Raw genomic sequence first — 286,716 nt, forward strand, 5'->3', positions numbered from 1 at the left:
GACCTTAAAAGGGCTCTGATGATCACAGTTTTGGCTAGTTTTGTCCTACCAAGATGGTGGCACCATGAACTTCTGTGACTGTAGGTTCACATCCCAGACCCATGAAGATCCAGCTTAGAAATGACATGTCATTGTATATCAATTGCGTAAATCGATGCTCAGGATATCAATCACTGGCTTGTTTGGTCAAGATTTGATTATTTACAGATTGCCTTCATATAGCTGGAATATTGCTGAGTGTGGCATTAAACTACAAACAAAGAAACAAGCATCTTGACTCCCAAATTTGACCTGAATCACGCTGGGCTTTAATGGGTCTTTAGCAACCAATGCTCGCCCTAAAAGGCGCCTATGCTTATCGTAAGAGGTGACTAACAGGATCCGGTGGTCAGGCTCGCTGACTTGATTGATGCATGTCACTGTATCCCAATTGCGTGAATCATTGCTCACGACATCAATCACTGGATTGTCTGGTCCAGGTTTGACTATTTCCAGACTGTTGTCTCCTAGCTGGAAAATCGCTGAGTGAGGCAACAATCAAACAGACAAAAACAAACTCTATAACATTAAGTTATGTTTGGAATGAACATACTTATAACGAACTGACGGATATAATGAACTGTTTTTTTGGTCCTGTCTGTTTGCTGTATATATGCTGTATATATGCTTCTAACAAACGTCTGTTGTAACAAACTAAAAATAGAGGTCCCTTTGTGTTCGTTATAAACAGAGTTTACTGTACTTAGCTGATCTATCAAGAAGGAAACTAGCAAACCTTGGGAAATAACCATTGGAATCAAAGTCAGTTTTTGAAGCATTATATTTATGCCCCATGTTTTTGCAGAGGCAGGAAGATGAACTCCCATCTGGAGGCGGCTATCCAGGAGGCTGTGAAGGACATAAAAGACATGCCAGTCGTGAACTCTGAAACAGCCGCAGTGAAACCTTCAGTGAAGGGGCGTGCCACAAAGAAAAGGAAGGCTTGATGCCTCATGGATTATTTCAGTGTACAGTCAAACACTGAAGAGAGCCTACATTCATCCACTGTTTTATGGTTGGACAGTGAATGTCCAGGGATATAGTAGGATAATGATGGAAGACATTGACGATATATGACATGCGATGGACAATGTTTATTTATGTCCAGTCATAAGGGAATTTACTTTCCTGGGAATTGAAGTTTGAGATTGATGTGATGTCTGTTCAGCTCAGCAAAACCATTTTTGAAGGATTTTGAAATTTTGAGAACCTGCATTTTGAAGGATGTCTGCTGGTTTGTAAACAATATGTACAGTTCATTATGGCAGTATGTTAATTAGGCTCTCCTCACAATAGTTTATGAGTACTACCTACAATATCAGCTTCATCTGATGAAGTCATGACATGGACAGCATACTAGAATTTGAAATTGAAGATGAAATATTTTGTGCCAGTGTTGAAAGTCTAAGGACACGGTGTGGAAATTGTGTTATTTTGTGACAGATGAATTACTACCAAGTCTGATGAAGGGGTTCTCTTTCAAGTCCAGGTGGGTGGTGGGTGGGATGTTACCTGCAAAAAGTTTGTCGTCTTCTTGGATGGGTTGTTATGATGTCTCTCACAAGTAACAGTTATTGTAGGTTTTGCCTCGATATCTTCTCTTGAAATCAAGGGTTGGGTGACTGCCAATTGATTAATCGATGAAGATTGACCAATGAGGAGTCACTTCACCCTTGACATCTAATAAGGCAGAGGGAAAGCATACGGTAATTATTTTCACCAATTGTCATCCACATTAGGTTGCAAGAATATGCAAAGTATCCATGAGGAAAGATCACAAAAGAAAAGGTGCAGTCAACAGTTGAAAATTCCATTATGATGGGAATGTGCCTGGCAATTGCAACAGACAATTAATTAGATTTTTGACTATTGGAACTGCAGTTCCTGCTACATGCTGCATGCACTGAAGCGATGTTGATTGACAATTGTTACGACTCTTTTGATGACAAATCTAGATGTGCAGTTGTCTAGTGCGAAAAAGGTGACCCTCTTAAATTCAAGAAATAAGTCAGCTGAGACTTTTGTGAGATAATTGTTTCGACCATGGACGTATTCACAGATATTGAAAGAATGAAACAAACTTTCCGTAATCTAACTAGAAAATAGTTAATTGCCCAACCCGTCCTGGGTTCATCAAGTACCTTGGAGTTTAGACAAGGAGTGTGTCAAGTTGAGGTCTTATTATCAAAGAACAGACCATAAAATAACATGGTTTCCAAGGTTTGACTGAACAGAGATAAACACTGGTGTGGCAGAGAGTGTCAACTTCATGCTATATTATCGATGAGTGGGCCATAAAGTGTCATTGTTCCCATCATGTTTTTGAGTAAAGGACCTCAGGTTAGCAAGGGTTAACTGTACAGAAACAGGTTGGTTTGGCAGAGTGGTAGCATGGTGGAGAGTGGTTTGGTTTTATTTTGTCTGTGTTCCCCAGTGTGGCTGTGGAACTGCCACAAGAGCCACAGACTCCTTACTTGTTCTCATTTGTGACAGTTTCTTTGCTGGAAGAGTTCCGCAGTGCGGCAGTAGAATTACCACAAGGCCTATGAACACCTTCCTTCACTTGTTCTCATTTGTGACAGTTTCTTTGCTGGAAGAGTTCCACAGTGCGGCAGTAGAATTACCACAAGGCCCATGAACACCTCCCTTCACTTGTGAACACTGTGGCACGACTGTTGGTGTTGGTGAAGGGTACTATCATGACAGGCTCTCATTGCTCTTTTCATAAACATTTTGAAGAATTTATTCAAATGTAGGTCATTCAAGGGTTGGTTTTCTGTTCTGTCTATGTCTACAATGGCCTGGTGTGTTCATGGAGCATGGCTATGTTAATCTGAGAAATTGTTCATTCTGTTTATTAGTTGTGATAGGTAGATCTGTTTCAAAGTTCTGCGATATGATGTTAGTCACTTGGGTATGGGATTTCCTTTAAAGATGAATGATAAAGTGCTGTGGTGTTCAGGCCGGAATTGTTTAATGCAGTGTTGGCAGAAACTGAAGAGAAACAGGCTAAAGGTTTCTGTCAGTCAAGACATTCTTGAATAGTTAATGGATGTTTCACTTCACAAGTTGGTGGGAAGGTCATTTATTGGATGGTGTAAATTTTAGTTTCGGAGGAAAATTTATTTTTCTAAGACGAAACATGAGTTGTTACCTTCTTAACCTCTCTGTATAGTACTGTCCCAGCGATACATGATCTGAAATATTTCAAATGCACATGACATGCAAATTCTATGTATGTTTGTCCGTGTTGTTGGGGGCATAATTGCATAATGTAAACACAGGCAATATTGACATTTGTTTTCTGAATTGATGGACAGTTTCATGTTGGTAATTTAATGTTTGGTAATGTTAAATAATTGGTCTTGTGTTCATTTGTCAAGCACAGCTGCTGTTGCTCAGGTAATGTTTCCTGTGTAAATGTGTCAGGGGTTTGATACAGCTCGAACCTTACTCAGAGCCAAAATGTGCGCTCCCACAAACAGGTTTAGATAGATTTTCAGGTAAACGGTTAACAGTAAAATACTAGGCGATTCTTATTATTAAATCAGGTTATTGGATCCTCTAAAATGAACTACCTATTTGAACAGGGACCCATTCCACATTGCGATTTTAGCTCTAAGATGATCGTAACTCCCATACTTTTGCATAGACCTACGACAATTGTAGGTCAAAGATGATCGTAACTCCCAAACTTAAGCACAGGCTTACAACAATCATAGCACTTAAATCGTTTTGTGGAATGGGGCCCTGAGCTAGCAGTATGCACATTTATATTTTGACCCTTAGAAAAGCATCCAAAATATTTTACTGCGAGACCAATTAAATTTTAGATCAAGGCCCCGTTGCACAAAGCAATCGTAGCGCTACGTCTGTCGTAGGCTATGTTAAAGAATATGACTAATGAGTCATGGCCTTACAATCGCTTTATGCAACAGGCCCTGAACACAATTTGAAATGATCTTTTTGCTTTCTTACTGCTGTTTTCCCCGCCTAGTGAAAAATATAGACATTAATAAATAATGACAGTTCCAACAGATTTTGCTCGAGGGAGATTCGGTAGTTGTTAAGTGTTCAGTTCTGTACCTACTGTGAGTGTAGGAGCTATATTTTATGAAGTAGTCAAAGATATAACTGTTGTTGGCATTTCCATGTGAGGTAGTGTATGTTTAGAAATGATCAGTGCTTTGTTTGAGGCCAGGGTCAGTGACTTATTGTCTGTTATTGTTATGTTTTGGGAGGGACAGTGGACAGTACACTGGCGGACATTCCTGTCCCCCATCTCCGACAACTCGGAGACAACTCGAAGATTTCAACATGTATGATGATGATTATTTCTTGAGCAATAGACGTACCTTCTCCATCAGTTGGTACTGCCGAAATCGGTGTCTGGGTATTTAATCAGACTTATATGATGCATTTTCAAATTTACTCTGTGCAAGAGAGATGATTTATTTTAACACTTTCATGCTTAATTTATTGTTACTGAATTTGTGACTGATATTGTCTTCATTAATAACTGGAAATTGATGGATGCAGATAGATCAAACCACATCCTTAATGTGTTCATGTAGAAATATTTAGTTCTGATATTTTCCTACCAAACCCACTGTGTATTGTTCAGCTTTGTGTGTGTGTTTTGAGTTAAAGCTTCATGGTTACTGTATGGCTCTGTGATATGTCCAATGTGTACAGGTGTTATTTATTTGTGATACTTCCTTTTGCATAATACCTTGCAGATTTACTTCACTCTGATGGCTTAATTATATAATAATTCTCTATAAGCTTAAAAGTTTATGCCTGTGAATTTATTGAATCAGAAACTCCGTCACAAACATATTCCTTGTACTTTGAAATATATATATTAATCAAGAATTTTTTGCATAAGGACATCCTTTGTCTCTTCCATTGCTAAGCATAGGGCAAGTCTATATATTGTATCTCTAGCAGTGTGTTAAGTGTAATATCCTATATCAGCTGTAACTACACAGGACTGGTCAAGTCCGAACGTGAGCACCCAATCAGAGACAGGGTATCACTTAAGCCTTACCTCATGGGGCTAAGCTCAGTTCAACACAAGCATGAACACTTACTATATTTTGTTTTGGTTTGGAGGAGTTACATAGACATTTTTACACCATAAGTCAAACAATTATTTTTTACAGTTGGGTTGAATACAAAATTGTATTTTTTGTTTGTTAACTTAGTTAACTTTTTTGCTCTGTATGAAGAATATGTTTGAAAATTTTGTTGTGGTTTGAAATGGTTTCATTTTCTTGACTCCAGGAAGGCAGGATTGTGGGAATTGACAAATGAAACAAGGGCTGAAACTCCTTGAAAACATGAGGTATTTTTTAAATGAAACACGAGCTGAAACTCCTTGAAAACATGAGGTATTTTTTAAATGAAACACGAGCTGAAACTCCTTGAAAACATGAGGTATTTTTTAAATGAAACCCGAGCTGAAACTCCTTGAAAACATGAGGTATTTTTTAAATGAAACCCGAGCTGAAACTCCTTGAAAACATGAGGTATTTTTTAAATGAAACCCGAGCTGAAACTCCTTGAAAACATGAGGTATTTTTTAAATGAAACAAGAGCTGAAACTCCTTGAAAACATGAGGTATTTTTTAAATGAAACCCGAGCTGAAACTCCTTGAAAACATGAGGTATTTTTTAAATGAAACAAGAGCTGAAACTCCTTGAAAACATGAGGTATTACTAAGCAATGTCAGAAACATAATACAGATAAGCAAATCTCTCCAATTTTGGAGGAGAGCTTGAGAAAGAATTAACTTATCTTTACAATCAAGTTGAACTTTCAGTATTTTTCAATTACATTCAATCTATGCTTCGATGCAATGACTGATACCATCCTTTCATTTGGCCTGGTTAATTTGTGGTTTAACAGCTGTATTTGTTAATGATTTGTTTAGGAGACATGGGGGCCAGTAAGGTGCCGCATGTTGCTGTGAACAGTTGATTTCTTCTTTAGGACAGGATCCTTTAATCATATGTTTGAATCCCAGGTTTGCCCTGGTCAATATTCTTGGTTTGTCAGCACCATATCCATGTTCATAGTCTTCACCAAATTGGTCCTCGTGAAAAAAAGATGGATCATTTGGGACTTTCTTGCCTCATTTGGCTTATTGACATGCTGTGATTTAGCTGAAATAGTGTTAAAATGGCATTAACCCAACTCACTCACTCAACCACCCACTCTGATTTGTTCAACCTTGATTCATACTGTTCTTCATTTATTCAGGTTTGGTGACTCCTACTATGATCTGAATTGTTTTTAAGATTGAATTAGAAATAGAGACCCGAAATTGCAGAATTTGGCATAATATTTGACAGTATAAACAGACCTGAAGTAAATGTTAATGTGAGTTTAACAGTTCAGTTATAAGATGTCAATAATTAGTTATAGATGAACAAATTATGTTGTTGCTGGCGTTAAGGAAAACATTGAAGCTTTTTGTTGAAAGTTTAATTTTGTTCATTAATGTTATATTTGTTTGCAATGTTGATGGCATTATATTTTTATCATTGAAAATAGACTGACTAAAAGTGTATGGCATTTTTGAAGATATTGCGTTTATGTTAATTTCTCTCCTACGTATTTGTTATGTGTGCAAGATCAAAGATAGTTTACTTTGTAGTTATACATTTATGATTAAATTGACTAAGGAAACGTTCCGAGGTTCTATGTGATGTCCACTTTTGACCATGAGAAGATGCTTCAGGCTGCTTGTGCTTATGTGGTTACTGTTAGTGCTTATGTGGTTACTGTTAGTGCTATAGTTATTACTGTGTGTTGTGCAGATTTAATTTAAGCTTGTTTGTTTAGAATCTCAGAATATTCTATGGTGTTCAATGTTGTGTGAAAAGTGCTTCAAAGGGAGACAACTGCCCATTTTACTGACCCATCGCTCACAATGCTTGCAAATGGCGAGATTGTGTTTATTGTGTCCGTGGTCAGATTCCGATGTATTTGTGTTTGAGCATAGAGATATACACATATTTTATTTGTTGTTTTGTTGGACAATCTTTTTTTTTAATTGTACATAAACATTTTATCCCTAATGCTACACCAGTAGTTATAACTGACCCAGTTTTAATGCTGATAAAAGTTGATTTCATTTGTATATATTGATAATTAATATGATGTTTTGTACATAGTCAACCATTTCGTGCCATGTATGGATACAGAAGTATACTTATCTTAATGTTAAAAGTCCTCATGTGCTCAAAGCACACAACCGATGTCGTGTACAGAAAATTTGTATAATGTGATATCATGTTATTCAGTGTTTATTTACAGTCTTAATCACAGCTTAGTGAGTCATGTGACCAGGGTCATGTGACAGGATCAGATACCGAGGGAATCATCGTCTTGCATATATTTCTGTGACTTGTTTATCAATAACCATTGAGACAGTATGCCACAGATGAACTGTGGGTCTACTGAAGCTACTTGCCTGTCCTTCACAGGCTGACAAGCAATGACGGATAGATGTATTCCCATGTTTATCATACTCCCAATGTTCTGTATTAAACTTCAGTTTATTGTTCACACTCGCATGTCCTGTCATCTTTGCCTCATTTGCAGGGACCCGTGAAATCCGGGGTAGAATAGATCTTCAGCAACCCATGTTTGCCGTAAGAGGCCACTAACTGGATCGGGTGGTCAGGTATACAAGTGTCCTGTTAAATGATATGAATAATTTCCGTATAGATCCGGGGTAGAATAGGTCATCAGCAACCCATGCTTGCTGTAAAAGGCGAATATGCTTGTCGTAAGAGGCGACTAATGGCATCGGGTGGTCAGGCTTGCTGACTTGGTTGATGCATGTCATCGTGTCCCAATTGCATGGATTGATGCTCATGATGTCAATCACTGGATTGTCTGGTCCAGACTTGATTATTTACAGACCGCCGTCATATAGCTGGAATAGTGGTTAGTGCAGCGTTAAACAAAAAATAAACAAACAAACATTATTTGCAAGGGTCAGGGTAGGCCCAGTTATCTAAAGCACCACAATTCGATAATTTGAGTTCCGGTTTGCCCTGATCATGTTTCCAGGTTTGTCAGCACCATACTTGAGCTTGTGGGTTTTACCAAAGACTGAGGCCTGCATCACTTCGGGCTTTCCTCTCACAGTAAGTTGACATGCTGTGATATAACTGGAATACTGTTAAAAGCAGAGTTAAACCTAACTCACTCACTCACTCACTCACTCACGTCAGGGACCTCTGTGGTCGAGTGGGTAGAGCGTCTGGTTGGAGAGTGAAAGATCTGTGGTTCAGTCCCTGACCGTGCCATACCAACAGACGTGAAAAGATGGGTTTTTTTGTTAACATGACTGGTGCTCTGCTTTATGGGGATTAGTTCGGACAAGTACAACTAGCCACACACACACACACACACACACACTCACACACACGTGCATCATGTCGCTGTATGAGTGCAACATAATGTCCAATTTCACATCACCTCATTTGCAGGCAGGCTTTCTTTCCTCCCACATCAAGCTTAAATGAGCGGTATAATGGCAGTACTGTCCAAAGTGACCATGATAACAGTCATCTGCAATCTGAAGACGCAGTTTTATTCCCCACATTGTAATTTACTGCATTGTGTAATGGCATTTCTCTCTCACTTTCATTTGCCTGTCACCCAGAAGACCCTAGATTTAACAAACACTTTATTTATTACATTCAAGTGTTAGTCATCTTTGATTTGCAGGATGGACCAGTCATGGATTTATCTAGACCTGCTCAGAGGCTGATATTTGGCAAATATCAGTAACAATTCTCAAATTTGCAGAAGTGACTTGCATTTCACTGATGACAGTACCAGTAAGGGGCACGGGTGGCCCTGTCATCTAAGGCGTTGCAATTCACTGTGCAGAGCTGCATCCCTTGGCCATGCCAGAAAGCTATGATTGTGGGTTCGAATTCTGGTTCACCCCAGCACCAGCACCATACCCGTGCTCGTGGGTTTTACCGAAGTGGTAAACGTCCTATACCTGCATCACTTCAGGCTTTCCTCCAACACTAAGCTGACACGCCGTGATATGACTGGAATCCTGTTCAAAGCGGCTCAACCTTCCCTCACTCACTCAGTACCACTAAACAAGAAGGAACTGTAATGTTCAGTTTTATGTTTTTGCATTGAATAAAATGTTAAATTACCCCTGAACATGTGTACATAACGACTTTTAAGAAAATGCCAAATTTAAAAAAACCCATCTTTTTCCACAGTTTGTCTGCCATGGGCACTTATGTGGAATCCTTCATAAACCCGTCCGAGTAGTTACAGTATTTACTTGTCACCCAGGAGATTCAGAGTTTGATGCCCACATTGTAGGATGACTGTTTGTGACACTCAAGTGTCCTCTGATGTTTGTCTGATTTGAAGGTGGACAAGGTTGTTGTCATCAAATCCTTCTCTCCACCCATCTCTCTGCTGTTCAGCTGAGGAATGGCTGATCCAGGGATTCTGGGTCAGAATGGGTACCCAGCCACCTTTAATCCTGGATGTAAGAGGCAGCTTCATGGATTGGATTGTCAGGCTCAGTGACTCGATTGATTGTCATTGTATGCCAAAGGCATAGATGGATGCTCAAATCAATCACTGGATTATCTGGTCCAGTCTTGATCATGTACAGGTTGACGTCATGTCGTTTTTACTAATCTGAACGGGCACTATGATCTGCATAACAACAACATATGGTGGTGGTGCCACCAGCCCGGACGGAGCTGTCGCTGCTCCATGAATTGAGCATCCAGTGGATGTCGGGAGATCGGAAAATATCAGCAGCTTCTGGTCAACACTCAAGACCAACTTCTTCATAAGAGCATATGGCTGAGCGCTCTAGAGGAGGGAGTATCTGGATAAGATGCGCTATATAAATCTATAATTTATAATGATTTATTATATAACTGGAACATTACTGAGAATGGTGTTAAACAACAACCAGTCCCCACAAAGCCTTAGTTTGACAGTGAAAACCATGTGTAGTTTGCATAAAGCCCTGGCAATTGCAGTAAATGCTTGTCACAAGCAAGAACCTTGGTGCGACGCCACTGTATGTTTACCATGGTTAATACTTGGTAACCTATATAAAACTCACCGGAACTTGCTGTTCAGTTTAGTGAGCATGACATGGCATATTGTCCATCATCCGTCATCCATCCATGGTTGGGGAAGGATTTCTAGTACATGTGCAAGTAGTACATTGTACAATACTTTCTAATACCACAACAAACTGGACAATAAAATAATATGGATTTTTAATCTAAACAAGGATACAGTATTTGTTGTGTTTAGCACCCAAATGCTTTAAAAATCAGAACAGTGTTTATTTACTTGCAAAATTTTCAGTTGAATGTCCAAGAAAAACAATGTCAGAATATGGACAATATGTCTGTGTAACAGAAAATTGTGTGATATAAGATTACAAGAGGATTTTCTAAAACTTGAACTGCATTCCCTGTTCTGGTAGGCTGTTCTAAATATAATCAATATCACAGTGGGTGTTTTCATGGTTAAGATAGCTATGCCATAAATCACACAGAATAATGAATGAGCCATGGTTTATTTCACGATAAAACATTTTTTTGATTACAAAAACCCTGAAACAGCAATTACCTTTAAAAATGAGTTTATACACAAGAAAATATGGGCTGTCATGTAAAATTTCAATATACATTCGCTACGCTTACAGTGCTTACTGGGGCCACAATCAGCCCACTCGTCTAAGGTGCTGCAGTTCGCTGTGCAGAGTTGTGTCCCCTGGGCACACCAGAAACCTATGATCATGTGTTAGAATCCCGATTTGTCCCGTTCATGTTTCTAGGATTGTCAGCATCATACCCATGCTCGTGGGTTTCACAAATGTGGTAAATACCTGAGACCTGCATTACTTTGGGCTTTTCTCCCACATTAAGCTGACATGCCGTGATATAACTGGAATACTGTTCAAACTGGCGTTAACTAACTAACTCACTCACTCACTCACTCACTCACTCACTCACTCACTCAATGCTTACTTGCACTTTGATCTTGAAGTTGGTAAGGGGTGTTTGATATGGCGAATAAGGTAACATGAGTATTATAATACAATCTGGCTGAGGCTTTTTATTGTAAATTTAACAATCAGCGAAACCTCATTAACTAGTCCTGAGTAGCATTGAAAATATATCAACTGATCCGAAGCTCAAATACCGACATGTAATAGTTAACCTACAATGCTGGTAATGAGCTGCCGGGACCTTCCATGAAGTTCTAGTTAAAGGGGTGTGTCACTGCATACAACAACAACAACAACAACAACAACAACAACGACAACAACAACAGTGGAATGATCCTTTGGCGACAAGTTTTTCTAAGTTTCAGGATTCAACCAACTCGAGTCAGAGAGCCAAAATCATAATATAAAACAGTTTCATTATATTTACTTTTGCACTACTGCACTACAAATATAAAATAACTAACTTTTTTAAAATGGTTCTTGATAAACCGCATTGTATGAAGTCGGTCATCTTCTTGAGGTAAGAGAGTTAACTGACTATAAAATTCCAGTTTCCACCCTTGCCGAACAAGGCTGGTATTAGGGAGTTACATTTTGGCTGGACTAACGAGTCTATGCATAGTCCAATCAAAATTGTGCAACAAAATCGAAATCCGGTTCGTAAACTGTCATGCAGATTTCGGTTGATTGCAGGATTTGCAAGGCATGTGCACCACCAACTCGTTATCAACAGATATTTTCCAAATCTTTTCATGTTTTTAATAAAGGTGCTCACGTGATTTGATGCATTTCACGATACAGACCTTGATTACTGATCAGATCATCCTGACTGGGTGTGGCCATTTTGTTTGAAGCAAATGCAACAGATACGAGAGGTGGAATCTGATTGGTCCATAGGAGAGGCTTAGAAGGGACAGAACTCGTAATAGCCACTGGTGGCGCTACGATCGAGCCCAGGAATTCCAGCGTAGTTCGGCAAAGGTGGAAACTGGACTTTTAAAGTCAGTTGACTCTCTTGCCTCGGGAAGATGGAAGTCAGTCCACTGCTAGATAACAAAGCTTTTTCAGAAATAAACATGTATGTTACTGTTAGAATACCAAGTATTTTGTACTTCATACAAAAATCTACAGTAGTAGCCTTCATTTTTCAATTTTCAATGGCCCAAACAAGGTCATGCCAAATTAAAAAAGAATATTGAGCTACACAAAATTACTTCTATTCTGACCTTCAGAACAAATTGGTTGGCAAAATATCTGTAAACCAAAAAATATAAAAGGTGTGGATTTATAACAGGGATGCATGTATTGCGTAAAGAATAAATATGTCTACACAATCATTAAATTACAATATCACAGCGTATATAATTTAAAAAAGAATATGAAAACAATGGTAAAGAAATATTTAAGGTTGTTGATCCAAGATGATTTCGAAACAATTGCCTTCATAAGTGAATAGAAATAGCCTTCTGTGCAATGGAATTGTCATACAAATGTAAAAAATTGTAAAGGCAAATTTATTAGGAATTGCATATGAGGCATCTTCATGAACTTATTAAAAATACAACACAAAACTTCCATAGACACTATCATACTGTGTCACCATGGCCTCATACACATCATGAAAATGCAGATCAATAGATTCTTTGCCAATGTTGATAGGTGTGTGAATATCACAAGAATCCATAACTATTGTATATTAAGGACTTTTGAACATTTTGGGCCCGTGAAGATCCGGTGTAGAATAGGTCTTTACCAACCCATGTTTTCAGTAAAAGGTGACTAGGCTTGTCGTAAGAGGCGACTAATGGGATCAGGTGGTCAGGCTCGCTGACTTGGTTGATGCATGTCATCAATCCCAATTTCGTGGATCGATGCTCATGTTTTTGTCAATCACTGGATTGTCTGATCCAGACTCGATTACTTACGGCTGGAATATGGCTGAGTGCGGCATTAAACAACAAACAAACAAATTCGAACATTTTGTCACAATGAAGACTACTATATCATTTAGTCTGACAACCCTTCTGTCTCCCATATATCTTCATCTGCTTCAGGGGGCATGGGTGGCCCAGTCGTCTAAGGCGCCATGATTCGCTGTGCAGAGTTGCGTCCCTTTTGCACGCCAGAAACCTATGATTGTGGGTTCGAATCCCGGTTCGCCCGATTATGTGTCTAGGTTTGTCAGCACCATACCCGTGCTCGTGGGTTTCACCGAAGTGGTAAACGTCTGAGACCTGCATCACTTCGGGCTTTCCTCCCACATTGAGCTGACATGCCGCGATATAACTGGAATACTGTTAAAAGCAGCGTTAAACCCAACTCACTCACTCACTCATCTGCTTCAAGCAGCTGCTCCTCATGTAGCCTTTGTGTGTAAGCCATGAAATAAGCCGCCTTGTGGTTGTCATCTCGCCTCACCTCTGCAGGCTTCTTGTTATCCAACATCACTTCTGTTACCTTGTTATTCCCATCTTGCCTCTCTTCAGCCACCTTGCCCTCTGTGAGTTTATCTCCTTCAGCTGTTTCTTCAGACTCGTGAGGTGGTATTGGAAGCACCATCTCAATAACAGACAGATCAACAAGTTCATCCTTGGAATGCCCTTTTGGTACTGGGAAATCAAATATGATCGGGTTCTGGATTGGACGATAACCCTTTGTACACATTGCTGCGTTGATGAACTCTGTTTGTCCATCTGTGTAGGCTCCATAGCCTGGAAAACAGAAGTGGTTCACAAGAGCATGACTTCAGGAAACAAATTTTTGTGAGTATTCATGAAAGACATTGTAATACATTGTCTCAGACTTGTGAAAGAAATAACTGCCATGAGATTGGAATCTGGCTGTAATGATTTTGTGTCAAGTCCCTGAAATAAGCATAGCACCAGATGAAATAAGCATAGAATCAGATGAAATAAGTATAGAACCAGATGAAATAAGCATAGTACCAGATGAAATAAGCATAGAATCAGATGAAATAAGTATAGAATCAGATGAAATAAGCTTAGAATCAGATGAAATATGCATAGTACCAGATGAAATAAGCATAGAATCAGATGAAATAAGCATAGAACCAGATGAAATAAGCATAGAACCAGATGAAATAAGCATAAAATCAGATGAAATAAGCATAGTACCAGATGAAATAAGCATAGAATCAGATGAAATAAGCATAGAACCAGATGAAATAAGCATAGAATCAGATGAAATAAGCATAGAGCCAGATGAAATAAGCATAGTACCAGATGAAATATGCATAGAACCAGATGAAATATGCATAGTACCAGATGAAATAAGCATAGAATCAGATGAAATAAGCATAGAATCAGATGAAATAAGCATAGAACCAGATGAAATATGCATAGAACCAGATGAAATAAGCATAGTACCAGATGAAATAAGCATAGAACCAGATGAAATAAGCATAGAATCAGATGAAATAAGCATAGAATCAGATGAAATAAGCATAGAACCAGATGAAATAAGCATAGAACCAGATGAAATAAGCATAGTACCAGATGAAATATGCATAGTACCAGATGAAATAAGCATAGTATCAGATGACATAAGCGTAGAATCAGATGAAATAAGCATAGAACCAGATGAAATAAGCATAGAACCAGATGAAATAAGCATAGAACCAGATGAAATAAGCATAGTACCAGATGAAATATGCATAGTACCAGATGAAATATGCATAGTACCAGATGAAATAAGCATAGTATCAGATGACATAAGCGTAGAATCAGATGAAATAAGCGTAGAACCAGATGAAATAAGCATAGAACCAGATGAAATAAGCATAGAACTAGATGACATAAGTATGGAACCAGATGAAATGTGCGTAGTTCCTGTACCCTCGGACCAGCATGAGCATAATGGATATGGCCATTAACCCCTGGGCCCTTGGTTACCAACCAGTTATCTGTCCTTAATCCCTCACTTTTCTTTCATTGCACAGGGATACATGCATACTTGCATTACAGGACACTATATCCTCTAACGTCAATCTTACGTTAGGTTTTATGTGAACAAAATTTCCCATATACTTTCCTTTATTACTTAAAGGGTTAGAAATAACCAAATTCATAAAAATTCTATGTGAACTATTGCAAATATCACTTCACACGCACCAGGATATTGTTGTCGTCATTCGAATCTTATTGTAGCATAAGGTCGGAATGACATCACACTAGAAAAGATGTCAGAGCTCAAGAATGTTGACGTCATTCAACAAATTGTGGTTTTCTAGGACAGCGGTGGTGATCAGTGCATTTTTCTAAAGGGGAGCTCAAAAGAATTAACAAATAATGGGTAATAAAGAAATTATTATACTCGCATCTGTGTCAAGTATTTCACCCCGAAACTTGTGTAAGAGTTCATACATTACCCTCGCTCTTGCTCAGGAATTCTGACACCCGTTTCATAAAATTTGTATGACAAACAAGGAAGTATAACAATCTCTATACATATGCCCAGTCATACTTTTACAGTGAGTGAATATGGTTTTACGCCGCTTTTAGCAATATTCCACCAGTATTACGGCGGGGGACACCACAAATGGGCTTCACACATTGTTCCCATGTCGGGAATCGAACACGAGTCTTTGGCTTGACGAGTGAACGCTTTAACCACCAGGCTACCACCAGGCTACCTGCCCCTCATTGTTTCACACATATGCCAGTCATACCTTCATGTATATGCCCAAACACGTGGTACTTGGGCCGCACTCGGTTCCATACAGTGTTGAGCAAATCAACGCATCCAGCTGGGCGGCCATTGTGTAGCGTGTCTCCATAGCCTGCAGGGAGAGTGTACGACAGTTGAGGGAGCGCAAGTTAAAAAAAAATACACTGACAATGCATTGATATTTGAACAGTGCAATATGGACCAACAAACTTGATACTTAAGTTAGTGAGCTGAGGATGCAGCTTAAAGTGAGTGAGTGAGTGAGTTGGGTTTAACGCCGCTTTTAACATTATTCCAGTTATATCATGGCGTGTCAGCTTAATGTGGGAGGAAAGCTCAAAGTGATGCAGGTTTCCGATGTTTACCACTTTGGTGAAACCCACGAGCACGGGTATGGTGCTGACAAACCTAGAAACATAACCAGGGCGAACCGTGATTCGCACCCAGAATCATAGGCTTCTGGCATGCCCAAGGGACGCAACTCTGCACAGGGAATCGCAGCGCCTTAGACGACTGGGCCACCCGTTCCCCCCAGCTTAAAATGAGGTGAATCATAATGATTACCTATTTGGGTGAAACACCAATCTCATTAAAATCAGATCTTAGTTCTTGCTACCGCTAATCAAAGATCTGAGGACATCCCATTGCGGGCCATGTCCGAACGACCTTTCATCTGACCAATCAGAGCATCGCTTATCAGATCATGAAAGTGACAGTTGGCATGTGATTTTTGATCGTGCAACCTCAAAAAAAACCCTACACAGGGTATTCTGAACGAGAGTTATGGGCTTTTTGTCTGTAATCTTATAACATAGACCATCTATTAGCCATTTCAGAATGTTCTTTTGTTCAGTTTTTAAGTTTTTAATTGAGTATATGTCAAAATACGTTTCAAAGCATAGTTGCCAGTTTGAAACTAGTGCCGTATAGCTCGATGAAGCAGCCGTCTGATTGGCTATTGCCAACTTCTTGCTAGTCATTCCATTGGTCTGTCAAAGTTTGTGAAAGTTCGGTCTGACGTCACCCGTACTAGGATGTCCTCAGATCTTTGTTTAGCGGAAGCGAGAACTAAGATGTGATTTTAATGAGATTGGTGAAATATACGAGCACAAGCACTTGTGGTCATTCCTAGAATCATGACTTGGGTTAATTCCAACCCATGACCTGCAGATCCTGGCATGGCTAAGGGGCTCAACTCTGTACAGCAAACTGCAGCACTGCGCTACCTGATCCACCACACTTGAATAAGCACACAAACTTCCAGGTATGGTAATATTTACAGGCGACTACTGACTTGGTTGATGCATGTCATCGTATCCCAATTGTGTGGTTCGATGCTCATGACGTCAAACACTGTATTATCCAGTCCACATTTGATTATTAACAGACCGCTGTCACATAGCTGGAATATTGCTGAATGCAGCGTTAAACAACAAACAAACAAAAAACTTCACCACTGCATGAAGAAATGAGACCTTTTCTACTAACAATGAGTGACTATGTTTATCGTAAGAGGGGACTAACGGGATCAGGTGGTCAGGCTCGCTGACTTGGTTGATCCATGTTATCGTATCCCAAATGTGTTGATCGATGATTATGATATCACTCTCTGGACTGTCTGTGCAAGTCGGCCCTGTATCTAATGCACATTCTTCACACCAAACTATTCTTGCTCTGTCAACTAACATATATATAGCGGATTGCTTTAATGATAGATGTATGTGTTACCCATATCCTCACTCACCCACTGGTGGACCATGTGTCATCAAAATATCGGTATCCTCTGGAATGAGGTTCCATCGTCGGAGTAACGGTATTCCACGGAAAAGAGTGAAGGCATTACTCTGACATAACCCATTTTTAGGGACCCTGCGATAAAAACAACAACAAAATTTTCAGTTGTCTTTTCATATTTATGTACTGCTTACAGGAGGACCATTTAACATTATAGGCTTGGGGGGAAAACCAGCTCACCAATACTTGTGTAATTACTTTTACACTCACTGAACCAGCAGAATAATATCTAAAAGTAACAAAATCAGTGATGCCAGAAATCTCTGCTAAAAGCAGAGTCCATTGTACTAGTCTGACTACATTAAAAAAGTGTGTTTATGAATCACTATCAAATAGTGATGACACCAGGGCCCACTTGCACAAAGCGATCTTAGCGCTAAGATGATTGTAACTCCCATATTTTAACATAGGCTTACATTAGCCTTAGCGCTAAGATTGCTTTGTGCAAGTGGGCCCAGCTATTTGCGAAAAAGTGAGCACAGCCTGCCCCAACGGTGCCACCCATCACAAACACAAAGTCAGAACAACCATTGGTTGATATAAAGTCAGTCCAACAATCAAGGTTGACAAAAGGGCTGGGAAAGGTAACTCGAGTCCTCGGGTCGGGTGGGTCCTGAGAAGGACGCGGGTACCAACAGCACTACGTGGACCTGTGGTTTGTCAGGTGATATATTGTTTAACGACAGCAAGGCTTAAAAACTTGAAAGAATTGGTTCTCAGATAATGACTTTTGAAAACATGGTGCGGGCAGACTGTGTTTTTTGTTTAGCTTGTTCAAACTAGTATGTAACCAAGTAAACAGTTGTGTACCATCAACCTTGCAAAGGACCTCCCTACATAAAAAGCATACAAAGTTCTATTGCCGCCATGACCACAACACGAGATGCAAAGTAAAGCAGTGCACTTGTAAAGGGAAGTAACTACGTGCTATATTGGATCGCATTGTGTTTAAGTATTAGGACTTTTTTATTTCTTTGAAAATGGAAATATAAACAGAAGTCCTGCAGACATGCTCTGTGGTGACACTACAAGTCACAAATCATAATGTTCGCATTTCTTTCTGACTATGCACTCATTTCATCTGACTTGTGTATGTTTGAGTAAAGCTTCAGTCAACTTCAGTGAATGCATATCATACCTGGATCAAAATTAATTTTGCAAATAATCCTAGCAAATTTGGATTTGTCCCAGCCCTTGTTGACATGTCTGCAGACAATCAAACTTGGTGTCATGTCAGTGGGACACCCTGACTAAACAGCTGCAACAAAATGACAAGGTGAGGATGTCCCAAGTAAGAACAACCGCCTCCCTGGTCTAGAGTATAGACCGGAGAGTGGTAGGTCGCGGTTCGATCTCCGGCCGCATCATACCAAAAGATGTTGAAAGATGGTCTTTGTTGTTACCCTGCCTGGCGCTCTGCATTAACAGGCTTAAACAAGGACTGGTCGGCTCGGAGTAAGTATTCTGTGTCTGAGTGGGGTATTCATGTTAAACTGTGGCATGGTATCTCATTGAGCTGTCACTATAAAATTGACATTAGTCCGGATAAGTACACGCAGACACACACACACATGCATGCACGTCGCTATATAAGTGCAATAATCATGGACACGATGTTAAATCACATTTCACCTCACCAAGTAGGAACACCATTCACTGTAAATCAATACAGAATTTCAAACAGATAAGTGCAAACACTGGAGTATTCTGATGTTATCCTACCACGGTGCGCCATATATCTTGATCCCATACACTTCCACCATGGCGTCCTGGAGGAAGGTGAAGTTGGTGAGCAGGTCGCGACTCTTCTGGACTGTTTCTGCAGAGCTACTGACCGGGTCAAGACAGCCATCATGGTTACCTGCGATCAGCAGTTTCACTTTGTGGGGAAGAGAACCTGGAACAAACAAGATGGCTACTGACGCCTCCAACTCATAATGTTCTGTCTATTAGGTGTAGGGGGAGATTCTGGAACAAATGAAGATGGCTACTGACACCTCCAACTCATAATGTTCTGTCTATTAGGTGTAGGGGGAGATTCTGGAACAAACTAGATGGCTACTGACACCTCATACTCATAATGCTGTCTATTAGGTGTAGGGGGAGATTCTGGAACAAACAAGATGGCTACTGACACCTCCAACTCATAATGTTCTGTCTATTAGGTGTAGGGGGAGATTCTGGAACAAACGAAGATGGCTACTGACACCTCCAACTCATAATGTTCTGTCTATTAGGTGTAGGGAGAGATTCTGGAACAAACAAGATGGCTACTGACACCTCATACTCATAATGTTCTGTCTATTAGGTGTAGTGGGAGATTCTGGAACAAACAAGATGGCTACTGACACCTCCAACTCATAATGTTCTCTCTATTAGGTGTAGGGGCATATTCTGGAACAAACAAGATGGCCACTGACACCTCCAACTCATAATGTTCTGTCTATTAGGTGTAGGGGCATATTCTGGAACAAACAAGATGGCTACTGACACCGCCAACTCATAATGTTCTGTCTATTAGGTGTAGGGGCATATTCTGGAACAAACAAGATGGCTACTGACACCTCCAACTCATAATGTTCTGTCTATTAGGTGTAGGGGCATATTCTGGAACAAACAAGACGGCTACTGACACCTCCAACTCATAATGTTCTGTCTATTAGGTGTAGGGGGAGAACCTGGAACAAACAAGATGGCTACTGACACCTCCAACTCATAATGTTCTGTCTATTAGGTGTAGGGGCATATTCTGGAACAAATAAGATGGCTACTGACACCTCCAACTCATAATGTTCTGTCTATTAGGTGTAGGGGCATATTCTGGAACAAAAAAGATGGCTACTGACACCTCCAACTCATAATGTTCTGTCTATTAGGTGTAAGGGGAGAACCTGGAACAAACAAGATGGCTACTGACACCTCCAACTCATAATGTTCTGTCTATTAGGTGTAGGGGCATATTCTGGAACAAACAAGATGGCTACTGACACCTCCAACTCATAATGTTCTGTCTATTAGGTGTAGTGGGAGATTGTGGAACAAACAAGATGTCTACTAACACCTCCAACTCATAATGTTCTGTCTCTTAGGTGTAGGGGGAGAACCTGGAACAAACAAGATGGCTACTGACACCTCCAACTCATAATGTTCTGTCTATTAGGTATAGGGGCAGAACCTGGAACAAACAAGATGGCTACTGACACCTCCAACTCATAATGTTCTGTCTATTAGGTGTAGGGGCAGAACCTGGAACAAACAAGATGGCTACTGACACCTCCAACAATATATTCGTCGATGAGTAAAATAGTGGAATATAGTATCTGACTACTGTTCGTCTTGGAATATTTAAGGATTTCTTCGTTTTTTAAGAAAAATGGAAATAAAAATGAAACATCAAACGAGCTTTATGATGATGTGGGCGGTGCCTGAGAACCAAGACTATTATGTTTTTTAGCTTAACATATGGTGTATAATCATTGATCTAAGATCACTTTGTAGATATACTAGCATGGCTAAGAATTTCAGAATAATATTGATTTTAAGAATTTTTCTTCTCCCTTGCTTCCATACAAGGTTACACACAGTACATTTTGCACTTAGACGATTATAACTCAGATACTTTAACAATTAGTGTATAATCATGGATTTAAGATCACTTTGTGGAATGACTACAAAGCCAGTACCACAAACCATCCTTACCATAATATTGGTTGAAAATTTCTACTTCTTCTGTGTTGCCATACATCGTGAAGTCGCCAACATGAAGGAGTACATCGCCTGGGGGGATCACAGCAGACAGGTCGCTGTGCCGCTCCTCATGTCTCACGTGGGTGTCGCCAATACAAACAAAGCGGATGCAGTCTTTTTGGATTGGAGGATATGGAAACAAGGGTTTCAGCTTTTCAACTCTCCTCTCAGTTTTCAGCTGTTTCCATGCCTTACTTGGTGAGAGTGTCAGTGGATGGACAGGGATTTTCATGGGTCTTGTCTGGTAACTAGACTCATCATCTCTGTCATGGTATTTCGCAAAAATGTTCTGCTTGATCCGTTTAATCATGCTGCTAGATCACTGAAAAGATTTGTATGTTAAAAATCTGATTGCTGAATAAGAACATCACCTGATTGCTTCCACTTTGGCCAATGTTAGGTCAGTGCAACACAAATATTGTTCATCACTGCTTTGTGTTGTAGAATAACTACATTTCAGCATGAAATATTAATTATTGCTGAATAAACATATTAATTCAAATTATATATCCATGAAATCATATAGATTTTTCAGTGTTTTGTTGATATGTAACATGTCCCAATGCTGAATAATTTGGCCTACAATAAAATGACACCCCTGTTACATGACATGAAGTGTCGTATAAACAAACACAGCGCTGGATGTTTCAAATGTTAAATCTTTACAAAAGCATTTGTTATTCAATCAATCTCATAAAAAACCAGATCTTAGCGGAAGCAACAACTAAAAGATCTTATTTTAATTAGAATGTTAATTAGGTCTCATGGCTCTTGCTGGGTATCTGATTAACCATAGGAATATATATCTACCTGCACGAAAAAACTCTAAACCCATTTACCCATCTCTCTCTCTCCCTCTCTCTCTCTCTCTCTCTCTGCGAGTATATATATATATATGTATCTCTCTCTCTCTCTCTCTCTCTCTCTCTCTCTCTCTCTATATATATATATATATATATATATATATATATATATATATATTCCAATGGATAAACAAACTTGTGTGACAGATTTCATTTCATATTTGGAAAATATTTTATGGGTGCTTCATACAACTTGTCCTATCAGGAAATATTATGTTTACCTTATAATATTACTGCCTACTTTTAAAGTAGACCATGCCGGTAAAATCGGGTGATAGGCAGTATAGTACTTTCTAATAAACATGTCGAGGTAAACGATTCAATAACTAACGATAAGTTTCGCTTACCTGTCTCAGTCAGTGTTCTGTTTTCCTTCCGAGTAATCACCTTATTTACTGCATGTCATTTATATAACTGGCCGACCATGAAACTACTTTGTGGGTTGTCGTCGCCTTCCTGGGTGAACCAAGACATGTTTCATAGCCCCGATTTCCCCCCATGTATGTACGCTGCAATTTTAACATTGTTGGTACGGTTGGAAGTGACAAGCCGGAAACTGAATGAGACGGCATAGATCTATTAATAGCAGCGACTCATACAAAGGGGCGCAACTCTGACAAACGCAGCCGTAATGATTGTTGAAGACATAGTATATTAATACGTTAATACGTTCTCGGTCAATATTGTTTTTCTCGGGTCTTTAAAAACAGGTATTGACCCCCTGAAAAGTGTTTAATTGTATATGTGATTGACCCTCTACTGACCGCGGATGTATTGAACATTAATATTAACACCTTCAACCCCTCCCACCCATCCACACCCCCTCTCCCCCCGCCAACACACACACGCACACGCACACGCACACGCACAGTGATGCTAAATGGTCCTGCGTGTAGGGGTTATAGCCGAGGGGGTGTTTTCACGCACATGTGTGGTGGCACGTGGTCCTGTGTAGTCCTGTGCGCAGCGCAGAAGTCACAAATTCAGGCAAAGCAGCGTTCTTCGCAGAGTGTCCCGGGATGGGTGACCGTCTTTGGCAGATTGGGTCCCGAGATCGATTTCTCGGGCTTTGGTCCTGCCCCACACCCAAGCACATGTAACACATTTAGTGTCTCCCTGGGCATATGTTCGAAATGGATCTCTGTGCACCCAGCAGGGTACCCGGTGGGATGAGATAGCCATGTTGCTGTTTGGGCGTCCTTACTCATTTTTATGTTTCTCATCTTCCAAGGTTTTCATAGAGGGGAAGAACGATTGGTGAAAAACTCAAAATGGTCCTTATTGCAGAATACCTATTCAACCCAAAATGTTCCATATTGCAGAATACCCATTCAATCCAAAATGTTCCTTATTGCAGAATACCTATTCAACCCAAAATGTTCCTTATTGCAGAATACCTATTCAACCCAAAATGTTCCATATTGCAGAATACCTATCCAACCCAAAATGTTCCTTATTGCAGAATACCCATTCAATCCAAAATGTTCCTTATTGCAGAATACCTATTCAATCCAAAATGTTCCTTATTGCAGAATACCTATTCAACCCAAAATTTTCCTAATTGCAGAATACCCATTTAACCCAAAATGTTCCTTATTGCAGAATACCTGTTCAACCCAAAATTTTCCTTATTGCAGAATACCCATTCAACCCAAAATGTTCCTTATTGCACCTATTCAAGGTGGTCAAATCTTACAATGTGCTACCACAGGGCTAACTGTGTACAGGCTCAAGGCTTTGAAGAACTACACCAGTTATTTGACAATATATGCACTTGTCTGGCTGACTACTGAGAGCAAGTTGAACCTTTGTGGAAAAGGATATTAGAGGTAAGCACATGAACTATCACCAACCAGTCATATTGTAATTAAAAAAACATTCTACCATAGACTTATGTCAAGTCACAAATGCTGCATAAAACATGTTCGAATCAGTTCTTAAATCACTTTTATTTTAAAACGAATACGGCAGCTTGGGTTGTATACTCCCCAGGACGCCGAGAATGAAATTCGTGTGAACACTGATCCATTGACCGGGGTAATAATGCGCTTTGAGCATGATATTCAGCATGGAAAAAGCACCATAATGGCCTTCTATTATTATATTTCTTTTCCACTGACATGATGACACTACCCTTGGCTGTTGTATATTCATGGATAGCGATACACACTTTTCACAGATGTATCAGCAGTTTAATGCTAAACATTCGTTTAAATATTATCAGCACATTTATGTTTGACGGTGAAATGAAAAAAAAAATGGAAACAAAGTATTGCGCATTCTGACAGTTAATCTCCCCATAAAAAACGTAAAAACACAACCGGGAATAAATGTTTAGCATCTTTTTGTCCTACGTCTTAATGGCACACAACCATATGCATATGCATAGGGGTGTGTATATGGGTCCATTATAACAAGACCCGTGAAGATCCAGGGTAGAATAGGCCCTCAGCAACGCATTCTTGCCGTAAAAGTCGACTATGTTAGTCGTTAGAGGCTACTAACGGGTTTGGGTGGTCAGGCTCGCTGACATGGGTGATGCATGTCATCGTATTCAAATTGCGTGGATCGATGCTCATGATGTCAATCACTGGATTGTCTGGTTCAGACTCGATTATGTACAGACCGCCGTCATATAGATGGAATACTGCTGAGTACGGCGTTAAACAACAAACAAACAAACAAACAAACAAATCATTGTAACAAACAATGTTATAATGTCTTATGCTTTCATTATGGTATTTTGATTTTCCTTTTAACAATGACCAAACGGCTTTGGTTAATTATTTAACGAATTTAAATGGACATATAGCTGGCTTTCAGACCCAAGCTTGGATCGCTCTCTCTAAATACATAAAGAATATGTTTACGTTTGTGATAATGTAAACAATGTCATATGAGAAGCGAGAATTGGTGTTACCTCCCCTGATATCTAAAATTAGTATACTGAACACAACACATCGAAATGCGTGGTACTCAGACTTAAATCATCATCACGTTCAGCATGTAGGACGACCTATTTCATAAAGAGAACAGAAATTTTTTTTAGAAAATACTTCAATATCTGCAGCCTTCCGAATGTCCAGTTAGGTCATTTGATTGGTTGCTATTTTTAGAAATAACTCAGCAAGGACATATCCGAATAATGGCCAGAGTGAGTACAGGTCATAAGGAGGAAAGAGTTCCTAACGGTTTATAACAGTAAAAGTAATGATCATGACACGTGCATGCCGTACCTCCAACATATATATTATTGATGTTATCCTTCAAAAAATGCTCGCATTATTCTGAAATGTACCCGCGGGACGTTCCAAGTGAGTGACTTTACATCGTGTGTATTTTCAGACGCCATGTTGGAGAGCGATTACATTTTATACCATGGACGTGTATGATTAAGTATGTTCACAAACTGTGTGCTGCATTTATGGAAGGTGTAAGCCAGTCACGCACCAAAGACGCGGTATTAGTTGATTCTTAGAAATGTCAGAAGACGTATCACCACGCTTACCCGTGTTTAACGGTTCACAGAGGGTGATCATTCCCGAACTGTGGATGAGAAAATTTGAAGACTTTTGCCATTTGATGCAGTGGACCGACAATGAAGCGGTTCGACAATTTCGACAACATCTATCAGGGAGCGCCGAATGTTGGTATCATTCTTTACAAGAGGAAGACACAGGAAGTTTTAACACTCTTAAAAGGCTATTCACAGAGAATTTTTATCGGATTAACATAGACCCAGTTGGCTTAAAAAGAGATTTGGAATCCAGAAAGCAGGCACCAGATGAAACCATAGAGGATTATCTTCACCAGAAGTTGATATATGTGCTTCAGTCTGACATGATCCAATCGCCAGAAGCAATAGATCTTGTTTATAACGGGTTTCTTCCTGCGATCAGGGATCTAATCAATATTCAACACATACGTTCCTTGGAGGCATTGCAACGATCAGCAAGGAAGCAGTACGTCCGGATATCAAGACGCACCGGTTCTTCACTGAGACGTCTGGAAAGGAACGCTCTTGAATTTGGTAAGTTTCAGTTGTCCAATGATGAGTGAGTGAGTGAGTAAGTTGGGTTTAACGCCGCTTTTAACAGTATTCCAGTCATATCACGTCGTGTCAGCTTAATGTGGGAGGAAAGCCCGAAATGATGCAGGTCTCAGACGTTTACCACTTCGATGAAACCCACGAGTACGGGTATGGTGCTGACAAACCTAGAAACATAATCGGGGCGAACCGTGATTCGAACCCACAACCATAGGTTTCTGGCGTACCTAAGGGACGCAACTCTGCACAGCGAATCGCGGCGCCTTAGACGACTGGGCCACCCGTGCCCAATGATGAGAACTGTTACACAAAGCGTGTTGAGGCTGCCTTTGCGTAACATACGAACCTGGTTTTATGGCAGAGCAGAAACCTAACTCCATATCATCCATATCTTTCAATCATAGACCAAAACAAGTCTCACAGTAATCATTTGAGGCCAAAGAACCCGACCAATTAGGGCAGACAGATAGAGTCATATAATTTTCAAATATTTTCACATGTTCGCTTTAACGATTATCAATGCTGAATGGTCAGTTGAATCAGTATCATATGACGTCACGTCTACCATATGGGTAGAACGATCTTGTGTATTAAGAATCCGAAATTTGGACATGTTCGTTTTAGTGAGTATGAAGGTTGATTGGTCAGCTAAATGGATATGACGCTACACTTCTTCATTGTTGAGATACATACGATATGAAGTCATCTATTGTACATGACGTAACGCATTTGACATTACGTCATATTAAGTCTGTAGCGTCGACACTTTATACTGTTTTCTTTATTTTCTTTTAAAATGACAATGAACAATATATTTACAAAAACCTACTCAAAATTAAGACACGGATTTTCTGTCTCTTGGGATGTTCAATAAAATACTATTTGACACCATACAGTGTTCATTACGACATAAGGATAACAGGATGACTTATGTTTCTTTGTAAATGTGCTGACGTCTTATGCTTGTTTCGTTTTGTTAAAATGGTATGCTGTTCCGGAATATCTGAACAATAAACAAATTTGTATATTGAATGCTTTATAAGGTAATCGTTTTTTTAGAATCTTGATGAATTGAGAAAAATTGTACAATTGATTATATTGCTCATGTTCCACCGTTGTTGGTTTATGAAGAAAAGCCGAAAAGCTCGGCGCGTCCACTCTCTCCTGGGATAGAACATGGGTTTTTCCCAACGAACGACTGTTCTTGTCTAAATGTGTGAACTGTTGCAACCGCTAGGCAGCATCATTGGCGTGGCAGATGGAACAGTCGGTACAGCGAACACAGCAGCGACTGTCAACGGAGGGATGGGCAACACCAACGTGCATCTCAATAGTATGTTATCACACACATTGGGTTTGTCATTTTATTTAAAAAGGTAAAGTCATCAGGTATTACCACCCTACAACACCCCCCCCCCCCCCCCCCCCCTCTCTCTCTCTCTCTCTCTCCTCTGTTTCTGATCATCATAAGGTATGGCCAAGTCCTTTCTTCCTCTGTTTCTTATCATCATATGGTATGACCAAGTCCTTGCTTCCTCTGTTTCTTATCATCATATGGTATGACAAGTCCTTTCTTCCTCTGTTTCTTATCACCATATGGTATGACCAAGTCCTTGCTTCCTCTGTTTCTTATCACCATATGGTATGACCAAGTCCTTGCTCCCCCTGTTTCTTATCACCATATGGTATGACCAAGTCCTTGCTGCCCCTGTTTCTTATCACCATATGGTATGACCAAGTCCTTGCTTCCTCTGTTTCTTATCATATGGTATGACCAAGTCCTTTCTTCCTCTGTTCCTTATCACCACATGCTATGACCAAGTCCTTGCTTCCTCTGTTTCTTATCATATGGTATGACCAAGTCCTTTCTTCCTCTGTTTCTTATCACCATATGGTATGACCAAGACCTTGCTTCCCCTGTTTCTTATCATAATGAGGTATGACCAAGATCTTGCTTTGTCTGTTTCTTATCATCATGAGGTATGACCAAGTCTTTGCTTCCTCTGTTTCTGATCATCATAAGGTACCACCAAGTCCTTGCTTTCTCTGTTTCCTATCATCATAATGTATGACCAAGTCATTTCTTCCTCTGTTTCTGATCATCATGTGATATGACCAAGACCCTTCTTCCTCTGTTTCATATGACCATATGGTATGACCACGTTTTTTCTTCCTCTGTTTCCTATCATCATGAGGTATGACCAAGATCTTGCTTTGTCTGTTTCCTATCATCATGAGGTATGACCAAGACCCTGTCTCCCCTGTTCCATATCACCATATGGTATGACCCAGTCCTTGCTTCCTCTGTTTCTGATCATCATATGGTATGACCAAGTCCTCGCTTCCTCTGTTTCTGATCATCATATGGTATGACCAAGTCCTCGCTTCCTCTGTTTCTGATCATCATATGGTATGACCAAGTCCTCGCTTCCTCTGTTTCTGATCATCATATGGTATGACCAAGCCCCTTGCTTCCTCTGTATCTTATTACCATATGGTATGACCAAGTACCTTCTTCCTCTGTTTCCTATCACCATGTGGTATGCCCAAGTCCTTGCTTCCCCTGTTTCTGATCATCATGTGGTATGCCCAAGTCCTTGCTTCCCCTGTTTCTAATCATCATATGGTATGACCAAGCCCCTTGCTTCCTCTGTATCTTATTACCATATGGTATGACCAAGTACCTTCTTCCTCTGTTTCCTATCACCATGTGGTATGCCCAAGTCCTTGCTTCCCCTGTTTCTAATCATCATATGGTATGACCAAGTCCTTGCTTCCTCTGTTTCGTATCACAGCATCGTATGACCAAGTCCTTGCTTCCTCTGTTTCTTAACTTAAGGGATAACTTTCTTGTTCCATGGGGCGTTTGTTACAAAACGTTGTTACCACTGATACAGTTTTATATCTATATTCAGAGGTTCAGGACCAAGTTCTTATGTCAATTGATCATCAGGTATTGGTAGTATGTATGGCACTGTGTTCGATGTGGTATGTAGATACGCCCTTAGCAAACATGGTAGTTGGGAATATATGACCACTAAGAAGAGTGGTGCTTAACAATGTTCTAGGTGTATATAAATGAGATAATCATCTGACATAACAACATCGCTTTTAAAAAATATAATATAGAATAAAACAATGGCTGCCCTACATATCATATATTCATCTGTTTAGGAAACAATATCGACTTTAAAACTGGTTGACGAAAGCCAGACGAGTCCAAAAGACCATTTCCTATGCATTTAAGTTTTTTACGAGGTCATTTCAATGTTCGAAAACATTCACCTTTGTCAAAATTGTAATGTGTTCAAATCAGTACAAGCTGTTCAGAAAAAAAAGATCAAAGCATGCTCACGGGTCCTGTTTGGGTGGTTCGTGTGACCTGCATTTTTATATACCGTGCTTACAGAATGGATGAATTCATTCAGCTGTTTGTGGGCGGAATTATCCACAAATCACCCCCAAGTAGCTCCAGCCTAGGTTTTGTATTTATGGGTCTATTGACATTATGGTAAGGCTCGATTAGTGTGCCAGCCTGTGGGAGGCATATTGAATTTCCTATAACAGAAGCAGTTAAAGTAGTGTTTGTGGTGGGGTGGTGTGTATGTGTGTGTGTGTGTGTGTGTGTGTGTGTGTGTGTGTTTGTGTGTGTGCGTGCGTGTGTGTGTGTGTGTGTGTGTGTGTGTGTGCGCGCGCGCAAGCAAGCATTTGTGTGTGTGTTTGTGTATGAATGTGTGTGTATATGTGTGTGTCACTTTCTGAGTATGTGTGTATGCGTTTGTGTGTGTGTGTATGATTGTATGTGTCTATTTCTGAGTGTGTGTGTATGCATTTAAGTGTGTGTATGAATGTGTTTGTCTATTTCTGAGTATGTGTGTAGGCATTTGTGTGTGTGTGTGTGTACATGTGCGTACGTATAGTGATTGTCATTCTGCTGCATTATAGATACATTTTTAATACCATTTGTTTATTTTTTACACTTCTGGTCAATTTGATTTTAACTTTCAGTGTACCAGGCGACAACGGAGGACAGGGGCGAGATTGTTATTTCCTGTCTGCGGGCTCTCAACCGTGGCGAAGGTACGCACAGTTCTCACGTTACAGGTATAGAGGCCGAGACACAGGTACTTCTAACAAACTGCCTCCAACAGCTCTGCGAGATGAAGCTACCTCGTCCAAAAACTATGCGAGTTGAAGCTTCTACCTCCAAAAATCTATGCGATGTGAAGCTACCTCTTCTAAAGACTGTGCGAGATGAAGCCACCGTCTCAAAAAGCTCTACGAGATGAAGCTAGCTCTTCCAAAAACTGTGCGAGTTGAAGCTTCTACCTCCAAAAATCTATGCGATGTGAAGCTACCTCTTCTAAAGACTTTGCGTGATGAAGCCACCGTCTCAAAAAGCTCTGCGAGATGAAGCTAATGCCTCGAAAAACTATGCGAGGCGAAGCTACTGCGTCTCACAAATAATGCGAAGCGAGCTACTGTCTTCACAACTATGCGAATTAAGGGTACTACCTCCAGGAAACAATGTGCAACAAGGCCTTTGCCTTCAAACATTGCGAGCCGAAGCTGTTTTCGGAGATAGTACCTCTGTGTCTCGCTAATGTCCTCTATCTTACTTAAATATCCCGTTTTGCATGGAATTCACATGCAGCACAAAGCCCGTTCAATGTATTGTCTGCGGAACAGTTTTCGAGGTATAAATGTATAGCAGTGATCAAATGGCGATCTCTCATTGGACGACTTCTCCAAACTGTTCATTCATTGATATTAGGAACCATCAGTTCTGTATGGATATCGTCATCACCCAGTCTTATCGTTTTAAGGTACTATCTGGAAACGTATTACATTAAATATTGTCGGAACATGTAAAAGTGTAAAAACTTTTCGAATTACTCCATTCCCGAAGCTGCATTCGTCATGACGCTTTGTGCCATTGGTAAATGTTAGTATGTAATCTGACATATCAGCACTGAGATTTCTTGCTTCTGTTACTGTGAATTATACATTTTGTTCAACAGATATAGCAAATTTAATGAATGAATTCGGGGAGGCCAGGAACACCAACAGCATGCGGCCGGAGCCTGCGAGGACTCCCCAAACCCACTGTACGTTAAGTGAGGCAATATTCAGTATAGTTATCGACCCACTGTACGTTAAGTGAGGCAGTATTCAGTATAGTTACCGACCCACTATACGTTAAGTGTGACATTATTCAGTATTCAGTATAATTCAGTATTCAGTATAGTTACCGACCCATTGTACGTTAAGTGTGACAGTATTCAGTATAGCTACCGACCCACTGTACGTTAAGTGCGACAGTATTTAGTATTCAGTATAGCTACCGACCCACTGTACGTTACGTGTGACAGTATACAGTATAGCTACCGACCCACTGTACGTTAAGTGCGACAGTATTTAGTATACAGTATAGCTACCGACCCACTGTACGTTAAGTTAATAAAAAGTTGAATCTGAGGACAGATATTATATACTTGATACTTACATAATATTTAATAATCAAGTAGCCAAACATTTGATGGTATTAAGCCTCATTGCTGTTACAACACTTCAGTACTATACACAAGTCACCACCCATCACTGGTCATAGAAGAGCCTGTCACGGATGAGAGCCACAACCTTTCCAGACACACGGATGACAGTTCGGGAACAGAGATGAGCATGGACCCTGCTCAATGTAAGTGCAGTAGAAGTTAATCAGTTATTGTAAGACACGTGTTTGCCAATGGATATATCAATCCACTTCATGAAGAAATAAGACTTAACGTAAATTGTAATGGGGGTCTTTTGAACCAAATATAATCGCGAGGAGTCACTGTTCTGATGTCTTTATTTCCCAGGTACCGTGAAGCACCGGATCAGTGACAACAGCTTCGTTGCTCACCCTGAAGACGATACAAGTGCTAGTCTCGGCGGATCTCACGAGATGTTGTCTCACAGTATAACAGACCTTGCTCCGTGTACGCTAAGTATAGCCTCACATATATATACTCGATCTTGTTTTTGTTGAAAAATCGAAAGGTTTCAGTCAAAAATATATTTGTTAACAGTCTGGATCTAAGTACCATGTTATTCTTCTTCAGATAAGGACACCACAGGTCGGAAAGTCAGCAAGTGTCACGTGACGCACCCTGTGGAGGATACGAATGCTGAGGTCAGCCTGGAAATATATTCAGAGAAGATGAAGGCGACCTCCATCCACAGTAAGTACAACTTAGTTTATGTAACCGCCTGAGCATCTTTCGACAGGGAGTAAGTCATCTACCGAGGCAAGGGAGCTAACTGACTACAAAAATTCAGTTTCTATCCTTGCTGAACTTCGGTAGAATTTTGTGTCGCGACAGTAGGGCAACCAGTGGCTATTACGAGTTACGCCTCTTCTATGTCGCTCCTACTGACCAATCAGATTCCACCTTTCAAATCACTTGACACTCGATCACAAGACAATGGTACGCTTTGTTAATCTCTAACTTTGTGAATCAAAGCAACATTGTTTACTGTTTGTTTGTTTGTTGTTAACGCCGCACTCAGCAATATTCCAGCGATATAACGGCGGTCTGTAAATAAGCGAGTCTGGACCAGACAATCCAGAGATTGATATCATGAGCATCGATCAACGCAATTGGGATACGATGACATGCATCAATCAAGTCAGTGAGCCTGACCACCCGATCCTTTTGGTCTCATCTAGAGGCAAGCATGGGCGGCTCAACCCGATGCAAGGGAGGTAACTGACTATAGAAACGGTGAATATTTTGGTCAGTTAACTCCCTTGTCCCGGAAGTTGGTCATGATCAAGAGTGAGTTTACCATATGAAAGTCTCTTGCCCAGCTGCGTTTCATGTGTTCTTACGTATGAACTAGCAACGTATTTTTGACTGGGAATGCTTACACATATTGTTCTTTTCAACAGGTGCGCGGTACACCAGGATCAGTGGCAACTGGCTTCGAACTCATCCAGTGGAAGATCAAGTCTCCCTCTATACCATTCCGCTGTCTCAGTCTGTGAAGGATGTCACAGACCTTTCCCAAAGTGGGTTTATTCTCAAGACTCTACACCATAATGTGAAAATATGTGGTTCAAATAGGATCGTTGTTCAACTTGAAATACATTTATTGGTAAATGTATGGTTCAATGAGGACCATTGTTCAACTTGAAATAGCTTTATGTGAAAAGGCATGGTTCAATTAGGACCGTTTTTCAACATGAAATACCTTTATTGGTCAATGTATGGTTCAATTGGGATCGTTGTTCAACTTGATATAGCTTTATTGGTAAATGTATGGTTCAAATAGGATCGTTGTTCAACTTGAAATACATTTATTGGTAAATGTATGGTTCAATTAGGACCATTGTTCAACTTGAAATAGCTTAATGTGAAAATGCATGGATCAATTAGGACCGTTTTTCAACTTGAAATACATTAATGTGTAAATGTATGTTTCAATTAGGACCGTTGTTCAACTTAAGATGCCTTAATGGACATAATAATCGCTACACCGGCTTGTTTCAATAGCAGTTATATCACTCATCATATTCCTTCTCCTCCAAAATGTTTGTTCAATACATCTTTCGGCTGTTGTGTTACAAAGGTACTGCCAAAATATTCCTTCTAGTTCATGAATTCCTGTACTCGTTAGACATTTCATCTTTCGGCTGTTGTGTTACAAAGGTACTGCCAAAATATTCCTTCTACCTCATGAATCTTTCATACCACGATAAACCTGTAGTTTTACAATGGACTGTGCTGTGAGCATAACATCCTATGATGATGGAAGGGGTCTTTTTCGCTTGTATTTACATGTAGGTACGACCAGCTGCGTTTATTGGATCAATTACGGTAAATTTAAACCGATATTAAACCCACACCGACATAAACAGTACATTAATTAGAAAAGTCTTTTACAACTGTCGTAATCATAAAAGAATACAACTCAACAGGTGTGGTGGACACGACTAGCATGGGTCACCACAGTCTCGCCGCCCATCCAGAGATAAACAACCAAATCCACAGCCTCATCAGAACCCCCTACGTCTGCACCGAGGACATGAGCGAATTACCTCCCCCATGTAAGTCAGTATACCAATATGTAGATCCAATAGTATTCTTACCTGTTTGTTTGTTGTTTAACGCCGCATTCAGCAATATACCAGCTATATGGCTTCGGTCTGTAGATATTCGTGTTTGAACTAGTCAATATAGTGATAGACATCATGAGCATCCATCTAAGCAATTGGGATATGATGTCATTCATCAAACACGTCAGCTTGCCTGACCACCCGATCCCGTTAGTCGTCTCTTGCGACAAGCATGGGTTGCTGAAGACGAATTCTAACCCGGATCTTCACGGGACATGAAGTATATGAGCAGTTTCATGTATGGGCTACATATGTTACAGTGGTTAAAGCGTTAACTCGTCACGCCGAAGACCGGGTTCGATTCCCGGCATGGGTACAATGTGTGAAGCCCATTTCTGGTGTCCCCCGCCGTAATATTGCTGGAATATTGCTAAAAGCGGCGTAAAACCATACTCACTCACTCACTCACATATATTGATACTATAATTCATCTTCCAACAGCTGTGACGTGCTATAGTATGAGGAACAAGTGTTTCGTCAGTCACTCCGAGGGGGAAACAGTCGCCAGTTTCGACAGGACAGAGGACATTCTACCTGAAGACACAACGTTTCGTAAGTTTGGAAGGAAAAGGGATATCACAGTTGTTAACAGTATCTAACTATGTTCAAATGGTTTGCATTGACAGCTTATATCTATGTAAATGTTTAAACTACCAATTAACATATCTGCCATTTGCCACCAACCGCTTGTTTCATTGGGACATTAATTTCCTCACCAGGTAAGACGGTAGATAGTAGTATCTGCAGCCAAGATGATGATCTTGATGATGATCACCATCGCGCTGGTCTGACGTACAGGAAAACCTTCGACACAGTCAATATGCAAGAGGAGGTCAACCGGCCAGGTACGTTAATCTACTACTCATATAATTTGAATGAAGACATCAGCGCAATTTGAACAAAACTAGGCCGAGGTGAACATATGACATCGAAAAAACAGATACATGGTTGGTCTCCGCCTTGGTTCTTGCAACTGTGCCTATGTATCCCGATATCCTCCTGTCATCGTTGGCACAACGAAGGATTAGAAATAGTTGTCAAACACATGTCAATAAAACATGATTGTCGTGTGTCACATTCCTCATCACAGTTGAAACAAAGCTGAGGTAACTGATAATAAAAATTATTGACGAAGGTATCATCGTACGTTGGTATGCAGGACGTTTTCATGTATTACAGACCCGTAAAGATCCGGGGTAGAATAGGTCTTCAGCAACCCATTCTTGCCGTAAAAGGCGACTATGCTTGTCGTAAGAGGCGACTAACGGGATCGGGTGGTCATGCTCGCTGACTTGGTTGATGCTCATGATGTCAATCACTGGATTCTCTGGTCCAGACTTGATTATTTACAGACAGCTGTCATATAGCTGGAAGCTTGCTGGGCGCGGTGATATACAAGAAACAAACAAACAAGGATATATTACAGATATACAGCGTAATATTCCTTTAGCTTACGTGTATTTTATTTACATGAACACATTTAACGTCTTAAGTCCTGTTATGTTCCACGTTCCGCTATAGATCCACTGTATGAGCCAGTCACGTTCATGGACACAGACTTCCACAGTATCAACGGTACAGATCCAGGGAGCGTCCTCGAGGATGCTTCATATTGTACGTAAATACCACAATTATTCAACCAACCAAAATACTGTCAAGAATTTTAGACATAATTACATCCCTCCTGATATTACTAATATCTAAATGGTGAACGATAAAGAAAAATATACATTTACATAAAAATATAAGACTTTCATAAACATATCACTTTTTTCACTTTTCAGGTTTTGTCGGTTTTCTAGACACACCAATGTCAGGACATATACGTCCCAAGGAAAAGAAAGATGGATTCTTTCTGTATGGTAAACATCACCGAATTAGTATCTAAATGACGAAGTGTATCTTTATTTTTATTAAAGGAGGTGTTTATTCACAAAGGACGAAAACATACTCTTCATGACACTTCATTTAAAAAGCATCTTCCGAATGACCTTTTAGCATGGCCTGGTTCTTATGGGTACTAATTTTATCTCCAGGTGTGGATGCGACCAGCGTTAATGGACCATTGTCCGGTACAGACCTCACCATGTGTCTGGACAGTGTGGAGGACCCAACGCCATGTACGTATTAGGACAGAAACGTTAATTTACTCCGCAGTCAATAGTATTGCAGCATTATCGAGACAACCCGTAGATGAAATCTGAACTAGACAAAGCAGGGGCTGATGGCACCGAACTACGTCATCGTTGTACGATAAAACTGGCACGATGTCGCTGGGGCCATACGCAATATGTCGAGGTGGTGACGCACATTTCGACGCCTTACACCCGTCTATCTGTCGAATGTAAGGATTTCGAGTCAACGAGGTTTCATTGTATGTTTATACATAGAAGAGGTGTGTGAGTGTGAGTTTATGCTTTACGTCACATCGGCAATATTTCAACCATATCGTGACGAACATAGAAGAGGTACATTTCAGGTATATATAAAATAATGACTGATTGATGGATGACAAGCAGCCGTATTCTGGTGGTAATCTTTTTTTTATCTAACATCTTGTGGAATGTACCATGTATCATTAATAGCATAATATTATCATTTATTAAATTAATATCGTCGATTTCTTCACAGGTGTGATAATTACGACGATGCAAGCACACGCCACACACTCCAACGAATATCGAGGATCAGAGCCCAATAGTCAAGACGGCATTTATCGACTAAAATTTGACATAAACCTCACGTATGGTACGTACTTAACGTAGATACAAAGTATCCTGGGTCCTGTTCTCTGCCATTAAACTTTGTGCAAACTTTACGGTGGCCAGTAATGATGTATCCTTGATCAAACAACTTTTGAGAAAAAGTCGTGTGACTGTGCCTAAAAGTTGTGCAATTTACACCCTAGACTAACATTTAGTCTCTCAAATATTATATTACACAATTTCCTTCTTGACTCTCAAAATAACAAAAAGATTCCCTATGCTGATTTCAGAATAGAGCTAGCTTGAGCTGGCTAGATTTGCTTTTGTATGCATTTCTATTTTTTTTTTTTCATAAAATAAATATATTCCACGGTCATGGTGCAGGACTATTTAGACCCCAGAGGCATGATCTACAGGAATATTGCTCGACATAAAAAGGGAAGTTGACTCCTCCCTCTTGTCATACAGTCGGGAGCGGGCGAATCGAATGAAAAAATAAATCGTTCTCCAAAATTCTTAGTAAAAATATGCTTCAGACTGTTGATAAAAAAGAAACTGCTTGCCATAGTTTTAAATTTCATTTAAATAAAAATTATATCTGGTTTTGTGGGTGTAGCTAAAAAAGATATCTAATCTCGATAAATAAAATCCCAGCAGGTAAGGCCGATACCGGAAGCTGCATCAAGCCAGCTGATCTCTCCAATACAGAGTCATGGGACCACGTGTTGCCAGAGGAGTCGGACTCGGGCGGCTTTCATTGTACGTATACTAAATTTAGGAGCAAAAGAAATTATACCTCTCACTTGAATTTATTGTATGTTGATGTTTGAAAGTCAGCCATATTATAGGAACTGCTTAGCAAGTGGTTGTAAGTGTTTAATTTGCTAAGCAGTTGCTAAAAAGCTGCTAAGCAGTTTCCAAGCAGTCGCTACATTTTGATTTACTGATACAAAAATGTGGTACCACATAATTTTTGTAAAGATTAGCGTCTTACCGCATCATGATATAATTTATGTGGATTGATCTCGTATCCCCAGTGCCTATACTACTGCTTCAACACGATTTTAAGTGGAGCGTAATCTAATGAGAATGTTAATACATGGTAGAATAACAACATACAATAGTGACATATTTCGATGAGGAGTTTCACTGTACATGCATTTGGTGATCCTTTACTTTAATTACATAGTTTACTATATACGTTATATGTATTTACGTTTTCAGGTATAGTGTCTGAAGTTTGGGAAGAGATATCTTGACATATGACAAGTATGGCCTTGTGAAATGTTAATGGCGCCGTCCATGGGCACTGTATAAAGGCCATGCGACAGAAAATGACGAACAGAAATTGGCAGGAAAGGATATATTTTCACAGCAATATATCTGTATGACAAGGCTTATATACAGTGGCATGGTAAAGAAAGAAGCAATTGCCTGGCGGGAACCTTACAATATAATACTACCTAACGTGGTCACTTTATGTTACAAATGGCGAAGATGTGTCATGTGGATGTTCAGATGATGAGCGCAACAAGCGGCGTTAACTACTTTGTCATATGTATGATGTCATGTGTGTATTGTGTACTGCACACAGGTCACATATCAGGAGAGTGAGTGAGTTGGGTTTAACGCCGCTTTTAACAGTATTCCAGTTATATCACGGCGTGTCAGCCTAATGTGGGAGGAAAGTCCGAAGTGATGCAGGACTCAGACGTTTACCATTTCGGTGAAACCCATGAGCACGGGTATGGTGCTGACAAACTTAGAAACATAATCGGGGCGAACTGGGATTCGAACCCACAATTATAGGTTTCTGGCGTGCCCAAGGGACACAACTCAGCACAGCGAATCGCGGCGCCTCAGACGACTGGGCTACCCGTGCCCCCCACATATCAGGAGAAAGCAATCAACGTTGGTGGCGGAGAGTGGGTGGATGGGTGATCCTGTTCGACAGCCTGACATCCTAAGAGTTTCTAGCTCTTCGTCCGTTCCCCACACTGAAACACGAGTCTTTGAGCGAAGTACGCCTCTGTTCACCCAGCAGTGAAAGAGTACCCGATAGGGTGAGGTGATTCAGCGCCCCATAAGGCAACTATGGTTGTATTTTCTCAAGCGAAATGAATGAAATGTGATCCACTGACCGGGTCGTAATGATGTAACCCCATGATAATTCACTTGGTGAAATAAATGGCGCTTTATAAATGTACTTATTATTATGGTATGCTTTACACAGTGACAGTATTACAAATGCTTAAGTGGAGAAGTAAGGAAATCATTTACCGAGGATGGTTTCGCAGCGAACAGCGCGTCATAGTCCATTCGGAACATTCAAAAGATGTGTGAGACAAGCGGTGCAAGCTATATTCAATTTGTTATAAAGCGACAAAACCCTTTCCATACCCAATGGGATTGACAAACCTTGAAACACAATCGAGGCGTGCCGGAATTCGAACCCACAATCATAGGTTTCTGGCGTGCAACTCTGCTCAGCGAAGTGCCGAACCTTAGACGAACGGGCCTCCCGGGTCACCCTAGGAAAGTGAGAGGCCACATGTCGCACGTTCCGCTGAGAGACAACAAAATACTCAGTATGTTTAATAATAACATAAAGAAATATCATCGTACTTCGTGTGTCCAGTTGTCATTATGTTTTAGTTCCACTCTAGTTTAGATAATGGGGGAGGGGGTATTTTCAATGCTTAAAATCACTCTCTAAGTTGATCTTAAATTGTTTAAAAGGGGTATTCCTGACATATGGGATTCCTTTTCATTTTTCATAGAATATGCACTTGACTGTATGTAATATGCTGAACGATGGTAGCATGAGTTTTGAAAGTATTAGAAGGCTGCATGCAAGGACTTAAATATATATGTCACCCAACAGAGGATTTCAGTTGTTGACAAATGTTATTTTTACCTTATTGGTGAGGTGAAATGGGGTTTAACGTCGCGTTCAAGGTTTTTGTACTTAAATAGGGACGTGCATGACGTGTGCGCGCGCGCGCGCGTGTGTGTGTTTGTTTGTGTGTGTGTGTGTGTGTGTGTCGCTTTACCTAGTCCGGAGATATACGGTATGTTGACTCTCTATCCACTAATCAACGGGAGAGGCCGTCGTTTATCTTGCTGGGTGGCCTGGTAAGAAGCAATAGTTCTCTTGGTGAAAATATCAATTCTAACCAAGATTCGCGATGAGCTGAACAGAGTACCAAAACACAGCAAAATGTTCTTAGTGCAGTAACATCTGTCCAATTCGGACTCGGTTGAGACTGGTAAAAAGTCCAGTTTAGGACGAGGTCCGGATCACAAAAAAGTTGGACTGAAGAAGACACGAAAAGCAACGACAATTCATCTTTATTGGCACACACATACATCGTACCTGACCATCTGCTTATAAACTTTTAGCGTTTCTCATTAATCGAAAAAGCACTAGGATTTGACCGAAAGTATTCATATACAAACAAGTCAATTGCTTATTATCAAGCGCCGAGAAATTGTGCCTTAAAATCACGATTTTTCTCGTGACAGTGTTCACTGGGCGATCCTGACCTTCACCAGTGACCTTCAACTTGTACCAGGACGAACAGAATGTCAGAGAGCCTTAGCTTTGACATGGAGATGACTGCCATACATTCTGTTGTCCTCGACATAAAATGTTGACTGTCTGATTTTACACAATTTTTCAAACAGCAACAGGTCAACACATTGATAATGTAGGTTCGTAATTGATAGCCGTTTACGATTGAGAAATGATTTTCCCCGTTTATAGTTATTTACATAGGCGAGGATGTTATTCTGTTGTAGAGTAGGTCTACTGGTGTATGAACAGTAAAGTCCAAATATTCACCGTTAATATCGATGCTGACAGTTGAGGTGAATATACCCTAGGTCCGTGACTTGAACACTCATGAAGTCACGATGCGACCCCTTAATTTAATGTATATCTCGTGAATAAATGATGATATTTCTTTTGTTTGGCTTGGTTGATACTGCGCCAAGTAAACAATTTTTTCTATGTTTTCCCTTGTGTCAATACACAAAAACGTATCCGGTATTCCAGATAGGTCAACAATGATTGTACAACAACAAATGCTGTCATCGATCTTTGTTGGTTGTGCTCGGTTCATAATCACTTCCCTAAAGACCAAATCATCCAAGAAGTGATACAGTTCATTCAATTGGTCAGGGCATAGTTCGGCTATGTGAACTGTTCTTAAAATATTGAATTTAGTCTTAACTTGAAGTTGTATCTGGATATCCTTCAAATCTACTTCTATCTTCAGGTTTGCATGTAGGAAGGACCTCTTCATGCTATCCTCGCGACCTCTCTTCGGGAACACCGACGCCTGTGCTACGACATTGCTTTCTGATTCCTGCGATATAGAATTGGAAGAAGGTACAAATTCATCTGCTGCTTCTTCCTCTAATGAAGTTTTATCCACTCTCTTCTCGGGTGTCGTTGTTACACTGCCTGACATGTCTATGGAGGGACTCCCTGAGGAACGTTTTGTATCCTTGCAAAGGATAGAACCACTTTGTGACAGGTTGGCTTGAATTGGAAAGTGTGATGTTAAACTCCGTTTTGCAAGTCCAAGGCAGATTTCCCCAAGTTCATCTGTATTTAATGTTCTCATTTGGTCACATATGTTTCTGTAGTTGTCGGAAATGTTCTCGGAACTCGCTTGTTCTTCTAGTGCTACGGCTTGTGTAGCCGGCGTCTTTGTCAGGTCTCTGTCACCGAATTCGTCATCCGATACCTTTTCATTTGCTTCAGGTGAACTGGATGTTTCATTCAACATCGCATTACCTTCTAAACTATCGTCTGCTAGCGACTGCTTGCACAATTCACAACCGTTAGCACCATCTCTCAATCCCGTACTCGGACAAGGAGTGGTTCCATCTGTAATATCTGAAAAAGAATATATACGAATGTTTTAACGTTTTTCATAGTTTTTGAAAAATACCGCATACTTGAACTCTCTTGAAGTCCTAGATCAACACTGAAACATGGTGGCGGTCACTCAAAGATTCAATAGAGATGGGGTTTTTTTTATTGTTAATGTATGATAAAATGAATGATGCATGTTTGCTTCAAATGACATCTTTCAAGGAGGAGACGCGGGTGTCTCAGTCGTTCAAGGCGTCGTAGTTGGCTGTGTAGAGTTGTCCGGTAAATGGTTTGAAACCCAGAATTGCCAGAAATCCGTGCTCGAGGGTTACACAAAAGTGGAAAACGTTTACGACCTGTGACGATTCGTTTTCCCCAAACATCACATTGTCACTTTGCGATATAACTGAAATACTCAAAAAGGTGACCTTTAACTCGGCCCACCCCCTCATCACCCTTTCACGGAGTGTTGTAACTTGTACATTGCTCTTTTATGATAATACTTATTTAACGTCACATACATATATTGTACTGACCTGGGATGCTCTCTGTCGGTTGTTGTGTCCTATGCCCAGTTGATGTTGTTGGTTGGACTTGTTTTCCAGCAAAACATCCAGTGTGCGGCAGACCTTGACCACAATTTTCATCCATTAATTGACGACACATCATACATGAACTAATAACTCATACTGTTTTCGAAGTTTAGATTCATGTGAATGTCGTAATATATCCTTCAGAAAAAAGAAACGCAAAACTGATATTTTAGGCCATAAAATCAAAATTAGCAGACCAAGAGGTGCAAAATAAAAGGGTTTAATGTGTTATAGTGTCAGTGACAAATTTCCCGGATCAAAATGAACACAACAAGGACTTTCAAACCATTAGTCGGGTAACACGTATGATTCGGAAAACAAAATGGCCATAGAGCTGCACGCACTATACGTGCAGCAGCACTCTGAACGGTATTATAGTGCAGGGTTTTTGATTGCCAGGCATCTGTGTTAATCGAACAGTGACAGTTCATCATCATGCCAAGATTAACAGAAGTGCAAAGAAACAACGTCAAAGGCCGCTTGCATGTAGGGGAATCACGATCAGCTGCAGCAATGTTTTTAATGTAGCGCCCAGCACCATCACACGGCTATAATTTTAACAGCACGGGACAACGCGTGATCGGCCAAGGTCGGTACGACCAAGAGTAACCATCCCCGCCCAAGATCGCTACATCCGACTGCGGCACCGACGTGAAAGGACGACCTAAGCCACCTCAACCCATCACAAATAACCGGACTGCACATGCAGAAACTCCGACAAGACCCTACGAGCAAGACGTCCTGTTCGACGCGTCATATTGAGTCGACAACATCGCCAACAACGACTGCATTGGTGTCATACACAGGGTATGGTATCAACTGCCCTGGAGGGATGTCTGGTTCAGCGACGAATCAAGATTTCTCCTCCGTCGAGGGGATGGAAGAGCACGGGTCTACAAATGTCGGGAGAACGTTACGCCGGAAACTGCGTACAGGAAGTGGGCAGGTTTAGGTTTAGGGGGTAGCGTTGTGTTGTTGGCGGATATCTCTCATCATGGCAGGACAGGTTTGATCCATATCCAGGGTGATCTTACGGCTCAACGATACATCAACGAAATTCTCCTACAACACGTTCTCCCAATTGTAGCCAACGGCAACGGTGTATTCCAGCAGGACAACGCTCAACGCATACATCACGGATCACAAGATCCTGTCTACACATAAACAACGTTGATGTTCTCCCCTGGCCCTCCAGATCCCAGGATTTGAACCCGATAGAGCACCTGTGGGGTGAATTGGATAGACGGCCACGCCGACGTCAACCACAACCCTAGACGTTGCACCAGTTGGCTTTTGCGTTGCAGGCCGAGTGGGGTACCATTCCCAGGATGGGCAGGAGATGTCAGGCTGCTATCGATTCCAACGGAGGACATACGTGTTATTGATGGTAGCCGACCTTCACCTTGAACTTTTCCTATGTCCCGATAACTGAGATGACTTCAATCACCAAGTGTTCTCTCCACAACATTGTGGCTCAATACCCTGTTCAGTTCCTCTTATAAATGTATTTTCCTACCACACACAAATCTGGCTTTGCGTTTCCTTTTTTTGAGGAGTATATTTTAGTAAAGGTGTTGCACCATAGAATGCCGTGCTATACACCAACATATTGACATGTAACAACATCCTTTTTCCCGTAAAGGAACAGCTATCCAGGGCCCATTGCTCGAACGATTTCCCGACAGTAACACAAGAGTGCTCTCATTGAATGTTGCATGTACTGTGTTACAGCTGCGATACGGAAATGTCACAGATACGTAACCTTGACTGAAGAATATCTTTTTTATTTGTTTGTTGTTTATCGCCGAAATATTCCAGCTATATGACGACGACCTGTAAATAATCGAGTTTGGACAAGACAATCCAGTGATTAATATCACGAGCGTCGATCCACGCAGTTCGGAAACGGTGCCATGCATCAACCACGTCAGCGAACCTGACCAACCGATCCCGTGAGTCGCCTTTTACGACAAGCATGGGTTGCTCAAGACTTATTCTGACATCGCCAGACACCATCGCCGCCATATAGTGCCTCCGTTTTCTATATTTCGGTCTAGCTTATTAACGTCGCACCCGATCCCATCAGGCCTTCAATGATCAACATGAACTGAATGTCTTAAATGTGTTATATATTTTAAAAGTTTAACCAAATAAGATATGAAGATAGATATACATACTAATAGGCTTTGTGCGTACATCATCGGAACAATTGCAATCTGAAACGAATACAAACGCTATTAAGTGTCAGGAGAATTAAATCGGCACATGTATTGACAACACTTTAACAGTCCACACCACAATTGATATGAACAGTGATTAATGAGTGTAGGTCTTGAAATTGTCGCATCCGTTTTGTTTCCTGTAGTAGAGTTTAACGCCGCTTTGAACAGTATTCCAGTTATATCACGGCGTGGCAGCTTATTAATGTGGAGGAAAGGCCGAAGTGATGCAAGTCTCAGACGTTTACCACTTCGGTGAAACCCACGAGCACGGGTATGGTGCTGACAAACACAGAAACATAATCGGGGCGAACCGTGATTCGAACCCACAAGCATAGGTTTCTGGCGTGCCCAAGGGACGCAACTTAGGCGACTGGGCCATCCGTGACCCCCTGTGGTAGAGATACCTATTAGGCATCAACATTTGTGTGATCGGACGTTTGATAATTGCCACCTCAATCAGTTCCATAACGAAAACGCAATGTTTATGCCATATGTGAATACGTATGCAGTAAAGGTTTATAGTAAACTCTAAGAATAATTTTTCATGATCTTTTGTTATGTCCGAGGGAATTCTTGATATAATATTTCATGACATCTTGTGTTATTTGGAAGATTGGTTAAACACAACAAGACCTCTTTTCAACGAAATATCTACAATTCAATGTCTGGCGGCCGTTATAAAAAGAATAAGTGGGTTAGTACTTAGTACTTAAGGCCGCATTAGCAATCTTGCAGCTATTCGCGGCTATAATTATGAAAATTATTCAGTCCAATGTCACAGTAAAAATAAAAACTATTTTTCAAAGCTAAAATCAAAACCTTCATTTGTTTCAAATATTGCTAATATCACGTGATTAGAAATAGTATCCAAAATATTAGACACAGTTTGAGAAGTGTAAACACGCCGACGAATCATCAAAAAAGCATCACACTCCAGCAAAATGTACTTAGTAGTGAGTGGACTCTTACAGGCAATACAGGCTATAAAAGATCGTTAGAGTGGAAGCTATTACAAGCCCATGTAGGTAAAACATAGATTAGGTTTTGATGAAGAAGTGGTATGCTTATCTCAAGTGATTTTGCACCACTTTTGCATACTGGTACACATAAACATTTTACTCACAACTAACAAAGTTGTACAATTGAATATAATATCCTTTCCTAAATTTAAAGTGCCATTTTGAGTCAGAAACTTACAATTATAAATGTTAGATACATTCAATGTTGTCGTTTGCATTTGTCCGTTGTTGACCCCTGTGCAGTTCGAACCTGTAGCGTGACCATCGGCAACCCCAGACTGTGAACCTGACTCGACTGGCGATGAACTTGTGTACTTTGATCTTACGTCTGAAACACGTGAAAATACATTGCCTCTATTCTCTTTGGGTGAATCTAACATTTCACCTGTGTGTCAACTGTTTCATAATGGACACAAAATACAGCAAACGGTTTTCAGATTATCAAACTTCGTGCTGTCTCGTTTCGTTGAAATCGCTATGGAGTAGAAGTTAATAGACCATAAGAGACAATCTACATATATGGTTGTAACACATAAATGCTTTTACCGTGTTTATTTATGTTTGTTCTTTCAACTGATACATCTGGGGGCCTTGTCTCTGCCAACTCAGATTCCGAGTGCCTCGTAATGGTATGTCCATCGCTGGAAAGTTCCATACTGGAACTCAAACGTCTCTTGTCGATGCGAGAGCTTGAAAGGCAACAAACTATTGTCAACTTAAGATTCACAGAGTACTTTCCTTCTTTCTTTTATCCTAAAGACGCAAGTGAGGTGGATATATGATAGAGGCTGTGTACCAGAAAGGGAGAAGGATGCGTAAGAAGAGATAGGGTAGCATCATCATCTGAGATTTACAGAGTTCAATGACAGATCCATTCGTCACCACTCGCCCCTTTCCGTCACCTGCAAGAAGAGTCTTGCTATTCGGCTTGTCCCGGAATAACACGAGTTGGTCACGAATGTGACATGTACAGATCAAGGTGCATATATCGAGTATGACGTAAGCAGTATCTGGAGTAGGTGGTTTTTCCTGGGGAAATATAACCTTGCGCCAGTATGTATAGCTTTATGCGGTCTTTAAGCTACTATTACACAATGCAGCATACAGCGACGCAGTCAAAACGATTAAAGCTGACGAAAGGGGCTTCCCCATTGCTATATCGCAACGCCTGAGTGCGTGGTAAAATAGTTCAGAGGCCAAGAAACTTTATTTCTTTTCTCTCAAGGCAATCAGAACTAAACTATGAGTCGTTGTTTTCCTTTGTCGGTCATTAGCCATTTACTTGACCAGGCAAATTGCTAAGAAGAATCAGGTCAAAATGTAGATTGTTATAATAACTATTTTACGGATCTATTCATGATGATTGAACGTCAGTAAAGCAAAGTTTGGAACCATACATATAGTTTAAAAAAGTGTCTTACATTGGAGTAGATACAGTAACTATTAATAATCAAATACGGATGACATGGTCATGATAGATACTATTGATGTAAAATACCTAAATGCCCTCACCGTGTGTCCTCGTTACTGTAACAGGGTGGACAAAACTGGTTATCTTGTCTCCTCTGATTCAGAATCCAGGCTGTTTCATAACGGTATATCCATCACTATAAGCTCCTTACTGTACCAAAAGATATTCACGTCAATGTGAGCACTGCAAATCAGAGATCTGCACTGCAAATGAGATGGGAGTCGAAGATAAATAAAGAATATGATTTATGTACTTCGGGGCTAAGCCACAAATCAACGGACGCCACGTATTACATGTGCATTCGCTGTGTCACCTTGCGTCAGTTATATAAATAGTACATTTCCTCATGAAACACTGTCACGGGCTTTCCACACAGGTCATCAGTTTAATCTGGAGCAGATAGTTTTTGTATAGCTTTACACTATCGTGCTCTACAGTCAGCGTATTTAATATATATTTATATATTATATCGCTTATTTTAGTAGACAATAACGCGTCTATATCAAAACGGACAATTACTTCCCAGCTTCAACATGCTGATATATATACTTGAATTACTCTCCAAACATTTGTGACTGATCAAATGAAAGCAAAGCCACACTTTTAAACTTACTAAAACTTTTAAATGAAATTCTTAATCCAGGTTCGGCACAGCCTCCAAATGAGAACATCACAGTAACTGAACCTAATACATACACCGCCGAATAAAGACACTTAAATCAATATGTTTATTGGTATTTACTCTGTTGTTATAATCTGTTGACTAGGTATAATGGGGTCAGTGTGGCGTACAATCATGCAGGTTCTCTTTACACATGAAACTTCCTGCGAGACCTGAACCTAAACCTCGAGTAAGAACCTGTATTAAAAAAGAATTGGTTGGTTGGTTGGATGTTTAACGCCGCACTCCGCAATATTCCAGCCATATGACGGCGGTCTGTAAATGATCGAGTCTTGACCAGACAATCCAGTGATTGATATCATGAGCATCGACCCACGCAATTGGGATCGATGACATGCATCAACCAAGTCAGCGAGCCTGACCACCCGATAGCGTTAGTCGCCGTTTACGACAAGCATAGCCGCCTTTTACGACAAGCATAGCCGCCTTTTACGACAAGCATAGTCGCCTTTTACGACAAGCATAGTCGCCTTTTACGACAAGCATAGTCGCCTTTTACGACAAGCATAGTCGCCTTTTACGGCAAACATAGTCGCCTTTTACGGCAAGCATAGTCGCCCATTATCAACTACAACTTATCAAAGCATGACTCATTGATGATCGATTGAATGTTTAAACTATACTCTGAAATATAAGATAGCTACGCGATGAATCGAAAAGAACAATGAAGAACGAAGCGTGGTTTATCTACGATAAAACACTGTTCCATCATGACGTCATTTCTGGAGATTAGACCATGCGCTCGCAACTTGATGACAATGGCCGAACGATCGAATTCAAAATGTGCAAAAGTTTGCAAGATATGGCAGTCTGTAATGGTATAAAAGATAAAGACAGTGGTCGTGAAAATTGAATTTTGGGAGTCTTTATTTAAATAGAGGTAATATTTCTAAAGCTTGTAAACTTTATTAACACCCTTAAAGAGCCTGTGAATAATGTTGATATCTCATAAAGAAATAAACTACCGAGATCGGTGTTTCTTATGCCTCAAAGTTTGATTGACCAATCAGAGAGCAGAACTGCTGACCCCGTAATACCGTCAGTAAAAATCCAAGATGGTTGTCACTGACCTAATATGAGACCGTATACCGTCAGCAACAGCCATCTTGGATTTTCCTACACCCACCTCACATATTTCACATGGAAATTCTGGTACCGAAATTCGTTATTTGACACTGTTTTGTGTTTTACTATCATTAATCGTGATTTGCAAGAACATTAATCTGTTTTTAGATAACATTCATGACTTTATTCATAAAGATTATAGTTAATATTCTCAACAAGGTTTGGCCTCTAAGGCTTAAGGAGTGGTCTCCCTTTGACATCAGCAAACGCTGTCAAACGCTTTGTTAGTAGCACCGATGAGGAAATCTCTGATAAAAGGCAAAATGTGCGATATGGACACCAGAAAGTGTAAACTTTTCGACGCAATAAATTCGTTATGGTGTCTTTAGTTGCCGTATACGGTGTCAAATTAGGTTATCAGAAACATACATAATTATTATTTTTCTGCTAATCTAATATGACACCGTATACGGCATCTAAAGACACCATAACTAATAATATCGTACAATAAAACACTGCAGTCCGCGCCCCTCATGGCTAGTTCTCCGTATTGCAAACACCTCGTCGTTTATTTCTTAAATACACGTCGCGAAAACGTAAAATTGTATTCCACCCGTTGACAGCACACTATATCTTTGATGAGCCGTATATTCACTTTGTTGTTAACTTTCATGCAACTTTGCATACATGATGCAACCATTAAGCAATAGATAGAAACATGTTTCCAAACAAATGTCTCACATAACAAGATAATTCCACGTGGGGTACACCCTAAATAGTTTGCATGTATTAAGTACAATCCTTTCCATGCTTACGGGTTCCATCTAAACAAGACGCACAACCAGGTGGCTTATTTCTGAAGGTAATAGTTATCCTAGGATGAACATGAAGAACACTGGCGACCGCGCTGCCATCAGGTATCTCCAACTGATGGGATTATCAACCATCCTTGTGGTCAAGGTGTCAACTTTGGGAATGATGTTCCTTCCTTTTCACTGTTAAGAGGTGGACAGCGGGGTTCAAGAGGAAGAGAGGCCATCGAAAATGACCCAAGATCAGGAAGACCTTTAACTACTCCCACAAAGGAAAATGATGAAATAGGGTATGATTAGGGCTGAACGACGACTCGCCACAAGCACATAGCCAAAACAGTTTACATGTCTCACGAGAATGAGTGAATGAGTAAGTTGGGTTTAACGCCGCTTTTAACAGTATTCCAGTTATATCGCGGCGTGACAGCTTAATGTGGGAGGAAAGCCCGAAGTGATGCAGGTCTCAGACGTTTACCACTTCGATGAAACCCACGAGCACGTGTATGGTGCTGACAAACATAGAAACATAATCGAGGCGAATCGGGATTCGAACCCACGAAAGCGTTGCGGACATTTCGAGGCACGAACTGGGCATGACACAGGTTTCGGCATCTGGAACCTTGTATGAGTCTTGGGTTCATCACAATCAGCCACGGTGAAAATAGTTGGAATACATAGTATCTCCTCCTCCGAATAAGGCAAAGCTTGCTTCGGTTTTTTTCTGTGATTCCTAAGTAATCCTACCGGTGGACTATTTCACGAAAGGTCAGTCTATCACTGCTTAGGCAACTGGGAATATCAAGTATAAATGTCGTGGGAAACTCACGCCAGGAATGTTGTTCAACCAGGAAAAGGGGTGGTCCGGTAGTCTACTGGTTAAAGCGTTTGCTCATAATGCTAAAGACCCGGGTTCGATTCCCGACATGGGTAAAATATGTGAAGTCCAGTTCTGGTGTTCTGGTGAGATATTGCTGGAATATTGCTAACTGCGGCCAGAAACCATACTCACCCACTAACTGTCAACCAGGACAAGGCACCTGTCTGTAAGTATGATGTCGCCAGGGCTACAATGCATGACCGTTGCTTTGCATCGATTGGATATCCTCCGTATACACAAGACTTAGCACGGTCAGATTTACCAAACTTGCAGAAAGAACTGTCTGGCAAGGATTATGCAAATAGTGATCACGCCATTCGTGACGCGGAGGAGATTTTATACTCCCAGGGGGCTCCAGACACTCGGGCATCTTGGCAGAAATGTGGGGACCTTGGAGGGGATTATGTTTAACAATATTTGGCAACCAGCTAGCGCCATCAACGCAGTCCATCATATTTCGGCTTAGACCTCACGCCTCACCCAAGACTGCCTGAAACAACACTGTCAATTTGGCCCCTTCATGTACAGTCGAACCTCGTTGTGTCGATCTTGGGTGTGTCGAAATCCAGGTTGTCTAAACTCAACTTCGGGTCCCTGCGAATTCCTTCTATATTTATCATAATTTATTCTCGTATCTGGCGAACAAACTGCACAATAAAATGAATAACATGAACATGTATACATGTATACTCGGACCCCATGGTACCGCGGCATTCATCGTATCGCGGCATTTGTGATTTACGGTAGTTCACGCGGGACACGCCTCTTAGCAGCTGTCTATTAATGCAAATCAGTAACAAGGAAGTTTTCACTTCGTAAACAATTTCAGTTTTCACGGAATGTCCCGTCTGATGTAATTAAGGAGTTATTAATGCGTTGATACATAATTCTGTCATTTTCTAAAATATTGCCTTACCCAATCTATCAATGGACAACGATATAACCCGCAGTTCGCCAAGTGAACTTTCTCTATCGACCTGAACTAGATCATCTGCATATTCATGGCGACTAATAAGGTAACGGAAGTTACGTAGTCCGCACATTTTTTCCCGCTCTGTACCAAGAATCTATTGGGCGATCAGAAGGGCCATAATGCCAAACTTAAAAATACGTTCTTCACTAGTAGCCAAAAGATAAATACATAGTTTGGGCATACTAGGAGTGTTTTTTATATATTCATTATTGACGTTAAAAAAATCCATTTTGTGACAAATTATTGTCATCCAGTTTGTTTATTAATTATCTTAGAATATCATTTCTGATATTTTGTTGATGACTTAGAAAAATATTTTTCTCTTACTTTTCGGTAAATATGCATTGAATAGAAAAGATACTACCTATTACTGATGACACATTTAGAATTTTACCTTTGCTGTTTTTGCACATGTCTGGACAAATCGCTGATGTCTGGCATGATCATACTAAGTGGTTGGTAGAAGTATGTCCTCTTTTTGTCAAATTCGGACCTCCATACACAACTTTTCTCTGTACCGCGATACGATGGAGTTCTCTCCCTTGTCAAACTGAGCGCGAGGCCCGGCTTTTACTCGGAGCTACTAATGTAAATAACGAACTTTTATCAGTAAAATACGAACTGTTAGATAAAATAAATGACATCTGATATGGGGAACACGAATAATCATAAAGGTTAGTGAGTGCATTTTGTTCCGTTCAGAGTACATGACAAGTACCGCGATACCCCGAGGTTGCAGGCTTCATATTGAATGTTACAAATGGATGAATAAAATATATAAAACAGTACATACTTGTATTTTGTTGTGTTACAATATGATTACCGATGTGGAAACGTAGTATGAAATCCAAGATGGCTATTCCATAGAATAATCTCTTTATGTAACATAAATTAAATGTTTGGTTCCGGAAATTCACGTTGTTGGTTGTCTCGAACTATCCACGACGTCGGCACAACGAGGTTCGACTGAAACTTTGAAACAGTAATATCAATGGAATAAGATTATCAGATAATACTAGGATGGCATTAAAATATATAGCATATACAAGCACAAACATAAACATTTACATTCGAACACTGACTATCACCCAAACACATTCTTGCGCTAGGGGCCAACCAATAATATCTGTCGAGTTTAACGATTTATTATTGAACATTTATTGAACTTTCGTTTGTTGTTTAACGCCAAACTCAGCAATATCCCAGCTACACGAGGGCTCTCTGTAAATAATCCAATCTGGACCAGACAATACAGTGAGTCATATCATGAGCATCTATCCACGCAATTGGGATACGATGACACGCATCAACCAAGTCAACGAGCCTGATCACCCGATCCCTTTTAGTCGCCTTCTACCCTAAGCATGGGTTGCTGAAGACCTATTCTAACCCGGATCTTCACGGGTCTAATGCTGGTATCATATCGTTAGCCCACTGAGATAAAATGGATGACCCACCCAGACACTGCCTCGCTATGCTTACTCTGAGAAACCCAGCCCTAGAATAAATTGGATAGCCCTCTCAGACTCAGATACCGCCTACGTGGTCTAGTGGATAGAGCGTACGCCCGGAGAGCGGAAGGTCGGCGTTCGATCTCCGGCCGCCTCATAAACATACGCTAAAGATGTATTACTCTGACTGGCGCTCGGCATTAAGGGTTCTAAAACTAGGACTGGTCGGCTCGGAGTCAGCATACTGTGTTTGAGTGGGGTATTCATGTTACACTGCGGCATGGTATCTTGGTGGGTATAGCACTATAAAATCAGCTTTAATCCGGACTAGTACGAACAACCACATACATATACACACACGTGCATACACGTGGCTATATAAGTGAAAAAATCTCCAACGACGTTAAACTCCATTTGACCTCACCTCACATCACCTCACCTCACCTCACCTCACCTCAGACAGTATACAGTATGCTATGTGGAAAAACGTGTTTGAATGCAGCATGGCTCTTCGTCTATCATTTACATCAAGTAATGAGATATCGTAAGTATTCTATCCACAAATTAAGCCAGGTGTGTGCTTGAATGCGTAAATAATTTGATCAATAAAGCGGGACATTCAGTCCTTGTAAATGTGAAAACTCCCAGCTATTTGTAGCAAATAATACAACGTGGATCAATAGTTGATAGGGCATAAAGCAAAAATAATAAAAAAAGACCCCAAAGTGTTATATTCAGATCTTATTCCGCATAAAATTAAGTTCAAGTTTTTAGATGTCGTTGTGGTGTCATACAACTGTTGATCTTTTATTATAGCTCTGGGTGTATGCAGGTCAAGGTCGCGATATCCCGCACCTGTCACGTATACAACAGACCGTTGGGGTCATCCAGGCGAATCTCAAGTGTGGATACACTAACAATACCCCATTTTATGAGAGCATGGACTTTCCAGTTACCTATATATAGATCATGACGCTGTTACGTGAGAAGTAGTTCGGGTTAGAAATGGTCCTACACGGGTAGCGGTCTCAGGCGTCCTTTCGTTCACAAACGAACAAAACAATTCAAACATAACACTCGCCGGTGTTGCCTAAATAGTATAAATCAACGTGCGTTTTGATGTCACACAAAATAATGTGACAATGAAGAAGCTAGAATGTAGAATATGAGAATAATGAGCATAAATCGGGCTTTTTCTGGTCATCAGCTGACAATTTATAGATATACGCGAATACTAATGTAAGATATTAAGCTACAAATAAATATGATGCCGTAGATATTAATTCATAAACAGACGAATAACTACCCTAAGGTTATTTCAATTTCATTTTCTCTCATGTTTAAACTTTGGGTATTCAAATCGTTATTTATGCGTGTAATTATTGTGATCTAATGAGTGAGTGAGTGAGTTGGGTTTAACGCCGCTTTTTACATTATTCCAGTTATATCACGGCGTGTCAGCTTAATGTGAGAGGAAAGCCCGAAGTGACGCAGGTCTCAGACGTTTACCACTTCGATGAAACCTACGAGCACGGGTATGGTGCTGAGAAACCTAGAAACATAATCGGGGCGAACTGTGAGTGAGTGAGTGAGTGAGTGAGTGAGTGAGTTGGGTTTAACGCCGCTTTTAACAGTATTCCAGTTATATCACGGCGTGTCAGCTTAATGTGGGAGGAAAGCCCGAAGTGATGCAGGTCTCAGACGGTTACCACTTCGGTGAAACCCACGAGCACGGGTATGGTGCTGACAAACCTAGAAACATAATTGGGGCGAACCGGGATTCGAACCCACAATCATAGGTTTCTGGCGTGCCCAAGGGATGCAACTCTGCACATCGAATCGCGGCGCCTTAGACGACTGGGCCACCCGTGCCCCCGGGCGAACTGTGATTCGAACCCACAATCATAGGTTTCTGGCGTGCCCAAGGGACATAACTCTGCACAGCGAATCGCGGCGCCTTAGACGACTGGGCCAACCGTGCCCCCTGATCTAATGATGTAAGAAAGTGTCTGAACAGAATATGACAGGTATATGTACATGTGAGTGCCTGCAATACATATTTTACTATAGTAATTAATAACGTTTTTAAGGGTAGCTAGGAGTGAGTGAATATGGATTTACGCCGCTTTTAGCAACATTCCAGGAATATGACGATGGCGGACATCAGAAATGGGCTTCACAAATTGTACTCAGTTAGGTTTGTTTGTTTGTTTGTTTGTTGTTTTACGTCACACTCGGCACACGGCGATGTGTACATAATGGACCAGACAATCCAGTGATTGCCATCATGAGCATCGATCCACGCAATTGGGATCGATGACATGCATCAACCAAGTCAGCGAGCCTGACCCACAGGAACTCGTTATTGGTCAGTAAATAAAAATATATACCCCCTATATGTTTTCTACTTACATATATGGGATATATATGTTCATTAACTGACCAATAACGAGTTCCTGTGGCCTGACCACCCGATCCCGTTAGTCGCCGTTTACGACAAGCATAGTCACCTTTTACGACAAGCATAGTCACCTTTTACGACAAGCATAGTCACTACTCAGTTAGGGGATCGGACCCCGGACTCTAACCAACAAGCTTACCTCATTCGTCATGTTGGCCGGCGCTTATGGTTAATGTCATTTAGTGTGTTGTCTGCAAATATGTACATGTATATACATACGTTTTTGGCCAAGGTGAGGCGGTCGGGTAGCCTAGTGGTTAAAGCGTTCGCTCTTCACGCCAAAGACCCGGGTTCGATTCCCGACATGGGTACAATGTATGAAGCCCATTGCTGGATTATTGCTAAAAGCGGCGTAAAACCATACTCACTCACTTTTGGCCAAGTAGAAGATTAACCCTACAACATCACCATGGGCATGGCTGATCCATCCAATTATCTTTGACACAATTGACAATTTCGTGTTAAACCCAACTCACTCACTCACTAACTCACTCACTCCGACTCACTCACAATTATTAAACCAACGGGAAACCTAACAACTGATTAAATTGTTCACACACTAATTCCAAAAAATTATCTGTCAAGGCATGAGTAGTATATCTGCATTGTAATGAAACGCTTTGTGTTTGTGAGATTCGTTATGAAAGAACATAGGGGTCAGACCTTTGTGACAAATCCTACAGACAGACCGGCAATTCCGGATGGGATGTTTAAACGAGAAAGACCGTTACCCCTTAAATGAAATAAAACTGAATAATAATAATCATAAAATTCACGATTAACCAGATTGGAAATAGGGAGTCATTAGCCTTATTAATAGGCGGTAAGTCCTGCCGGATTCTGTGTCACCACTATAAGGGGTGATCAGATGGTGACAAATGGTCCGGGCGGACTATTTCTCACCCCGACGATTTACACTTAACAACGCCATGAAAACACGCAAAGGTGTGTTTACATGAGGCATTGTGGTGTATTTGTACCCACGTGGAGGGAGTATGTCCCTTCTCTATCATTCGACAAGGATGATAACAGGTTTTTAACTTCCTTTCGTCCAATTTAACGAACAAATTTAATCGATTACGTGTTGACAGAAATCATGAACGAAGGAGACGATCCGGGGCTCCTGACTGTCTTTTATGGACGAGAAGGTCAACAAATCCCGGAGTTGTGGTTGGATAAATTCGAGACGTATGCCTGTCTAGAGAAGTGGCGCGATAGTGAGACAGTTTTGCAGTTTCGACAGCGTTTGTCGGGGAGAGCTGCTTTGTGGTATCGGTCTCTAGGCACTTCACACACTGAAACATTTGAAACATTAAAACACGCATTTCGATGCCACTTCTTCCGAGCTGAGATAGATCCGTATCGGTTACGGTTAGATCTTGAAGCGAGACAACAGGAACCGGATGAATCAGTTGAAAATTATGTTCATCACAAAATGGTATTTTTGTATCAGTCCAACAAGCTTGATCCGGAATCCTCGGAAGCTATAGATCTTATATTTAATGGATTTCACCCCGGGCTTCGGGAACGATTGTGTCGGGATAATATAAGCACGTTACAGGAGTTGCAACTCTGTGCAAGGAAGACATATGCTGAGCTTTTCAAACCTTGCGGCAAGGTTGTCACAAGGAGAAATCACAGGACAAATTCTTTTGAAGGAGGTAAGCATGCGTCGTTTCCATCTAGCATATAGGCACGAATTCACTTTACTATATCATCTAGCAAAGGAGTGCACCCATAGTAAAAAATGTCATCACGTATCATTGATCCATTTCATCAGATTGGAAACGAGTTTACAGAAATTCCAAGAATTGTGAGATCACTAACGGTAATCGTTCAGGTAAACGAGTGGCCACGTCGTCTTTGGCGCCGAGTTGCGTACTTTAGTCGAGCCAGGATGATGTGTTCTTGGGTTGAAATCTGGGATTTGTCCCGATATGGTCCATGTATTCCCACATGATGTTAGTGCACGTATTTTTCTGCGAGATGGTAAACGTCTACATGCGTCACTCTTCTCTTACAAGTTCGCAGGCCGTGAGATTCTGCAATACTGTTTAAACCGCACCAAACACCCCTTGTCCATGAGAGTGAGTTGGGTTTAACGCCTTTTTAACAGTATTCCAGTTATATCATGGCATGTCGGCTAAATTTTGGAAGAAAGCTCGAAGTGATGCAGGTCTCAGACGTTTACCATTTTGGTGATACCCACGATAGGGTATGGTCCTGATAGTACCTAGAAACGTTATCATGTCGAACCGGGATTCGAACCTATAATCATAGGCTTCTGACGTACCCAAGGGACGTAACTCTGCACTGGGCCACTCGTGCTCCCCCAGCCCCTCCATCTGACATAGTTAATGTAACGCTATATCGTACCATGTCACAACTCGCATTCACTGACTGTATCCTTATGAACCACGTATGTTTTACCCATTACCCTGAAAAGGACATAAAGTAACTTTCATATCCGTACCCCATTGTCTCTGGCTCGTTTGAAGCTATCAACATGCAGCGACACTTTATATCGGTCATTACAACCATTCTTATGTATACAGACATCACCGTGACTGGTGTGACGGGCGGCAACATGCACACCGCTAACACCGCCGGAAGTGTCCGGGGTGGGATGGGAAACATCAACGTCATCTATATGTACGGTACGTGCAAATCATTATTGGGTATCCGCAGACTGTTTCCCGAGCACAAAATGCTTGTAACACGAGCCAAATGAAGATTGGATGGACAGAATGTATGACTTATTCATTATACCCCTGATTGTAATTATCGTACCACGACTGCAGTTTGCCTGGTCCAGACTTGATCAATACCAGGCGTTGTTCTGAAGCTTAAACGTCGCTGCGGCGTAAAACAATATTTATTCCCTCACATAATATTTGGTCGTGTGAAGTCATAAATATGTGTTATCCAGTGGTTATTTCGATACTTCTTTCTTGTCACAGATTAACAAGAAAATTATACCCATTAATGAATACAGCGATCTTAATGTTTTATTTTCCCGTTTGCCGGATATAGTTGATATTTTGTTGAATTTCTTTAGTCTACCAAGTGATGTCTGAAGATTTGGCAAAACTACTCTGTTCTTGTGATGGAGGAGTAAGGGAAGATACCGGTAAGTGTAACAGGCAGCAGCATGCGTTTATTGTAGTCTGTAGAACATCTAGTCATAGACTCCTCATAGAAACTGGAAGGCTATCTTTCAAAACCAACAAGTGGTATACAATCAAAAAATGTATTTCAAAATTCACTAAGATTACAAATCGATACAATTTACTACACAGCAATTACAATGGCAGTAAACAATAGAGTGGCAGTACAATATTCAGTGGCAATATATAATATGATGGCAGTGGTATGTATCAAACACACAAATACAGTGGTGATAGCAAAAGTCAGTGATAATAACATATATATTCACCCTTCTGCGACAGTGGTTACGCTTCCGAGATGGGCAAGGCAGGGAATCAGGGATGATGAGCGATACTCACATGAAAGCGGGTCTTGACGTGATGAAAATGTGTGAGGGATGCAAGAGGCCTGCTCTTGTCCCCTAATATACAGTCTATCTAGCTTTCCAAACTTTCTAGAAAAACAATATGACAGTTACAATCATTGTTCAACAATGAAATACACTGCCAGGTTTTATCGGGTTACTCACTATTTGAGTAATAAATTTTTTAACTTATCCTGCATTACTCCGTACTCCGTATTGCATTTACTGCTGTCTTTGACAGAGTGACGAACTGTGTGAGATCCAGCTGCTGAAGAAAGTTGTCCCAACCAGCTCAGGAGGCAGCGCCCTCTCACAGTCGGCACGTGACCCGGAAGTCATGACGTCACACCAAAACACATAACTGCTTTGTCACCTCCACGGACGGACGTACTTTGTATCCCTTGTGGAAATTAAAGCTTATTATTTGTTTTTTATATTTTGCGTGTTTCTACATTCATTATATGCTGCTACATTGTTACCTGTTATGGGCCGTGACCTTAGGGTCTTCCCATTCGTAAATTGTAACGTTTATCGCTCGTCTGTGGCTCACGTCACAGTAATTTACGGGCGCAATGTTGTTCCCGCCATTTTGTTTTCTTTCCCGCCATTTTGGCCATTCACCACGTGGCCACGTAATTTCGTGTTCTGCGTTTTGAATTCTCTCTTTGGCTTGGGTAATACATTACATTTATGTATGTTGTTTTGGTGTGCTTAAAGCCTTGCCTTTTCGCTACCTCTCAGCGTAATTGTTTCTTCTCATAAACTTCAATATAATACGAAGTTTTTGAGTTACATTATGTCTCCCGTACTCTGTGGTTTTGCCACATGGTTACGTGTTTGCACATGGTTATGTGTTTGCTTAAAGCTATGCTTTTTCGCTACCTTTTAGCGTCATTGTTTGATCTCATAAACTTCATTGAAATACAAAGTTTCTGAATCACATTATGCTTCCCATACTTTGTGATTGGCCACATGGTTATGTGTTTGCTTAAAGCTATGCTTTTTCGCTACCTTTTAGCGTCATTGTTTGATCTCATAAACTTCATTGAAATACAAAGTTTCTGAATCACATTATGCTTCCCGCACTTTGTGGCTTTGCCACATAGTTATGTTTTGCTTAAATTCCAGATTTTCAGCCTCGCTGCACTTGTTGCCGCGGGAACAAATCTTGTCGGGGCCGCCCCTTTCTGCCGTGATTGTACGACGCCCTGTACTTTCACAAGGCAGTGCCGATGTTGCAGTCATTCGTCGCTGTGATCCTTCAGCTCATGCGAGTATCCAGGACACACCTCGCTCAACGTGCTCGTCGACCCCCACCTACGTTGACGGCAGCAGCGCTCAGCGGAGCTTCGCAGTGCTCCCAGCACCAACGGCGGCTCCCAACGTAGAGTCTGCCTCCCATGGCACGACATACGACCGTTCACGGTCTCCTACTCCATCGGCGGCTCCAGCGCTCCCAACGTAGAGTTTGCCTCCCCTGGCACGACATACGACCGTTCACGGTCTCCAACACCACCACATCAACGCTGATGTCTCCGGCGCCCCCGGCGCCTCCGATGTCTCGGCGCCTCTGATGTCCCTGCGCTCCCTGCGCTCCCGACGCCTCCGGCGCCTCCGATGTCCCGGCGCTCCCGGCGCCTCCGGCGCCTCCGATGTCCCGGCGCTCTGATGTCCCGGCAGTCCCGGCGCTCCCGGCGCCTCCGATGTCTCGGCGCCTCCGGCGCCTCTGATGTCCCGGCGCTCCCGGCGCCTCCGATGTCTCGGCGCCTCTGGCGCTCCCGGCGCTCCCGGCGCCTCCGATGTCCCGGCGCTCCCGGCGCCTCTGATGTCCCGGCGCTCCCGGCGCTCGCGGCGCCTCCGATGTCTCGGCGCCTCTGATGTCCCGGCAGTCCCGGCGCTCCCGGCGCCTCCGATGTCTCGGCGCCTCCGATGTCTCGGCGCTCCCGGCGCCTCCGATGTCTCGGCGCCTCCGTTGTCTCGGCGCCTCTGATGTCTCGGCGCCTCGTGCGCTCCCGGCGCCTCTGATGTCTCCGCGCTCCGGCGCCTCCGCATCCTCTGATGTCTTCGGCGCTCCCGGCGCCTCTGAGGTCTTTGATCTCATGATCTTCGACGCCTCTAATGTCTCTGGCGCCTCTGACTACTCCGGCGCCTCAAGAGTTACGGAAGAAGCGCCTATGATATATCCGGCGCCTAAGATGACCTCCGGCGCCCAGATCAACAAGCTTTATCAAGCTCAGATCAACGAGCCGACTATCCGATCTTCTACTGCGGCTTAAGGGGCACCATCGGCAATCGCCTCCCCGGCGCCACTGCCCTCTTCTCTTGCTGCCCTCTTCTCTTGCTACCGTCTCATAACTCGTCACACGGAGAAGCATGGTGAAACAACTGTCGCCGCTCCTGTCGCTACTCTCCCGTCGGTCTTCGGGATCGTGACTATCGTTCTACTTCCTGGGTGGAATCTTTCAACCAATAGACAGTTGGTCTGATTCAACTTGCCCACTGAGACGTTATCCATAATCCCGTCGTTTAAAGCGCTATGATTCCGGAGAGATGACCTGCGGGTTTCCATCGAAACAGAGCGTCATGTGAACAGCGTCTGTATCAGATTCGACGACGACATCCACTTACAAAGAGTTTACTTCGTCGACATCGCCGACACCAACGCTGTTCTACCCTACCCTAGCGCCAGCGTTCCTGAAAGAGACTCTTCCTCGGCGCTCACCGGGTTTTCCACGACGCCCATGGGGTTTCGTGTTTTATCGCAAAACTCGGGTACACCACTTGATCGTCTCTCACACAGTTCATTGAGGATTGTCTGTGTGTGGAGTTTGCACCTCAGTTCCGACTCCAAGGCGGTTTTCTCGGCTACTGCGCAGAGTGATTTACATGTCACGTGTCAAGTACTCGGACTGTCAACAACTCCGACCGGAATTAGGTCAACTTACCATGGCAAGGGGTGCCATGTATTTCTACAGATTGGTTTCCATGTCTACCTGTACGCTTGGTGCTACCACTCAACCAGGCGCCTGTCGCAGTCCATCCATGCACGGATGTTGGAAACAATAGACCTCCTCTACCAACACGGCTGTCACGAGGAACCTTGTTTCATCAACCCTTCGCTATAAGAACGATAGCGCCTATAGGCGTTCAAGGGATGGAAAAGATCGCCTTCCTGCGTCCGGTTTGATCTTTTCGACTACGACACCTTCCTATCTTCCGCCTTGACTACCGGACACAGTGTCGATTTGATACTTAAAGTCCCTCGGCCGTCCCACTGACCCCTGTTGCATACCTGCCTCGTATCGTGTTGTCGTCCTCCATCGTCACCTCGATATAAGAACAGGAGTACTTATACGCCGCTTCAGGGATGAAAACGATCTCATTACTTCGTGCAATGGCCATATTGCCTCGACTTCCTACTACCCGGTTACGTCGATGCCCCGGCGGTCGATTGTGCAGCTGGTTTACTTCGTCTACTTGAGGTTGGCTCGCAGGCGATCACACCTTTTTTCCGAATCGTACCGACGGTACGCAATCGCAGACCCCTGTTGCTGACTACCTCCCCTGCCACCTTGTCAGTGGCTAGTGGCCCACACCAGCCCACATTGTGACCACCTGTGATCCAGAGATCAACACCATTGGCACAGCAACAGCCTCGAGATAAAGGCTTATCCAGGACGTCGCTTGCTGACAGTGCTTTCTCGGTCACGCCCTGTTGATCGTGTCCACTGACGACGTCACCGTAGTGTGGTGTTTGCGGACCCAGAGTACTCGCCCCTCTCCCGGCGCTACAAACTCGACCGGCGCCCCCGCTAATCACCATCTTCGGCGTTCCAGGCGCCTCAAGCTCTCCGACGCCTCACGCTCTCCGGCGCCTCGGGCCAGAATATGTCAAACGGTCGACACCCCAACCCTAGATCTGTTTGCCTCATATCTGAATGTGGCCAGCTGTCGTCTTCCATTCCACCTGTGCCGGATACGACCGCTGTGGCAGTCGAAGCCTTCCATCGTTCATGAGAAGGATTACGCGTGTACGCTTTTCCGACTCCGGCTCTCCCTCCCATGGTTCTTCAGAGATCCAGGCCACTCGACCCCTGCCATTGACTTTGGTCTCGCCTTATTGGTCAGCCAGAAATTGGGTTATCGACCTCCGAAACATACCCAGAGACAACCCCTGGAACTTCCGGTGTGGTCCAACCTTCTGCTCCATCCACACGGTCTGTTGCCACACCCTCATACCCGCATGTTATCGTCTGCACGCCTGACACACCTGCAGAAAGCCAAGGGCTATTCGGCTAGAGCGACCAAGGCTATTGCTTCAGCCCACCGTCCATCTACAGGGGGACTGTATGCTGATAAATGATGCTTGTTCCAGGCATTTTGTTCTGACAAACACCAGGATCCGATGACAGCGTCACCGCAGATCCTGGATCAGTTCCTTCTGTACTTGCGTAGCACCCGTCGGTTGAAGGGCTTACCACCCCCACACACCTGGTCGCCATCTACTCCGTTCTGGCCATCCCGGACGATCGGAGAAAGACGAAAATTCCCGACCTACGGGCCTGGCTGCGCTCGTTCAGTCTTGAAGACCTGAAGGCCAAGTTCGGACCGCCTGCGTTGGATCTGAATGTGGTCTTCAACGCCCTTCGAACCACTCCCCTCGTCTTCCTTCTACGACCTTAAGTAGAAGACGGGTGTTTCTACTGGTTTTGACTACTGCCGCTCGAGTCCATGTACAGCACGCCCTCGACGTCTCCCGTGCCCGGTTCGAATGCGGTACCCAGGGCGCCGTTCATCATGGACCGTACTGGGACGTCAGCGTAAAGACTCAACTCCCAGGACAGCCTGATAGATCATTCCTTGTCCCCTCCCCCCTCGTCCAGTGTGGGTGCCGAGGATGAGGATGAGCGTCATTATGCCCAGTAAGGGCACTGAAGGTTATTCTACGATCTAAAGACTGCCGCAAGTCTAGGAAACACCTTTTTCTGCCGGTCTCCCCTTCGTCGCAGTCGTTGGTCAGCCGGAATACTTTTCCCTGTGGCTCCGGACGGTCATCCTTAAAGCTTATGAGCCGCCGGATTGGACCCTTCCCCCAAAGGCTATCACCTGAAATAAAATGAGATCAGGGCGATCGTATTTACACTGGTTCTTCACGGTATACTGTTCCATCCAGTCGTTCAGGGAAGCCTGTTCGTGGCGATCGGACACCGCCTTCGCCAACCACTACTTCCGTGATGTAGCCTTGAAAGTTGTCGCCGGCGTTCACAGTTTTGGTCCCTGGTTGTAGCCCAACAGGTCATCTATCTCCGACGCCACTGATTCTCCGATACCCTGAGCGGGGCCCGTCGACCTCTCTGGTGTTTATCACCCCAGACGAGACGGATCTCTTGCGTTCCGCATTCGCTCTTAGGTCAGTTTTAGTTTTGGGTTACCCGACTCATTCTATTGCTGTCACCTATCCGGGTTTTACTTTTTGCATCAACTCCCGTTTCCTGACGACAGGAATGGTAGTAGATGTGGACACCGGCGCCGACGCCAACGCCTCTGCTTCTCTGATACCTGAGCGGTGCCCGTCAACCTCACCGGTGTTCCTTGCCTCCAGCCTAGAGGGCTCTCCTGCGTTTCGCATTCGCTCTTGGGATTGGTCGTAGATTTTGCCGCCGACGCCGCTGATTCTTCGATTCCCCGAGCGGGGCCCGTCGAACTCTCTGGTGTTTATCGCCTCAGATTAGAGGGCTCTACTGCGTTTCGCTTTCGCTCTTCGGTAAGTTATATATTTTGGCTACACGCCTCATTGTATTTCGGTTACCTATTCGGGCGTTTCGTTTTTGCATCGACTCTTGTTTCCTGAAGACAGGAATGGTCGTAGATGTTCCGGTCATCACTTGTATGCGGTGCGGATTCATCGGACCTTGACGAGGGTTTAATATGGTTCACATCTGCAGGTATGCCCACCGGCCATGCCGTCTGATAAAGATGCAATACGGAGTAATGCAGGATAAGTTAAAAAATTTAGTAAAATCTAAATATTTTTTACATTTGTATACTTATCCTGCATTACGAAGTCTAAGTGCCCTCCCTTTCGCTACGCTACCTCCCCACGAAGTTTCAGATGTTATGTTTAAAGCAGTTATGTGTTTTTGTGTGACGTCATGACTTCCGGGTCACGTGCCGACTGTGAGAGGGCGCTGCCTCCTGAACTGGTTGGGACAACTTTCTTCAGCAGCTGGATCTCACACAGTTCGTCACTCTGTCAAAGACAGCAGTAAATGCAATACGGAGTAATGCAGGATAAGTATACAAATGTAAAAAATATTTAGATTTTACTAAACTTGAAACTATAGCAAATCAAATAGCAAACTACAACAAAAAACAACTTATGCGGCCACATCATACATATCTCCAACAATATCTGACATAATTGTTTTGACAAATTGTTCTGCGATAAAGCATCCCATCGACACATATTTGCTGTCTAACATAGTGTGGAAATTAGACGTTATGCCTGATATACATACCAACGTTTCTTGTAATTCATAACCAATCGACCCTAAAAATCGGTCCGATCCTAAAGTTATGTTTTTTTGGCGTATGTTCACTTCGGTTCTGGCTCCGAGTTATATAGAGTTATTTATGGGCTGACGGCGTGATATAACTGGAATACTGTTCAAACCCTACCCAATCATGTTGTATTTTAATGAAACGTGTGTACATTTGGGACGACCATCTAAGTTACACACCTTATGGCATTGAAATATGTTTTCATCACAATACTGTTGTATTAATAATAACACTGACACTACCCCTACTATATGTACTCTATCAACGTTTATTTCAGGAACGGATGAAGAAACTGATGAACCAGCAAGTAGAAAACCTACCTGCACCATTGACTCGGAGGGTGAATATAGATGAATTGCACATAATTTCATTTTTAGTTGTATGTCAAACATCCATATTGACGCAAGGAAATCCTGCATCAAGCGGTGTATACACTCACATGATACACGAAACATATGGCGAAGACAAGTCACTGGCGTTTAACTGAGAACTGATTTCAATAGTGTGTTGTTTTGTTACCTTTATACCTCCAATAATTTAGTAAGTCAACAATAATAACTTCACAGACTGCTTATCTAGTTACTAACGTAAAAAACTGTACTAGTCAACAGAACGAAATCAGCGACATTGATCAGCTCAACAATACAACACAAACCCCGCCTACCCTATTATCAGCCAATCAGGAAACAGTACATGTAGGTCGCTTATATCGTAAACGCAAAATGAATTGCCTTGTTAGCTAATTAAGCGTCATGGAATCACTTGAAAGTTTGAAACAACTTTAAAGATGTTTTTGGTTGATGATTCACAACTCTTAAACAACCAATTTAAGTCTTTTTTTCATATACAAATCTGGAGTCAAATTAACATAATTATAGCTGTAGCATGACCTGAGTCGGTCAGTATATTTAAGGATGAATAAACACACAAAAGTCCGGTATCTGAATAATTTTATGTAATGTATTAATGTATGTTACAGGAAAGGAGCGGCTTGTGGATGCTCTGATTGGTAAGTTAATGCAATACAAAGTAAAATTGGTTGGGTTTTTTTTAACGCCGCACCCAGCAATATTCTGTCTGTACATAATCAAACCTTGACCAGACAATCCAGTGATTGACACAATGAGTATCGAATATTGCTGAGTGTGGCGTTAAACAACAAACAAACATTCTTACAATGTAGATGTATATTTGCCCAACTTTAGGATAGTTTTTATTTATGGAGTTCGTTGCATGTCACATGCTCTGTTTATTGAAACTGGGTCACGGATGACCTCGCTAAACTTTCAGAGATGAGTGAGTGAGTATGGTTTTACGCCGCTTTTAGCGATATTCCAGCAATATCACGGCGGGGGACACCAGAAATGGGCTTCACACATTGTACAGGAATGTATAATGGGCTCCACATATTTCGGGAATCGAACCCGGGTCTTCGGCGTGACGAGCGAACGCTTTAACCACTAGGCTACCCAACCGCTCCTTCAGTGAGATGAACTAACACTGCGAAATAGTGTAGAATTAAAACCTCCACCAACTCCCGGTTAGAAGAAACGTCCCGGAAATATGTTACTTGTTATTCTACATCACATCTACTTGTAATCAACACTTCTGTGCATTGCCGATGCTTCAGAGTCTCTTAGTGACGGAACCGCCAACATCATGGTCCGCAAGGATGCTTCCAATGACCAAGGTGATCAACACCACGGCGCTGACTTAAAAGGTTCGTATGTGCGTCTGTCACTGTTGTTTTGTTGCGTAACTTACCTATACATGGCGACTTGGTCATCATTCAGTTCTGAGTTTTCACTGTAAGTGTTGCTATTTGCATATTGACCTAGGGTAAATATGAGAGGACTAAAGTTGGCAATATCTTACAGTTATAATCTGCTAATTTAATTCTGGTTAATCAAACACTTACCTGCTATGCCAAACTGCTTTTTGTATAAGTATGGCACTTAACGACTGCCACATTTTGGTAGAAAACAATGTCTCAGTTTCACGCAGATTACTAAATACAAATATCTCTACTTAGACTGAAAATGAAAAAGTCCCCAATAGAAATCACCCTGAATGTACACACACCATGTGAACTGTGTTGCCATGATGATGAACTTTCCATCTCATCACCAACAAATGAAGTATGTCCTTATTGTTATCCTTCGTAACATCTACCGTTGTGAGGAAACATCATGCACGGGAAGATTCCGGGGTAGAATAGGTCTTCAGCAACCCATGTTTGCCGTAAAAGGCGACTTTGCTTGTCGTAAGAGGCGACTAACGAGATCGGGTGGTCAAGCTCGCTGATTTGGTTGGTGCATGCCATCGTATCCCAATTGCGTGGATCGATGTTCATGATGTCCATCACTGGATTGTCTGGTCCAGACTCGATTATTTACAGACCGCCGTCATATAGCTGTAACATAGCTGAGTGCGGCGTTAAACAAAACAAAAAATAATACAAACAAAAGGAAACGTCTTTTCGTATATGCATTCAGCTACTTATGTGAACTGCCAACAATGACATATAGCTTAAGGTTCAATGTACACTTCACTGTGATGACAACTCTACAGCTGACATCTGAAATGAAACATTGCTCAACGTTTCAGACGGTTTCACAAATGAATCATTCAATACCATGGTTCGCTTTGCACTTGATACAAGTCATGTTGAGGATGACCAACACCACATCTATGATGACAAAGGTTCGTATGTCATTATTGTGAGGTCTTGCAAATGCAAATAGTGAGTGAGTGAGTTGGGTTTTACGCCGCTTTTAACAGTATTCCAGTTATATCGCGGCGTGTCAGCTTAATGTGGGAGGAAAGCCCGAAGTGATGTAGGTCTCAGACGTTTACCACTTCGGTGAAACCCACAAGCACAGGTATGGTGCTGACGAACCTAGAAACATAATTGGGGCGAACCGGGATTCGAACCCATAATCATAGGTTTCTGGCGTGCCCAAGGGACGCAACTCTGCACAGCGAATCGCGGCGCCTGAGACGACTGGGCCACCCGTGCCCTCCTTAATGCAATTAATGTATTTGTTTTCAACTTAACCGACACCGCCGCTGACTTCAAGAACAATTTTCAAAACGTAAGGCAAATGAAGTAAGGTAAATATGAAACATCAACGCCAGGGAATAATTATAAGTCTTGATGATAGTTACGAACATGTCCGGGAAGATACGTATGTAACACCCAAACCCTGATTGCATGTAGAATGTACGCTGCGTTAGGTTATACTGAGATGATCAGCGCGAGTGTGTATGTTGGGATTTCGTTCATCAGCCGTTCTTCAACGTCTTCGCCCAAATAATGTACCATATTTGCGTAACATAATAGAATACCAATAGAATAACCGGTCTCGATTATCCGCCGAAACAGATTGCATTAGGCGTAAAAGGTGAAAGTGTGATGTTAGTTGAATGAATGACTGAACATACTAGATGAATGGCGCCAGGTGTCCTGAAACATTAACAAGGAATGGTTTGGAAGAATACAAATATGATGATACAGTTTCTACCACGGAGTCGTCTTTTCTATAAGTGGATTAAGTTTTCTCCGGAGACACAAAGCTGTAGAGTGAGTGAGTTTGGTTTAACCCGCTTTGAAGACTGAGCGTGTCAGCTTAGTGGGAGGAAAGCTTGAGGTGACGCAGGTTTACCACTTTGGTGAAACCAACAAGCATGGGTATGGTGCTGACAAACCTACAAATATAATCGAGGCGAACCGGGATTCGAACCCATAGTCACACGATTCTGGTGTGTCCAAGGGATGGACACCGAACCGCGGCGCCAAAGACGACTTGGTCACCCGTACCCCGAAACCTTTATAGGTACCCCAATATCAAATATTATCCAAGATGTAGTCATTATATGTGTCTCTGTTATATATTCCGATGTCAGTAGACTTTGTTCCGGTTTGTGACTATTGTATTCACTGAAGGAAAGGGTCACTATTTTGCCTTTTACGCCCATGGAATTATATGAGACTGGCTTGACGTTTTTAACGTAACTTGAACGAAAACGCCCTTCTTACCACAATATCATACTCGCCGTGATCCTTGTGATATGATTGTCACATCTCAGCACCCTTTAAAATTTGTTTAACTGGTTTTATAGGCCCGTATATAGTAAATTTCAATATCAATATCAATATCAATATCAATATCATCAAATACGAGAAAGCATTGTGAGGTTGTTGATGTTTAATTGACAAAGGATAATCAATCCTAACGCTTATCAAATATCATTGATTATCACAGAACATCATGGACTATCTTCTTTATTGATTGAACTAACAGGTTCATCTGACAAGTTCAAGGCCGATGTGAACCGATGTTTTAAGGACATACATATGTCGAGCAGCAAGGAAGATGAAGAGAATAATGCCTCCAATGATACAGCATCTCATACAGATAGAAGTAGGTACAGCTGACTCACCATGACGTTAATGTTCCGCAATACCTTTCGTGGTGCAGTCCACCATGGGTGTGAAGCAAGGATCTCTTCTTTGCCTAGTCTGATGTACACATACTTCAGCTAAATGCAATGACATGGTCTACTAGTTATCGAGAAGGGAAATGTCCACATGACTCGAATTTCTGGACCCTTGTCACAAAATATGCACTCACATTTTTGGGAAATACAGTAAACTACGGTTATAACGAACTCAAAGGGACTACTAATTTTAGTTCGTTATAACCGTAATTCGTTATAAGCATATATACAGCATAACTACAGCAAATAGTCCGGACTAAAACGTTAGTTCGTTATATCCGTTAGTTCGTTATAAGCGTGTTCGTTATAACCGTAGTTCACTGTTTTCGATTTCTAGGATGGTCGTCCTCTTAGCATTAGGTCCATAATTAATGAACTGAGTTGTGTTTGAACAGTATTCCAGTAATATCACGGCGTGCCAGCTCAATGTGGGAGGAAAGCCCGAAGTGATGTAGGCCTTAGACGTTAACCACTTTGGTAAAACGTTCGAGTACAAGTATGGTGCTAGCAAACCAATGAACAGGGCGAATCTAGGATTCGAAATCCCGATCATAGGATACAGGCAAACCCAATCGACGCAGCTCGGCACGGCGAATTGCGAAGCCTTACATAATTGGAAACTACAAACACTTTATAAATAATAAAGGCTCGACAGCAGGTCAATTTTTGCCTGACGATTAAAAAAAATAAACATGCATCATCAGGAAGCGGACCGCCTCCGTGGTCTAGTGGTAGAGCGTCCGTTCATGTTAAACTGCGGCATGTATCTCAGTGTGCTAGCACTAAAACAATCAGCATCAGTCCGGACTAGTACAAGCAGCCACACACACACACATACACGTGCATGCACGTCGCTATATAATAATCATGGACGCGACGTTAAACCCCATTTCACCTCACCATCTCTGAATCCATGCTGTCTCATCTAAAACGAGAATACTCTCTCGGCCCTGTGAACTGTATATTGCATATTATAAAGGTTCCAGGAAATATGAATATCTTAACATTATATAACTGCCTTCTGTGAACAGAATCGGATGCAAGAAGCAGGACGGATCCACGATGGGTGCCCGACTCTCAGGCTCCTCTTTGCATGCTGTGCAAGGTCAAATTTACTTTGTTTAATAGAAAAGTAAGTACGCCTCTTCACACTTATATAAATTGGACAAGTATATTCTTTTCACCCTTCATCCAGGTTATTGTTGGCCTATACGCCTGACCTAATTTTGACACACTTGAGTGATTGTGTGTGCTGGTGGGTCAGTAGGTGAATGAATGAGTTTATTTTAACGCTGCTCTGGACAATATTCCTGTAAATTCACTGCACGTCAGTTTGACGTTGGAGGAACGCCAAAAGTGATCCATGAGTAGGTTGTTTCTCTTTGGTCTCTTCTTGAAAACATGTCCACTGACAGTTACTGCATGTTGTCTGCATTGAGAATGTAAATAAACACAGGTTCATCTAATCCGAAGGGGCACGGGTGGCCCAGCCGTGTAACTCGCCGCGATTCGATGTGCAGATTTGCGTCCCTTTGGCACGCCAGAAACCTATGATTGTGGGTTCGAATACCGGTTCGCCCCGATTATGTTTCTAGGTTTGTCAGCACCATACCCTTGCTCGTGGGTTTCGCCGAAGTGTTAAACATCTGAGACCTGCATCACTTTGGGCTTTCCTCCCACATTAAACTGACACGCCGTGATGTAACTGGAATACTGTTAAAAGTGGCGTTACACCCAACTCACCCACTCAACTAATCTGATCGTTGTATAATATGGGGTGTATTCACATTCAATAGCTTTCGCAAATATAATTAAAGCGCCCATTTGCCTGGAATAATTAGGTTCAACTGTTTGCAAAGTGCATCCATTCTTACACGTGTTCTTTTCCCTTCGTTACTTGGGAAGTGTGCTTCTGTGGTCAAATATAAGCATATACTGGCACACTATAAAAACACATACTGGAATTTAGAAAGTAAGCTTCATCGAAGTGACACATATCAGAAGAAATTGGTATGTGGTAGTGAGGCAACATTGCAATAATATTGTCTGAGTTTGAATCCTTATTCGCGTTGTCATACCTTGACAGAAGATTTAAGTCGCTTGTCATTTATCAAGAGTCTAAACTCACTATATGTTTTTCAGTACATATAATACACTCCATCGGCAATTATGTAATTGGTAACTGTATCAATGCTGGTGGGTTACACCAAATGCGTCCTGAAGGACTTCAGGGGCGGTCGGGTAGCCTAGTGGTTAAAGCGTTGGCTCGTCACGCTGAAGATCCGGGTTCGATTCCCGACATGGGTACAATGTGTGAAGCTCATTTCTGGTGTCCCCCGCCGTGATGCTGCTGGAATATTGCTAGAGCGGCGTAAATCCATACTCACTCATGAAGGACTTCAACATAAAGTTGATACATCTGCCATATTAAGTTCAAGATGGTATTAAACCCAAAACCATTTTCTTTGATTTTTATAGTTTCGTTAAAATAACAGTATATGTGTCTTTTATTTAACTATATATCTCTATGCAGTTACCTTGATTATAGAGATCGACAAAACAACAAATTGCAGTTTTAGAGTGAGTGAGTATTGTTGAACGCCGTTTTTAGCAATAATCCAGCAATATCACGGCGGGGAAAACCAGAATTTGGCTTCACATATTTTACCCTTCTGGGTTATAGAATCCAGGTCTTCCACCTGACGTTCGGACACCAGCTAATAGGTTACCCCACCGCCCCTTCTGTTTTAGAAAAGTCATGTATGTTTGTTTAATCATTATCCCCTCAAGGATGACTTTTGATATAAATAGCGGAAATAAAAATAAAAAGTTCATGTCATTGAATAACGTATTTTATTTTTATTTCCGCTATTTATATTTATGTAGCACCACTGTCGAAACACGTTGTGTGCAAGACGTGTTTCAAAATACGTTATGTGTAACATTTAATGACATGAAATTATTATCTTTATTTCCCATGTAGAACCACTGTCGAAAATGCGGTATTGTTGAGTGCAAGACGTGTTTCAAAATACGTTATGTGTAACATTTAATGACATGAAATTATTATCTTTATTTCCCATGTAGCACCACTGTCGAAAATGCGGTATCGTTGTGTGCAAGACGTGTTTCACCATAGAAGATTCGGAGAAGGTATGCAAGACTTGCTGCAAGAAACAGTCCTGTGACAACTGAAGACTATGGCAGACAGCTCTTGACTTAACTCTCACGGATGTCACCAGTAACATGACAAGACATTGTGCCGCGTGCCAACGTTCGTCATTACCAGGGTTTTCGACCCGTGTTGCCTGATGGCCATGACATTCAATGGCAGCCAATAGAAAATTGAAAAAATGTCCCCAGGGGAATGTAGGGAGTGTTCCAGAGATAATGTGTCGTTAACATATGCAGTAGACACTAAAGTGGAAACTGCTTGACAGAAATATTTTCATTATGATCAAGAACCCTGGTTTTGCTCAGCTGTTTTTAAACTCCTTTTTCAAATCACAACCAAACGGTTGATTGGTTTATTTTTTATTCATATTCATATTCATATTCATATTATTATTATTATTATTATATTCCGTTACAATTCAGAATTGTTTATGACTTAGGAAATGATTTATACGTACTGATATAAGCTATGTATAAAAAAAGGTAACATTGTCTCATATAATAAAAATATATTTTTCTGAAATTATATCATGCATCTTACAATACACATTTATGGAGGCATCTGCTCGACATTTTATGAGAGCATGATACTCACACGTTTTGTTCAATGTGAACAGCACACAATGATTGGTTAGCTATCAGGTGCTCATTAAAAAACTTTATTTGAACCGTAAATGACGCTTACGCAATGCCACGGTTTGTGGAAAATCAACGTCTCCGCGCCGTTGCTATGCTGCAAGACAGGAATGGTGACATGCTAATGTTTATTGATACACAACATCATCACTTTGGAGACGATGTCTACAGCAGGGCAAGACCCGTGACTTGCCACTGGCTGGTCGCCACGTGTGACCTCACGTCAAAACGAAAACCATATTCGGTTGGTGCATCTATGACATTGATACCAAACTGCACATTCAAAGTTCGGAATAAAAGCGACAAAACCCTTTACCATAGTCATAAAAAATCTCATCCAAAAGCAGAGTTGATAGTTCGATTCCGACTTTATTTTGAGCATGTGTTTATGAATTACTGTCGGTGGAAGTCACGTTGCAGGAGGATGATACCCGCCCACGTGTTTCACGTGTTGTAACAGATTGTTTTAGGCATCACAACGTTGTAGCTCTCCATGACCGGCTTTTTCTCCAGACCTCTTCCCACGGGAACTCGATGATAGCGTGTATAGCATTAATATATTCGTATAGACAAAAATTCACACCCCTCTATATATAGAGAGACTCACACCCCTCTATATATATAGAGTGGTGTGAATATATAAAGAGGTTATCACGCGAGTGTGTTTGGGGATGCTAAATATCCTGCATTAGGAATAAACATTGTATTTAGCGAGCCTTGGCGAGCAAAATACATAGTGTTTATTCCTAATACAGGATATTTACCATCCCCAAACACACAAGCGTGATAACCTCTTTATCATATAATGTCATTCTTTAATTCTGTGCTTTAAAATCGCTTTCCCTCTCTCACAAACGTTACCGAAATATTGCGAGTTTTCCTGGAATGGGCGCATTAATATTTATTACGTCAAAGGGTAAGTGATGTGTCAGTCGGACAGTGACAGTAGCCAATATAGTTCCAACTGAAATCTGTTTCTTATACAGTGGCGAAGCAACATATACGTAAAACAACAGTTGTTTTTAATTGCCTTTAGCGGCAATTCATCGGTCTGTCCGGTAGAGTAACTGCCCTTTGTCAAAGGGAAGCTACTCTAACCCTAGTCTATGAGACGTCACGGCCACGGTCAGACGTTGTTGACAGTCGGTCTGTCCTGTTATAACCTTAAGAATTGTAGTCAGATGTACACACAGCGACTAAACGAAACAAGGTAACAATTCAAACATATTTCGGCAATATCCAACTACTTTAATTTGTGGAGAAGGTTTTAAGCCGCAGAGGTCTACAAGCACAAATATGGCTACTCATCCCGCTTGGCTTGGCCTCGTGCCCTCGCAAAATTGTTTCGAAATTAATATCTCCAAAGTTGCCAAAACTTATAAAATGCCTTAGCTACATCACAGTTAGACACTGATTTTCAGTATATTGGACTTTTCTTTTCATAATGATAGCAATTATCCCTGTAGTTTATCTAGATTCCCGATGGTTAATTCTGACTCGATCGCCGAATGACGAGGGCGACACCATGTTTGTTTATAAACAGCGAAAGTAGTCCTACGTGACCTTTGATATTTGCATCTCTATCCGCATATGACCCCAACGGATATCGTTTTTATCGGTTGGCTTTATCCTGCCGAGAAACCTACCTATTATATGATAATATGCTATACACGCTATCATCGAGTTCCTTTGCCTCTTCCCTATAGACCGACATCTACGACTAGATGAGAACACACCGATAACGCTAGCTCACTCAGTTAGCCAATCTTTGGTTGACATTGGAACATCCCGCAGACTGTTTACAATCATCTTGTGTCTTTTCTGAGACACCGCTGCCTCGTCTGCATCAACGCCAATGGTGCGAACTCCCGATATTTACATTGCTAATTGAGTTGTTACACCCCACACTCCACATCCCCTTCTTTAAGGGCGTGTCACTCTGTCTCCTGTTACCAGGTATGGTTTTATCAGTGAATTTGATGGGACAAAACGTTGATCATGCGACCAAATATTATGTTGTTATTTTCAACACCATAACATTTACACTACTTTAAACGAAGTACATTTACTTTTCTTTCCGCTAGCATATATCAGGCATCAACTCCTAGTAAACAGCGCGTTTCAAAAATTGAACTCTCTTCAACTCGTCTCAAGCGTCAATTTTTGTCGTGCAGATTTGAGTCAGACTTATATGATCGTGGGTCCGAATTCTGATTCTCAACGATTATTCACTAGTGGTATCACAACGGACTTGTTTCTCACATTTATTATTCCTGACGTGATAAAACCGTAACACTATTAAAGGCAGAATTAAACTCATTCACTCACTGTATTGACCCAGCAGGACTGAACCAGTTGTGAAACAAGAAGCGCATGCATTTCCCGGATCCAGTTTACACTCAAAGGTACAAGTGACACTTGTTTCGGAACAATCATTTATTTGCTTTGAGTTTGCAACAAAGGTACATTCAAAACATCAGTCGTTACTCCAAATACAACTGAACGAAAACAAGATACAACATAACTCATAATCAACAATAAAACCTTGAACCAAATAAAAAGAGCATAAGGTAAGGATTTCTACGCTGATATGCTCATACAATCTTGGTAATGAACGAAGATGTTATCAGTAGTATGACCTGCATTCTTTCCCAGGGGATCTCAGTTCATATGCCCAATGTCGCTGCAGTCGAGGATTGACGCCAAAAATACGGAAATGATACGTTATAGAAGGGAAGGAAAGAGGATGTGGGTTTCTGTGCACCAACTTCAGTCCCTTTTTCTCAGATATTTTATTTCAGCATGAAGGCCTTAGGCCAAACATAAAGTCAATATCATAAGGAGCCACGTCCTGTACAAAACAGAGTGAACATAAACAATTAAAGTCAACACAGTTTTGAAATTATTTTATGAATACTTTTATTTTATTATATATTTTTTTATTGTTTATTATTATTTTTTATTATACTTGTCCACTAGTAACCACCTTTGACGGATTGTGTCAAAAAGCATAATTTCTTTGTACTGTAAGAATTGATGTGCTGATCAAGACGACGTACGTACTAAACAAATGTCAATGCAACAAGATAATATGTTTGGTTACGTAGATGTACAATACTGTGTTATGGAAATGTTCACTTGCAAAGTAAGTCTTAACCTATTTTCAGAGTCAAAAATGAATGTGTACGTTTATAACACTGCGATGTGAGAGAGGGAAAGAGGAACGCAACCAATACCAGGATGGTATCTCTGATCAGTCCCTGTAGCATTAACACGATTGGCTAGCATAAAACACCAGTGACAGAACCGTAGAAATTCATGCTGCTTGTAGTATACAAATTGAATGTATATTATGAGACTGACAGAACAAGCGCGGATGGATACACGAGATTGACGAGAAAAGCGTGAATTGATATACGCGATCGACAGAACAAGCGCGGATGGCAGAACAAAAGCGGATGGATACACGAGACTGGCAGAACAAATGCGGATGGATACACGAGACTGGCAGAAGAAAAGCGGATGGATACACAGGATTGGCAGAACAAACGCGGATGGATACACGGGAATGGCAGAACAAACGCGGATGGATACACGGAAATGGAAGAACAATCGCGGATGGATATACGGGATGGCAGAATAAACGCGGATGGATACACGGAAATGGAAGAACAATCGCGGATGGATATACGGGATGGCAGAATAAACGCGGATGGATACACGGGATTGGCAGAACAATCGCGGGTAGATACACGAGATTGACACAACGAGTGCGGATACATTTTTGGAAAGTAGTTTACGTTTTCAATTCCCAATTTAACACACAGGTGTTGAGCGATGATTGCAAACACATCGCGACAGAATCGCGGGAATTCAGTATCACAAGTGAATTATGAAATTGACTGAATGCTGGACTTGAGTATTTAAAGGGGAGATAATCGCCTCGGAACATGCAGCTTGGTCCCGCGACTTTCGTTTTGCTTTTATCTTCACCACTATGGCAAAAAAACACTGCACTGAAAGCACGATATCTCGCAGAAGTGTTGTAAACATAGTGGACGAAGGTAACCGTTGCCTATTTAAAAAGCAGTTTCGTCTGCACTTGATACAAGCAAAATATTTACAAACATAAAAGATTGCAAAGGTACTAAAGTGAAAAAGATTAGAAAATCGTTATTATTACGATCACAGATACTTGGAAATATGTACAATGTAAAATAATATATCGGCATAGAGAATATAACTTCATATCTTTAAATAATAATGTGTATGGATATGATTCATAAACACCAATAGCCAGCCGATGTTTACATGTACATTTATATTGAGATGGATTACATTTGAATTCAGCACCACTACACACATTTAGCTAACAATTATTGTTGATCTCCTGTCAAGCAACGTTTCGTAACATCAAGCGAAAGAATTTATCTAGTAATACTTGTTCAACTATTCCTTTATTAGTGTGATATTAATAATGTAAACTAATGACACATTCCATTCCTACTACTGTTTTCCAAGTTTTCCAAGTCGACATTCAGCCAGTCTAGTTGTTTTCATTTGTCAAACTAATTTTCCTGCATGCTCCACCAGACAGCCGACATTAGATAGTGCACGGGACCAGATAGTGATAGGAGTGGTCACGTGACGAATTCCGATCGCGGATCACTTTTCCGATTTCATCAAGCTCGGCTACGAATCTGTGAACAGACAAATATCATGATCATTTTTACAAGATGATTTGTTTTTCTTACGCACCTGTGGGTGAGAAACCCATTTGAGATTACTGGTATCAAGCATGTGAGAGATCGAATTTCAGGTCCGTGATTGGCTACTCCATGGTGATGACCTAAGGTCAGGCTATGACGGACTACTTTCCTGATCGTAAGTCATTGATAAGTTACTATGGTTCAATCTGTGGTGAACGGTTTTAGATTGTTATACATGTTTCTTTATCTTATTTAGTTTGCCTTATCGCTTTGATAATCCACACATATATCGGAATATTTTTGTGTAGGGTTACATTAGGTATCAGTAGTGAGCAGTACGTCGGATGATATCATTCATGATCGTTGTGTTATGTATTACTGCGATCATGAGAATAGACAAAATATGCATCGATTCAATGCTAAAATGGTAGGATATTAGGGTGTGTAATAAACAGATTACTGCACTCGCGCCAGTCATATACCAGTTATTGTATAGATCGGTGTTTATAATTGTATCTAACGAGCTTTAGCTCGTTATATACAGTTTCAAACAACTCATTGTAAGATAAATTCTATATGACAGACACTCGGGTATTTATCTCTATTTCAGATATAGAAAAGCACCAAATTCCCAGCTCTCTATTGCCCATACAACTGTAAAAACACTTTCTAAGTAGATTTTTATCGTGTTTTCGGCCAAATATATATTGTCACACGTACATACAGCAAATCTACTCTTTGTAACATATACTTGTACATATGATTATTTCAAAATGGCTACCGTCAATGACTTAGAAAAAAGTACTTTTCTATAAATATTACCTTCCGCGTTGATGCGGTAGTTATATAGGCTGTTCCAATCAGAGGTGGTAATTGTGATTTGATACCTCTGATTGATCAAAACCGAATACGTTCGAAATTCACGGCATAATTTATATTTTACAGTTGAACAGTCTGAGCATGTGTCCTACAAATGACCAGTCTCAGTGTGTGTCCTACAAACGACCAGCCTTAGCATGTGTCCTACAAATGACCAGTCTTAGTATGTGTCCTACAAATGACCAGTCGTAGCATGTGTCCTACAAATGACCAGTCTTAGTATGTGTCCTACAAATGGCCAGCCTTAGTATGTATCCTACAAATGACCAACCTTAGTATGTGTCCTACAAATGACCAGTCTTAGTATGTGTCCTACAAATGGCCAGCCTTAGTATGTGTCCTACAAATGACCAGTCTTAGCATGTGTCCTACAAATGACCAGCCTTAGTATGTGTCCTACAAATGACCAGTCTTAGTATGTATCCTACAAATGACCAGTCTTAGTATGTGTCCTACAAATGACCAGTCTTAGCATGTGTCCTACAAATGACCAGCCTTAGCATGTGTCCTACAAATGACCAGTCTTAGTATGTGTCCTACAAATGACCAGCCTTAGCATGTGTCCTACAAATGATCAGCCTTAGTATGTGTCCTACAAATGACCAGTCTTAGTATGTGTCCTACAAATGACCCATATTAGTATGTGTCCTACAAATGACCAGTCTTAGCATGTGTCCTACAAATGACCAGCCTTAGTATGTGTCCTACAAATGACCCATATTAGTATGTGTCCTACAAATGACCAGTCTTAGCATGTGTCCTACAAATGACCAGTCTTAGCATGTGTCCTACAAATGACCAGCCTTAGTATGTGTCCTACAAATGACCAGCCTTAGTATGTGTCCTACAAATGACCAGTCTTAGTATGTGTCCTACAAATGACCCATATTAGTATGTGTCCTACAAATGACCAGTCTTAGCATGTGTCCTACAAATGACCAGCCTTAGTATGTGTCCTACAAATGACCCATATTAGTATGTGTCCTACAAATGACCAGTCTTAGCATGTGTCCTACAAATGACCAGTCTTAGCATGTGTCCTACAAATGACCAGTCTTAGTATGTGTCCTACAAATGACCAGACTTAGCATGTGTCCTACAAATGACCAGTCTTAGCATGTGTCCCACGATTGACCAGTCTTAGCATTTGCCCTACAAATCACCAGTCTTAGCATGTGTCCTACAAATGACCAGTCTTAGCATGTGTCCTACAAATGACCAGACTTAGCATGTGTCCTACAAATGAACAATCTTAGCATGTGTCCTACAAATGAACAATCTTAGCATGTGCCCTACAAATGACCAGTCTTAGCATGTGTCCTACAAATGACCAGTCTTAGCATGTGTCCTACAAATGACCAGTCTTAGCATGTGTCCTACAAATGACCAGACTTAGCATGTGTTCTACAAATGACCAGTCTTAGCATGTGTCCCACGATTGACCAGTCTTAGCATTTGCCCTACAAATCACCAGTCTTAGCATGTGTCCTACAAATGACCCATATTAGTATGTGTCCTACAAATGACCACTCTCAGCATGAGTCCTACAAATGGCCAGTCTTAGCATGTGTCCTACAAATGACCAGTCTCAGCATTTATTACGTCTTCCCTACCTTGAGTGTATCTCAGCAGCCCGGGGGTCATACAGGTAGAATGAGTCCCCATCGCCCAGAATGCCCTTGTTGACTGTCTCCGACAGGACCTGTGCCAGTGCCACGCCCTCATCCCAGCTGGTGTCTGTCTGCAGGGCTGTCAAGACGTCCGACTCCTCCCGGGGCGTCTACCAAAAAGATCAGCGTTTGGAATACCGCCCTAAAATTATTTAGAGGGTGTAAAATACACAATAGTGTTGATATGAATGGATCCCTGAAAATCAGTGATGACACCACGTGTTCGCGAAGGGGGCACATGTTCTGCTCTACCGGTAGCACCCACCACTCACACAAGTTTTAATAAAAGAGTAAGTGCCGCTTAATGATAAGTTGTGGAAACTCCATATACATGTCATCGCATGGAATAGTATCGCGAATCATATTAACAAGAGACGTGTCATATTTAGTAAATTATTTAGTGAATGTCTTCCATAATGTTTCTGCAATGACGTTGTTTATGTATCGGTGGTGGCGAAACCTTGAACAGCTAAGACATCAGCAAACTGAGAACTTACATGCTCTAAATTGCATATAGTCTCACACCGCTTTTAGTAGTATGCATCGATAGGGAACCCACGAATCGGCTTCAGACATTATACACATATGAGGAATCGAAACCGGGTATTTGGCGTAACAAGCGAACAGTTTGACTGCTTGACTATACTGCAACACTGCTATGACAGTAGTTGATGGATATGTAATAGTAAGATCATAAGACATATGTTCACACGACAATATTATAAATGGAACATATTCATATAAATAAGGGTGACAAAACTCATTTCATAATCAAAAGAGTGAATGAGAGAGCTGTTCTACACGCCGGTTTGAACAGTATTCCAGTTATATGACAGCATGTGAGCTTGAGGGAAGCCCGGAGTGATGCAAGTCGTTTACCAACTTCGCGAAACCCACGAGCACGGGTATGGTGCTGACAAACCTAGAAACCTAATCGGAGCGAACTGTGATTCGAACCCACGATCATAAGTTTCTGGCCTGCCCAAGGGAAACTCTGCACTCTGCATCGCCTAAGACGACTGGGCCACCACAGCCTTAAGAAACAGAGTACAGTGTACATGTCGTACATACTGAGTGTTCGAACGTCCATAAAGAACACTTTAAGTCGTACTTAGTGAGTGAGTGAGTGAGTATGATTTTACGCCGCTTTAGCAATATTCCAGCAATATCACGGCGGGAAGTCGTACTTGGCTGACCGTGTCCTTTGCCCAACTCGAAAGGATAACAGATATCATAAAGACTATACGGGTGAACGGCGTTAGGTTGGACGTCTCTTATACTGAATATTACCACAACGAGCATAGTTTAATGTGCAAAGAGAGAGGTAGGAAGTGTGAGGGTGTTGGCAGGTCTGCGAATGCACGACGGATGCACAGAAGGATATAAATAAAAGCGGCAACACTCTTTTCATAATCGTAAATCAAAACGACAATATCCGTTCCCTATATTAGAAATATCTGCCAACCCGTTTCACGAATGTGATTTTCAAGAGTACCTTATCTGCTGGAGGTGCGCCGCTCAGCTTCAGTGGGTAGTTTGGCGGGAATCCGTACGTGTCATACATAGCCCCGCCCACCGCCGCCTGTTGCGCAGTGCACGTGAAGATGATTGACGTGACCAGATCTTGAAGCTGTTCCGGTTTACACACGCTTCCGTTCCCAGGCAGGCCCTGCAGCCAACAAAGGATACGGGATAAGAATAAGCTGTTCAATGTGAAACAAAGCATGAAAATACAAATAAAATGGTAGCAGGTATCATTACGGATTTATTAATCCTGACTGTTACTGTCATGGCTTGACGGTCGCCCGTGGTGACCTCTCACCTCTATTCCCATGCCGCCATCTTCCTTGCTTGTGGCCATCTCTTTCAGCCAGTTCTGTAGTTCTGTGTCGTTCTGGATGCTGTCAGAGTCAGCTGGAAACAATAAGATCAGTCTCTTCTTAAATATACAAGTATTGTTCCCTTAAACGTTTAATCTCATCGCGGGCACGGGTGGCCAAGTCGTCTAAGGCGCCGCGATTCGTTATGCAGAGTTGCGTCCCTTGGGCACGCCAGTAACCTATGATTGTGGGTTCGAATCCCGGTTCGCCCCAATTATGTTTCTAGGTTTGTCGGCACCATACCCGTGCTCGTGGGTTTCACCGAAGTGGTGAGACCTGCATCACCTTGGGCTTTCCTCCCACATTAAGCTGACACGCATTGATATAACTGGAATAATGTTAAAAGCGGCTTTAAACCCAACTCACTCCCTCACTTATTCTCATCGCAGGGACACTGGCCGCCAGTGGCTAGAGTAACACAATTTTCTATGCAGAGTTGCATCCCTTAGCCGTGCAAGTATCCGCTGGTCCTGGTTACCCACACGAACAACGGTTATGATCCATTAAACATCACGACTATGACACACTCAAACACTAACTCACTAATCACTAACATATTTCTTAAACGTTTTCTTTACGTATAACTAGCAGAATATCTGCACTTGTACACAACAAACGTAATTAAAAATTAACCTGCGGTGTTTAGTTTAAACAAAGTCAGTTATCGCGCTATCGTGTCACTGGATTTTCTGGGCCGTCGATCACTTGATTGTCAGGTTTGTTTCCAGGCCGCCGTCGCACGGCACGATAACTGCTGTTCAGCCAGGCAAAAAAAAACACCACTTTTTTATGCAAATTCTGTGAGTGGCTGGTTCTACCGGTAGAGCAGGACATGCTTATCCTTTTCGCGAACACGTGACTGGTCTTCGGTGATCCATTAATATGACAGTCACAGCTACTGTGCCTTTTACGCCCCAATGGAATCTTTTAGGCGGATAATCGAGATTGGTTATTCTCTGGCTTTGAAGTTTTATTTTTGTCGGAGATAAACTCACATGATGTACAATATATGTTTCACCCCTTAAAACCAAACTTTTTTTCTTGGTGTCCATGTACTGATGGGAAAGGTGAGAGGCTTATCATGACAATAGTCCCTAATTTCACCGCTCTATCAGCAAAGGTTGAACATGCATTGTGAGTTAAGCTTAACTAATAATAGTGTATCAGTGTTTGCAGAAATTCTTTGCAATTGTGGGAACGCTGTGAACAAAACGGTAGATGAGGAAATCTCTCCCTGTTTAAATTATGGGTAATCATCCGGACTCACAGGCAAGCTCGCAATCAGACCGAAGAAATCAATTTATTTTGTCCCCTTGGTCTCATTTCTAGGTCTAAATATTATAACTATTGCCTTGCGTAAGACTTCATTTCCGTCTGATGTGAGTCATAAAGGGGGTCATGGATACACGGAATACAATTAGTGTCAGCGGACATACACACAGGTTTTGAATAATTCGTAGCGTACTTGCTAGGACAGCTACCTGGCCCGTCTTGTTCACCATTAAGTTAATCTCCAGGATACAATCTAGAAACGCACTGCGATCGGTTATGTATTACTGGTGGTACATCTTTCCTAAACCATTATCTTAAGATGAGTTACAGCAATGCCAATTGAACCCGCCAGAGGTTAACCCTTGCACTGCTGAATTGTCATGTGTGTACGTTAAACAGTGACGAAGCGTGTATTGCTGCCGTTCGCCAAGGCCATCACTGAGTTTGACGAATAATAGTACTATGTAATAACCATAAACGTGTAGTAAACTCAATTTTGAATGTTTAGTATTTTTGTAGTTATTGTTTTTAGAATAATCATACCATAATTAACTTCAATTTCAGTTCTCAAATATTTGGTGAATTTTACGTTCTGTTGTTTCAGACGAACAGATTAATCGCGAAGTTTAGCGAGATTTCGTGGCCACAGCGAGATCTCACTCACATGTTGCATCTGACACGTCATACGGCAGTTGTTGTATTAGTTTCTTTTTCTAAATATAATATCCTGAAAATAGATTATCATCTTTATTATCATTCAAATGTTAATCCTAAAAGAAAATTTCTCTTATAGTTTTCTTTACATGTAGGTATGCCCATAAAAAAACCCACTTTCACAGGGGACAGAAATCATATGTCACTGTGGATAAAGGCTGCGCCCTCCCATGACGAAATCACCCTACGATGGTTATACCTTACAACGCACTCGTTCTTTAACTAGAAATATCAAATACCAGACAATCCAATCATCGATATGGTGAGCAACGATCCACGCCGTCGGGGTATGATGACACGCAATCAACCAAGTCACCAAGCCCAACCACCCAATCCATTTAGTCGCCTCTTACCACCAGCCTAGGTTGCTGGGGATCTATTCTAAGCCGGAATCCCCACAGGGAGAGGTTCACGTACCGTAGTATACCATGGTGTACTTGAGGACGTAGTTCTGTATGGCGTAGTAGAGAAGCATGCCGTCGTCACGGTAGTTGTAGTTGGGGAGGACGCGGATGTCGGAAACCTGTAGGTCATATATACAGTGTCAGATCAACAAACGTCTTCATCTTGGTTTTCAGCATGGCAGTAAGCTTAATTTTACGGGGCAGAGTGTGTGTGTGTGCTCGTATGTTATCGAAAAAAAGAATATGCGTGAGAAAATAATTATATTTTTGACTGTTAAAAAATTGAATATGTTGCGATTTAGACTCATAGTTTTTATTAAAAATATATCTGGTTTTGCAGCTGATGCTGTAAAATATATCCATCCTCCATATAAAATCCCCTACTAGGCTACTCCGGAAGTATTAGTTGAAGAAGCTTTCTTTGTATGTAACCTCATTAAACCTACACTCTTAAAAGAGGTGAGGTGAAATGGGGTTTAACCCCAATATTATTGCACTTATATAGCGACGTGCATGTATGTGTGTGTGTGTGTGTAGCTGGTTGTACTAGTCCGGACTGATGCTGATTTGTAGTGCTAGCTTACTGAGATACCATGCCGCAGTTTAACATGAATACCCCACTCAGACACAGTATACTGACTCCGAGCCGACCACTCCTTGTTTTAGCCCCTTAATGCCGAGCGCCAGACAGGGTAACAACAAGTACATCTTTTAACGTCTTATGGTATGACGCGGCCGGGGATCGAATCCCGGATCTTCCGCTCTCCGGGCGGACTCTCTACCATTAGACCACGGAGGCGGTCGCCACTCCTAAACGAATTAAATATTCAGAACTTTGTGTGCATTATTGATTCTATTTATCCTTTAATATCCAGAATCAGTCCACTCACCCACTCACTCAATAACTCACCCAAACACACCCCCTCCCCAAAAACACACTCACTCACTTACCAACCCACACACTCAGTAACGCCCAGTACTACACTTAGATTTACAACAAATGCGAGCTCTAAATACAGTCATATGATGCCATTGTCAACGTTTATAATAGAATAAACCTTAAATTCGTGCCGCATACTACCCTGGTCACGAACAACTTTACATAAGTTTTATGTCGCCATCCATATCGCCCGGTTTAAAAGCTTTATACTCGAACGACTTCTCAGGAATTCGAATCGATAAAGCATGGGCGTTTATCGAACACCATGACACTAAGTGAATCATATTAAATTTCATTTACAGATATTTCCATGTAACATACAAGTCATGTCACATATGTACTGCAATAGCTCGAAACAGTAAAACCTAGCTTACTCAATACGATCGAAGACGTACTCCTGATGCCTGGCGACAGAGCGAACCATAACTTGGGCAAGTGGACATATCACAGAACAAGTTATCGATTAGCCATCTCATGTACATCGATGTGGCTATTACACTAGCTCCTTACATAGTTAAGTGGTCGCCCTACCTACCCCTCTTTTCACGAGGTCTTCTGGTAGACAGCTGTTGACGTTAAAGCGCCATGACTCGAGTCTGGAACAGAAACGTAACCACGGTCTTACTGCTCTCCTTCACCTTGGATCTATATAACACAAATACCTCTTGTTTTCTCATACAACAGAAACAACAAATTACCTGAATAAAAAATTGTCTTGAAGACCAATATATAAATAAATATAGATCTGACATAGACTATGTTATACTTTTATAACATAGTCAAGGATACTGTTGAAAACTAATGTAATTTACAAAATCTGCCCCAAAAATGCATTCTTACTTTATACATTTCAGAGTATCAAACCACCGATTACCAGTTGAGCTTCTTCGGTGGAACCCTATACCTCTGATACAGAAAAAAGTGTGTTTTGTGCCAATCTACGGTATTGGAAACGAATATTACTACTGATTAGTTTGTGAAGCCTTTGAAGAAAGAAAATGCTACTTTACTGTCTAAAGATGCCTTCTATGTTCAATATGATAAATTTATTTTAAAGTGATAATACTATTATGTTAAAAAACTTTCTAGCGTTTGCTGTCAAATAATTAATAGGTTTTAGTAATATGTAATTTGGCAAAGTAGAGATAATTTATGGATAAGGAACTTCTTTATTTACTGTAAAGGCGACGTTGCTTGACAACGGTATAAAGATTTGTACGAAACGTCACCTTAACAGTAAATAAAGAAGTTGTTATCCATGAATTATCTCTACTTTGTCATCCGTTAACTTCTAAGTAATGCTTATCAAACAATACAATTTGCCGACAGACATATATATTTGCATATTGATCACTGACAACTACCTCATTATGATATGCTAATGTAGCTTTGAGTGAACACAGGCCTATTCTGTTCTGTAGTTTATCCTTCTCTCCACAATCAAATTACCCCATACGAAGCATCAACACGATACGTGAACACGACTCTCTACTTTATCTATTGTAACACGAAGTACCAATACATCCACGTATAAAGTAAAACAATTTTATGTCCATTACTATTATAAGGTGTATTTACTTGAATTTACAATGAGGTAAAGATGACCGTAGACATATATTTCCTGCTATGATGATTGTATATTGTATAGCAGTAAAATGTAAATGAAAATACAAACCTGATTTGACACATGCTTAAATTATCATTGCATGGTAAATAGTGATAATTAAATCATTGCATTCATTAAAGAGGCAAGGGATAGAACTCATTGACAGTCCTGCGTTTCCTGCACGGAGTTAGTCAAAATCTGGTTTGATTAATCTAATTAACGATTAACATCATGACACAGAGATAATTTCTCATTTTCTTAATAACACATACCCAAGTCCTAAACCAGAACACCCCATGACGACTCATGTGAACCCGTGTATGCTCTGGGTGACTCTATTTTCTGTTATTTATTAATTATAGATATTAAGTAATATTATTAATATTAACATCATTGGCGGTGGTGCTTGTGGTTCTTGTGAGTTAGCGTGTATATAGTGTCTCGGCGCTTTCAGCAATTGTCCAGCAATATCACGGTGGGGGACTCTGGGATTGGAGTTATATATGTACATTGTACCTTTACAGGGAATAGAACTCGGGCCTTCGACGTGACGAGCGAACGCTTTAGCACTAGGCTACTTACGGCCTGTATTCTCGTATTTCGTGGATGGGCGGTATGTTGAAGTCTAATGTTTTCAGGTGTGTACTGATTTGTTAATTCGGAAGAAAATTCCTTCACTGTATCCAAACAAAGGTGTATTTGAGACAAAGAAGTTGGTCACTTACCAAAAGCTCTGAGACGCTCTATTTAAGACATAAACGACTCGTGGTCGTTGTTTATCGTACAATAAAACACTGCAATGAGGGGTGCAGCCCCGGGTGATTTATTCTCCCTGCAGTGTTTAATTGTAGGATAAGTACGACCACGAGTCGTTTATTTCTTATAGTAGATATCAACATTAGGTGCAGCCTCTTTAAGGATGTTAGTTAACTCCCTGAATAGAATCCGACCAAGACAATGTCAGACAAATCCATTTTATGAACAGGGTTTGGTCTATTTCCACAATTTTCACGCCGATTATCTGTACCCTTTTAATCCCAATACCGATTTTCATATATCTCTCATTTTTGAAAGCTAATCATTGCGTTTATCTACGTTGCCCAGCTACATCTATGGGGAACAACCCACTCGAAACTTCCGTTTAAAAAATAACGTTGTCCAATTTACGACGTCATCAAGTTGCGAGCCGATGTTCGAATCTCCAGAAATGACGTCATGATAAAGCAATCTTTTATCGTGAAATAAACCACGCTTCGTTCTTCATTGTTCTTTGTGATTAATCGCGGAGCTATTTATTATAGTCAAATAAGCCCATTTCTTGACGGAGATGCGTTGGGATTTGTTAGAGCGTCATTAATATTTACACAAATGTTTGGTTAAGTACACCATATGTTAACCTTTAAGACCGTGTTGTAGATTGCGAAATTAAAAACAGTTCAACGATGCACATCATAAATTGCGAATTGATTTCCATGCATGACACATCTAAATCGATATGTGTTTAGGATGTTTCAATGAGTTGTATAATTCAACAACTGATGAGTAATATATCAGCGTGGAACAGCTGACTAAGACCGCTTGACTACACATAACAGTGCAGCTGTGAACCAAGCATTGAAACAGGAACAATTATTATTTTTATACATCTAGGAATTTTTTAGAAGATATAATTAAAATAAACATAGCAGAGCTATTCAGTATTTTGGTACACATCTATATATCCCTACTGTTATTCATTTTCACTAGAAAATTATTTTAATGTTACTCTATTCATAACTATAGACCTGGAAACAATGTTATTAACCATGCCTTTTTTTTATACATCCCGAACCTCCTTATATCTTTTGGAAATATCAGCATGTAACATGATCATATTTTGATTATTTTGATAGCTCTTGAGTCATATCATATGATGCAAAGAAGATGAAGAAGCAAAAAGGGGAAGAAGAAATTGAAAGGGTAGTTACATAACTATTGCAATGGACCTGGTACGAGTAATGTCATTAATAGTAGATAATCGATTTCGCTTTCTGTGGTAAATATGACCATGTCACTTTGAAAACAAAATTTATATATCTGTATTTAGTTAAAAAATAATACAAGATGCATCTTTAAATGACTATTGTAAATGGAATCATATTGTAAGCGGTGCATAAAGCAAAAATATGTTTTCCCTTACAAAATCTGTACATGATTTATTTTGGTTTAAAATGAATATTTTATAGGGAATCATATTGTAAGCGATGCATTGAACTAAAACAAATGTGCTCCGTCAGAAAATAATACTTGATACATATTTGTTAAAAACGAAAATTTCATGTTGAATTATATATAGTAAGCTGTGCAAAAAACAAAAGCATAATATTTTGTGTTTCGACAGAAAATAATACATGATACGTTTTTGTTGAAAATGACTATTTTAAATGGAATCATATAGAAAGGGGCGCATAAATTGTTGCCACGGTTTACCTGCAATGTACATATGTCTCTTTGAGTAATGGGGGCGGTCGGGTAGCCTAGTGGCTGAAGCGTTCGCTCGTCCCGACATGGGTACAATGTGTGAAGCCCATTTCCGGTGTCGCCCGCCGTGATATTGCTGGAATATTGCTAAAAGCGGCGTAAATCCAACTTACCCACTATTTCAGTATTGACAGATATGTGATGAGAAGATCATATGTGACTGTTTTAAGTTACACTAATTGTCTTTACAGGAGCATGTAATGAATGAAATTTACACGCATGTCCACTAAAGCTAACATGACATAAGACAGTTTGGCAATATTTTAATGTTTCTATCACAGGTTAATGCTTCACACTTCACCACCCTCTGAGAAAAACTTATTCTCTCAGCCGGTCACAGATGGCGCCGTATCAAAAGACAATGTGTAATTTAATGACGGTGAATTTGTTTAAAAAACAAAAGTTCATGAATAACTTTTCAGAACTTCGAATATGCGGAAACAGCTGTTGCTATAATTCAGTTAAATGCACAATTGAATTATCCATCCGAATTGGCAACACTTGAGTTGAGTTATAGATATTATGCTGTCGGTTTTGCGATTTCTTGTACATATTCAATACAAAATTGATTTATAAAACTGTTTCTTCCACCTGTACACGCATAGGAATTAAAGTATGTTTACATTACTATAAAATAAAGCATGTTATTTTACCTGGGTCGAGACTTCACAAGACATTCAGGTACTACCGACATGCACTGTCATACATTATTTGCGTGATCAAATTCAATCTCGCATCACGTGTAAACATTCACAGTTATGTCACAGCCTCACAAAATCTTCTCCTAAATGAGAGTGAGTGAGTATGGTTTTACGCCGCTTTTAGCAATATGCCAGCAATATGACGGCGGTGGACACCATTAATGAGCTTCACGCATTGTACCCATGTGGAGAATCGAATCCGCGTCTTCCACTGGGCTACCCCACCGCCCCCTAAAATGTGAACACTTCCGCCACCCCTGTAACGCACACAGAAACATTCGTCAAATCGCATATTTAACGAAAACATTCATACTTTATTTAATATCTCCACAGATTGTGTAATTTGAATTCTTGAATTATAGACAAATTTAGCAAACACGATCACAGATGCGTAACGTGTTGTGTGAGTAACATCATCCATGACACGGCAGTGTCAATGGCGGCGGACACAAGATAACGTTATGTATAAGAACACTTACGACTTCCCGATGAGCTTCTTGACCCCCCGGGCACCGATAGTTGTCACCCTGTCGACCACGCCCTCATCTGACAGGAGGTTCTGCATGATGTCACTGTGAATGATCAATGCAAATAATGGTACAGTAAACTACGTTTATAACGAACACGCTTATAACGAACTGACGGTTATAATGAACTGTTTTTGGTCCCGTCCGTTTGATGTGTATATGATGTATATATATGCTTGAACTACGGTTATAACGAACTAAATTAGTGGTCCCTCTGAGTTCGTTATAACCGTAGTTTACTGTAATTCATTGAGAGTGGTGGCAGTGCTCACTAGTTGATTGCCGAACTGAACCGACATGTATACTCATACAGTCACTAGTTAGTGAGTGAGTTGGGTTTAACGCCGCTTTGGACCTAGACTAACATATAGTCTCTGAAATGAACATATCGTACAGAAAAAACAGTTATTCAGTTATCTTAATAAAAATCTAATAAAAAGGGAGCCCAGTGATTCTCTTCATTTTCCTGATACTGCAGTAATCTAGACTTGCCAAACATTATAGACTTGCATGGGCTGTAGTTGATATAAATGTATCAGGGTCTGTAAGACAGACTACTTTGGACCTTATTCCAGTTATATCACGGCGTGTCAGCTTAATGTGGGAGGAATGCCCGAAGTGATGCAGGACTCAGACGTTTACCACTTCGGTGAAACCCACGAGCACGGGTATTGTGACATTATCGGCTCGAACCGGAATTCGAACCACGATCACAAGTTTTTGGCTGCCCAAAGGAATCAACTCTGCACAACGAATTGTGGTGCCGTAGACGACTGGGTCACCCGCGCCCTGCGAGTTAGTGAGAGATACATATAAATGCATAATATGGCATTCACATGATATTAACATTTAGATTGCTAAAAATGTACACCCATTTTGTCTTGTTGCAAAGGCGGACAACCTATCATATGACTTATATGAACGCCGCATGAGATTAGAAAATGTTTCACCAGGAATGGCAGCATTATACGAAGGCAGTGTCTGTTTAATTGTTGTTTAAAGAAACGATCAAAAGAAAAGAAGGCACATTTCGTCATTGAAATATTACATAGAGTGTTGTTCATATCGACTTGTGTGTCACTTCCATTCGCATCCCGTCATGATATTGTTGGACAATTGGTAACACATAGTTGTTGTCTTTAAATACTTATTCATTTTTCAAAACATCGCATTCTCATTGAAATAGAGGCCTGGACTAAGCCAAACAAAACAAATGTATGTGATCAGCAATTTACAAAATGTACCCAGATATAATTATAATGCTGATATTATGCAATAACTGCATGTTAGTCAGTGAGTGAGTTAGGTTTAACGCCGCTTTTAACAGTATTCCAGTTATATCACGCGTGTCAGTTTGATGTGGGAGGAAAGCCCGAAGTAATGCAGGTTTCAGACGTTTACCACTTCGGTGAAACCCATGAGCACGGGTAAGGTGCTGGCAAACCTAGAAACCCGTCACGATATGGCTGAAATACTGCCGACGTGACGTTAAATAATAACTCACTCACTCACCCAAAGCTAGAAAACTAGCCAGGGCGACCCCACGAGCATAGGTTTCTGGTTTGCCCAAGGAACGTAACTCTGCACAGCGAATTGCGGCGCCTTCGACAACTGGGCCACCCCAACGGCGTTTCAAAATAGACTTTGTTACATAACAAGTACCATAACGCGAAACGACGTATCAATTAAAACGTCTCAACCTTTCTCATTGAGCGTCAGTGTTGAACATTAGGAGACTGTATTCAAACTGCACATGCGACATAGCAGAACACGACACCTGGTACCCGTTTCACGACAACCCGGTACTATGTTACAAAGATACTTGTCCATAAACCAGCAAAGTTTTTTTTCACGAGACGGAGATATACGTACAAGTGTGCGTTTCCCGATTGTGTCACTCTTATTCACAATATCTTATTGAAGAATTCACACTACATTCTAGTACTCAGGTAAAGACATTCACACTAACATATTTGCAATATTAAGAAAGCCACAGCTTTAAAAAACTAGAAAATATAATTTTTCTATCAACGACAATAATAATACTAATAAAAATGGATAATTATAAATAATGATTATTTTTCTGGCAGACAATATCACACTTAATTATTCCACGGCAACAGGTGGTTCCAATCTGCCTTGAGTTTATTTGACAATTAAACCACAATCCAGGCCATTTCACCGTTCATTGATCTGTGGAGACTATGCTTGTCGTAACAGGCGACTAAACGGATAGGGTGGTCAGGCTCTCTGACCTGGTTTGATGCATGACATCGTATCCCAATTGCGAGGATCGATGGTCATGATGTCAAACACTGAAGACCGCCGTCATATAGGTGGAATATTGCTGAGTGCGAAGTTAAACTACAAAAACATTAATTTGTGTGCGTAAATGCTACGATTGAATTACGAATTCAATGGTTTTTAACATCACAATTGATTTATATGTTACATATACAAACCGCAAGACATGGTCGTACTCTTTGCTTACATCAGAAACAAAACTCACTCAACACATCGTTCCTGAACTCGTTTCAGGGAACACTCATTCAGTTGCGCTGAATGGAACTAAACACAATGTCATGTTACTTGAAACATGGACGACGCTAAACTGAATTTGAAAAAGAACGCGAACATTTAATAACATTATGTGACGACTTTGGTTGAAGAAGAAACACTTTCCAGTAGTGAGTGAGTATTGTCTTACACCGCTTTCAGCACTATTCCATGGCACTATTCCAGAAATGGGCTTCACACAGTGGGGAATCGAACCCGAGCCTTCGGCGGGACGAGGAAACGCATTAACCACCAGGCTACCTCACCGCCCCACAAACAAGGAATTGTAAGCTTTCGCAGTGGACCAGTTGTTTACAAGAGACATACTGGTGTGATGTGTAATGTCTGATTGACCAATCAGAGTTGAGCCTGACATTATTCCCATCTAAAAGGATTATAGCAGATCGGTCGCCCTTTGCATGACAGCACCCTAACTAACCACAACCCAAACCATTCTTGAAAGTCCAAATTAACGATGACATATCAATATATGTGTGTGTGAATTTTGCGAAATATCACCTGTTTGCTGCTATGATGTTGGTGAAGTAGGGAGCCAGCATCTTGTACAGTGGATGCGAGATGGACAGATGGCGGTGCATAGAGAGACCCACACTCTCAGTGAGGAGACACGCCGTGCCTTGGGAGAGAAAAAAACCACGAAGCATTCAATAATCTAATCTCATGTCATGTAATCTAATTTATTTATATAGCGCTAAAGTTTGCGTTTATCCGTTCACTGGCGCTTACCATACATCATATATACACAAGGTAAACGCTGACTGTCCATTTAGATGTGATTACTATTGATGTCATAAGCAATTTGGAACAGGTATTTATTTAACTCTCGTGGAATTGATGCTGGCGTGTGTGATGATGTGATGAGTCCTAGATGGGTGCCCCACAGCGTTGCTACTGTATGTCTGAAGCTACATCCTTTATCTTGTGAACTCAGCACTCCGATTGCACTCCGCTGTACTAGGGCGTGACGATATACAGGTGCAGAGTGTGTGTTGAGGCCAATACACCAATGATACATGATATGTTTGATTATTTCAAAGTTACCATTCGGGTCCCTCCCTATCCCCGACTACAAGTGACAAATGATATAGTGGCGAAAGGCGTTTCTAATTTTGTGGCGAGTTTGTTATTGATATATATTAATAGTTTGATAGTTTCGCCTAGGTACTTATAATATCAATTTCGTAAATTCTGTGCTATTATTCCTGATAAATCGAAATTGATAATGTTCGTAGTAATTTGTATGTGAGTCATTTCATATGAGTCTATTTCAGTTCAGAAATCTGTGACCCATATCGACGGGGTTAAATGGAGTGTGTGTATTCCATGGTATTAGCAATCATCACATTTGCATAATGAATCTTATAATTTCATTGTAAATGTGCATTTTTGGAAATAGTCTTAATATTTTAAACGTGTTGATTCCTTAAACGAACAAAGCGCAACGTAGTATTGCTGAATGTTGACAATGTTTGGTAAGTTTGTAATGATATTAAGTTTGTAATGCTTCGGATGTTTGTGGCGTTAGATATCGACAGGTGTTAACGATTGGTTTTGGCGTTGGTGATGGTGATTGTGATTGTGATGGTAATGATTATGATGATGATGATGGTGTTGGTGTTGATGATGGTGTTGGTGATAGTGATGCTGTTGGTGATGGTGATGGTACGGTGACGGTGTTGGTACTGGTGATGGTGATGGTGATTGTGATGATGATGATGATGATGTTGGTGGTGATACTGGTGATGGTGATGGTGTTGGTGATGGTGTTGGTGAAAGTGCTGGTGCTGGCTTTGGCTTTGGTTGGGGCGACCTGCTTATGCTGGTGCTTGGACTGGTGATGTTCAGATGGAGATGACGATAGGGGTGATGATTATCATGCTACACGTGCTGCTGCCGCCTACCTATGTACGTGACGGCAAGATGGTGGTTGGCCTCTGCGTTGTTGTACCACATCTTGGCTAGCAGCCAGGTATACTGGTCATCTGATGGCAGGAATACCTAGACAGAGAGGCGGGTCAACAACGTACGTCGCTCATAATGATATACTACTCAGTTACCTATCAGATAAACTTAAAATGTCAAGGGTTAATCAATGACACTGACAAGGTTTATCACGAATACCCCAAAAGCCCTCCTAACACAGAAGTGGCACTTGCGTTCTTCAAAGCAGGGAATAAACTTCTAATCAATGTGTATAGTTCGGCTACCATTGTCGCTGTAAGCAACAAAGTCAGTACCCGTGTCTACAACTTTGCATCTAAAGCTTGTATCTCCAAACAAACTGTGCCTAGAACTGTATCTACATGTGTGTCTTTACAACCGTATCCCACCTGTCTATCTACATCTGTGTCGCGACAACTATGCCCCTACAACTGTCTCTCCAGCCGTGTCACTGCACCTGTCTTACAACGGTGTTGCTACAATTGCAACGTTAAACGATATCAGATCATCAATTTACTCGACCCGTACGCTAAACCTCTTGGTTGAATTCCTGTGCTTTGATTTTGCCAACCCAAGCAGAAATTCCGATCGACATAGAAACAGATCAGCAAGGAGGGGATTACAAATGGTGACCATAGGGATGCCTACGTTTTGCCTTAATCCCCAAATTGCATATAAGTGTTATCTATAAGGAAGTCCAGTATTTCACATACTGTTTGCTCAGTAAGCTGCAGATGACATTTGCTTGTAATTTGATAAGTTGTCCTGAAGTGTTTAGAAACTGTTTACCGGGTTTTCTCCATTGGGTTGTTGGAACAACTGGATAGCAATAGGCACTAGAGTGTCCCTCTTGTCCAGATAGAACAGCGCTATGGGGGCACATATCTGAAACAGAAGACACTTACGTTAGTTCAAGGATGTTAGTTATTATTGAACTAATATTGAGTTATTATATAACTAATTGAACTTATTATTGAACTAGTTCAAGGATGTTAGTTATTACTGAACTAATATTGAGTTATTATATAACTAATTGAACTTATTATTGAACAAGTTCAATGATGTTAGTTATTATTGAACTAATATTGAGTTATATTGAAGTAATTGAACTTATTATTGAACAAGTTAAAGGATGTTAGTTATTATTGAACTAATATTGAGTTATTATTGAAGTAATTGAACTTATTATTGAACTAGTAAAGGGATGTTACTTATTATTGAACTAATGTTGAGTTATTATTGAAGTAATTGAACTTATTATTGAACTAGTAAAGGGATGTTACTTATTATTGAACTAATATTGAGTTATTATTGAAGTAATTGAACTTATTATTGATCTAGTTCAAGGATGTTAGTTATTATTGAACTAATATTGAGTTATTATTGCACTAATTGAACTTATTATTGAACTAGTGAAAGGATGTTAGTTATTATTGAACTAATATTGAGTTATTATTGAAGTAATTGAACTTATTATTGAACTAGTAAAGGGATGTTAGTTATTATTGAACTAATATTGAGTTATTATTGCACTAATTGAACTTATTATTGAACTAGTTCAAGGATGTTAGTTATTATTGAACTAATATTGAGTTATTATTGAACTAATTGAACTTATTATTGAACAAGTTAAAGGATGTTAGTTATTATTGAACTAATATTGAGTTATTATTGAAGTTATTGACTTTATTATTGAACTAGTTCAAGGATTTTAGTTATTATTGAACTAATATTGAGTTATTATTGCACTAATTGAACTTATTATTGAACTAGTTCAAGGATGTTAGTTATTATTGAACTAATATTGAGTTATTATTGCACTAATTGAACTTATTATTGAACTAGTTAAAGGATGTTAGTTATTATTGAACTAATATTGAGTTATTATTGAACTAATTGAACTTATCATTGAACTAGTTAAAGGATGTTAGTTATTACTGAACTAACATTGAGTTATTATTGAAGTAATTGACTTTATTATTGAACTAGTTCAAGGATGTTAGTTATTATTGAACTAATATTGCGTTATTATTGCCCTTATTGAACTTATCATTGAACTAGTTCAAGGATGTTAGTTATTATTGAACTAATATTGAGTTATTATTGAACTAATTGAACTTCTTATTGAACTAGTTAAAGGATGTTAGTTATTATTGAGCTAATATTGAGTTATTATATAACTAATTGAACTTATTATTGAACTAGTTCAAGGATGTTAGTTATTATTACTCGTCACGATATGGCTGAACTATTGCTGATGTGACGTAAAGCATAAACTCTCTCTCTCACTAGTGGGGCGGTCGGGTAGCCTAGTGGTTAAAGAGTTCGCTCGTCACGCCGAAGACCCGGGTTTGATTCCCGACATGGGTACAATGTGTGAAGCCCATTTCTGGTGTCCCCCGCCGTGATATTGCTGGAATATTGCTAAAAGCGGCGTAAAACCATACTCACTCACTCACTCACTCACTAGTTATTATTGTGTGTCAGGCAAGAAACATTTACTTGGCGGGTTCTACTGGTAGGGCAGGACATGCTTACCCTTTTCGCGAACATCTCGTGTCATCACATTTTCAGTGATCCATTCGTATAATTTTTACAGCTGTTTTGCCTTTCACACAAATAGAATCTAGTTCGGTGGATAATCGAGACTGGTAACTTTCTGACGTTTCATATTTACAAACATGTTGACAGAAAAAATATGTTTGTATAATGGTTGATTTTCAAAAGCGACAGAGTTTGACAACTTTCCAAGAACATCTCCTCTGAATATTTGGTCAGCCAGTACACACAGTGAAATAACCTGGACGTGACTGGTCTCGATGACACCGTAAGGGTTAACGATATTCCGGATTAAAGAAGCATATGCACAGAGTAACTAAAATGGTTTAAACTGTCCTTGCTTATAGCGATGTCCACTTTAACGAGGTTTCTATATATAGAAATATACATAGAGGTTTCATAGTGTTGCTAAAAGCGGCGTAAAACCATACTCATTCACTATAGAGGTAATAACTAATCCTCCATAACTCAACACAGATCAGAGCAAATGAATTTGATTCAGTGTTGTTTGCGCGCTTGATATATCATTTAATTACTTTATCTAAGCAATCCCTTTGATCTGACATATACGTATAAATACGTCGATAAAAGTGGAACATTTGACAACAATGGGAGACCGTTGCCAGTTGTGACCAAAACACAATACAAAATGAATAACAAAGCGAAGACCATCAACGATCAATAAAAGCACAAAGAAGGCTATAACATGCGATAATACGTGAAGTACGAGGACAGGAATTTTGAAACGAATGAATAGCTTAAGGTATATTGATAATATTTTGCATCCTTTGAAAGGATAACGTGAGTACGAGTTCAGTAGGTGAGTTCTGAATTGGACAAGCATACCCAGTACTATACACAATACGAACAATATGTACTGCCAATGTTATTATGGTGGCATTTTTTCAACCACCTTGTTATCACAGGTTTCAACCCAATGTTTCACCCCTTTCTCGGGACGGTACACTATAACTTTGCCACCCTTGTTTTTCTTTTCTGTTAATCTGGGGCGGTCGGGTAGCCTAGTGGTTAAAGCGTTCGCTCGTCACGCCGAAGACCCGGGTTCGATTCCCGACATGGGTACAATGTGTGAAGCCCATTTCTGGTGTCCCCCGCCGTGATATTGCTGGAATATTACTAAAAAGCGGCGTAAAACCATACTCATTCATTCATTCATTTTGTTAATCTCTATGTATGTGTAACCTTAACCTGCGAAACCATTCCCTATTCAGTTGTTGCTCACCTGTTTGTTAGAGGTACTAGCATCTGTGCTGAAGAATTCAGCAAATGACATCCAAAACTCTGTCTTCAATTAGTATTTCTAGTTGCGCTTGACAAAGGATATTCTCTTAAAGCCCTTTTTTGGTCGAATCCCCGTCAAATTGATATTTATAGAAAAAAACGATTAAAAATATTTTTTAGTTGATACACTGAGAAGTTCATCTCATTTTCTGTCGTTAAAACGTGTTACTAATCGTGTTACTAATTTGTTTTGTTTTGCTTGATTTCTTATTCCATTCTCATATGACCAGGTCTGTGTCTCGACGCAGCAGCAACGCCACGTGTGACACATTGGCATAAGTGTACATATAGTTATTGTTAAAAGCTAGAATCTTACACGTCGTAACATCTGGTTTTGCAGACAAAGTATTTGATCTTGAGTGAAACTTGCTCGGGGTGCCAATTCGCAAATGGCGTTCTTGCTGGGACGACATGATTCAACTTCGTCTGGGATGATATAAACGGACCCGTTTCTGGTTTAGTGAGTGCGTTGGGTTTATCGCTAATTGAAGACTATTTCAGTTATATCAGGGTGTATCAGCTTGATGTGAAGGGAAAGCCCGAAGTGATGCAGGTCTTCGAACTTTACTCCTTCGATCAAACTAAATATATTGACCACTTATATCGACCAGAGACCTTTCAAACAACCACACCTCATGATATTGATCATTATTAACAGCTTATACTGCTACTTTAATTGCCTACACTGTCATATATTTGGTGGGTGGGCGAGGTGACTACGTATCAATAATACTTCAATGTCAAAGCGACCCGGGTCGTATGTCAACGTTGCACTTTAACACATACCTTCAAAAGGTAACCGTTGACAATGATGGCGAATATCGTCATTGTTCCCAAAGAGAACCATACCCAACATTAATAGCGACTGGATAACCAGTTCAGTGTCAAAGCGGTAAAAGTAATAGCATTATACACGATTGATGAAATTGACATGGAATATGCAAATCTATTCACAAAAACAGTATTAATTACATTTTGTTATCTAACATAAATATGCATGTGAACGGATTGCTTAAAACATATTTAGTGATTGAGTTGAATGTTACATTATGCGGACTTGTCGCGATACATGTTACAGTGACATGTTGGTACAATGACATTCATATGTCATATTGAAACATAGAACCCAAAAACTGATGGAAAATGTGTAAATACAATGGATGAATGAAACGTTTTCAAACAAAAGCAATCGTTTAATGTAACGATATTTGAATCAATCAGTATACACAGTATAAGGATTATTAATATCCTCTTCATGAAGCAACCTTATCTCTCATTACATGATATATTAATACCCTATATGTGTACCAACCTGATCTCATTGCTTTTATATTATACTACCACAGGTAAGCCGAATTTTCAGGACCAGAAAATAGATTCTGTAGAAAGGGGTCGGCTTATCCAAGGGATACACTTTCATGGTATATTATTCTTGTATATGGACTGCTGGCCTCAAGTGCAGAAATAAAGAATTGAATTGAACTGAATTGAATTAAATTAAATAAAGCTACATAGCATAAAACTATATACAGATAGACACATCAAAGTGTGTAAGGCAGCCGTGAGAAGTCCGGGTTCTCTATGTTGATCTTTAGAGGTGATTTAATGGATCGGGTGCCCAGACTCGGGGACTTTGTTGATTGTATGAGGGCGTGGATTGTTGCTCATAGTATCTTTCACACAGCAAACTAAAAGAAGAACGTGTGGTCTTACTGTCATTTCTTCACTGGGAATAACGAGGTCTTTCAGCATCTCCAGGTCACAGATGAACAGTTTATTGTTCTTGAGGGCCGTCTTCACGGACTGTCCCTCCAGGAAGGGCTTAATCATACCGTCAGTTACCGCTAGTCTGGGGAATACAATGGTGATAGATGAAACATTAATAATTGATAGAAAAACAGAAACACCTAAACGTAGACAGTTACCTAGAGATACATGACACAAGTCCACAGAAACAATACAATCGCTTATTATTTATACAATCACAATAATAGTCACCAAAACGACATTAAAGCATAAATGTTTTTTTCTCCCATCCCTCGTATACGTAGTCCAAACAAATGCCATAATGCTCGTATAATATGTTAACACCGATAAGGACTCTGACGGGACTATAAGATTTTTCACCTGAACGATCAACTTCAGAGAGTCAGAAATTGAGTTTGGTGAGTTCAACCGCTTTGAACAGTATTTCAGTTATCACGGCTTGTCACCTTAATGTCAGCTTGTGAGAAAAGCCAGAAGTGCAGGCGTCAGACGTTTTCCACTTCGATGAAACCCAGTGCGGTTCTATGGTGCTGACAATCCTAGACACTGGGATGTGAACCCAATATCTTAGGTTTCTGGCACTTAATGGAGCCAACCCTTCACAGCGAATTGCGGTGCTCAGACGGTTATTTGAGTATGAGTATGAGTTTACGAGCTTGGGTTCTATCTAAACTCGCCATACACTACTCTTTTTCATAGTGTTGACATATATAGTGGCACAACACTGTCACGATTGCCCTGATAGAGAAAGGGATGAAAATTACTCAACACAGTGTTCTACAGACACTAGAACAGGACCTACTTTTTTGGAATGTCAGAGCAGAGTTTGATGAGCGTTGGGTTGACACCGTTAAGTCGTTGATAACCAAAGCACCAGTCTTCCTGCCAGAACAGTTGACACTGAAGACCATACAGAAAAGTGAGTGAGAGAGTTGATGAATGAATGAATGAATGAACGAATGAATGAATGAAATACCGCTTGGAACATCCATTTCACGAGGTGTCACCTTAATTTTGGCGGAAAGTCCGAAAGTCCGGAAAGAGTGATGCAAATCTGAAACGTTTAGCCTTTAGTAAACCCCACGGGAATAGGTATGAGAAACCAAGAATCCTGATCAGGGAGAATCTGGAATTCCTTACGACGATCGTAAGATTCTGACACATTACATGCAGATACAATAAACTGGGTCAAGTCAGCTGCGAACGAATTAAAAACTATTTATAATTGATACTATTGAGATCGATATGAGCGAATATGGTCTTTTTGTCCCATGTGTATTGCATTACAAGAAGAATGTTTAAGTCGTTCGTTTCATTATGAAATATGAACGTATTTGTTTTCAAATGCCGAAAGATGAAAGGAGAAGGCATCCGAAACTGAACTGTTCTAGCCCTGCAAAAATTAAGTCATGAGCTCAAGCCATAAATACTTCATTAAATGGCGGATTCTATTCACAATGACCTGCGGTGTAGCGTAGCAATATGCCCGAAGTGAAATTCTGACACATGCCCGACAACAGCAGGCGAGGTAATATGCAAGTCGGGATCAACATATACACATTGTCAACACGCATATGTGAACAAATACCCTCGATGTTCAACGAAGGACCTGTATCACAGTTTCCCCTTGTAATTAAACGCAAAATACCTGCAGCGTTACAACTGGTGTAGTCGCAATCTAAATTACGTACACACTATAGTAAAGTCATATTTAGCGACAGCGATGGAATTTAATTTGAACGCCTGACAACAATGGTTCGCAGCTATTTGTAAAAACCAATCTGAATATTGTATTTATATGGTGCTACTGGGTGTGCACGTGGTAATCTAGTGTGGCAGTTTCCCATTTCCATTATGTTTTATTGTAGCGCTGAGCAAACCATAAATTACTGTGGACGTCCCAAATGAAGACTGAATGAACTGAAAAAGGCTTATCTATTTCGGCTCTTCATACAAGAAACTATACCTTAGCTACTCCATGGCTAAAAGAAGTTGTTGCCTTGTTCATATACATACACGAAGCAATTAATACATCTCCTTTTATCTTGTTTAAGAACTCTTCCTGATTGACTCGTTGTCACAAGACCTAGGTTCACCTTGGGGATGTAGAATTCCTCACTGGCGTAAATCCCCACTACATCCTGCAGGCTGGCCCACTCGTCCTTCTTCAGCTGCTGGGCCCGGGTCTCTATCAACTCCACCACGCTACAACGCTGAATACGGTGAATGTCATGAATACGGAGAACGGGCAGGAATATAGTATTTGTAAGATTATACATTATACAGTACCAATTATACCATAGTAATACCGGTAGCCATACTATTAAACCGGTTAAAAAACGTAGCACTGACAAGCTGGTTTATGCCAAGATTGGAAACATGAAAAGTATTTTTTTCATAGATCCAACATATGTTTTGCAGACAAATGGAACAATTATTATTATTATGATTATTTTCATGACATGCCTTTCAGATTGAAAGACACATAGAACCTTACATCCTACTTACCCCTGCTAATGCAGCTAATACACGTTTTGACCTTTAGTGTATATGTAGTGTCAGTGGTACTGTTACATAATATAATATACACACCTTGTAATTCTCTGGGAAGGCTTCATCATCGGGAACTTGTGCAGCCTATAATGGACGTCATCATCATCATCATCATCATCATCATCATCATCATCATCATCATCATCATCCTCATGCATTCAGTCAGTTATAAATATTTTCAAAACAAATATCACTTCATAATAGATTATAAATTTGTCATTATGTCACCGTCGCATTCATAATATTTAGTTTTATTATAATGATGATGATGATCATCATCATCATCATCATCGTCGTCGTCGTCGTCGTCGTCGTTGTCGTTATCATCATTCCAACTATGATTTTTATCATTGTACTCTGGTATAAATATGTCCATGACAATTATCAAGTCTTCAAATCGCTTTTATATTTGTCATCTCACCTTCACATTCAGTATGATTAATTATAATGACTGATAGCAACATCATAATTATTATTATTATTATTACTACTATTGCCACTACATCAGAATTCGTCCCATAATCAACACCAAACCCAAAAGTAACCCTTCGCTTTAATGACTCTATACAAGGGCATGTTTACTTGATAGCTGTCAAAAGAAGCCCACAAAATCGGTCCATGGGATCCTGAATTACATTATTGTACATTTACCTGTATGGGGAGTGTTGTGTCGGCAGTGGACAGTTTGTAGGCTCTTCTTGTCTCCTCCAGTTCTACCTCCCGCTGTTCGCTGCTGACGTCATCTTGCGGAAGTGACGTATCATACTGATGTATGACGTATTTATAACTTGGGCGAATCCATCTGAACACCGGGAATGTGTATAGGACATCGTAATCCGGGTCCTCTAGAATGACCGACTCAAGAAACCAGGTACTGGTCAGGCCGGTGTAGTCTCGCCAAATCTCGATCCGGTCCACAGGAGAGGTCAAGGTCGCGAATTTACTCTTAGCAAGTTGGAATACATCCTTTTTTCCGCGATCAAAATTCGGTTCAAAGAACTGATTCAGCTTGATCTCATCCGAGGCATTTCCCTGTTCGTCCTTTGCAACAAACCACACATTGGCGTTGGTTCCTGAACCTTTCCTGTCCCCTGTCTTCACCGTGACGATGATGTCGCTACCTTGGCTGTTCCCCATTCTCCTTGTCGGTGCTTACACCAACGATCAACTCCAACTGGCAATGTCTCCCAGCGCTGCGTTGTGATGGAATGTGGTGTGGAACTAGTGCCATCTGTCGACCGACGGTGGTATTGTGCTCCTATCCACCTGCTGTCAGAAGCTAGCTAAGCGTGGTGAATTTATAGATTTTATTTCTTGAAATGTCACTCTGGGACACAGGCGACAATGACAATGTATTAAGAGGTAGGTATATTTCAAACGCATGGTATAATACGCTGTCTATAAACATAAAACGCGTGGGGGTTGACAGCATATTTGCATATCAGGCGATGTTATCTGCCAAATCGCCAACAGTCCTGTATGCAAACTGCTGATCAATAAAATATTTTGATGAATGTATCTACACATATATGTACGTGTTTCAAAAGTGATTTTATTGGGTTTCTGGGTTTTTACATAAACAAATTAAGCTCTTAAATTAGTGAATCTCTAAGTATCTACAGTATCCGTCGTCAGGCATGGGCGGTTATTCCCTCTTCTATGTGATGTGTTTCAGCTGGTGGACATCTTATCAGCCTGATGGAGGTCCCGACATGCTCTCTCTCTCTCTCTCTCTCTCTCTCTCTCTCTCTCTCTCTCTCTCTCTCTCTCTCTCTCTCTCTCTCTCTCTCTCTCTCTCTGTGGCGAACTGGATTATAAGAATGTCTGTGAAGGTAGAAGGTTCATCTACTGTTCGTCAGACATCGTGGGTCATATCATTTTAAGAACTCAAGTACGATGTCACGCCAAGATTTAGCCCTGGGTACTCGTAAAATTGTTTGTTTTGTATGTTTGCTTTTAAAGCCGCATTCAGCAATATTCCAGCTCTATGCTGGCACCTGTAAACAGCGGTTAAAATCTGTAAACGACACTAAACACCGTCACGATGTGATGACATGCTATCAACAAAGTCACCGAACCTGACCACCCGAGACATTTGGTCGCCTCTTTGTTCAGACGTCTTGCAGACTTGGCAAGTTCGCTTACTGCTAATTCTAGATCTAAATGTCCATCCAAACAAAATTAAAGATATTAATAGGCTCTTGAATAATCTACAGCCGTATTACAACATGTAATTTCAAACTTGGAGAGTTGGACGATAGATGGTCCGAAATGTATTTGTTTTGTCTGTCATTAATCTTATTGAACATTTTCTGCAGATCTTCTTCAGTCGGTGCAAGAATCATAATGTCATCAATAATACCGCAATTCAAGATTGCAAATAGTGTTGGAGGCACAAGACAACCCTGTTTTACACCCTTCGGCACCTTATAGTAAACCAAGGCTTTAACAAACCATTACTTCTGACTGCACATTTAACGACCTCTTTTATCTTGTACATCACACAGCTTTAGTTTTAACCACAGACATTCTCTGTTCATGTTATCAAAGCCTTTCTTCGTATCCAAGAAACATGTATAGGTGGACTGTCCTGAAATTCGCCTGTTGTTGACAATGCTATCAAATCTGTGTAAGTGGTCTAAACAGATCCTTAGTTTCCTGAACCCAATTCCACCGACAACCCTGCATTTTTAAAAAATGACGTCTATTTAGTATATCGCAGTAGATCCTGCAGGGCACCGACATTAGCGTGATCCCTCGGTATGTTAATGGCTTCCTTGGGTCTGTAGGACTGTTATGCATTGTTGCCTGAGTCAGGGACACATCCATTCTTGAAGCAATGATTGAACAACTTATACAGGATGTCGATACAGAGGTCAATCTTAAGAGCCTCCGCAGGAATACTGTCAATACCAACCGCTTCACGAAGCTTGGGTCTGACTACCGCTGCCCGAACTTCATCTCTTGTAATTCCACTCTGTTCATTCGGTCAAAAGTTTTTCTCTGGGAGTAAAATTGTTCCCGCATAATTCTCGTGCGACTTGTCCCGATTGCCCGTCGCCGATCCCGTTCAAGCCTGCGTACCTTATCCCATTGCCCCTGAAGTTCGGGTGACCAGTATGGCTTTGACAAGATTTACCTTTGGTATCATTAGAGTCTAATGATTAGACATTTGTAGATTGTGACACTGGAGACGCTTTATCCAGGCTTGTGGTTATAATGAGTGAGTGAGTTGGTTTTAACGCCGCTTTTAACATTATTCCAGTTATATCGCGGCGTGTCAGCTTAATGTGGGAGGAAAGCCCGAAGTGATGCAGGTCTCAGACGTTTACCGCTTCGGTGAAACCCACGAGCACGGGTATGGTGCTGACAAACCTAGAAGCATAATTGGGGCGAACCGGGATTCGAACCCACAATCATAGGTTTCTGGCGTGCCCAAGGGACGCAACTCTGCACAGCGAATCACGGGGCCTTAGACGACTGGGCCACCCCTTGTGGTTATAAGTGTTGTAAACTCATCATACGCATTGTCATCATTTCTGCTGTCAAGTGTATGTACTGTCTTTCCAATATGTTGTAAAATGATATCAGAGCAGTCAGCCTGAAGATCGTCATTTAAAATATCTCTGACCTTGTAATACGTGATACCTTCCTTCCTCTGAGCATCTTCTGTATCTCTCTTTCCTTTAGTATTGACCGTGCCACAAACACGCATCTTCACAGACCGCTCTAACAGTGAAGGATCCGGAACTCTCACTGGGACGCATAAATCACGATCGTTGATTAAATCAGTCAAATACCGCAATGAAACTTCAAAGGTCATCATATGAGGGTAGTTGGTCATGTGGCAAAAACACAATATCTGTAACAGATTTACCACTGGTTGAAACGTGTGTAAAATCATAACGTCCCACACGCCCGTTTAACATGCAAAGGTTGCAGTCAGTCAGCAAATTTATCATGTGTTGCCCATAACTATCATCGGGGAAATCCAATATACTGAGTGCTGGTATCTTATGTACTCCCTCGATGTAATCAGTGTCGGTTCTTCATGAGCTGAAATCACCAAATATGCAAATTGTTTCATAATTTTAATAGAGAAACAGAAATAGACTAAATTTATAGATTTTATTTTACCGACATGTTTTAAATTCAAAATTGATAGCAAGCAGCTGTTCCCTTGAGCTGAGGTTAACTTGTGCTGTCAAGTGACTTTAATTGATTCGGAAAAAGCGTTCGGCCTTTTGCTTCGAAGCGGGGTTTAAGGGATTTATTCTGCCTCTCAGGAATGGAAGTGCAGCCTAACTTGTTCGTTGCGGGGTGTAAGGGATTTATTCTCCCGCTGAAAAAAATAGTTCCCTCCTAGGTGGGATACACAGTATTTTATGAAGATCAGGTGGACCAATCAGATCTCATCATTCTGTAACGAGTTTTGTAAATGTGTTTGATGGGGCTGCATAAGGTGAAATGGGGCTTAACGTCGCGTCCAAGATTATTGCACGTATATAGCGACGTGCATGTACGTGTCTGTGTGGCTCCTAGTACTAGTCCGGACTAATGCCGGACATCATCATAAATACCCCACTCAGACGTAATATACAGACTTCGAGCCGACCTTGTTTAAGCCCCTTAAGTCCGAGCGTCAGACATGGTAACGATAACTGCCATCTTTTAACGTCTTTTGGTATGACGCGGCCGGGGATCGAACCCCGGACCTTCCGCTCTCCTGGCGGACGCCCTACCACTAGACCATGGAGGCAACTAAGGTTGTACAAGTAAAAGCTAAGAGGAGGTGAAACAAACAAACACATATACTATTTTACACTGTATGTCAGTAACATGTTCAGAGGCTTATTATGAAATGAGGTCGCCACTGTATGTTAATATAAGGGTAACGCTATTTTTCAGGGCATTATCATTTGCAGAAGCTCGAGGTCCATTAACTGCAGTTGAAAAGGCCGAGTCAACTTGAGTGTCACTACTCTCCGTATTGAAGGCGATCTGACGGAAGTGAATGTTGGAGATGTCCAAGTTCATTGAGTCTGTATATATGCACGTGTTAATGTTTTCTTCGAGTGTTTAATCTTTCTTGAAACATCAACGCATATAGGATCCCGTGAAGATCCCGGTTAAAATTGGTCTTGAGCAAACCATGCTTGTCGTGAGAGGCGACCAACGGGATCGGGAGGTGATCCTCGCGTACTTGGTCGATGCATATGTTATATATCCCAATTGCGTAGATAGATACTTATGGCGTTTATCACTGGATTGTCTGGTTCAGAAGCGATTATTTACAGGTTGCTGTCATATAGTTGGATAAGTGCTGACTATGTCGTTAAGCAACAAACAAACGCACGATATAAGCGCAAGACCTATATTATTCTGAAGAACTGAATATGTAAAGATATGTGCATGTTCATTGAAATCGTTTGATGCCATGGGTGATTGAATAAGAAAGGTTTAGTATCTGTAAAAGAGAGCGTGAGAATGGTTTAGTATCTGTAAAAGAGTGCGTGAGAAGGGTTTAGTATCTGTAAAAACGTGCGCGAGAATGGTTTAGTATCTGTAAAAGAGTGCATGAGGATGGTTTAGTATCTCTAAAAGAATGCATGAGAATGGTTTAGTATCTGTAAAAACGTGCGCGAGAATGGTTTAGTATCTGTAAAAGAGTGCATGAGGATGGTTTAGTATCTCTAAAAGAATGCATGAGAATGGTTTAGTATCTGTAAAAGAGTGCGTGAGAAGGGTTTAATATCTGTAAAAGAGTGCATGAGAATGGTTTAGTATCTCTAAAAGAATGCATGAGAATTGTTTAGTATCTGTAAAAGAGTGGGTGAGAATGGTTTAATATCTGTAAAAAAGTGCTTGAGAATGGTTTAGTATTTGTAAATGAGAGCATGAGAATGGTTTAGTATTTGTAAACCAGAGCGTGAAAATGGTTTAGTATTTGTAAAAAAGTGCGTGAGAATGGTTTAATATCTGTTAAAGAGTGCTTGAGAATGGTTTAATATCTGTAAAAGAGTGCATGAGAATGGTTTAGTATCTCTAAAAGAATGCATGAGAATTGTTTAGTATCTGTAAAAGAGTGGGTGAGAATGGTTTAATATCTGTAAAAAAGTGCTTGAGAATGGTTTAGTATTTGTAAACCAGAGCGTGAAAATGGTTTAGTATTTGTAAAAATGTGCGTGAGAATGGTTTAATATCTGTAAAAGAGTGCTTGAGAATGGTTTAGTATTTGTAAACCAGAGCGTGAAAATGGTTTAGTATTTGTAAAAATGTGCTTGAGAATGGATTAATATCTGTAAAAGAGTGCGTGAGAATGGTGTAGTACATATAAAAGCATACGTTAGAATGGTATAAATAATAACATTTTAGCATAATGAAAAAGGGGAAAAAGAAAGAATACTAATAAAGTAGAAACAACCCATTCCGGCTATAAGGGATATTAATCACAGTATGACAAAACCTGCAAAGTGCGTTTTTTAAAACGTATCCATTTCGCTAGCGATAAACATTATCATTAAGTTTCGATCACGTGGTAACAATCCGGTTATGGTCGGCAGCCAGGTGACTGTGAGCGGTTATATTTAGCAGCGCGTGCAAAGTACGTTCATTAATTACCAGCACGCACTGAAAGAAAAAAACATGCACTTGTAGATTTAAAAGCGCTATTGACCTAATAGTCTGCTTTATTCGAGATTTAAGTTACCCTATTTTAATGAATATTTCACTCCCCTGAGAATTTGTCAGCTAAACCTGAAACACACCAGCAATGATTTGCTTCCATAAAACCACGAATAATAAGGTGGAGGTAAGGTAAGGTAGAGGTATACAAGGTTCGAATCCTTTATCAGGGGGCCCCGGTACGACAAATCGAATCACAGCAGATTAACCATTTGTCAACCCTGGACCCCGTCTGGGTTTAATGAGTAATACATAGATATTATTATGCCATATACACAAGATGCAAGTTTCGTCAGTATTATGCTGACCGGTGAGCTCGGTGTTATGGCAGTTTCTGACTGTGGCAGGCAGCCTATTATCAATCATCCTGCTCAGACAGGTGAGCATCATGCTACACCAATCAAATGTCTCCTCTCCCTACACATGCTGCGTTCAAGCGAACAATTGTGGTTTCTATCCACCCAAACATACTGACATTGAAACCACAGCAGCAACATCAAGCACCGTATTATGTCATTTGTGGCGTATGGATACATATAGACATAATCCCAGCCCAACGGCGGAAGGATATTACGATGTGTGAGTTATATGGTCTTCATGAAATTACATGATTGTGTCGCCGAAACGCAGCCTTGATCCAGTAGTCACATCAGAACTGGCACATTGAGGAGGAATGCGCGCCATTGTTGTGTGTGGATAATGCTTCTAAAGAGATTTGAAAGGTGGGTGATTATTTGACGAAACTGATAAACAAACTGAAAATTAAGTTTTTCTGTATCATAATGATCCCACCTTCTGTATTTAGGGCACTGTACGCAAGAGGCCAAGTACCTGCATGTCAGCTGCTTTTTGTTTGAAATATTATAATATGGTGACTAATGAATAAACACTACAAACTGGTTGTAAACTGTATATCGCATTTTATAGTGTAGGATGGTTTTGGCTTATACTTTCATATCATTTTTACAAAATCTAGACTGTATTTTCAAGTGGATAGATTGTAGGTCAACAGCACTGTCCGAATTCATCTATGGGAGAGCTGCTTGTGAATTCTATTTACACAATATGCAGGTATTGTTTCATTTAACTCTGAAACTAATTATCATTTTTAATTTGGCACAAAAGTAGTTTATTGAGGACGGTCCCTGATAGTAAAAAGTGCAAACTGATTTTAATCATGAATATAAGCACGATACTACCCATTACCGAAGGCACTGATAATTAGACAAAGGTTTTTTTCAAACGGCTAAATGAAGCAAATGAAATTAAATTACGATTCACCTTATTAATCTCTTTGATTTTAAATAATCAATTCACAGTTAAGATTGTGTTATATATTTACTTTATATGTTCGTGTTGTTTGATTTTTAAACGCCTGCATATATTTCTAATTGACAAGAAAATGTTCTTGCCTTCCAAAAATGTTCTCTGGACATAGTGCATATCCTGTACAAAATGTGAAGAATAATTACAATTTTGTCCTATCACATAGATAAAATATACCTGTTTTAAAACATTGTCTGACAACATGTCATGTCTCTAAACAAAAACGCCATCCACCCCTTCTGGAATATTAAATGGTCATTACATTTAATGAATAATAAATCATCACTAAATCAGTGAACATTCCAAGATGCCTCCATGCAATTCCCAACCCATCAAACTCGGTCTTGTAATTAAAAGCCTTGCGGAAGGAAACGAGATGTCAATTTCTGCCGACTGTCCATCTGTCTCGGACTATTACACAGTTGTAGATGTAATAACTCAGTCTAATGTTGGCCCAGCCCACCAGTAAATACTGTCCGCCAGATGCCATCCGGACGTTGTCCTTCGAACACGGTAGTGTAGAAAATTATTTCATTTCAGATGTCAAGATCAATGATAATCACCTTTTATACTCAACTGGTTTTGACACAAATTCTAATCAAGGAATCAGTCCAGCAAGTCCATGTTTTTGGTGAGTACAGTATACTTAATTGATCAACGATATTCACCTTTTATACTCAACTGGTTTTGACACTAATTCTAATCAAGGAATGATACCAGCAAATCCATTGTTTTGGTGAATATAGTATACTTATATATATTTTCAAACCTAAGCAACGTATATCGACACAAGCATTACATTACAATTATATATATTCGTTTAAATTACATAAATCACAAACACCAACGATCAACCACTACTGACATTGCCACTACAGTCATGTTTTCTCCGAAAAAGACTTTTTAAAGTTTTTAACTGTATGTTATTTCCTGCTCTATTTTAAAGTCTCACAATGTTTAATGTCTGTCCACTTTCACCTGTTGTTCCCAGTTTCTGTGCAACCGACTGACATAACGCATTCATCACAGAAACATGTATGTATGCCGCGGGCCATTTGCTGTCAGACGCTATATCATACACAATGTCTATGCGGAACCGAGGCTGTAACTAACTTTAACCTTTGACACAGATTGTCCGTCCGACTGGGTCAGTTCCTGGTCACAGTGCTATAAGTTTGTCAGCTTTCCCGAAGAAGCACACGAGAATGCGCGAGCTGCATGCGCAGTAAGTTGAAATAAATAGAAAATTTAAATAAAACCAAGTGCATGATTTAGATGAGTGACTAAATATTTAAATGAATTATATGTATTGCTGCAATGATTTTCAATTCTTGTAAACGCCAGGAACTCATTTACAGATCGAGCTTAGCGCTATGATTCACGTTCTTAAATTTTTGTTTCGTCAGTGCTTATATATGGACTGAAAATATTCACCGCACGACGTTTGTTTTGTACTGCTGTGCGGCGTTAGGTAGCGAACCCTTACTTTTCATGCAAATTGTGTGAATAGCGGGTTCTACCGGTAGAGCAGGTCATGCTTACCCTTTTCGCGAGCACCTGGTGTCATCACTGAATTTATATCATATAATGGTTAGTGTTATCGTTGCGTTAAACCAATCCTTTAACACTGGCATCCGAAAAATGATCCAAAGATATGTAAATGAGGTCCCGTAGCAGGAACTATTTTATAGTTCCATACACTGATGCAATGTCTGCTACATCAATAATTAATAGTGAGACTGGGATTTCATGGTGTATGGATGTTTCTACAGAAAAGCATGGCTACAAATCATTTGAAAGTATATGATAATGGGGCGGTTCACTCAAACACTGTATTCCTACGCGGTTTCTGACCCTTGAAGGTCCGGAGTAGATTAGGTTTTCAGCAACTCATGCTTGCCGTAAAGAGCGACTATGCTGTCGTAAGAGGCGACTAACGGGGTCGGGTGGTCAGGCTCGCTGACTTGGTTGATGCATGTCATTGTATCCCAATTGCGTGGATCGATGCTCATGATATCAATCACTTCGATTATTTACAGACCGCCGTCATATAGCTGGAATATTGCTGAGTGTGCCGTTCAACAACAAACAAAGTATCTTACGCGGTTTCTAAAGATACTTCATTGGGTGATAAAATGGCTAAAATATAGAATATTTTAAGAATGACATTTATATGATAAAGCTATTATCAACCGCGTTCCCGTATCGTAAATATCATAAATTAGAAATAAAAATGTGTATTATTCACACTACAGTCTTGCATTTATACAGCTTTCTTCCCAATTAATGATATTTTCGATAGGGAAACACACTCGGCTAATCATTTCAATGTGACTGATCTCAATAGTATCACGGGGCGGCCTTGCTAAGTGTGGACAGCGGTCAAGAACATAACTTCATCAGTAGCACGATACAGAGGATGGATCCGTACCAGTAAGTATGAGGCGTACCCGTTAACACCCAGGTTTGAATTGATCTTCAGCAACCAATGAGTGTCGTAAGAGGCTACTATACTTATTGGAAGATGCGACTAACGGGATCGGGGGAACATGTTCATGTCACCGTATCCATATTGCGTAGATCGATGCTCATGATGTCAGTCACTGAATTGTTTGGCCCAGACTCGATTATTTACACACCTTCGTCATATACATGCAGCTGGAATAGTGCTGAATGAGGCGTTAAACAACAAAGTACTCATTTTCATATAAAGTCCATTTGCGCAAATATGAGTTAATGGTTAAAGTCGCCGTATGTCATCGTTTCATCTTGCGTAGATCGACGCTCATGAAGTCAATCACTCGATTGTCTGGACCAGACTCCATTATTTACAGACCTCTGCCATATAGCTGGAATATGCTGAGTGAGGCGTAAAACAACAAACAAACAAACAAAAGATACGAGGGGTGACCACTTTAAAGGAAGCCAAAGTATAAAGCATACATTGTAAATTTCGTTTCAGTAGTTTGGCTTTATAGTTTTCTGATCAAAAGCTGGAATATTGCAGACGTTATCTACATTGCTAATAATGTTACACCATGGTTGGTAACAGTGGCAAGACTCACAGATAACTATGAGCTACTGTTGAATCAGAAAGTCATTTTACGAATGTTAAATTAGGTATAATAATATGTATTTTGTTACAGAAAACAGCAACATTATATAAGAGCAATAACAGTTGGCAGTATTAAGCTTTTGATGAGCGTTACTATCGGATACAACGTTTCTAGTGAGGGTACTGTGTTGGGTCACACGTGTAATCTCTTCCCTTATATTCGTGTCACACAGGCGGTCCTGGTACACAAGCGGGGTACAGAAGTCACAGGCAACAGGGACAACAACTGTGTCCTCCCAAGGCTCATTTGTGTCTGCCCAGGGGTCAATTCAATCCCCATCAGGGTCACAGAGTGAAGGGGATGACCTCAGTTCAGGATCCAACTCGCAGTCTGAGTCTGAGTCAATGATCGGTGCATACAAGTGGCTGGGAGATGGGACGGTCGTTGGGTATGACAAGCAGTTCTGGCTCCCTGGCATAGACTTCAAACAAGGGGAGGTCATTGTGTATAAATATGGGGGTAAGTACAGTAAAATTAATTTGAATAACGATGCTGTCAGACCTTTTATGGCGTAAACTGTTTGGGACAGTTATATGTGAGGCATATTAAAATGAATTTTATCAAAGACAATTAATATATTGTGTATCACTAGACGTTAAAAACACTTTTCTTTGTATTTAGAGGGTTTTGTTTCAGTAGATGTGAGGAAAAGAGGAATATTATCTATGAATATTGAAGGACCGTATCACCATGTAATTACCAATTGCATTGTATTCGGTCATTGACATTTGACATGATATATTCGAGCGGGATGCATAGTCGCAGTCTTGGTGTGGAATACAGGGCACTTTTTTATGAATTATTACAACTTCTTGTTTTTCTCATGTATAAACAAGACAGAAATATGTTTAAGAATATCTGTCGTCAAAAACTTATGGATTTTAAAGTAAATGTTAGAACAAATTTGCTCAAGGATCTGATACACATGACCGAAAGAGCTTTTGGAAATTAGCTGAGAAATATTCAAAACAGACCGTCAGAGGTAAAAATATACCAGTTCATGTTTGCCAGGAACACTTTAATAACAGTTGAAAGAAGAGGAACGTATTCTTGATTGTGCTAAACAGAAAAGGCATTCACTTCGCATAGATAAACGATCACTTGTATGTTATTCAACCAAAAATTTCAGAACTTCAGTTTGAATCGTTTGTACAAATTTTTCATGTACTTAATTACAGAAAGGTCTGGTTAAATTTAGAAGTGGATATAATACATTTGGTGTTTCAACCCTAGGTAAAGTTTAATGTAACGCAGTGTAAATGTCTAGAAGATGAACAACGTGTGTTTTGTTTGTATATCATATACCGATGCACGTACCCACTTTAAGGTTTTAACAAACACCCAACCCCACGATATGATGTCTATAATTAATGGAAAAGAATTGAGAATATATTTCACCTTTCAAAGTATATGTACAGTAGGGAAGAGAATCTATGGATGTCAACTTCTGATGAGAAACACAATGTTTTGGGGTATGTATTTACTTCTTCATCAAGTGAATACATACTATGAAGCATATATGTACCTGCAAGAACAAAAGAAGTAAGATAACAAAGGTGAACACGTAACAAGGGAATCCAACTGATAATTACCGCTGATAGGTGATTAGCCATGGACAACTGGAAGACAGGACTTAATAGTTAATTACCGCTGATAGGTGATTAGCAATGGACAACTGGAAGACAGGACTTAATAGTTAATTACCGCTGATAGGTGATTAGCCATGAACAACTGGAAGACAGGACTTAATAGTTAATTACCGCTGATAGGTGATTAGCAATGGACAACTGGAAGACAGGACTTAATAGTTAATTACCGCTGATAGGTGATTAGCAATGGACAACTGGAAGACAGCTCTTAACAGTTAATTACCGCTGATAGGTGATTAGCAATGGACAACTGGAATACAGGACTAAATAGTTAATTACCGCTGATAGGTGATTAGCCATGCACAACTGGAAGACGGGACTTAATAGTTAATTACCGCTGATAGGTGATTAGCAATGGACAACTGGAAAACGGGACTTAATAGTTAATTACCTCTGATAGGTGATTAGCCATGGACAACTGGAAGACAGGACTTAATAGTTAATTACCGCTGATAGGTGATTAGCAATGGACAACTGGAAGACGGGACTTAATAGTTAATTACCTCTGATAGGTGATTAGCAATGGACAACTGGAAGACGGGACTTAATAGTTAATTACCGCTGATAGGTGATTAGCAATGGACAACTGGAAGACGGGACTTAATAGTTAATTACATCTAATAGGTGATTAGCCATGGACAACTGGAAGACAGGACTTAATAGTTAATTACCGCTGATAGGTGATTAGCCATGCACAACTGGAAGACAGACTTAATAGTTAATTATCGCTGATAGGTGATTAGCAATGGACAACTGGAAGACAGGTATTAATAGTTAATTACCGCTGATAAGTGATTAGCAATGGACAACTGGAAGACAGGACTTAATAGTTAATTACCGCTAATAGGTGATTAGCAATGGACAACTGGAAGGCGGGACTTAATAGTTAATTACCGCTGATAGGTGATTAGCATTGGACAACTGGAAGACAGGACTTAATAGTTAACTACCTCTGATAGGTGATTAGCAATGGACAACTGGAAGACAGGACTTAATAGTTAATTACCGCTGATAGGTGATTAGCAATGGACAACTGGAATACGGGACTTGATTTATCACTGATTGTATTTAAAATTAGAACGGAAATGTAATGTAATCCCGTACCGTGATGCATGTGAAATTTCATATTTTTTTTGGTATAATACATGTTTATAACATGGGTTATTTGGCCTTGAAAACAATAAACTGAACTGAACAAAATGTAAGAAGTTCTCGAGAGAAACAGCACATTTTTCTCAAATTACACATTTCTCTAACTACAGATTTCGTATCTGAATCGGGAAAATTTGAAATATTACAGAAAACAAATATATTCATACGTTGTGCATTGACTATTTTAACGGTTCTCATTTTGTGTCTGATATGCTTTTTAATTGAATGAAATGAAAATTTCATGTATTACAATGAAGCCGTTTGGTCAATCAATACATTTTCACTACAACTTATTTTCGTATTATTTAAGTCCATTTGCACTAATATAAGTTAATCCTTATATTCGCCGTATGTCATCGTATCCCATTTGCGTAGATCGATGGCAATCACCGAACTGTCTGGTTCAGAATACATTATTTACAGACCGCCGTCATATAGCTGGAAATTTGCTGCGCGCTGCGTTAACCAACCAACCAACAAACAAACATTAGATGCCACCTATGATCATGTCATGTGAACAATTATTCCATGCTTAAATACGCTTGTGTTATTCGACTTTCAGCACGTCACTCTTTCATTGATTACAGTGTATACCGTTGATCAAAATAGCATTACTTCGTCGAGAATATGTGAGCATAATACAAATTTAGGAATTGAGTTTAAATGTGTAGTTCTGATACATCAAACATGTACATTTCACCTGATATAATATAAAACACATTTTTCGGGCAGTGATCGGCTATGGATGGAGTCTGGTTCACCCGGGGGACAAGTTGCCCTACATCTGTGAGATCAGTATGGCGGAGTCCTACCGCATCGTACACGTCGATCGGGACTACGGTAAACCTTGTTCATTGTTTCTCACAACAAACGACAGGTTAATGTGCCAATATGGTAGCATGATTACATTTTAAAATCGAAATTTCTCATGAATTCAATTATTTGTATATTTATTTCGAAATATCAATTTGTTTCTCGTTACTTCGATTATATTTTCGTAATTTCGACTTTTTTCTCGATTTTTAATTATGTTTATTTTTTTTGTAGAAGTTTCAATATGTTTATAGTTAATTCGGATATTTTCTCGTAATTTCCATTATTTCTCGTTACTTCGTTTATTTTCCTTGAATTTCGATCTTTTTCTCATTACTCCAAATATTTTAATCGTTATTAAATTTTATTCTAAAAGTTCAAAATTACGAGAGAAAAATCGAAGCAAAGAGTAAAATATTCGAAATTTGGATTTTTAAAAATAAAATAGAAATAAAGACAAAATAATTTAAATTACGAGAGAAAAATCGAAGTAACGAGAAAAATGAGTAAATTATTGAAATAATGAGTGAAAAACTCGAAATTTCAATTTAAGAAAAATACAATTATGCGACCAAAGAGGCAACGTTTGGCGTTCAAAATAACATACACATTGTCCGAGTTTTACTTCGCTGTCGCGGCGTCATACCCTCCATCGCTATGATTACCATGAGGGAGATTGCGTGTCCCAGGATCTGTACTTGTCGAATGAGCGACTGTAAGGGAATCGAGCCTTAGCTTTGTCATTGATTATGTGTTAACGTTCTCCGTTGGCGTGGATCGGAGCCAGTATTTCCAGTCGCTGATTCGCCTTGTCCTGGCATCACTATCTGCATGCCTTCATGTTATAGTTGTTAAACCCACCTCTCTCCAACTCTTGAACTATGAATTAGAAGTTCTTGTGCGTGAAATCAGAAATGATAAAACTCAGGGTTGATTTGTTAGAATCATCAATACAATCTTGAACAAGTGCAAACGGAATGTATGTATCATAAGCTTGACTTCATTTCCAGATTATGGCCTTGTATCATACGATCCTAATGAGCTGCTCCGAGGCCCAGCGTTTGTTACCCAGCCTGAAAGTTTAGTGGTGGTTGGCAAGACAATCGCCGCCACTATTGAATGCACAGCCACCGGAAACCCCCGACCCAAATATAAGTGGTTCACCGGACAAAATTTCGAAACGGAAGTGACCCCTGAACTTAGTAGCAGGTATACATTAACCAATGGGAAGCTTGTTCTGGAAAAGCCAGCCGAAAACGAGGACGCTGATCAATACAGGTGCTCAGTAGAAAATGAGTTCGGCAAGATTCTAGGAAACCCTATCCAGATATCATTTGGAAGTAAGTGTTCTCCTTTCATGATCAGTCAATCTCGGTACAAGAGCCGTTGGTAGGTAAAAAAGGATATCTTGGCATCTCGTTGCTTGTTTTGACGTTGTGCGCAAAAAAAGTGTTCTTGTGACATCTTGTTGCTGATATGTATTAGGTTAGGAGACATGCATTTTGTTGATACAAGTTAATATTGTTTGGATCTGTTTCTTTCTGATGCTATAGAATATGCTATATAATGTCACCTGCATCAATTCAGGCTTTTCTTACACATTTCTTAGACGTGATGTGATGTAGACTAAATACAGTTCAAAGAGGCGTTAAACCCAACTCATTCATCGCCCATGTTTAATGTTTTGTTCCAAGGTCTTGGGGAGTTCTCCAACGTCCCTGACGCAGCTGTCCGCGCCAAAGCTTATGATGGAGTAGCCATACAGTGCAGTCGGATCCCATACAGGCCAGGTGAGTGGCTCGCATTAGGCCTCGTTGAGAATTGATCTTCAGCAACCAATGCTTGTCGTAAGAGGCGACTAACGAAATCGAGCGGCCAGGTTCGCTTTGTTGAAACATGCCATCCTATCCCAATTCTGAGATCGATGACCATGATGTCAATCAGTTGATTGTCTGATCGAGACTCAATTATTTACAGACCGCCGTAATGTGGTTTGAATATTGCTGAGTGCGGTGTAAAAAAAACAAACAAAAAACAAACAAAATAGAGAGACAAACAAAAACTTACAATAGTTGCATACTCTCATCTTCAATACAACCGCAAACAATTAAACTCACATGTATCTTCTAATACCATGGATACTAAGAATCGCTATTACAATAAAGCCATACGTATCCACGTGGTCAGGGGCTTTTGTTATTTAAGGTAATTTTCACATAAAGACATATTAAATGATATCAGTCATAATACTTCGCTGTTTATTTCTAAATGTGAGTGTTAATATGAAATATTTCAATTCAAAAATCAAATTCTTAATTGATTTTTTTCACATTTGAGTACATGGTAAAGTAACTTTACTGTTATTCAAAGCATGATAACAATTACTAGATCTAATTTCTCTTAGTAATTCTTCCCTATCAGGTCCTGGCAGTTTATCAAAATACAAGTCAGGCCTTGGTCAACATGGATAGAACATATGACAACATACTGCACTTTGCATAGATCTTTTAATCTCATTGTAGAACTATACCTGAACCTCCAAATTATACTTGTCTGTTTGCTTATTACAGTGCCATCGTTATAACTCAGATCGCTAATGGTAATAGTTATGAAGATTTAAAAACAAATCTTCTTATAGCAGGACGTCTATTTATGTTTGTGAATAAACAGATATATTTGTAAAAAAAAGGCTATGGTTATCTCACTCTATAAATAAACAAATATTCACGCTATTTCTTGTGTTTTAGCTGTGAAATACCAATGGTTGAAGGGAGACACGAGATCGTTCGTCAGACCGCAAATGCAGCCGTACATTTTCATCTCAGCCAATGGGAAGTTGTATTTCTCAGAGGTGACAAGAATTGATGAAGGAGAATACCGGTGTATTGCTATCTTGACGGGGCGGAACAGGCATACCATAGGCACCTCGCAACCGCCTACCAGAACCAGTTTGCCCATCCCACTTCTTGTACATGACCAAGGTGAGTCACACTCCTTGTCATACCATACAGGTTCAAAAACAAACTCATTAACGTCCCATATTTCCTACCATATACGATATCCCTGTCCCAATTATATTTATGAACAAACCTATTAATTATTTTAAACCAACACAACCTAATTGAGAACAGCAACCCCAGATAATATAAAACGTAGATTTGTTTACATGGTAATTGCCATACATTTTTCACTATTTCGAGAAAATAAAATTTCTAAGTTAACATTTAATGCTACATTCTTTGAGAACATTATGGTTTCTTTGGAAAATAATAACAGTGTTACCAAACAGACAAAGGTCATTTGCACATAACAACAACAATATATCTAGCCATTCTTGACCCACAGAAATACCTCTACCATCAGATTCATGTAACTTAGCTTCTAACTCAACGACAAGAGGGAGGGGACACATTAAAAGAAATATTAACACACTGTTTTACACGACTAAGAGTTTTGATAAGTAGAACTAAGATTTTATAGAGGATTTAACCTTAAAATAATAAGACATTAAAGATGTTACCACTTATGCCTTTCTTTATATAGTATACGAAAGCAATTTTCTATTTAGAAAGTCAATACTTTTCTCAAATTTACAAAGAAACAATGAAAATTCCCATTCATCTTAGACATATATTTTTGTACTGTACACTGTATTACGAATATCCAGTCTTTTTAACGTCAGATATCACCAAAGAAAGATCTGTAAGTGTCGCGTCCGAACGACCTTTCATCCGACACATGAGAGCGTCGCTAACCAGATCGGGAAAGTGACAGTCGGAATGTGTGTTTTATTATCATACATTCTCGGAAAAGTTACCACTGGGTATTCCAAACGAAAGTTACGGACTGTACGTCTCTCTGTATCACTTTATGTTCAGTGGGATATACACTTGAAATGGAAAAGACTTTCCATAGCCCGTGGGAACAACTGCCATACATCGGCCATCTTTTAGACTTTCCAGAACGTTTTTTTCGTCACATTAAAATCAATATGTTTCAAAGCGTAGGCTGGAATGGAAGTAGCCAGTTTGAAACAAGCGCCGTAAAGCTCTGATTGGCTAATGGCGACCTTTGTGAGTCATTTCATTGGTCGGTCAAAGTTCGCGAAAGGAAGTTCTGACGGGACCCATAATAGGATATCCTCAGATCTTTGTGTTGTGGTAGCTAGAGCTAAGATCTGATTTTAATAAGATTGTACGAATATATGGACGATCTGTTTGTCTTAAAGGGCGATAAATCTCCTTTTGAAATGATATAAGCGACGGTCGAAACCGTGATTTGTAGAGATGGAGCGAAGATGAAACCTTACCCTGCTGCACCTTCATACAAAAACGGTCGTTTACTACTGAAAATCCATAATTAACACGTTTGGTAGTGAATGTTAGTTGAGAATGGCACCATTTGTTCTGTCTTCAAGTAAAACACGAGTTGACAGGATGGCAGATTTCAGGAAAAATGCCAGGAAAAACTGCATAGCCACAGAAAGAAAGCAGTGAGGCATTATCAGCCATGTTGTTGTAATGTCATTCCCACGTTAAGCCCTTAACTGTTGCAGCTTTTGATCAACCAGCTAGTTTTCATACTACCATGTACTTAGGTGTAATACAATAGGAGGTACGCCCATTTTATATATTACTTTTATAGCAATTTGCAATTGCAACCATATGACACCCACCTTGTTTGATATGTTGTAAATTTATAGTGACAGAAGCAAATGTATCGATTTTAAGAGATAAGTTGTCTGAGATACCCAGCAGCAATTTCTTTTATATTTGCAAAACTTTCAATCAAATGATATTTTTAAAAATAAAAGTTATGTAGAAGTATTCTTTGAGTGCTGACTGTGCTCCAGTGCAGTTCATTTTCTGGATATAATGTCGCCAACTTCAGATATTTTCAATTGAAAATCAAACATATGATCAACTGAGAGGTATTATTTTGTTTGCTCCTCAGATGTACGTATTCAAGGGTACACAACTACAATGTTTCATCTTATATAATACAAACAATATATTCATAGTAATCTTCAGTCATGGTGGTTGTGTTAACAGTGTTGTTATTAACCTTAAATGATTTACATTTTTTGCCTTGCAAAGTCTACGCCAAGTTTGCTTTGACAACGATCAGATGATTACAATAGAGAAAGCTGTTTCAAAAGTAGATATTCCTTGTCTTTCATGTTTCCATATTCTAAACTGATGTTCTAAATTCCCACACAGACACATCAATAATGCAATCTATTTTCTCTTCACATCAACATATGTCTATTGAACAATGTCATAAGTTTATTTCACATCTTTGTATAATTGAGCATTTATTGTTACACAAAATTACCCAGCCACAGATTTATGTTTTACAAACTGTTACAGGATCGAGTGATGGATCAATAGACATAATCAAATTTAACAAAAGTTCTTTAAATTTTCAATTACATGAAAAAACTACGCGGTATTCTTACTTTCTCCCCTCAGTTTATACAAACTGCAGATGGACTCTTTTGTGTTTGCAGATGATATCAATGATTTGCTAATATTCAATATCTATATTTTTCTGATCATTATTAAGATGGAATCATGGTAGTTACTAGCAACAAACAGCTACCATTCACCTAAGATACAATCTATCAAATGTCCTCTATTCGGAATTACTACAAGGTTCCTCCTCATTATCATCATCTTCCTCATCCTCATCCCTAGTTTCATTATTATTTAAACATTATTTTCACCATTGTATTTTTTTTGCTGAATCATGCCAATCTTGCGAATCGATCTCGTCATACTTTTTCTGACTACCCGCCACCACTGTGGCCTACAAACAACTGATAGGATGGTAACAGTCACATCAACACGCAATAAAACATGATTGCGTTATGTCTGTATGTTCCATGCGTTACATTTGAAACATGTCACTAGTATTGACAACCCAACATTTTATTTCTTTATATAATGTGATAATATCTTATTTGAAAGTGCTTTTGCTTGTTTGCTTAGTTTCATCCAAACACGACCCGTGAAGATCGGGGGTAGACTAGGTCTTCAGCAACCCATGTTTGCCGTAAAAGTCGACCATGCTTGTCATAAGAGGCGACTAACGGGATCGGGTGGTCAGGCTCGCTGACTTGGTTGATGCATATCATCGTATCCCAATTGCGTGGATTGATACTCATGATGTCAATCACTGGATTGTCTGGTCCAGATTGGATTACTATTGTATTTACAGACCGCCGTCATATAGCTGGAATATTGCTGAGCGCGGCGTTAAACAACAAACCAAACCAAAATCATCCAAAATCGTTCAGGTTTGATAAAGTTTGCATAAAATGTATGATCAATTTGTATCATAGTGGAAAAGGAATTATTGACGTCATGGCAACACATAAGATTCACTCCCATGTGTATTTCACCTCCTCAGCCGCCAAAGCTGACTGGGGACCAGAGATTCAGAACGATTTCATCGCTGTGTTTCCCCAACCACCACTGAAGGGCCAAGAAGTCAGACTCGAGTGTTTCGCCTATGGATCGTATGTATCTACACCTTGCTGATGGCATAACCATTGATTCGAAATATAAGCGTATTAAACCCGATAATGACCCATTATGTCGTTGTTAATTTACACCCAAGCCGGGATTCAGGGTACGACTAGATTCCCGGTAACTAATGATTGTGGCATGAGCCAACTAAAATGGATATGGGGTGGGTGGACTGCCTGTGTGATTCGTTGATAACGTACTTGTCATCATATCCCGACGTCGTCCTTGATAGTGATTTTTCAGTCACTGGGTTACCTGATCCGGACTTTAATATGGACAGGCTTCCACAAGACGGAGCTTTAAAAATGCTGACTATGGCGTTAAACAGCATTCACTTATTTCCTGTTTCTCTTTTTGAAAAGACTCGTGAAGATCCGGGTTTGAATAGGTCTTCAGCAACCCATGCTTGCCGAAAAAAGGCGACTATGCTTGTCGTAAAGGCGACCTACGGGATCGGGTGGTCAGGCTCGCTGACTTAGATGATGCATGTCATAGTATCCCAATTGCGTGGATCGATGCCGTTGATGTCAATCACTGTATAATCTGGTCCAGACTCGATTATTTACACACCACCGCCATATAGCTGAAATATTGCGGCGTAAAACAACAAACAATCAAATCTTATTGAAGACACCCTTTATGATGAGGTTGATACACCGTCTACCCGGAGAGGTGAAGGTCAGTGTTTGAACCCCTGGCCGCGTCATACCAGACGTTAAAAGGATGGTAGGACATGTAGTTGTCACCCTGCCTGAAACTCGGGTTTAAGGGGCTAGAACAAGAACTGGTCGGCTCGGCGTCGGTACACTGTGTCTAAGTGGGGTATCCATGTTCAACTGCAGCATGGTATCTCAGTGGGCACAATAAATTCGGCATAAAACCCTGACAGGCACAAGCAGCCACACACATACGCCCATGCACGTCGCTATAAAACAGATTGAGCGCGACGTAGAATCCATTTCACCTCACCTCACCTTACCTCACCTCTTATTGAAGAGATATAAGGAACATTTATGGCTTGAGGGCCTAATGTAGCAGCCATAAAATTTCCGAATCCCCTAATGGGATTGGAACCACGGACCTTCTGATCCGAGGTCGGACGCCTTGTCCACATGACCAAAGAGGTTAACCCCGTCAGCAAGCTAACAAGGTAAGGATGTCATCTGTGGGATGACTCCACGCCCCGCTACACTAAAACCCATTAAACCGATTCAACCTGCTCGAGATATGATGCGATGTCACTAACCACTTACGCTATCCCCATGGAGTCCGTGTTTATACTGTCTTTCTGTCATGGTTGATTGGGTATTAACCAACAATGTTATCAATTCGATCTTTGAACTGTTCATTCGTTCGAAAAAAACAAAAACAAAAGAATTTGTCCAGTGATGTATACTTCAGCTGTGTAACATTGGACTACATGTATGCTGCAAAGTTCCTAATCCGTCTTTTCCAGATCAACCACACAGTTTCTGTACCAGTGGGATAGGTCAGATCGCCCTATACCCCGGTCAGCCAGGGTGCTTGACCACAGTCGTGTGTTGGTGATAGAGGACGCTAAGCTCGAGGACAGTGGCAACTACACCTGCACCGTCAGTCGGGGAACGTCGGCCAGAGACAGCAAGTCCTACTACCTTGATATAGCTGGTAAGACTACGCGGATCTAGAGGTGGGGTAGGGTGGTGGCTGGGCTTGGGGTTAGGGATGAAACACATTCAACATTTATGAATTCGGGCATTGTATAGTTGATCCGATATACTGAAAATACAATTACAACACTATGAAAAATATATACCCTTGCTTTTTATCAGCCGTACTTTTAACATATTAAACATTTATACGCTCGGGCAGTTTGTAAGTGTTTGGCGACTCTATAACATACTCTTACGTTTATTGAAAGTAAATTAATAAATCATAAATGGCCGTGATATTTTTCAAATAGCCGTTCGTAAGTAATCTCATACACACTCGTTAGAAATAGGTTTATTTCGACAACAATATACGTAATAGTAGAGAAATACGTGACAAATAGAATTCTACTTCACTTCTTCCCTGTTGATATGTATCGCATACCAACATGATCACGCACATCAAGGTTTTCTGGACAAAGGAATGTGTTGGGAAAAGAGCTGCTTTGTACATTTGTCAGTTACAATACGATAACCTTACCGTGGGAGGAAGGTCCGCAGTGATGTAGTCCTGTACTTCTTTGATACATTTCATGAGTACGGGCATGGTACTGTTAATCCAAGGGTCATAATCAGAGCGAGTTCCACTGTCAAAGGACCTTTCTGGCTTCAATGGCACAGCAAATTACGACCATGCTTCTGGATTAGGATACCTACATGTAACTGATGTTCCTGTCATTAACCTTTTGATGCAAGAAAATGAATTCATCAACTGTATGTTGGTATAATCGTAAGATATTGTTTTCAGCCAAGCCCTACTTCATCGTTCCCCTCCAAAACCAGCACGTGGATATCAACTCCCAGCTGACCTGGCGCTGTGTGGCTCGCGCTAGTCCCAACCCAACATACATGTGGTATAAGAACGGAGAGGTTCTACAGCAGGTGCCAGGGGATACCCTCATCACTGGCTCCACCCTCACCATCTTAAAGCTTGACCCAGAGAAACACAACGGCATGTACCAGTGTTCAGCTAAAAACACTCACGGCGAAACCATGAGTGCCGCTCAACTAAGAGTACTGTGTAAGTTGAGTGTTCAAAGTAGACTTTAGGGTTGGTCGGGTAGCCTAGTGGTTAAAGCGTTCGCGCGTCACACCGAAGACCCGGGTTCGATTCCCGACATGGGTACAATGTGTGAAGCCCATTTCTGGTGTCCCCCGCCGTGATATTGCTGGAATATAGTGCGAGGAAAGGTCTCGAAGATCCTTTGCTGAAATGATAATTCATTCCACAGTTTATTAGAGGATGGAATAAACGAGAATTCACAAATCTTTGTACGTAATGTAATTATTTATCATTATATTATGAGGAGGTCTAAGCTTGTTTGTAATGTTTGAACCGACAGTGTGGTGCACAAGGTCGTTAATGTATGGACCTGTGAAGATTCCGGGGTAGAATAGGTCTCAGCAACCCATGCTTGCCGTAAAAGGTGACTAACGGGATCGATCCCAATTGCGTGGATCGATGCTCATGATATTAATCACTGGATCGTCTGGTCCAGACTCGATTATTTACAGACCGCCGACTTATAGCTGGAATATTGCTGAGTGCGGCGTTAAACAACAAACCAACCAACGTTAATGTATGACAGTGTTATTTCGTGCTGCAACTTATTAAATATACACGAGTTTTTTTCTCATACCCTATGAGGGGCTCAGAAGAAGCTCAACATATCATGTTTTAACAGGAGTAGAGCTTGGCAATCCAGTCTTCCTGTTTAAAGTTGTAGGTTGTCTTCTGGCTCCATCTGCTCTGCATTATGACGACCAATCCGCTAGGTCCGAAACTGTCGTCATTCGCTCCTCCTAGTCGACTCCTAAGACATGCTTGCTATATGCCACTGCCTCACGTGGGTACAAATGTGGAAAGATGTCATTTAGTGGACTGAAAATTCAAAAAGATACATAGCGTTATTCGTAGCGCGTATTTAGAGTGAAGTCCCTACTCCATCCACCCGTGTGTCGCTTTGTTCATGGTAGTTGTGGAGCAGAACTGATTGATCACGACTGACCAACTACTGACCAACTACTGACCCTTTGTACTGTGCCATCGATCATGTTGATCAAGATGAGTTTACGAAAATCTAGTATTGTATTGACGACTTGTGAAATTTAAAATGTTCAATCCTAATAAATGGGATTTTACAATCATTATCAATCCTGAGTAAATAACGTTTTAGTCAGAGATCTAAAAAATACTTCATTTGTGGTAATGCTATTACTTGTATCACTCATTTTAAATCTTGCTTCAACTTAAGGGTTTAAATACATCACTCTGTTTACACTTTGCAGCCATTGCGCCAACGTTTCATAAGCACCCGTTGCCTCGGTACACCAAGGGGGCGGTTCGCGGTAACGTGACCATAATGTGTGAGCCAGAGGGCGCTCCTCAGCCAAAGATCACGTGGTTTAAAAACGGCGTCGAACTTCCGGAAAATTCAGGTCACTACCGGCTACTGCGTAATGGCAACATTGTGGTCACTGACCTCCAAGCATCAGATGTAGGAACATACAGATGCACAGCAACCAATGAAATAGGGGAAGCATCCAGTGCAACAAAACTGACTGTCAGCAGTAAGTGGCACATAACATTACTATGTTGTATATAGATTATATTATGACTATGGGGAAAATCTAGTTCAGCTATAAGTGGCACATAACACTACTATATTGTGTAATCACGCACATAACATAGCTATATTGTATATAGATTATGACAATGGGGAAAATCTAGTTCAGCTATAAGTGGCACAGAATACTACAAAATTGTATATAAATTATGACAATGGGACAAATCTAGTTTAGCTATGAGTGGCACATAACACTACTAAATTGTATATAAATTATCAAAATGGGGAAATTCTAGGTCAGCTATGAGTGGCAAATTACGCTACTAAATTGTATATATATTATGGCAATAGGGAAAATCTAGTTCAGCTATAAGTGGCACATAACACTACTAAATTTAATATAGATTATGACAATGGGGAAACATGTACTTTAAGCGGAAAGTGGCAAAGACAATAGCAGATTCACTTGGCGCTAGTTTGTATATACATTGTGACAATGGGGAAACATCTATTTTTACCTGTAAGTGGCCACAGCACCACCAAATCGAATGGGCCCAGATTGTATGTAGAGGACGACAGTGGGGAAACGTCTATTGTATACATCTGTAAGTGGTCACAGCACCACCAGATCGAGTGGGCCCAGATTGTATGTAGAGGACGACAGTGGGGAAACATCTATTTTTACCTGTAAGTGGCCACAGCACCACCAAATCGAATGGGCCCAGACTGTATGTAGAGGACGACAGTGGGGAAACACGTTGAGAGTTGACTGTCAGCTGTAAGTCGCACAAAATACCACAAAGTTGTATCTAGATTATGACAGTGGGCACACATCTTGTGCTAGACTGACTGTGACACGAGTTAACCCCTTTTTAGATATAAATTAAACCCAAATGTCAACAAGATTAAGTTCACCCTTGCGTCATGTAAAATTATAACGTGATAGTTATTGTATGGAATGTAGAATGTTAACGTGATAGTTATTGTATGGAATGTAGAATGTTAACATGTTAGTTATTTTATGGAATGTAGAATGTTAACATGTACGTTAAAATGTTCTCCAGAAAGTAATTGAACATGTCCTTGTGTTCAGGAGAAACAAGAATCAGTACAGCCCCAACCAACACGAAAGTGCTGGTCAACACGACTGCCTTCTTCTACTGCCAAGCGTCGTTTGACCCTCACCTGGACATGGTGTATGTTTGGACATTCAACGGCAGGATGATCGACTTTCATGATCAGACACACTTTATACAGGTGAGATGTGTCCATGTTGGGTTTCCTGTCAGGACAGTTTTGACCTCCGATACACAGCTCAATCAACAACCCAAGAGCATGTTGTGTTTGCTTTAATCCTTATTGATGGCATGAGTTATACCACAGTGGCCAAGACGCCGAACCACACTTTTATATAACACTTATATCTCTTATGACGAAAGAAACGTCACTGTTAAAGCGTGGTATCTTATCACAATCAGTTAATGAGCTGGTACAGGAGCAAAGCCAGGTTACAAAGTGTTCTGTTCAACGCCTACTTCATAAAAGGTCTGGCTAAACAGTTTTGTCCAGGAGAGCCCACTGAACATTCTAGGTACTATGTGATTCACTATTATAGGGTAGGTAAAACACTAGAGGCAGTCTGGTATCTATTGTAAAATTAGGTACATTTTATTGATATAATATATCTGCATGTTGGGAGAGTATATTTGTAATAACTGTTACATGAGTAAGAAATGTATGAAATATGACCCAGAGTTACGTCAGCCAATAAAGATTTCATGTTGTAGATTTTTTAAGATTAAAACGATGGCAGTCATTGCAGCCATTTATCAAAATGGCCGACATTTGTTAAATTGCAATTCTGAAAACAGTATAGTACATACCTACTATGGTCAATGATTGCTTTAATATGTTTCATTCGCTGATAAAACTTAGCATATTTAGTGTATTAGTGCCTATTAATAATTCATTGATGTAAATCCAGTCGAGACCTAATATCCGTCGGCTGGCCATGATAGACATTTTGGCCGCCATTCCCAACCTGTTTTTTTAGAAATATCTGGCTTAGTACTGCATTGACAGTCATGTCACATATGTGTCTCAATCCCACCATGCAGATATATTGTATCAAGTGATCCTATTTTTTACAAGAGATACCTGACATTAGACTGCCTCTAGTTTTTATCTACTCTATTATTTGGGATTAAACAGCAAACTCTTTTTTCTAAGCCTCCAACGGGACTTAGCCCCTAGATTAAACCAACAAGCGATTGAAATGACAGTCCTTGTGCATTATTTGCAAAAATGAAATGTTTTATTTCTTTTCACCTTTTCATTAAAGGACACTAACCCCCTGAAGACAGGTATCTACATCCTGAATGTAGGCTTTAAAAACGCCGGCGAGTACAGATGTACGGCTGAAACAACCCTTGAGGAAGACAGTAGAATGGCCGTGCTCACTGTCATGGGTACGTCATGTCCAACGTCATAGTGAAAGGGACCAAACGTAATGTCCAAGTCGATCCCTGTCCTGTTATTGTCTCAGCCCTAGGGGGATTCTTGGAAGAATGGGTCTCCAGTATCCCATGCATTTCGAACCGCCTCCGTGGTCCCATGTGGATGGTTCTACATTAGGATCGATCTAAGCTTTGGGAAGAGGGGACTAGGAGCTGATGGGTATACAACATAGAAATGGTTCTAATGATCAGAATTTGTAACATGTATACACTTCCAACCGTTGTGTAAACGGCTTTAATATGTGTAATGATCTTACGGCATTGTCATTTTCCTAGTTTTCTTAACGACTGTATCAAACCAATGTCATAAAAATCGGATCTCAGTTCTCGCTACCGGTAAACAAAGCTATGAGGACATATCATGACCGGTCACGTCAGAATGACTTTTCGCGAATGACCGACCAATGAAATCACCAAAAAGAAGTGGACATTAGTCAAATTAGCAGTTTTCTCGAACTTTGCGGCAACAGTTTCAATCTGGCGACTTTCATTCCCGACAGGGCTTTGAAAAATATTTTGAGAAAGTTCTCTTTTAAGAATTTGAAAATTGAACAAAAGAAAATTCTTGAATGTGTAACAGATGGCCAAGATTGTGTGGCGGTACGTCCCACGAGCTATAGGAAGTCTCTTCCGTTTCAAATGTTTATTCAGCTGAAGCGAGAGACAGACCATCAATTTGACGGAATCAGTCCGCACCTGTCGTGTGAAATACACCGAGGTTGCGTTCTTAGAAAACACATTCCGACTGTCACTTTCCCAATCTGATTGGTCGGATGAAAAGTCGTTCTTATGGGGCCCGTAATGGGATGTCCTCAGGTTTGTTTAGCGGTAGCGAGAACTATGATCTGATTTCAATAATATTGTTTTCAATCCATAACGCGTTATTTAATTCCCGTTTCAATGAATGCTCAAATGAATCATTTATGACTTCTGAGAACAAGACAAATATATTTGATGTATTTCTGGTTCACGGTACCCCGAGTCAGTCCACAATGGCCTAACTCATAGCTGTGGACAAGAACAGTATATGTGTTAAAATACCTTTTTGTCGGTGCACAGGACCCCCCGGAGAGCCTGCGGGTGTGTTTGTTGAGGCAGGGAGCGTGACAAGTCACGGGGCCCAAGTACGATGGTCGCCGGGTGCGGCACGTGGACGTCCGATACTGTACTACGTCATAGAAACAGCCACCAACTTTGACCCGAAATGGAGAGAAATAGTCCGAAGTAAGTTATGTACAGTTACCCTGACAATACCAGCAACAAATCTGTTCAGCGTTCTGTAATGAATGGCATCGCAAGATACGCAGTCGTAGATACGCCACATATTTAAACCTGGCGAAGACACACTTCTTGAACCAAGAAGGGTGCGCGTTGGTTTCTTGATTCGTATGTTGGGAAATGCTTCAAGCAGCAAGTTTTTGCAATGCATGTACGGTTTAATAAGGGTTTCTGTTTATAGTATACTGTTTCATTGCAAACTAAAATTACATGTATCTCAGTCTTTTTGTCGATCAATGTTTTTTCTAGTTTTAACCCCAAACATTTGACAAAAATAGCAAAACTTGAATTTGATGTGGTCGAATTTTAGCTATGCATCTTTTTGGTCATGTACACCGGCTATCATGGAATTTAATTTTTAAATTACACAGCCTCATTTAATTGCTTGACTTGAAAAAATTTCGACCGCATGTACTAATGTGCATACGTATTATTCGCCAAAGCCACACACTAAAGCATGCTCAATGCCGTACTTTCTTACCCCGGTCAATGGATCAGCGTGCACTCGATTTTCATTCTCAGCTTCCTAGGGAGTATACGTGTGATGCAGAAAGGTTACGTATGCAATCCCGTGACGTATTGACGGTGATTGTGCTCGGAACTAATGTACTTCTCTGGTTACGTTACAGATCTGCCAGACATTATGACTCTTAATGACCAAGAGTCACTACAACACATACGGCAAGCGGACGTCGTGGGGCTCAAACCGGGAACCGGTTACATATTCAGAATCAGAGCCATAAACCAGTATGGGATTGGAGATCCGAGTTTGCCATCACGTTAGTATATGACCAACCCCTGATGGGATTACATACTCATGCGGACCTGTTACAAGAATTAGGTTTTACGCCACTGTGAACAGTACTTGAGTCCGTAACGGCGTATCAGACAGAAGTGAGGCTGATCGAATAGGATTAACCCACGAGCAGAGATTGTTGGTTGGTTGGTTTGTTGTTTTACGCCGCACTCAGCAACATTCCAGCTATATGACGGCGGTCTGTAAATAATCGAGTCTGGACCAGACAATCCAGTGATTGATATCACGAGCATCGATCCACGCAATTGGGATCGATGACATGCATCAACCAAGTCAGCGAGCCTGACCACCCGATCCCGTTACCCGCCTCTTACGACAAGCATAGTGGCCTTTCCAAGGATTGTAATCAGAGCGAATTTAGGATTCGAACCCATGATTGTCGGATCCTGGCACAATTCTGCTCAGCGAAGTGTGGCGCCTCAAACGACTGAGCTACTAGTGTCTGTAAATGTACCGTTATAATGACCATGGGCACGTTTGTTTTAACTTTCATTTCATTTGTTTAATTTATCATGCAATTCTTTTTTGTAGCGTTCATACAGACGCCGAGTGCCCCACCCATCAAAGCCCCGGATAACGTGAGGGGAGGGGGAGGAAGCGTGGGGGACCTGACCATTGCGTGGGACGTGAGTATTCGACTTTCGCCACCTTGAAAAAACTGACGCAATCCATCTTCCCTGGGGAGTAGAGTATGGAAAGGAGGTTCGCTTTGTATACTCCACAGGGAGCTGAGAAAAACAATCGAGTGCACATTGATCCATTAATAATGTTGTTAGTGCTTTGAGCATACTTCAACTGATGGACAATAGAGCATTACAAATATCCATTTATTATTATTATCATCATCATCATCATTATCATCATCATTAGTAATAGTAAACCTTCTGAGAACGTTTACTGGACCTTTTTATGTATTATGTGCTACACAGCCTATGCCCCCCGACGACCACGGCGGCCCCGGTATCGGCTACAACATCTACTACAGACTCAAAGACGGCAAGGATGGACTGTGGCAATACGTGAGTAGACCCGAGTGATATCGCCACCGACACGAGTGACACATGTTATTCTATCTGTCATAGTTATGCATCAGTAATCTTGGATCATGTAGCTAAAGCTAAAGATTATTTTATCGATAGTTTTTAAAAACAATTCATCAGTTCTTCTGCATCTTGCCGAACTACGCTGGAATGTCGTGGCTCGATCGTAACACCACCAGTGGCTATTACGAGTTACGTCCCTTCTATGGTCCTCCTATCGACTAATCAGATTCCACCTCTCACATCAGGTACATTTACTCAAAACAGAATGGCGGCGCTCCGTCAAGACGGTCTGATCGACAATCAAGATCTAAATGGTCTTAAAATTTGAGCAACTTGATTAAAAACATGCAAATATTTGGAAAATTATCTCTCAACGACCAGATGGCTGTCCACATGCTTTGCAAATACTGCAGTCGATGGAAATCTGCACGTTGAAATCCATGTTGTTTACGAACCGGATGTCAAGTTTGTTGCGCGAATTTGATTGGACTATGCATACACTCGTTAGTCCGCACTCCGGCGCAACGGTGACTAAGCATAACACCTCTGCCACAGGCTAATTTGCATATCACGTGACCGGACTTTTCTCTTGTTTGTAAACTAACGCACTTTTTCAGAAATCAGAATAGAACGGACTAATGCAAGTATTTGGGGGCGGTTTACATATTGTTTTGCATAATTATGAAAATATGCTACTACAACTGCGACAGTAAGTTGCATCACAATACATATTTACGCATCAAAGTGACCGTATCGCAAGCACTCCCTGGGACTTCGATGACAGCACGTGGAGCCGTGCAACCAATGTAAACATAGGATAACTACGCAAATGGAAATAGTTTTTCACGATTTAGGATATTTTCTCAATGAAGGTTTTTAGGCCATTCTATGACATATGTTTATCTAGATATGAAACAGATGAAAAACAAATGCAAAATCTCGAATGGTCGCATGGAGTGAGTATGGTTTTACGCCGCTTTTAGCAATATTCCAGCAATATCACGGCGGGGGACACCAGAAATGGGCTTTACACATTGTACCCATGTCGGGAATCGAACCCGGGTCTTCGGCGTGACGAGCGAACGCTTTAACCACCAGGATACCCTACCGCCCCTAGTCGCATGGAACTCTGGGTAGGAGAGAGTCGTTAGTCTTAATTCCAGCTTAATTCAGCAAGGGTGGAAACTGGACTTTTACAGTCAGTTAACTCCCTTGCCTCGAGAAGATGTTTCTTCTGTAGTTTAAAATGACTATGTTGCGTTCAGTCTTGATGTTGGTTGAGAACAAATAACACAATTATTTAATCTCAATTTCCCTATGGGTGCTAGTACTATATAGAACATTATCTTTGTCAAACGATCCATTATATTGGGGATATCTATATGGTTTCGTTTCTGTATGTCATGCTCTGATGGGACGGATTTGTACATGCATTTAACCACTTGTGCTTTTGGGCTGGTTCATGTATTAACTCACCACATGAAATGGGTGCATTATTGATGATTGGTGAGTAAAACAACATTCACTCACTATCCTTCTGTTCTATTTCTCAAGGGCAAGGTCGTTGGGAACCAGGAAAAGTACGTGGCTCTCGTGGGAAATGATTATTATTTCCTGGAGTATGAGGTCAAGGTTCAGGCCTTCAACGTGAAGGGTCTCGGTCCCAACTCTACAATTGAAATCGTGTACTCGGCGGAGGCCTGTGAGTCATGTTTAGTGAACTGTATCTTGATTATATCACTGTGTGTGGCTGAGGTGTAATGGTTGGTATTGTGAATGCATAACATCTCAAAGGATATACCCTTTCATATTCGGGAAGGAGGAGGGTAGAGGGCGGGGGGGGATGAGAGGCTTGGGAGCGGTTTGAGACAGAATACGTTTTCAGTGTTGTTCGTCCAAAACATTGTCTGGCAAATGTTTCTCTAAAAAGGAGGAGCCGGACACCTTTCTGGAAGGTATAATGGCCAGAACGATCTTTTGTTGTAAAATCTGAGAAAATATTTTTCAAGCATTTTCGAGTATAAATTATTATACTTGATGAATTCCCAACCCCACTCTTCCCCCAAGAATATCAAATGGTTCGGGCTCTACGGTGAGCCCTACAAGTATCAAATGGTTCGGGCTCTCCGGTCGGACCCACAAGTATCAAATGTTCGGGTTCTACGGTAGGACCCACAGGTATCAAATGAGTGGCATGTACGGTATGCCCTACGTGTATCAAACGTTCGGGTTCTACGGTAGGACCCACAAGTATCCAATGGATGGCATCTACGGTATGCCCTACAAGTATCAAATGGTACGGGCTCTCCGGTCGAACCCACAAGTATCAAATGGATGGCATGTACGGTATGCCCTACGTGTATCAAATGTTCGGGCTTTTCGGTAGGACCCACAAATATCAAATGGATGGCATGTACGGATGCCCTACGTGTATCAAATGTTCGGGTTCTAAGGTAGGACCCAAAAGTATCAAATGGATGGCATGTACGGTATGCCCTACAAGTATCAAATGGTTCGGGCTCTACGGTCGATCTTACAAGTATCAAAAGAGGACATTCCCATGATAACGCATGATGTAACTGCTACAGTAATCTTACATGTCTCTCAATTGTATATGTAATTCTTCCGTATGTTGACACACATGTCTTCATTCAGTGCCGGTGGGAGTGCCGTCCAACATCGGGGCTGACGGCTATAACGGGACCTGTCTGGAGGTGTGGTGGGACCCTGTTCCGGACACAAGGGAGTACATGAAAGGACGGGTCAAGGGTTATCAGGTAAAAGTAACGTTCTTGAGGTAACCTTCTTGCGGTAAAGCGTTCGCTCATCACACCAAAGGCCCGGGTTCGATTCCCCACATGGGTACAATGTGTGAGGCCCATTTTGGGTTGGCCTTCTGTTGATATACTTGCTGTCAAAGAGAGGTTATGCCTTGTTTTTTTAATTAGAAAACAGTACCATAACTAGACGACAAAATCGTGCTGAGTCGAATTAGAATGCGTCCTTAAAAGTATTTTTCCAGTGTACTTGCAAAGAGTATGCAAAGAGTCGCTATGGAATCTTACAATTATATACTATTTGGCACATGCTGTAGTTATAGTGGACGAGAAGTATTTCTGTGTCAGCTGTGTTTATTAATCATTACCTTTATGTGGTCAATACAACCTTGAGTTTTGTACTGATGAAAACCCATTGCCGCGATATACACGAACAAATTGACAGAACACAATCAGTGAATATTGAACTTTCGCTGATACAACCCGTGCCCTGAAAAGGGAAATTCTCTGTTATTTATGTGCATTGTCATGACGCCAATGACATTGGGTTGTTTCTGAGAAATACATGCATGTATCAATGACATGCAAGTTTGGGATTCCGGGTAAGCATATAGGTCTCCAGCGACCATGTTTGTGTTAAGGCGACAAATGTGTCTGGTTGTCAGGCTCGGTTAGTTGGTTGATTTGCAGGTCACCGTGTTCCATTTGCGTGGATCGATATTCACAATGCCACTCACTGGATTGTCTGGTCCAGGCTCTATTATTTGCAGACCACCGTCATACAGATTGAATATTGTTGAGAGCGGCGATAAACAGCAAAAAAGTGTTTTTGATTGTTTGCTGTTTATTGGAATAGCAGTAAACATTAAACTCGACGATAACAGTGAGGTGTTTAGCGAGGAGTACTAATACTACGTACATTTGTGTGGCGCTAATTCATTTTGAATTTACGCTTCAAACATCGTTACAAAATGTGTCAATGCATATTCAACACTGAACAATAGACGAAATAATCATATGAATTTTCACAACAAGTATTGCGCTTAAGAAAAGAAAAACTGTATCATATCAGTTATGTCGATGCTTCGAAAGAGATATTTTTCGTCTATATGAAATGGGATCAGCAAACTATGACAATACATTTTCAAATGATAAAAGAGTATGTTTGAGCATTTTTGAGCAAATGTGAAACATGCCCGCTGTTTGATAAAAAAGATAAAGCATTCATAAAATTCACGCATTATCCCAGCTGGAATCTTTTACGTCCGCGTTGGACAATGTACTGTAATCTCCTATCTCCGTCTATGGCTCCTAAACACCACCAGATCAACTACTGCCCCCGTCTATACTCTATACGTCTCACTAACTACCAACCCCACGTCTATGGCTCCTGTATAACCCAAGGTCACCTACTGACAACACCTATATGTCTCCTCTATAACCCCAGGTCACCTACTGACAACACCTATATGTCTCCTCTATAACCCCAGGTCACATACTGACAACATCTGTATGTCTCCTCTATAACCCCAGATTAACTACTGACCCCATCTATGTGTCATCTATACCTACAGCTCAGCTGCTGACCCATCTATATGTCTTGCTCCACTCCAACCAGATCAACCTCTAGCCCCGTCTTTATCTTCCTCTACATCCCCAGATCAACTACTGACCCCAGCTATATCTCTCTCTACACCCCACCCCAAGATCAACACATCTCTCTCTCTCTCTCTCTCTCTCTCTCTCTCTCTCTCTCTCTCTCTCTCTCTCTCTCTCTCTCTCTCTCTCTCTCTCTCTCTCTCTCTCTCTCTCTCTCCACCCATCCATTGATAAACAACTGACGCGACTGAATTTGCTTCTACACTCCTCAGAGTAACAACTGACCTCGCCTGTATCAAGTTCTACGCAAACCCTTGCCTTAATCAACTACTGACCCCATCTAAGTTCACCCCCCCCCCCCCCCCCCACCCGATCAACTAATGGCCCCGTTTATGCCTCTCTCTCCCTCACTTTACCTCCATATCAACTAGTGACCTAATCTACGTTCCCTTTCCCCTCGCACCCCCCCCCCCCCCCCCCAAACAAAAACAAAACAAAACAACAAAACAAAACAAAAAAAACAACAAAAATAAAATAAATACATAATTAAAAACAAATCAAACAAAAACAAACCCAGATCAAATACTGGACCCGTTTATGCCTCTTTCTCTCCCTCTCTTTACCTCCAGATCAACTACTGGCCCAACGATGAGAGTGATCCGACCGACTGGATGCAGTTCATCCGGTTCCCCGGTCAGGTGAGCGAGGGGATGGTCATCGGTCTGGAGCAGAACGGCTGGACATGGATGGACGTCCAGGTATATAACTCGGCCGGACTCGGACCACGGATGGAGGCATACACACAGGAGACGCTGCATCACGGTACGTCAGCTCCCCTACCGGGCCTCCTGTCTCAGTGAAAGGATTCCTAACTATTCTCCTGTTCCTTACTTCCGAAACTTCAAGTATTATCCAAAGATAACAGGGGCAAAATAAAGTATACCTATTTTTTTTTTATGAAATTGAAAATTGAAAGAATTATTGTTATTTTGATTATGTCCATTCAACCATCACTCATTCCTGCAACAGTTTGTCATCTAGATCTGTGGCTGGGTAATTTTATGTAAACATAAATTGGTTCAATGATGACTGGGATAAAAATTGAATTTTTCAACCACATGACCCTAGTATGTTTGAAATGCTGTAAATTTGTCCCGAAAGAAGAAAACTTTATTCATTTTCACATATAAGATGTTAAAGATACCCATGTGTATTCTGCAAACTGTTTTTTTAATTATTAAAAGATTTAAACTTAAATATGAATAAATAATTAAAACCACACGGAAGTATTCTAAGCCGACTAAGCGCCAGCAAGTTATTATTTTAGATATAATATAATTGTTTACCTGATAATATTTTCAATTGAAAATGAACCATATGATTCAATCAACTGAGAGATATACAAGGAGGTCGTAGTTAACTGTTTTTGACAGGGGGGACAAATATTTGTACAAGTATCACTTGTCCCCAACTTGATTCAAATAAAACTGTTTTCTATAAAAAAAATACTAGGGGGGCAACTCCCCACCACTCCGCCCCCACCCCCATCTACCCCACGCCCATCTACCCCTCTTTTGCTTCTCAGCTTATGATTGTGCTTTTATCAACTTATATAATTACGCTAGGACGTATACAAAGTACAACCTTGCTACCCCTTCCTTCTATTCCCCAGCACCACTTCTCTACCCCGAGGAGGTGAGGATTTACTCCCACGGTAGTAACAGTGTGCGGGTGTGGTGGCGAGGTATCAGCACCACCATAGCCGAGGACAGCGTCACGGGATTCAAGGTAACGGACACCATGCTCTCCCTCGTGAATACGATAGTTCCTCAGAACCCTTTCCATACAGCTTCTAATCCCAGTTCTTTTCCACTGTTTACAACACGAGTGCACGTACGTTCACAATCTAAACCAAGCATGGCTAAAAGGGGCCTCTACATAAAAACTCAATATGTTAAGTCGACTAATAAGGCACAGCGTGATCATTGTGGTACTCCTTCTACTTGTATGACCCGTGAAGATCCGGGGTAGAATACGTCTTCAGCAACCCGAAAAGGCGACTATGCTTGTCGTAAAAGGCGACTAACGGGATCAGGTGGACAGACTCGCTGACTTGGTTGATACATGTCAACGTATCCCAATTGCGTGGATCGATGCTCATGATGTCAGACACTGGATTGTCTAGTCCAGACTCGATTATTTACAGACCGCCGTCATATAGCTGGAATATTGCTGAGTGAGGCGTAAACAAACAAACAAACAAACAAACAGACAGTTCTACTTGTGCACTACAATGTAATGTCCAGCTAGATTTTGTATTTGTTAGGGGAAATGTGGATTACAAATGGAACTTCAATGGTAGTTCAGTTTAGATTATCACGGGTGATGCATTCGTGCAAATCTCTGAAATGTGTTATGCAGAGTTGCCCCCGTTAGGCGTGTCAGGAACCTATGATGGTGAGTTCGAATTCAAATTATATTTCTTGGTTTGTCAGCACAATATCTGGGTTCGTGGATTTCGCCAAAGTGGTCATCACTTCAGACATTCTCTAACATTGAACTGACATTCTGTGAAATAACTGAATTCAGCTTTAAACCAAATTCACCCACTGATTAATGTGTGATTTAGGTTAACTGATGGTGACATTCGCTGATGTCCGTGTCTTGTTTCTTAAGTCTTCTACCATCTGTAATAAACCATATTCCGACTGAAGAGTCACTGATATCACTGCTTCTCTACACAGCTGTACTACTGGCCGGCCAGCGAGGACTACCGGTCAGCTGACATCTACGAGACCGATGAAGTGGTGGACACTTGCATCCTCGAGGGACTGGACAAAGGGGTGTTATACGCGCTCAGAATAGCCGGGGTCAGTCCTGGAGGCGATGGCAAGAAAACACCAACTAAGTATTTCACTCTGGGTAAGTGTCGGCTTGACATCTGGGCATGCTTAGAATTGGGAACTGTTGGCTCGTCACGAAGACCCGGGTTTGAATCCCGAATGGTTGGTACGCACGGAGCCTATTGCTGGTATGGAACGTTGTGTAATGGGAGCTTATACGATGTCATCGCAGTAAAACCACCACGCTCTCGTAGTCAGTAAGATAAGCTTTAAGTGGGAGCAGTTTAGAAAAATGAAACCGGTAGGAATCCCGCGTTGTGTGTCGATGCTCATGCTATCAACCACTGGTTTATCTGGACCAGGCAATTTGTCGTGCTAATAAAATCATATGCACATACTTATAGTAAATCGACTCCAAAAGATGCACTTGGTAGCCTTAGGGTAAAAGCGTTCGCTTATCACATCGAAGACCCGGGTTCAATTCTTCAGATGGGTAGAATGTGTGAAGCCCATTTTGTGTGTCCCCCGCCGTGATACTGCTGGAATATTGCTTAACTCACTCACTCGACTTTTGTGTGCCATCGCCCGGTGTGTAACTTAATGATAATCTGAGTATCAGAGGTAACCATGGTACTAGAATGGCATCTTGTCTCAGAAATGAACATATTTGACAGAAAAAACCCATTGAATTTGTTAAATTATAGTTAGAAAAATATAATAAAAAGACGCGCAGACTGCAGTAATCTGGACCTTCCCAATCATTATAGACTTGCATGGGCTATATTGGATATATTTGTTTCAGGGTCTGTATGACAGACTACCATGTGACATGAAGCTGCAAATGTAGTTGTCATGGTAACGATGGTGTCATTATCTAAGTCACCGAGGATCGAGAATTATGTATTTGCAAGGGTTCGGGATGGGATGCGTGATGAAATTATAATCTGTCAATAGGTCAAACATGTGCTTGATGTATTTTTGTAAATACAGTAAACTACGGTTATAACGAACTCAGAGGGACCACTGTTTTAGTTCCATATAACCGAAGTTTGTTATAAGCATATATACAGCATATATACATCAAATGGCCAGAACCAAAAATATGTTCGTTATATCCGTCAGTTCGTTATAAACGTGTTCGTTATAAAAGTAGTTTACAGTATTTTGTTATTTGGTCTTTGGCCTATATGGACAAACTATATGTTCCAGGAGGATCTGTCCGGATCGACTCCACCATGGCGTCATCAATGACCATCAGAGCTGGAGCAGAGAAGTTCCGAGCATCTGTAATAGGTCTGCTCTTGCCTTTATTGCTCGCACTCCATATACTCTAAAGACACGGAAGTTAGAGGTCTCTCGTCTATAAAGATTATGTTTTCTTGTGTCTGCACTCAACGCCAAAGGCACGTGGGTATTGAAAATGACATTTATGTGCCTGTTTACATCTCCAGCCCTGATACATGCTGGGTGGAATGCTAGTCTGGTTGTATTTACAAATTAATGTCCTACTTACTTACACAGCTAACCGGAGAATGTACAACGTTCCTCTTTTGTAAGACTGACGCAATACTGCCGACCTCATGTATGAATGCACCCAAATGAAGATATTCATCTTGCTTCATTGAAACCTAACATTGAAATATAGAGCCAGGCAAAGAAGTTGCAAAAATCACAATACAAGTCGTCAAATAACATACTGTAATGCCTCTTTAACTTGAATTACTTGAGGCCATAAGAAATATATCGAGTTAAATGTTGTTCGAGACAAGCAGAGCTTAGACCACTGTACGGTTAGAATCCTACTGGGACCACTAAGAGTTGCATGTCCTTAACGACATATCGAGTTAAATGTTGTTCGAGACAAGCGGAGCTTAGACCACTGTACGGTTAGACTTCCACTGGGACCACTAAGAGTTGCATGTCCTTAACGACATATCGAGTTCGTAGGTTAACAAGTTTTACCTTAAATTTGAGGTGACTGTTTCATGAATAATGTCCGAAATTAACCGTGTAACGTGCAAAGGTCAATGCTGGTAATAACACCATGTTGTACAAGAACTGAGGGGCAAGTTAAGTATTACCGAGTTTCTTTTCTATGTAATTGAAACTATACATCACAATTATTTTATTTGTCATACGTTTAATTTTCAATGAAAAATATCTTTTGTTAGCAATATTATATCCAAAAAGTAAAACCATGTGGAAGTATTCTGTGAGTGCTAACTGAGCGTCAGTACTCAAAGAATACTTCCAAGTGGATATATTTTGTACAATTATATAATTTTAAAATGGAACGTTTAAAACATTTAAACAAGTCGCTTAATTCACAACTACTGATGGCTATCGTGGACATCTTATCTTTGAAAATCTATAAATGTGCGGGGTTTGTTTTGGCAGGAGTTAACATTTCAAACATTTGTGGTTGCAAAATCATTTATTACAGCAGATTACTTTTTAAAACTGTTGCCGGAATTAGAAATGTTTAAATAACAATCAAATTTTGAAACAGTTCGTTCAATTTTCAATTTTCAATTATACAATTTTCAGTATAAATTACTTATTTTTCCCCTTAGTTTATGTTACTGTGATTATTTACAACATCAATAGCGTGGTGTTATTATCACAATTGGCCTTTGCGCATCACATGTCATATTTATGAACCATTTTAACCATTGTCGCGTGGATGTACGCTCATCAAACGAATACTGACAGTAGCAATAGAAGAAACACGTACTTTACGCTATTCCAAAACATTCCATGATTGACACAGGGTGATAAGATCAAATTCATTTTATCACAGCCATAATAACTCTATGCAAATTGTAGAATGTTTTTTTACCATTTACACACAACACATGTACTCAGAAACTTTGTATTGTATTACATGTGGCAATCATCTTGTTTGGAATGTATATATGTCATCATGGTGTCTTCTATTGTCATAATGTTACATCGTGTTATGTAATAAAAGAAATATACAACATACCTAAAAATGTTTTTTGATTTTATACAAGACCCACGAGAGTTACCTGCTACCTGTTGTGAGACATATATGACTATAATACCAATCGGAGACCAGCACGGGGCCGTGAAGGTCCGGGGTAGAATAGGTCTTCAGTAAACCATGCTTGTCGTAAAAGGCGACTATGCTTTTCGTAAGAGGCCACTAACGGGATCGAAGGGTTTGGCTCGCTGACTTGGTTGATGCATGTCATCGTATCCCAATTGCGTGGGTCGATGCTCATGATGCCAATCACTGAATTGTCTGGCCAAAACTCGAATATTTACTGCGGTCATATAGCTGGAATGTTGCTGAATGCGGCATTAAACAGACATACAGACATGTATGTTTGGAAACAAATAGCTGGGTGGATAAAGCGTCGTTTGACAAGCTAAAGACCCGGGTTCGAATCCATGCATGAGTTCAATACTTGAAGCCCTCTCTTGAAGTCACGTAAAACCACACTCGCTATTACATCGAACGGGAGATGACTAGACATGTCACTGATCCAAATCACGCACACGCAAATCATGTGAGTGAGTGAGTGTGTGCGTGTGTGTGTGTGTGTGTGCGTGCGTCCGTGCGCGATTATTGTGGTACTCCTTCTTGTATGATCCGTGAAGATCCGGGTAGAGAATAGGTCTTCAGAAACCCCTGCTTGTCGTAAGAGGAGAATAACGGGATCAGGTGGTGCATGTTATCGTATCCCAATTGCGTGGATCAATGGTCATGATGTCAATCACTGGGTTGTCTGGTCCAGACTTGATTATATACAGACCGCCGTCATAAAGCTGGAATAGTGCTGAGTGCGGCAGAACTCTATAGAATTCTAAGGTAGTATAGATAAATTGTACAGCTGGAGTAAAGGATTCCTTCTTTCACCTCCAACGGGTCAGGGGGCATGGGTGGCCCAGTCGTCTAAGGCGCCGCGATTCGCTGTGCAGAGCTGTTCCCCTTGGGCACGCCAGAATCCTATGATTGTAGGTTCAAATCCCGGTTCGCCCCGATTATGTTTCTAGGTTTGTCAGCACCATACCCGTGCTCGTGGGTTTCATCGAAGTGGTAAACGTCTGAGACCTGCATCACTTCGGGCTTTCGTCCCACATTAAGCTGACACGCCGCGATATAACTGGGATAATGGTAAAAGCGGCATTAAACCCAACTCACTCACTCACTCACTCACTCGCTCCAATGGGTCTCCCTAGGCCACATATAGCTGATGCAGCAACATTTAGCAATGTAAACATCATTGGACAATTCGCAATGTTTAACAGCCATTATCGTTCGAAAAGTTGTAAAGCGGCGCAATTTGGCATCCGCAGCAGTCAGTGGCATTAATTCATAGATTTTACAGACCCAAATAAAAAAATGATAAAAATATAAAAAAAATATAAATAATTACGATCCTTGATCTGTCCGTGCCCTTTGTTGTCACTACCGGTATAAACATCTCCGATCTGCATCACTTTGATCCTCATGCCATGTGATGCTTACACTGACATAATACCTAACTGCTCAAACAAAGTAGACACAATGTATGGATAACCCTTCAAAGTGGCTTCAAACGTATCCACGGACTCCTATTGTGTTTTATGCTCAGCTAGGTTTTGTGTGAGCATAAGCTGACCCACACAATGATGTTTCTACAAGAACTCTCGTAGATAAGGCAATTTTCCAAGTCTTTAAAAAACTGTGACGCGATACCATTTCACTACGCAGGAACGAGAATACCCAGTGAGAATTGATGTACAATACAGTATCCAGCTTTGTATACAATGTGCGATCCGCTTACTCTGGTGGAATAAACGAGATGCAGATTCACCAGGAGATATTTTTGCCCATACATCACTGTCAAGGCAGCTTCCACTGTGAAGTAAGACCTAGCCACAGACGATATGCAATACCGCGCGTTGTGCTTACTGTCTTTCTGTACTGTACTCCAGATTCACCTCATGGTGAGTGAGTGAGTGAGTGAGTTGGGTTTAACGCCGCTTTTAACAGTGTTCCAGTTATATCGCGGCGTGTCAGCTTAATGTGGGACGAAAGCCCGAAGTGATGCAGGTCTCAGACGTTTACCACTTCGGTGAAACCCACGAGCACGGGTATGGTGCTGACAAACCTAGAAACATAATCGGGGCGAACCTGGATTCGAACCCACAATCATAGGTTTCTGGCGTGCCCAAGGGACACAACTCTGCACAGCGAATCGCGGCGCCTGAGACGACTGGGCCACCCGTGCCCCCTGCAGAGCCGTGATTGCTGCCCGAGGCGGTCACGCGAGATACTGAGTTCAGCGCAATCTTGTGGCCTTATGTGACATGACAATGAACTGTTTTCAATGCCTTAGAACAACGACAAGATGTGACTATCGAGTTCCAAAATTTCATTTTTTGTATCTATGATATTAAATTTAATTTATCGACTTTATAACGTACAATACATTTACTAAAAATCTACCTGTGCGTTTCATTTATTGAAGAGTATATCTACAATGGTGGCGATCTCCAATATCTACATCACCACAAATGCGATAGAGGGTAAGGGTGGCCTAGTGGTCTAAAGTTCGCATTTCGCTATGCAAGGTTGCGTCCCCTGGGCGCATGAGGATCCTATCGTAGTTTCGAATGCGGGATTAACCCTGATTACGATCCTAGGCTAGACAGCACCATACTCGTGGGCGACACAAAAGTGGTAAACCTCTTCGACCTGCATCACAAATTTTGGTCCAGCAATAAGTTGACCCGCCGTGATGTAACTATATCTCTTTATGCCGGCTTAAAAACACAACTCACTCAATCACAATACAGTAAGCGTGGCTAAAATCAGGGATAAAGTAAAACAAAATCTGAAGAATAATGAAGAATATGCGTAGTTTAGTATTGTTGTTGAGTGTGTTGGTTTGTTGTGTTTAGTGTACCGTTTTGTAGTGTTCAGTTTAGTGTTTTGTAGTGTTGTGTTTTATAGTGTTCAGTGTAGGTGCTTCGGCATAACATATATGAATAGCCACACACGTGGATATTATTCAAGGTATGACATCATAATGGTTAATACTTGCGGTGAGGTGAAATGGGGTTTAACGTAACATCGTATTCAAGATTATTGCACCTATATAGCGACGTGCATGCACGTGTGTGTAGCTGCTTGTACTTCTCCGGACTGATGCCGATTTATAGTGCTAGCCCACTGAGATACCATGTCGCAGTTTAACATGAATACCCCACTCAGACACAGTATACTGACTCCGAGCCGACCAGTCCTTGTTTTAGCCCCTTAATGCCGAGCACCAGACAGGGTAACAACGAGTACCATCTCTTTACGTCTTTTGGTATGACGCGGCCGGGGATCGAACCCCGGACCTTCCGCTCTCCGGGCGGACGCTTTACCACTAGACCACGGAAGCGGTCTCCGGGCGGACGCTCTACTACTAGACCACGGAGGCGGTCAATACTTGACATGCATGTACAAAGAAGGACGAATGACAAAAAACGTAAGGAACAACTTTTATTTTATGTTGAAAATAATCGATGTTTAACATATCTTATAGTATTCATATTAGATTAGTCAATTGTCTTCAACTGCTAATCAAAGTTGGATCAAGGGAATCAAAGCAAGACGCTACTCATAATATTCAAGCTGTGAGTCAACAAGCTTGAAGCGCGAGTGGCACTTTCTTGTTTTTGACAAGTAGACAGACTAAATGGTGATTGATGCTATGCTAAGTGACATGTGCACTTTACATTATGTACCACAATTGTTATTAATCATTGCTGGTGAAATACATATCAATTAGTCACCCATACACAAGTTTTTAATTTCTTGTATAAACAATCGTATTGCTATGTATCTACTGTTACTTGATCTGCAATGCCTCGTTATCTCGAAAGTCCGGATATGTCGAAGTTACGACACGGTCCCGCTAGGTTCGACATAAGGGGTTCGACTGTAAATGAAATCCATTAACATGATACAAACATATACGAAAGTCATCACGCTTATGAAATGCACAACGTTCTGTGTCTTACAAGGTATGTGATAAACATATGACATAATGGAGGAAACGTTGATATATCCATCAATCAAATGCTATGTGATAATGTGAAATAAGCGCATACCACTAGAAAGGCAGTAGGGAGACGACATGCATTCCTGCCTGTCACCTCGGAATCCTGGTCTGATGTGATGATATAATGTAGGACACGCCATCCTCTCTAATCAAGCTGGAGGTATATAACCACTCACATTATGTACTATGTAATTATGCCACAAAGCGAAGCATGCTGTACGACTGATGTAAGTCTATGTTCAAATATCGGAGTAAGGACAGCTATAGAATTAAGATCGCTTTGTGGACATGACGCGTGGCTTTATTGTATTGCGTATGGCTGATGTCATGTTCACATTCGTAACAGCGACACATTTGTGTACCACAGTTAATGTTTGGCTCGCCAGTAGAGCTTCATTCGACAGCTGGCGAACAGCGACGTCCCACTTGACAGTTTCAGACGCTTGCAGCGACATCGACGACGGTCAATGTCCAGTATCTTGTTGGTTGGGATGATATGTCCTTTGTACTGACAGTTATGACCTAGCAGATGGAGGAAAATAAATTAAGAAATAAAATTGTATTTTGTTTGTTTGTTGTTTAACGCCAAACTCAGCAATATTCCAGCTATATGACGGCGGTCTGTTAAAAAATCGAGTATGGACCAGACAATCCAGTGCTTGACATTATGAGCATCGATCTACGGAATTGGGATAGGATGACATGCATCAGCCAAGTCAGCGAGCATGGCCACCCGATCCCGTTAGTCGCCTCTTACGACAAGCATAGGGACATTTTACTCATTTTGTAATGTAGGCTAATGCGCAGAACTAAACTGCCTGGCAAAAGAAGGTATACACCAATGTTTGATAGTGGCTAAAAATGAAACAAACAAGAAATGTTATTTCGATGTTGATGTATTTGATACGAGTATAACTGTTTTCTTTTGGACCTAGAGTTTGATGTGTTTCGGCGACTGTTTTCAACCTAGTGACGTTTCGATAAATTATGTAATGTTTTTTGTCAAATTCAATTTTCAAGTGTATACTTTATTTGGCCCGGTAGTTTCTCATTTCGGCAAAACAATGGGCGCATGCTGTTGGCATTGCCGTATTTTTGTTATATTTTATGGTTAACAAAATGTTATCAGACCAATTAGCTTAAGTGGATCGTATCCACAAATACAGATAGAGTTCTGTTATTCATTAAAATACATCATCATCGATTTACCATTTCTTGTGCGTGTCATTTTCAGCCACCATCAAACATGTTCACAGTTCAGCGTGCTCAAGATTAAATGAATGAATGACCGAATGAGTGTCACGAATAAATTACAGATTAATAGCCATATAGATAAAATACATCATATTTTTTATGCAAGGCCTGGGCAGGCCGAGGAGACACAGTGACTATTACTAGTACATACAATACAGTGATTCTATATTCAAAATTTTAAAATATATATTTGACAAAACGCTTTCTTCGAGAATACAAATTAAAACACATTTGACCAAGATTGCTAAGAATACCATTATTACTTAAAGTAGGTACCAGGCCGTAAAGAAAGGCTCCAATTATATCAATATGGTAATCTACATCGGCAGATTAAATGCTGGCGGTGAGCGAGAGTTGAATTAGAGGTGAGGTGAAATTGGGTTTACGTCGCGTCCAAGATTACTGCACATTCAGCGACGTGCATGCACGTGTGTTTGTTTGTGTGTGTTTGTGTGTTTGCTTGTACTAGTCCGGACTGATGCCGATTGATGGTGCTAGCACACTGAGATACCATGTCGTAATTTAACATGAATACCCCACTCAGACACAGTATGCTGACTCCAAGCCGACCAGTCCTTGTTTTAGGGTAACAACAAATACCATCATTTTACGTCTTTTGGCATGACGCGGCCGGGGAACGAACCCCGGACCTTCCGCTCTCCGGGCGGACGCTCTACCACTAGACCACGGAGGCGGTCGTTCGTTGAATTAGAATGAAGCCTAATAGATGTATGCACTCCCATGGTCGACCTGGTCCCTTGTCGCGTTGAATTTGATTGTTGAATAATTATGCAAATGTGTCTCAATAAAATGAAAACGAACCCCCGACTTGATTGAACTGAGATAGCAGGTACATAACTAGTAATTGAAGGTCCCTTCATGTAATGTCTATCAACTAACTCTTCTGTCAGCTGTTAGTTAATAAAATAGAATTTGTGGAGGAAGGCGGTTGGGGGTCTGGAATTTTATGGAAAAAAATAAATTGTCCAAAAAATATATTTCCGCCACAGACAGTCGAAAAAACAAAAGAAACTGTCTGGCACAATATACTTTGTTGCAAGATGTTACGAGGTTTTTCTAAACAAATATGCAGGCTCGTGGTTATAAGCCAAGCAAATTCTGGTTTTGAGGCTGTAGCTGAAAATTATATGAAGTCTCCAAATAAATTCACAGGCTCCCCGTTCACCCTACCTCCAAGCATATCAAATTATGTAAGGAGTCTAGTTCAAGAAGCGATACCCTGCACAGAAGCCTCCCTAACTTCCCATTAAGAGTGTTAGGTATTTCAAAATGTGCACCTGCCAGGGTTTACGTACATTTACATTACAATTCGCATGGGTGACACATCCATTGGAGCAAAGGGTAATTAACGAAATGGGATTAATTTAAACTTTTTAAATCAGATACCAAAATACTCATACAGTGGAGTAAGGGGTTGTGGCATGTTATGTCAATTGTAGTTGTTCCACTTGAACATGGCAGTTGTATGCGCAGCACCGGGATCTGACAAAACATTTTTTCTATTATTAGATCTCGGTTATAAGGGACGTAAACATGCTGTGTTGTCAGTGTAGACATGTGTTGCCTGTTGATTTAACGGTGACAAATTTACTTTGATACCGAACACGCAGCCTGAGGTTTCAAATGTTAAATTTAGGCCGTCAAATTACAGATAACATATACCATAAAGTTCAACACAAAGGATGTTATCAAAGGCATTGAAACTATTCATCACAGTTACTTTGCAGGCCTACGTTGTCACCCTAAAGCAAATGGATACCTTGCAAGGTTATCTATAAACCGCACATAACTTTTATGACGCTATACCATGGCGGAGAGCTATGACGTCACATCGGACACAGAGATGTGTCAATTTACATGCTGTTTGTATATGTAATTAAGCGTGCTTGTGTATATGCATGCAATGAAGCGTGTATGAGGTGTAGTGAGTGAGTGAGTGAGTGAGTTGGGTTTAACGCCGCTTTTAACAGTATTCCAGTTATATCGCAGCTTAATGTGGGAAGAAAGCCTGAAGTGGTGCAGGTCTCAGACGTTTACCACTTCGGTGAAACCCACGAGCACGGGTATGGTGCTGACAAACCTAGAAACAAAATTGGGGCGAGCCAGGATTCGAACCCACAATCATAGGTTTCTGGCGTGCCCAGGGAACGCAACTCTGCACAGCGAATCGCGGCGCCTTAGACGACTAGGCCACCCGTGCCCCTGTATGAGGTGTAAAGAAACACATGCATGTACGTGTGTGGGAGTCAACAAAACATTGGTGGCCAACTCGTTTAAAACGTCGCAACTCGCTGTGCACAGTTGCGTCCCTTGAGCACACCAGAAACCTTCTGAATGTGGGTTCGAATCCCGGTTCGCTGTACATAGATTGGGACGAGCGAATCTCAATACATACATTAATTGACGTCTAAAAGATTTAAAATATTGGAATAAATAACATTTAATTCATATTGCCTGGTTCACCGATTCCGGTTGGAATTGGTCTTCAGCAACACGTGATTGTCGTGAGAGGCGACTAACGGGATCGGGAGGTCAGGTTCGCTGAGATGGTTGATGCATGTCATCGTATCCCAATAACGATGATCGATGCTCATGATGTCAATTGCTGGATTGTCTAGATCTTGTCCAGACTCAATTATTTACAGCCCGCCGTAATGTAACTGGAATATTCCTGAGTGTGAGTTAAACAACAAACAAACAAAGCCTGGTATCTTAAATATCTTAAAACAGGCTGTCATTATGTACAGATAGGCTAACCCGATCGACACGGAAAGCCAGAGGCCTTTCACAAAATATGAAGGCGCAATGTCAAGGCGACATTGATACAAAGACATGTATGCTTGTTCATAATATTTGTAAACTGCATTGCTATATAACGCTTAAGCAAACTACACACGCAGTCGTATTGCTGGTTTTTCTAGTTTCTGTCATGTTGTAGTTTTTTAGATTCATAGAGCTGAGATGTCGTGGCGACCGCGGCCTAAATTTCACAAACAGACGGTGCATTTTAAACACATCCTGTTGTGTGACCTTTCTCGGGGTAGCATGCGACTGAACGACATTTCGATCAAGGGATTCTAATCCTAAATTGTTTGCTAAGCAGCACTCAAATGTAATTTAGAAATAAATCAATTTTCGTGCTCTGAAGAGGTGAGTCGATTATCATAAATCTCGTATTTTTCGACGCCTGTGATAACAAACTACAAGAAATGTTGTTGAAAGCTGATAGAGCTGAAATATTGCTTACTGTGATGTAAAATAACATTCACATCACTTATCACAGAGTCTTTATTTATTAGAGACGCTAAATGTCACATAAACACGTGTTTAATAACGATTGTACCTATGATAGCCGGAATTTTCTTTTCTTTCTTAATTACAAATACCAGCGCTTCTTAGCGGTGAAAAGGGGATCATTGCACATTGAGACTATTAACGAAATTAATAGCTTGTTCAGCATCAAGGGAAGCGTACCATCTCGATAGAGGACCACGATGGCTTCCCGGCGTTGGTATATTATTCATAAATATTGTTTTCGTTCTCTTCTTTATGTAATGGTATCCCAATCCGTGATATTACGGGGATAAACGGCCTGAAACCCAACTCACTCACTCATTTAAACAATAGTCAAAACATAAGGAACCGTTACTTGAATATCATCGTTTGAAATAACATTGTCTTATTGTTATACGGTAAACGTCTGAGACCTGCATCACTTCGGGCTTTCCTCCCACATTAAGCTGACACGCCGTGATATAACAGGAATAATGTTAAAAGCGGCGTTAAACCCAACTCACTCTCTCGCTTTTGTTATACGTACCATTGGGGCAGGATGGACAACAGCTGCCCTCTCTGACGACATGGTCAACACAGCGAGGTCGCGAACACTGGGTCACCTCACAGACTGTCCGCCCTCCAGACTCCGGACAGTAGCACTTGGTACAGTTACTCCTGGACACGACTGACCCCACCTCGTACACCTTCCCGTCGCTGTGGAGACAGCCATACCGGAGACAGGTAGGGCAGCATATACCTGGGTCAGTCGCGAAGTGTAGGCAGTGGGGCTCCCATTTACAGTCCATTACCGCACACCTGGCCTCCCCTCCGTTGCGGGGACACTTGCAGAACGTGCACGGGTCAGGCTTAAAGGTCTGCCGGGCGGTGTACGTCACATTCTGGTATTGACAGGTGGTCGCTTTAACTATCTCCGTCGACCCTTCAGTACCGAGCTGTATCAGAACAGTTGGTATCAATACCAGAAGAGTCATGCAATGTTGAAAGAACATGTTTGAATTTCCCGAATAAAAGATGATCCCAAACGTCTCGTTAATCTCCGCTGTGAGATGTGTATATATCCCACACACAATACACGTTACAAACAAAAGGTTTCAGCGTCCATACTTATTCTGTCGCAGCCATGGTGCAACGATGAAGAATTCCACACTTAAGCATATCCCGTAACAATGTAACGTTATATTCTGGAAACGTGATTAGAGAATTTCGTGGCACAGTCACAACAGCTTGTAAGTAATCTCACATGTCGCTGCAACTTGTAACGTGTATATCCATGCTTTCTGGTCTTTGTCCCAGTTCTGCAGTCTCTGATCCCTTTACCACAACCAGTCTACCATGCCAGCCTATACCACGTAATCGACAAAACAGGTTTGCCATACGGACATAAAAAAGTCCGCCACACTCTTCAACAGCGGCGCAGTGGTAACCTGTATAAGATACTCACTGTGTGGTTAACGTTGTGTTTGATCAGGGGAGGCTAACGCTGAAACGGACAATAACTGGATCGGATTGCTAATAAACGTTGCTTTTTCTGAGTAAAACTTAATTTTACTTGATTTATTGGTTGAGGGGAGTGTCTGTATTAAGACTTTAGTGCAATCACCATATATATCACACTTTAAAATTTATCCGCATGCGAACTGTAAACAATACATCGAAAATATGCGACGTATTTGCGCCCATCGTTGCCGTGCATGACACAATTTCACAGGGAAAGTCAAGTATAACACAATTGTTGAAATCGATACCCTAGACACGAACAAGATTTGTTTTGATTTAATCTGTACAAAAACGTGTTTGTGTTGTTTGATTTTACAATAAAATGTCATTCAAAATGGGGATTTATGAAACTTGGAATTGCACATATTTGTATCGTGAAAACATTTCCTGCGTAAGCTTAAGAAAAAGGCAATTTTCAATTGAAGGCTGATTTTATTTCCTTCCCGTTCGTGTACGCGTCTAATTTAATATGTATGTACGGAATAGCACAGCATAGACATTTCATTGTGTTACAGTCAACAATACCTTCCAGCTGAAAGTTTTTACATCAAACTTTGAATAGATTATATAGTGAGGCGTCTGTTGTTGAGCGCGTTTTAACCGCTTTATAAATATAGCACTATCGCACAAAGGGACACTAGGAGTGTGGACGTACGAGGTGTTTTCTCGGCGTGTGAGTGAGCATGGTTTTATGCCGCAATGGCCAGTATTCCAGTAATATCGTAGCGGGGGACACCAGAAATAGGCATCACACGTAGTACCCACGTGGGGAATCGATTTCGGATCTTTGGCGTGACGAACCAACGCTTTATCTACAAAGCTACGCCACCGCCTCTTTTTCCAGATACAGGTGGTAAATGTGTTTGCATAGTGTGAGACACACGGCTACTCTAAACCTATGGGGGTTGGAGTTGTACAGGTGGTTAACATCGCAATCGTCATGTATTGAAGTGCTCCGAGTGCACAGCAGTGAGGTCAAATGGGTTTCACGTCACGTTCAAGATTATTGCACCTTTTTAGCGACGTATTGCGCACAGGGCGTTGTCAAGGAGAGATACGTCGGTGATGGGATGGGTTTAGGGGAGGGGGGTGGGGGTGTGTGGGGGGATTAGGAGGGTCCATAGGGTTCGTTTTGTAAAGTTATGAAATATATTTTGTTTACACAACATGTTTACAATGATCGTAAATGTAACAGTAAACACACATAGAACGAGATGGCCGTGTTTTAGAATGTAGAAATTTGAGAGGTGATTGAATCATTCTTGTTTTATGTCCCTCTGATAAATCAGTTCGCAAATCTTGTAAAAATAATATGGCGCTTTTTCCATGCTGAATACCATGCTCAAAGCGCATTATTACCCCTGTGAATGGATCAGTTTCCACTCGAATTTCATTCTCAGCTCCATAGGGAGTATACAACTCAAGCTTTCTGTGAGGTGCAAGAAGGTTAACAGTCATAGCCATCTCATCCTACCGGGTACCCATTCACTGCTGGGTGAACAGAGGCACATTTCGAACAAAGTCAGTTCCAGAAGGAGACACCATATGTCACATGTGCTTCAGTGCGGGACAGGGACCGGTGAAGATCCGGGTTAGAAAAGGTCTTCAGCAACCTATGCTTGTCGTAAGCGGCGACTATGCTTGTTGTAAGAGGCGACCAACGGGATCGGGTTGTCAGGCTCGCTGACATCGGTTGATGCACGTCATCGTAGCCCAATTGCAATGATCGATGCTCATGGTATCAATCACTGGATTGTCATGTCCAGACTCGATTATTTACCGACCGCCGTTATATACATGGAATATAGTTGAAAGCGGATGTGTTTGGGCAGGATGAAAGCCCTCTTTGAAGCCAAGCTGTCGAACACCGTCACCCATCTGAGAAACCTCCGCGACCAGCGTTGCTTAATTTCAGTTAATTTGAGACCTGTGCATGCACATGGTGCACAGGACCGCGTTCCACCAGTCATCATAGTTCAGCAGATATGAAAACGTAATGTATCTAAACAGCAATTAGCCGAAGGAAGAATTCGACATGAATCAGTATGACCGGAAACATATTTAGGAATCGAAACTCAGTGAACCCACAGTTCTTATATCAAACGAGAATCGTTAAACGAAAACCTTTAGCTGTATAATTACACATAACGATTACACCATGTCGTTATATAAGTAAGACACGCAGTGATATCAGACACCAAGCGTTACGCGGAGCTCGGCACCGGTTCCCAACAGGTTTACGATAAGCTGGGGGAGGGTTGCGTTGAGCCAGGGAATATACTTACAACCAGACTTGCACCTCGCGACACGACTCTTGTTAATTTTGGCACAAAAACACCCCAGGAGACCAAATCTGATAGCGAGAGTGTTGGTGTTTATGTTCTTGAAACAACATTCCGTCCGCATCACATACGGAAACTTAATGGAAAGGCAATGCCAATTTGCGATTTGACTTTTTATTTAGTTTCGTTTATTAAAATGTAATGGTAATTTGACTGATTACAGTCGCACACATGGGAACGTGTTTTTTCACGTCACATTTTTTTGTTCTTTTGTGGAAATTGTTGTTGGTTTGTTGTTTAACGCCGCACTCAGCAATAGTCTAGCTATATGACAGCGGTCTGTAAATAATCGAGTCTGGACCAGACAATCCAGTGATTGATATCATGAGCATCGATCAACGCAATTGGGATCGATGACATGCATCAACCAGGTCAGCGAGCCTGACCACCCGATCCCGTTAGTCGCCTTTTACGACAAGCATAGTCACCTTTTACGGCAAGCATGGGTTGCTGAAGACCGATTCTACCCCGGAATCTTCACGGGTCTTCGTAGAAATTGATCACCGATACTGAATATTCCTTTAAAGTCGAATATGGAATGCATGTTAGTACTACTATCCAAAGGGGCAGTGGGGTAGCCTTGTGATTGAAGCGTTCGCTCGTCACGTCGAAGGCCCTGGTTCGCTTCCCTACAAGGGTACAATGTGTAAAACCCATTTCTGGTGTCCTCTGCCGTGGTATTGTTGGAATATCGCTAAAAGCGGTGTAAACAATAACCAGCTCACTCAGATATGCAAGAGCGTGTTATATTGTATTTCTTCGGCGAGACAGCAAGACAAGTGCCTGTATTCATCGTTGTTTTTAAAAAAATAAAAATAAAGAAAAATAAAACTGCGATTGAAACCCTTGGCATAAAATCCCTCGTTTCCAACAGACCTACCCCTGGGGCATACAAGGGTATCTTCCGTATGGTGACCACAAGCTGTATTATCAAAATAAACCTTAAGAAATTTCTGCATCTGAATGACTACAGCCGAGGATGAAAGTAAGGTTAGTATTGGTTTCATGTGTAGAGACAATAGTGAGTGAGTGAGTTTGGCTTAACTCCGCTTTGAACAGTATTTCAGTTATATCACGGCGTGTCAGTTTGACGTGTGAGACGCAAAGTGGGAGCATTACCAAGGATTTCATTGTGAGTGAGTGTGTATGGTTTGACGCCGCTTTTTAGAAATATTCCAGCAATATCAGGGCGGTGGGACACCAGAACTGAACTTCACACATTGCACCCATGTCGGGAATCGAACCCGAGTCTTCGGCGTGACGAGCGAACACTTTAAACACTAGGCTACCCCTCCGCCCGATTTCATTGTGAAAAGGTGAGGTTAGGTAAAATGTGGTTTGCAAGGTTATTGCACTTATACAGCGACGTGTATGTAATCGCGTAATGTGAGACGAACGTGTGCTTGTTGTAAACTGCCGGGAAAAAGAATGCATATACTTGAAAATTGGATTTGACCAAACATTTACAAGTTTTATCAAAAGGTTATGAGGCTGAAAACAGTCGCCGTGACACTACACAGTTCACGTCGAAAGGACAATAATGATACCCATGTAAAATCCCCTTCGAACAATCATTTCTTGTCCGTTTCATTTTCATTTTTCAAACACCATCAAATATGTGATGTATACTTTCTTTTGACCTGCAGTTTAGTAATGTCTGTTATAGGTGTAATTTTAAATTGTGAGCCCGTGAGGATTCGGGTTAGAATTTGTCTTCATCAACCCATGCTTACAAGAGGCGACTAACGGGATCATGTGGTCAGGCTTGCTGACTTGGTTGGTGCATGTAACAGTATCCCAGTTGGGAAGATCGATGGTCATAATAGTCAATCACTGGATTATCTGGTCCAGATTCGATCATTTACAGACCGCCGTCAAAGCTTGAATATTGCTGAATGTGGCGTTAAACAACAAACTAACAAAGCCTGGTTCGCTAATTGGCTACGCAACGTCACTTTTGTATTGACACCAATCAACGTATTGTTTCTCTCCATGTTATTATACGTCAGAAAAGAGGAACGACTAGATCGGAGAGTGTTGGTTGGTTTGTTGTTTAACGCCGCACTCAGCAATATTCCAGCTATTTGACGGCGGTCTGTAAATAATCGAGTCTGGACCAGACAATCCAGTGATTGCTATCATGAGCATCGATCCACGCAATTGGGATCGATGACATGTATCAACCAAGTCAGCGAGCCTGACCACCCGATCCCGTTAGTCGCCTTTTACGACAAGCATGGGTTGCTGAAGACCTATTCTACCCCGGAATCTTCACGGGTCAGATCGGAGAGTGGGTAAACAAATGAAGAAGTTATGATTATATTAATCTCTAATTAAGAAAATAACTTTCTTTATATGGAACATGGTTTACATATATACATGAACAGATTGTATGACACTACGTACATGCAGAATGACATCAAAAGAAATATAGAGACAGAAAAAGATTCACACAATGCAGTCAAATAAAATATGCGATGACTACAATTAACACTCAAGAACACGTTATTTACAAAAATAACAATCATCGTACGTTGGCTCTAAACACGACTGAAACGTTGGCGGTCTCTCGGTAATAGAATGGTCTTTGGTATCGACATACTGGGGCATGTCAAACGAGGCTGTGCTGTCAAAGTAGTTGAATGGTTTTAACACAAAACTGGAATGGGCACGAACAGTCATTGGCACATCCTCTGAGGTCGGAACGTGAAGGAAACCTATACTAACCCACGTCACTAAATCCGAATTTACAATTGGTTCATCGTTGATCATGCGGTCCATTGACACCAAAGGGTCGGCCAGTCGGTTGAGATCATACGCTCCTGTAAGATATGCCTCGTTGTCCTTGTGCTGAGTGACCATACAGTGGTACTTCGTGTAAGACACAGCATCCATCACTGGGTGAGATTCGGGGACGACCTGCGCTGCTGACGTCTCGGGTACTATTCTATAGCCTCTCTTCGCACCCCATTTGTTCTTCTGATTTTCATTGACAATTGTCCAGAACTGCGGTCGGGCCATATCAATTTTCAGCCCTGATTCCTTCTGTAGGGTCTCCCATTCAATGTATCTGGTCTCGTTGTATAAAAAGTACGATGGCTTTTTCGCAATGTTTGACTGCGTTTTTAAAGCTGTGAGAATGTCGCCTGCTTTCCAGTGAATTACTTCAAAGCTATTATCAGTTCCAAGAATGTCCAGATCAACTTTAAAACCAAACGTGTGGTCATGGAGGGCCCCATGTGTGAATTCTCCTAACCTGTACCCAAACGGATCCGTGGTTTTATCAGTGCCAGCGTGGGGATTCGAAGGATCCCAGAAGCTTGCCTGGAGATATCCCGACGCCATGGCCTCTGTCTTCAGATTCCCGTCCAGGAAGAACATGAAGTCAATAGTGTAATCATAGTTTCCTACAGACATTGGGATTCGAACCATGAGATGATGGTTTGCGAGACCTGCTGCGTATTTGTCCTTCCTTCTCCACAAAGCTTGCTCACCTGCAGATTCAAACACACAAATCGCTTTGGCTGAAACTGGAGATTGGCTATAGCTGTTAAACCAGGTAGCGTCCAATATGGCGGCATGATCAGGGCAGTCAACTCCCGGGATGAGGTTTTGAAATTCCCCAACACCAAACGTGGCGTCCATGTAGATGGTGTTGGCTCCTGAAGACACGTCGGAAGCATACACCAATACAACGTCGTTCAATGAGTTTTCATACACGATTCTCTCCCCCTTGAATTTGACGTTGAAAATACTGGGACCTCGGAACTGGCTTGCCCCGACAGTGAAGTCCCATCCCATCCACTTTATATTATGGTCGTTGATAACAAACCGATGCCCTGAAGGGGTGTACGATCTGGGAGGGGATTTAGTAGATGCGTATTGTCTTCTCTTGTCAGAGTTCTGTTTAGGGAAGGATGTTGCAAAAATGGTCTGGCGGTGTCCTCTAGGAAAGGAAAATGTTTTGATTGTGCCATTTTTATAAGCTGACAGCAATTCTTCAGCAGAGGAGAAGGGACCTTGATTGAGGTAATAGAAGCTATGTGTGTACCAGTTACTTGTGTCAACGCCGGGATTGTGAACAGTGCCTGTTAGAGGTAGGGGGTGGAGATCGCGTCCTCTCGCGGTACCTTCAACCTGCAAAGTCATAACAAACCGGGTCTCTCTCTCATTTGGTTGTAAACCGGGTGGCGCCTGCGGGTGGAAGGTTAGACCGCCGTTTGGATAATAAGCGCCATCAAAACTATTCTGAAGCAACGGCCGCAGTATCGCCATGGCTCGTGTAACGTGTTCTGTCAGGCCGTCCCATTCAATGCCGTCTCTTGGTCTACTGTTATAGGGCAATTCTCCGTCAATATACATGGCTTGGGCCGTCATTGATTCTCCCAGTGGCCCTACTCGGTATTCCATAAGATCTGGAATGTTCCTGTTTCCTCTGTGTACATGGACATCGGCAAATCGTCCAGGAGACTCCTCACCTTTGTCGAGATGCTTCAGGGCTCTGGATTTATGAGGTAGGTAGAGTGACATGCCATAGATATAGCTGTCCCTCAAAGATGGCGTTCCATCAGCAGATGATATAAGTCCCTGGCGCTTCATGAAGTTTCGCACCTGATTCATTTCCTCGGTAGTAAGAAGCTCAAATAATCCCTTACCTTCAGATTCGTCTGTTTTAGTGATCATCTTTCCAATCGAGCATTTAGGCGGCATGTGTGGCGGTGATGTTGGGGTTGGGACAGGCCGAGGGGAACTGGTCGCTGACGTCACTACTGGAGTAACCATCTTATCCCCACGTTGTTCATGAACTGATGGTGCTGTACATTCTGCCAGATTAGGGTTGAGAGCAAAGTATCCTATGACGATGCCAATACCGAGTCCTGTTATGAAGACAAGAATGGCAAACACCTGTGTACACACTGTTTGGCAGGTGCTGCCTCGTGTTTTGTTAGACCTTGAGCCACTGTCGGACATTTGTAGCTCGGAGTTCGTCCGGGAAAGATATGCAGTGTCCTTCATCTCAATGTTTGCATCAGGGGTGAAGGAGCCGTTGACAGGCATCGTGGCCGCTACGCTGTTTTAAGTAAATCTGCAAAAGTAAAATGTACACGTAAGTTAATAAAGCACCGTTAAAAGAGCAGGTTTGGTAACATTATATATAAAATCATAACCTATATTTTTATATTATAATATGTCTCGTTTTATTTCTGCTTATTCTGGTGCAATGCAGTTGATATAATGAACGTTTATGACTACATAAAACATAATACGTAATATGTAGATCAAGTGCCTTCCACCACGAGAATGTGTGATGCATCTAAACTAAATGTTGGCTGGCACGTTTGCCATGACCATCCATACCTATCAGTCCCTTTTATATTTCCACAATCTGACATCATTCTCTTACATACGCTCATTATCTGTATTGTTATTGGTTTGTGATTAAGATGTGCAATCAGTTTATTGTTCATGTTATGTGATCACAGTTGCCATGTTATTGCTGCTGGCTGGCCGATAGCCTGTCAAACACGGACAGTGAGTAGTACTCAGTTAATACCATAGCTAGCAGAGCATTACCGGAACCTCTAATCCTGCCAGTCGCCTGGCCAAGACGGAACCAACCAGTTTCACCAGTTGGTTGGTTGTTTGTTTGTTGTTTGACGCCGCACTCAGCAATATTCCAGCTATATGACGGCAGTCTGTAAGTAATCGAGTCTGGGCCAGACAACCCAGTGATTGACATGATCATCGATACACGAAATTTGGTCATCAGGCTGGCGGTCTCTGATTTACTACAGTACAGTATCGGGCATCACCAGTTGACGTGAATTCAATGGCCAACTGAAGCATGACAAAGATTATATTTTCCTCATTAATAAGATTCTTTTTTCATCTCGTAAGTTCTATTGATAATGGTAGACCGGTCTGCTTTAACATTTTGTGTTAGGATCCTTTCAAGGAATTTTTTTGTAGGGAGGATTTATTTACTCCCTCAATAGCCATCAAAATGTTCGGACTACTTCAAATGAACAGTTTACATTTTTGTTAAGAATTGGTTTTGTCACCTTTTCCCCCAAAAATGTACCCTTGTTTTCGATGGTTCAAATTTTGTTTCCATATGTCTCAGTAATTTTCAAAAATTAAAAGAGCTGTTTGAAGACATTAAGGTGTTTCGGATATTAAGGGCAAGTTTGACAGCATGTCTAGTCTGTCATACAGACCCTGAAACAAATATATCCAATGCAGCCCATGCAAGTCTATGGTTGGCAAGTCTAGATTACTGCAGTATCTGAAAATGAAGAAAGTCTCTGGGTTCCTTTATGTTATATTTAATAACTGTAATTTAACAACCGCTTTTCTTCTGTAAAATATGTTCATTTCAGAGACTAGATGTAAGTCTACCAGCATGCTGTGCGACCATCCTTACTGGCGGGGTAACCTCATTAGTCGGCTCCTACAACAGGTAGAAGATAACGGGGACTTATCCTGCCTCTGGAGTGGGAGTGTCTCACGGGGCTGACATGGATAGGATTAAGGTTGTTTGACGGCGGTACCTGTCTCGATTTTTACCAGGCCGACCTACTTTCTGTTGGTTTTGACCCAAGCTGAACGCGAGTCGGGTAGTCTCGAGGTTAAAGCGTTCTCTCGCCACGCCGAAGACATGAGTTCGATTCCCGACATGGGTACAATGTTTGAAGCCCATTTCTGGTGTCCCCGCCGTGATATTGCTGGAATATTGCTAAAAGCGGCCTAAAACCATATTCACTCAACCCAAGCTGAACGCATGTCGGCCCCGTGGCACCTCGCCTGCTTGCACACATTGTTTAACATAAGTATATATGTCATCATACATGCTGGGATTAGGGATTTACACAAGCTGCAAATAGGATTATTCACATTAAGTAATGCTATGTAAAGTATGTATTGCTTAATAAACATAATCGGACCGCACAGGAAGGTTGTAATTAGAACATACTGACACTGAAACAAGCCGATTGGATTAGCTTTAGTTAATCATAGCCCCAGCATAAGTCAGAGAGTTGGGCCTAACTTCGCCTTGAAGAATATTCCAGTTATGTCACGACGTGTCAGTTTAATGTAGGATTAGAGTCCGAAGTAAAGAAGACGTTTACCACTTTGGTGACACCACCGGCATGGTATGGTGCTGATACACCTCAAAGCATAATCGGTGCGAACCGGGATTCGAACCCACGTTTGTAGGGTTCTGGTGTGCCCAAGGGACGTAACTCTGCACAGCAAATTACTGTGCCTTTGACGACTGATCCTGTGCCCACAGGCCCCTGTGTCATTGCTTAAATATTTCTAGATCAGTTAATATCACGAGTACCCGGAATGATATCCTATCCTGTATACAAGGTCAGACAAACGGTACCTCACCACTCGCATGGAATTGTTATTTCAGTAAAATCGCAAATCATGAACAAAACCGTTCTGTCTAGCTCGTGTGGGATGATCATAGCTCCCAATTCTTCATGACTATGAGGGGGCACGGGTGGCCCAGTCGTCTGAGGCGCCGCGATTCGCTGTGCAGGGTTGCATCCCTTGGGCACATCAGAAACCTATGATTGTGGGTTCGAATCCCGGTTCGCCCCGATTATGTTTCTAGGTTTGTCAGCCCATACCTGTGCTTTCACCGAAGTGGTAAACGTCCGAGACCTGCATCGCTTCGGACTTTCCTGCCACATTAAGCTTACATGCCGTAATATAACAGGAATAATGTTAAAAGCGGTGTTAGACCCAACTCACTCATAGCTATGAAATAATATCGATCGATAGCCGGTCGACTCACATTGAAACCAAACAGCAGATCACGCCCACATTGTAAAATAAAGATTTGACTTTTTACGAAAAGGTGCCGTTTAATTTCAGTATAGATAGATTTCATGCCATTCAGCGCATATACACCAGTAATAGCATTCATTGTTTTGATACGCCCAGGTTCGTGGATGTCATTCACTGTTGTGCATTTGCTGACGCCATAACATATATTTGTGGGACGCTTCAATCACTATCTACATTCCCGTTCTGACCCTCCATTCTAATGTTCACCCCATGGTAAGATACAAAATTGCGTTTACTACTTGATGATTGGTGAGATATGCAGACAGGGTTTTCCGAACCGACCCCCTTTAGGTAAGGACAGGTCGTCGAGAGTGTCATATTCAGTATCAGGTAACTACAATTTCCGATAAGATGTTCCTGAAAAAATGATAATTCGGTTAATGAATCATTTTGTGGTGTTTCTGATAATGGATACTTCTAATCACTGACTTATCACATTTTTCTTCGCTATAGTTCATTTATAAAAAAAAATTATATCTGAAAGGATTTTGAATAAATACAGCTCCGAGTATAAATGATGCCAAATATAGAGGAGGTTCGCAGGGACCGGGAATTCCACACACCAAAGTTCGACACAACGAGGCTCGACTGTAGCTTGAAGTGTATTGATTACGTTGAAATCATGGCTCCTTTCTAAAATGTCTGAAAACGGTAAGACTATCCTTTCTCAAAAATACATGGATTGAGCAGCAATGCATACATATATAACTTTTGGGTGGGGGATACGGGCGGCAGTCTTTCTATATTTTCTACCATTCAGATTAATAGCTCGTCCTAATATGAAGGGTGATAGCTGTAATGTACATTATTCAGAATGTTAATCTAAACATCGAACGTACCTGTGTGTTGGTAGCTTTTGGTTTAAAGAAACGAACTGACGGTATGTTTTCTTGCACGGGGCTATGTTTTCTCGCAATGGCTCCATCAACGTGGAAAGCCATATTAGGTGTTTGATGAATGTGCTTGAGTTGGTCCTGTATGAATTGTACGCTTGCCCCGGAACATGTATTTCAAAACCCAGTCGCCAAAGAGCGAGATACACGTGCATTACATGAGCGCGACTCTCATTCTCACAGGTTAGCATGGAGATCTTGAACATCTCTTTTCAGAAATATTTTCTGAGTCGTGCCCACAAAACATTCCCACAGCTAAGAATAGACATCTTGAATACCTTTTTTAATACGGTTATGTAAATCACGTTTCTTAAACATGTCAGGTGAATATGTTCAATGAATTTGTGACCATGGTTGACATAGGTTTAAATCCTGAGCGCTGAGTGATTGAAGTATCCATGCCAACGATTGCACACTGTATCGCCTTTACTTATATGTAACCGCCGTCATACAGCTGCAATATTGCCGAGAGCGGCGTTATAAAACAAACAACAACATATATCATACATACATATACTGTGAATATATCAGATCTCGAGGGCCCAAAAGTAAAAATATTGACGACCATAATACCATCTATTGAAATGTTTCCTAAAACACAGGGTTTATAGGAACTTACCAGACTATGGTTCAACTTGACAGGATTCACGTATCAATCCATGGTGACTGCGCGTTCAAGGGCGATATGTGTCCAGACACTTCATGACTTTATGTAGACCTTCTGGTCAGCTGTACAGCCCAACATTAAAACCATGGTTAATCCGTTCACACGTGATTGGTCAGCTTGTCCTTGATAGGGCATGCCTCAAGGCCATTGTAACAATGTGGAGTCACTCCCAAACAATACGCTGGCGATGTCATTGTTTCTTTTAACTGCATTGAACATGACCAGTTATGTAACTTTACAACCCCCTACCGGCATATCACACCTTTGAATTTATTTTAATGTCACTTAAGCACTTTCAAACGCCAGCATGAGCCCGCTTCACACCGTCAGCCAAAACAGACTTCACATCAGTGAGATTATTCTCGATATGAATTGTAAGGACTGAAAATAAAAGCACCCCGCGGGTATATTACTTCTAATTTAACCCCCTTTTCTTTATTTAGAGGCGCCCATCCTAGCCATCAGTGTAGATAAAACTGAACTGCTAGGCTGCATATAATCACCTACAAAAAATAAGCCACCACTAATCAAAACTAATAAAACACAAATCCAAAAACCCCACAACCCCACACTCCCTTAGTCCTCCCACCTATTGCAAGTTTCCAAATTCCAAATTCTCAAAATTGAAAATAAGCTGCCCTGATGTCCCCCAGGTAGCCTCACCTTTCGGACACGCCCTCCTTGGCAATCTCATAAAATGGCCTGGCGGGCCTGGCGGAAAGCGCACGTTAAATCTCCAATAGTAGTGTAAGTAAGTAAGCTATGAGCGTAACTGATAAACTCACCCCCCCTTCCTCCCCCCCCTTCCTCCACCCCCCCTCCCCCCCCCCCCCCCCCCCCCCCCCCCGCCTTTCTCCTTTCTCCACCCCAACCCCCATATATGTATTATATATTTATATCATATTTTACTAAACTACACTTATATCGTTCTCTCCTGGACTTATTTGTTACTTTTGAAATTACCCCCCCCTACAATTTTGGACATTTTTTTTCATTCATAATTATCCCATATTACACATATTAATGTTTAGATTAAAACTACCTGCCTCGGCCACGAAATTGGAACTCCAGACGTGGACGTTATACGCTCCAATGATGATGATGATGATGTAGAACTACGATCCCTTGCGATCAGTGGTTGACTATGACCCTTCTAGTTGTTCGCCATATGCTTTTACACTGGATAATACTCGCATTGATCCTTCCATATGTACCTTTTGAACATGATCGGTTTTCTGATGACGTTTCAGATGAGGTTTAGCCGTCAATTCCACTCTGAAGGATAGCAACTTAATTTTACATACAATTGTTCACAAAGTCATCAGCTTTTGTTGTTTTCATCATTTCTCAGTTATGTTTTGATTATTAAGTATTTCATGAATAATTGGGACCTATCATTGACGGCTTGGGGTTGACGGGCGCTTGCAAACATGTGTCGAGCAATATTCCTGCATCTTCAGCCATTGATGTCTACATTTCACAACTTTTGAGTTACAATCGAGCATGCTCCTTCTGCTAAGATTTCAAAGTTTCAATTATCTCTTGTCAGAAGTTGCTTGATCAAGGTTACAGCATTCAAGGCTTCAGTAAAGCTTTCAAAATGTTTTATGTATTGTTGTTTTTCAAGGCCACTCTCAGCAATATTCCAGCTATATGACGGTGGTCTCAAGTCTGGACCAGTCAATCCACTGATTGACATGAGCATCGATCCACGTACTTAGGATACGTTGACATGCATCAACCAAGTCAGCAAGCCTGACCACCCGGTCGCGTTAGTCGCCTCTTTCGTCAAGCATAGTCTCCTTTCAGGGCAAGCATGGGTTGCTGAAGACCAATTCAAACCCGGATCTTCACGGGTTCAAAACGTTTTAGGGTAGACACATGGATGACGTTTCCAAGTTGACACATCAGTGACAAAAATGTTGTCCGATGCAATTCCCTATTTCTTTTCCTGGTGAACAACTTACTTGCCTTTGCATGTGCTTTTATGACGGGCGCCTCCGGTGGGGCAGGATACGCTCACCTTTTCGCGAACACCTTGTATCATTACTGTTTCATAGTGATTCAAAAACTCATACTCATGTTATCGTTGGAATCGTGTAATCGACCGTTTCGGAAACATAAATCTTCTTTGTGTGGATATCATTACTTAAATATATATATCGCTCTTACAACGTACATAGAACCAATCGTCACCTAGTGCGCGGCTCTCGCCACCCTCGTTGCATGCATCAGTGGCAAATTATTGATAGGAAACTACTTCACTTTTTAATAGCATGTATGTATGTATGTATGTATGTATGTATGTAAATAATTGGCGGTCTGTAAATAATCGTGTGTCTGGACCAGACAATCAAGTGATTGACATCATGAGCATGGATCAATACAAATGGGATACGATGACATGCATCAACCAAGTCAGCGAACTCGGCCGAGCCCATTTGTCGCCTTCGGGTTGCTGAAGACCTCTTCTACCCCGGATCTTCACGGGTAGCCAACGCATCAAGAGTCACAAAATGATGTTTCCGCTTCGCGGCATTGCAGAGATTAATAAGTCGCCTCATAAACGTCCGCCCGCCATGAACCGCCCGTGACGCCTTGTTCAGTTGTCATGGCAACTGCTGCAACTGTAACTTTTTAATTACAAATTGATCTGAACAGTCGTCATTGTATCCCAATTGCGTGGACCCGTGAAGATTCCGGGGTAGAATAGGTCTTCAGCAACCCATGCTTGCCGTAAAAGGTGACGATGCTTGTCGTAAAAGGCGACTAACGGGATCGGGTGGTCAGGCTCGCTGACTTGGTTGATGCATGTCATCGATCCCAATTGCGTGGATCGATGCTCATGATATTAATCACTGGATTTAAGGTCCAGACTCGATTATTTACAGACCGCCGTCATATAGCTGGAATATTGCTGAGTGCGGCGTTAAACAACAAACCAACCAACCAAGCGTAGATGCCAATCAATGGATTGTCTGGTCCCGACTCGATTAGTTACAGACTGCTGTCAAAAAGCTGGAATATTGCAGAATGCTGCGTTAAACAACAAACACTGTCTGAGTATGGTTTTACGCCGTTTTTAGCAATATTCCAGCAATATCACGGCGGGGAACACCAGAAATGGGCTTCACACATTGCACCCATGTCGGGAATCGAACCCGGGTCTTCGGCCTGACGAGCGAACGCTTTAACCACTAGGCTACCAGACCGCCCCTAAACAACAAACAAACACAAACACCAGATCTACAAGTTTATGTTCAGGGAGCCTTAATGTTCCTGCAACACTGTTAACAATTTTACCCAGAAATGTCTTATTTTGGTTCGTGCTACTAATTCATCATAGTTTATTGTAAAACCTTTATCTTAAATAAGCCGACGGAAGTATTCCAATACTTCCTCTCAGTGGTCTTTATTTGCAGGAATAATAGCAAAGTCATCCAGGTAAACAATAGTCACATCGTACCCCTTACGTTTCATCATACGGGTAATGCTTGGCGATATGCGTTGGAAGGTCTCGGGGCTACGAGCAGAGCCGAACCGAAGCTTAGTGTCAAAAATATAACTCCCGTGATTATCCCCGGAGAATTGCCACTGAATTGTCTTACTTTCTCGCCTGCAGGGGAAAAACTGAGCGTCACAGGTGAGGCGAAGCGCCCTCATGGTAGCAAAAGCACCTGCGGTTTGGCTGCGTTGTGGTGCATACCGAGTTAAACCTAAATAAAGCTTTACTCATTATTTACCACGATAATCCAGCGTGAACAGGAATTGGGTTTAACGCCGCTTTCAACATTATTCCTGTCATATCACGGCGTGTCAGCTTAATGTGGGAGGAAAGCCCGAAGTGATGCAGGTCACAGACGCTTACTACTTCGATAAAAACCCACGAGCACGGATATGGTGCTGACAAACCTAGAAACATATCGGGGCGATCCGGGATTCGAAACCACAATCATAGGTTTCTGGCGTGCCCAAGGGACGCAACTCTGCACAGCGAATCAGGGCGCCTTAGACGACTGGGCCACCCGTGCCCCCTTGCTGATGATAATGGCGATGATGATGATGATGATGATGTTGATGATGATGATTGTTTCTTCCTCATTACCATAACGTCAGTGTGGTAATCTAACGACTGTTATTTTATTATTTACATATATAATTACGGAATCCTAGACGCAAAGACAACAATGATGGTTCTGCGCATCACAGGGTCACCCACCTGCACAGACCCTGCCTTGGAGTAGGCCAGGAAGGGCGGCACCACCTCCGTGCTGTTTCCCCCCGGCGTCAGCACCTTCTCCACCGTGGGCGATTCCGCTACAACAGTGTTCGCCTTGTCCAGCAGGAACACCTGGTTAGGGTGGGAGGCACTCGGGTAGGACAACAGCACGTCAAACTTGACTGACTTGACCTCATCCAGGCCTATGTCTGTCCAATAACTATGGAGGATGTCGCCATAGAAACATAATCGGAGCGAACCGGAATTCGTACCCACAATCATAGGTTTCTGGCGTGTCCAAGGGACGTAACTCTGCACAGCGAGTCGTATGCCCCTTGTTATATGTATGTATCGTTTGTCCAAGCTATACATATACTTAAAACAACAGGGGATACTCGGAAATAACATATAATGTCCAAAATTGTAAGAGATATTAGGCTTAATAATAGTTGTATGGTATTAATGAAGGCATTGGAAACACATTACAACCGGTAGTGACGTATGACAGTAGATGTTATGACGGCCAACGATCTTGATGGACGATAGGGGTAAGATGGGAAATTTCAAAGTTGACGTTTGTGGATCAGTAGTGCGTAATACCGCCATTGTTTGTTCATTTACTCGTGTGAGGGTGATAATGCGTGAGGCACGTGCAAACTGTAGCTTGTGTTTTGGTGTTACGTTTTTAAGGACATAAACGTTCTTGCACCGGATGTTTGTCGTCAACACTTATCTTTGCCCTAATACTTTGTATTAACATTCATATTTCATGACCCCCTACTTCTTTTAAGAGCATATGTCGCAAGGCCCGATGTGCTTTTATCTGTAGCCAATCACAAACAAGCAGTAACATCACAAACAAACTATTCACAGCGGAGGCACGTCTATCTGAAGTCCGCCTTTACTGGTGTCACGGGAACTACATTGCCATCAGTGGTTAGTATATGGATGTCCTGGTAGCAAGCGTTACCACACACAACCGGTGATGCTAGTTAGTTGAACCATCATGCAGAAGAGTAATTCCAAGAAGGTAGACCCGACATCGAGGTGGTGTCTTGGACTTACCGGCTTCTTCACCCTGGCAGTAGCCTTGGCGGTGGGGATCCTCGTGGGCAAGTACGCCCTGTGTTCTGATGACAAGCAGGGTCAGGGTGACCCAGGGGTGAAGGGACCGCAAGATGGTGCTACCCACGATAACTTGGATATCATGATGGAAGCTATAAATCCACAGAATATAGAAAAGATCCTCAGGTATGAAATATACTTCTTGAAGGGAGGTGCGCGCGCGCGCGCGCGCGTGTGTGTGTGTGTGCGCGCGCGCGAACGGGTTGGGGGCTCGCTACCATCGCTTGTTTACATTTAATTGTGTGCTTAAATAAATGAACATGCAGATGCACTGGAAATCATTTAATACTATCTAAGTTAATGATACTACATATTTTATGCTAAGTTAATTTGCTAAATCTAACCTTTTGCAGAGAGGTTTGTTTGTATTTTTACCTCTGTGCTCAGCAGTATTCCGGACACTTAATAATAATTCATTGATTAACATCATGAACATTGATCTACGCAATTTGAGTACGATGACATGCACCAATAAAGTCAGCGAGCCTGACCACCCGATCCCGTTAGTCGCCTCTTACGACAAGCACAGGTTGCTCAAGACCTTTTCTAACCCGGATCTTCAAGGATAGAACGAAGTATAGATATTTTAGGGCTGCTGAGTATGACAGACACCATTGACGCCCCATATTACCCCCGTCAGCGAGCCTGACCACCCGATCCCGTTGGCCGCCTCTTACGACAAGTTATTAACATATACTGTACCCGAAAATGTTGCTTAAAAAGTAATTTGTCTTCAGAAATGTACCGTTCACCGGACATAATGGATTTTCTGAAGAGTAACGTGTTGCAGTTAAATAATTGTATGGCTCATCCATTCACAGAAAATGCTGTTTTGAAACCCTGACCGAAGAAATATTTCGTTCCGAACCCACAACCCCTCTCTCCCGAATATTTAATGTTCGCTCCATTACATGATGTAGATGAGATGTGTGACAGCATTAGACGTATTTATGTACTTCCAGAAACTTGTCGCTAGTCCCTCATCTCGCTGGCCAGGACAGGAACCAGCAACTGGGCGACATCCTCCATAGTTACTGGACTGACATAGGCCTGGATGAGGTCAAGTCAGTCAAGTTTGACGTGCTGTTGTCCTACCCGAGTGCCTCCCACCCTAACCAGGTGTTCCTGCTGGACAAGGCGAACACTGTTGTAGCGGAATCGCCCACGGTGGAGAAGGTGCTGACGCCGGGGGGAAACAGCACGGAGGTGGTGCCGCCCTTCCTGGCCTACTCCAAGGCAGGGTCTGTGCAGGTGGGTGACCCTGTGATGCGCAGAACCATCATTGTTGTCTTTGCGTCTAGGATTCCGTAATTATAGATGTAAATAATAAAATAACAGTCGTTAGATTACCACACTGACGTTATGGTAATGAGGAAGAAACAATCATCATCATCATCATCATCATCATCATAATCGCCATCATCATCATCATCATCATGGGGGCACGGGTGGCCCAGTCGTCTAAGGTGCCCTGATTCGCTGTGCAGAGTTGCGTCCCTTGGGCACGCCAGAAACCTATGATTGTGGGTTCGAATCCCGATTCGCCCCGATTATGTTTCTAGGTTTGTCAGCACCATACCCGTGCTCGTGGGTTTCACCGAAGTGGTAAACGCCTGAGACCTGCCTCACTTCGGGCTTTCCTCCCACATTAAGCTGACACGCCGTGATATAACTAGAATACTGTTAAAAGCGGCGTTAAACCCAACTCACTCACTCATCATCATCATCATCATCATCATCATCATCATTATTATTAGTAGTAGTAATAGTTGTAGTTACTGTAGAAGGAGCAGCAGCAATAACAGCAGTAGTAGTAGTAGTAGCAGCAGCAGCAGCAGCAGCAGCAGCAGCAGTAGTAGTAGTAGTAGTAGTAGTAGCACTAGTAGTTGTACCCCTAATAGTAGTCAATAATGGGCGTTTCCCAAAATTCCGAGCGATACTGTACTGTTCAGAGTTAACTTCCCCTCGTTTCAGGGCAATGTGGTGTATGTGAATTATGGGCGAGTGGAAGATTACGAAGTCCTCGACAGCATGCGCATCAACGTAACCGGCAGTATCGTCATTGTAAGATACGGCAAAATCTACCGAGGCGACAAGGTGAGTTGTCATGGTAATTATCATATTAATGTAAGGAGACTTTTGATAACCAAGGCAATCCACCTTGGGTAATGCGATGGTTTCTGATTTAGCCGTTGGTACTGATTCAGGTCTGAAAATCATCCAGTTTTAATTCAATCGCATCTAAAGTTTACATATGTATACAAATGGAACTTCAAGATGGCAAGACAGAATTTCAGGGACTCTTTAGTCATTAAAATGTGTGTTTGTGTACTCTAGGTATTTACCCGGAATGTATTTTCTTTTGTATATGGATTGCGGAAGGGCTGCACAGCGGAAATTATGACCGAACTCATAAGACATTGCTTGTGACCTACCTGATATACAGAACTGTTCTTCATAAAATTCGCAAGTTGTGAAGGGCAGTACTGATTGGCCGAAGCGCACTGGTCTCAACCGATGAAGCGTTTGTTCCGACCATTAGTCCTCAATATTCGATACACCTCTCTACAGTTGTACCAAAATATCGCGTCCTCGGGATCTCGCATTCTCGCATTTAAGGCATATTTGGCCAGTTTCCAAAGGACGAAATTGCGAAAATACGAGCTCGCGAAAATGTCCCCTACAGTATTCCATAGATGTTACTGCATGTTGTGTTTTGGCCAAATCTCGCGTTCTCGCGATCTCGCATTCTCGCACTTCAGGCATACTTGGCTCGTTCCCAAAGGTCGAGATCGCGAGAATATCCCTTACAGTATTCCATAGTTTCGGCTGGGACAAAATTGTCTGTCTTCATCCCTTGCACTCATGAACTGGGTGTCGTTCTGGGTGTCGTTCTGGGTGTCGTTCTGGGTGTCGTTCTGGGTGTCGTTCTGGCTGTCGTTCTGGCTGTCGTTCTGGCTGTCGTTCTGGGTGTCGTTCTGGGTGTCGTTCTGGGTGTCGTTCTGGGTGTCGTTCTGGGTGTCGTTCTGGGTGTCGTTCTGGGTGTCGTTCTGGGTGTCGTTCTGGGTGTCGTTCTGGGTGTCGTTCTGGGTGTCGTTCTGGGTGTCGTTCTGGGTGTCGTTCTGGGCGTCGTTCTGGGCGTCGTTCTGGGCGTCGTTCTGGGCGTCGTTCTGGGCGTCGTTCTGGGTGTCGTTCTGGGTGTCGTTCTGGGTGTCGTTCTGGGTGTCGTTCTGGGTGTCGTTCTGGGTGTCGTTCTGGGCGTCGTTCTGGGCGTCGTTCTGGGCGTCGTTCTGGGCGTCGTTCTGGGCGTCGTTCTGGGTGTCGTTCTGGGTGTCGTTCTGGGTGTCGTTCTGGGTGTCGTTCTGGGCGTCGTTCTGGGCGTCGTTCTGGGCGTCGTTCTGGGTGTCGTTCTGGGTGTCGTTCTGGGTGTCGTTCTGGGTGTCGTTCTGGGTGTCGTTCTGGGTGTCGTTCTGGGTGTCGTTCTGGGTGTCGTTCCACAAAGCGATCTCTGCGCTACGACTATCGTAAGCCTAAGTATCTTAAAGTATGGGAGTAACGATCATCTTAGCGCTATAATCGCTTTGTGGAACGGGCCCCAGGTCGTACTTGTAGAAACCGATCTTAGCGCTACGACTATCGTAAGCCTAAGTATCTTAAAGTATGGGAGTAACGATCATCTTAGCGCTATAATCGCTTTGTGGAACGGGCCCCAGGTCGTACTTGTAGAAACCGATCTTAGCGCTACGACTATCGTAAGCCTAAGTATCTTAAAGTATGGGAGTAACGATCATCTTAGCGCTGCAATCGTTTTGTGGAACAGGCCCTGGACTTATATGATGGCATTTACCTTAAGTTTCTATTCCAGGTAATGATTGCTGAGAAACACGGGGCAATAGGGGTCATTCTCTACTCTGACCCTTGGGACTATCGCCCGGCCCATGTCAAGGAGGTGTACCCGAAAACCTGGTGGCTCCCCCCTACCGGTGCCCAGAGGGGGTCTGTCTATGAGGGAGACGAGGACCCCCTGACACCAGGCTACCCTGCGACAGGTGGTTATTAGTATTGAATGGATAGGCGTGGACATTCTTTCGTTTTGTTCATATGATCACTAGACCTGCATCTTTCCGGGCTTTCACTCCACATGGTTGGTTTGTTGTGTAACGCCGCACTCAGAAATATTCCAGCTATTTGACGGCGGTCTGTAAATAATCAAGTCTGGACCAGATAATCCAGTGATTAATATCATGAGCATCGATCCGCGCAAATGGGATCGATGACATGCATCAACCAAGTCAGCAAGCCTGACCACCCGATCCCGCTAGTCGCCTCTTACGACAAGCATAGCCGCATGTTACGGCAAGTATGGGTTGCTGAAGACCTATTCTACCCCGAATCTTCACGGGTCCACTCTACATGGGGGCAGTTGGGAGCACCGGATCTTCACGGGTGTTAGCCTGACGTGCGAACACTTTAACCACTAAGCTACTCCAGCACCCCTACATCATATGCGTCAATACAACATCAATAGTTCTCCTGTTTTGCATACACATGAATACTTGATTTTGTCAGAGTTCGCCTATCGGATACCAGTGGAGGACGCAGATCCCGCCCTGCCTGGAATACCAGCGCACGTCGTGGGATACGGGTTTGCGGAGCAGATTCTCAGGTAGTCGGGAAACTCAAGAACTCAACTCTTTCTAGTTCTCTCAATGATAACATATTGACCTTGACCTCGACCTTCACAGATATCTACAGTGTGTTGGGGCAGTGTACACAACTGATACACGCATATATTGTCATGGCGACATGTAGTTTGTACTAGTCCTGTGCTAGCAAGCTAATCTTACGAGCCGCATCTGTTACTACCGAGTGTCCCCGAGTGTTGCCGAGATTTGCATTTTAAAGGGATACTATATGTACCGGCCAATGGGCAGTCTTAGCAAATTTGATTAAAGTCATTCGTAACCAATTTTGTTTGCTTGAAACTGAATTTATATTACCCTAATTACGCAGAGATAGTGGCAAATCTAACATTATTCACTAATTACATCTCTTGAGATAGACCGAAAGAGGACCAGATGCAGCACAGCCCCCCTTTAACAACATTGAAGAACATTGAAGTTCACTACTGAACATTCTATAAAACCCATAAGTGTAGACTTATCGTGTATAATAACTTCCTGATATTTGTACATATGTATTTAACGATTCTCAATGCTGATGGGTCATAGTGATCAATCATTTTTAAAAATACGATATTACGTCACTCATTGTTTATGACGTCACAAATTGATTACATGGCGTTATGTGAACAACAGGCTGCCAGTGAAGTTTGTCTATAGGGACGACATTTCATACGCTTTTCTTCACTTTCGCTCTTAAATTTCATTGACTAATATACAGAATAACCTACTCGAAACTTGAATTACGGATTGTTCTAGATCTGTCCCCAGTGACTGAATGCTGTAAGTTCCTCGTCAAAGGCTCGGGACACATTTTATTCACTCAGGACAGATAATATGTAATTCCTCGTAGCATGTTGGTTATTCTCTTGTATACAGTAGCGACGCGATAAACCGCAAAGAATAATGAATAATAAAGCGGTATTTATTTCACGATTAAACATTTCTCTATCATGGCGTTACTGGAGATGCGCTCGCATGTGCTATCGTACAAATAATACTGCTGGGAGATTAAACCACCCGGGGCTGCACCCCTCAAGGCTTATTCTCCCTGCAGTGTTTTATTTTGCGATAAACAACTGCCGCGAGTCCTTTATTTCGTAAATTACGTAACATTAAATCAAGATATTAAGATGTTGATAAAACAAAAAGTGGAGTAAATCACAGTATATTTTCAATGATCGGAATGTCAACATGAATATGACATAATCAATACCAAGAACACAACCACAGCCGCTGCAAATGTTGTTTTTATCATAGTTACACAGCTAATGTCAACCGTATTTCCAGCTATGATAGGAGGAAGGGACATTCAACATTATACAAACGCAATGCATAATTTTCTGATCCGACAATGGACCCGTGAACACCCAGTTTAGAATAGGTCATAGAATAGAATTCCAGCAACCCATGCTTGTCGTAAAAGGCGACTTTGCTTGTCGTAAGAGGCGACTAACGGGATCGGGTGGTCAGCCACGCTGACTTGCTTGATATGTGACATTGTATCCCAATTGTGTGGATTGATGCTCATGATGTCAGTCACTGGATTGTGTGGTAAAGACTCGATTATTTGCAGACCGCCGTCATATAGCTGGAAAAATGTGGAGTGCGGCGTTAAACAAACAAACAAACAAACAAACAAACAAACTGATCCGTTACTGAGAAACATATAAGGGATACATCCCCGTTCCATTTAAGGTTAAGAAAAATTAAACAATAATTTGTTCATAGTCTTCATACATTTTGAATTGTAATTTACAATAATTATCTCTGAATTGTCATGATATATTTAGATTGGAAAATATAGCCTTCTATTCCCAGAGAGATGGACGGCCGCATGGCTCCTATAGACTGGCGGGCGGGGCTGAACCTCACCTACAGACTGGGGCCTTACTTCTCCACCCCGGGGATGTACGTAACACCCAGCCTAAACAAGAGAACGATCTCAGTGCTACATCTTCCATACTAGTACTTCCATACTTCCATAATCGCTTTTCGAGAAATGCCCATTTTGCTTTTTTTTCTGTCACTACTGTCAGTGTAATGGCTTGTTTTTACTTTACAAGTATTGGCACATGTGCAGCTATCTTCTTTAAATTTTTAATCATCGAGATTTGGAGAGAATTGTTTTCCAGTGGCGAGGACAAAAGCTTATCTGGTACAGAGTCGATTGTTTAAAGGCCGCCGTCGTATGGCTAGAGCAGTGCTGCTGTGAGCGGCGTTAGCGAACAAACAATACACATTTATGAAAATTATGTAACTGGTTTGTACTCCCGCGAAAGAAGCACGGGGTAAGACCCCTTTTTGTATCACAACATAGATCTGTATTATCTGTCAGGTCGCCTTCACTGGGCGAAGCCATTTTATTTGAAGCAAATGCAAGTGATATGAGAAGTGGAATCTGATTGGTCAATAGGAGGGACATAAAGGGGACATAACTCGTATTAGCCAGTGTTGGCGCTACGATCGACCCCAGAAATTCAGTTAACTCCGTTGCCTCATGAAGTTGGGATCCAGGGTATTTATTGAAATAGAGCTATAGCGATATAAGACCCTTGAAAATCGAGGAATGGGTTTTGTGACATAATATTGCTATGTTACACACAGGTCTGTCAGGTTGAATGTGACGACCAGCAATGTACGTCGTCAAATAACAGACGTCATCGGCGTCATAAGGGGCGAAGTGGAGCCAGGTAAGGAGCCAGTTCATCATCTGTGTTGCCATGGATACAGCTTCCTAGGGAAATAAAAACGCTTGAGGAGTCGTGTACATATATCTACAAATCGTTATGATTGTGCTACGACGTAATGTTTTCACCACTGTTGTATATAACAAAGGAGATAATCCCATTGTTATCCCGTCGCAGCATTAAATACTGTCCCCACTAAAAGGATCATAGGTTTCTTTTAAATCGAAACTGATAGGACGATAGCCGTGAAACAAAGTGTACATTGTAATGCCCATGGAAACACGTTAATATATTATATAAGACTGATATTTAGCAAAATACAAAATACAAAAATACAAATGGAGCCCAGACTTGCCAAATCATTCGAGACTTGAACTTGGTCTCCTTTTCTAATTTTCCTCTAGGGTCTGGAGATTCATGTTATGTTTAAAATGTTAAGATGTTCATAGACAGATACATCCTCATCGGTAACCATAGAGACGCATGGGTGTTTGGAGCCATGGATCCGTCTTCCGGCACTGCCATCATGATGGAGATGTCACGTGCCCTCATGCACAGAATTAAAACAGGTATGTTGAACATTCATCTTTCCTGCACTGGCCTGGTGCCACACAACAGTGAGTAAGTGAGTGAGTTGGGTTTTACGCCGCTTTTAACAGTATTCCAGTTATATCACGGCGTCTCAGCTTAATGTGTGAGGAAAGCCCGAAGTGATGCAAGTCTCAGACGTTTACCACTTCGATGAAACCCACGAGCATGGGAATTGTGCTGACAAACCTAGAAACATAATCGGGGCGAACCGGGACTCGAACCCACAATCATAGGTTCCTGGCGTGTCCAAGGGACGCAACTCTATACAGCGAATCGTGGCGCCTTAGACGACTGGGCCACCCTTGCCCCCGTCACACAACAGACGGAAGTAGTCGAAACTAAAATATTGTACACGTTACACACGTTTTTCATTCGGAGCACACGTACAGCCAACACCTAGCAATGAAAATGCACATTAAGATATTACATATGGCATTTGCACGTTTACCTCAAAAAGTCTGGATCTAACGGTTTTGTTTCATATTTTGGCGGCCATCTTGGATTTAAACATGGCCAAAATTGTCAATGACGTTTATAGCATTACTAGACTCGTTTAATAGATAGCTTCATTTTATATACATGCTGTTCCTTAACACAAATTTGTTGTTTGTGAAGGCAACTGGCGCCCCAAACGAACTATAATATTCTGCAGCTGGGATGCGGAGGAGTATGCACTGATTGGATCTTCTGAGTTCGTACAGGTAGCTTTGTTTGTCTGTTTGTCTGTTTGTTTGTTGTTTAACGCCGCACTCAGCAATATTCCAGCTATATGTCTGCGGTCTGTAAATAATCGGGTCTGGACCAGACAACTCAGTAATTGACATCATGAGCATCGATCCCCGCAATGGTATAACATGACATGTTTCAACCAAGTCACCGAGCCTGACCACCCAATCCCGTTAGTCGCCTATTACGACAAGCATAGTCGCCTTATACGGCAAGCATGGTTCTATCCCGGATCTTTACGTGTATTGTACAGGTAGTTGTCAGTTTTTATCTAGTGTGAGGGCGGTCGGGTAGCCTAGTTGTTCAAGCGTTCGCGCGTCACGCCGAAGAACCGGGTTCGATTCCCAAACATGGGTACAATGTGAGAAGCCTATTTCTGGTGTCCCCCGCCGTGATATTGCTGGAATATCTCTAAAAGCGACTGTCATTAGAATACATATTACAATATCATTTACTCTCCAGCTTTTATCCTATATTTATTTTTTGAAAATGCAAACACTCACTTTGAACATTTGTAATTTAAGAACGATTTGGATGGCGATTCGTTATTAAAGTTAAAATTATATAAATGGTATGTTATTTTCTCCTTGCATTGCTGTAGTAGCTGTAAACTGTTTCTTATTAGTTACACATCTTTTTCCAGAAATATGTCAAGAACTTACTGAATCGAGCTGTGGCCTATTTGAACGTAGATATTGCCGTCGAGGGTAAGTATACATGTAGGCACCATATTACCCTGGTAGGTTCAAGGTGTCTAACTTTTGACACTCATTTAAATCATATTGCTGTGTATGCTTATGCAAGAAGTAAAAACCTCCGTTTGTTTTACGTAACAGTCAGCATAATTCAGTTATATCACGGCGGCCTGTACATAAGCCTGTGCCAGGCACACCGAGTGGTTAATATAATGAGCATCGGCACACGCCGGATTCTGATGACGCACAATCAACCTAGTCACCGATTCTGAACACCGATCCAAATTTATCGCCTCTTACAAAAAGCAATAGAGTTCTAGGGGCCTGTTCCAGCCCGGCACCGTCTGGGGGAAGGACAAAACATACGTCTGATGACAGATAGTGTACCTCGAAGTCCGGGTATCGAGTATCGATTTATCCGTTGTTTGAGATAAGCAGAGTAAGATGAGCAAAGGGCTTTGTCAGATGCAACACGGATATCCTCTTTGTATATGCAAGATGTTGAGTTGAATGTTTCACTGTTTCTTTATCTGGCTATTGCAGGGAATTATACCTTGGACGTGATGGGGACTCCATTGTTGTTTCAAACAGCGGTCGAGGCGGCCAAACGGGTAAACTTGCTTGTTTTGTTTTGTTTTTATCGCCACACTGACAAAGAGTCTAGTAAATGCTACTAGCTTAATTAGTCACAGCAACGACTTTACTATCCTAAGTGGTAGATTGCATGTTTAGAATTTAAGTATGTTTTATTAAGAGCATATCATCAGGCTATAAGTCAAATATGGATGATTTGTATAACACATATTGAAAGTATATGTGCAAATCAGATTCACAGGCACTTGCATAACACATATACCAATAAACTTGGAACACTATTCACATAAAAATGTACACATAACAAACCTAATGACACTAGAATTGACACTCGTGACGACAACAGCCTCCTTAGCACAGGTGGAACGTGATGAACTACAAATCAAGAGGTTGCAGGTTCTACTACTACCGAGGTATAACATTCCTCATTGCTGTACGCCTAATAGTATTTCTCTCATACACGAAGCTGACAATGAAAATATATTTGATAACTACTTGACAATTTTTAGGTAGTGACTATAGGCTACCTAGTACAACAATACATACTTATTAGTAAAATCTACTAAGTTAAATGTTAGTGTCTGAGTGGACAGTGAAATTAACTAAGTTGATAACTATACAAACTATTTCTGCCAGTGCACCTTCAGCAATATTCCAGCTATGTGACGGCGTATTGTTAATAAACGGGTCTGGACCAGACAATCCAGTGAGTGACATCATGACCATCGACTTACGGAATTGGGATACAATGACTTGTATCAACCAAGTCAGCGAGTCTTGATACCCAGTCCCGTTAGCCGCCAGGGCTGCTGAAGACCACTTCTAACCCGGATCTTACCGGGCTGCATGATACAAGAGAGTGAGTGAGTTGGGTTTAACGCCGCTTTTAACAGTATTCCAGTTATATCACGACGTGTCAGCTTAATGTGGGAGGAAAGCCCGAAGTGATGCAGGTCTAAGACGTTTACCACTTCGGTGAAACCCACGAGCAAGGGTATGGTGCTGACAAACCTAGAAACATAATCGGGGCGAACCGGGATTCGAACCCACGATCCTAGGTTTCTGGCGTGCCCAAGGGACGCAACTCTACACAGCGAATCGCGGCGCCTTAGACGACTGGGCCACCCGTGCCCAAGCACGATACAAGTAGTATATATGACAACCTGAATACGTGTAGTATAGGTGGCACGGGGATCGAATCCCAGATTCGTCCTGATTATGTTCCTCGGTTTGTTCTAAGCAGTGTTAGACCGAACTCGCGCATCACACACTCACATGTGTAGACATACAGTAATAGAACGGACATGTGATATTAAGGAAGAATATTTGTGATACGAAAACAAACTTCTCACATTCACTTCCGCTTCAAACCGATATATGACACATGTTTGTACATGTTTGTGTTGTCTATTTAATGCTTACCAAAAAAAAAAAAAAAAAAACCCTTTCCAAATTCACAAGATACCTCTGCTAAAAGTAGCGTCGATTGTACATTCCGACTAGATCATGAACATGTGTTTATGAATCACTATCAAATGGTGATGATGCCACGTGTTCGCGAATAGGTGAGCGTATCCGTCCCCTTTTCTACATTTACAGAGCTACAATCGAGCATGATCGTTCCATGAAAACTTCAAGGAGCGTCATGCAACTATTGCTGAAAAGTTGTTTGATCAAGGTTACACCTTTCAAGGCGTCAGTAAAGCTTTCAAAACGATTTATGATCGACATGTGGACGGCATTGTCAAATTTGACGCGGTCCGATGCAATTCCCTATCAATTTTGACTTGTACCATGTGTTCTCGTGCTTTTACAGGTGAACAATGCAATTGACTTGCCTTTGCATGTGTTTGTGACGTTTGCCACCAGTAAATCAGGATACGCTCACCCTTTCGCGAACACTTGGTGTCATCACTATTTGATAATGATTCATAAACTCGTGGTCATGAGATAGTCGTAATCGCGCAATGGAAATTTATTTCTTGTTATTATGGAAAGTGTTTTGTAGCTTTTATTGTCTTCTACCGACAAGGTGCGTGTACCTGATAAAGACACGCCCCTGTATGACCAGTGGCGGGTGCGAAGCGAGATGGTAGACCTCAAAAAGGACGGTTTAGGGATACCGAGGTAAGCAGTCATTTCAATGTGAGCATAGTGTTGACATAGCATCGCGGTACTTTACTCACACACGCACAAATATATACACGTTTGCGCGATCTCCCAAACAAATCTGTTTACTGTGTATGTCGTCCTGTCAGAAGGAGTTCATCATTGATATTGTTTCTTACATTCAACTACAATACGATGAATATATTCTGGGTATAAAACAATTAACTACTGATGTATTTAAAACAAACATATTAATGAAATTAAGAATGTATTTAATTCTCGTATCTCTGTTATATAATAATCACGAGCACACATTAAAACTTTAATTATACACTTGAGTACATTTAAAGCATTGTTTGCCTGTGTTTGTCACGGCATACCATCCGGGAAAGACGTGATTGTAAAGAATGTATTGTTTACTTGATGGTCATGTCCATCATTATAACATCGGAAACCACACAACACTTTCACATCGAAAACTGTGACGGGATAGGTGTGACCATCTACTGGTAGTCTTCATCTTTACAGCTTCCCAAACCCCGGATCAGGCAGCGACTACACCAACTTCCTGCAACTCTCGGGCGTCCCCATCCTTGACTTCCGCTACATATATAACAAGGTGATGTGCTTCGTCCTGTCTTGTTTATCATCAATATGTCAGTTTCGTAGGCCAAGATTATGCATATTTCACATATACCTGTAGTAATGTGAACTGTTTGTTTGTTCTTAACCTTTGTGTTCGAAAGTATCTCCAGCAATCACTGGTTAAAGAAAATCCAAATGCTGATGCACGTATCATCTATAGGCCCAAACCTCCCCCTGCACCGTAGGGAGATCTATTCTGCATTTTATCCCTGCATATCAACCGGTGTGCCAGATTGGTTCAACATACCCACAAGAAGCTGCTATGTAAACGGTTCAGTGCCTCCACCTGGTTCCTGACTATAAGACATTTAGTTCAAGATATGTTAGCTCCACAGCCGTCTGAATAAACAATTCTCTAAAAAACTCTTAAAACCGACCCAGACTCAAGAACATTTCAGACGTATGAAACACATTTGAGACCATGTTCCATCGTGATGTGAATAATTGAGGATGATTATTATTATTATCATTATTATTATTATTGGTAGTAGTTGTATCGTTGTCATCATCATCATCATCATCATCATTGTCGTCGTCGTCGTCGTCGTCATCGTCGACATCGTCTTCCTCCTCCTCCTCCTCCTCCTCCTCCTCCTCATCATCATCATCATCGTCTTCCTCCTCCTCTTCATCATCATCGTCATCGTCATTGTCATCGTCGTCGTCGTCGTCGTCGTCGTCATCATCATCATCATCATCACCATCATCATCATCTATGTATAGAATAGTTATTCAATAGAAAACAACTGGTTGCTGTACATCTGATTCCCTCTGATGTAGATCGTGTACGCTAGTGGCTGTTTCATTGTGATAGTGTTCTCATGCCATTACTGCTGAACCTGACGGTGACAATGTAACATCTCATATTTTCAGAAAAGATGGAGAATCGGATCCTACCCTCTCTATCATTCAGAATACGAAACATTTTACGCCGTTAAGAACTTTGTCGACCCAGAGTTTAAGGTAATTAAAATTAAAATAAAACACGTACGTATATGATGTTCACTCATCATTCATTCATTCATCCAATGTATCATCGTCAAGTAAGTTAGGTTTTCGCCGCCTACTGCTACGCGTAAAATGCAGGGCGAGTATACAAAACCAGATCGTTTTATGAAGAAAACTATGAGCCTAAATATTATTTAAAAAAACATCTTGCAACAACATATTTTTTTGTGGCAAACAAGTTCGTTTTATTCTAACAGCCTGAAGGATAATGTTTTTGTTCAAGCATTGTCTTGGAATATATTTTTGGCGATAGGATGCGTACCGTCGTCATCAAAACATTATCCGTCGTCAGCATTTATTAATCATTGAACCGTCTTACCATTTCATGCCTTTGCGTGTGTTTGTGACGGGTGCCATCGGTCGGACAGGATACGCTCACCTTCTCGCGAAAACCTGGTATCATCCGTTTTTGATAGTGATTCATAGACACATTCTTATGATAAAGTCGGAATCGTATTGTCGACTCTGTTTTATGCAGAGATTTCTATTGGATATGGAAAGGGTTTTGTCGCTTTATTTACAATGCCTGTTTAGAAACAAACATACTACTGTTGAATACGATTTAACGTGGTCGATTGTGTTCTTGAAGTTGAATCAAGCATTGCAAGATACTTTACACTGCGTAAAACAGCAGAGTGAGTGAGTATGGTTTAACGCAGCTTTTAGCAATATTCCAGCAGTATCACGGCGAAGGACACCAGAAATGGGCTTCACACATTGTACCCACGTCGGGAATAGACTCCAGGTCGTCGGCGTGACGAGAGTACGCTTAAACCACTAAGCTACCCGACCGCCCCTATAACACGGCAGAGAATAAGGGGTTCACAACCCTTTTTAGACACCCAGTTGTTAGATACGTTACCAAAATAGAAAAGAAGGCTTACCTGTTGCTGTAATGGGCTCGTCCAATCTAGCCACTCTGACTAGAACTACCACTAATTTGGACAACAAAAGTTCCTGTGACACCAATATTTGAGTGCATTTTTTCAAATAAGTCAAGTTTGGTTTTCAGTATTGTGGTACATGTATGGAATCAAGTCACAAAAACGCAACTGCTACAGAAAAGCATGCATTCCATGCAAAAGTTGACTTTTATGCAAGCCCCATGCATTTCACTACCCAAGAATTGGTATACATGTAAAAACATGTGCGTTAACGGGATTCCATGTGCATTGTTTAGCATCGTGCTGACAACAACTACTCAGAAAAACAACAAAATTACGCAATTATGTAACATTACGAAATGCTACGCCTGTCCGAAAATGAGCGTCTGCGAGCATTTGGTATACTTGAAGCAGGATCGCGTCAACGTGATGTTGCAAGACAATTTAACGTCCACAGAAACACCATTTCGTGTTTATGGCAACATTGGCAACAGACGAATGCAGTCAGAGACCATTCTCGGAGTGACAGGTCACGCGTCATCAATAATCAACAAGACAACTGGATTCGAACAACACACCTACGAAATCGATTCCAGCCAGCAACAGTGACTGCAAGAAGCATTCCTGGCCTTTGACGAATATCTTCACAAACCGTATGTCGCCGCCTAAGATGTGCAGGCATTGTCGCCAGAAGACCCGCCAGACGTCCCATTTTGACAGGAAACCACCGTCAAGCACGTCTACAGTAGTGCAGACAGCGTCTACGCTGGACGGCCATGCAGTTGGGACAAGTTCTATTCACTGACGAGTCTCGTTTGCACCTCAGCCCCAGCGATGGACGGATTCGAGTGTACCCACGTCGAGGTGAATGTTACGTCAATCATTGTGTCATGGAAGAAGATCGGTTCGTGGGCGGAAGCGTAATGGTATGGGGTGGGATTACAGCAAGACAGAGGACCCGTTTGATAGTGGCATAAAAGATATGACCCCGACAGGCCACGTTACATGTGACCCCGGTGGGGCAGGATACGCTCACCGTTTGGGGGATAGTCGGAATAGAACAATCGGCTCTGATGAATATTGAAACGGTTGTCGTTTTAATTTATGTGAATTTCATCAAAAGCTCTCTGGCAATTTAGATCAAGACTGGCATCATTGGAAATTTCAAAGTGCTATAAACAATACAGATCACAACTCAATACTGAATCATATCTAACAACTAACAAACTTCAACATATCAAGTGGCATTTATCAAACTTTAGGTGTAATAATTTAAGATAATATGTTGAGATTGGAAGTAAATACTATTAGCCATGATGAGAGGTACTGGGAATTTTGTCATAAGAAAAATAAGACATTTGATGTTTGTAAGATGGTTGTTTGTTTGTTTGTTTGTTTGTTGTTTAACGCCTCACCCAGCATTAGTCCAGATATATGACGGCGGTCTGTAAATAATCGAGTCTGGAACAGAAAGTCCAGTGACTGATATCATGAATACGATCCATGCAAATGGGAAACGATCCAATGCATCAAACAAGTCAGCGAGTCTGACCACCCGATCCCGTTAGTCGCCTCTTACGACAAGCATGGGTTGCTGAAGACCAGCTCTGGAATTTTGCTGAGTGCGGCGTTCAACAACACACAAACAAATCACGTCTCAATACTGAAGTCCCCGTAAAATATACGTTGAATAACCTTGAGAATAAAATCATTGTAATCTAAATGAGTGCATTTGTGTTCACTCAAGCAACGCTTCATGCATAACCTCTTCCACTGGCAATGAACATCATGATGTAGCAAGAGGGTATGGCAAAAATATTGAAGCTTGCGGTGTATGTTCTGAACAGAAGTTCTTAAAACGTCAATGATTTGTTAAACTTGTGAAATGTGATGTTTATCTAATCTCGCAACCTGCGGTGAACAGATGCATTGGTCATATCACTGATCAATGTCTGTAGTCCCCAGTATCACCGGTCTGTGTCTGTAGTCCCCAGTATCACCGGTCTATGTCTGTGTCCCCAGAATCACCGGTCTATGTCTGTGTCCCCAGAATCACCGGTCTATGTCTGTAGTCCCCAGTATCACCGGTCTATGTCTGTAGTCCCCAGTATCACCGGTCTATGTCTGTGTCCCCAGAATCACTGATCAATATCTGTGTCCCCAGTATCACCGGTCTGTGTCTGTAGTCCCCAGTATCACCGGTCTGTGTCTGTAGTCCCCAGTATCACCGGTCTGTGTCTGTAGTCCCCAGTATCACCGGTCTATGTCTGTAGTCCCCAGTATCACCGGTCTATGTCTATAGTCACCAGTATCACCGGTCTATGTCTGTGTCCCCAGTATCACTGATCAATGTCTGTGTCCCCAGTATCACTGATCAATGTCTGTGTCCCCAGTATCACCGGTCTGTGTCTGTAGTCCCCAGTATCACCGGTCTGTGTCTGCAGTCCCCAGTATCACCGGTCTGTGTCTGTAGTCCCCAGTGTCACCGGTCTGTGTCTGTAGTCCCCAGTATCACCGGTCTGTGTCTGTAGTCCCCAGTATCACCGGTCTGTGTCTGTAGTCCCCAGTATCACCGGTCTGTGCCTGTAGTCCCCAGTGTCACCGGTCTGTGCCTGTAGTCCCCAGTATCACCGGTCTGTGCCTGTAGTCCCCAGTATCACCGGTCTGTGTCTGTAGTCCCCAGTATCACCGGTCTGTGCCTGTAGTCCCCAATATCACCGGTCTGTGCCTGTAGTCCCCAGTATCACCGGTCTGTGTCTGTAGTCCCCAGTATCACCGGTCTATGCCTGTAGTCCCCAATATCACCGGTCTGTGCCTGTAGTCCCCAGTATCACCGGTCTGTGTCTGTAGTCCCCAATATCACCGGTCTGTGCCTGTAGTCCCCAGTATCACCGGTCTATGCCTGTAGTCCCCAATATCACCGGTCTGTGTCTGTAGTCCCCAGTATCACCGGTCTGTGTCTGTAGTCCCCAGTATCACCGGTCTATGTCTGTGTCCCCAATAATACCGGTCTGTGTCTGTAGTCCCCAGTATCACCGGTCTATGTCTGTAGTCCCCAATATCACCGGTCTATGTCTGTAGTCCCCAATATCACCGGTCTGTGTCTGTAGTCCCCAGTATCACCGGTCTATGCCTGTAGTCCCCAATATCACCGGCCTATGTCTGTGTCCCCAGTATCACCGGTCTATGTCTGTGTCCCCAGTATCACCGGTCTGTGTCTGTAGTCCCCAGTATCACCGGTCTATGCCTGTAGTCCCCAGTATCACTGATCAATGTCTGTGTCCCCAGTATCACCGATCAATGTCTGTGTCCCCAGTATCACCGGTCTATGCCTGTAGTCCCCAGTATCACTGATCAATGTCTGTGTCCCCAGTTTCACCGGTCTATGTCTGTGTCCCCAGTATCACCGGTCTATGTCTGTAGTCCCCAGTATCACTGATCAATGTCTGTGTCCCCAGTGTCAATGATCAATGTCTGTAGTCCCCAGTATCACCGGTCTATGTCTGTAGTCCCCAATATCACCGGTCTATGTCTGTAGTCCCCAATATCACCGGTCTGTGTCTGTAGTCCCCAGTATCACCGGTCTATGCCTGTAGTCCCCAATATCACCGGCCTATGTCTGTGTCCCCAGTATCACCGGTCTATGTCTGTGTCCCCAGTATCACCGGTCTGTGTCTGTAGTCCCCAGTATCACCGGTCTATGCCTGTAGTCCCCAGTATCACTGATCAATGTCTGTGTCCCCAGTATCACCGATCAATGTCTGTGTCCCCAGTATCACCGGTCTATGCCTGTAGTCCCCAGTATCACTGATCAATGTCTGTGTCCCCAGTTTCACCGGTCTATGTCTGTGTCCCCAGTATCACCGGTCTATGTCTGTAGTCCCCAGTATCACTGATCAATGTCTGTGTCCCCAGTGTCAATGATCAATGTCTGTAGTCCCCAGTATCACCGATCAATGGTTGTGTCCCCAGTGTCAATGATCAATGTCTGTAGTCCCCAGTATCAATGATCAATGTCTGTGTCCCCAGTATCACCGGTCTATGTCTGTGTCCCCAGTATCACCGATCAATGTCTGTGTCCCAAGTATCAATGATCAATGTCTGTGTCCCCAGTATCACTGATCAATGTTTGTGTCCCCAGTATCACCGGTCTATGTCTGTGTCCCCAGTATCACTGATCAATGTCTGTGTCCCCAGTATCAATGATCAATGTCTGTGTCCCCAGTATCACTGATCAATGTCTGTGTCCCCAGTATCACTGATCAATATCTGTGTCCCCAGTATCGCCGGTCTGTGTCTGTAGTCCCCAGTATCACTGATCAGTGTCTGTGTCCCCAGTATCACCGGTCTATGTCTGTAGTCCCCAGTATCACCGGTCTATGTCTGTAGTCCCCAGTATCACCGATCTATGTCTGTAGTCCCCAGTATCACCGGTCTATGTTTGTGTCCTCAGTATCACCGGTCTGTGTCTGTGTCCCCAGTATCACCGGTCTATGTCTGTAGTCCCCAGTATCACCGGTCTATGTCTGTGTCCCCAGTATCACCAGTCTATGTCTGTAGTCCCCAGTATCACCGGTCTATGTCTGTAGTCCCCAGTATCACCGGTCTATGTCTGTGTCCCCAGTATCACCGGTCTGTGTCTATAGTCCCCAGTATCACCGGTCTATGTCTGTGTCCCCAGTATCACCGGTCTGTGTCTCTAGTCCCCAGTATCACCGGTCTATGTCTGTGTCCCCAGTATCACTGATCAATGTCTGTGTCCCCAGTATCACCGGTCTGTGTCTGTAGTCCCCAGTGTCACCGGTCTATGTCTGTAGTCCCCAGTATCACTGGTCTATGTCTGTAGTCCCCAGTATCACCGGTCTATGTCTGTGTCCCCAGTATCACTGATCAATATCTGTGTCCCCAGTATCACCGGTCTGTGTCTGTAGTCCCCAGTATCACCGGTCTGTGTCTGTAGTCTCCAGTATCACTGATCAATGTCTGTGTCCCCAGTATCGTCGGTCTGTGTCTGTAGTCAACAGTATTACCGGTCTGTGTCTGTAGTCCCCAGTGTCACCGGTCTATGTCTGTAGTCTCCAGTATCACCGGTCTATGCCTGTGTCCCCAGTATCACTGATCAATATCTGTGTCCCCAGTATCACCGGTCTATGTCTGTGTCCCCAGTATCACTGATCAATGTCTGTGTCCCCAGTATCACCGGTCTGTGTCTGTGTCCCCAGTATCACCTGTCTATGTCTGTAGTCCCCAGTATCACCGGTCTATGCCTGTAGTCCCCAGTATCACTGATCAATGTCTGTGTCCCCAGTATCACCGGTCTATGCCTGTAGTCCCCAGTATCACTGATCAATGTCTGTGTCCCCAGTATCACCGGTCTATGTCTGTGTCCTCAGTATCACCGGTCTATGTCTGTGTCCCCAGTATCACCGATCAATGACTGTGTCCCCAGTGTCAATGATCAATGTCTGTGTCCCCAGTATCACTGATCAATGTCTGTATCCCCAGTATCACCGGTCTATGTCTGTGTCCCCAGTATCACTGATCAATGTCTGTGTCCCCAGTATCAATGATCAATGTCTGTGTCCCCAGTATCACTGATCAATATCTGTGTCCCAGTATCACCGGGCTATGCCTGTGTCCCCAGTATCACCAGTCTATGTCTGTAGTCCCCAGTATCACCAGTCTATGTCTGTAGTCCCCAGTATCACCGGCCTATGTCTGTGTCCCCAGTATCACTGATCAATGTCTGTGTCCCCAGTATCGTCGGTCTGTGTCTGTAGTCCCCAGTATTACCGGTCTGTGTCTGTAGTCCCCAGTGTCACCGGTCTATGTCTGTAGTCTCCAGTATCACCGGTCTATGCCTGTGTCCCCAGTATCACTGATCAATATCTGTGTCCCCAGTATCACCGGTCTATGTCTGTGTCCCCAGTATCACTGATCAATGTCTGTGTCCCCAGTATCACCGGTCTGTGTCTGTGTCCCCAGTATCACCTGTCTATGTCTGTAGTCCCCAGTATCACCGGTCTATGCCTGTAGTCCCCAGTATCACTGATCAATGTCTGTGTCCCCAGTATCACCGGTCTATGCCTGTAGTCCCCAGTATCACTGATCAATGTCTGTGTCCCCAGTATCACCGGTCTATGTCTGTGTCCTCAGTATCACCGGTCTATGTCTGTGTCCCCAGTATCACCGATCAATGACTGTGTCCCCAGTGTCAATGATCAATGTCTGTGTCCCCAGTATCACTGATCAATGTCTGTATCCCCAGTATCACCGGTCTATGTCTGTGTCCCCAGTATCACTGATCAATGTCTGTGTCCCCAGTATCAATGATCAATGTCTGTGTCCCCAGTATCACTGATCAATATCTGTGTCCCAGTATCACCGGGCTATGCCTGTGTCCCCAGTATCACCAGTCTATGTCTGTAGTCCCCAGTATCACCAGTCTATGTCTGTAGTCCCCAGTATCACCGGCCTATGTCTGTGTCCCCAGTATCACCAGTCTATGTCTGTAGTCCCCAGTATCACTGGTCTGTGTCTGTAGTCCCCAGTGTCACCGGTCTATGTCTGTAGTCCCCAGTATCACTGGTCTATGTCTGTAGTCCCCAGTATCACCGGTCTATGTCTGTGTCCCCAGTATCACTGATCAATATCTGTGTCCCCAGTATCACCGGTCTGTGTCTGTAGTCCCCAGTATCACCGGTCTGTGTCTGTAGTCCCCAGTATCACCGGTCTATGTCTGTGTCCCCAGTATCACCGGTCTATGTCTGTGTCCCCAGTATCACTGATCAATGTCTGTGTCCCCAGTATCACCGGTCTATGTCTGTGTCCCCAGTATCACTGGTCTATGTCTGTAGTCCCCAGTATCACCGGTCTATGTCTGTGTCCCCAGTATCACTGATCAATGTCTGTAGTCCCCAGTATCACTGGTCTATGTCTGTAGTCCCCAGTATCACTGGTCTATGTCTGTAGTCCCCAGTATCACCGGTCTGTGTCTGTAGTCCCTAGTATCACCGGTCTGTGTCTGTGTCCCCAGTATCACCGGTCTGTGTCTATAGTCCCCAGTATCACCGGTCTATGTCTGTGTCCCCAGTATCACCGGTCTGTGTCTATAGTCCCCAGTATCACCGGTCTATGTCTGTGTTCCCAGTATCACCGGCCTATGTCTGTGTCCTCAGTATCACCGATCAATGTCTGTGTCCCCAGTGTCAATGATAAATGTCTGTGTCCCCAGTATCACCGATCAGTGTCTGTGTCCCCAGTATCACCGGTCTGTGTCTGTAGTCCCCAGTATCACCGGTCTGTGCCTGTAGTCCCCAATATCACCGGTCTATGTCTGTGTCCCCAGTATCACCGGTCTGTGTCTGTGTCCCCAGTATCACCGGTCTGTGTCTATAGTCCCCAGTATCACCGGTCTATGTCTGTGTCCCCAGTATCACCGGTCTGTGTCTATAGTCCCCAGTATCACCGGTCTATGTCTGTGTTCCCAGTATCACCGGTCTGTGTCTGTAGTCCCCAGTATCACCGGTCTATGTCTGTGTTCCCAGTATCACTGATCAATGTCTGTGTCCCCAGTGTCAATGATAAATGTCTGTGTCCCCAGTATCACCGATCAATGTCTGTGTCCCCAGTATCACCGGTCTGTGTCTGTGTCCCCAGTATCACCGGTCTGTGCCTGTAGTCCCAAGTATCACCGGTCTATGCCTGTAGTCCCCAGTATCACCGGTCTATGTCTGTGTCCCCAGTATCACTGATCTATGTCTGTGTCCCCAGTATCACTGATCAATGTCTGTGTCCCCAGTATCACCGGTCTGTGTCTGTAGTCCCCAGTATCACCGGTCTGTGTCTGTAGTCCCCAGTATCACCGGTCTATGTCTGTAGTCCCCAGTATCACCGGTCTATGCCTGTAGTCCCCAGTATCACTGATCTATGTCTGTGTCCCCAGTATCACCGGTCTATGCCTGTAGTCCCCAGTATCACCGGTCTATGTCTGTAGTCCCCAGTATCACCGGTCTATGCCTGTAGTCCCCAGTATCACTGATCTATGTCTGTGTCCCCAGTATCACCGGTCTATGCCTGTAGTCCCCAGTATCACCGGTCTATGTCTGTAGTCCCCAGTATCACCGGTCTATGCCTGTAGTCCCCAGTATCACTGATCTATGTCTGTGTCCCCAGTATCACCGGTCTATGCCTGTAGTCCCCAGTATCACCGGTCTATGTCTGTAGTCCCCAGTATCACCGGTCTGTGCCTGTAGTCCCCAGTATCACCGGTCTATGTCTGTAGTCCCCAGTATCACCGGTCTATGTCTGTGTCCCCAGTATCACCGGTCTATGTCTGTGTCCCCAGTATCACTGATCAATGTCTGTGTCCCCAGTATCACCGGTCTATGTCTGTAGTCCCCAGTATCACCGGTCTATGTGTGTAGTCCCCAGTATCACCGGTCTATGTCTGTAGTCCCCAGTATCACCGGTCTGTGCCTGTAGTTCCCAGTATCACCGGTCTATGTCTGTAGTCCCCAGTATCACCGGTCTATGTCTGTGTCCCCAGTATCACCGGTCTGTGTCTGTGTCCCCAGTATCACTGATCAATGTCTGTGTCCCCAGTATCACCGGTCTATGTGTGTAGTCCCCAGTATCACCGGTCTATGTCTGTGTCCCCAGTATCACTGATCAATGTCTGTGTCCCCAGTATCACTGATCAATGTCTGTGTCCCCAGTATCACCGGGCTGTTGGACAGGTGTGGATGGCCGCTGCCTATATTCTCAGCGAGACGTGTGTCCTACCGTTCAACGTCTCCTTCTACGCCTGGACACTGCGGAACCTACAGGAGCAGCTGGTCTACGACTACGGGAACATGCTGCAACAGCATCTACCTGACTACGGTAAAAGTGCAGTGTTATATAATGCTATAAACTTTTGATTTCCATATCATCTTATTTGCTGTTTTACATCAGCAATGATGCATGTTTATGTAATAATGATATATAACTGACATACTGTGGGTGATCGAATGATTGAGTCGACGCATTGAAAATATTTTAGTTTTACCATTGGAACATAATAAAAAACCATAGAGTGTTCGAGGGTTCAAAGACCAGTTTAAATCATTATCTCCACATTATGGCAACACAACATTACACCCGTGAATTTACGGGTCAGAAATGTTCTTCAGCAACCCATGCATGTCGTAAGAGGTGAATAACGGGATCGGATGGTCGGACCCATCCGCATAGATCAATGCTCATGATATCAATCACTGGATTGTCTGGTTCATACTCGAGTTTTTACAGACCGCCATCAAACATCTAAAATATTGCTGATTGCGGTGTAAACAACAAACAAACAAACAAATCTTATCTGATATTAGTCAAAGCAGCTAGGCTCGTTTGTATGGAAAAGTTCCACATGTGGAATACGTTCTTCAGTTTACCGGGGGGCATGGGTGGCCCAGTCGTCTAAGGCGACGCGATTCGCTGTGCAGAGTTGCGTCCCTTGGACACGACAGAAACCTATGGTTGTTGGTTCTAATTCCGGTTCGCCCCGATTATGTTTCTAGGTTTGTCAGCACCATACCCGTGCTCGTGGGTTTCATCGAAGTGGTAAACGTCTGAGACCTGCATCACTTCGGGCTTTCCTCCCACATTAAGCTGACACGGCGTGATATAACTGGAATAATGTTAAAAGCGGCGTTAAACACAACTCACTCACTCTTCAGTTTACCATCTGATGTGACAAATGATTGATCGATGTTACACAGCCAGGAACCTGACGCTTGCTGTAGAGCACTTCAGCCAATCTGCAGCCGAGTTCATGACGAGACGACAGCATGTGGACCAATCAGAGTAATGTATATTTCTACATATATTTGCCATAAACTCACGCCTAAGATCACTTGTGCAGACTATTCGAAGTGTGCAACGCGTGACAGGTTTATAGTCAGTATATCGGAAAATATGAACACACGTGGGACGTCGTTTTGTTACAGCTGTTCCCCACGTAATCGTCTTTTAGGAGTTTCAAAACACTAGCGTGGATGATGTATCCCGTGCTACAAGTGTTCATCCTATGACCAAAATGAACGTAGCTGATTGTCATTGGATCACCATAAACATATTGTTCCACGCGATATATTTATGTTAAATATGAATCAGGTATTTGCACATCCTGTTATATAGATATTCAATGTCAGAGGCCATCCATAGCGCTTACATCACATAATGGGTTTTTTAAATGCTCTAGTACTTTAAATAGTTCCATGAGGCTTATGTTACGAAGATCATTTATCTTTATTCAAGGTGTGAGTTTTGTTATTATGCTTAGTGGGGATTCCCTAACAAAGTGATTCCCCTGCCCTCAGTATATGGTGTCATGGTATCACGAAGGCGTTGAGCTTTGTTCATGTTATCAACCACTGGTTTGCATGTCCCAGGCGCGATCATTTACAGGTCCTTATGATATTGTTGACTGTGATCTATTTAACATTCATTGACTCACTCGTTCCTGTTTGTAATACTCATGCACTTACGTTACTACATTCAGCCCTCTGTCAGTCCGCCGCATCAACGACCAGATGCTGCAGCTAGAGAGAGCCTTTCTAGATCCAAACGGGATCCCAGGGAGGTCCTACTTCAGGTATAATGATGTACACTGTGTAACTCACCTTTCAAATAAAAATAGGTGCCGTGATCCCAAAGTTCTTATTATAAGGCATCTCTATGCTTGTGCATCATGTTGCTGCTAGGAGAGATCTCTTTTTTAATCACTGTAAGCATCCGCACCAAGCATGTTGCCATGGCAATCTACCTACTTGAACTCTGTAGGGATTCCGGGATAGATAAGATCGCCAGCATCCAATGCAGGTCGGAAGAGGCAACCACTTGGGTCCTGCGGTCCCTGGTTGATTGTGTGTCATCGTACCCCTACGGCGTGGATTGTTGCTAATAACATCAATCACTGGATTGGTTGGTCCGGAATTGTTTATTTAGAGGCCGTCCCCATATAGCTGGAATATTGCTTTTTAAGGCGTTAAACAACAAACAAACATCACCATATTTATTCACCATAACACTCGCTCAAAGTCTTTAGGGGCGGTGGGGTAGCCTTGTGGTTGAAGCGTTCGCTAATCAAGCCGATTCTCCACATGGGTACGAAGTTTGAAGCCGTAATATTGCTGGAATATTACTAAAAACATACCCAATCACTCACTCAGAGTCTTTGGGTTTGTGTAGTAAAAACATCATACAGGGACGTATCACACGATAAGGATAATAAAGGACGCTCTGTTTCATGGCACTTACTTTATATGTGTCTACGCTTTGCTAACGAGTGGTCAGTCTCACTGACGTTGCTGATGCATGTCATCGTACACCAACTGCGTAGATGGATGCTCATGATGTCAATCTGGTCCAGATTCGATTATTCAAAGACTACCGTCAACAAGTTATCAAATTGCTAAGTGCGGCGCGTAAAACAACAACAACAAACAAAGACTACCACCCGTCACACATATTTCCTGGCTTCATGTAACACGCAACATTGATTTAACAAGTCCGCCAAGTCAACCATGATATCGTGTAATATTCTGAAAAGGTAAAATCATTAATAATTAATCTATAATTCACACATTGTGTTATTTAAGAGAACTTACTGATTTTCGATATTTCTAATCATTCTATTGTACGTATCTGGAATATTGATAGTCGAGTGGGATATTTTTAACTCGTCGTTAACATATTTTAACATCAGACCATGAGCATTTGCAATTCATCGATAATTCCATTAACCGTTGAATCCCTAGTTTAAAGACAGTAAAAGTAAGTGAGTGAGTATGGTTTTACGCCGCTTTTAGCATTATTCCAGCAGTATCATGGCGGGGGACACTAGAAAAGGGCTTCACACATTGTACCCATGTGGAGAATCAAACCCGGGTGTTCGGCGCGATGAGCGAACGCTTTAACCACTTAGCAAGCTACTCCACCACCTGAAGACAATACGAGTGATAATTGGCATAATCTAACTATTCTTTCTCAGGCACATCATGTTCGCCCCCAGCAGTGTCAACAGCTATGCGGGGTCGTCCTTCCCAGGTCTCACCGATCTGCTGTTTGAGATGGACAAGTCAAAAGATCCAGCGAAGCAATGGGAAAGAGTCAAACAACACTTCTCGGTCATACTGTTCACCATCCAATCAGCAGCCTCGACACTCAAGGATCCAATTCACTTCCTTTGATATTGGAATAAAATTCATAATATACTGAACCGAAAAAAAAAGAAATTCTTCATGAAAACTCCCATTGAAATATCAATGCATTTTTGGGAGGTTTCTCGTGTTTGACATTATATCCAAATTTAATGTTAACGGCCAAAACGGGCCACAAATATGGCTATCCTTGGTCGCCAAAACGCAGCTTAACAAACCATCATGGTTAAAAGTCCCGAATGCTTTCCATGAAAATATCAAAAATCCTGCGTTTCATTATGCCTTTTCTGATCAACGCCACCCCAATACGTGGATCCAACATTCTTGTATCGATACTAGCGCCATACCAAGACTTACGAAGAATCAGAGAAACCCGGCTTCAGAACGATGACATTTATACTGAGCTATGTCCACGTGAGAACCATCTACAGATTACAACAACGATACCAGGTCACCAACAGCATGCAGTCTTCCGAAAGGTGACGCACATACATTTTGATTTTCATGCAAAGCATTCGGGACTTTGTACCGTTTGTTAAGCTGCGTTTGTGGACCAGTTGACAAAAAAGATACCTCCAAAAATGCATTGATATTTCAATGGGAAACTTTCATGAAGTATTTCCATGAACTGACGTTTCGTTTGCGGTTCAGAATATATATATATATATATATATATTGTCACTTGATTCTACTCATAGTAATAAATGCCTGTTAAAAGTGTTGCATATGGCAACATTAATGTTTAAACATTTCCTAATGAACCTTGAAATAACGGTTGTTATACTGGATGCCTACACATGATGTACATTTATAAATTGTGATAATATACGCATGACATATCTTGACCTGAATTTAGATTCACATAATAAGGCGTGACTGTTCAAATTACAGAAGGTAAATGCACACAGACGTTCATCACTTTGATGAAGCATGCATGACATTGGGAGTCACATAACGCCGCTTTTATCATAATTTCAGTTATATCACTTACTGAGGAAGGACTTCCCGAAGTGATGCAAGTTTTCAGACGTTTACCACTTTGGTGAAACCCGGGAGCACGGGTACGGAGCTGACAAGCCTAGAAACATAATCGGGGCGAATCTGAATTCGATTCAATCATAGCTTCCTGGCGCGCAACTCTGCACAGCGAATTTGCAGCGCGTTAGACGGCTGGGCCACCCGGGTCCCTGCATAACATGAGGAATTGTTTGTTTGTTTCTTAACGCTGCAATATTCCAGCTTCGTGACGGCAGTCTGTTAACAACTGACATCATGAGCATCGATCTACGCACTTTGGATACGATGACATGCATGAACCACACGATCCCTGATGGGCCTGACCACCCGATCCCGTTAGTCGCATCTCATGACAAGCATAGTCGCCTTTTACGGCAAGCATGGGTTACTGAAGACCTATTCTAATCCCGGTCTTCACGGGTGCATGACATTGGTGGTGGTAACCTAACTGATGACCTTCTGCTTTGTAAAACATTCCTGGATTAATCATGCCTCTTACTCGCCGCCTTTCGACGTCAGATAATCTCAAAGGAGCCATGTTGAACAAGATTTAATTATAAGACTTTAGTACAGAAATAATGTGTGTGTGGATGTATCGTGATACTGATTTTACCAATAGTTCTTTGTGCCGCTCATGGTTAATTCTCGCTGCAGTGTTTTATTGTACGATAATTTTCTGTCAATGTTTATAGATTAGCTTATTGATATTTTATTTCAACATTGAAATGATTTTGGTATTTGTGGTACCTTTCCATATATTTTGGCTTGATAACAGTCGGCGAAGAGCATGTTCCCTTCCAACAAACACAGGCATTGTTTGATAAATTAAACAACTTCGTGTGCATAAATGGAATAACAAATGTCTACTTCTTGTGCAGAAACCTAGCGTACCAGATATCAATATTCTCTGTTAATGCGTTCAACAAATCTTCGTGTTTACCATTAGAGCCAGACGGGAATTGTCTTTAAATAGTATATGTGGCTGTCGTATACATAAAAAACAGGTAAATGTTATTTACAGTACCGTGTGGAATTGAAATGATGAACGTGTTCATTAGGCGAGATATTCAACATTATATGCATTATAAGGTGTTGAAGATCTTTAGTTGACTTCACAATATGGTTTTACACGTGCACATACACTTTGCTGCATCATAAATCACATATATTTCACATTATTTTGTTTTCGTTAAATACCAATATTGAAAATCCATCAACAGACACTACAAAATATACTAATCAGTTCATAATGAACAGTTTGTATTTGGACTGTTCTATTTGAAATGTGAATACTTTCGACAGACGACATATGTAACTGCAAGACTCTGTTGAAAATAAGTGAAAGGGAGATCAGACAGAAGACTGAAACTACGGGCGGTACCTGGTTATAGATTCTATGTTATGGACAAGCCCTAAGTTATACAAGCCTACTACTTTGGTAAAACCCACGAGTACGGGTGTGGTACTGACACAACTAGAAAGTTAATGACGACGATCTTGGATTCAAACCCTCGACTATATATGTTTCTTGCACGCCTAAAGGGCATTCAACAGTGAATTGAGGCGTCTTAGGCAACTGTTCGACCGTAACATTATGACGAAATAAAATGGGTGCAGATCGTTGGCGCTGAAAGCTGTCGACTATAAACGGATTACTTTACTAATATTGTGACGCACGTCATGTACCTAACATCGATTGTGCTGTTGAACACAATGCCCAAGTAATTGGACGCTAGAGGAGTCAAGTCTCCGCCTATCTTTGAATAAATACGAACAAGTGTGACATGGTCTGTAACGCACCAGCGGTGTAGGTTCACGTCTATAAATAATCAATTGATCAGCTGACGGTAAGTTATAAAGGTATGTGTCATATAGGTAGCGACGTGAGACATAAGTGTATGCTATCACGATGCAGCGCACCCCTAAACGTGAAATGAAGAGAAAACTTAAGGAAGAAACAGTGGACAGTGGACATGGAACAGATGATGAAGGTAAGAAAAATATAAGAATAATATGAGCATAAGAATGTGACCATTCAAATTACAAGAGTTTTGCTAGTTTATGAAACGTGTGTGTTATAGTTATTGCTCACAGAGTTTTAACGTTACGAAATACATACAATATATACATAAAATCGCACATATACATATGAAGGATAATATACATAAAGTACCCGTTCTGAGAAAGGTTCAAGTCGGCCAGTACATCTAAACTCTAGATGTGCACTTTTTCAGACTGTCCAAAATGCAAGACGATTGTTAGTGGCATCAAGAGCTCGCAATGTGTGCTATCAATGCATGTTGACATCAGAAGCATCTGTCCGTCAAAGACTAAAGATTCATCCGGAAGTCTGTGCTCGAAGGCAAGCTCGCCAAAGAAAGGAAAACTGGACAGACAACAGGATCCTGAACAAAGTGAAAAACAAAAGAAAGAAAAACAAAAGAGAAAACACAAGGAAAGGGATCGTATTTTTGAGCGTATCTGTGCACTGAGAAACTCAAGGGGTGGCATATTGCTCATACACTTCACACATATGGACGACAGCGACCAGTTTCTTGGGCTAGTGGATGAACTGATTGATGACAGGCTAAATGAACTAATTGAGGATGGAAGCATATTCCATGAGAGTTATTTCAGAGACTGGGAGAAAAATGAACCCAACTGTCTCTCCATTACGTGCAACCCTTCATCAACTATTTCTACCGCAAACTACAATACACACATCAACCTCAATAAAGGCTTTGCTCGACCCACAATTTTAAATATGCGTTACATCCTGAGTAAAGACAGATCATGTCGCGAATATAAGGAGAAGTCACTTGACGAACTGCAAGAGTCGAGCAACGTGCAACTAAAGTCCTTCCGAAATGCACAAAATGTGGAGAGGGACAATTGGGCACTCCACATCATGGAGGAGCTTCGTCTGAAGGAATTCATTTCATCCTTTGCAAACCAGCAAGGAGGTGGGTACTATTTCCTAGGAGTTGCTGAACAAGACGACGGAGAAATAGACACCTACAAGACAAGAAAGGTGTCCATTGAAGGATTTGAATTGAACAAAATACATCATGAGAAACTCAAATCAGAAATACTGGACCAATTTGTTTCAAAGATGTTGTTTCTTAAGCAGGATATATCCACTATTGACCGAGATGCGATTACAAAGACTCTGAAAGTTACGTTTCACAAAGTCAGAGGTCTAGCACACACCTTTGTCCTTGAGGTATACGTGCATCCCTTCAGTGGAGTTGTGTTTTTCGACAGAGATGGTCCGGAGTCATACCGTATTGATGAGAACAATCGTATCAGACGTGTTGAACCACAGGAATGGTGTCAAAAGATTTTGGAAAACATTGCAATGTAAATAATTGAAATCAAAGATCAAATGTTAATTAAATCTTTTGATGTATGTGTCAAGGTTTTTTCTGTGGACTTTAGAAACATCGAGCTCTGTGTGACGTGCTGTGACAAGGTTCTATATTGAGAGACTGCCCCTTTGTATTTTTATTGCTTACATTCAATAAATGTTTAATTCACTTGGAGTGTTAGTTTCCAAAAACACTTAATAGCTCTGCGCAATGCTTGGTGTAAAAGACTACCCGTTTTCTACCTCGACGTCCGCGCTTTGATTAACATTTCAAGGACTGGACACCAATGAAGCGTCGGTGCCCGGTGAATGTTTAAACTGTGCAGACACAAGCTAGTTATGTAACAAATGGTTGAACCGATGTCTGTGAAGCTATTTAGACTGACGTGGTGGCAACTTGTACCTGTGTATATTTAGATCGGGTTTTTATATTATATGTTGAAACTGACTTGTTTACTGTCAATGCTGCTAGCCTGTGTATACTAGCCTGATAGAAGAACTCACGATGTGTCCCACTTTTACTTGTTTACTTAAAGCCTTAATGCTTTAACTTGGTTGTTATTGTCTAGTGTTAATAAACCCTTAAACTTCAGTTGGTTTATGTTTGTGAATGCGCATTGCAATCGGTATGTCTATTTTTCTTTTCAACTTCACGTGTGTGTATAATCACGTCCGCTCTATAAATCTCTTTTAACAACTACGAGTCGGCCCCTCTGTGGGTGAGGCGTTACTCCAGCGGCGTAATCGTTAGTTGAGTACCGTGACACATTCTTCCAAATCAGATATAGATTCATATATTGAATTACATGCCCCACATTTCAAGTAGTGTCTAGTTTGATACTCATGCATATGTTACTAAAATGTCATATTACTAGTTGATTGTATGCAACATATTGAAAGACAGACATTCCCTGCTACAGAAATCAACAATAACGAACAACATGAGATAAAGTCTAGTTTCAAGCGATTTAACTGAATAGCATTACAGCATTATACACAGCGCAGTGTTAGCAAAGGAAATGTCAGGACACAGAAGCATAACACTGACACTGAGTGAAAGTCACAGTTGGCTGATCCGAAGATATCACCGAAGGAACACACTATTGACAAAAGGCGTGTTATTCAATTTTTTTTTGTAGGACACGCCAGACGTGAAGTGGTTTTACTCATACAAAATGCATACATGCTATAATTGCCTTCGAGGGAATGAATGTGTAAGCAGCTGTATTGAGAATACTGGCGACAATACTGAATGTACACCGACTTACAAGGGAGTTTACATTTACACCTCCATAAATGCAAATTAATAATTTGAAATCAGTTCCTATTATACAGGATGAGAACCATTTTTAGAAATGTATTTGATCAAGGAGTTCAAAAGTAAACAAGATAATTATTGGTTCAATCACGCCATGGTGGATCTGAGCTGGGAATCGTACGCCATAGGTCGTCTGTGTGAAGTGGAAGAAGCAGCCACGAATCTCATCGTAGGGAAACGCTTCGTTCAAGACAGGAATAGCATCAGCTTCCAAATCATCTGGATGAGTTTACACAAACTGGGAAACATCTTTAAAGAGCTGGAACAGACGCATATGTTTGGGCAAAAGACAGAAGGCAACAGGATACACCTGACCATCCAGTAAACAATGGATCACATACACCTGTAGCCACAAGCTTGGACACACACAACGGCCACGAGGTTTTCGCTATCACCGTCATCAGCCCATAGAATCTGGCGACCATCCTTGCTCTGTGTCAGTGTTGATCACGATACGTCAGTTCCATAATGCCACAGGTCAAGTAAATGTACAAAACATATATTTCTGTATTCATATATTTGACAAAATGAAAGAATACAAACGCTTGAAACACACACATAAGAGTGGATGTGAGTAAAATGGTTTTCTCTCTGAAGTGGTGATAACTCTAGTTAGGTTGTTCAATGACAGATTAACTGTATAATTATCTCCTTCAAATCCGGTTGTACGTTGCTTTGCTATCTGTTGCAATACTGAATTTCTGAGGATCGTGTTCTGCAGAAGCTCAGGTTCAAGTGGAAACTATTTTTCTAACGTGACATGGCGTCCTATGGCTTTGTTAGAGTAGTTCGCCTCGAATGTGCTTAACACAGCGCTGTGCAAGCGATACAAAACAGCAGCAAGGTATAATCAGATTATTTTAAAAACAACCATTATCCCCTCGCAACACTTGAGTAAACATCAGACATAACATTATTCACATTAGCTCTACGCGATCATTGGAATTGTGACAACGACAAACATATCAAATGCATTTCTACGAAGTCTAGACAAGGTTGTGTGTAACACTGAACTCTGTGGGTAGGGTGGCATTCATATTATCAATTCAATGATATAGTCATTGAGGTTGTCTGTCATTTTATCGGACAGCGGGCGTTTTCGTGCATGAGAAGCAATTTTGAACAGTACATTTGTCTGTCGCTTTTCAAACTGTTTATACAATAAAAACATGTCAGATATAAGCTACACGACTCAGTCTTATGAGATGTGATAACATTACGTTAAATGATCCTAGTAAATACAGAAAACAGAGGGCCAACACAATGCCCAGGTCCATTAAGGATTCAAGTCTTAACGAAATCATTCTGCCAAATAAGGGCTAGTTCGTTAATATGCCAAACAACTTCATTATTCAACCAACTGTGCGTTCGATGAAGGAAATACAGTCTCTGGGTGCCCAGGCGTTCGGGGATTTGAAATAACATGTCGTAGAAATAGCTCCTTCTTGGACAAGCCACAATGCTACTTAGACGTGTCAGAATCCTATAATCATGGGTCGAACCACGCCCTGGTTATGCTTAATGGTTTGTCAAGACCATGCCCTTGAATTTCTCTCACATTCAGTAGCGGCATTATACGATGGTCATATCATTCCATGTCGAGCTTCTTATGAAACAAAGACCGTCTCCGCGGTCTAGTGGTAGAGCGTCCGCCCGGAGAGCGGAAGGTCCAGGGTTCGATCCCCGACCGCGTCATACCAAAAGACGTTAAAATATGGTACTTGTTGTTATCCTGTCTGGTGCTCGGCATTAAGGGGCTAAAACAAGGACTGGTCGGCTCGGAGTCAGTATACTGTGTCTGAGTGGGGTATTCATGTTAAACTGCGGCATGGTATCTCAGTGAGCTAGCACTATAATTCGGCCTCAGTCCGGACTAGTAGAAGCAGCCACACAAACACTCACACGTACATGCACGTCGCTATATAAGTGCAATAATCTTGGACGCGGCGTTAAACCCCATTTCACCTCACCTCTTATGAAACAAACAACAGAAGTTAGTTCACATCCGGAAATTTACACAAAACCGGCCAATGCATGCATTTCCTACTGTAAAATCCGGACTTTCGTCCAGTGTTATTTTGTGTGCGGATTAATGTTTACGGAAGAAAATGATGTTAATGGGTAGTGAGATCTGATTAATTTTCAATTTTCATTTCAGGAATTTTTTTATAGTATCTTTAGAAACATTTTGCCAAAGTATTTCCAGAAGTATTTTTTTCCAAATCTCATGATCTCAAAAGATACGTCATGCAATTACATGTGGTTCTAATGTTGCATCCTCCCTGCGAAATCTCTTTTAATTCAGATACCTAACTTGCATATAGCTACATCAAGTGAAGCAATTATACGAATGAAATGATACAAATAAAAGTATGTTCTATAAGCTTTCTCTTGCACCCCTGCTGACTTTTCGTATCCTTCATACAGGTCATACAGCGAACCCTGTCCTCCACTACATTAGGTATGATTCAACATCAACATTTCCACCGACTGTGATGGAAAGAGGAAACTCACTGAAGGAGATTATAAAATCAGTACCCTCACAAGGTTCGAAAATCAATGTGACTTTCTTAACACTTACATCACGATGGCAATTGTTTCCTCAAAGAAGAATCCGAACATTTCTTAAAGTACATAGTTCAACATGCAAGTCAATATTCTAAATTACCCTTCTATTACTAATAATACATATATTGTCCCTACATTTTCTGCGTCGCACCAAACTGCCATAATTAACTTAATTACCATAGATATGCTCATATTAAATTGTAATATATCATTGAGTTGAGGCAAATGTTTTGATAAATTACATTTGTACTTCATAATTCATAATAACATATGTTCTTGATTTATTTGCTCATTTTGGGAATATTCCCATCAGACATGTTAAAAGCATTGGAAGCAGAAGACAAACACACGAACCTCACCTTACGTCTGAGAGAATTTACCGGAAAAGCAGGTGTATCACTTGTGGGCAGATCTATGGCTGCAACATGCAACTTGAAGAATTGTGAAGCTCGTCCTGATAGTGTTATCTGTGACGCTCTGTTGATCTCACAATCCCTTCCCCCAACACTGCTCACCTTCATAGAGGAGGACACGGAAGATGCCGAAGCGGGTGTCGCCAGTGGCGCAGCAGCCTCTAAAGATGAGGGAATAGACGACTACGGGAAGGAAAGACAATACAACAAATCCGTTGCCAAGGCAATGATGTATGCACGTTACTTCACCGATGAACCCTTTGATGTGATCTACGGAGTTATCAAGTCTGAAGATACCAAGACGACAAAAACGTTTAACAGGAGACTGTCAAATATAAAAGAAGAGACATCAAAATATAGTATTGGTAGTAATCTGTTGATGTCTCATGAACGATGTCTGAAAATCCACAAGGCCTTCATCATGATGTCTGCCCTATCCGACCATCGTTTATTGCCAGCTGTTGATGAGGATGTTGGCAAGGCATCCCACTATGTTGTGCCTGTGGATATGTACCATAAACTGATGTTTCATCTTGATTCAACCCATCACAGAACAAATGTATCTCACAGTGATGAGAGCTTTCAGTTACTGCTGGATGAACGACTCTCCAAAACAGGGCAAACGATGGAGGACACCTTGATGAGGTAAAACACAAGACTGGTATTTCTGTTGCAAACAGGAAGATAGTAGGGGTAAAGAAACAGACATCATTCTTATTATAGCACGTAAATAAAACACAATGGGATTTCTGTGGGGAACAAAATGTTGTTTAACCCATCTCAATATTGATAATTTCATTTCAAAATTCTGCAATAACTTCTATCATTAGTAGAAAAATAAAATCACCATTGTCTGCTTCTATATTTATGCTGCAGGCTAATCAGTTATTTCTTGTAAAAATGCAACATTGCCTGATATATTTCAGTGAAACGAGTATGGCAGAGGTAGAGCAGCTGCTGGTCAAACTCAAAGGTACATTGCATTGTGATTGACCCCCTTACCCACTAAACTAATTATGACAAACACAATCATGATTGCTTTGACAAGCTAAAGAGGTATCTGATGACCATTTGTTAAGTACCCATATGTCAATTGTGAACATATCATCGTCAGATAGTAAGATGCTAAGGGAACGCTGTATCCTCGACAGGCTTAATTGGACAGGAAGAATAACGTGTGATGACGACTGGAGATTAGAATTGGTGTTCTCATATCCAAGGTTTCGGTTGACTTTATCTCCTGTTAGGGTCAATTCGACATATCTACACGCACCAACTGCCAAATACGTCTTATGAACATTAACAAAAGCATGCTTTCCCCTTGTGTTTGCAGGTGCATCCAGAAAATCACAGACAGGGGTTTGTTCGTGGAAGAAGGTTGGACATATATTTCACCGAAGTGGTAAACGTCTGAGACCTGCATCACGGCGGGCTTTCCTCCCACTATAAGCTGGAACGCCGCGATATAGTTTGAATACTGTTAAAAGCGGCGTGAAACTCACTCACTCACTCACTCACTCACTCACAGACCTGGGATGGCTACCTGTAGGCAAAAAGCAGAGCCAAGCCGTGTTACGACAATGGTGCATATTCAAGAACATGAGTGCTCAGAGACTAAATAAGATTTTCACGTGGGATGGCAACCTTTCATCTCCACGCTGCAACAACTGGAATTTTAGAATCCATAGTTTGTTCTCCCAGAACAATGGTGATCACCTATATTCTCCAGATCAAGTCCCATGGTCAGCAACAAGAGCAGCTGTCCATAACCTGGAAACTACGTGTACACGTGACTTGAGTCGACACTGGATACAGTGTCCTGTTCAGGACGACGTACCATTATGAGTTATACCAAGAAGCCAGTGCCATCTATTAAGATTTGTATGTGTGTTCAGATATTGACAATCTCTCAGATTTTGTAACCAATAATCACTTCATGTTCACACAATTTACCCTTGTATTCTATGTGGTGTATATACCCTCGTAACAAGTAGTTATACAGTTTCCCATAATTCCTACATAGTGACTAGTGTACGATACGGTGATATTCTTGTGTTATTTTAAATGTATATATGAGGCGAGATACAAATAAACTGTCTGTCTGTTTGTCTGTCTGTCAATGAACAGCTAGTTAGTTGGACCCTGTCTCGATTGTTTACAAGCCATAGAAATTAGTGCCATGCCATGTCTCCAAACATTCTTTATGAAAATTATGTTTATTCCTCTTGCGCTCTCAGTACTGATGTTATCGCTATTTTCTGATGGAATTTCTTCGTTTTATCAGTGGCATATTTTAGGTGGTTCTGACATTTTCATCATTAAAAAATCGATGTGAAATTTGGGGATAAGACATATAGGCAATGAAGCATCTCAGGGACACCAATTGTGACCCTCTCGTTGCTGATATAGTTCTCTATTATGTATGAGTCGATTTTCTGCTCGGATTGGTAAAGTCAAACCATGGGAATATGGCCAAGAAGTTTAACTTAAGCTTCAGTTTATCGATGATCTGATATCGTTCAACAATGCTCAAAACAGCAATTACTTTCCACTGATTTAGCCACCTAATCATCGTTTTTGTATTTATCATATGTGCATTAAATTTCAGAGTGGTAAAATACTATCCATAAATGTAAGTCTGTATGACTTACAAATAGTCAACTTTCCCTTTTTGTTGAGAAATATTCCTGTCTTTGGTGTCTACATTTCACAACGTTTAAGGTACAATCGAGCATGCTGTTTCTACTGAGACTTTTGTTCACAAGTTGTTCCATCAGGGTTTCATTCAAGGGTTTGATACTGCTTTCGTATAGTTTTATGGCACACATGTGTACGACATGACCCTATGTAAAATACAATTGCCTATTTTGACTTATACGATATGTTCCAGTGTTTTATTCAGGTGAACAATTGATTTTCCTTTGCATGTGTTTGTGACGGGTGCCAACGGTGGGGCGGGATATGTTTATCTTTTCACGAACACCTTTTATCATCACTACTTGATAGTGATTTATAAGCAAATGCTTATGAGACATGTTTCGCTTGATAATTAGGAGATAAACATACTGTGTTTAATTTAACATTTGAAACCTCACGCTGCGCGTTCGGTTCCAAATTCAATTTAGCGCGGTTAATCTACAGGTAACCTAGCTCGACATTGAAAACACAGGATGTTTATCTCCATTCTACCATGACTAAATAAAACGCGAACTCTTTGGTGTTAGCAAAGATACTGAGTGAAGCGGCATGGGTTTAGTTCAGTGTTTTGAGTGGGTTATCGATCTGAATTACGGAATCACCGAAAAAAATATGGCGCTGTTTATACTCAAGCAGTTTGTTTACACCGTAATACTTCACTCGAACATATAGCAGGCATTGAAAGCATATAAGCACGGCGACTTGGTAAGCTAACATGAGGTGGGCATCCCTAAAGAATACAAAGCAAGCTTTGCAAGGCTTTCGCTCTACATCGCGCGTCACCAGTATGACGTCATATCGCTCATTGTGACGCAAACGATATGACGTCACAGTCGTATATAGAAAAACGCCAAAATTCCAAGCTCTCTGTTGTCTTCAAAACGTAAATACACATTCCTTTTGTAGATTTATATCGTGATTTCTGCATGAAATGTATTGTCACACATCCTTTGAATATTGTAGTAACCACATCTGTTGATTTTGCAACCTGTAATTGTGGATATAAATATTTGAATATGCCAACCGACAATGACTGAAAATAGTACTATGAAAATAGTAGTATTCTATGAATATTAGCTTCCGCGATGAAGCGGCCGTCAAACCAGCTGTTTCAATCAGAGAGGGTTTATTGTGATTTAATAGCCTTTGATTGACCAATCAGAATCGAGTAAATTTCAAATTCATGGTAGAATGGACAATATCATGTCGCTTTGATTTATTTACATTTATGAAGAGAACTGTCATTTGCATGTGACTCACTACATGATTAATAAATTCTTATAACATATTCAAATATCTTTGAGATTGTCCCCTGTTTAAAGTTTTGATCTAAACATATTGATTTAATACGCTTATACCATACCAACATTAAAGGGGTATAGCAGCAAAATATAACAGTGAACTTAATCACGACACTTGCCCACTGACGGAGTCAAATGATCCTTTGCGTTTCAGTCTTTTCTCTGAAACTCTGCTGACAATGTACTGAACCTGCTTACAAGCACAATAGGTGTTCGACGTAGGCGCTCTCTCAGTCGCTGAGGGGACACGGGTGGCCCAGGCGCCTAAGGCGCCGCGATTCGCTGTGCAGAATTGCGTCCCTTGGGCACGCCAGAAACCTATGATTGTGGGTTCGAATACCGGTTCTCCCCGATTATGTTTCTAGGTTTGTCAGCACCATACCCGTGCTCGTGGGTTTCACTGAAGTGGTAAATGTCTGAGACCTGCATCACTTCGGGCTTCCTCCCACATTAAGCTGACATTCCGTGATATAACTGGAATACTGTTCAAAGCGGCGTAAAACCATACTCACTCACTCACTTCAAGAAGCAGTTGCACACTGGTACTCGGCGGAATATTATCCATGTCCTGTTCGACAACGATCTTCCTGGTGTGACGCTGCTATTCTACGTACGTGCGTAATCTGATCACGGATATCACTCATGTAACACGCATTTTTTCTTAACAATGGTCAGGATATTGTCACGTAGTCGCCCTAACAAAACAAACCGAAAGAGACAAAATTATCCAAACAGGACATCAAGACAATGAAACATTTTTACCACTTGTCGAAGTATCACATTGTCTCATTGTAACGGTCTCCATAAAACAATTGTTTTTACAAAAGGATAACGATGCGACAATGCCAATATATGACATTCCACGAGGTATTCGACTCAAAGGATAAACTGCATTCATAGCATGCTTGCCGCAAAAGGTGACTATGCTTGTCGTAAAAGGCGACTGACGGGATCGGGTGGTCAGGCTCGTTGACTTGGTTGATGCAGGTCATCGATCCCAATTGCGTGGGTCGATGCTCATGATATCAATCCCTGGATTGTCTGGTCCAGACTCGATTATTTACAGACCGCCGTCATATAGCTGGAAAACTGCTGAGCACGGCATAAGACAGCAAACCAACCAACCAACTAACCATAGAGTTATTAATTCTTAATTCAGCATCAATGCAATCCGGTTCAGGATTGCCATCTAACGTAAATTAACGTAGATCGTTAAACCTTGCGCTCGGCAAACTGGTCAACATGAAATAACACAAAACAGCCAAAACATGATTTATGATCATTTTATTTTAAGAACTCGCACAAAGACGTATACAACAGCCAGGAAAAGATACTTTCACTAGTATACAAGCTGAATACAGGTATATAGTTTTCGAATATTATTAATGTATCATTTATTAAAAAGCTTTATAATGCGAGATAAAATCGGATTTACATGATTTATAGACAATTCACCTGCAATAAGCACACTTTTGGGGCTTGGATTTAAAATAAAATGTCCTCCGGTTTTACCAAACAAAATAAATCGGGGCACAAAACTGTATGTCCTGAAGTGCTGGCTGTAAAACTATTATATCTCAAGCACAGTCCCCATAAAACAGTACCATACACTGCATCGTTAGCACATACACTACACACAACGTCGGGTTATACGTACGGTCTCTATCTGGAAAATAGCATTGTAGTTAATTATCCAGTTATCTGTATCAGCGGTGATAGGAAATACATTCATGTACAGAAATAAACGCGACAAAGCCCTTTCCAAATCTCCGCCCAAACCTGAGTCGAGTGTACGATTCTGACTACATTATGAGCATGTGTTTATGAATCGCTATCAAACAGCAATGATAAAGGTGTCCTCGAAAAGATTTGAATTGAACTGAAAAGGTGACGTATCCTGCCCCACAGGTGTCACCCGTCACAAACACATGCAAAGGCAAGTCAATTATCATGTAAGACTAATTATGAAGGGATAATATATGATATTAAACGGTAAGCAATAGTCCAGCTATATCACTGCTGCGGCATGTTATGAATGACGTTTAGGCCTAGCAGATCTGTTACCAAGAGCGTGAGCCACAAACACGCCATCGTGAACGATGACAAGCAAGCAGCCATGTCGCAGAGCACGGCTACCCGTTCCCCAGTACAGTCTGATCTTAGGACAATCATGGTCTTAGGACATGGCACTGGGGTCTATTCGCACCCAGATCACAAGAGGGGACAACGAAAGGAATGTTCCTTCCTTTGTGTTAATTAGTTACGATATGGCTGAAGTATTGCCGATGTGACGTTAAACTTTACCTCACTAACTCACTCGTTTGTGTTTAGCAGTATGACAACAGTTGAGGTCAATAGTCTTTGTCAGCTTATACTCTTACAAGGAGACGTATGATTTGTGTGGCGCTTCATTGGACTTGTGAATGTAAAGGTCAGTGCTGTTGCCGCAACAAGGAGAATTATTACATCGATAAATATGGTTTTGGCATGAGACAGACCCGAGTAAAGTAATGTAAATATGATGTTTACACCACACAAACAATATATCGGTGATAGAAGGTGCGGGGTCCCAGATGGGGTCGCTGCGTATCGGAGGTAGCAGGATCAGCCAAAAATACTGCTCTCAACCCTGCAAAAAAGCAATAAAGATATCAATCAATCAATCAATCTTTATTGTATGAAAGGCCATTGGCCCATATACACATACAGATAAACAATATCATTTACAGCTGTACAGCGCATTATATAATTATTTGATAACTAATATGATGCTTGACATGTAATAGAGGTATTGTAATAAAGGTGGTAATAACCACAGTGGCAGCAGTAGTAGTGTAAAATACAAACGGAATACAAAAGGAATGGAATGGAAATATGAAGTTTTACGTCGCAAAGGCTTTCAGCTATAGCACGACGTTCAATACAAAAGGATCTATCAGCAATATACTCATCATGTCAAGACAATTTGACAATTTAAATGTATATGCATTTCTAGTAGAAACAAACAGACAAAATGAAATGTAGATACTCCTGATCTAGATGCGAAAGTTTCAAAACAACTAATTGTTTCTGGACATATCGGGTTTACTTAGTAATTTACTACGCACTCGTAGACTTTGATAGATGTATTGTAATATATTAGTTAATGTTTGACTAGGGACACCATTAAAAGATAATATTTTGTTCATATCAGTCTGGCTACTTTACTCGTTAGGACTGACATACTTTCTTTGTTGTTTAACGCCGCACTCAGCAATATTCCAGCTATATGACGGTGGTCTGTAAATACTCGAGTCTGGACCAGACAATCCAGTGATTGACATCATGAGCATCGATCCACGCAATTGGGATACAATGACATGCGTCAAACAAGTCAGCGAGCCTGTCCACCCAATCCCGTTAGTCGCCTCTTACGACAAGCATAGTCGCCTTTTACGGCAAGCCTGGGTTGTTGAAGACCAACTCGACCCCGGATCTTCACGGGTCGGACTGACATGCAAAAGGTACCACATGACCTTGCGAGTTGTAGGTATGGTTATTGCACATTTTGACAACACTGACACCCGAGAAGATCTCAGGTTGCTTACATCGGAGAAGCAACCCGGAAGCGATGTGGTAACTGATTTGTGGTAACTGATTGTTAGTGTCGGTTCATTATCCAGGTGACGGTTGTGCTAGGCGTTGTGTGTGTCAGTTTACAACACTTTTGTGGTGTTTCCGACTGTGAGTCACACCAGTCATGTTTAATGTACCCACATCCGATAATGTGGGTGATGATCACTTAATGCTCAAGTGTATATCTCATTAGTAAGCATGTGGGATTCTAGTACTGATGGCCTTACGAAATGAATGGCATTATGCTATATAGACAAATTAAACAAGTGACTGAAAACTTTCTTTTAGCAAATATATATGTGTTTTGTTTTTCAATTGATTAAATATAAAAAGTGGAATTAAATAAGGGATTGTTTAAATTAATGTCCGAACGTCAAATAAGTATTACTTCACGCTAATCTGAAAACACATCTGTTCTTCATATAATTACAAAGTGTAAATATAGCATGAAACAACACACGATTCTAGATGTCATCATACACCATATCGTATCTTGACACTACTTCCTGAGTTTAGCATTCCTCGCCCTTACCGTCTTTCACACAGGAAATGTTTCTCATACGAACAATGGTCGTCGTTCCACCGATAGGAATACCCGGCCCTCGCCTCCACACAGTGTTCGCTGCCACCCGGTTCTCCTGGTCCCCAGTTGGTGAAGCTCACAACGTCATCATCCTCCACCCAGCGGTAGACCCCCCTCGCCCTCATGTCAGTGGCGCCAATCCACACGTTGTTGCTGTAACCTGTATGCAAGAAACAGTTTGTATTTATTACTTGGTCATTGGTCCATTTAATTCCTTATATTCGTCTTTTTTTCCCCATAGATGGTCGTATTGCCTGCCATTTATATGATTGATATCTTATTTGCGTGGTATGGGACTGAATAGAATTGTTGTCCTTTCAGTGAGTGAGTGAGTTGGGTTTAACGCCGCTTTGTGCAGTATTCCAGTTATATCACGGCGTGTCAACTTGATGTGGGAGGAAAGTCCAAATTGATGCAGGTCTTAGACGTTTGCCACTTTGGTGAAACCCACGAGCACTCGGTTGGTTCTGTTAAACCTAGAAACATGATAGTGAAGAACCGGGATTCGAAACCACGATCATAGGTTTCTAGCATACCCAAGGGACACAACTCTGCACAGCGAATTGCGGCGCCTTAGACGACTAGGCCACCCGTATTCCCGTTTCTACTTTGAAATAGATGGCAGAAGAAATATTTAGAACGTTTGTGAATATTCAATGTGACCAAGATTTTTAACAATCTAACAATTAAAACAAAGGGTACATGCTGATATCAATGTCATAATTATCGTATTAAAAATATTAATAAGTAGACGTAATCAGAAGGCCAATTCATATCATTATGACACAAATCTTTCTTCAGAAATGGGAAATGTACCAGGGGTGCAACAAGTACCAGCTTTTAACGTCTTTTTGGTATGACGCGGCCGGGGATCGAACCCGACCGCGTAAATTGGAACCCCAGATGACAAATTCGGAGTCCCATGAATTGAAAGTTGTTCACTCACCACCCACATTGCCGTAGTTCAATTTAGAGCAGCATTATATACAAAAAATATACTTTAATGTCTTTACATAACAACAACGTGGCCTTTGTCTATCAGGGAGAGGTCGGGTAGCCTAGTGGTTAAAGCTTTCGCGCGTCACGCCGAAGACTCGGGTTCGATTCCCGACATGGGTACAATGTGCGAAGCCCATTTCTGGTGTCCCCCGCTGTGATATTGCTGAAATATTGCTAAAAGCGGCATAAAATCATACTCACTCACTCGCTTTGTCTTTCAGTGTTACTTCGCATGCATATTTCATCATATCACTTACCTTGATTAGTTCTCAAATAGCGCTTAATGAAATTATTTTCGACTTCAGATTCAATCGATGCCAGATATCCGCCCTGTAGCCCACACATGTACTGTAGAGAGAGAAGAAACCATCGATTCAATCACGATATTGAACGCGGAATACAATTCTATAGATACATTTAAAATGTGTTCATTTAAAAAAACGACCTACGAGTACATAACACACAATTCCAAACATACATGTAGAAAGTTAATGAAAAATGTAATTTGTTCCAGAAATATTTGTTTTCTAAACGTGTGCAAATTTACCTTTTACAAAATTAATTAAACAAAATTGTTTCTCGTTTTTTTTTGGTTCCGTGAACATAATATTAATTAACAATAGATACATTCAGGCGAGGTGATTTGAAATTCACTGTCAGTACACATTACATTTTGCATTTAATCAACTAATCAGGATATGTTAGGTTTCCAGAATTTTCAACTCAACATTGAATGAGACACGCAAGGATACTACAATAAATCGTATAACAAAACTGATTCAGTTCATGAGTGGTTGCGATATATGGATACTCTCTTCTTTGCCATGTAATTATATCTAGAAAATAGGGGGCATGGGTGGCTCAGTCGTCTGAGGCGCCGCGATTCGCTGTGCAGAGTTGTGTCCCTTTGGCACGCCAGAAACCTATGATTGTGGGTTCGAATCCCGGTTCTCCCCGGTTCTCCCCGATTCTCCTGTTTCTAGGTTTGTCAGCACCATGCCGTGCTCGTGGGTTTCACCGAAGTGGAGACCTTCATCACTTCGGGCTTTCCTCCGTGATACAAACCCAAATCACTCACTTCAAAAACCAAGGTAACCGCGCCTGTAGAACTCACGTTTGCTTGTATCCAGTCAAGATCATGCTCAATCAAGAGATAACACGAACTTTGGTATTGAGTCCATTGGTCCGGGCAAGGTCCTGAAATATATGAATGCAAAAGCTGTAAAAAATCACTAAGTCCAGTTATAGAATGCGCTGGAACAACGAAATCGTCAGCAACAGCAGCAGATGATCTGACAGTGCACGGGTGGCCCAGTCGTCTAAGGCGCTGCGATTCGCTGTGCTGAGTTGCGTCCCTTGGGCACACCAGAATCCTATGATTGTGGGTTCGAATCCCGGTTCGCCTCGATTATGTTTCTAGGTTTGTCAGCACCATACCCTTGCTCGTTGGTTTCACCAAACTGGTAAACGTCAAAGATCTGCATCCCTTCGGGCTTTCTTCCTACATTAAGCTGACACGCCGCGATATAACTGGAATACTGTTAAAAGCGGCGTTAAAACCCAACTCACTCACTCACTCTGACAGTGTACAAGGACTGCAGGCAGAGGGGGCTTACATTTCCCAGGCCATAATTCGGGATCTGTAGCTTCCATGGGACGACGATGCTAGTCAGTTTGGGGCTCTAATGGTGGCCATACAACATATTGAGAACAGATGACCTTCACCTTGAAAATCTACTAATCCTGTGTGTGCCATGTGGAACCTGGGTCAATGGCAATGATGTGTGCTAATTGTGATCAATCGATTACCATCTGTTGATTATTTATATGATATATAAAATATACATCCAAAATAACTTTTGCGTTTCTTTTTTTGCAGAGTATACCAGGACAGATGGACATCCTTGTGACGTAAGTATGAGAACGTTGCGATATGTTTAGACACCTTCAAGCATATCTCTTATGGTAGTCGTAATTTTAGTCATACGTCGCCAAGATTTGTTTTAACTAAGACAGCTTCGTGGTTATATATGCCCAGTGATGATAACGGTTGTTAAGACCCTGATAGTGAGTGAGTGAGTGAGTATGGTTTTACGCCGTTTTTAGCAATATTCCAACAACATCACGGCGGGGGACACCAGAAATGGGCTTCACACATTGTACCCATGTCGGGAATCGAACCCGGGTTTAGGGCGTGTCGAGCGAACGCTTTAACCACTAGGCTACCCGACCGCCCCTGAAAATCAGAAGTTATACAACGAATACCAGGATTATGACACGAAAACAATAGATGAGGTTTCTAAGTGGGTATTATTTGGTTCCTGGCGATCAACAGCCTGTTTGTATGTCAAATAATAGTTATATTGTCAAATGAACAAGTTTTAAAACAAAACTGTGATATACTAGTTGGTATACTGTCAATGGTTGACATGATCCGTGAAGATCCGGGGTAGAATAGGTCAGGACAGACTGTTTTCATTATGCAACATAAACGACTTTGGCGATGAATAACATTATTTACTTTCTGCCCTACTTTAAACAGTATATATAAACCCGTGAAGATCCCGTGCTTGCCGTAAAATGCGACTATACTAGTCGTAAAATGCGACTAACGGTATTAGGCGGTCAGGCTCGCTGACTTGGTTGATGCATGTCATCGTATCCCAATTACATGTCATCGTATCTCATTTGCGTGGATCGATGCTCATGATGTCAATCACTGGATTGTCTGGACTCGATTATTTACAGACCGCCGTCAAACAGCTGGAATATTGTTGAGTGCGGCGTTAAAGAACAAACAAACAAACTTACGTGGAGGCATGATTGTTCCTCTTGAACTGCTCTGTACAGGCTGGTTTCTGTTGGCTGTTCGTTGTTTGTGTTCTGCTTGTTTCCTGAAACAACAAAAACGGGGGATAGCAACAATGTAGATGCAGCAATCATAATGTCCGTGTGAATGCTTTAGAAGATATCCCCAATAGATGGCCGTTCTGTTAGCAAGCCCACTACAACCGTAGAGGATGTGGTGGAACTATGAATAAGTCTTCTGAGCATGTACATGGTGTATATTTTTTGCTCAGTCCCATTTTCAAAAAGAAACCGTGGCATTCGGCTTGAGGAAATAAATATCGCAGTTATTTAATACCCGCAAATCTGGATTCACATGTTTTTCACCTCATTGTGATGTATAAATTACAAAAGTGTCTATCCGCCAGAGCTAAAGTATGTGCATAGCTTTCCCTCACTGTACTACCGCGTTCCCTCGCATTAATCTTTGTGTTCCCTCGCTTTACTATCGCGTTCCCTCGCATTAATCTTTGTGTTCCCTCGCTTTACTATCTCGTTCCCTCGCATTAATCGTTGTGTTCCCTCGCTTTACTACCGCGTTCCCTCGCATTAATCTTTGAGTTCCCTCGCTTTACTATCTCGTTCCCTCGCATTAATCGTTGTGTTCCCTCGCTTTACTACCGCGTTCCCTCGCATTAATCTTTGTGTTCCCTCGCTTTACTATCTCGTTCCCTCGCATTAATATTTGTGTTCCCTCGCTTTACTATCGCGTTCCCTCGCATTAATCTTTGTGTTCCTTCGCTTTACTATCTCGTTCCCTCGCATTAATCTTTGTGTTCCCTCGCTTTACTATCTCGTTCCCTCGCATTGATCTTTGTGTTCCCTCGCTTTACTATCTCGTTCCCTCGCATTAATCGTTGTGTTCCCTCGCTTTACTACCGCGTTCCCTCGCATTAATCTTTGTGTTCCCTCGCTTTACTATCTCGTTCCCTCGCATTAATCGTTGTGTTCCCTCGCTTTACTACCGCGTTCCCTCGCATTAATCTTTGTGTTCCCTCGCTTTACTATCTCGTTCCCTCGCATTAATCTTTGTGTTCCCTCGCTTTACTATCTCGATCTCTCGCATTAATCGTTGTGTTCCCTCACTTTACTATCGCGTTTCCTCGCATTAATCTGTGCGTTCCCTCACTTTACTATCGCGTTTCCTCGCATTAATCTATTGTCGTCCCTCGCTGTACTACCGCGTTCCCTCGCATTAATATTTGTGTTCCCTCGCTTTACTATCTCGTTCCCTCGCATTAATATTTGTGTTCCCTCGCTTTACTATTGCGTTCCCTCGCATTAATATTTGCGTTCCCGCCCTATACTATCGCGTTCCCTCGCATTAATCTGTGTTCCCTCGCTTTTTCTATCACATTCTCTTGCAATTATCTTTGCGTTCCCTCGCAAAACTGGTCGCTTTCCCCTGCTAAAAAAACGGGTTCCTTCCCAATAATGTCTTGGAGCACTGAGTGGATCAGGCGATCTTTCAATATGACAATACCACGTGCAGCATGCAGACAACTGAAGTCGGTTGCATATAATATTGAACACCCTTTCATCACCAGCCCCGGTAGCTCAGTGGTAAAACTTTACTGAATGCCATGTGAAGTTGCAGGCTCGATTCACGTCTTGGACTGTTCATGTGAAAGAATACGACCTTTTAACCAGTAAAATGCAACACTATATACATATAAAAGGTATCAGTATATAACAGTATCAAGTAACCCTGCACGTCGCGGTAACAAAAAATGCTCAGCTTTGGTAGTCAAAGAATAGCACTGCATCGCCACCACTCGGATCAACCTTCAGTCGTAGTAAACACTGAATAAACATTGCACTCACATATATAAAAGGCACTATTTTTATTTCTGTTCCTTACCGTCTTTCGCATAAGAAATATTTCTTATATGAACAATATTCGTCGTTCCACCGATAGGAATACCCGGCCCTCGCCTCCACACAGTGTTCGCTGCCACCCGGTTCTCCTGGCCCCCAGTTGGTGAAGCTCACAACGTCATCATCCTCCACCCAGCGGTAGACCCCCCTCGACATCATGTCAGTGGCGCCAATCCACACGCTGTTGCCGTGAGCTGAAAAAGAGAAACATTTGAGTTTTATCTCTTAGTTATTGGTCCTTACATTTGATAATACACATTTGTGTTCTCCACAGATGATTATATTACTGTCAGTTACATGATTGATATCTTGTTTGTGTTGTACAAGATCATTGTTTATCTCTTGAAATTAAAGAACATTTTGAAATTTTGTCAACAGTCGATGGGCCCTGGATTTGAAGGTTTTTTATCATTTACGATAAAATGTTCATGGGCCACATGACCGTGAGTTATACCAGGACTGTTGTGTTGCAATGTCCTGTGACGCTACAGTTGCGTTTCACTACGAACTACTCCGCCCTCGAAAAGCATGATAGAAGTCCTTCACTTTGCGGACCTATGGTAGATCCGGGTTAGAGTTCGTCTTCAGCAACCAATGCTTGTCGTACGAGGCGACTAACGGGATCGGGTGGCCAGGCTCGCCGACTTGGCTGATGCATGTCATCGTATCCAAATTGCGTAGATCGAGGCTCCTGATGTCAATCACTGGATTGTCTGGTCCAGACTCGAGTATTTACAGACCGCCGTCATATGGCTGGAATATTGCTGAGTGCGGCGTTAAACAACAAACAGAGCATGTCAGTCCTAACGAGTAAAGTAGCCAGACTGATATGGACAAAATATTATCTTTTAATGGTATCCCTAGTCAAACATTAACTAATATATTACAACACATCTATCAAAGTCTACGAGTGCGTAGTAAATTACTAAGTAAACCCAATATGTCCAGAAATAATTAGTTGTTTTGAAACTTTCGCATCTAGATCACGAGCTGCCAATACTCTGACCAACACAATCCGCACTGTGGAACTCTCATCACGGAACACATTATGGTTCCGGACCGTTAAACAATATCCATTGTCTCTCACCCACATCTTTTTAAAAATGTTGAACAGAGAGCAGGGTTTTATACACATAATATACGTTTATATCTTATAACATGGTTCATCTCTCGTGCAGAGTGACTGTACTTGCACATACATATTTCATTCCTTACGGAGAAACAATGCTTACCGTTAGTTTGGAGATAGCTTTTAATGAAATCATTTTCGACTTCAGATTCAATCGATGCCAGATATCCACCTTGTAGCCCGCACATGTACTGTAGAGCGAGACATCATTGAATAAGTGAGTGAGTTGGTTTGAGCTCCATTTTTAAAAGTAAAATTCAGTTAAGTAACCGCGTGTTGACTTAATGTGAGGAAAAAGCTAGCAGTCACAAAAGTAGAAGAAGTAAAACACTTGGTGAAATCCAATGGTTCGACTAGACGCACAGATGTATGTGTATTCAGCCAATGATCATCGGATCCGGTCATGTCTAAGGGAAGCAACACTGCACTGCAGTGATTTTCCCCACACGTCCCCACTGTAAATCAGTGAATCAATCACAGTTTGGTAAACATATTAAAATGAATGACACATTTATGCCCTAGGACATATTATGACATGGTAGACTTATTAGCAGTTACTTTAATTAGCAGTTACTTAAAATGCACACCCAATAGAAACAGGTCATACCAATCTCCATAGGAATAATTAGTTGTGTTGAGGTCACGTCACATGGCATGGTAGATATACATAATTTACATCATAACTGTTCTTCATTGTGTTTTATGTGGCGAACGTTTTGTCACGATTGATATGAATGAAAGATGATCAACTTCACTCAGAACATATGTACATCGCTGTAAAAATAATTACTAACTAACCGAAAACAAATAATTTGTTTGACGAGAAAAAATACTTTCACGTTTTTTATCGATCAAATTTAATATATGATAATTATTTACATATAAACCTATTCCACGACAATATGTCTGTACATATGTACATCGCGGTAAAAATAATTACTATTTAACCGAAAACAAATAATTTGTTTGACGAGACACAATACTTTCACATTTTTTATCGATCAAACTTAATATATAATAATTGATTGCACAGAAACCTATTCCACGACAATATGACTGTCAGTTGTGCTCACAAACAGGTACACGTGCAAGACTTACGCTTCCTTGTGTCCATGCTAGGTCAAACTTAAACAGGAAGTAGCAGGAATCTTGATATTCAGTCCATTGATCGGGGCATGTTTCTGAAAAATAATGAAGTATTTATCGTTGTACACCAATACTTATATGGTACAGACCCATTTTATCCCATTATATTTTAGCCATCTCCTCCTCTAATTCTCTTAGCTATCGTACTTTGTGAAAACAAAGTGTTAATGAATGCATAGGAATAAGTAAAAGTACAATGACGATATATTGTGGTTAACCTAAACAAATTAAATTATTTATAAATATACTTGATTGTCTGCTACACAAATAGTGAGTCAATCTGAACCAGTCACTGGTGTATCTGATGCTGAAGAGCCTGTCACTAAAGGATCGGAGGCTAAAGAACCAGCAAGTCAACCTATGACCAGAAAAGAAAGAAAACAACTAAATTGAAAACAGACAACCAGGAAACCCCCATCTTCAGAGATAGTTATCCACAATAGGGCAGGAACGTATACCGCCGACACCCTAAATTCATAATTTAAATATTATAAAAATAAACAGTGCAAAGGCTAGACAAACCTTAAGACAAAATAAACGCCAGTCTTGGAGAAATTATGTATCCAAAATCAAATCACGTGTACCGTTGTCAAAGGTGTGGAATATTTCATACTTGACATTTTAGAATTATACAATGACCTCTCTACTGGCCAGTTCGTCTTTGTCTTTTTTGGTTGCTAGGTCATATAGGCATTGTGGGTAATACTAGGGCTGTTGCTGCTGCTAATGCTGCTAGTGCTGCTAATGCAGATCTGGATAAGTGTGTCTCTCTATTTCCGACACTTCAGTCTCATGTTATACCCACTATCAAAGAGTATATCAGACAGTTCATGCAAACGAAGCGGAACGGCCAAGTAGGTATAAACAAACTTCATTAAATAAAACAAACTAGGTTATACCTACTTGGGTTAAATCAAGATGTGATGAAGTTGTATTGCGACGATGTCGAATTGGACATACACGTTTTACTCATGAAAGATGATGACCCTCCATTCTGTGTCCCTTGTGATTAGAGAATCACCGTCAAGCATGTTTTGCTTGACTGTGTCGATTTATCTCTCACAAGATTTTTAATATTGGCTAGCATACCGTACAGCCACTCGTGACCAAAGTGATGGCTTATATCCGGCTTGGAAATCATGCAGGAAGCAGAGGTACTGTAACTCCCAATGATCCCCAGTAGGTGGTCTAACTTTGATTGCCTGTGGTTTATAGCCTACTTTTAATGGATACCACTTTATACTTAAACTGGGATATTTACCATGCCATTTTACTGTCCCTCGTTGGCAGGAATTTAGACATGATTGACTTGTTCTGATATGGCTGCAATACTGCCGATGCGATGTCAACATTTACCCACTCACACACATTCTTACCTTGAATACTTATTCTGCTTTCTTCAGCATCGCTTTCCTCATGTAAATACAAAAGCTGTTTTGTGATGTTAATTTCGGTGAACCAGAGATCCAAATTGGCATCAAACTCCTTTTGCTGTTTTTCTATAGCTTGATTACACAAGAACTGTTCCTTGTCAACATGTTTAACATGTTTCCTTAAACTTTCCTCTTGTCTCTTCAGACACTGGACATTTGCTGTCAGAGTGTTTACTTCACGGATAACCCGTTGAAATGCCTCATCGTTAGCTGACTTGTCCTTCTTGACACCAGCTAGTCCCTGTGTTACTTTTACCTCGATGTAGCGGTCCATATACTCAGATAGTGACATTAAGCCGCGGGTGCCCCCTTTGGTTTGGCTGAATACAGTCCTCAGAATCAAACATGCCAAAATAACGCCGAACTTCGCCATTGTGCGTTAGGTATGTTCTGACTTCTGCTACCAACCTGCGAAATGAAAGATGCGATCTGAATGTGTTCTGAAGCTTGTGCCATTATATCCTATTGGGCTATGAGTCACGTTCGTAAATACTTATGGCACGGAGACGCTTGCTGGACCACATTGCGAAATTTAAAGGAACTCTTCGAGTCTAAAAGTACACTCTGTGCCAGCTGAATGTGTTTCACACCGTTTCATTCTTTCAATGACAGGGTCCCTACTTTGGTTCAATGTGTGAAACGGGGGCACGGGTGGCCCAGTCGTCTAAGGCGCCGCGATTCGCTGTGCAGAGTTGCGTCCCTTGGGCATACCAGAAACCTATGAATGTGGGTTCGAATCACGGTTCGCCCCGATTATGTTTCTAGGTTTGTCAGCACCATACCTGTGCTCATGGGTTTCACCGAAGTGGTAAACGTCTGAGACCTGCATCACTTCGGGCTTTCCTCCCACAGCTGACACGCCGTGATATAACTGGAACACTGTTAAAAACGGCGTTAAACCCAACTCACTCACTCACTCACTCAATGTGTGAAACTCTGCGGCGCAAAGTCATACTCACTCACTCTACATGACAATTTAAAATGGCGATGCATAACTGTGTTTATGAATCCTTGAATAAATTACATGCAATAAAACCCACTATTTGTTACACCTACATGGCGTGTCAGTCGAGATTTGAAGAGGTCATAATACGATGTCGTATTGTTGGTTGCTGGTGATCAATAGATTTATATAATGTATTATTATGAATAGTCATATTTTATGGTTACATGCTAATTTTAACTACAAACCTGTGATACTCTTGTTTTTTTACTGTTCATGGTGAACATGGTTTTTATATAATCTAAATGTATTCATAATTTATGTATAAATTGTTCTCTTCACGATATGTCTGAAGTATTGCCGATGTGGCGTTAAATTTGGACTCACTCACTTATTATGACGTGCGCGCGTGCATGCGTGCGTGCGTGCGTGCGTGTGTGTGTGTGTGTACATATCTATATATGTACTTGTTCTCGTCGCTATATGGCTGAAATGCCGATGGTAACGTTTAACTCACTCGCTCACTCACCTTGCATATGCCCTCTAACGTTAAATTCAATATGCAAAGGTTGCGCACAGTACAATAATAAAGCACACTACCAGCTCGAAGGACCCCTTTAACTATTACAACCACTAAAGACCCAAGAATTCAGGACGTTTGTTGTTCAGGAAACACGTCTTCATACAGCGAAATCAAATCCGTCTAGAATCAGATGTGAACCCATGATATTGAGCCATAATTCCGTGAATTCAGGACTTTCACAGCACTGGTGGCCGGAAACAGATGGGAGGAAGACGACCATTTTACTCCAGAAGTTCAAGTCTACAACGCACATTTAACATTAACTCACACACTCTTAATGTTTAAAACATTCCAGTTGCAAAAACACCCTCTGCGTGAAAGTTTAATATATTGCCGCACACACATATATCATATGTAACACTTTATCATGACCCCCTTCCCCCACCAGTATAATGAATGACTTGTCCCTATATAATGTTCAAGTTCACATTATTTTTTCAAAAAATAAATAGGCTGTGTTATTTTTTCATGTCCGTAGATCAATTTCATAGAACACCTAACCTGTCCCTGAGTTGACTTACGACAGTATTTGAGACATGATGTATCCAGGGGCCGTTTCAAACCGCCATGGCTGTTCCAGAGATCAGATTATATCATCCTTCTATATTTTTCATTGTTGATTTAAAAGCGAAGTACTTGTGCATCTTACTGAGCGTTCTCAGTCTTCCTCCCCTCATTAAAGTTCTGATATTTCTAACGTTTATGATCCCTGGAATATTTCACATGCTAGTTGCATAGGTATGTTCATAGGACAAAGCAACAAACCGGCAATATCATGGCGGACATTCCCATTTGGGGTATACACGTGGCCCGGGCCTTCGGTGTGAAGAGCGCACGCTTTAACGATGAGGCTACCACACCTCCCCGTGTGTGTGCGTGCGTGCGTGCGTGCGTGTGTGCGTGCGTGCGTGCGTGTGTTTGTGTGCTTAATATTTATATAAATATATGTGGGTATTGAGGTTTGTCAGTGATCTAACAGATTGTTACTATCACTGTTTTATTTGATGTGTGGAATATTAATGTGCTTTAATTTTCACTTGTGATACTTACCTAATCATTTTACTGTCCATTTCTCACCTCTATATGTCTGATCGGATATAAATGGGGATGAACTCCCTCTCCGGTCATTCTGTTGTTTTTGGAGTCATATTTGACACAGACAAAACAACTACTCAATGTCAATGTCTTTATTAAAATGACCTTGAAACTGCGCAACTCAACCTGTATGTATTGCAGGACTGCAATAAATCATACATATATTTATTACTTTAAATTGTGCTTTCTTTCTCGAAACGATAAGTTAGTTATATCACGTATAGATCTTATCGTTTAAAACAAGAACGCACAATTGTAAAGTAATGCATAATATATCATCAACATGAAGGAACTGTCCCATGTCTCGTTTCTTCATTGCGTTTATGTTTCTATCATAACATTTACCTCCGTAGTTAGAAATGTGAGTTTTGTCACACTTCTGACCATTGTTAACTTTTGGTAAAACGGTAGTCACTATGGAAGACACCGGAGTGGGAAATCCTCCTGATAGTGAATGTGCCCCGATATTTAGCTTCCCCCAAGGAGTAACATGATTCGAATAAAACAATATCGCCACGGCACTGTAGCCAACCTGGCATCGTTGTCAGCATGCTGAAATGTCAACCAACACTTTTCAAAATTGATTTCAGCATTGATATTCATACACTATGTGGTAAAGGCGGAGGACTAAAAGCTAACACAAACATACTAAATGGTTTGAACAAGATAAGACGTCATCATGATATGACACGAAGCCACGGTTCAGCTTGTGTGCTAACTGCGCCAAACAAAAACCATGCAGTTTGAGGGCATGGTCAATTCACAAAGGTCAAGTTTTGAATATAATGCTGTCTCAGAATAGTTTGAACGTCTTTCAATTCTTGACTACGATCAAGTCCTTTCTTACGATCAAGTCCCCGAGTGGCTTTCTTCGCCCTTTAATGTGGTTTTGAAAGACTAAGCAGTTTTTGCCTTGTTGCCCATTAATCTCTTAGCCAGATATATGAAAACACGTTTATCACCAGAAGCCGTGTCCATTAAGTCAGCAGAACACTAGTCAGTGGTCAGCTATGCAAGTTACAACATTCTATTCCCGATAAAACAGAAATGAGAATTGAGTATACACTGTAAGGCTCTTGACTCTGAAGCTATTTTCTGATTGTAGATTGTCCGGCTTTTCTCTTTCCTTGACAAGGCTCTTGACTCTGAAACCATTTACAATTGTAGATTTAACGGGTTTTCTCTTTCCTTGACGGCTTGTCTAGGAGACAATTTTATATTTGGTTTGGGTGTTTTATTTTGATCACTTCATTGGATGCACAGAGCGCAGTGATTATACATTTGTAATACGTTTGAGTGAGTGAGTGAGTGAGTGAGTGAGTTTAGTGGCGCTTTAATAATACGGCATGTCGACATGATGTGGGATGAAATGATTGGGATCATGATTGGTTTTGTTTGTTTGTTTGTTTAACGCCGCACTCAGCAATATTCCAGCTATATGAAGACGGTCTGTAAATAATCGAGTCTGGACCAGTTAATCCAGTGATTGACATCATGCGCATCGATCCACGTAATTGGGATCGATGACATGCTTCAAACAAATCAGCGAGCCTGACCATCCGATCCCGTTAGTCGCCTCTTACGACAAGCATAGTCGCCTTTTACGGCAAGCATGGGTCACTTAAGACCACGGATCTTCACGGGCCCAATCCGTCTAGGAGTAGAATAGGCGAAGCAGAGTACAGTTGCAGGGCTAGCGACGTCCCCATTCAAATGACCAATTGTTGTCACAAATAGTCCCTTGATGTTATTAGACTTTGTTTCATTTAGGTGCATCATTATTAAACGGTTGCTCAATTCACGGGTAAGTTTCAAGCTTTTATAGGAATAGTGTAATCTCGCAAGCTTTTCTATAAATAGTGTAATCATAAACCACACCCCATAACACCCGGAGTTGCAAAAATGGTTGCAACAATAATACAATACTTGCATCACATAACGCCACTTTCTTTTGCCCCTTCATTTACAAATGATTTATTATGAATATACAGTTTTAAAAGAATATACACAATATTCGATCAAGGCAATGCGTTGGACTGGTGAATTACGCCCACAATGAAACGATTAAAACAAATACAATATTGGATGGCTGTGTTTATTTCAATATGTATTAATTTGTGCATCTGTACTTTACCGACTGTGGTTGGGATTTGAACGTCATTTCCCAACAACCGGCCCCGGTCTGAAACATACAAGATTGTTAATACTACGGGCAGAACAGAGGATTCAAACTTTCACCTCTACAACCTCACGACCCGTGAAGATTCCGGCGTAGAATAGGTCTTCGGCAACCCATGCTTGCCGTAAAAGGTGACTATGCTTGTCGTAAAAGGCGACAAACGGGATCGGGTGGTCAGGCTCACTGACTTGGTTGATGCATGTCATCGTATCCCAATTGCTTGGATCGGTGCTCAAGGTATTAATCACTGGGTTGTCTGGTCCAGACTCGATTATTTACAGACCGCCGTCATATAGCTGGAATATTGCTGAGTGCGGCGTTAAACAACCAACCAACCAACCAACCAACTATAACCTCACACTACTACCGGAAGTATACGGAGGATTGCGTTCAGTTGGGCACAAACAAAATCGTCGTTTTCATTCAAAAAGAATGCACTACTTGGCGTCACTGTTGGTGCATCTCAATGGCAATAGTTTCAATACGCTGTAAATAATATCTTTGACACTGCGGATATTTCAGCAAACAGGGAGAATTATACAGGCAGAATGACTACGTTTTGTTTGTTAAAACTGGCACTGTATCATTCCATCCAGAGGGGCGGTCGGGTAGCCTAGTGGTTAAAGCGTTCGCTCGTCACGCCGAAGACCCGGGTTCGATTCCCGACATGGGTACAATGAGGAGCCCATTTCTGGTGTTCCCCCGCCGTGATATTGCTGGAATATTGCTAAAAGCGGCGTAAAACCATAATCACTCACTCATTCCATCCAGTGATGTTCTGTGAATCAATGTAACATCGTATTTAATAATTGTGAACTTTTGAATATTATTGTTTGTTGTTTTGTGACGCTTTCACCAATATTAAAGCTATATTACGGCGACGTCTCAATAATCGAGTCTGAGGCAGACAAAGCATTGATTGATATAACGAGCAGCGGTCCATTCCGTCGGGGAACATTGACACGTGGTCAACCAATTCCCCAAACCTGACCATCCGGTCCATTAAGTCGCGTCATACGAGCAGCTTAGGCCACGTCAGGGGTCACGTTGAGCCCGGAATAATATTTAATAAGCATCAATACGAGGGAACACTAAGATAAGCATGTATTTGCTTAGGCTTGTGTGAAATATCAGAACATAAGAAGCCAGAACAGATATTCAAATATATAAAATGTAGATCTCAAAGTATATTGAAAGTATGTATTTGATTGTACAGCATACTGATCTATAGGGAAGGTTAGAATGTTGAGCACACATAACTAATTTTATGATTAACTGACTCCATGATGACGGGCTGATGGCGAATGAATGAATGAATGAATGGTCGCAGCAATGTTAATATGCGAGATGTTTGTAAGAGACATATGTTCGGTCACTGCTTCAAACACGCAATTTTTATGAAAGGGGAAGCAGAATACTTGAGTCAAGCATGGCCAGGGAAAAAAGTACTTCCCTTGCTAAAAATTAAGGACTAAGTATTTCTTCTAATTTTTCAAAAAAAACATATTTATCCATAACTTGTCCTACTCTGGCAGCGTGGATCAATGCCATATCCAGCACTAGGTTGAGTTGAGAAACTCAGGTCTACATCAGTGGTAGCCTTAATGACATGTCTAAACATGTGTTAGTGCATGGCATTTGTCTACATTTTCCATTCTACACATTATTGCAATGCTCTTATGAACTTTCGTTGTCAAGGAATGAGTGAGTGAGTGAGTTAGTGTGTATGGTTTTACGCCGCTTTAAGCAATATTACAGCAATGTCACGGCGGGGACACCAGAAGTGGGCTCAACACATTGTACCCATGACGGGAATCGAACTCATGTCTTCGGCGTGATGAGCGACAGCTTTAACCACTAGGCTTCCCGACCGCCCCTCGTTGTCGAGGAACCCTTACGATAAACGAATAGGCTATATCATACACTGTGATGTTCGACATTTTGCCCGTAGACAAATGAACACAAAGATTGGCGTCAAAGCAGGTTAGTCTTTTTTTTTGTCGTGGGTCGCGATGAAATATTTATGTAAGTGAATTATGGCATGACTCGTTGAACGCCGGCATCGAAAAGAAGTGGGGCTTTTACCCGGTAATTAAACTACACAAAGTCCAGAAAGAGTTAGCATATCGCTATGATGTATTTTTTTCAAAACTGAATTTTCAGTAATTATATCATCCTCATACTTCATTGCGGGCTACATGAAATATTTGAAAGATTCTATATGTGGTGTTTCAGGGCGTGAGGTAATCATATATGTTGCATATATATTTGTTGATTTGGTTTGTTTGGTTTGTAACGCCGCACTCAGCCATATTCCAGCTATATGACGGCGGTGTGTAAATAATCGAGTCCGGAACCGACAATCCAGTGATTGACATCATGAGCATCGATCCACGCAATTGGGATACGATGACATGCATAACCAAGTCAGCGAGCCTGACCACCGAATCCCGTTAGTCGCCTCTGACGACAAGCATAGTCGCCTTTTACGGCAAGCATGGGTTGCTGAAGACGTATTCTACCCCGGATCTTCACAGGTCACATATATATTTGTAGTAAACACAGGTGAGACTTACTAAAAACGTGTGTACAAATACGACAATATCGAGTCCATTATATTTGGATATTTTGATTCACACTGCTTGGGCAATATTGCAGTCATATCAAAGGGGGATGTCAGAGATGGACTTCTCATTTTGTACTAAATCTTGGAAAAGCAGCTAACTTTTTGAAGTTTGAATGGTATTAGCATACCTCTGTTCACAGATGAAGTGTTTCCTGTCCCTGCAAAGTGCGTCATTCCACATGAAACCGTTTCTTATTTCGAGTTCCACACAGTTCTCCCCTCCGTTATGATTGTTTGGTTCTCCTCGAGCCCAGTCTGTGACGGTCACTTTTCTGTCTCCGTCTGACCACAGAAACTGACCCGACGTCATCATGTCGTTAGCACCGATCCATACACTGACTGGGTGAGCTAGATCCATGATGAGACACAGAATTAGAAGTGAGTGAGTGAGTATGGTTTTACGCCGCTCTTAGCAATATTCCAGCAATATCACGGCGGGGGACACCAGAAATGGGCTTCACACATTGTACCCATGTCGGGAATCGAACCCGGGTCTTCAGCGTGACGAGCGAACGCTTTATCCACTAGGCTACCCGACCGCCCCCACAGCGAGTTGTGATGGTAGCGGAGAGCAAATGCCACCAGTGCAACTGTGCGGGGGGGGGGGGGGGGGAATACGTGAAGGCGTCGGTAATAATTTAAGCTATCGTTGCTCATTGTCTGGTTTGTTAGGCAATACATACTTACATAATTATGCAAACTGTACGAATGGCGGGTGCTACCGGTAGGGCAGGACATGCTTACCCTGTTCGCGAACACCTGGTGTCATAATTTTCAGTAGTCCATTCATATAATTACCACAGCTATTTCGACCTCTTACGCCAAATGGAATCTGTTTCGGCTGGTTATTCTCTTTATATTTACAATATTAATCACTTGATTTTCTGTCCGTCAGGGCTGGAATATTGCGGAGTGCGGAGGCGTCTAGCTTCACAATATCAAAGTCGGCTTAAGAATGTTGGCGAGATGAATCATGTCGTGATCATAAGAGACTAACAATTTTTACACGAGCGAGCAGTATGAATGTTTCGATGTAGGGTTGCAATTTCAGATTAGCTACACCCGTATTTGAACAGCAAGTGACATTAAAGGAGGCAATAGTTGTCCAAAGACTGGTCCAAGGAAGGTTACTCTCATTTCCAAACGTTCACGTTTGTGCACCCGCGATGAAAGTTGATACGGCGAAATTGTATTCTTTTTGTTCTGGCTTCTGGTATTCAGAGAACACAACTGACGCTGGAAGAATAATTTCTTTGGTTCTCTTAATACTGGCGCTGACGTTTGAATTTCCAAATCTTTTGATAGCGGTGTGCCGTTACAAGTAGCAGTGATATTTTATTTACTGGTTCTGAATCGTGCGCTTCGCTTAGGACCGGAAGTGCTAGTTTTAGAAGGTTCGTCGGTCGCAACAGTGACATTGATCCCGTGGTTTTCCCACATTGGCTTTTAGCATTGCATGCTATATCAGGTCGAACTTCAGCCATCCATAGTGTAAGTTTATTAATTATATCGTTAAGAACCTTTTAGATATGTTTTGGATGTAACTTATGTTATGTTTTGTGTTTATTCAGTATGTGAAAATTCTAGTGTAATGTAGGGGGGGCACGGGGGGCACGGGCGGCCCAGTCGTCTGATGCGCCGCGATTCGCTATGCAGAGTTGTGTCCCTTGGGCACGCCAGAAACCTATGATTGAATCCCGGTTACCTCCGCTGATGTTTCTAGGTTTGTCAACAGACTCAGCACCATACCCGTGCTCCTGGGTTTCACCGAAGTGGTAAATGTCTGAGACCTGCATCACTTCGGGCATTCCTCCCACATTAAGCTGACACGCCGTGATATAGCTGGAAAAATGTTAAAAGAGGCGTTAAACCCAACTCACTCACTCACTCACTCACTCACTCACTCACTAGTGAAATGTAGCATCAGAAACCACGTGTTAATTTTATGATGGGCACTTAAAAGCTCCACATAGTTTTTTTTTAGATGTTTGCTGTATAGGGATAAGCTTAATGATTGCTCTGACGCTTCTTTCAGTATTTATGCAATGCTAGGATGATTCAGATTTATGTAAAGTAAGTCTACCACACGGTAGTAAAAGTACCAACGTACATGTGTGTTTTCCTTATTGCATAAGGAGTAATTCCTTTGTTTTGTTTTGTTGTAGCCTTTTACCAAATACATCCATGCACACTGGCGTGCGCAGAAGTAATAAACTTTTGAATCTTGGATCTCAATTTTGTCCAATATTTAACAAGACAGTGCCTTAGTTAGTGTTGGGTCGGTAAACTGATGACTGCTAGAACGTAAATCACGTTTGGGGAAGACAATACAAGCGACATACAATGGGCTGTAGATGCACAACCGGTACACGACAGATGGACTGGATGTGGCCGATTAGGGTCAAATATTATATCTCACCGCTGATAACCATATCCAAGCTGGGGTTTGACGGTCGCACATTCAAGATTACAAACATCTGGAATGCAGCTGTCAGGTCCTACCAGCAGTTTTAAATTGTGATTGTGGATATTGTTTAGGTCAAGAGTCCGTTTGAGGGTACAAGGATACACTATGCAGGTCTCGGACGTTTACCACTTCGGTGAAACCCACGAGCACAGGTATGGTGCTGACAAACCTAGAAACAAAATTGGGGCGAACCAGGATTCGAACTCACAATCACAGGTTTCTGGTGCGCCCAGAAATGGTGTTTAACGACACGTTCAAGATTATTTCACTTTTATAGCGACAAGTGCTTGTGCCATCGAGATACTTTACACGAAACCTACACAGTATACGGACATCGAATCTTCGTATAATCACCTTAGTGCAATAAGTGCCAGAGCGTGCACGTTAGGATACTATTCCGAAAACATACACAGTATACGGACATTGAGTCCTTCTGTTATCCCCTTAGTGCCAAAAGCCAGGCAGGGTATCAAGAAGTGCCATCTTTGAACCTATTTAGTATGAGTGAGTGAGTATGGTTTTACGACGCTTTTAGCAATATTCCAGCAATATCACGGCAGGGCACACCAGAAACTAACGCTTTAACCACTAGGCTATCCGACCTCCCCTATTTAGTATGACGCAACTGGGGATCAAATAATTTCCCCTAACTGGGCAGACACCTGATCAATAGACAGCTCAGACATACCCCCACTCTGTGCCTTAAGTTCAGTGTACTGTGTCTGGGACTGGATGCAGGTGTAAACATTCCTCTGCTATGTCTGTGTAGTTACTTATTTATCTCGATCAGCTAAAATTAAGTGGCAATGTATGTTACTATAATACATAGAAGTGTATATTTTTAATATCAAGATTTGTAAGGTCCATCGAACTGTCAAATGTGGTGCTGGCTGCTGATATATTAACTGCTTTTCCTGAAAGGCAGGTCTGAAATGGTAGTTTCTTTTGTTATAAATGTTATTTTATCCAAGTAACTGCTGGAACAGTTCATACTTAACTTTTGTTTCAGTGGAATTTATAGTTCACAATGAACACCAGCCTGTGTAAGTACCAATATTCCAGATACAGCATGGTAGCCCTTAGTGAAGTGAGGTAAAATGTGGTTTGTGTGTGGCTGCTTGCTCTAGTCAGGACAAATGCCGATGTTATGGTGCAAGCCCAATAAGATACCATGCAGTAGTTTAACATGAATACGCTACTCAGACACAGTATATTGACTCTGAGCCGACCAGTCCTTGTTTTATCCCCTTAATACCTAGCGCCAGGCAGGTTAACAAGTAGCATATTTTAAAATCTTATGGCGGCCGCTCTACCACTAGACCAACGAGGCGGTCATGGCGTGTAAGGAATCGAGCCTGGAACAATGCTCAATGCTGTCAGATCAATGACACAATCAGCAAAGCCAAGGAGCCTGACTATTCAATCCATTACGGTTGCCTCTAGGACAAGCAATAGGGGAGGGAAGGTGAAATGGGGTTCCAGGTTATTACACTTACATAGTGATGTGCATGTGTGTGTGTGTGTGTGTGTGTACGTGTGTGTACGTGTGTGTGTACCTGTTTGTACCAGTGCCCTAAAACAGAGTACATATATTACATGGTATTGTCATCCAAAACTGGCTTCCACTGGAGATATTGCTTGGTTGAGATCAAGAAGCATCTCCAAGGAGATTTGAATGTTCCTCTACGATTGTTGACATATGTGAAGACATCTAGGGGATATTCTCAATATAAAAGTGATCAACAAATATTAAATAGTATTCTTGAAGCAAAATAGGTACAATGAGGGCACAAATAAGTGAGTGAGTGAGTTTTGAGTTATTCCAGCAATATTACATGCTCACCGTAAAAGGCGACCAACGGGATCGGGTGGTCAGACTCGCTGACTTGGTTGATGCATGTCATCGATCCCAATTGCGTGGACTGAAGCTCATGATATTAATCACTGGATTGTGTTGTCCAGACTCGATTATTTACTGCTGAGTGCAGCGTTAAACAACAAACCAACCAGCAATATCACGGCACCTGAAATGGGCTTCACACATTCTACAGGTGGGGAATGGAACCTTGGCCTGTGGTTTGACAAGCCACTCCGATGTCCCAGCACCAAGAAGAGATATGGCAGGAATGATAGCTGCTATACCGGAGGCATGAGGAAGCTATCTACCCATTAAATCTCCCGCAGGCTCTGATGCAACATAACAACAGACTTTAATGAAATATTTTATTGCATTGTAGGTCCTGTGCTGACAGAATTTAACATTTTGTAACAAAAGAATCCAATAGTGTGCACAAGTTCCTTCAAATGATACATACTTCAACTTTTACTGGGGTATAGATGAAAAGCAAAAACAAGACTTATTTGCTTTCCTCCAAAAAGGCCTGAAATATTGGAGGTTTAATATATTTTGTCACAAATGTTCGGATCAATGGCAATCAGAAATTACATTTCCATCAGCCATTCACCTCACTTCAACAAGAATGAAGCACTTCAAGGTGTCAGGTAGGTGGAAATACTTAATACAAATTTGCACATCTTAGTGTGCTGAGTTCATTCAGAACCTCCCAGGGAAACCAAGGGAATTCCAATGTTCTTGACTATTATCCCAAGCAAAAGTTGATTAGATAAGCTACTGTTACATCAAGACTACAAAAAACAACAACAAAACCAGTGAAGATAAACATATTTCATTTTGAAATACTTGCACGGTCAATAATAGCACAATAGCTAGTCCAAAATTCAACATCATTACATGTGTCAAATGATCAAAGAATGATTTTTAAACTCAAAATAGTTATGAGATGAACTACATATTGACGATAGTTTTAAAGGTCAATTTCTAGAAACAGAAATGCTAATCAAGCAAGATCTTTCAGTTGATACTAATCCTGATTAGATTTATCTGATTAGTGGCATTTTAGAATTCCAGTCGTCTCAATAGCAAATGATCTTTCATTCGAATGACACTCAAGACTGGATGAGGCCGTCCACTATTTAAGACACTGGTGATGACAATGCAACGTAAAACTGGAGTAAAATTTTCAAGACATCATTTCCAGAACTACCAACACAAGAAGAAGGTAAAATAGTGATTAATGAAGAGTATGCTATTAGCATATGTCATATGAATAAAAAATGTGCCAAACTGCACAGAACACCAGGAAAATAACACCACTAACATCTTTCCCATTTAGCTCCTGAAACAGCATGTGAAGGAAGGACCACATGCAGGTGTGAGTCGGTCATCAAAATGAAATTTCAATAAATGCAATTAATACAAAAAATAATTCTTCCTATGAAAATCATATAAAACAATCATCATAGACATTAATCATTGTATGAAAAAAACATGAACATTGTTTATCAATTAACGTTTGTCAGTGAACTACATTTACTAAACAAGAATAACTACTGCGCCCATGCATCTCAAGGACAATAACTCATGAGGTTCTCCCCATAAACTGCTAGTCAGTATAGTTATTAAAAAGGCAAGGTCTTTTTGGGGCTTAAATACAAAATATACATTGCATTCTGTTATGGTATTGGTTTCATACATGAAGGGTTCTAAAACCTTCTTTTCTGGATTTTTTTGACAATGCCACCTCTTGCACAAGCTGCAATGATTGAATGAAGACCAACAGTTCAAAATGTACACCATAGTATGCAAATTGTATGATAAAAGTAACACATTAAAATGTCTGGGTCACATGATGAATCAGGCTTAAACGAACATTGAAAGTATTTCCGATCAATGCATCTTTAAACTTCACTGTCAGGCTGCACCATGACATAGTCGGCTGAGTCAGCGAATAAATTTGACAGACTTATAAACCCCAATTTCTTTGGACAATCTGATGTTCCAGGGCACGCATCTTCCATCTTCAGATTCATTCCATACATGATTGCTGCCTATTGTCAATAAATCTGATTCTCTTCTCTCAGTTCTTCTGTTGCTGCTGCTGGGCACGCACAAATTCGTGTTTACGAAATCTTCTTCTTTTCAAAAACCTTCTTGGACCTTCCTGCCCGGACAGATTCTCTGGATTTTCGCCTGGTTTTAATCTTATGGGCTTGTTTCTTCCAGATCGTACGAATTCGATGAACTCGTCATACTTGGGTAGCGCGTCCTTTGGGACGTATGAATAGCCGCCATTCTCTCCATTACTCTTGTTCAAGATTTCTACAACCTTCTCGGGCGAATGTTTTTGATAGAGGACAGTTATATCAGACCCCTCCTTAGTTTTCTTGCAATAGAAGTACTGCTGCAAGTTGGCCACAGTAACCTTGACATGTCTGGTTTCGTTTTCAGGAAGCCCTGGGCCAAAGATCAGTTCATCCATAGTTTCTGTCCTGGCATATTCCTCGATCATCTTATCCAAGATGACTTTCACCCACTTGTTGATTGGAATGGTTGGTGGTGTAGCATCATCAGCATCAGCCCCTTTGTCAGTGTCGTTGTCCTTGGTGACTGGAGGGGCAGGAGCAGCATCAGCATCAGCATTAGCATCAGCATCAGCATCAGCATTTTCTCCTTTGTCTGCATCATTCTGGGCTGGATCTGCAACGCTGTCACTGCCTCCCTTGTCTGTATCATTTTTTTCTGATTTGGCAGCACTGGCATCCCCCACAGCATTGCCCTTGACCTGCCCCTGCAGAGGTTCCAGTTCGTCCTTCTCTGGTGGCTTAGGGACATAGTCTGGCACGTAGACGATGTCGTCCGTGCTGGGGTCCTCACTCTCTGATTTCATCTTGTCAGCTAAAGCCTTGATTGTCTCATAGGTGTGCCAAATCGATGGTTGATCAAGGGGGACGATCTGTGAAGAAGCAATACATTGACAAAATGATAAATATTTAATTCTTTTCTGACTATGTATGAATCAAATTATGGATAATGCAATAGACAGTTTACAATATAACCAGACAAGGAGAAGTGCAGGAGTTCACTTTTATTGGATTAATTAACACGAGTGAGGAAGTGCTAAACTTGATCTATGTTGCCAATCAGTATATCATGTATCTAGTGAAATGGAATTTGCATCAGTCTGTGACTTTAGTCATTTGCCTGAAGCCCAAGTCTAGTATTAATGTCTTGGTCAAGTTCATCTTTTAACAGTCCATATAATAAAACTAAGCTAAAAATGATGCTAAGAGCCATGTTCGAGATTGTAGTCCCAAACATTTTTTTTGGACAGACAGTATGCACACAAAAAATGCTGTGAATATATCAATAAAGAGCAAGGGGTATCATCATGTCATACAATTTCCAGATATCTCTGTAACCTAAAATAATCAGAAACAAATAACATTAAACACAACTGATGAATTGGCCGAAACATGTTGGGGCCAATAATGAAATTGCAACAAAATCATTTCAATCACAGGAAGTCTAGATATTGAACAAAAAGTGACTTGCACGGTTACGTGAAGATCCAATCATAAAATCTCAAGTCACTGGAGTCATAGACTGTTTGGTGGGGTAGACACCATTGGTCAAATGTAACTGGTCTGAAGCTCATTTAGGACTAGTGCTGATGTAAACTAAATTTTGGGACAAAACAACTACTCCATCAAGATTTTTACAAGTCTAAAAATAATGGACTAGTGTCCATATCTAGCTATGCTTATTTTGTAAGTAGTGACCTTTCCACAGACTACACGCAATTCTGCCACTGTGACAGTCTCCCTCCACATCTCCAAATTCAATAAATGAACAAATATCATGAATATGGAAAATCAATCACAGACTGCATGATCGATTCTTCGGTAGGAAACTGAATTCAGATGAATTCTAAGCAGTCCTACCACTTGCGTACTGGAAGGCCAAACTTGTTAAATATTGAAAGATGGATACAATGACAGCTCAATACCTTCTTTGAGAGGCATTTAGAAGTTGTATTACTAAGTAAGGCATGGACTAACCTGTGAGAGATAATTCCCCCTGGTCTAAAAGCAATGAGATGTTTGGGCGTGTGATAAGATTTTGCAAATTTTCAGAGACATTTTGTCTTCCCACAGTGGAAACTGTATTTGATATTCTGTATTTGTGACTCGCATTATGTTGCAATTAATGTTACTAGATTGTACAGACACATCCTCCAATATTTCCAAACATTAATTATTCCACTGTGAATATTTAAAAATCTTATCATAATAGCATCAACAAAAATATGCATTAGTATTTATATTTTGGTTCATTTTCTACTTTAGGAGAAAATACATTATTATTTATGTATTCCAGTTCATTGTCGACTTCAGGAGGATTTATTTGCAAGAATAATCATAGATAAGGCATGTTTACCACCATCTGCTGTTCATTTTGCTGGCATGCAGGAGAACAAATAATTTATAGGTCTATGACACTGTCTGTTAAGATCATAATTTAATATATTCAAAGAAATGACAGGAAATAGCGACAGTTGCAAATGGTGTTACAGGTTGTTGGCAAAAAATATATAATTTACATTCCAATGCGTTCGTCACTTTCACTGTCTTGTAGTGTCTGCAGTGTGTACTGTATCTAAGACCGGGTGTCTGACCTAATCAGATGAAACCTTATCAACATGGACTTTTTTAATTAATTAGAGGTGACAGTTCATTATACATTGATTTTTGCTCCAGGTTCACCTTTTTGATTAAATTAGCAACAATTAAGTCATATTTTTTCTGCAGAAGGCCGCATGTTTGCCATGTGCAGCAGCCAGAAAATGTTTACGAGTAAAATGAAGTTGAAAAGATTGTTGACATTCACAATGTTACATTTGAATGATTAAGTTAGTTTTCAATAAATATGGACAAATCTGGAAGCAGAGACATCGGAGCATATTCTAAAAAATCTCCGACTTGCTGTCTGGCCACTCGAAATAGTTCAAAATTCGTTCGTAATTCAAGCACGTTGCCCATTCTCAAGAGGGTATACGTTCATGAAAACCAGTGCTGTCTTAACTAAAGTCTAGGCAAGTCTCATCTAAAATACGATTGTTTGTGATCTGAAATTTGTAAATTTTTTATGGAGAAAGAGTATTATGTATATTCATCTAGGTTTGGTTTTGTCATTCCAAAATCGAAATTTGCTTGAGTTGTGAAATTTTACCTGTACGTCTTATATTTCTGCTAGGATTTACACATGATTTAAGTCACAAAAAAATACGGCTAGTGACTTGTTGTAGATCACCGAATATGACAATCAGGTATAAAATATTGTAGTGCAAAGATCCACGCAGAATCCAAAGAGAATATCACGGAATCGCAGCCAAAGTCAATCCCTGGTGAGGATAAGATTTATGGATGAACAATTTCTTGTAATAAAGAAGTTATTCATCCATAAATCTTATCCTTACCTAGCTGAACACCATCAACTGAAGAGCCTATATTCTTTATTCAAATTTTTCTAATTGGTCTGAGGACGGTAACATAACAGATTAACATAGCAAAGCCTTCTGACTGACAGGAAGAAGAACATTATTAGAAGACTGATGATTTAATTACAGTTGAAATTATCATTTATTTTCAAAGTTAAACAGTGTGATAACAACCAATAATGGCGCAATGATATCTTTACTACTGGGCACTTTGGCAACGACTACAGGACTAGTGCTAATTTGTAACACTGGTGATAATATTATATGGTAGTCAAACGTATTTGAGTGAGTGAGTGTGTTGGGTCTGAACAGTATTCCAGTTATATCACAACGTTTCAGCTTAATGTGGGAGGAAACCCTGAAGTGATGCAGGTTTCAGACGTTTACCACTTCGGTGAAACCCATGAGAACAGGTATGGTGCTGACAAACCTAGAAACATCATCAGGGCTAACCAGGATTTGAACCCACAATCATATGTTTCTGTAGTGCCAAAGGGACGCGACTCTGCACAGCGAAAAACAGCTGCCTAGACGACTGCCCTGACAGTATTTGATTCAATTTGAACTTGTTTCAATGAAGGTAAAGGATATACTTAAATCATTTGCCAAAGTCATCAGTCTTTTTTCATCACTGATGTCAGGAACCCCATAGTCGGCATGGTCTGGCAAATACCCCACTCACTGGCGGATCCAGACAAGTGAGTGAGTATGGTTTTACACCACTTTTAGCAATAGTCCAGCAATATCACGGCGAGGGACACCAGAAATGGACTTCACACATTGTTCCCATGTGGGAATCAAACCTGGGTCTTCGGCATGACAAGAGAGTGCTTTAACCACTAGGCTACCCCACCAGTACAGTCCAGACAAGTGATGCAGGTGCTGCACACACACATTTTTCTTTCCAGACACCTGGCATGTTAACTGCGCCTCTATCTAAGTCAGTTTGTGACTTCGGCACTAGGTGCACCCTCACTTTTCAAACTCCTGGACCCTCCTCCTCTGGCATTTTTATTGCCCCCAGTTTTACAATTTCAGGGCAGAACACTGTGTTGTGAGTTGACAAACATACATACAGTAAATATGGAAAGTTCAGTGCCATGAAATTACTGTGAGTGGCTGACAATAGCCTTAACTGTGTCTGGAAAGTTTTGCGATGCCCTGTTGATGAGATTACCTAAGATAAAAGCTACTTTTGCAGGTGTTATAGTTAATAGGTAGGAAGCAGCATGATGAAATAGTAACTCTGTCGGTCAGAGATTGTTAAACTATATGACGGCAGTTTGTAAATAATCAAGTCTGCAACAGACAATCCAGTGATTGATGTCATGAGCATCGATAAAGGCTAATGACATGCATCAACCAAGTCAGCGAGCCTGACCACCCGATTTCAGCAAACATAGTCGTCTGTTACGGCAAGAATGAGTTGCTGAAGACCTATTCTCTACCCAGATGTTCCCGGGGCAGCAAGTTAGTGAACAAATTAGACTGTTGAAACTGAGTGACGATGTGTAGTTAGGGAAACACAGGATGTAAGGATTATGTATTTAATCATGTACTGACTGGTAGACAATGTGTGATCATGGCGATAGTGAATTAAAGAAATATTCCTCTTTACGTCTTTCGTTTGATGTTGATCAACTACATCATGAAACTATTGCGATTGTGTGTCGCTCACAGTTTTCGCAGTACAGTAAACTACGGTTATAACGAACACGCTTATAACGAACTAACGGATATAACGAACTAACTTTTTAGTCCAGACTATATGCTGTAGTTATGCCGTATATATGCTTATAACGAATTACGGTTATAACAAACTAAAATTAGTAGTCCCTTTGAGTTCGTTATAACCGTAGTTTACTGTATTTCCTGCTCGCAAAACTTTCTCGATTTACAGTTCTTCTTTAGAATCAATTTTCAAGGTAGATAAGCTACTAACATGATTAAAGTATGTTGGTTGGTACTTCATTATGAAATCCCTGATCATGTGATTGTTACCGGAAAACAAATCTTGGCATACAATGATCAATCAGTACATCACTGTAAAGGTCATATCAAAATGCATATAATCATAATATTCATTAAATGCATGTTATTTATGATATTCATGTACTTTCAGGACGCCGTTCCACGAAGCGAATTTAGCACTACGATTGGCATAAGTCTATGTTGAAATACGGGAGTTACAATCATCGTAGTGCTAAGACTGCTTTGTGGAACGGTGCCAAGAACATCATTTATAAGAATTCTGATTGCATTAAGAATCTAAAAGTTGTAATATATAAATAATTGATATATGTCAATCGGTACAATAATTATGTGAGAATGAACTAATGGTGCACCACATACACCCTATTCACGTCAATAGATAGCTCTACTTAGCTAATAGGTCATTAGAAAATATTAGGGTTGGGACAATTCACCTATATTATGCCATATATGTCTCATATCATGACACTTACTATCGTGATATGTATCGTATTGCCTTCCATCCTGAGAATATATCTCATCATTTAAACAATTTTGACCTATTTATTTGGAATAACATCCTGATCTTAACTAATTAAAATCGCTGTCAATAGGGGACCACATTTACAGTCCTGAAATTACTGCATTCAATTTATAAAGTAAAATCTGTCTAAGCCGGACCCCCTTCATTCTGGATTCCGAACTGTGCGACAAGGACCAATTTATTATGTAATTGATGCTCCCTAATCTGGAATGAGTTCTAACGTATCTAACTCTCATGTCCAGTCAGCTGTTATCAACAAATAATGTGCTTTCAAGGGAGTGCCCGTAAAATGGGATTCAAACCATGGACCTTCTGATCTAAGGTCGGACGCCTTGTCCACATGACCAAAGGGGTTAACCTTGCCAGTAAGCTGGCAAGGTAAGGATGTCAACCGTAGGATGACTCCATGCCCTGCTAAATACTCTGCAGTCAACAGCAGGCACATCCCAAGCTGAATAGTAGGGTACTGAGTCTTATTATGCTCAAATTTAATGTGAACGTGCTCAATCCCACATTGGTCGCCAATGAAGCGGACATAAACTTTCTGAGTCCCATGATAGGATTCGAACAATGGACCTTCTGATCTCAGGTCGGACACCTTGTCCACATGACCAAAGAGGTTATCTCACCAGCAAGCTGACAAGGTAAGGATGTCATTTATGGGATGACTCCATGCCCTGCCATATAGATTGACGCTGAGCATTGCATCGGCTCAGCAGAAACAAACCATATATTACCAGCCATGTCTGCTGTTCTTTTACGAAGCAATAACATGGCTTGGATTTGAAGTTTGTCTTCAAATGATAAGATTGGACAATCATGCTTTGCTGGTGTTGCCTGGGTTTCAAAACATTGCCAGAGATGTAAATTTATCAGCTATACCTGAAACGCTGACTTTGTTGTTCATATGGTCGGGTCGGCCTCTCCAAGGTATATCATGTAGGTATTATTGTACATGTACGTCTTCGATCTTGACTCTTCATTTCCCGTGAGAAACCAAGGGGTGTAACTCTTTGCTAGAATCAGAATTACTGTCTTGTCTGGTGAGTGAGTGAGTCAGTGAGTTGGGTTTAACGCCACTTTTAACAGTATTCCAGTTATATCACGACGTGTCAGCTTGATGTGGGAGGAAAGTCTGACGTGAGGCAGGTCTCAGACATTTTCCACTTTGGTGAAACCCATGAGCACAGGTATGGTGCTGACAAACCTAGAAATATAATCAAGACGAACCGGGATTCGAACCCACAAGCATAGGTTTCTGGTGTGCCCAAGAGATGCAACTCTGAACAGAGAATGACAGCGCCTTAGACAACTGGGCCACCCTTGCCCTACCTCAACTAGTGAGGTGAGGTGAAACGGGGTTAATGAAGGTTTTATCATGTTTATACTGCTAGCCCACTGAGATACCATGCCACAATTAAACATGGATACCCCACTCAGACATGGCAGGGTAACAACAAATACCATCTTTTAAGGTTAGGCAGGGTAATGTCCCATCTGGACTGCTTTTTAAACCAGGCTTAAATCCTGGTCCCACGCAAATCCGGTTTAGACAGATTCCACTGTATAAACATGTTTTAAGTTGTGATGTTTTGTCATTGATCATTACCGAACAAGTCACATCCTCTGACTGAACACATAAAGCTTAGGCAAAGAGGCCAACTGGGAAAGACAAATCACATGAAAATCAGAAATAAAATGGGTTTCTTTTTCCAGCTGTTCCAAACATGCCAGAGAGCACTGAAGGAGATTTAGGTGTGCCCTTTAACTTAAATGTACCAAGAAGAATACATTTGAACCATTTATGAACTCTCTGAGCGTCATTTCACCATGAGCCAGAGAATAGTGGTATATAGGAAAGTGTACCTGTTCCTATTCATTGAGGTCGAAAGCTCAATTCCCGAAGCTCCTGGTTTGTTTTGTGAATCAAATATTCATCAAACTTGTTCACATGTTTAACATTTACCAGGTGCTTGTCCACTTCCAGTGCGTAAAAGTGGTTCTAATAACAGGCTTCAAATCATAAACACTGTTTCAAAAACACATGATTTTTAAGTATACGCCCTTCACTGCTCCAAGTACTTCATCGGCACTCCAATGAAGCCTCATATTTAACATGATGTAGCTCAACTAGACATGCCAGATGGACGGATACTTTTGACGTTTTTGTCAAAGATGTACCAGGACAACAATGCATTAATAGTTCCATGGAGACATATTGTTAGTCATCATTATTGCTAATGTAACCATGATAACATGGTAACAGTCTGGTAATAGACACAAAGTTTACCTTGATAGTCATCTGAGTCAAGTACAACTTGAAGAGCAGCTTGACAGAAGCACGGTTGGTGGCATCAAGATTGTGCATTGAGACTGCTTCAGACCTCAGTTCCCCCTCCAGGAACAGCTGGCATCTGAAATTGTAAGAATTATTTACACTAGCAAAACACTAAAACCAGCTCAACACAATGTCATGTCTATTTCATCTTCATCAGTAAATCAATTTTTTTCCAACATGAGCCAAAATAAGAGCAACCTATCACAACAAAGGGATAGACACAGCCAGTAGTCTGTTGGTCCAAGACTAGTTAAAATCCAGAGGGACAAGTTGTTGTATCACCAAATGTAGTTATTTTACAAAACCAATAATCTCAAATGAGCTGAGGACAAGTTGGATATGAACAATGGTGTCGACCCCTGCAGTATCCTTACTCGGAGACCATATGAGAGCTTGTATAAGCTGAGGTTATTAAGGATGTATACTGCTTCAAGTTAAGATCTTTAGCTCTATCACAATGAAATCAAGAAATACCTGTACAAGTCGCCATAGTTTGTGGTTTTCCCTTGGAGCAGCATGAAATTATTGGTAGCACTCAGCTGCAAGATGTCATACGCCCTTCCAAATCGGTCAAATCCTGCCTTTTGATTCTCGAAGAGAATGATGTCTTCGCTTGGCCTTTTAATCTCGGTGTAGTCTGGATCCCCCTTGACAAGGATGGCCTTCTTCAGGTTTCTTACTTTGGACCAGTTTGACCAATGCATCATCTTGTAGAACCCCTTGATCCACACCTCAGACACCAGTGGCATATTCATCAATTCAGTGTGAATCAATCTTCTGGAATCGCTGTAAAGAACATCTGATGAGGTGGTGCACAGAATCTTATAGGTGTTCTCATATGCAACTTCCTCAGCCTCCAATCTTCTGAACCCTTCACCTTCAGCGATGAAAATGTTATCCAGGTAAACTTCACATGACATGCTTGATCTGGTATGGTCCGAGGGACCTCGTTTGTAGACATTTGTGACAGTCAGGCCATACTCTCGTGCAGCATTGTCGATCTCCGAACTTAGGGGTGTTCCTGCAGGAAAGTCCATAACATCGCTGATCAGATAGGCCAGCTTCTCTTCAGTACCGTCATCTGGTAATGGAATATGTTCGTTTCCAAGTGCATGAAAAGCTGGACAAGACGGAAGCTTGGGATCCAGTTCATCCTGTGTGCTTCCCGCCAGGATGACATTAAGCGGAGCTCTTCTCAAGTTGTTAATTGACCTTTCGTATGTCAACTGCTTCGCAACTTCTTTTGATTTTCCTGAAGCGCCACCAATCAAGGTGTCATTGATAGTATAGGCTCCTCGATACCACACTTCCCCACCTGGCAATGTAAATTCTTCATCGGTATATGTGCGACAGAGTCCACACTCTGAATTTATGAGAGCATCGTCCAACTCGACAAAAACATTGTGAGGGGTTTTCTTGCCACTCTTCAGATATTCGATCAGCTGGACTAGTTTCTCTTCACGGGACTTCAATGTAATTCCTTCATTGAGTTTCACATTTTCTGCCTGCACCTCTGCTTTCTTCTTTTCATATTCATCCAGCAGTTTTTTTTCTGTTGCCTCTGGACCAACATCTTCTAACTCCATGATTTCCTCAACTGTTTTGGTTGTGAGGATTTCAATAGCTTGCTTGTAGCAGTCTTCCTTCACTTCCCTTTTCCTGAGACCAATGCTTCTTGCAAGGAAGACCGAACTTAAAAACAATCTTCCTGATATCTTATCAACTCCATCTACTCTCACCTTCACGTCATTTCTGTATTCTACCCTCAGACCATGCTTGCAATTATCAGCAGAACGATCAATGACATGTATAACATCATCATTAATACAATTCTGTAATTTTACATACTTGATCATTTTTTCAAGTTTTTCAGGTATTGGAGTTTTATCCATTTCTGATGGATGGGGATTCTCCCATCTCCGCTTCTGCATACCCATTCCTCTTCCACGGCCAAAACCTCCTCCAGGACCTCCTCTGTTCCTGTACCAATCAAAGCCACCGCCAAAACCGCCACCACCAAAACCGCCGCCACCACCAAAACCGCCACGTGGTCTCGGCCCATCTCCGAATCGGAATCCTCCAAAAGCTCCCTGACCAAAAAATCCCCCTCTCATGCCTGGGAAATGTTTCTGATTACCAAATGGCATTCCCATCATGTCCGGAGCAGGACCACTATAGCCATGGTTTGGTCTAGTAGCTGGAGTCCCCAAGAGAGTTTTCCCTTCATTTGAAACTGGGGCTGTGTCTGCAGCAGGTGTTTGCTGACTCGGCGCATTTTCTGTGGGCTGGCTTACAGCAGGAACTGGTGCAGCAGGCGCAGGAGGTTCCTGAACAGGATTTCCGTTTCCAAAAGGCTTCTGGATATTTCCGTTTCCTGTTTGTGGTGGAGCAGTCTCATTATTTCCAAAGGTTGTATCCCCACTTGCTGTTTGACCATAGTTACTTCTATATCCCTGATTCTGACCATAGCCACCTCTCTGATTGAACCCTGTGCCCTTATTCTGACCTCCTCTCCAATTTCCTCGATAATAGCCAGAGTTGTCACCATAGCCATAATTGGAGTCTACGCCTGTAGAAGTGCTGTAGTTATAGCCTTGTCCCCATCCTCCACTGTAGCTGGATTGACTGTACTGGTTAGGATCCACCCCGTACCCAGTCCCCTGGTCCTGCCCAGTAGTTGCCCCTCCCCAACTGTTCGTTCCAGTTTGTCCAGTCCCCCATCCTTGTCCATAGCCAGCATAACTGCCCCAGCCATAAGAATCCGCCCCTGCTTGCTGCTGTGCCCCTCCGTAGCCTGTGCTCCAGCTGGTGGTGGAGGGGGCTGTGTAACCGGTGTTGGTATTGGTATTGGTATTGGTGTTGGTGTTCTGAGTAGCATAAGGGTAGGGTGGTGGTACTGGATAAGATCCAGCTGTGCTCCAGGTATTCGCATCCATTTTCTGTTTCTTGCTGTCTGTCTCTCCTGTGTCCATGGTCCCATACTGGTACTGAGTATTAGAGTCCATGATTCGTGATGTGCCTGATCAGAACCTGGAATGAACAGATAACATTGACTAGTTATCGCCAAAAATCCCTATTAACTGGCTCCCCTTCAACATTAAAGCTGGGGGTGAACGAGTAGTGTTTAGGCTGCATGCAGCAATATTCCAGCCATATCACAGTTGTGGGGGGAAAAAAACTGAGCTTCACACACATGGATGGAATTTATCACTAGCCTTCTAGTCCAAACAAAATGTTGATGAGCAAATAAAGATGTGTTAAGTGAGTATGGTTTTACGCTGCTTTTAGCAATATTCGAGTAATTTCATGTCAGCTATTCAAATTGTCTTGATTTGAAATTCATTGTGCCACGGCCCAGTATAAATGCCCTTGTCTATCAGTGGTTGAGTCAGAATGAACCATCAGGGATATGGGCAAAGTACTGGGATAATTGCTATTGTTATCAAACTCAGTGTAAATGGTATGGTAGTTTACACAACTAGGGAGACATAATTTGTGTAACAATGTACCAGTAGAGAGTTGTATGCAACTATTAATTTTGTATCCATAAATACCCTTAACAGTTTTCCTTCATCTTGTATCAAAGCAAATCACTTATCTAGGATTCATAAGTGCCCTCAGCAGGCAAACTTGGGAAAAATAGTTACTTTACTCAAATTTGGGAGTTAAAGTTAAAATTGCATTCACAGCAACAACATGAACAATGTCAAACTAAAACTTAAGACTCTTCCTCTTATTGGTCAGTGAAATACAGGTCATTTCTCAAAGCCATAACCATAACATTCTTCTTTGTCAGAATGATGATATCTCATTGGTCCACCCGATCTTGATAAAATACTATATATGCCGCCTTGGAGGGAAATAAAATTTCTCAGCGGGTGACTAAATACCTTATACCCCGCACAAGCCAGACAGGCTGCACGTGGACTTCAGAGAGGCAGAATAAATCCATTATACCCAGCTTCCAAGCAAAAAGCTGCACGCTTCTTCCGAGTCAATGAAAGTCACGTGATATAGCAGTAGTCGTGACGCATAAATCAGGGTTCCAGATGGCCATCGGTCACCAGTCATACACCGTTAAAATTTCATTTTGACAGATGGTTTGTTTAAGTTGTCGGACATTTGACCTATATGCTAAGAAAGGGGTTACACGTGTCATAATTTCATGATTAAAGAGTAAATAGTAAGGATTATTCCCACGTACGGTATTGATTTTAATGACCAATGAAATGCTCTCATAAACATGATAAAGTTGTGTCAATCGAGAGAATGTACAGTACACATATTGTCCTTTTTTCAATCAGAGCTTTGAGCATCATATATGCCTTTATTATTATTCATAACAATCCAATTATCATCGGAACACAGGTTTTCGGACATCTGATGATCATATGTTTTCTAGCATGAACACTTGCACTATGACAAGGGGTGTGGCATCACACAGAAATTGTAAATACTCAGACAATGGCTTGGGAAGATGTGTTGCTTTGATTAGATGGGCCAAAGAAAGAAATATCTTGTTTGTAATGCCAGCTCACACATCCCCTTCTCCAGTCGATGAGTGTTGTGTACCTTAACCATGTTGACGCATTTCAGAAAATCTACAACAACCAGTGTCACAATTACATGTTTGAGAATGCAACCACAGGTGTCAACAGGTATTGCTACATGTATTTGATTTGGGCTCCAAGGCATACGTAACTGCACTTTCAACGTTAAACTTAGTTTTCTATTTGGAAAAGTGGCATATATCCCTTCAACCCAGCAAAACTTCTTGTGGGAGCTGAAGAGACAGCCATTGATGACCAAACAGAAGGTGTAGTAAAGGATGCTGTTGCAACAACATTTAAACTACAGATGTGTTCTTTGAAGAAATAAACAGGTCACCATTCACGAAACCACAACCCAAAATCAAATGAAATGTACTTAGTGCTATTGTTGGCAGAAAAGTAATTACTGGTACTGGACAGAGGTAGAAACTAACACTTTTAGTCTAGTAGTCCTTATAATGATAACATACAGCAAAACCCTTAAACAATGTTAAAGATGGCAAATCTCTACTAGTCCTTATGATATCTTAACTAGTGGGCAGTTTGGCAAGGACTACAGAAATAGTGCCAATTTCTAACGCATCTGTGAAAAATATCAGTGGCTATATAAAAAAACTTTACGAATTTAAAAAGTTTTAATGTCATAATGAAAAAAAATACCTGAACTAGAATTATAAGTGCATATCTTTTTTCATCTAGGATTTCTTGTTAAATTGAAACCCCAGTTGAAAAGACAAAGCAGATAGTGCACTGTAATCGTCCCTGATAAAGCAAATAAGAAGACAGTCAATAAATCATGATATTACTTTCCTAAATAGACACACATCAAACAGATATATCTTGGCATTCTGAGATGCAGATATGCTGTGCAAAAATTACTACAAAAGTCTACAAAATCCAAATTTGAATAAATATGTCTGAAATCAAGTTATTATGTTCTACTTTTGCAACTGTAATTTGTATTTCAGTTTTGTTCGAGGTCAGAAAACATACAAATACAGAAATACTTTGATACTTATTTTTACATAATTGCATTGAATGCAATGCGAAAATACATCTGAATTAAAGAAAAAAAAGGGCTACAAAATTAACATTGGGCAGGCATTAGTATTAAGATGAAAATACTCGATAAATACCTGTTCATACTCATTTACAAAGCACAAGCATTAGAACAATAGTTTCTGTAACCTGCCTACAGTGTAGGTCTTTCAGATAAGGATAAGATTAAGAAAGATTGAAATTTGGAAATTGGAACACAAAATGTGCTTCGTCATCGTCAAATTATGATTTAATTGGCAAAGGAAATAACGATGATTGGCGTCCTGACTTGGTGAAGATGCAATCACACCTATCAATCCGTGAACGAAATTTCAAAACAATCAGGTTACGAATAGCTTTGGGTACGAAACTAACGCCAAACCATGCGTCTTATTTTCATTTTGAAACGACATGCCTCATGGTCGTGTGAATAAAACATCAGATATCACGAAACAGTTAGCAAATATCGAACTGCATGAATGAAGGGTGTTCTAAATTGTATTTACCAAATAAAACTATGTAATTTGTGTAACATTATCGACCCCTCCATTTCATCTCGCTCCATGTGCACTGCGAGGCCCTTGTCTGCGCTTTTAGAAAGAGGGCACAGACGCGGCGAGGCACGTTGGCCCTTGGAAGGCCATGTCAGGAAATGTACCCTTATCACCGCTACAAAAACATCAAATTTTGATACACTTGTGAATATAGAAAAAGATACATATTTGTATCGTTCATACCGTTTGCAACATTCGTTCTGCTCACGCTAAAACTGTACTATATTCGATTCCCCGCAAATTAGACCGTGCTATCAACTTCCTGTTGAACTTACAGGATGTAGAGAGTTATATCCCTTGGCTATGTTTGTGCGATGTCGTATTGCGATTCGGTCATCCGAGAACAATGTTCATTATTATTTAAAACGCATGCACAATCTGCACTAAATTCTATTATGTTTGCGTCAAATACATTTAAAACATTTGTGAAATAATATTTCAAAAATAATATTTTATACACAGTGACTGTTGCTATATTAAATGAACAATTTAATATATGAAATAACATTACAATGTTCAACGAAAGATACATGCCATGTTTTCAGAATTCAGTGCTTTATAATAGCTCACCAGGTAAATTGGATTTTTTACCCCGACAGCCTCCATAAAGACGAAACCTGCATTCATGAATGTTAGCTCTGTAAACACTGTTTTAACTTGTAGACAGATTGTATATCAGGGTTGCGCCCCTTTGTCGTGCCAGAATCCGATGGCCCTCCTTTCTAATCTCAGGTTCTCCAAGATAATGATTATCATCTCATTCATACGCATGTTATGTCAAAGAAACATAACGACGTTGGTGTCAAGAACTCATGATATGCAATTATTATATATTAAAGGGGAGACTCAAAATTTTCAAATTTGTAAGAGATATAAGTTTCTAGTACTAGTTGTATGATAATAACGCACGAATTGAGAACACATTACAACCGGGAGTGAGATATGACAGTGGATGTTATGACAGCCAACGACGATAGGGTTATGATGGAAAATTGCAAAGTTGACTTTTTGAGATCAGCAGTGCGTAATACCGGAAGGATTTGTCAAACATTCATTCATTCGACGAGGCATACTGCGTAGGAGCACCCCAGCGTCGATTTGAGGGAGTCTTTCCCACTCTGCTTGCGTCACCTGGCCAAGTTCAGCCATAGTGGACGGCAGTCTATATGACGTTGACGCACACGTCTCCCTATCATCCCAGACGTGTTCAAAGGGAGAAAGGTCTGGGGTCATTGCTGGCCATGTCATTCTATGGATGTTGTCCTGCTGGAGGTGAACATTGACGATTCGTGCACGTTGAGCACGGGCGTTGTCGTCCTGAAAGACAAAACGTCGACCCACACGCCTTGCAAACGGGACAGACAACAAAGGGTGTCAGTATGTTGTACCGATAGTGTCCAGTGACACGTCCTTGCAAAATATGGAGTTTTGTTCGCTCAGTCATAGCATGCCCAAACCCTTCCCTCCACCCACCCCCTCCATCCACCCAGTACACACACACCATGGCCGATCCACCGCCAAACAAATCTGTCATGAGGTTTAAGGTTGACGTTGATTTTGGTTTGTTGTTTAACGCCGCACTCAGCAATATTCCAGCTATATGACGGCGGTCTGTAAATAATCGAGTCTGGACCACACAATCCAGTGATTGATATAATGAGCATCGATCCACGCAATTGGAATCGATGACATGCATCAACCAAGTCAGCGAGCCTGACCACCCGATCCCGTTAGTCGCCTTTTACGACAAGCATATAGTCGCCTTTTACGGCAAGATTGGGTTGCTAAATACCTATTCTACCCCGGAATCTTCACGGGTCGGTTGACGTTGGGTTGACGTTCATTTCGACGTCACCAGACACGTCCCCGCCTGCCTAGTCACAAGCTGTACAACAATGAACGTATTGGCCAGGGGCCCGTTCCACAAAGCCATCTTAGCGCTATGACTGACATAAGTCTATGTTAAAGTATTGGAGTTACGATCGTCTTAGCGCTACGATCGCTTTGTGGAACGGGGCCCAGTGCAGCTGACTCCCAGCAGGCCGGTGACCCGAAGACGCCCCCGCGTTGCAGACGCCGCATCACTATTTGATACACAAACGATGAGTTATATGTAGTAAATCACAACTATATGATAGGCAGAATCAATTAGATTGACAGAAATAATTGTCGATTAATCGACCTTCATTAAAAGCGTCAAAATCAGGTATCACATCATACGCGTGTGTTGGCACTACTGCGTGCGGCACGTGCAGATTATTGGATGTGTTTTGATGTTACGTTTAACAGACAGAAACGTTCTTGCGTACTATGATTGTCGTCAACTCTTATCTTTGTTCTCATACTTGCTATTAAAATTTCCTACTTTTTAAGACTATACTTGCCTAAAAGCCGTCACTAACTGCACGGGTTCTGATGCTATCTGAATTTCACATTTTTATTGATCAAGGTTGTTATCACCTGTTAGTATCCTTTCAGTGAATTCAGTTAAACTGTGTATTTTCTTATCGTATATAATATTATGTTGACCAATAGCTTCACCCTTTCAAGTCGTACATGCATTAATCAACAACAAAACACATGTCAGTTTGGCTGCAGTTCTTTTTTTGTATGATATACGGCTTCACTGCGATAGGTGTCGCTTCTCGCAGCGCAGCGAGAATAGCGCCGCACACGAGTCAAACCAGTCGTAATTATAGTCCATAATAAGCAAATTTGAATCCGCGAAGACGAAGCCCATCCCTATTTCAATACTTTCAAACTTGGAGTTTTGTTTCCCTTAAAGCAATAATCATCACTTTAGTGACGCCCCACGGATCAAATTATGATCGCTGTGTGGGATAGTTGTGTACAAAGTTGAAAAATGAAATGTTTTGATATTATTGAACTAGGTCCTGTTCTGTGATTGCAAAACTTCAAGCAAATCTTTTGGGTTTTTGAGAATTTGCGTGGTATTAATTCCACTTGTCTCAATAATTTCAGTGAATATAAATATAATCCTTCCATGATTGGACTAAGGATTATGGTTAATCTTGGAGACAGCGATTTGGTGATACATTTGCTAGACCCAGAAATACATTTGTTTTTTTACCGATTTCTATGGAGATGTGGAGTCCAGTACAAAAGAGTGAGTGAGTGAGTTGGGTTTAACGCCGCCTTTAACAGTATTCTAGTTATATCACGCGTGTCAGCTTAATGTGGGAGGAAAGCCTGAAGTGATGCAGGTCTCGGACGTTTACCACTTCGGTGAAACCCACGAGCACGGGCATGGTGCTGACAAACCTAGAAAGATAATCGGGGCGAATCGGGATTCGAACCCACAGTCATAGGTTCCTGGCGTGCCTAAGGGACGCAACACATGGCGTTATTTGATATGTCACTCATACCAAGTTGTTTAAACACCCTTTGGGATGTCGAGAAATTCCCCGTTTGTCTGAGAGCCGCCTAACGATGGGTGAAATGGGGTTTAACGTCGCGTCCAAGATTATTGCCCTTATATAGCGACGTGCATGCACGTGTATGTGTGTGTGTGGCTGCTTGTACTAGTCCGGACTGATGCTGATTTATAGTGCTAGCACACTGAGATACCATGCCGCAGTTTAACATGAATACCCCACTCAGACACAGTATACTGACTCCCGAGCCGACCAGTCCTTGTTTTAGCCCCGAGTTTTTATGCCGAGCGGCGACAGGGTAACAACAAGTACCATCTTTTAACGTCTTTTGGTATGACGTGGCCGGGGATCGTTTCCCGGACCTTCCGCTCTCCGGGCGGACGCTCTACCATTAGACCACGGAGGCGGTCTCCGCCTAACGAGGATCAAGGAACCGCAAAGTGTGACTGGAAGACTGCGTGTCATCATCGTACTCCAATCGTTGCTCATACTATCAACCACTGGTCATGATTTTGGCAGGACCAGCCTCGATTATATACTTTTGATGACTGCTGCATCTTATTTGTTACTAACTTCTTTTTATCTTCATCACCTATTAAAAAATACAAATATTTTTTGGCGGTGGACGCTTGACCTGTTGAGTGACCAATGTTTAATGTATTGAATGCATATGTCGATGGTGAATATGTCCTGTTATGTTGAGGGGAATGTCGGAGGAACTCTCAATTCCTTCAAAATAATGGGGGCGGTCGGGTAGCCTAGTGGTTAAAGCGTTCGCTCGTCACGCCGAAGACCCGGGTTCGATTCCCGACATAGGTACAATGTGTGAAGCCCATTTCTGGTGTCCCCCACCGTGATATTGCTGGAATATTGCTAAAAGCGGCGTAAAACTATACTCACTCACTCACTCACTCAAAATAATGGAGTCGAGGCACATTGTTTTTAAAGACTGGAGAGTTACGAGGATATTCCCCTGCTTAAAACACATCTCTACTCTTACACGTTGACAAAACGTTCAAAAGAGCCATCAATTGTAAAGATCAGCTCGCGACGGAGCACGTGTAACAGCCTCAGAGAACAATCAACTGTCAGCTCCCTAAAACTAATGGAGCGTTTAAACAATAGACGCCACAGATGTGTTTTGACTTACAATAGAGATGGGAAACTATACACTGCGTGGAGAAACGGGAGTCTGGCGAGTGGCGTCACTCTGTGCAATTTATGCACGTGTAAATGCCGCGATCATAGGATCTGAGGATTGAAATTCTGCACAACACACGCGCACACACACAGGCGCGCACTTCCGATGAGTGAGTTCGGTTTACGTATCTTCCAGCAACATTTTATTCATGTCAACGCAGGGGACACCAAGCTTGGGCTTCACACTTATTGCCTATGTTGTTTGTTTGTTTGTTGTTTAACGCCGCACTCAGCATTATTCCAGCTGTATGACGGCGGTCTGTAAATCATCGAGTCTAGACCAGACAATCCTGTAATTGACACCATGAGCATCGATCCACCCAGTTGGGATACGATGACATGCATCAACCAAGTCAGCGAGTCTGACCGTTCGATCCCGTTTATAGTCGCCTCTTACGACAAGAATAGTCGTCTTTCGTGGCAAGAATGGGTTGCTGAAGACCTATTCTACCCCGGAGCTTCACGGGTCTCTTGCCTATGTCGGTTTGACGAACAAGCGCCCGGCTTGATCCCGACGAGGCCAGGTAGCTATCAGACGAGGTAACAATATCCTAGATGCAAGAATGTATGTTTATCAATACCAGATATATCAATTCAATTTCAATTCAATTTCTTTATTAACTCAAACCATCAGCCGGTGATATATGAGCAACATAATAGCATACATATATACAAAAATACAATGTATATCAAATGGCAACAGTGGTTTGCTTTAGTACAGAGAGTGTTACGTTTTACAAATTTAGATATTTTTGTAAGATTGTAAGTTCTCATATTTGACATCAAATGCTTAAAGGAAATAATGTTTGACCAGTTTAGATATCTATTATCAATTAATGTTTTTCTTTGCTGGTCAAAATAATATTCACATCTAAAGAGGTAGTGGAACTCGTCGGCTATAGCAGGGGAGGTACAAAGCTTCCATGTGTCATATTCGGATGCCCTCCCAGCGGCCAGTCTCAATCGGTAAATCATTATTTAGGGTTCTTAATTTTAAAATTGGAGTAAAGATTTCTGGTGATAAGAGAAGACATTGTTCAAATTTGAAATTAGTTTTGTAAATTCTATAGTTGCAAGCTTTGGAGCTTGTAGTTCAATCGCTATTCCACTTTTGAATAAATTGATCTAATAAATAGAGATAGATAAATTGAGACTAACCAGCCGTGACTTACAGAATCCGGTTGATTAAAAACTACAGACCACACCTGTTTAATAAGCTCTTAATGGACTCCATCCAGTTGTTTCTATCGTTATTAGTATTATTTATAGAATTTATGTATTTTAATATTAGGGTTGAACATTTTATAACAGGTCGATTATTACTTACACGTTTGTGCCAAAACGAAATCATTCTCTTATATATGATTATACTTATTGGAAATCTCCCATCTCAATGTCTGCCTTGAAGCCCTAATCTAACGGAATGAAACGACACATTTAGTTCTTATTTTCGTACAATTTTTACATTCATATAATTTTTACCGCTATTTTACCTTTTACGTCCAATGTTTCGTCGGATAACTGAAACTGGTATTTATTTTCTGGTTTTATATTTAAAGGAAGAAATAACCCAATACCGATCTTCACAACGCTGCAGAAACAAATAATGGGAGACAACTCTTTAAAGATTACAGTATGCATTAAAAGTTTGCTTACTTTGTCTGATGTGGATTTTTTAAGGCATGGGTAAGTAAATTATCAGAAATAGAATAGTGTTTACTTGTGGTTTTAATATACTAACTAGACCACGAAACAGATTAGTTGCTAATAATCATCACATTTTCATTATCCATTTTGATCTGTTTAAATCAATGTGATGTGTTGGGCGCAGCCAGACCTTTAGTGATCCAAGTCGCCCTAAAATTCAGATACCTATTTGATGATGATTCATAAACACATGCTCATGATATGGTCGGAATCGTTCAGCCGACTCTGTTTTTAGCCCAAATTTCTTATGGATATGGAAAGGGGTGTGGCGCGTTGTTATTATGGTTGTTGCTATTGCTATTGCTGAGGCGAAAGACACGGATCGCTACCCCAATATATGTCCGTTTGTACATTTGTTGTTGTAAGTCATATTTACGGTATGTACATCTATAAAACATAGCAAAATGATACACGATAATGTCGTCTCTACAACTTTTGACTTCATAAATATGTATGTACATTTACATGTATTTTTATTTCACTGAAATCATTGCGTGTAAATCAAGCCTTTATCAGACCGAGGATCCGCAAACAAATCCCTTCCTTCCTGAGTGAGTAAGTATGGTTTTACGCCGCTTTTAGCAATATTCCAGCAACATCACGACACCAGAAAATCCCTTCCTGAGTAAAATAGATGAGTGAGTGAGTGAGTATGTATTGACGCCGATTTTAACAATCTTCTTTATCACTTTAGGGGTCGCGCCAAGATGGGACTGACTACAGTGTACTACAGTTTCAGAGTGAGTATGGTTTTATGTCACTTTTAGCAATATTCCAGCAATATCACGGTTGAGGACACAAGAAACGAGCTTCACACCTTGTACCCATGTAGGGAATCAAACCCGGGCCTTCGGCGTGACAAGTGAACGCTTTAACCACTGGGCATAATTTCATATCAGCCTCTGACAGATTTCCAAACTTTGTTTAAACTATCGTTTAATCTCTCATGGAACTCATTTTTGCTTACAGCGTTTCACTTTAGCACGTTCAGAGTCGACAACTGTGTTTTAATGCAAAATAATGATCTTACTACTTACCCTTGACTGTACATTATAACTGATGACATTGTACGACAACTGTCTACCAATCCAGCTTCACACATTCTGTGAACTAAATATGTTTAAAATACAGATGCAGAGTCAAGACTGTCTTTACACTTCCAAAACAACGTACCAATTTTTGGTTTCCCTAACTTTACACAAAGTCTGAACTAAAAGCGTTTTTTTTATTTTGGACAGTGCATCGCAAGACTGCATTTTCCAGGGATCATCGAGTTAATCTTCTGGTGAGGCAAGCTGCTTCCTTTTCTTTAATTCCAGTGCACCAAATTCAAGCTACCCGGCACAGTGCGTTTGACGACAGCCCACTTGATGACGACCTAGTTCGTTGGTACTTCAGGAGGTACTGGGTAGCAGGTGACCCGAGTCGTCAGATGGGGAATCATCACAACACCATGGGGCCGAGAACAAGCCACGTAGAGGACATGCACGGTAGATTATAAAGATATAAGATAACCTAATCTAAACGTCATCCACTGATTTACCCACCTGAACTAGAAATAAAAGAAACCAGACAAACTGCCTCATCTTTTTCATATTTAGATCTAATCATAAAGATTCACAGTGACAAAATCTCAAAAAACACTGTATGACAAGAGGGGTGACGTCAACTTTGCATTGGTCACCTTTTCCTTGATGTAGGGCAATATTACAGCAAGCTCCAGAGTTTGGGTCTACATTTCACAACGTTTGAGGTTCAGTCGAGCATGCTCCTGAAACGAGGTGAGGTGAGGTGAAATTGGGTTTAACGTCGCGTCCAAGATTATTGCACTTACATAGCGACGTGCATGTACGTGTGTGTGTTTGTGTGGCTGCTTGTACTAGTCCGGACTGATGCCGATTTATAGTGCCAGCTCACTGAGATACCATGCCGCAGTTTATCCCACTCAGACACAGTATACTGACTCCGAGCCGACCAGTCCTTGTTTTAGCCCCTTAATGCCGAGCGCCAGACAGGGTAACAACAAGTACCATCTTTTAACGTCGTTTGGTATGACGCGGCCGGGGATCGAACCGCGGACCTTCCGCTCTCCGGGTGGACTCTCTACCACTAGACCACGGAGGCGGTCCCTCTTTAAACGAAGATTTCAAAGAGCACCTTACGATTCTTGCTTAAATGTTGTTAGATCAGGGTTACAACATCCCTAGCCTCAGTAGACTTAAACGTTTTATGGTAGACATATGAAGGACATTTCGAAATTTGACATATCAGCGACCACTTGACTTGCCTTTGTATGTGTTTAGGACAGGTACCACCGGAAGGACAGGATACGCTCATCTTTTTTCGCGAATACCTGGTATCATTACTGTTGGTTCGTGGTTCATAAACACAAAATGTCATGCTTTTAATATAGTCGGACGCTTTCGGTCTGTAAGTAACTCATCGATCTGTACAGAAGAGCCTTACTGCAACGTATCGTTCTTTCACTATTACATTAGTTGCCTCCATTAGTTGGCAGGATCCGCTGTTTATGTGTTTGAATCTCAGATTCACCTCTATGTCTGCCACAAGAACCATGCTCGTTGGTTTTACAGCAGCTGTAAATCTTTAAAACCGGCTTCCTTGTGATCGCTCCTTCCACATCAAGCTACACAAGCATATCATGGTGTAGCGGTGTCGATGAAAAGGAATAGACAATTTAATCTGTGCATATAAGTATTATATTCGTATGCACAAACATATGTCTCCCTGGCAAAAGGCTTCGAGTAATAATAACCTAATGCAGATAAACCATTTATAAAAACGTTTAGACTTTAATCAGAAAGGAAACCTTGTTGACACAAAAAAAGGATTGAAAGCTAAATAAGGTATGATGTGTTTGTTTATTTACATGCACACGCGGCCATAAATTCAACAACTGTAAAAAAACATACCATTTTGACCACATAAACACATGCCACATGAAAGAAAAAAATCAATTTGCTCAATACCATTGTCCTGTTTGAATGAATGACTCTGATCTGATCATGAAAACAAACTAATCACAATCTCAATATACCCGAAGCAAAGTATCCAGCATAACGGACAACAGATCCACATCCAATCTTGTGTAATAATATAAAGGATTAAATATTTGCATGCCCATATTCAGATATTTTAAGACAAAAAGGATCATAACAAACGACAACTAATGCAAAATATTATACAATGTACTTATTAACAAGATAGTAGTAGCGACTGTGCTTGTCGTAAGAGGCGACTAACGGGATCGGGTGGTCAGGCTCGCTGTCATAGGTCCCAATTATTGCGTGGATCGATGCACATGATGTCAATCACTGGATTGTCTGGTCCAGACTCGATTATTTACAGACTGCCGTCATATAGCTGGAATATTGCCGAATGCGACCTTAAACAACAAACAAACAAACTTATGATAACAAATACTTAGTCATCATAATTAGCTGATGCAGCTGAGATCGACCATTGCTGGAGGAGTTCTTCAACATATCATCTCATCACTGACAAGTTCAAAATTGTTTGTTGTAGTTGTTCCAGATTCCGAAATCCAAGCATTCGACACACGAAACCGTGGACTGAGAGAATATATCTCTTTATCTTTTGAGAGAGGCGGGGTTTGGGTACATTGGTCTTTCCTTTCCGTTTCCGGTTTCAAACCTGCAATGGATTTCTCTATTGAGGTCAGCTTTTCACCCATTTGTCTCAATGTCATTTCCTTGTCAGGTCGTTTACTATCACTGTCCATATCTTCGTCATCTTTACATTTTATCTGAATGTACCACGATGAACATTCATCCTTCGTTTTGTCGAAGATGCCACCTTTGCGAATGTGGCGGGTCCCCAAGATTCTAGACAACCACGGCAAAGATCTCTCAATGTTGATTCCCATCTGGATGGCTTCAACCCTCCACGCCACTGGATGTTCAAAGTCAAAACGTGAGTAGGATTTATTCATCATGGCTATCAGAAGGTTCAACAGCATGATAGTAACAAGAACCATATAGCCAATGTACAGAAGCTTACTGAACGCTGGAACCGCCCCCGCCTTCTCCAGTTGGTTCTCCAAGTCTCCATCCCACATTTCTGTCATTCCCATCATGACATTAAACAGTAGGAACATTGTATTGATAGGTGTTTGGTAAAGTTTAACAATGTCACCAGACACCAGAAACTGTGAATGTAAAGCAAGAGTAAAAGCAACGAGAATGACCACATATACTAGAAGAGTCTTCAAGACATCGAAAAGAATATCCTTGAATATTATGCTCAGAAAGAAATGAATTTCTTGTATTCCTTTTGCAAAGGCAAACGTTACCAGCCAACCGTAAAACAACGTCACTGACATCAGGTCATTCAATCCCTCTGGGCCATATAGACCATATTCACTTACAAATACAGTAACTAGGCATACAAAGACAATGTAATAAACAAAATATACCAGTGACCTTATCAAAGAAACACCTACTATCTTTAAATCCGGATCATCATCAATTGTGGTCCAGCACGTTGCCTTACAAGTTAAACATACATACGCATCGTACAAAAAATATAAAGTAAACAATGTTGGTTCAATTAGACTGGTGGTGTAGAACAGTAGTCTCGCATCATACGTGCTTGTGCTTCGAGTGCCATTTGTGTGGCTGGCCATTACCTCACAACTAGCATAGCTGAATACCGACATGTACACTATATGCATCAATGTGATGAAGACATAAATTTTGGTGGTCACAGAATTATACATCTTCTCGATTGCCCTGACAGGGGGGATGTCTAGGACACGATCTGCACATTCAGGCGAACGTGTTAACATCCTTTCAAGGCAGGAAGGCTCGGGCACACATTCGGTAGTCATGCAGCGCGACACGGAACCATTTGTGAGAGGAGTTATGTTGGTGATGTCATATTGACGGAGGAAGGTGCACGCCTCGGAAGTGTACTTCTTATCAGTGCACATCACCTCCTCCATCATCATCAACCTTTCTACCACAGGATACGCCGCAAGATGGAAAGCCAGCCCAAGAACAGATAATTCCTTATTATTTTTTATTTCAGTGGTCAAGTGAAGTATGCATTCCCGTTTGTGTCTTTGAAAGTCATGCAAAGAAGGTTTCAAAAAGACTGAAAATGAGACCACTCTGTCAAACAGTTCCAGCAAGACGATGTTCGTTGTGTCATTGTGTTTCTCCGTCAGGGCTAAAGTGATACAGTGGAGAATTGTGTTTCCAGCACTGTTAATAGCTTCAAAGTCTACATTACAGGAATGCTCCAGGTAGGACCTCACCGTCTCAGGACCGCTGTCATTTGAAGAGGCAGTCACGGAAACCGACGATGCTTCAGACGACCGCCTCTGTATTGAAGACAGTTCATGTAGGTACGGTCTCAATTCGTCCTGAGTTATGTCCTCTTCCTTAAAATCGAGCAACTTCAAAAAGGGAGTCATTTGCTCTGTCAAGTGCAGCACGGCACCCAAATCCAATCTCTGCATCGCTAGTTCTGAAAACAAATATACGACTCTTACTTGTAATGTATATCTATTCAAATACGGGAATTCACATGGCATGTCCAGCACCGTTTTCTAATCGGAGTTGTATATAAATATGTTTGTTTCCTAACTACTATTCTGTTAAATTGGGTTACAAACACACGTGTGTCCTCAGAGCTGTATTTGGGGGTTATGGCAGGCACGTATTTCTTTATTGATAAAACCTAATAAACATTCATTCAAGCATTGAAAAGATGCAGAAATTTAGAAACATTCATGGACTTCCAAATAGTCCTGTGACTATTCTATCACTATTTTCCTTGCATGTCAAACAAGGGCATATATCAAACATAATTGTGTAACATTTACTTGATTAGGCCACAGTGAAATGTGATGTTCGTTGTGTGGGATTGATTCAGTTGCGTCTCCGTTGGCTTACTATAACGAGAAGTATTGTTTGCTTTTAACGTTACCGGTACATTTTCTTGAGGTAACATTAGTCTTCTGCATATATTTATAGCCTCGTGACATTTTGAATATGTGTACAGACATGTTTGTCCAACTGAAAACATATACATACTTTCATGTCAATATATCCTTATTTTATATATCCTTATAACTGTCATTTTGTATTCACGATCACAACACAGAACATCATTCCTGATTATGACTTACAAAACACTGGACTGTATGTTAAAAACACATACCGTAACAGCCCCGGGCACCTGTTTTCGTGTGCTGTTGTCAGTCAACTAGGAGCGTATTTGACCCTGCCCCTCCTGTATTGCTCTTTGCGCTGAATATCAAGTGTCTGTAGTGAAGCGTCTTTGTTTATGCGGGCGGGTGATCTTACATATTGGCGTTGTTATCTATTAATAGGCACAAAGGTTGCTTGGTATTACGCTGACGGTGCTTGTGTCTATGTTCTGCACCTGTATGCTTGAGTTCTAACTTGAACTGATCAGTATCGTTCATAAATGTGTTCACCATAACGGAATTCATGCGCGGAATGAATATGACAATGTTGCCTCAACAAAGGACCACGTTAGACGATTCATGGTAGTCTCAATGATATTTGGCCGTTGTCTGTCGTACTTTAGTCAAAATCTTTGACATGGGATTAACGGTCTATGTAAAGAAGCCTGTTGATCCTACACTCGGGACTGGGGCGATTAAATAAGTATGATTGACCGGGTTTGTCAACGAACATGAATCGCTGTTTGCATAGTGACATATTAAGACGTATTCCTTAGTTCCATATTTACATATACCAGAACCATTTTATCCTGTTTCTTAGGAATACAGACATATGTTGTTGTCAAAGTTAGCACTGACAAATACAACTTTCAATAAACAAAACAAAAATATGAGTGATAGTAAATTGTGACATGAATAGTTGTGTGTGGTATTGGCGTTGAAAAGGAACATATTAGTATAATGGTTGATAACGCTTATACATTGAAATGTGGGGGTATTCTTCAATGTCTGGTAAATTTACTCACCTTGACAAACGTCTTAAAAGCTGAGTGATTTTAATGATGTTTCATACATTTCTCACACTTAATTATTTCTTATAACCCCCCAAAAAATGGATTTTAAAAGAAATTTAATAACGTTCATAATGCGCCTCATATCCAATCACCAAATTTTAGTGATAGCTAATGGCTCTACATACGAACACATTGGCACAGTTGTGTTTCTGGACCACTGATCGCCTCCGTGGTCTAGTGGTAGAGAGAGCGGAAGGTCCGGGGTTCGATCCCCGGCCGCGTCATACCAAAAGACGTTAAAAGATGATACTTGTTGTTACCCTGTCTGGCGCTCGGCATTAAGGGGCTAAACAAGGACTGGTCGGCTCGGAGTCAGTATACTGTGTCTGAGTGGGGTATTCATGTTAAACTGCGGCATGGTATCTCAGTGAGCTAGCACTATAAATCGGCATCAGTCCGGACTAGTACAAGAAGCCACTCAAACACACACACGTACATGCACGTCGCTATATAAGAGCAATAATCTTGGACGCGACGTTAAACCCCATTTCACCTCACCTTCTGGACCAGTAAAGTCCGTACCATGATTTAAACACTTACATTATGCCCAATCTATATTACATTAAAACGTATATACCTACAATCTATATTTGTAATACATAAAAACGTATACACCTACAATCTATATTGCATAAAAAAACGTATATACTACAATCCATATTACATAAAAAGGTACATACCTACAATCTATATTACATACACATTGTTACATAAACGAGTGTATGAATACAATATTATCATGCGTGTTTTTGTGTCCCAACTAATGATTAAATATGGGAGAACAATGACTTACTGTATTCTCTGCCCTTCGTTCTCGGTAAAGATGCATGAGTGTATAGCCTAAGATCTTAGCATTACTTTGAATGTAACATGGTGTTCCTAACATATAGGTCATGCAGCTATCAGGAACAGTGAACGGCGAATCACAAAATGTTAGCTATGTTTAATCAACCATGCCCCCGCCTGATATTGATCTACCCACAGTACGCAGGTGTGAGAGGCATAGCCACAGCACGTTCACCCAATTATAGCGTCTCAGTCATATTGGTGACAATGTGAGGACCCTTCAAAATGAATCTACCTTCAAAGGCACCTTCTCACGATATGTAAAGATAACTAGAAGTGTCATATCCACCGTGTCTTTTGTCTATAAAAATATGTTTTGTTATAAGGGTAACGCTATGTTTCAGGGCATTATCATTTGTAGAAGCCCGAGGTCGTTCATTACCTGCCCGACGAAGGAGGGCAGTTGAAAAGACCGAGGGCTTCTGCAAATGATAATGCCCTTGAAAAGAGCGTTACCGTTATTATAGCTAAAATGGATGGAACTTGTTATCAAATAAAAAGAAACAACAATATCGGCTTTGAAACATTTACTGCAATCAACACGAATGTCACTGACCCACTTTTACAAATATGGAAACGTCGTAGAACAAACCAGATGACGTCACTACTATACGTGACGTCTCTATCCCTACCCTATGACGTCACCTAACAACGGGCGTGATAATGGCCCTTCGTCAAGCAATATGAGGGTATTATCAATTTACAGTGGCCCTCCGATTTCTGATAACACGTGGGCTGTTTAATGATAATTTCTGTAAAGGCTTTACAGTGTAAAAGAAATTGTTATCCAAAAATTGTGTCCACCTTGTCATCCGTCATCTTCTAAGTAATGCCTATTAAACAATTTAAATGAACACAGTATCAACTATTACTATCCCTCTCTGTTTATGTAAAGGTGTATGTACTTGAAAACTAATACGTTATGTTATGTCATTAATACAGACTAAAACCTTTTCTTTATATGGAGTAGGTTCAAGATGAAAATGAGCTCTCTACCCAAAAATAAACACAACAACAAATAATCCCAATATAGACAAACACGTAAGTGTATACCAGAAACAGCTTTACTGTCTGTACCTATTGGCAGAGCAGGGGTGTATGTATTAACAAGTACAAAGAGTACCAAGGGCAGCTATTGCATACTGGTACACGAATACAGGTCGTCTTAGGTATTTGTGTGGCTGTCGTCATGAACAGAATTGCAAATGTACGCGCGTCTACCTGCTTTTTTGTAGAACTAAAATACATAACAGAGAATGTCAACACGACCGTCATCGGAAACATCAAGTACCAGGTGTGACACCAGACCTATTTAACAGACGAAGTCTTGAGGGATGTTAACAAGAGCTCCCACATCGTATTTGCTTATATGTGACGATGCCACACAAGAGATATTTAGAAATTTGCCGATCCGATACAGTACAGATTCATCGAAAGCCACTGTCGAAACCTACACCACATATCTCTCTTCACAGGAGAAAAGTACCGTTCCTTAGAAAGCCATATGTTTATCATGTCGTGTTCATCAGTGGGGATTGTGATTCAGGGACTGTGAAAGATGTTCGGCAATGGTTGACAGATGTTGGCTACAGCTGCTGTGATTGTCACAAGGATGTTCGACCTGGTCAGCATCAGATGAAGGGGGCAACTGAGTTGATCCACAAGTCTCAGTGGATAGTGATAGTTGCAAGCATCCCTGGTGTCGATGAACTGTACAGCATGCTTATAAACATTGCGGTGACTACTGCGATAGAAAGGAAACAGCAATGCCTTATATCCCTTGTGTCTGAGAAATCAATCCAGAAACAGTTTCCACGCGAGATTAACATGTTTCTGCAGGTACAGCTGTATTCGCCGTCATGGAAGGACCACATGCTATCATTTCTAGAAAAAAGACGTAAGTGGTCAATTTCTAGATTCTTTACTAATTGCATTAATTGTGTTGTCTCCATTACATGTTTGGAATAATGTGAAAATAAGAGAATGAGGGAGGTAGACCCAGAGACACAGCATCAGCCAACGTGGTCCAGCTGGAGGCAGCTCTTCAGTTTGTTTGTTTGTTTGTTTGTTGTTTAACGCCACACTCACCAATATTCCAGCTATATGACGGCGATCGGTAAATAATCGAATCTGAACGAGACAATCCAGGGATTAACATCATGAGCATCGATCAACACAAATGAGATACGATGACATGCTTCAACCAAGTCAGCGAGCCTGACCACCCGATCCCGTTAGTCGCCTCTTACGACAAGCATGGGGTGCTGAAGACCTATTCAAACTCGGATCTTCACGGGTATCATTCATACCTAGTTCACTGTAACTTTCATGTATATTACTGATATCCCGTCATTTGTGTTCCTTACAGCAACTGTACTCCGAGGCGAAAGCGATCAACCAGGTAAAATGTTTATTTAACACCGTTGTTTAAAAGTTAAATGTCATATAGACATATGAAGAAGAGAAAAGTGAGAATATGATTCCCATGCTTTATACTGATGTTATACAGATTTACAGTTACTGCTACTACTGTATAACGGTAAATTAGTGATGAGTGAGTATGGTTTTACGCCGCTTTAGGCAACATTCCAGCAATATCACGGCGGGAGACACCAGAAATGGGCTTCACACTGCAAAATAGTGATGAGTGAGTGAGTGAGTGAGTATGGTCTGTACACCAAGCGGTGAAGAGGTACCCGATAGGATATTGAGATTGTCATGTTTACCTTCAAGCGCCCCAGAGGCAGCTTGGTTTGTATACTCCCCAGGGAGCTGAGAAAGAAATCGATGCACACTGATCCATTGGCTGTATTGATAATGGCATTAGGGCTTTGAGCATGAGACAAAGCATGAGACAAAGCATGACCCATAGCGGATTGTAAAAATATCGATATATTTCTTCTTCTTCGTTTTCTTCTTCTTCTTCTTCTTCTTAATATTATTATCATTATTATCTGTCCATTACTAAGTCAAAACAAATAAGGGACGGTCGGGTAGCCTAGTGGTTAAAGCGTTCGCTCGTCACGCCAAAGACCCGGGTTCGATTCCCGACATGGGTACAATGTGTGAAGCCCATTTCTGGTGTTCCCCCGCCGTGATATTGCTGGAATTTTGCTAACAAAGGCGTAAAACCATATTCACTCACTCACTCACTTAAAACAAATGATAACACTTGTTGTAGGGAGGCAGTTTGTCCACAGAGGGATGTCCTATGCGAATCTGTCTGTCAAATGGTTACCCCGATGCATGACTTCAGTTGGGGAATTGACCTCTACAAACAGGGGAACAAGTGCGCTTCCCTACGTGACGTTCAGAAAAACGAAGGTACCATCTCTCTCTTCTATGTAGATAAGCTCATGAACCCTACTTCTGTCGCTAGATTGAACGTGGGGTCAGATTGCCAAATCTGTAGAGAAACAAAGGGGTAAGGTTATAGCAGTCGCATATGGCAATCTATCCATATGTTAGCCCGCCAGCGTCCTATGGTCCTGGTTTGAATCCCAGAATCAGCTGGAGATGTTTCTAGTTTTTCAACACCATACATGCACGTTGGTTTCATCTAAGTGGTAAACGTCAAAGATCTGTACGTCTCTATCTTTCCTCCAACACTTGACTGACACGCCGCGATATAACTAAACCACGTAAAGCGGCGTTAAATCAAACTCACTCACTCACTCTGTTGAGTTACAAACTTTAGTGCCTTGATGTTGACTACCACAGGAACAACACCAGAACAAGTTGTAACAACCAGCTGGTTGGCCTTGTCGGCATTCAATTGCTTCACAGTCACAGTAATACAGACTAGGGTGAAAGTAGGACATTCGCTGACTCAAGGACTCCGCCTATCTATTCAGCCTAAATATCGTATTCATTCGTAAATAATAAGGTTGTTGTTCAAGTTGTTGTCAGTACAGTTAACGTTGCCACAACAGTACCCTATATGAATATACTCATGTAACCATTCAGGCCCAAACCACTTTGTTTGCTATTATACCTTCTATTCTGGCATTAAGAACCAATGGAGGCTTCTGCGTTGCTTGGACGTTTACACGTCGACCAAACTGAATTTAGATTACATTACATTTTTTTTAAAGGGGGCACGGGTGGCCCAGTCGTCTTAGGCGCCGCGATTCGCTGTGCAGAGTTGCGTCCCTTGGGCACGCCAGAAACCTATGATTGTGGGTTCGAATCCCGGTTCGCCCCGATTATGTTTCTAGGCTTGTCAGCAACATAACCGTGCTCGTGGGTTTCACCAAAGTGGTAAACGTCTGAGACCTACATCAATTCGGGCTTACCTCCCACATTAAGCTGACACGCCGCAATATGACTGGAATACTGTTAAAAGCGGCGTTAAACCCAACTCACTCACTCAATACTTTTTTTAAAGATCATATAGCAGACATACATGTTGGTAGCATTATTCAATCACTGTACAGAGCTTAGAAAAGATGCTCTTTAGCTGTATCCCATCAGGCTACGCTTCAGGCAATGTATCATATGGGAATGGCATCTGATGTGACAAGAAAGGCTTAAACACATTGCAAATATACAACGACAACGCCATGAATAATCAGGTGTGCGCGAAAAGGTAAGCTTGTCTTGTCCTAGCGTTAACATTCGCCACTGACACAATTTCCAGAAAAAGTACGTGTTTGTTGCCTGATAACACACAGCCATGCGACGTCGGCCTTGTAAGCAAACCAGACAATCAAGTGATTGATGGACCAGAAAATCCAGTGACACGATTGGACATTTACCGATTTACTAAAATAGATATGTTATGTTTGAATTACGTCTATTGTGTACAAGTGCAGAGATTAAACCCATGATAAATTGTACCGATGTTTGTGAATGCTACAATATTGATTTTTTTAATGCAAAAATACCATATCACTATGTATAAGTCACACTATCACACTATTGATGCTGACATTGCCTATCTTAAAATCATTTTGCTTGCGTTCACTGATGTTGCGATATCGATTGAATTTTGCCGTCTTAATTTGGGACCTGATTTGTTTTGTACTTATATTATGATATTTGCTTCACTTTGTTCTCTCTCTTGTCGTCTTGTATTTTATAATTATAAACTTGATTCTCATCGCAATATGGCTGCAATATTGCTAGATGCAAAAGTAAAAAAATTACATACTCACTCACTATTGCGACACCAGTATATTAATTCTAACGAGATTGATAGGACAACCAATTGATGGGTACATTATTTAATAATACCTTGCGAATTTTAATATGACGTAATAATATGGCGTCGTTTGGCTTCAAACGTTGATGTCTGGATCAAACAAGCTCATAAGGTGTCACTTTGTTTGCCAACAAGCAGCTTTGGCATAATTAAACTCAAATTAAGTTACGAGTCGTATATAGAGAAAAGATTTGGCGAATGTAACCAATGCTTCTTTAGCTTAGTTAGTCAGCACAACGTCAGAATAATGAACAAGTGTAATAAAATGTCACTACATATATAACTTTGTCCTTACAGACAGATGACTTCCCGCCTACTGATAATGTCGGCCCTACACGTGAGTTGTTCATTATGCTATTAACACAACCACTACATTGTCTATAATAATATTGTTTTATTATTTATACAGGCTTTTCGGAGAAGTAAATTGTGTTGTTTCAGAGATTCCGTACTTGTAGAAAACGGAGGTAACACATCTTGACCATTTTGTCTGTAGCTTTCTAGTTTGTTTACCGCAGAATAAACTGGACCACATCTTCCACACTGCGCTGGTGTTTTGCTGTTTCATAGCTATATATTTTGACATATCACTCAGGTATTGGCTTAATATTGTGGTTTGGTGTGGCAATGAGTAACGCTTGTTTACATTTTAAGCGTTCATGTTTTAATTTCTTTATTGAGCATGGCTATATTTGCCCTTGAAGTTTATCATTTAAATGTACTCTTTGACAATATTTAAGATAATTAGGTAAATGTTAAGCATTACTCATATTTGGTGTACATATATGTCTTAAATCCTTTTTCGATCATTTCCGAGAGACAAGAAATCAAATTCGTAAGCCCTATCCGTACCAACGGGCACGGGCATGTTAACAGACAAAGGGATTAAAGTGTTGGTCAATTTTCATTTCAGAAATTGCCCAACAAGAGACAGATGGCGCTGGCGCAATATCACCGGATGTGACATCAAGACACAACAGTGACGAGAGTGTCAGAAACCCAGAACACCCAACAACAACCGCTGACTCAATCCAAATCTCCCCAAACCAGAACCAAGCACAGCCGACTCCCGAAGATACAAAGCTACCGGAAATAACACTTCAAAAACAAGGTTCGACATTTCATATGCAAGAACACAACGCTGATCGTTGCCTTTTACCTTCAACGTACGGGATTGACCGTGGCTCCTTGATCTCCACACGGAGGCTTCCCTACCTCTGCAGCCTGCCCCTATATATACCTGGTGCTACGCCCGACACGAGATTCAGGACTTCTGTAACAGACCTGTCATCAACGAAAGACTCTGTCAAGACGTCCACGACACGCAAACCCCGACGGGAGCCTATTTCGTTGGTACATTCATGGGGTAAATCACCGTCGATTCAAAATTTTCGTTTACGAGTTGGGACACCTCGGCCAGTTCTGTTCATTTATGGACTTGCCAAACATAATGACTAAAGGGGGAATGAGGTGGAGTATGTTAATAAGATCCTATATGAATGACGCAAGGCAACCAACAGACACTTACGCAAATTGTGTGAATAGCGGGTGCTTCCGGTAGGACAAGAGTTCCCAAACACCTGATGTCATTACTGGTTTTCAGTCATCCATTTATAATTGTCATCGCTATTTTGCCTTTTACGCCCAATAGAATCTGGTAGAAACAGATAATCGAGATAATTATTCCCTGACGTTGTCGTTTTATATTTACGTTGCATTATACTATTGAAGAACATTTGAAACCTGGGTAAATACTAGCAAATCAGCAAAGCACCATGTATACGTACATGACTTCTCTGTATATCACTTGCTTGATAACGGTGTTAGAACCTACACCGAAACGTCGCTCTTAATTGTATTAAAGAAGTTGTTTATCCATAAATTCTTATCCTTACTTATACGTACATGGTCTATCGACATTGCATTCCTTGCTTGAATGTCAGTGGATAATGGCACAAAGGAGATCACTGTGCCCGCTGTTAAGTCTAAGAGATTTCGATGTCACATTTGTAGCGAATTCTAATTCCATCGTAATCCTGGCAGTACCAGGGATGTTATTGCAGGATGCCTGGGCCTTGATTCCTCTGTCGGATGAAGTCACGACGTCGAGTTGATGCTGAGTATTGTTTGTTATCCCTGGGTTATATTAAGTCCTTAAAAATATTTTCGAAGACTGATTATCGTTGTTTTCATTATCCTTAGTTCCCATCTCTTCACCTTGACAGACATGGTCCTTATAAATTTAATGTCTAATTGTTTGGCCTTTAGTGTGGAGATCCGGGGAAGAATAGGTCTTCAAAAACCCATGCTTGCCGTAAAAGGCGACTATGCAGGTCGTAAAAGGCGACTAACGGGATCGGGTGGTCAGGCTCGCTGACTTGGTTGATGCATGTCATCGATACCAACTGCGTGGATCGATGCGCATGATATTAATCACTTGATTGTCTGGTTCAGACTCGATGATTTACAGACCGCCGTCATATAGCTGGAATATTGCTGAGAGCGGCGTAAAACAACCAACCAACCAACCAACCAACCTTTAGTATGGCTTGTCGTACTGGATAAAGGTGTCAGGCTCAAAACATTATTATGAAGTTTTCATATTATCAATTTGTGTTAAGGGTTGGCTAAAATGGGGTGTTCGTGTTAGTGTTCTGTGCATTGCCGATTGCCTGACTTGCCCCCGCCATGACGTGGATGGTTGCTCATGGTTTCAAACACTGGTCGGCGTGACATAGTTTGAATGTTGATTCTCAAGATCCCCCAAGACATTAACTTGTCGAATGACCCTGCCTCATTTGTAAAACGGAATTTAACATCACGTTTAGGGTATGCACAAGCTAAGTATATGTCATTCATTGTTCCGTTTACTGACTTGACAAGCAGCCTATTGTGACGTTTCATATATGAGATTGAATGTTACACGGCTGATCTGTAACCTACGTGAATGGAATCTTCACAAGCATAGGACTATTCCAAGCCGACACAGTGCTGCCGTTGAGTAGCAGGTAGATATAGCGTTTTGGCCCAGGCCCTTCAATGTCGCCATAACACGGCGTGCAAGCAGAAGGGGTTGTTAGATGGCAATAAAAAAGACATCTATCATGTCCTTGGTAAATGTTTTGGAGTTGCATCGATACTCAAATGTAATCCTGAAATTACAATATTTGCTAAAAGGAGTGAATGAATGTTGTTCGCCAAAGCCAGCAACATACAAGCCAAATTACAACCTCACGTACACACTAGTCAACCAGTGGTTGATAACATGACCAACTATACACGCCTTTATAATTCTAACCATCCATTCCTCATTCATGGCCCTCATGGCGAAGCTGCCCAGCAATGCCCATGGGGTTCACATCCTTCGGAAATAACACTGTAGCATTTTGGGACCGATCACAACAGGGGCTTGGCTTCCTATTTTGTTTTGTTAGATTCAAAACAAGCAATTGTTTTCAAAGATTCAAAACAAGCAATTGTTTTCTCTGAAAGCAGTAAAACACTCATTTTTATGGACCTACAACACAAATGTTCAGGAAATCCAGTAAACAGTTAGTTTCGTGAAAAATAATTTAGGTCCAGTATTTTCAGGAATACGGCATTTTTTCAAGGAATTCCCAGCTCCGATTAATTTTCCCAACACTCGATGGTTAGTAACGGTAAACACGAAATCGATTCCTTTGACGTAGCCATATACTTAAATCTCGGTCTAAGCCAAGCCAAGGTGTATGATAAAGGTGTAATATCAACTACACTTTCCAATGCAGATAGATCTTCACTAGTACTCTCGATAGCTAGACTTCAGCAATTCTATGATAATTCTGTTATACCCTCGTGAATATTTGATGAGCGAACAATTTAACTGCCTTTTCTATTCATGGCTTGCAAAATTATGCGTCCATAGTTAACAATGACCGGAAAGTTCACTTCAATGCTGAGCCTTTATGTTCACTGTTAAAAGGATCGAAAGTCCCTCTACCTTTGGATAATCACTGAATGCAGAAAATAAGAAAACAACTGATGGCGAAACTAAATTTGGTTTCTACTTTATATGAACGTTGGCTCTCTCTGACACATGCCTCCTTTCAATCTGACGCCTTAGTACTAGTGGCGCACGACAAATACCATTGAATCAATGTCAGGGACGTGATCACTTAATGGCTAGATACATTGAGAGATATAATTTACGCTCATATTGATAGTCTCGACGTATTCGCTGAAAAGCCTTGCTTCAGCGTTTGCATAATAACTGAACATATTACTTCCACATTTAACTGTCGCTTCTGTATAACAATACACTGTATTGTAACTAATGGTATTCTATAGCTCGCTGTGCAGCTATGAAGAAACTATCAACATACATTAGGAGATTGAGTTGTGTTTGTGAGTGCCATTTACACCAGCAACGGAGAGACAGACACAACGTGAGTGACTAGTTATCGAGCGCAAAGGGTGAGTTCGTTGATTGCTCTGTGTGCTGGTATAGTGTTAGTGAAGGTAAATGTTACACCACTGGCCACTGGCCAGGGTTACAAGAATGCCAAATAGCAAAGTCGATGTTTCACTAAAAAACATATTCTGACGTGGTCTGACGTTTGTTTCGTTTACCGCATGTAATGGCGTTTAACGTCGCGTTCACGATTATTGCGATTATATCGCGATGTGCATGCACGTGCGTGTGTGTCTGCTTGTCCTTGTCCGGACTGATGCCGATTTATAGTGCTAGCACACTGAGATACCATGCCGCAGTTTAACATGAATACCCCACTCAGACACAGTATACTGACTCCGAGCCGACAAGTCCTTGTTTTAGCCCCTTTATGCCGAGCGCCAGGCATGGTAACAAGGGTACCATCTTATGACGTCTTTCGGTATGACGCGGCCGGGGATCGTACCCCAGACCACGGAGACGATCTCAGGTTCTGCTCCATATCAAATTCCAAATTCTTTTGATGTAATGAACCTTGAAAAACTTATATGCGTAAGTATTTCCAAAACGTCTGTTGTCATGTGACATATCGGGCACGAGTGGCCAACTGGTCAGCGCCGTCATGCCAAGACACGATGATCTTGGGTTCGAATCCCACTTTGGCCCGATTATAATAATGATGTGAAACACCCTAATTTCATAATTTAATGGTTGACCATGATAAAAACTACAAACTCCTTTTCTTTCAGATAAAACGTTTCCATGGCAGCAATTGAAATGGACACAGTGGCGGGCCTAACGGGGTTCACAGACGCGATGAAATGCGTGTTTAATCTCCACAAGCAGTACAAGGCGAAACTGGCTGCCAGAACAGACTCTTCATGGAACAATGAGTCGGTTGTCAGGGAAATCGCCACGGGGCTAACTCCCGAACATATGCTGATGTTCAACTCCAAGAACAGTAAAGGGAATACAGTGCTGCACTGTATAGCGGTGTACACTAAGAAACAACCCCAATCACAGAAGCTGCTGGAGCTGTTTGATCTTGTCATCCTATTGTCACCCTTCTGGTGGCGTCAGGAGAATGAGCTGCAGGCCCCTGAGGATGACAAAACACTTCAACGTTACAAGCGGGATGCTGTTCGTTTTTTAACCACGTCATTAAAGAATGGTGACCAGCTGTCTGTTCTTGAGTTGGCGTTCCAAATAGGGGCTACATCAATAGTAGAGAAACTGATGAAGATGGAACAGGTGACGTGTTCACACAAGATGTACGTCAAGGACGTCTCTTACAGATGGTATGACATTACCCATATCACTCCTCAGACAAGCATACAGACAGGCACGGAAGCCAATCAGTGCTGTTTGGAAGGGCTAGTTTCACACTTACCGGACACTACAAATGACATACTGAACTTGCCACCTGTGCAGAAGATCGAACAGATGTACAGCTCAGTCGCAGCTAAGATATACGCTGTTATCACATTAGTGCATGTCCTGTACATGACAGCATTTAGTGCTATCTGTTGCTTGTTGATGGAAAGAAGACAAACAGTTGACAAGGAGCCCATTCGAACAGTATTAGCCTTCTACTCCGTAGGTTTGATTGAACCCATATTAATAATCGCGTACTGGCTCCATCGGATGTACAAGAATGTCGACTGCCGACCACGGTGCTGTTGCATGACCTGTTTCCACTTTTCCAAACCTAATACAGAGGTGACCTTGGTCTACGTCCTCAAGGCTTTTGCATGGCCAATCTGCTACATGACATTTGTATGCTTAGTACTTGCGTTTATGATCACGTTTTTGATCCAAGGATCCGGTGGAATACATTATCTGATGTCTGTGACACTATTGTATGGTTGGTTGCTAACGTTTGCCTTTGCTAAAGGAATAAGGGGAGTTCGCTTCTTCCTCAACGTTATGTTTAAAGAAATCCTTTTGGATGTGGTGAAGGTCATTTTGGTCTATGTGGTCTTTCTACTGGGGTTTGCTCTGGCCCTGCACTCACAGTTCTTGGATGCCCCGAACACAGTAGCGAAGTACAGAACACCTCTCCAAACGATGTTCCTTCTCTTTAACGTCATGCTGGGGATAACGGAAATGTGGGATGGAAATATAGAGGGACAACTAGAGGCTAGTGGAACGGCACCTGTATTCAGTCAACTCTTGTACAGTGGCTATATTGTGCTTGTAACCATCTTGCTGTTGAACCTTCTGATAGCCATGATGGTTAAATCCTACACCAGTGCCAACTACGAACACCCAGTGTCGTGGAAAGTGGAAAGCATCCAACTCGGACTGATGGTTGAGAATGCCGCCCCTTGGCTGTCGAGGCTGCTTGGTACAGGGTCCATTCATTCTGGGAGGGTCTTCGACGACGACACAGATCCGGATTTGCACGTATGGTACATTCAAGTGGGACACGAGAAGAGCGACTACAGAACCACGGGCAGGCGTCCTGAAAGATATGCTGTGACGCATGTCGAGGACAAGAGCGAATGTTTAACCTGTAAACGCCGTGGTGGAGGGAGCAATTCGGAAGACTATGACAGACTCAGAGACAACATTGAAGCACTAGCGCACATTATGAATACCAGTACATCGGAGCTTGAAAACACGGTGAATAGCAGAATATCCTCTACAAAAAAATCGGTACATAAAACCAGAAAACTGGTTGTGGATGATGTTCAAAAATTGAATCAAAGGTTTTCGAATCTTGCTGAGAGTGTTGAGAATGCATTGACAAGAATCGCCGATATACAGGCGACATTGAAAAAACAAGCAGTACATAAGAAACAAGCAGAAACGAAGGTTGCCGTTACACCATCAGTCACAAGTGAGGGAAAAACAGAGCCAAACAATGCCGCAAATGCTTGGACATGAAAACGTATTCGAGGTTTTCATCATCATATCTGCACATATGAGAGACTTGTTTGATGACTCTTTCGCTATGCTTTTATTTAATTATCTATGATTGAAGTAGTCAGTGATATAGCTAACTTCCAAGGCCATTGTTACCCGCAACGACAAAGTACACGTGATACTGCTGCATACCATTTCTTCTAAAGAGAAGGGGCGGTCGGGTAGCCTAGTGGTTAAAGCGTTCGCTCGTCACGCCGAAAACCCGGGTTCGATTCCCGACATGGGTACAAAGTGTGAAGCCCATGTCTGGTGTCCCCCGCCGTGATGTTGCTGGAATATTGCTATAAGCGGCGTAAAACCATACTCACTCTATCTTCTACAAAGAAACTAAATAGGAAAGTAGTGACTTGTTATTCCCTTACTGACTGTGATACCACGAGACTGATATGGTTAACTTAGCCTTTATTTTGTAAACTATTTTCTTTCCCCGTGAAATGAAAAGAATGACACGAACTATTAATAATTGCTTTATTGATTCTTAATTTTGAAAAGGGTGTCATTATAGGATACAAAGTTTAAGAAAACTTTATGACCATAAATATTACATATTTTAGTTTTATTAATAGATACTTATATAGTGTGTGATCTAGTATAAAACCGACTGTATAAAGCATCATGCCATTATGGGAGCGTCAGAGTAGTTATAGTGGTAGTGAGAGGATATACTAAAGTATGTATCTTCATAACTACAGTGGCTATAGTTGGATCTGAATTTTGCTATATATGTTGCTGTTTATGCTTGTTGCACTGTATAACAAAATAAACAATCTCATAAACATTGTTGGTATAGTGTTCTACTGATGTGGACAATATTTCCTTTTGATATGGATTTTATTAGCCAAAGGCCTTCCCAACCAGGGCTGTAAACAAAGCTCATGGAAGCTATCTTAAAACACCTTAATCTTCTCCAATGAATAAAACTGGTTTTGATGACGATGCTGATCTGGATGAGATAATGTGAGCAATGTGCCTCTTAAGTACTTTTATCATTGTTTGTGATCTTACGAATTATGAAGCTCTAGTATGTTTTCACGTGACATATATGATAGTTATGAAAACAAATCAAAGTCCCTGCCCGGAGACTCATTCTGTCAACCACTGGTTTAGCAGGCTAGACTAACGTTATTTACAGACCGATGAACATGAAACCCTCACTCACTCACTCACTCACTCACCCATCCACTCATTCACCCACCCACCCACTCACTCGCTCACCTGGCCGTGCTAACATACGGTTGTAAACTACCGCTAACGTTCCCACGACCTCCTGTTTTCATAACCTGAATGGTTAAATCTCCAACTTGGGAACTATTTACGTTCTTACACTTGCAAATCCGATCTCAAGATTTCTCTAGATTAACATAGCAGTTTTCAGGTGGTATAAATACAACCATTATTTTGTACAAGCGATTTATAACTTCAATTCATTGAGACTTGAATGAGAGCCTGAATGAAATGTAAGCCTGCTGTTATATTCAAGGCAAGTGCGTGAATGTCATATCTGTCAATGGTCGTTTACTGATTCGGCCTTCTGTTGATAGTTCATGATCATACACGCATACACATACACATACAGAATACACGCACGCACGCAACACGCACACACGCACACACTTATTTATACACACATAAATGCATGCAGGCAGACACACATACCGATATACGCATGCAGACACACGCACACGCACACGCACACGCACACGCACACGCACGCACACACACATGTAATTGGTTAATACTATCCAGTGTGTGGCATTTCACGGTATTGTCATGGTACTTTTGTCCTACCCTCCGACAACAATGATATTACACAAGTATTGGTACATCAGTGATTGATAATGACATTTATTTATAAACATCAATGAAGCAATAGGGGGCCCAAGTCTGAAATTCGCTCCGCAGAGTTGCACCCCTTGGGTGTGCTAGGATCCTGTAATTGTAGGTTCGAATCCCAGAGTCGGTCTGATTGTGATCCTTGGTTTGCGCCAAGTAGAATCTATTTCGACAGAAAATCTAGTCTTGTTATTCTCTTGCATTGACAATTTATATATATTTGTGATCAACAAACCCGTTATCCTCCAATACATGTCTCACTTAAGGCTTTCTTCAAATAACTGTAATAAGATACAAAACTTTCACTCAGACATAATACGATGTAAACGGCTAAATTAGCGTGACAAGATCTGAAAAATGTTTTGCCGATGTAAAATTTTGTTTGTTTGTTTGTTGTATAACGCCCTCAGCAATATTACAGCTATATTACGGCGGTCAGTAAATAATCGAGTCTTGGCCAGACAATCCAGTGATTGACATCATGAGCATCGATCCACACAATTGGGATGCGATGACATGCATCAACCAAGTCAGCGAGCCTGACCACCCGATCCCGTTAGTCGCCTCTTACAACAAGCATAGTCGCCTTTTACGGCAAGCATGGGTTGCTGAAGACCTATTCTACCCCGCGATGTAAAATTGTTTTAGCAAATGTCTTTTTTTCACTTGGGTACTGTACAACCCCAGATAGGGTTATATTAAATTTAGTAAACACAGGCAGTACTGATACTGTACCGTTGGTCGGGTAGCCTAGTGATTAAAGCTTTCGCTCGTCACGCAGAAGACCCGGGTTCGATTCCCGACATGGGTACATTGTGTGAAGCCCATTTCTGGTGTCCCCCGCCGTGATATTGCAGGAATATTGCTAAAAGCGGCGTAAAACCATACTCACTCACTGTACCGTTGGTCCGGTTAGAGGTGACGAAATGAGGATCGAGGGAACACCATGTGTGCCTGGCCTGATTGCGTGTAATCACAATCTGACAATATGGTGTTGCTAATGCGTTCAACCTCGTGCACTGATTACCTGGTCCAAACTCGATCGTTAATATGCCGCTGTCGTATAGGTAATGTATTGCGACGTGAAACAATTCATTACGCATTCGCTAGTCTGGAATCAGTTTGTTGAGGTAGATGGATTTTACGCCGCTTCCTCTAGCCTTTTCACGACCGCAAACAAAGCATTCGTAATATACGTACATTATATCTAAATGAAGTTTTCTGTTCAATCAAGGATTTCCTGGAAATATATATTGGTCATTTATAGTGAGTGAGTTGGGTTTAACGCCGCTTTAACAGTAGTATAGTTATATCGCGGCGTGTCAGCTTAATGTGGGAGGAAAGCCCGAAGTGATGCAGGTCTCAGACGTTTATCACTCCGGTGAAACCCACGAGCACGGGTATGGGGCTGACAAAACTAGAAACATAATCGGGGCGAACCGGGATTCGAACCCACAATCATAGGTTTCTGGCGTGCCCAAGGGACGCAACTCTGCACAGCGAATCGCGGCGCACTGGACGACTGGACCACTCGTGCCCACCACTAAAACGAAATCACGACACAATTGAATTGATATGAAGAACAACGAAGTGTTTATTTTCTACACAATGACCGCCATGATACGGTATAGGACTCAAGTACCGTTATACAACGACTGCATGGCACAGACGCAGGGAACAATACCTGAGGTGGGTGAAGATACATAATAATGTAACATCAATGTAACATCACCCCATCCTCTCATTACAAAGACTCGTCTGTGTCCAAAACCTCCCGGAGTGTCCCAGTGACTATAGGAACCAGAGTATGTTCGGGCGCGGTGAACTACATCTTCCCGAGGCAAGAGAGTTAACTGACTTTAAAAGTCCATTTTCTACCCTAGCCGATCAAGGCTGGAATTACTGGGCTCGATCGTAGCGCCACCAGTGGCTGTTGCCAGTTATGTCCCTTCTAAGCCTCTCCTATGGGCCAATCAGATTCCACCTCTCGTATCACTTACGTTTGCTTCACACAAAATGGTGGCGCCCAGTCAGGACGATCTGATCTATAATCAAGATCTATATTGTGATAAAACGGGTCTTACATCGTGAAATGCATCAAATCACGTGAGCACCTTGATTAAAAACAGGAAAAGATTTGGAAAATATCTGCTGACAACGAGTTGGCGGTGCACATGCTTTGCAAATTCTGCAATCGATCGAAATCTACATGACAGTTTACGAACCGGATTTCGATTTCGTTGCGCGATTTTGATGGGACTACGCATAGACTCGTTAGTCCAGCCATAATGTAACTCCATAATACCAGCCTAGTTCGGCAAGGGTGGAAATGGACTTTTGTAGTCAGTTAACTCTCTTGCCTCGGGAAGATGCTGTTGGGCAGGATACGCTCAGCTTTTCGCCAACACCTGCCATCACCACCAGTAAATAGTAATTCATACAGGCATGCTCATGATATAGTAGGATTCGTTCAATGGACTCTGCTTTCAACAGATCGTCTAATGATTATGTAAAAGGTTTTCTCGCAGTTTACAATACTATTATGGCACTGCATTGGGAGTTTGAAATTACTCGTACCAACCACATTGCCTCGTTCTTACAGTTATTACTTAATATTGATGCAACATTTCACGTAATGTTACTGAAATAGGGCCGAGGTGCTGTTGTTCACCCGGTATATTCGGAGTGAGCGGAATCTGTAGTATGAACCCCAATGTTCGCCAGCAAGTAAGGAAAGTGTGGTTGATCACTGCGGTCTGGTTCATAAGAAATCTCTGCCAAAAGCAGAGTCGATTGTACGAATCCGAATCTCACCACATTTGGTAACGTTGTTTCTTAGATGATTTTATGTTCACATCATCGAAGTTGAGTGCAGATGATCATGCGCATAAAGTTTCTGCTTGATCTCTGAAGTCTAACAAACGGCCAAAATTGGATTTGACTCAGATCTTACAAACGTTATCAAAACGTTACAAGGCTGAAAACAGTCGCCGAAACACTCAGTCTGCAAACATAAGGTCCAAAAGACAACTATGATACCCGTATCAAATACATCACCTTTGAAAAACCATTTCTTGTTTATCATTTTTTGCCACCATCAAACATGGGTGAATATTTTTTTGCCCTACAGTTTATCTCCAGTTCATAATAAACTAATTTAATTCCTCAAAGCATAAAATAAAGGATTCTTTTGACTTTACAATCATATTTGTTATTTAACGCCGAACTCTTCCTAACATTCCTCTTATATGACAGCGGTCTGTAACAAATCGAATTTGGACCAGACAATCCAGTGATTGGCATCATGTGTTTCGATCTACGACGAAAGGACGACATGTATCATTCAAGTCAGCGAGCCTAGCCACCAGATCCCGTTAATCGCCTCTAATGACAAGTATGGGTTGCCTAAGACCAATTCTAACCTGGATCTTCACGGGTCTTATACAAGAATGAATATTGATGTTAATGTTTCAGATTCTTAAACCTCTTGTTTTCTTAGGGGACGATTCTTAAAGATTCATGAATATTGATTTGATTTATTACAAAAAAATATATGTTCTATTTCAACGCCCTGAACTAATCTTAGTCATGTTATGTATGGGTCTGGGGAT

The 286,716-nt window shown here is 41.4% G+C and overlaps 16 protein-coding genes across 20 annotated transcripts in view; 8 read left to right on the forward strand and 8 right to left on the reverse strand.

Moving 5' to 3' along the window:
• Positions 1 to 4,036, forward strand: part of LOC139465822 (methyl-CpG-binding domain protein 5-like) — a 24,288-nt gene extending 20,252 nt beyond the window's left edge. The window contains exon 7 of the mRNA XM_071247756.1: positions 845 to 4,036. Within this exon, the coding sequence (XP_071103857.1) occupies positions 845 to 986 (142 nt within the window). The 3' untranslated portion in view covers positions 987 to 4,036. The remainder of the gene's footprint in view (positions 1 to 844) is intronic.
• Positions 4,037 to 13,406: 9,370 nt separating this feature from the next.
• On the reverse strand, positions 13,407 to 22,696 carry LOC139465323 (UPF0046 protein C25E10.12-like). 2 transcript variants are annotated; one of them, XM_071247022.1, is made up of 6 exons: positions 22,516 to 22,696; positions 21,258 to 21,627; positions 19,284 to 19,455; positions 17,509 to 17,633; positions 15,766 to 15,876; positions 13,407 to 13,789 (listed from the first exon to the last, which is right to left on the reverse strand). In XM_071247022.1, exons 2-6 carry the CDS (start codon positions 21,613 to 21,615, stop codon positions 13,407 to 13,409), a joined length of 1,149 nt encoding a protein of 382 aa, XP_071103123.1. In that variant the 5' UTR covers positions 21,616 to 21,627; positions 22,516 to 22,696. The 2 variants fall into 2 exon arrangements, with proteins under 2 accessions (XP_071103123.1, XP_071103122.1); XM_071247021.1 differs by having other exon boundaries at positions 19,281 to 19,455.
• A 2,765-nt stretch (positions 22,697 to 25,461) lies between these two features.
• LOC139465324 (uncharacterized) lies at positions 25,462 to 39,172 on the forward strand. Its single transcript, XM_071247023.1, has 17 exons — positions 25,462 to 26,198; positions 27,454 to 27,549; positions 30,225 to 30,296; positions 31,238 to 31,324; positions 31,792 to 31,914; positions 32,078 to 32,197; positions 32,321 to 32,440; positions 33,151 to 33,270; positions 34,180 to 34,308; positions 34,819 to 34,929; positions 35,097 to 35,222; positions 35,899 to 35,991; positions 36,162 to 36,239; positions 36,414 to 36,497; positions 37,009 to 37,125; positions 37,737 to 37,841; positions 38,307 to 39,172. Exons 1-17 carry the CDS (start codon positions 25,649 to 25,651, stop codon positions 38,339 to 38,341), a joined length of 2,166 nt encoding a protein of 721 aa, XP_071103124.1. The 5' UTR covers positions 25,462 to 25,648; the 3' UTR covers positions 38,342 to 39,172.
• Positions 39,173 to 40,426: 1,254 nt separating this feature from the next.
• On the reverse strand, positions 40,427 to 47,480 carry LOC139465325 (serine-rich adhesin for platelets-like). 2 transcript variants are annotated; one of them, XM_071247024.1, is made up of 6 exons: positions 47,314 to 47,480; positions 46,348 to 46,490; positions 45,980 to 46,129; positions 44,738 to 44,776; positions 42,504 to 42,596; positions 40,427 to 41,988 (listed from the first exon to the last, which is right to left on the reverse strand). In XM_071247024.1, exons 2-6 carry the CDS (start codon positions 46,454 to 46,456, stop codon positions 40,985 to 40,987), a joined length of 1,395 nt encoding a protein of 464 aa, XP_071103125.1. In that variant the 5' UTR covers positions 46,457 to 46,490; positions 47,314 to 47,480; the 3' UTR covers positions 40,427 to 40,984. The 2 variants fall into 2 exon arrangements, with proteins under 2 accessions (XP_071103125.1, XP_071103127.1); XM_071247026.1 differs by lacking the exon at positions 44,738 to 44,776.
• A 9,049-nt stretch (positions 47,481 to 56,529) lies between these two features.
• LOC139465326 (uncharacterized) lies at positions 56,530 to 73,663 on the forward strand. Its single transcript, XM_071247027.1, has 10 exons — positions 56,530 to 57,254; positions 58,149 to 58,250; positions 58,652 to 58,723; positions 65,943 to 66,005; positions 66,645 to 66,674; positions 67,296 to 67,385; positions 68,273 to 68,368; positions 69,970 to 70,089; positions 71,197 to 71,297; positions 73,253 to 73,663. Exons 1-10 carry the CDS (start codon positions 56,690 to 56,692, stop codon positions 73,358 to 73,360), a joined length of 1,347 nt encoding a protein of 448 aa, XP_071103128.1. The 5' UTR covers positions 56,530 to 56,689; the 3' UTR covers positions 73,361 to 73,663.
• Positions 73,664 to 76,395: 2,732 nt separating this feature from the next.
• Positions 76,396 to 105,757, reverse strand: LOC139465823 (polyunsaturated fatty acid 5-lipoxygenase-like). The gene is made up of 15 exons (XM_071247758.1): positions 105,148 to 105,757; positions 104,536 to 104,580; positions 104,040 to 104,156; positions 102,746 to 102,843; positions 101,890 to 102,025; positions 97,105 to 97,200; positions 96,276 to 96,372; positions 94,873 to 94,990; positions 91,750 to 91,842; positions 86,979 to 87,039; positions 85,517 to 85,622; positions 83,056 to 83,147; positions 82,729 to 82,902; positions 81,177 to 81,343; positions 76,396 to 78,675 (listed from the first exon to the last, which is right to left on the reverse strand). The coding sequence occupies exons 1-15, from the start codon at positions 105,631 to 105,633 to the stop codon at positions 78,579 to 78,581; spliced, it is 1,983 nt and encodes a 660-aa protein (XP_071103859.1). The 5' UTR covers positions 105,634 to 105,757; the 3' UTR covers positions 76,396 to 78,578.
• Positions 105,758 to 113,046: 7,289 nt separating this feature from the next.
• On the forward strand, positions 113,047 to 144,228 carry LOC139465327 (contactin-3-like). Its single transcript, XM_071247028.1, has 24 exons — positions 113,047 to 113,137; positions 113,637 to 113,731; positions 114,854 to 114,939; positions 115,795 to 116,081; positions 119,156 to 119,263; positions 120,247 to 120,576; positions 120,931 to 121,026; positions 121,984 to 122,217; positions 125,648 to 125,756; positions 127,223 to 127,413; positions 128,203 to 128,475; positions 129,744 to 130,025; positions 131,115 to 131,278; positions 132,363 to 132,489; positions 133,597 to 133,761; positions 134,445 to 134,594; positions 135,164 to 135,258; positions 135,562 to 135,651; positions 137,230 to 137,377; positions 138,331 to 138,452; positions 140,681 to 140,873; positions 141,724 to 141,839; positions 142,796 to 142,973; positions 144,104 to 144,228. Exons 1-24 carry the CDS (start codon positions 113,047 to 113,049, stop codon positions 144,226 to 144,228), a joined length of 3,855 nt encoding a protein of 1,284 aa, XP_071103129.1.
• A 5,414-nt stretch (positions 144,229 to 149,642) lies between these two features.
• LOC139465328 (von Willebrand factor C domain-containing protein 2-like) lies at positions 149,643 to 155,952 on the reverse strand. Its single transcript, XM_071247029.1, has 2 exons — positions 155,054 to 155,952; positions 149,643 to 150,480 (listed from the first exon to the last, which is right to left on the reverse strand). Exons 1-2 carry the CDS (start codon positions 155,517 to 155,519, stop codon positions 150,326 to 150,328), a joined length of 621 nt encoding a protein of 206 aa, XP_071103130.1. The 5' UTR covers positions 155,520 to 155,952; the 3' UTR covers positions 149,643 to 150,325.
• Positions 155,953 to 160,874: 4,922 nt separating this feature from the next.
• LOC139465626 (amine oxidase [copper-containing] 2-like) lies at positions 160,875 to 163,427 on the reverse strand. Its single transcript, XM_071247329.1, has one exon. It carries the CDS (start codon positions 163,425 to 163,427, stop codon positions 160,875 to 160,877), a length of 2,553 nt encoding a protein of 850 aa, XP_071103430.1.
• A 9,587-nt stretch (positions 163,428 to 173,014) lies between these two features.
• LOC139465329 (N-acetylated-alpha-linked acidic dipeptidase 2-like) lies at positions 173,015 to 199,987 on the forward strand. The gene is made up of 18 exons (XM_071247030.1): positions 173,015 to 173,259; positions 174,096 to 174,384; positions 175,108 to 175,230; positions 176,999 to 177,182; positions 177,703 to 177,799; positions 179,637 to 179,726; positions 180,423 to 180,508; positions 180,955 to 181,074; positions 181,712 to 181,797; positions 182,466 to 182,529; positions 183,061 to 183,128; positions 185,144 to 185,238; positions 185,749 to 185,839; positions 186,739 to 186,828; positions 196,475 to 196,640; positions 197,516 to 197,600; positions 198,298 to 198,390; positions 199,789 to 199,987. Exons 1-18 carry the CDS (start codon positions 173,015 to 173,017, stop codon positions 199,985 to 199,987), a joined length of 2,271 nt encoding a protein of 756 aa, XP_071103131.1.
• Positions 199,988 to 202,852: 2,865 nt separating this feature from the next.
• Positions 202,853 to 212,528, forward strand: LOC139465834 (protein SLFN14-like). 2 transcript variants are annotated; one of them, XM_071247771.1, is made up of 5 exons: positions 202,853 to 202,965; positions 208,087 to 208,206; positions 208,541 to 209,285; positions 209,567 to 209,613; positions 209,974 to 212,528. In XM_071247771.1, the coding sequence occupies exons 1-5, from the start codon at positions 202,884 to 202,886 to the stop codon at positions 210,087 to 210,089; spliced, it is 1,110 nt and encodes a 369-aa protein (XP_071103872.1). In that variant the 5' UTR covers positions 202,853 to 202,883; the 3' UTR covers positions 210,090 to 212,528. The 2 variants fall into 2 exon arrangements, with proteins under 2 accessions (XP_071103872.1, XP_071103871.1); XM_071247770.1 differs by lacking the exons at positions 208,087 to 208,206; positions 208,541 to 209,285; positions 209,567 to 209,613; positions 209,974 to 212,528 and adding an exon at positions 203,209 to 204,463.
• A 2,636-nt stretch (positions 212,529 to 215,164) lies between these two features.
• Positions 215,165 to 226,560, reverse strand: LOC139466074 (low affinity immunoglobulin epsilon Fc receptor-like). Its single transcript, XM_071248085.1, has 9 exons — positions 226,212 to 226,560; positions 224,788 to 224,870; positions 223,793 to 223,880; positions 222,544 to 222,754; positions 220,647 to 220,729; positions 218,950 to 219,032; positions 218,093 to 218,183; positions 216,786 to 216,996; positions 215,165 to 215,267 (listed from the first exon to the last, which is right to left on the reverse strand). Exons 1-9 carry the CDS (start codon positions 226,558 to 226,560, stop codon positions 215,243 to 215,245), a joined length of 1,224 nt encoding a protein of 407 aa, XP_071104186.1. The 3' UTR covers positions 215,165 to 215,242.
• An 11,810-nt stretch (positions 226,561 to 238,370) lies between these two features.
• Positions 238,371 to 254,780, reverse strand: LOC139465824 (uncharacterized). 2 transcript variants are annotated; one of them, XM_071247759.1, is made up of 4 exons: positions 254,698 to 254,780; positions 248,847 to 251,402; positions 248,325 to 248,448; positions 238,371 to 240,975 (listed from the first exon to the last, which is right to left on the reverse strand). In XM_071247759.1, the coding sequence occupies exons 2-4, from the start codon at positions 251,375 to 251,377 to the stop codon at positions 240,100 to 240,102; spliced, it is 3,531 nt and encodes a 1,176-aa protein (XP_071103860.1). In that variant the 5' UTR covers positions 251,378 to 251,402; positions 254,698 to 254,780; the 3' UTR covers positions 238,371 to 240,099. The 2 variants fall into 2 exon arrangements, with proteins under 2 accessions (XP_071103860.1, XP_071103861.1); XM_071247760.1 differs by lacking the exon at positions 254,698 to 254,780 and adding an exon at positions 254,467 to 254,558.
• Positions 254,781 to 264,171: 9,391 nt separating this feature from the next.
• LOC139465827 (transient receptor potential cation channel subfamily V member 1-like) lies at positions 264,172 to 267,098 on the reverse strand. Its single transcript, XM_071247762.1, has 2 exons — positions 267,024 to 267,098; positions 264,172 to 266,327 (listed from the first exon to the last, which is right to left on the reverse strand). Exon 2 carries the CDS (start codon positions 266,317 to 266,319, stop codon positions 264,316 to 264,318), a length of 2,004 nt encoding a protein of 667 aa, XP_071103863.1. The 5' UTR covers positions 266,320 to 266,327; positions 267,024 to 267,098; the 3' UTR covers positions 264,172 to 264,315.
• A 2,808-nt stretch (positions 267,099 to 269,906) lies between these two features.
• On the forward strand, positions 269,907 to 275,756 carry LOC139465837 (uncharacterized). Its single transcript, XM_071247774.1, has 5 exons — positions 269,907 to 270,609; positions 271,081 to 271,113; positions 271,894 to 272,036; positions 274,213 to 274,252; positions 274,829 to 275,756. The coding sequence occupies exons 1-5, from the start codon at positions 270,090 to 270,092 to the stop codon at positions 275,371 to 275,373; spliced, it is 1,281 nt and encodes a 426-aa protein (XP_071103875.1). The 5' UTR covers positions 269,907 to 270,089; the 3' UTR covers positions 275,374 to 275,756.
• A 2,565-nt stretch (positions 275,757 to 278,321) lies between these two features.
• On the forward strand, positions 278,322 to 281,450 carry LOC139465825 (transient receptor potential cation channel subfamily V member 6-like). Its single transcript, XM_071247761.1, has 2 exons — positions 278,322 to 278,367; positions 279,094 to 281,450. Exon 2 carries the CDS (start codon positions 279,107 to 279,109, stop codon positions 281,231 to 281,233), a length of 2,127 nt encoding a protein of 708 aa, XP_071103862.1. The 5' UTR covers positions 278,322 to 278,367; positions 279,094 to 279,106; the 3' UTR covers positions 281,234 to 281,450.
• The last annotated feature ends 5,266 nt before the right edge of the window (positions 281,451 to 286,716 follow it).

Source organism: Haliotis cracherodii, unplaced genomic scaffold (genome assembly GCF_022045235.1).
Source record: "Haliotis cracherodii isolate W230 unplaced genomic scaffold, xgHalCrac1.p SCAF_18, whole genome shotgun sequence".
NCBI lineage: Eukaryota > Metazoa > Mollusca > Gastropoda > Lepetellida > Haliotidae > Haliotis > Haliotis cracherodii.

Bases quoted from the DNA above. Each gene is read 5' to 3' on its own strand.
- LOC139465823 (XM_071247758.1), bottom strand. From the start codon at position 105,633: ATGGGGAACAGCCAAGGTAGCGACATCATCGTCACGGTGAAGACAGGG. The intron at 94,991-96,275 runs GTAGGCGGCAGC...TTCTCTCCCAAG, and splicing joins TCTTGCCGTCACGTACATAG to GCACGGCGTGTCTCCTCACT. The intron at 85,623-86,978 runs GTAGGTAGGGCG...TATGACCTACAG, and splicing joins AAGACCTCGTGAAAAGAGGG to GTTTCCGACATCCGCGTCCT.
- LOC139465837 (XM_071247774.1), top strand. From the start codon at position 270,090: ATGCCACACAAGAGATATTTAGAAATTTGCCGATCCGATACAGTACAG. The intron at 270,610-271,080 runs GTAAGTGGTCAA...TGTTCCTTACAG, and splicing joins ATCATTTCTAGAAAAAAGAC to CAACTGTACTCCGAGGCGAA. The intron at 271,114-271,893 runs GTAAAATGTTTA...CACTTGTTGTAG, and splicing joins AGGCGAAAGCGATCAACCAG to GGAGGCAGTTTGTCCACAGA.
- LOC139465329 (XM_071247030.1), top strand. From the start codon at position 173,015: ATGCAGAAGAGTAATTCCAAGAAGGTAGACCCGACATCGAGGTGGTGT. The intron at 180,509-180,954 runs GTAAGGAGCCAG...AGATGTTCATAG, and splicing joins AAGGGGCGAAGTGGAGCCAG to ACAGATACATCCTCATCGGT. The intron at 181,798-182,465 runs GTAGCTTTGTTT...ATCTTTTTCCAG, and splicing joins GATCTTCTGAGTTCGTACAG to AAATATGTCAAGAACTTACT.
- LOC139465834 (XM_071247770.1), top strand. From the start codon at position 202,884: ATGCAGCGCACCCCTAAACGTGAAATGAAGAGAAAACTTAAGGAAGAA. The intron at 202,966-203,208 runs GTAAGAAAAATA...GCACTTTTTCAG, and splicing joins ACATGGAACAGATGATGAAG to ACTGTCCAAAATGCAAGACG.
- LOC139466074 (XM_071248085.1), bottom strand. From the start codon at position 226,560: ATGTCACTATCTGAGTATATGGACCGCTACATCGAGGTAAAAGTAACA. The intron at 224,871-226,211 runs GTAAGAATGTGT...ATTATTTTTCAG, and splicing joins AAGCAGAATAAGTATTCAAG to AAACATGCCCCGATCAATGG. The intron at 215,268-216,785 runs GTAAGGGCGAGG...GCTTTTTTGCAG, and splicing joins CATTTCCTGTGTGAAAGACG to GGTTGAGAGCAGTATTTTTG.
- LOC139465326 (XM_071247027.1), top strand. From the start codon at position 56,690: ATGAACGAAGGAGACGATCCGGGGCTCCTGACTGTCTTTTATGGACGA. The intron at 58,724-65,942 runs GTAAGTGTAACA...CGTTTATTTCAG, and splicing joins AGGAGTAAGGGAAGATACCG to GAACGGATGAAGAAACTGAT. The intron at 67,386-68,272 runs GTTCGTATGTGC...TCAACGTTTCAG, and splicing joins CCACGGCGCTGACTTAAAAG to ACGGTTTCACAAATGAATCA.
- LOC139465327 (XM_071247028.1), top strand. From the start codon at position 113,047: ATGTCAAGATCAATGATAATCACCTTTTATACTCAACTGGTTTTGACA. The intron at 133,762-134,444 runs GTAAGTTATGTA...GTTACGTTACAG, and splicing joins ATGGAGAGAAATAGTCCGAA to ATCTGCCAGACATTATGACT. The intron at 142,974-144,103 runs GTAAGTGTCGGC...TATATGTTCCAG, and splicing joins AACTAAGTATTTCACTCTGG to GAGGATCTGTCCGGATCGAC.
- LOC139465626 (XM_071247329.1), bottom strand. From the start codon at position 163,427: ATGCCTGTCAACGGCTCCTTCACCCCTGATGCAAACATTGAGATGAAG.
- LOC139465324 (XM_071247023.1), top strand. From the start codon at position 25,649: ATGTCAGAAGACGTATCACCACGCTTACCCGTGTTTAACGGTTCACAG. The intron at 31,325-31,791 runs GTACGTTAAGTG...ACAACACTTCAG, and splicing joins GAGGACTCCCCAAACCCACT to TACTATACACAAGTCACCAC. The intron at 37,126-37,736 runs GTACGTACTTAA...ATAAAATCCCAG, and splicing joins TGACATAAACCTCACGTATG to CAGGTAAGGCCGATACCGGA.
- LOC139465824 (XM_071247759.1), bottom strand. From the start codon at position 251,377: ATGGACTCTAATACTCAGTACCAGTATGGGACCATGGACACAGGAGAG. The intron at 248,449-248,846 runs GTATTTCTTGAT...TTACAATTTCAG, and splicing joins AACTATGGCGACTTGTACAG to ATGCCAGCTGTTCCTGGAGG. The intron at 240,976-248,324 runs GTAAACTTTGTG...GCTTCTTCACAG, and splicing joins TGACTCAGATGACTATCAAG to ATCGTCCCCCTTGATCAACC.
- LOC139465328 (XM_071247029.1), bottom strand. From the start codon at position 155,519: ATGTTCTTTCAACATTGCATGACTCTTCTGGTATTGATACCAACTGTT. The intron at 150,481-155,053 runs GTACGTATAACA...TCCATCTGCTAG, and splicing joins TTGTCCATCCTGCCCCAATG to GTCATAACTGTCAGTACAAA.
- LOC139465323 (XM_071247021.1), bottom strand. From the start codon at position 21,615: ATGATTAAACGGATCAAGCAGAACATTTTTGCGAAATACCATGACAGA. The intron at 17,634-19,280 runs GTAGGATAACAT...TTTTTATCGCAG, and splicing joins AAGATATATGGCGCACCGTG to GGTCCCTAAAAATGGGTTAT. The intron at 15,877-17,508 runs GTGAGTGAGGAT...CTCTCCCTGCAG, and splicing joins GACACATGGTCCACCAGTGG to GCTATGGAGACACGCTACAC.
- LOC139465827 (XM_071247762.1), bottom strand. From the start codon at position 266,319: ATGCAGAGATTGGATTTGGGTGCCGTGCTGCACTTGACAGAGCAAATG.
- LOC139465825 (XM_071247761.1), top strand. From the start codon at position 279,107: ATGGCAGCAATTGAAATGGACACAGTGGCGGGCCTAACGGGGTTCACA.
- LOC139465325 (XM_071247024.1), bottom strand. From the start codon at position 46,456: ATGGAACTTTCCAGCGATGGACATACCATTACGAGGCACTCGGAATCT. The intron at 44,777-45,979 runs GTAAGTTTCTGA...TATTCGTTTCAG, and splicing joins TGTATCTAACATTTATAATT to ATTGCAATTGTTCCGATGAT. The intron at 42,597-44,737 runs GTATGTATATCT...ATTGTGGTCAAG, and splicing joins TGTACGCACAAAGCCTATTA to GTCTGCCGCACACTGGATGT.